The sequence below is a fragment of the Gossypium raimondii genome, chromosome 11, assembly GCF_025698545.1.
Source record: "Gossypium raimondii isolate GPD5lz chromosome 11, ASM2569854v1, whole genome shotgun sequence".
Classification (NCBI taxonomy): Eukaryota; Viridiplantae; Streptophyta; class Magnoliopsida; order Malvales; family Malvaceae; genus Gossypium; species Gossypium raimondii.
In genome coordinates, this window is record NC_068575.1 from 49617622 (window position 1) to 49905979 (window position 288358).

At 32.3% G+C, this 288358-nt stretch overlaps 22 protein-coding genes, 2 long non-coding RNA genes and 2 other non-coding genes across 33 annotated transcripts in view; 12 read left to right on the forward strand and 14 right to left on the reverse strand.

Annotated features, from left to right (window-relative positions):
- Window positions 1-5689: 5689 nt before the first annotated feature.
- LOC105803343 (fimbrin-2) lies at window positions 5690-12620 on the reverse strand. 2 transcript variants are annotated; one of them, XM_052624629.1, is made up of 15 exons: window positions 12356-12620; window positions 12076-12246; window positions 11427-11668; window positions 11168-11339; window positions 10678-10716; window positions 10503-10571; window positions 10162-10278; window positions 9558-9769; window positions 8630-8785; window positions 8053-8252; window positions 7762-7919; window positions 7286-7382; window positions 6801-6892; window positions 6336-6521; window positions 5690-5914 (listed from the first exon to the last, which is right to left on the reverse strand). In XM_052624629.1, exons 1-14 carry the CDS (start codon window positions 12440-12442, stop codon window positions 6351-6353), a joined length of 1983 nt encoding a protein of 660 aa, XP_052480589.1. In that variant the 5' UTR covers window positions 12443-12620; the 3' UTR covers window positions 5690-5914; window positions 6336-6350. The 2 variants fall into 2 exon arrangements, with proteins under 2 accessions (XP_052480589.1, XP_012490922.1); XM_012635468.2 differs by lacking the exon at window positions 5690-5914 and having other exon boundaries at window positions 6133-6521.
- A 14325-nt stretch (window positions 12621-26945) lies between these two features.
- TRNAK-UUU (transfer RNA lysine (anticodon UUU)) lies at window positions 26946-27018 on the reverse strand. The gene has a single exon. It is a non-coding gene; the product is annotated as a tRNA-Lys (tRNA).
- Window positions 27019-28589: 1571 nt separating this feature from the next.
- Window positions 28590-29979, forward strand: LOC105803342 (uncharacterized protein At5g48480). The gene is made up of 2 exons (XM_012635466.2): window positions 28590-28964; window positions 29562-29979. The coding sequence occupies exons 1-2, from the start codon at window positions 28699-28701 to the stop codon at window positions 29779-29781; spliced, it is 486 nt and encodes a 161-aa protein (XP_012490920.1). The 5' UTR covers window positions 28590-28698; the 3' UTR covers window positions 29782-29979.
- Window positions 29980-42625: 12646 nt separating this feature from the next.
- Window positions 42626-44136, forward strand: LOC105801667 (uncharacterized). Its single transcript, XR_001136032.2, has 3 exons — window positions 42626-42698; window positions 43173-43257; window positions 43929-44136. It is a non-coding gene; the product is annotated as an uncharacterized LOC105801667 (long non-coding RNA).
- Window positions 44137-50759: 6623 nt separating this feature from the next.
- Window positions 50760-52506, forward strand: LOC105803339 (uncharacterized). Its single transcript, XM_012635464.2, has 4 exons — window positions 50760-50957; window positions 51111-51314; window positions 51888-52055; window positions 52137-52506. Exons 1-4 carry the CDS (start codon window positions 50952-50954, stop codon window positions 52188-52190), a joined length of 432 nt encoding a protein of 143 aa, XP_012490918.1. The 5' UTR covers window positions 50760-50951; the 3' UTR covers window positions 52191-52506.
- A 2574-nt stretch (window positions 52507-55080) lies between these two features.
- LOC105803338 (uncharacterized) lies at window positions 55081-58109 on the reverse strand. Its single transcript, XM_012635463.2, has 5 exons — window positions 57654-58109; window positions 57379-57539; window positions 57024-57054; window positions 56760-56862; window positions 55081-55624 (listed from the first exon to the last, which is right to left on the reverse strand). Exons 1-5 carry the CDS (start codon window positions 57963-57965, stop codon window positions 55524-55526), a joined length of 708 nt encoding a protein of 235 aa, XP_012490917.1. The 5' UTR covers window positions 57966-58109; the 3' UTR covers window positions 55081-55523.
- A 6519-nt stretch (window positions 58110-64628) lies between these two features.
- On the reverse strand, window positions 64629-65569 carry LOC105803337 (ylmG homolog protein 1-2, chloroplastic). Its single transcript, XM_012635462.2, has one exon. It carries the CDS (start codon window positions 65474-65476, stop codon window positions 64793-64795), a length of 684 nt encoding a protein of 227 aa, XP_012490916.1. The 5' UTR covers window positions 65477-65569; the 3' UTR covers window positions 64629-64792.
- Window positions 65570-67785: 2216 nt separating this feature from the next.
- Window positions 67786-68545, reverse strand: LOC105801493 (hypothetical protein). Its single transcript, XM_012632775.2, has one exon. The coding sequence runs from the start codon at window positions 68247-68249 to the stop codon at window positions 67950-67952; it is 300 nt and encodes a 99-aa protein (XP_012488229.1). The 5' UTR covers window positions 68250-68545; the 3' UTR covers window positions 67786-67949.
- Window positions 68546-84580: 16035 nt separating this feature from the next.
- LOC105803336 (uncharacterized) lies at window positions 84581-86069 on the reverse strand. The gene is made up of 2 exons (XM_012635461.2): window positions 85679-86069; window positions 84581-85057 (listed from the first exon to the last, which is right to left on the reverse strand). Exons 1-2 carry the CDS (start codon window positions 85805-85807, stop codon window positions 84797-84799), a joined length of 390 nt encoding a protein of 129 aa, XP_012490915.1. The 5' UTR covers window positions 85808-86069; the 3' UTR covers window positions 84581-84796.
- A 4920-nt stretch (window positions 86070-90989) lies between these two features.
- LOC128035133 (small nucleolar RNA R71) lies at window positions 90990-91096 on the reverse strand. The gene has a single exon (XR_008191535.1). It is a non-coding gene; the product is annotated as a small nucleolar RNA R71 (small nucleolar RNA).
- A 19939-nt stretch (window positions 91097-111035) lies between these two features.
- Window positions 111036-112066, reverse strand: LOC105803335 (EPIDERMAL PATTERNING FACTOR-like protein 9). Of its 2 annotated transcripts, none has more exons than XM_012635459.2 (3): window positions 111848-112066; window positions 111630-111700; window positions 111036-111531 (listed from the first exon to the last, which is right to left on the reverse strand). In XM_012635459.2, exons 1-3 carry the CDS (start codon window positions 111918-111920, stop codon window positions 111340-111342), a joined length of 336 nt encoding a protein of 111 aa, XP_012490913.1. In that variant the 5' UTR covers window positions 111921-112066; the 3' UTR covers window positions 111036-111339. The 2 variants fall into 2 exon arrangements, with proteins under 2 accessions (XP_012490913.1, XP_012490914.1); XM_012635460.2 differs by having other exon boundaries at window positions 111036-111525; window positions 111848-112027.
- A 4424-nt stretch (window positions 112067-116490) lies between these two features.
- Window positions 116491-120387, forward strand: LOC105803334 (asparagine--tRNA ligase, cytoplasmic 2). Its single transcript, XM_012635458.2, has 8 exons — window positions 116491-117212; window positions 117300-117542; window positions 117640-118227; window positions 119108-119293; window positions 119386-119450; window positions 119572-119701; window positions 119814-119872; window positions 120024-120387. The coding sequence occupies exons 1-8, from the start codon at window positions 116784-116786 to the stop codon at window positions 120205-120207; spliced, it is 1884 nt and encodes a 627-aa protein (XP_012490912.1). The 5' UTR covers window positions 116491-116783; the 3' UTR covers window positions 120208-120387.
- A 1118-nt stretch (window positions 120388-121505) lies between these two features.
- On the reverse strand, window positions 121506-129387 carry LOC105803333 (uncharacterized). The gene is made up of 14 exons (XM_012635457.2): window positions 128985-129387; window positions 128655-128764; window positions 128005-128067; window positions 127726-127918; window positions 127431-127535; window positions 127208-127338; window positions 126532-127105; window positions 125892-125957; window positions 125630-125706; window positions 124657-124938; window positions 124011-124314; window positions 123775-123924; window positions 122848-123387; window positions 121506-122056 (listed from the first exon to the last, which is right to left on the reverse strand). The coding sequence occupies exons 1-14, from the start codon at window positions 129252-129254 to the stop codon at window positions 121862-121864; spliced, it is 3060 nt and encodes a 1019-aa protein (XP_012490911.2). The 5' UTR covers window positions 129255-129387; the 3' UTR covers window positions 121506-121861.
- A 16660-nt stretch (window positions 129388-146047) lies between these two features.
- On the forward strand, window positions 146048-147514 carry LOC128034587 (uncharacterized). The gene is made up of 3 exons (XR_008190660.1): window positions 146048-146089; window positions 146555-146641; window positions 147436-147514. It is a non-coding gene; the product is annotated as an uncharacterized LOC128034587 (long non-coding RNA).
- Window positions 147515-164045: 16531 nt separating this feature from the next.
- On the reverse strand, window positions 164046-165987 carry LOC105803332 (cytochrome b561 and DOMON domain-containing protein At3g25290). The gene is made up of 3 exons (XM_012635456.2): window positions 165307-165987; window positions 164833-165087; window positions 164046-164707 (listed from the first exon to the last, which is right to left on the reverse strand). Exons 1-3 carry the CDS (start codon window positions 165934-165936, stop codon window positions 164396-164398), a joined length of 1197 nt encoding a protein of 398 aa, XP_012490910.1. The 5' UTR covers window positions 165937-165987; the 3' UTR covers window positions 164046-164395.
- A 10378-nt stretch (window positions 165988-176365) lies between these two features.
- On the forward strand, window positions 176366-178498 carry LOC105803331 (60S ribosomal protein L32-1). Its single transcript, XM_052623233.1, has 4 exons — window positions 176366-176519; window positions 176642-176733; window positions 177920-178101; window positions 178186-178498. Exons 2-4 carry the CDS (start codon window positions 176644-176646, stop codon window positions 178313-178315), a joined length of 402 nt encoding a protein of 133 aa, XP_052479193.1. The 5' UTR covers window positions 176366-176519; window positions 176642-176643; the 3' UTR covers window positions 178316-178498.
- A 1000-nt stretch (window positions 178499-179498) lies between these two features.
- Window positions 179499-183287, forward strand: LOC105803329 (adenylylsulfatase HINT3). The gene is made up of 7 exons (XM_012635453.2): window positions 179499-179846; window positions 179960-180015; window positions 180965-181022; window positions 181527-181593; window positions 182394-182449; window positions 182815-182868; window positions 182961-183287. The coding sequence occupies exons 1-7, from the start codon at window positions 179670-179672 to the stop codon at window positions 183078-183080; spliced, it is 588 nt and encodes a 195-aa protein (XP_012490907.1). The 5' UTR covers window positions 179499-179669; the 3' UTR covers window positions 183081-183287.
- A 1851-nt stretch (window positions 183288-185138) lies between these two features.
- LOC105803327 (wall-associated receptor kinase-like 22) lies at window positions 185139-187805 on the forward strand. The gene is given in 4 exon segments (XM_052623234.1): window positions 185139-185946; window positions 186072-186179; window positions 186576-187263; window positions 187265-187805. Coding segments are annotated over 4 exon segments (2118 nt in total). The 3' UTR covers window positions 187779-187805.
- A 2244-nt stretch (window positions 187806-190049) lies between these two features.
- LOC105803330 (E3 ubiquitin-protein ligase CHIP) lies at window positions 190050-192840 on the forward strand. The gene is made up of 7 exons (XM_052623685.1): window positions 190050-190064; window positions 190613-190684; window positions 191315-191319; window positions 191440-191592; window positions 191699-191852; window positions 191944-192054; window positions 192138-192840. Exons 1-7 carry the CDS (start codon window positions 190050-190052, stop codon window positions 192261-192263), a joined length of 636 nt encoding a protein of 211 aa, XP_052479645.1. The 3' UTR covers window positions 192264-192840.
- A 2258-nt stretch (window positions 192841-195098) lies between these two features.
- On the reverse strand, window positions 195099-197231 carry LOC105803328 (U-box domain-containing protein 9). 3 transcript variants are annotated; one of them, XM_012635451.2, is made up of 3 exons: window positions 197007-197231; window positions 196472-196781; window positions 195099-196364 (listed from the first exon to the last, which is right to left on the reverse strand). In XM_012635451.2, the coding sequence occupies exons 1-3, from the start codon at window positions 197045-197047 to the stop codon at window positions 195273-195275; spliced, it is 1443 nt and encodes a 480-aa protein (XP_012490905.1). In that variant the 5' UTR covers window positions 197048-197231; the 3' UTR covers window positions 195099-195272. The 3 variants fall into 3 exon arrangements, with proteins under 3 accessions (XP_012490905.1, XP_052478948.1, XP_012490906.1); XM_052622988.1 differs by having other exon boundaries at window positions 197011-197228; XM_012635452.2 differs by having other exon boundaries at window positions 196883-197023.
- Window positions 197232-204454: 7223 nt separating this feature from the next.
- LOC105803326 (uncharacterized) lies at window positions 204455-206201 on the reverse strand. The gene has a single exon (XM_012635450.2). It carries the CDS (start codon window positions 205509-205511, stop codon window positions 204636-204638), a length of 876 nt encoding a protein of 291 aa, XP_012490904.1. The 5' UTR covers window positions 205512-206201; the 3' UTR covers window positions 204455-204635.
- Window positions 206202-214891: 8690 nt separating this feature from the next.
- On the forward strand, window positions 214892-217881 carry LOC105803325 (transcription factor bHLH62). Its single transcript, XM_012635449.2, has 8 exons — window positions 214892-216036; window positions 216125-216328; window positions 216425-216490; window positions 216595-216663; window positions 216763-216834; window positions 216966-217190; window positions 217292-217391; window positions 217468-217881. Exons 1-8 carry the CDS (start codon window positions 215173-215175, stop codon window positions 217503-217505), a joined length of 1638 nt encoding a protein of 545 aa, XP_012490903.1. The 5' UTR covers window positions 214892-215172; the 3' UTR covers window positions 217506-217881.
- Window positions 217882-226647: 8766 nt separating this feature from the next.
- Window positions 226648-230357, reverse strand: LOC105803323 (peptidyl-prolyl cis-trans isomerase FKBP62). Its single transcript, XM_012635445.2, has 12 exons — window positions 229998-230357; window positions 229802-229888; window positions 228957-229217; window positions 228768-228842; window positions 228594-228674; window positions 228317-228511; window positions 228126-228218; window positions 227861-228036; window positions 227640-227762; window positions 227409-227555; window positions 227193-227320; window positions 226648-227105 (listed from the first exon to the last, which is right to left on the reverse strand). Exons 1-12 carry the CDS (start codon window positions 230176-230178, stop codon window positions 226958-226960), a joined length of 1695 nt encoding a protein of 564 aa, XP_012490899.1. The 5' UTR covers window positions 230179-230357; the 3' UTR covers window positions 226648-226957.
- Window positions 230358-231229: 872 nt separating this feature from the next.
- Window positions 231230-233986, reverse strand: LOC105803324 (peptidyl-prolyl cis-trans isomerase FKBP15-1). The gene is made up of 6 exons (XM_012635446.2): window positions 233818-233986; window positions 233579-233628; window positions 232670-232732; window positions 232012-232102; window positions 231770-231874; window positions 231230-231561 (listed from the first exon to the last, which is right to left on the reverse strand). Exons 1-6 carry the CDS (start codon window positions 233879-233881, stop codon window positions 231473-231475), a joined length of 462 nt encoding a protein of 153 aa, XP_012490900.1. The 5' UTR covers window positions 233882-233986; the 3' UTR covers window positions 231230-231472.
- Window positions 233987-252073: 18087 nt separating this feature from the next.
- LOC105803322 (UV-B-induced protein At3g17800, chloroplastic) lies at window positions 252074-255254 on the forward strand. The gene is made up of 2 exons (XM_012635444.2): window positions 252074-252691; window positions 254180-255254. Exons 1-2 carry the CDS (start codon window positions 252294-252296, stop codon window positions 254976-254978), a joined length of 1197 nt encoding a protein of 398 aa, XP_012490898.1. The 5' UTR covers window positions 252074-252293; the 3' UTR covers window positions 254979-255254.
- Window positions 255255-284089: 28835 nt separating this feature from the next.
- Window positions 284090-288358, forward strand: part of LOC105803320 (serine/threonine-protein kinase MHK) — an 8231-nt gene continuing 3962 nt past the window's right edge. Inside the window, exons 1-7 of one of the 4 annotated variants that reach the window (XM_052623458.1) lie at window positions 284095-284349; window positions 284490-284537; window positions 285467-285858; window positions 285966-286044; window positions 287187-287255; window positions 287415-287504; window positions 288216-288354. In XM_052623458.1, the coding sequence (XP_052479418.1) occupies window positions 285851-285858; window positions 285966-286044; window positions 287187-287255; window positions 287415-287504; window positions 288216-288354 (385 nt within the window). In that variant the 5' untranslated portion in view covers window positions 284095-284349; window positions 284490-284537; window positions 285467-285850. Of the gene's footprint in view, window positions 284350-284489; window positions 284538-285466; window positions 285859-285965; window positions 286045-287186; window positions 287256-287414; window positions 287505-288215; window positions 288355-288358 lie in introns of all 4 variants that reach the window. The other 3 variants (XM_012635443.2, XM_052623459.1, XM_052623460.1) reach the window with 3 other exon arrangements.

A 288358-nucleotide genomic window follows, 5' to 3' on the forward strand; every position in this document is an offset into this window, starting at 1 on the left:
ATTATCTTATATTTTCTTCTCCCTTTTTGGGTAAAAATGGAGAGTTGACGAAGAAGATGACTTTGTCTGTAATGGCCCAAATTCAAAATTATCGGAATAGTGGTTTCGTAACCACAAATCCGATTTAAAGAGAAATTTATTTTAATATTTTTGCATGAATATTGATATGATAGGAAAAATCGTATGAGAATATCGATAGAAAAATTTTACTGATTAAGCGGTTAGTTAGAAAAGGAAATTACTGAAGAAATTAGGTAAAAATAAGATATCGAGACTTCGATCTCGTAAAACCGAGTCAAAAATATTTTTATAAATATTTATGAAGTGTTAGTAATATGGTATTAAAATTTCGTTAGAAAATTTTAATGTTTGGGTAGTCAATTAAGTAAAAAGGACTAAATTGAAAAATGTGTAAAAGTTACTAGAGGGATTAAATAGCTCAATTGTGAAATGAGGAGGGATATAAATTGCAAATAACCCCAAAAGGAGATATTTTGGGCGGCATACGCTGAGAAAAATCAGGAGAATTGAAGAAATAAGGGTAAAATTGGAATATTACAAAATTTGCTTTAAAAGTTAGGACTAAAGTGGAATTATCTAGATTTCTCTTTATTTTTCTGCACTCTCATCAGCCAAAAAAACGTCCTAAGGGTTTCTTCAAGCTGGTTTTTCATAATTTTTGCACCAAGTGAGTTAATTCTTGCCTTTTTCTTATAATTTTTGTGTTTCTAGGACTTTTACAACTAGGTCCTATTACTAAATTCATTAGTTTTTGATTTTATGAATGATATTGAAAGTTGATATGAATATGTGCTGGAAGTTTATGAGGAAATAGGATGAAATTGATGCTTTAATTTGTTTATGATATGATTTTATTAGGTAATTCCAATAGAAATTGATTTGTAGGACCTAATTGTGAAAAAGTTTGGAATTAAAGTTTAGTGCTGAAATTCTGATTTCCAAAGGTTATAAGGTAGTTTAAAGTGATATAATAAAGTGTTGATTGAGAAAAATCAGCTCAATTGAGAGGTTAATTGAGCAGGGACGAAATTATCATTGTTGAAAGTTTAAGGGAAAAATGGTAATTAACACCATACACTAAAACAGTTTTGGACAGCAGCAGTACTCTAACTTTGAAAATTCACCAAAAATTGTAGAGATCTAATTAGAGGATGAATAAAATATGAAATTAAATCTTATTGAGTCTAATTTCTTATAAAAGAAACGGTGTAAGCAATGGAATTGTAAATCATGAGATATAATAGATTTTGTGAGACAAGGTCAGAATGAATTCGGGTTCCCCTGTTCTGACTTTGGAAAATCATTAAAAATTGTACAAAAATTATTATGAGTTATAATTTATATGTTTAGAATCCTTAATGAGTCTATTTTCTGAAGAAATAAAGGGAAGCATCATCCTAATTCTGTACTGTGAGATAATTAATTTTTAGTGAAGAGGGGTCAGAACTGTCATACAGTGAAACAGGGGAAACTTTAAAGAATAAACTGTACTTATTGGCTAAACCGAAAATTCTGAAATTTTTATGGTAAGAAGATATATGAGTCTAGTTTCAGGGAAAATTAACGGATCTTAATTTTGAGTTCCGTACCTCAAGATATAAATAATTTAGTGACTGTGACTCAGTGAGGCAGCTTTGACTGCACTATAAATAATAATGGAATTGTAGAGAAAGTTACATATGAACATGAAATGTATTAGATTAATGATTAAATTTATTTATTTAGATCCGGAAAATTCAAATACGAAGCAAGATCGAGGAAAAGAAAAAGTTCGGGATTAGTAGATTTTTGGTTACGAACAAGTGTCGAGGTAAGTTCGTGTAACTTGAATTATATTCATAAATGCTTGAAATGTTTGTTATTGATGTGAATATGATTTGGATGTTTATTGTATGATAACTGATGAAGTATTGATATTCTGGATGAAAAGAGGAAATAAATCCCGGTTGAATGAAAGGAAAATTCGATGGATCTCTGAAAAGGAATTGACGGTAAAAAGGATCTAGCCCGGACGGGTGATCCTATCCTGATATAGCCCTCCCGAAAAATATGTGGAAAATGGATTTAGCCCGGACGGGTAATCCGAATTAGGGTCTGAATTTAGCTTTCGATCGGTATTCAGATTCAAACTCATTAGAGTAATTGTCGTTGCAGGATTTAGCTTTGACCGGTAATCCCGACAATACTCTATGAGTTTATATTACAGGATTTAGCTCGACGGTAATCCATTGTAAGGATGAGGTTCATGGAGTGTGCTCTCGAAATGGAAATGTGCGCGCATGAATATGAATTGACGGACCCGGATTTGTACACTTAGGTGTACCCCTGAAAATCCATCGAAATTCCAAGTAGTTCAACGGGATAAATATGGAAACATAACATGGGAATGGAAATCATGGAATTGATGAGCTCATCAATCACGATATATATTATTGATACATGGAAATTATTAGACTAACTTGAATGTTGAGTTTGTGTATGATAGGGGAATAATGTGTTGAATGGGTGTATGAATGTTTATTGCATTATGTTAAAAATATTAGGTAAGTATAATTCATGTTACATGAGCTTACTAAGCACAGAGTGCTTACCCTGTTTCTTTTTCCCCCTGTTTGTAGAGTTGAGAGCTTGGAGGTCGGATTTGGTCGGAGACGCATCACACTATCAATCTCAAGATCTCGGTACATAAAGAAACTTTATTTTGGAAATCAATGGCATGTATAAGCTAGTACAGTAGATGTTAATGTGGAATGAATGTATGGTTAGCCATTGGTATGGCTAACAAATTTTGGTTTTGGTATGTGATAAGATTATTTTATGAATACGGTAAGTCTATCTTGAAAATATTTTGAAATGAATTGGTTGTGTTGGATTAGTCTCGGTTTAAAAAAAAATTTATTCGGAAAAATCTGGTAATGCCTCATACTCTATTTCGGCGACGAATACAGGTAGGGGGTATTACATTGTCATTCCCAAATTTGACTTATATAGTTGGATTAGTATGTAATTAATTTGATTTAATTAACTTAAACATACATTTATTAACTTAAGCTAATCACCAAGCTTAATTAGTGGAAAATGTCATCATCATCCATAATTCATATTGCAAAATGGTTTATTTACCATTTCAGATCTTTGGCTAATTGCTATTTAAGCCCCCAAGCATTTGGCCAATTAAAAACCTATAGCGATTGAAATTTTACAATTTAGACCCTAAGCCTTAATTAACTATTAATTTGACGAAATTTCTTGACCAAACTTTGATGTAACAATATATTAGATGTGCAAATATTAATGTTTAATATTTACATCCTCGATTTACGGAAATGAGGTTCCAAAACTAAATTTTCTGGTACCACTGAAAACCAAACTATTACACATACCATGCATTTAAAAAAATTGCTATAGCTTATTAATGATATATAGAACATTTATTGGTTACTTGCATCATACATCCTTGGACTATATCGATCTTTTAAAGTGGTTCTCAAATTTCAAAGTGATTTAATTGAATCCTTAAAATGTCAATATCATATCAATCAAGTCCTATCGACCTAACGTTAGTTGAAGTGTTGTATATCAAACTTGATATGATGTAGAGCATATTCAAAATACATAAACCAAATTTTAAATGTGTACATCTACTAAAATTACAATTTAGATTTGAGGAGTTAAAAAGAACATACAAAGCCATTAAAATTTATCATGACTATTTTTTAAACATTAAATATGTAATATGTCATATCTAAGTTATGCATACAATAAGTACTTAAAATTCGATCAACATATTTTAAATACTATCTATATTATATCCAAGTTAACTTTTGATGCCCAAAATGATGACTAAATCAAATGAAAGTCTTGATTAATACAATACTAATACGTTAGAAAAAATTAAAATATTTTAAATTTGAAGATTAATTTAAAATCTAAACTATAATTTGGAGACCTCTACTAAAACAAAATTAACATTTATTGTATTCAATTAGAAATCTCATCACATGCTTATGCATGTGGAAACTAACCTTAGAACACAAATGTGTGTTTAAAGATGCCATACAATAAACAATGAAACTTATGATGCGAAACTAACAAATAATAACATATGAAGTATTTACGTTATTAAAATGGAAAAAATAGATTAAATTGATTACCATGATGTTGTCATCAATACATTAACTCATTGAAATATATTATTAATCTAATAAAGTGTGCAGAATAAAATTAAAATGTATACAAATTTCAAAATGTAATTGGCATAGGTTCAAATCCCATAATAGACATATTTTTATTGGTTTTTTAAAGTGAAAAGACTAAAATACCCTCAAACAATTTTACTTGTTTTAATTACATAAAGGCATTCCCGTAATTTTCTAACCGAGTTGGTGCCTAGTTGACTCGTGAGTCGTGACACCAACTCAGTCAAGAGTTTAAATAATAGTACAGGTACAGTTGATGGAGATAATAAATTGTACATATTAAAATAGAAATGTATAAAACATTTTAAAATGAAGTTTCGGTTAGTGGTAAATTTTAGATTTACTAATCTAATTGGTATGAGTTCAAATATTGTATATGCATATTTTTCTTAAAATAAAAGACTAAAATACTCGAATAATAAGATTTATTTTAATTACGAATGACATTTTCATAATTTTCTAATCGAGTTGGTACTCGATTAACTCGTGACACCAAATAAGAGATTTCATTAATATTATAGATTCTAAGTTGGGTAAACTATAGTAGAGTTACCCTTTGAAAGAATAATATCTAATTTATTGTAGTGTATATAACCTTTTTCCTGTATACCTTTTACTAATTGAAAACTTCTTCTCCAATACATATAGTTTACATATTTTTATATTTTTAATTATATTAAATTTAGAATAAAAAATTACTTTTGAAAATATCTACTAATAAGGATTACAATATTATATATAGTTAAACATTTAATTAAACTTACTACTATCATATTTTCATCATAAAATTAAATTGAAAAAAAAAAGAATAAAGTGACAGACAAACATTCAAATAAAATGAAAATGGAAGCTCAGCTGGCAGCCATAGCCCATATAGGATAGGGGAAGCTCTGTTTCTTTTTTTATCCATTAGGGTTAGCCTACAAATGGGAAACTAAACAAGAACATGGGTGGGGCTAAGCTTTTTGCCTTGCCTACTGTTTGATTTAAAAAAAAAAGTTTTTTACAATAACTAAAAGCTCTTAGGATTAGACTAACCACCTAATAAGTATGCTTAGTTTCAGATTATCACCATCCTTCCACATGCTTCCTAGGTTTGCTTAATTTAATTCCTCTTTTTCTTTTTTGTTAGGGCCACTTCTTTTCTTGCTATCATTACTATTATTAATTTATTTATTATTGATTTTGGGTTATGATTCCAATTCCCAAAACAGGTGTTATTCTTATTATTTTGAAACTCTTTTAATCAATGTCCTTCCATTCATTTTCTAGTAATTCTTTTTAATATATATTGATGACCATTAGACTTAAAATAAGTTTACTTACTTTCCTTTCTGTACTACTAGTATTTAATAATCGTTGCGTTCAAATAAGTTATGCATATCAAATTTAGTGTAACGTAAGAAGATTAATTATTAAATAATGAAAAGTTTACGTTATGAATATTTCTGGCTATAGAGCAGGGAAAATTAATAAATATTAGCAATTTTATATAACAAATGTATAATGTTAATTGGGTAAAAGTTGAAGTGATGTCAATAGAGCGCACTAAGAATATATATTTTTAAAATTCATGAAAGTCAATCCGTAAATAAAATAATAATATAAAATTAAATTGAGCAGAAGAAGGTCTAAAGCTACTTTGAGAAGTTTGGTAGGGGACCACCGTTGTTTTCCTCGCTTCTTTTTGGAGCCTGGCATGAAAAGTCAAATGAGGAGCGGATTAGCTGTCCGTCGAATTTTCATGCCCCCAGTCAAGATATTTTCTACGCTCATCCGCGTTTCAATAACATAGCTCCACAAACACTGCTCTATTTAGTTAATACATAGTTACAATAAGATGGCATTGCCTTACAATCACTTTATATGAGAACCACATAGTTACAGATTGTCAGAAGAGCAGAAAAGGAGATTAAAAAAAGAAGGGAAATTCGCTATTCACATAGGCATTTGCATTTTTTTTTTTTTTTTTTTGCAAAATTTGCATGAACACCCCGATTTCTGTAATGTCATACAACAATCTTTGCAATCAAATTCGAATCCATAACGGGAGTGCTATGAAGAGAAAACATAAAAAAAAGAAAAGAAAAGGAAAACAATGTTTTCAGCACTTACTTATACATTCTTATTCTACTCTACTGATGACTCGGATGCTGAGTCGTCGGTTGTTGAATTAGAGATCGTTTCCACTTGGCTTCCGTTTTCACTATCTGATGTTGCAGATGGTTTCTCTTCAACAGGTTGTTTCAAGAACCAGTACATGATACTTGCAGTCAATGTGAGGATCATCTTTTGGTTTACCTGCAACGATGTCCCCATCATGTTAAAAAAACAAGCGAAAAGATAATGGTCGAGTTCAGGTTTGGCATTACAGGTGATGGTAGTGACTGGTTCATGTTTCGGGTTTCAACAGCTTGATTGTATCATTTTGTTAACTTCCATAGGTTTTTCATGGATCATTGTAGTTGTTATATTAATAAGCATGCAATTTCACTTCTCTGGGGGATATATAACAATGTCTAATTTTTGTGCCATGGAGTGAAAAAAGAGGAAGAAGTTTGCATCTACAAGAAAAGATACCTCAGTTATGTCTTCAGGAAGCAAAAATATTGAGCATCCAAGCTTCCTCGCAATACTAATTATGTAGGTAGCATTCATCTTTTTCTGCTCATCTGCAATGCTCACACGTAGGAGGAAACATGAGTAAAATTATAAGTTGAGTAAAAGTGTACGTGTAATTTATACAGGATTTACAAACTTCAATTAGGTAAAATAAGGCGTCTAAGGGATAATGAGCCTCTTCACAGTAGCTAGATTCATTGAAACTAATGTTGAAGATATAAAAACAAATTAGCAACAATAAAATCGAGCAAGATTGTTTCTGTAAATAAAGTACAGAAGGATTGAAGGGTGTAAACTTGAATAAACTAGAATAGCTGAAGTTCGAAGAATACCACCGTGTTGAATAATGCACAACTTTTCACAGGTCAAAAAGAAGGGAGAAGAGAAGGGGAAAATTTTAAAGAAAACCTAATGAATTTCGTCAAAGAACGATAAGAACATACCTGTTACTCCTTTAGTAACAAGACTCCAATTTACAGATCTAGGCTGAACAGCACCAAGAAGCTCAAGGAAAAATATACCATCTGACAAACTCTTGTCCTGTAAAACCGAAATCAATGAGATATCTAATAGACTGCCTTTTACAAGAAATTTGGTATATCCTAGAGCCATTTCACTGAGTCCAGTTTAAGTCATTCGCGCCCCACTTGATTGAATGCAATTCTACTATGCCTAGAAAGGCGCCCTTCCACTCAAGTCATTTTGAATTAAAGGACAAGAATGACCGTGAGGAAATCCAAAAAGAGTTGTTTAAATTAATAGAAGCTGATTTGTAAACAGTTTACAATGTCATGTGCAGCAAGGGCTCAAAAAAGACGCATCAAAAGCGTTGTGTTAATTTCACAAGGCATGAATAGAACTGAGAGGCTCACATATAACCAAAGAAACTAGCACTTAAAGTCATCTATAGAGAGAATACCTTGAAACTGTCCATGCGACTTTGGCTTCCTGAATCGCTTACTTTGGTATTAGCCCACCTGAGGATATCAACATCAGTAATTTCTTTTCCATGAGAATGGAATCTTAGGTTCTTCAGAAGTTGAAGAATGTTGTATCTCATCAATTGCCACAAATAAGCTGAACACAAAAACCAACATTCGATCCGTCAAGACAGGACTAAACTAGTTCCAATTTGAGTTCAAGAATGCTAAAATGGTAATTGAATTGCTTTCAAAACAGCAAATATTAGTTCTCATGGTAGATCACATACCCAATATTAGTTTTTTATTTCCTTGCACAATGTCATTTCCAGCAATATTAACCAGGGAAAATTTTAATTGTTTCCCTATTTTAACCACCTGGTTACAGTTTTCTACTTTCTTAAATGGCAACTTAATAGGAGGCCTGTTAGCAATCTTCCAATTAACAATCCCAGGCGACACCTTGTCAAGGGTCTCCAAAAGTATCCACCTGCAGAGGAACAAATTAACCACTTCATTTTGAGAATCAAGAACAAAATGAAAGTTCAAAAAGGGGCAAGATTTACTAATTTCGCATATAGGATACAAACATATTTGTAACTATCATAAGATTTTAAATAGAATGCTTATAGATATTTCAATCACGCTGAGCTATATCTCACATAGTTTATTAAAATGCTGGAATTTGAAACAGAAACAGAAATAACAGTCCAAATTTCCCTATTGAGTTAAGAGCAAAAGGATAAGAAATGCAGATGCAAAAGCACCAACACAAAGGAGCCTTTCTCTTATCAACAGCTCAGGATAAGACACCATGATGGAATTTAATATGATTTATGCACTTATGATCATGGGAACAATACTTACCCATTTCTGAGATCTTCAAAGACATTGTCAATGTATGTTGAATTTCCGAGACTATTGATCCAGAAGCGAAATACTCTTTCCTCTCTAGAAACTTGGGCATCATCTGGTAGAGTTTCAAGAAAAGATATTTGTTTTGTTTGAGTTGAAAGGCCGTTCCTGCAGTTAAAATATACCAGTATTTTGTTTTTATATCTTGAACTCATTACAATTTACATTAATTGAAGAAAACATCATAAGCCATCAATTTGGATTCCACTCCGTATGTGAAATATTGAAATTGTTTTTTGGACAGTTCATATTCCTTTTATACTAATTGAAGAAACGTCATAAGCCGTCAATTTGTATTCTTTTGCATATGTGAAATATTCAAATGATTTTTTGACAGTTAAATTCCTATCAATTGATGCCCCATAACACAGTTGACACTCTACAGAATTATATAGAGGAAAAGATGAATGTATAGACACAGAGAAAAAAAACTAGCTTTCTAAGCTTTAGAAAATGAAAGACCTGTTAAGTGTCAAATCAAACCTCATCTTTAATTGTTGTAGATGTGTATGGAAATACCATATAACACACTATAATTGTTGCATAAAAGTCTTGATGTGTTTGAAATTTTATAGTACGAACTATTGAAATGCTCCAAATCACAGAACTTGTATTAGAAAATCTCTTGTAAGAAAGATTTAATATGCTGTCAGATTGAACAGACAATATATGTAAAGGATGATAAATTAACACAGAACAGTAAATATTAAAAGCACAAAAAAGAATCACTTTATATTTAAACTAAAAGTCGTTGCTAGAAAAAACATCCGTAAATTTGAAGGACATTAGGTCCAGGGTTCAAATATGATCAACACAATCCCCGTCTTATAAAAAATAAAAAATAAAAAACCATTGCTAGAAAATGGGTATCAAGTCTCACCTGTGCTGGAAAATATGGGCGACAAAAGCAAGATTAAGATTCGGGGAACCATCCACAATATCCTTTGCAGTTAAGTATCTTTTACATCCCATCCTATCTGCATGTTCAAGAACCAACTTTGCTCTCTGAAATGGGTCTTTGACAGTCAATGTAGAAGGATTACTATGCTCAGGTGCAAGCACATTTAATAAGTGCGCATAAGCCTCTGCATCCTGCAGGTTATATATATATAAATCACAGGTGGATAGAAAAATAAGTCTATAGCTTATTGTAGGTTGCAGCTTAACCCAAGTCACTGCTTTCATTTACCGTTAGTATAGACAAATTGAGGAAGCAAAAGCACTATATACGGTTATATCTCATTTTAAGAAATTAGTTTCACATTAGACTTTTTATGTTGGTTTCAAGAAGTTTGAATTTATATTAGATGCTAACAAATGAAGAACATAGGAAAAATAGATGGGATTAAAAGTTAAGCAAACATCTAGTTACAATATTTATGCCAGATTTAGGAGTAGGACATTGTAAGATACGAGGATAACAAGCATAAGAGAAGATTTTTGATGGAAAATTTAAAAAGCTAAAAAACGAATTTCTTGTTTACCTTTACATCGGTGGAGAAATTTGAGACTATTTTCTTGTATGGAGATTTCTTCAGTTGAAAATTCATCCACCTCAATAAGATCTTCTCTGGTGGTAAACTCATCAATTCTTCCACATCCTGTCGATTTAAGAACAGGCAAATATATTCAGAAGACTACAGAAACCTAGAAAAGGCATCATAGGTCTGTCTAGTTTGTTAAAACCTAGAAGGGGAGTGTAAATGAAATACAAATTTCTAAAACAGTGGGCACATTAATTTAACCGTAATTCATCACACAACAAAATCAGATAGTTCATTTTCCTACAAATTGTACTTTTTCTTAAAATGTTATACAAACCAACCTTACTGTCATCAACAAGCTCCACCAACTGGGGTGTTTTCTTCAAGTTGAGGTCTGCCAATAGTTGAATCTGAAATAGCATAACCATTAGCAAGATTGACCAATGTTTTTAGAAGAAGCAAGGCTGCAAATAACTTATTACTTTTGATAGCCAATTATTTGACAGATCAAGTTACCTTGATAATTTGAGAAATCAACCCAAGCACAAGATGTCTCTGTAACAGGAACCAGAGAGATGATATTATTATCAACAATCACTAGAAAAATCTGAATTTTAAATAATAACAGTCATAAGTGATGCTTTTTAGGTTTTACCCATAATTCAGCCTGATGGAGCATAAATAGGTTTTAAGATCACCACATTAAAATTATTACAATAGACAACCAAAAATGAAGGGCTACAAGAAAATAGAAGGTGACCATTGAAGAATGAGCTTATAACCAGGGTATTAGATGAATCCTCTACCTAGTCCAAGCCACATATGAGAAACACAAGAGTAGCTTTTAAGACAGCCACATTGGCTCAAGCATACAACAACTAGAATGAAGCATGCTTTAAAATAGACTGCTGATACCAAAAGTCTTTCTTAAACTCAAGTGGAAGTCCAACCATCAAATACACTATATTTCAATAATGGAACAATCAACAGTACAATATGTTCCTACCCTTCCTTCAATGAAATCTTGCGTCCCTATATTGACTACAGTGCAGCCAATAGCCTTGGCAGAGTTGAGACATAGCGTGTGGTTTTCATTTCTTTCCCACGGATTGAGCAATCTCTTGGTATTAATAGCCCTTTCATCAATTGTGCCCGGAACTGCTACATTTATAAGCTTGCTGCATTTACATTGTTTACAAGCTTCAAAATTTTTGCATCACATAAGCACAAACTCAACAGCTTTAAAAGTTGAAAGAATCATTTACCAAAGAAGAACCCCATCTTTAACAATCTCAAAGAGATCATTGGAGGAAGGATTAATAGGTAAGTATTTGTTTAAGAACCCATCTTGAGCAAGATAATTATTGATATGGGCAACGTAGGATGCCTTTTCGGATTCACTAATGGTGTGAAGCAGAGTAGTTGTAGCTGCCTTTAGGAATGCTGAAGAGTTCTTTGCTGGACTTCCTGTTCTTGCGCTTGCATGTGCATGAAGTTTCAAGTAAACCTATCCAAATAAAATCAAAATCCAAGTAGTTCAAAATAAATATTTTTATATCTAACTTAACTCTCATTTGCTTTTCTCTCCTAAGTCTTAGTCAATCCTCAAAGCATATTAAAAGTTCCTTTTTTTCTGTTTAGATCACCAAAAAATGCGATATATGTTAAGAAAGATATACATTAAAAGAAAGGATTGGTTTAATGCTATTTTCCTGGCCAATAAAATAAAACGGGAAAAGAGTATAACTTTTTCTGAAAAAGTTAATTTGAAATATTGCTACGATAAAAATACAGAGCAACACTCAAAATTCAAAATTTTCATAAGCCAAAACTTTCAGGAGAAAAGAAAAAGAATCAAACAAACTTTAACAAGAAAAAAGATCTTAAACTCGAGGTAAAGAAACATCAAGTGACCTTCAAAAAGAACTCGAAATCGACTTCATCCTTCAAGTTAGGATACAAATCAGCAATGAAATCAGCTCGTTCTTGTTCGCTCAGATTCTCTCCCACAACTTTCAATCTCGACATTCTGGATGCTAAGTCTTCCACCGTTAGCTTCCCGCTCTCTCTTCTCATACTTGTAAACTGCAAAACAAAGCAGGAAAAAAAAAACAAAGTGTTCAGTTACGAGCAAAATAGATTCAAAACTAAAAAGAAGAAGATAAAAAAAAAATCGAGTGATTCATTCACGTACGTGAGTTTTCAAGCTACGAAGCTCGACTTGAGTGAACTGGTTTTGCAGCCATGGATCTGAGACCAAAATGCCAACATAACCAGCCATTGGATCAAAATCCAACAAATGTTAATTGATATGTTAAAAACTTGGGAGTAGTTGTATTTGTGTTGTATATATTAGAGGATTTGCTTCCCTTTTGAGCTAAGAGATTTAAAATCTATGAAGAAGGGAAGGGGAAGAGAACTGTGGGAATGGGACGGATTGCAGCTGTCAGAGTTCAAAGTTGTTCACTTGAAAATTCAAATTTTATGACCATTTTGTCCTCTCCTTTATTTATTTATTTTAAAAAATGAGTGGTGGGAGTGGGCCTTAGCCCTATGGGCCCTTTTTGCTTCAACTTAGGAATATTGCTTTTCAGAAATCAAATTGATTGCCTCATTTCTGTTTTATATAAAATTGATATATTAATAGTTAGGAAAACTATTTTATATTTACGTGGATATTAATATTTCTATAATATCTACTTAAAACTGCTAACTGATTAATTTATTATAATATCATTGGTGCATGAAATTATAAAAGCCTATAAACTCTTACACCAATTTAAAATTCAAGTGTTAGTCATATTTATAGTTTATTAGTTTTTTATAAGGGCATGGCGTCACGATTTTCAAATTTATTTTCTTCATTTTAAACTATGATTTTGTTTTTAATTTTTTATTAAAATATGTTAAATAAATTTACATTTTTTGGGGCAAGTAGGGAATTTTTTTTGGACGAGATTTTTCAAGATAATTTTTTTTTCTGATTTATAAAGACAAAGACGTTATCGTTCAGAGTGGGAAAAAAGAAGAATAAAAAGAACGCAGAAGAAAATAATGTAGACTGATAGAAGAAGATTGAGGAAATTATGTCCACATGGATGTTACATGGAAACCATGAGAAATGTTGGGGTTGCTCCCTTTGCTTTTCTTAATCACGAAAAGTTTAGATGAGGGAGGTTATTCGGTCTAGGGTTTAGGTATGGAAAATAATAACTTCAGTCATTCATATTTTTTTAATCAAGTTTAGAATTTAGCTTTAAGAGTTTTAAAAATCAATCTTTTAAATTGATATATCTAAAATGATAAAATATTATTACTATCTAATGACTCACTGGTATCACTGTACAAATCGTAAACAAAATCTAACCCATATAGAAGTGCTATCGATTTTATAGATGATTGAAAGTATTATATATAAATCACCTATCAAACGATGGTGAGACTCGAATTTAATGATTCCAAAGATGCTAAAGAGTACTTTGACCAGTTGAACCTATCATTTTGATGTTTACATGTTTATGTTTTTTTAAACAATAAAGGTATCCTCTAATTTTTTTGGAGTTTGTAATTGTTCTTTTCAATAATGTCATCCGCAAGACTCAAGCTTAAATTCAAAACCTTGGTGTTTCTATGTCTATTTTAGCAGCAAATGTACTTGAGAGGTCCCTTTATTACAGCGACTTGATCAAATTAGTCCCTTTACTATTTAATGGATTAATTTAGTCTATGTACTATTAAAAGAAATCAATAAGTTAGAATAGAGTTAACATTTACGGTTTAAAAAATATGATTTATTGTTTAATATAATTAATATTTTTAAATTTTTTATTTTGTTTATAATTTAAATTTATTTTATACTTTTTAATAATATAAAAACTATATTGATTCATTTAATAACTAATTTTATCTTATTCTTAAAATACAACAACCCTATTTTAACCTTCATTTTGGAGGACAAAATGAGCCTCCTCATGTGATTGTGGGACCATTGAACAAAGGTTTCAATAATCGTACCCTGTGTAATAATAATCCTGCGTAACTTTTAAATTTATTTATTATTATATATTTAACATGTTATGGGAATTCAATTTCTTATTATATGAAATAATTAAGAAGTTATTATTTTTCTGCTTCCTTTTTTGTTCCATAAAAGTGTCCTATAAATGAAATGATTATGAATCTCATATTAATATCCATGAAAGCTGGTGAGCTAAAAGGTTAGAGGCTGAATCTCATTTTCAAACAAACGAATCAACTAGAAAAATGAAATTTCCACTCCAAGGGAGAAAAACAGACCAAAAGAAACTAAGTGAAAAATATTAGAGTGGCAGTCGTACAATTAATTTATAACATAAGAAACATCACCTGCATGTAAAATGCAACTATAAATAAAGAAAGGTGGTAAACACTGAAATTCAGTATCTACAATACCAAAACTGAATGCAGAACATTCCATCTCCTTTTATCAAAACTAAACTTCTCTCACTTCTTTCCTTTTCAACCACCTTGACTGCCCCTCTAATGTCGCCCTATATCCATCCATGGTTAGAAAAACTATTACACTTGTAATACCCAATTTTAGCCCGGGCACACATATGGAAACATAATTTTTGAGGATATGCAATCTTAGATATGATATGCAATCCTAGATATGATATGCAATCTTAGATATGATATATGCAATCTTAGATATGATATGTAATCTTAGAAGATATGATTTTGTAATCTTAGAGATTTAATTTGTAGATACCCTTTAATCTCAGCCATTGATCTGTACCGTTGGATTTGGGGAGGCTCAACTATAAATAGAGGTCTCTCCCTCCATTGTAAAGAAAAGAGAACAGAGGAGGAATAAAAAAAGAACGATTGACAGTTTTTTAAAGGTGGTTTACTATTTTTTTCTTTCGATTATTTTTTTACTTATTTACGATTTTAAAAAAGGGAGAAGGTGATACCACTGCGAATTTTATTTATTTATTTTATTTAGCCCCTCCACCTTTTAATGTTTTTGTAATTAAGTTTTCTTTATTTTTTTAATTTACCCTTTTATTTATTTTAAATTCCAATTTAATCCTTTTGAACGACACCGTTTTAGAGGAGAAGGGAAAATTTCCCTTCCAGCCCCTCTATGTAACTCGCGCGTTCAAATTAGTCCTTTTACTTTTATTTATTTGCGGATTTACCCCAGATATTTTAATTGCAATTCAATTTAGTTTTTTTTATGTTCTTTTTATTTATTTTATTAATTAATAGTGTAATTATTATTTTTATTCTAATTTTTTTATCTATATATATTCCTTTTATATGTACACATATATATATATATATTTTTAAAAACAAATATTTTCCTATTTTTTTAATGAATATTTTCATATATATATGTATATATTTATGTTTTAAGTGATTAAATACTCACCTTTTTCCTTTTTTAAAATATACTTATTTTTATTATTTTATATATGTATGTATAATTATTTTTTCTTTATTTTCATAAGTATATTATGTGTTGTATTTATATATAAATTCCATAACCTAAAATTTTATTTGTAAATTATATGTATATTTTAATCTTCATAATTTCCATGTGTACATCTTTTGATCCTTATTTATTTGTTTGCTATCCCATCCATTGTATAATTGTGTTTACACTTAATATTTTGCATGTCATAGATTACCTTTTTTTATTTCGTTTATTCATTTGCTTATATTATTTTTATGTCGATGATGTATTTATTATTGTTATTATAGCATTTGCATGTATAAAATCACATTACATCATTTTTTACTCAAATTTAAAGATAGAATTTTTTTTAAATTGAGATAATGTTCGTATCTAAGATTTTCAAGGGAATTGAGCCCTAACGTATTGGATTCCGATTTTCTTCGTTAAATCCGATAATCAAGTATTTCTCTTCAATCAAAAAAATAAAAATAAAAACTCATTATTGGGAATTCAACACGTTGTGTCCTAACGTATTGGATGTGACGCATTGATTTCTCGAAATGAATATTTTTTTAAAATAATAAAGGAAATATTCCGAGTTTGGGATTTTAAAGGAATTGTGCCCTAACGTATTGAGTGTGATTTCTTAAATCTTGGATAAGTGGATGTTCTTTTAAAGAAAAGGAAATATTCCGAGTTTGGGATTCTAGAGGAATCGTGCCCTAACGTATTGGGTGTGATTTCTTAAATCTTGGATAAGTGGATGTTCTTTTAAAGTTTTATTGTACAAGTATTTTGGCCCGATTCATTTTGGGGAAAATTAGAATGCTGTGCCCTAACGCATTGGGTGTAGTATCTTCTTTCTCTGAAATAATAAGGGTCTTAATACGTAGCCTTTTAAGTTTTGCTAAGGATTACGTTTTTTCCAAATTCTCGACCTTAAGACACTAATTAATTAACTAGGTACCAATTTTGAGCGTTACGAGGTGCTAATCCTTCCTCAAATGCGAATCGACTCCGGATCCGTTTTCTAAAACTCGTAGACCAAAGCCGTTTTTTTAGGTGATCCAATCACACCTCAATAAAAGATTGGTGGCGTCTCCCATTTATTTTGTTTTTTTTAAAGTCGACAACCTAAAAATTTTGTTTTTTCAAAAAAACGGTTTCGACAGCTTGGCGCCTCCACTAGGGACATTTTTTTTAAAAAAAAGAGAGTCGAACCACAAAGTTGATTAATTTTTGTCTTACGGTCGAGAAATTTTTTTTAAAAAAAATTCATGACATTCTTTCGCATTCATTATCTTATCACTTAAATATTGTTTGCATTATACATTTCATGAGTTGAACAATTTTACCCTTTTAAGTTGGAGTAAGAAGCTATGCCTTCGTGAGGTTTTCACCTCCGTGTAGGGTAGTGGATTACTTTCGGGGTACATCCGTACCTATGTCTTCGTGAGATTTTCATCTCCGTGTAACCATAGGGAAATGTATTCCCCTGAATTGAACTCGATCCATATGAGCCTATAATGGGTGAGGATTGAGGAATCTGCTGGTTCGGGTACCTTTACTCTAGAAGCCAAACCTCATATAATGAACCTTTGGAATCCACCCTAAATAGAACTATACTAAACCCTAGTAGATATCCGAGTAGGAATTTTACTATTATATTAAATGTTTATATGATACTGACTTTTCGTGTTTTATTTACATGTCATGGCATTTCATTTAATTATAAAAGAGGTGTTGATTCATGTTCAATTACTAAATAGAGAGCTGGTCATAAGAAAATGGGTTTCTTGATAAAGTGGATGACAATATGGTTGTCCGAATATGGTGCAAGAACACATGATAAGAGAAGGATGATAATTTAATGGAGGACTATGGCTCCGTTGCCCAAGAATTCAAGATGACAAAGATTATTTGAGAACCATTGAACCTTCTTAAAGAGAAGCCAATGAGCATCACGAGGATGAGCGAACAACAAGTTACGGCCCGGATCGAGCAAAAAGGAGATAAAAGAGACGTTTTTGAAGAGTTCGTGAGATTTATCTTAATACTCGAATGAAGAAGAAGATCGAATGTCTTCGCCTATGAGTGTAAGGCCGTATAAATATTCATTTTATGTAAAGAGATTTGTTTTCTAGTAAAGTTCTTTAAATGGAATTGAATCAGAATCAACATCTCTTTATGCATTCATTGCATACATTCACATTACATGATATCATATGTATTAAAGTCCACTAAAAGATTCTAATTGATATAAATCATTCCTCAGTTAATCTGGAAACCAACCAGCCTACTAAACACCGCTACTAAGATCGATTGAAAACTAAAGGATATGGATCAAAGGATGGAAAGACTAGAACAATCCCAAAAGGAAATGCAGGAGCAACTTCAAAAGCAAATGAATGAGCAGCAAAAAATGATAGACAAAATGATAGAATCTCAATGGAGTATGATGACTCAGTTAACTCAATGGTTCAACAAAGGAACTGATAAAGGAAAAGGCTCTGTGCTCAATAATGAAGAAGGAGACAATGAGGGACCTGTTTATCCTCCAGACTTTACCCCCCAACAAGTTGAGATATACCCGCGTAGGTCCTCTATTACCATTAATCCTCCAGGTGACGTTGTAACGCTATTGAATCTCCAAGCAGGATCAGGCTCTAACCCCGGAGCCAACTTTGTTAATCCTGCTATTCCTGATTTCGATGAGACGGCTGGAAAGGAAAAAATGAATGATGAATTGCCAAAACAGCTAGAGGAAAAATACAAATGGCTGGAAGAGAAATTTAGAACGATGGAATGTGCAAAAGGCTACTATGGGATGGATGCTAAAGAATTGAGTCTGGTTCCGGATTTAGTGCTCCCTTACAAATTCAAAATGCCAGAGTTTGAGAAATATAATGGAAACAGTAGCCCCGAAGCTCATATTACCATGTTCTGCAGACGAATGACCGGTTATGTTAATACTATTGATTCATTGCTTCCAGGATAGCCTCACAGGGGCAGCATCCAAGTGGTACAATCGATTGAACCGTACCCAGATTAATTCATGGAGAGATTTGGCACATCATTCATAAAACAAGATATCATGTGATGATATGGTTCTGATAGAATCACCTTACGAATTTGGAAAAGAAATCAAATGAAAGCTTCAGCAAGTATGTACAGAGGTGGAGGAGGTCGCCGTCCAAGTTCAGCCACCGCTCTTGGAAAGGGAAATGACAATGTTATTCATAAATAAATTGAAAGCTCCGTTCATCACACATATGTTAGGGAGTACGACAAAAAGCTTTTCTGACATAATCATGAATGGTGAAATGATTGAAAGTGTCATAAGGAGCGGAAAGATTGATGCTGGAGGAAATAACAGAAGACAAGCCTCAAAAGAAAAGGGAAATAAGGTGAACAGCATGAATACATACGGTAAATCGATTGCTAACCAACAGGGTTCATCAAGACAAGAATTAGGTGTGAAGCTAGGTACTGAAAAGCTCCAGTTCACGCCAATTCCAATGTCGTACAAGGAGCTGTATCAAAGCTTATTCAATGCACATGTTGTTGCTCCTTTATATGTGAAGCCTCCACAGCCCCCGTATCCCAAATGGTATGATGCAAGTGCACAATGTGATTATCATGCAGGAATTACAGGGCATTCTATAGAAAATTGCATTACCTTCAAAAAGCTAGTTGAAAAATTCATCAACATGGGTATTGTCAAGATAGATGGTTCATCTAGTACCCAGTCATGATTGAATATGAAGGGGTGTCGAGAAGTGTTCACGATGAAACAACTGAAGAGGAGACCTTGTCAGATTTTTGCCTTATAGACTTGGGAGTGTTTTAAATAATTAGACTGCAGAAGAAGCCCCTGTAGTATTTAGAGATTACTCAGAGTAATGTTTAAAACACACTTGTTGCCTTCAGCCTAGAGGCAATAAGAATTCCTTTATGAAATAGGCTCATGTATGAACGTTGTTATTCTAATAAAATACATCTTTGCATTCATTTTTTAAGCCAATATTCTTTCATTCTTTTCGAATAATTATATTTTCATTCTTTCGGATCTTCTTTCATATTATTCTATTCATTCATAATTGTACAAATGATTATTCATACATTCTTTTGTATATTCTTTGGTACCTATTATGGGTCCCCAGATATCAACGACATGAGTGATGCTGTTACAGATTCAGAAGTTCCTTTTAGTGGAATCTATGTTTAGAGGGATTTCATGACTTTAAAGATGGCATAGATTGTAGCCTATTTTCAGACTTGTTACAGATGATCGAACAAGAATGAAATCTTACCTCATGAGGAGACAATGGAGATTGTGACCTTAAGGGAACATGCATAACCGAAGAAATGAAGCAGAACCTTGTTGAGTTACTTCAAAGAGTTCAAAGATGTCTTCGTATGGTCATGCTTGGGTATGCATTGACATTATAATCTGAACAACAATGCAATATCAAAAAAAAAATTTACAGTATGTTCAAGATTAACATCATGAACGATGCATTCCTTGCCGGGGCAATGCCTTCTTCTTTAGCTCATAATGGTTTAGCCCGTCGAAGTCAAGTTGTCATTTCTCCGTTGTTGGATTTCATATTAATTGAAGAGGAAGATCTAAAGTTTCGTCATAGTTAAAATTATGCCCCAAAAGGCTCTATCAAAGAAATTTGATCACAAAGAAGATTTTACATTGGTTCTGATCGAAAGGGATAACGAAGACTTGTCTAATCCTATGAGTTCAGATTCAAAAAAAAAAATAAAGAACAAAAAAAACAAAAAAAAAGAAAAATAGAGAGGCCAAAGTGAAAACCCGCAAATGGCACTTTGAGACCAAAGGGGATTTGAGTTAAAAACCCGAAAAGGGCGGCTCAAATATTGATCAGAATGGGGCACGAGGTGATTAGAGAAACTCAAATTTTAACCAGATTGGGGCATGTGGTGATCTTGTTATACCAGAATTATCAAGAAAAGGTAGGCAACATCTTGGGGCATTGGTAGAGTACTGTGGATCTCCTAAACACATGTCAGACTCAGATGGATCTTCAAAAAAAAAGTTTGTACAGAGAAGTTCAAGCTGCGATATCTGGGGCACCCAATATTCATATTATTTATACTAAATTTGTTATTCTCGGAACACTTCATTCGTTTCCAAGATACATATTCCCAATTAATCTCTTTGTTATTCTTCTTTACTATCTTTGATAATTTATTTATTTCAAGCTATGTTCAGAATTATCTTTATTTCATCCATCGTTTTGTTCTTTTTGCAAGCATGTTGCAATAGAATAATGATCAATGGACTAATAAAACTTTCACGAAGGAAGTTTTGCATATTACTCTAGAAGTTTCTAAATAATACAAGAGCCTGAAACAGGACTATTATTTAGAACACACCGGGTTTAAAGGTTGGAAATTTGAAAAGGAACAGTCTAAACTAGGACTTTCTCTTTGGATTTTGTTGTCAAAAAATTGGATGTCGTGTTGATGACAAAGCCTAGGTCAACAAGCAATTAATGATCACTAGGCAATAGAAAGAGGTTACCTCAGGGAAGAGAACCTTCAGTTGCGCATGAGCCTTTGGTACGACACCTTGGGAATGGTGTAAAAGACTAGAAAGATTTAGATCCTGTATCTTTGAATTGTGATAGGAGAGGATTGAAGAAAAGTCATATACTCTTGGGTTACAGTGGGAGAACGATGGTATGAATTTTTGCGCCCCAATGGATTAAACTTGGAGGTTCACACTGGGGGCAACCTGGCTAAATGTTTCTTCAGAAAAGCCAGTCAAGCAATAAGGCGTTGTAGCACGTTAGTCACAAAGCCTTAATAAACTTCGAGTAATGACAACCTAAGCGGGATCATTCTCGGAAAAATAAAATTTTGCATTCATGCAAGCACCATTCATACATGTCTAGTTAGCAGCATTTAATGCATTTTTGATCATGCCATTCTAATCATTAGGCATAATTAGGTTCATCATACAGGTCATGCTCCCCAGAGAACAGATCAGTGAAAGAGTAGATCTTGTCTTCCTGCATCGACAACGAAGCAGATCGAAAACAAAGCCTTGCCTTCCTCGTTTGTAGTGGAGCAGGTTAAAGATAGTAGATCTTGCCTTCCTGCATTGACAGTGGAGCAGATCGAAGGCGAATTTTACCTCCCTGTGGTTATAGTGGAGTACATTGAAGCCAGTAATTCTACTTCCCTAGGCAACAATGGAATATATTGAAGATTTCAGATCTTATCTCCCTAAGCAGTAGTGGAGCAGATCGAAGATGGCGGATTTTACCTCCCTGTGGTTATAGTGGAGTACATTGAAGCCAGTAATTCTACTTCCCTAGGCAACAATGGAATAGATTGAAGATTTGAGATCTTATCTCCTAGCGAGAGTGGAGCAGATCGAAGATGGCGGATTTTACCTCCCCGTGGTTATAGTGGAGTACATTGAAGCGATAATTCTACTTCCCGAAACAATGGAATAGATTGAATATTGCGATCTTATCTCCTAAGCAGTAGTGGAGCAGATCGAAGATGGCGGATTTTACCTCCCTGTGGTTATAGTGGAGTACATTGAAGCCAATAATTCTACTTCCCTGGACAACAGTGGAATAGATTGAAGATTTCAGATCTTATCTCCCTAGCGAGAGTGGGGCGATCGAAGATGGCGGATTTTACCTCACTGTGGTTACAGTGGAGTACATTGAAGCCAGTAATTCTACTTCCTTGGACAACAGTGGAATAGATTGAAGATTTCAGATCTTATCTCCCTAAGCAGTAGTGGAGCAGATCGGAGATGGCGGATTTTACCTCCCTGTGGTTATAGTGGAGTACATTGAAGCCAGTAATTCTACTTCCCTGGACAACAGTGGAATATATTGAAGATTTCAGATCTTATCTCCCTAAGCAGTAGTGGAGCAGATCGAAGATGGCGGATTTTACCTCCTTGTGGTTATAGTGGAGTACATTGAAGCCAGTAATTCTACTTCCCTGGGCAACAGTGGAATAGATTGAAGATTTCAGATCTTATCTCCCTAAGCAGTAGTGGAGTAGATCGAAGATGGTGGATTTTACCTCCCTGTGGTTACAGTGGAGTACATTGAAGTCAGTAATCCTATCTCCCTAGTCAGCAGTGGAATAGATTGAAGATTGTAAGTCTTATCTCCCTGTAGTTGCAGTGGAATAGATTGAAGCACTAACTCCTATACTTTTGAAGATGCAGTAGGAAGGCATGAGGCTACTTAAAGAAGAAGAGTTTCATGTTCCAGCAAGACCGGGCAAAATTGGGCATTTTTAAAGTCTTTGCTCCGTTCCTGTTACACGACAACGAGTAAAGAGAGGCAGCTGTAATACCCAATTTTAGCCCGGGCTCACATATGGAAACATAATTTTTGAGGATATGCAATCTTAGATATGATATGCAATCTTAGATATGATATATGCAATCTTAGATATGATATGTAATCTTAGAAGATATGATTTTGTAATCTTAGAGATTTAATTTGTAGATACCCTTTAATCTCAGCCGTTGATCTGTACCGTTGGATTTGGGGAGGCTCAACTATAAATAGAGGTCTCTCCCTTCATTGTAAAGAAAAGAGAAAAGAGGAGGAATAAAAAAAGAACGATTGACAGTTTTTTAAAGGTGGTTTACTATTTTTTTCTTTCGATTATTTTTTTACTTATTTAAGATTTTAAAAAAGGGAGAAGGTGATACAACTGCGAATTTTATTTATTTATTTTATTTAGCCCATCCGTCTTTTAATGTTTTTGTAATTAAGTTTTTTTTTATTTTTTTAATTTACCCTTTTATTTATTTTAAATTCCAATTTAATCCTTTTGAACGACACCGTTTTAGAGGAGAAGGGAAAATTTCCCTTCCAGTTCCTCTATGTAACTTGCGCGTTCAGATTAGTCCTTTTACTTTTATTTATTTACGGATTTACCCCAGATATTTTAATTGCAATTCAATTTAGTTTTTTTATGTTCTTTTTATTTATTTTATTAATTAATAGTGTAATTATTATTTTTATTCTAATTTTTTTATCTATATATATTCCTTTTATATGTACACATATATATTTTTTAAAACAAATATTTTCCTATTTTTTAATGAATATTTTCATATATATATATGTATATATTTACATTTTAAGTGATTAAATACTCACCTTTTTTCCTTTTTAAAATATACTTATTTTTATTATTTTATATATGTATGTATAATTATTTTTTCTTTATTTTCATAAGTATATTATGTGTTGTATTTATATATAAATTCTATAACCTAAAATTTTATTTGTAAATTATATGTATATTTTAATCTTCATAATTTCCATGTGTACATCTTTTGATCCTTATTTATTTGTTTACTATCCCATCCATTGTATAATTGTGTTTACACTTAATAGTTAGCATGTCATGGATTACCTTTTTTTTATTTCGTTTATTCATTTGCTTATATTATTTTTATGTCGATGATGTATTTATTATTGTTATTATAGCATTTGCATGTATAAAATCACATTACATCATTTTTTTACTCAAATTTAAAGATAGAATTTTTTTTTAAATTGAGATAATGTTCGTATTTAAGATTTTCAAGGGAATTGAGCCCTAACGTATTGGGTTCCGATTTTCTTCGTTAAATCCGATAATCAAGCATTTCTCTTCAATCAAAAAAATAAAAAATAAAAACTCATTATTGGGAATTTAACACGTTGTGTCCTAACGTATTGGATGTGACGCATTGATTTCTCGAAATGAATATTTTTTAAAAAAATAAAGGAAATATTCCGAGTTTGGGATTTTAAAGGAATTGTGCCCTAACGTATTGGGTGTGATTTCTTAAATCTTGGATAAGTGGATGTTCTTTTAAAGAAAAGGAAATATTCCGAGTTTGGGATTCTAGAGGAATCGTGCCCTAACGTATTGGGTGTGATTTCTTAAATCTTGGATAAGTGGATGTTCTTTTAAAGTTTTATTGTACAAGTATTTTGGCCCGATTCATTTTGGGGAAAATTAGAATGCTGTGCCCTAACGCATTGGGTGTAGTATCTTCTTTCTCTGAAATAATAAGGGTCTTAATACGTAGCCTTTTAAGTTTTGCTAAGGATTACGTTTTTTCCAAATTCTCGACCTTAAGACACTAATTAATTAACTAGGTACCAATTTTGGGCATTACGAGGGTGCTAATCCTTCCTCGTACGCAACTGACTCCCGGATCCGTTTTTCTAAAACTCGTAGACCAAAGCCGTTTTTTTAGGTGATCCAATCACACCTCAATAAAAGATTGGTGGCGACTCCTATTTATTTTGTTTTTTTTTAAAGTCGACAACCTAAAAATTTTGTTTTTCAAAAAAACGGTTTCGACAACAGTTAACCAGATTATTAAGTTAGCAATGGTTCTTTGTAATTGAGAAAAAAATCGAAGTTTTTACGAGCTTAACAAGTACCAAGTGTTGCATAACTTTAAGTAAAGTTAGAAGTTACGATAATCTTAACCTTTTGTCTCATATTAGAACCTTTCACGATTTTTATATTGTGCTATGCATGCTCTCGCACTCTTTTCAACTAAATAAAATTATCTTTTTATGAAAAAAAAAGTGTTGCGTAACTTTTCACAACAAATTTGAACAAATGGCTCAGTTTGGGTGATTTCAACTTTCTTTTATATATATATATATATATATAATTGGTTGATTGAAAGAAGGTTGGGGAAGAATAACAAGAGGGGCAAAGAAACAGGGGGGTGGCGCGAGAAGACAGCTGAGGTAGGCCAATGTGGGAGCGACCATTTCTATAGGAGAAAAGGCGTGGTGCGCGAATCCTAATATGGTTGGACTTCATTCATATACTATATATTTGCTTCACGAGAAAGGCAAAAAATTAAAGCGAGGGGGGTGTTTAGTGGGGAAAAAAGTTTCGTATATTATTGAAGGAATAAGTAGCCATCCTTGCTGTGTTTGCTTCTACTTCTCACAACATTCAAATCATTACCAAAGTTCTTTCCTGATTCTTGTGTTATAGCAATGGTTATGAAGTGGGACCTTTCCACACATGGCAATCCGCCATTGCTAACTGGATTCTCAAATCTTCATCATTGTTAGTTGATCCGGGGATGAAGCCTATTATGAGTTTGGGTTTTGCAAATGTGTTTGATTTGTTTTTTTTTCTTTTATTAAACAACTTGAAAGAACTACAATGAAGATCTTACAAAGGGAAGGGAAAAAATGTAACCCGGATTTGCTTTCTGTAACACAAATAATGTGACAAAAAAACATGGAAAATGCTTTTTATGATGTTGGAAATATATGCATATCAATGGGAGTTTTCTTGTGTTCATGACAGATATATTTTTGTTCACAAAGACAACATGAATCTACCCGAACTTTTGGCTGCAAAGGCTACTAATGTTAATGTCATATATATTTCGTAGGTGGGAGCAATTCTATTTAACAAACGACTCTCCCTTGTGGGATGATGCAAATTGGATTTATGATGCAATTCAACTTCTGGTCTCAAGGAACTTGAAAGTGTGGTCCCGGATTTGAAGATAAATAAAATGAAACCGACAGACAAACAAACAGTGATGAATATGACAAGTTAAATCTTAAAGACAGTCAAACAAGCTTAATTGCACATTGTGATTGATGAGATAAAGCAAAGACTAAAATCATTTAGAAGAGTAATGATAATGTACTTTTTTTTATTTAAGTGACTGATATTTTTGCTTGTACATTTTGAGAATGATCCATAAAAAATTATGTACAATACACTGTTAGTTAAGGTGATAACAGTCACGTCTCTCTAAAAGATTATAGATAGAATACATGTTTGAATCTAAAGAAATGTGTGTGCTGCTTACCGTAAAGGCTTAAACTCTCTCTACTTGACATGGATTAATTTGAAGTCCAATTTACTCGAGAATATGTTGGATTTACCCTAAAAAAATCAAAGTCAGCTAATGCTCTTCAGTTAAACAGTCAACGGATGACAAGAAGGGAGTGAAAGCATTAGAATTTCGCCAAAATCGATAAAGAAAATAGAACATATATGAATCTAAAACTGAACCTTCATGCAATTCCACTGGATCTAATGTCTACCAGCAATAACTTATTCTTCACCTTCATCTTTCCAAGCAATAAAACTTTTTATCATTTCTTAGAAAATCGAACACCAGAATTGGAGTTAAACCACTAGGGAAGAAGATAACACTGTACTGCAACATTTCTGGTTTTGGAGAAGAAAAAGAAAAAGAAAACAAAGGTTTCCGAATCTTGAACAATTAAGCAAGCAATGAAAGTTGGCATTACAAGATGACATAAAACGCCGTCTGTGGGAATCGAACCCACGACCACATGGTTAAAAGCCATGCGCTCTACCGGCTGAGCTAAGACGGCTGATGCAAGTAAGATGCGAGTAAGATGCTCATATTAATACTTATTATAAGCGGAAAAAATCTAACACAGCTTCTCATTTTCCAATCCTGAGATAACTTAATAGTGAATTTTTTTGTCTTTGGGTGCATTCTGCAAATGGAGACTGGAGCCGCCTAACTAGCTGGGGCTGGGGTTCTGACCACAATCATAGTGGTGAAGGAATTAAGCCCAAAATTCAGGAGCCCAAAAAGATGGTTTTATGTATATCATGGTTCAGTGTAGTCCATTGACCCAAAAAGCGGAATCATTTTTGCTATTGGGTAAAGTTAAATTATTGTGGAAAGTAAAAAGTGTTTTCACCCCCCAATAACAGCACGACAGAGCCAGACAGAAGCGTGAAAAAGAAATTTTTAGTTGAACTTTAACACATATATCCTAATTCCTAACCCAAAGAAAAAGGCATATGGGTGGCTTAAAAAAGAAGGGCAGACGGTGACAGCTTAAAACCTCCCCAGCGGCCACCTCTCCTCTCCCTCGTCCCTACTCCCTTAAAACGGACTTCAAAATCCGCTGAACCAGGATGATGCGACACCACAATTATCATTCCTATTCTGATATTTTAGCCATCACTGTTATATGATGGATAAAACCAAAATCTAACATTGCCATTAATTTCACAAAATTACTTGGCGATTTTCTACTTCACCTCATAATTAGAACCAACACTCTCCCACAATGAATTCAAATAATAATAATAAACAATTCCAATCAATATTCTCATACCCGACTCCGGGAGTCGTCTAGGGGTGCGGCCATTCAGAACCCAAGGTTGAAAGAGATTCAAAATATTATTTTTTAATTTCTAAGGGACCTAAAAAAAATTTCTCTAACTTTTAGAGAACATAAAATCTCATTTTATTGTTTTGCCTAAGACACAAAAATATAAAAAACGGACTGACTATTTAAAAAAAAATCAATTACCACATATGACCAGTTTTATTCCGCATGCCTAAACTGCACGATTGTAGATTTATAAGTAGGATATCTGGGTCGTCCATCTAAACCTTCATTTCAAAATTTTATTATTATTATTAATTTGACCTATTTTGAATATTTTCCCACCTGTCATATTCAAATAAAATCATTCAAAATTTATTATTATTTTTATCAACAAGAAGATACATACATTACTTCAAATATTCAAACTTTAATTTTAATTTACTTGATTTACAAAATTACCTTTAAAAATCAATATTCATTAATTGTAGTGATAAAAGATTTCCATTGAAGTAAAATTGCAAAATTGAATGGGCTTTTCTAAATTTATGGATTGCATGCCCATTTCACACTTGAAAGCTCATAACAAGCTTCAAGTCCAACGGAAGTACTGTAGGAAGCGGAACCGGAGTATAAAACTCTACTCTCACTTAGCTTGAGTATATTACACGCCAAGGGCCTTTTTGGACTTGAAAAATATAAAACAAAGACAACAGGACAAAACCGGAATCCCAAATTTATTAAAATCCCGATCTTATCCTCAAACGTTTCCTGATCCCCGCTTCTATAAGTACTCCCAACTCTTGCATCCTCTCGCCTTCTTCATTGCTTTCTCTCTCTTTTTGTTTTCATTTTCCTTTTGTCCTTTTTCTCTTTCCTAGGTTTTAGGTTTTCTCAGCCAAAGGCTTTCGTTTAGCTTCATCAATGGCACAGGAGGAGGTTCAGAACGGAGGACCGGAGAAAGTAGCGGAGGTGAGCTTCACGGCGCTGAAACCGCAGCTCATGGTCGAAGCACCCAAGGCAGCTGATGCGGTGCAGTTCTACAAGACCGCGTTTGGCGCTGTTGAGGCTGGCCGTACCGTGTACCCTAAGCGCAAGGCTGAGCAGGAGCAGCCTCACGTCCTCTCCGCTCAACTTGAGCTTGCTGGCTCTACCATTCTCGTTTCTGACATCGCTGATAACTCTACTCCGTACGTTCCTTCATCTTCTCTCTGTTTTGTAGTTTTCGTTGTTATGGCTGTTGCACACTCTTTTTTACCTTTGATGTTTTGTTTTAATAGCCTATCAAGATGGCTTTGAAGCTTTAAAATCTCTTTTCAGCTGTTTCCTCCCTTGTTTGTTACTGTTCACATCCGTCATTGTTGAACAATAAGCTCTTGTTTGGATAGCCTGTTTAGATCTTGTACCTCTTTGGTAGGAACCTTTTTTCCTTCTCATTTTTGGGTTTATTGTTTGGTATATGACTCCTGTTTTTATGGTTTCGTCATTTAGACCTCCTTTTTCTTAGATCTGTTATCGTTACGAGATATTTTCTTTGTTTTCTTTCTTTTGGCACTTCCATCTTATATTTTTTTGCTTCCTGTTTGGCTCCAACTGCTTATTTCCTTTTTTTGGGCCAAAACAATTTCCATGGGGATTATGAAAATGTTCAAGCGTTGTTAAAGCTCGTTATCGAATTTCTTTTTATTATACCATTGTTTGAAACTTTTCTTGCCGGTTGGCTCGTTCCTCTGTATGGAGTGTGATAAGCGACTCGTTTGGCTTTTTGCGTGTCGTCGATCAAGCAGGGTGAAAACCGAGGGGACTGGATGTGTGCTCTGCCTGGAGACTGAGGACGTCGAAGCTGCAATTGCCAAGGCTGTTAGCGCTGGAGGCGTTGCGGAGGGTGAGGTAACTGAGGGCGATGGCGCGTGCTGTGGTGGTCGCGTGGGCAAGGTGAAGGATCCATATGGATACGTTTGGCTTATCTGCTCTCCTGCGAAGAAGTGCGGTGACGCGGAGGCTTAGATGCCGTTCGATCTTTGATCTACTTTCTGTTAATCTCTGAGCTTTAATTTGTCAGTAAAAAAAATGGCTTCTAGCCGGTAGGATTAGGTGATCAACAGTGATAGACTCTTTGGTATTGACTCTTTTGATACTGTTCTTCATGAACCTACAGTTGTCAGTTGCAGTTAAATGAATTTTACTAGCGTTTTTATCTCTCTACTATTTTTATTCTTATTATAATAATATATTAGTAGTGGTGCAAGTACTATAATTTTAATATTGAGTAGACTAAAAAATAGTTGGTTTAAATTTTGTTTTATTAACTATATTAATTTGTGTTATTATTATTCTTTTAAATTAATAGTATAGTGATTATTTTATAATAATTTGATAACATATGTAGTTATTTTATAAAAAATTAAAAATATGATGATCAAACTATAATTTAGGTGACTCTTTTGTGGTACATTTTATAATATTAAACCTTCTACAGTGGACATATAGTGCAAGAAGCCTTGAAGGGTAAGGACGTCTTTTCCTCATCATTGATGTGGTGGTTTATCGTTGGTGCCCTGCCTCGGTCAACGAGATTGGTACCAGTTAGCCGTTATCTTTCTTTATGCGATATAATTTTTAATGAAGGTGTTATTAACTTGTTAGCGTAATCTTAATATTAAATGCAAGCGTGGTTTTATATAAATATTTTTTTATGTCGTAGGTGTGTAATAAATGGTTTCGAGACTTGGGAGGGGAATGAGAAAGTGTGGTTTGGGCTAGCCAGCGGTATATGTAGGGGGAATAAAGTAGAAATTTAACTTTGGCGCATAATTAGGAAAGCTAATAAGGAGGCGCCACGCGTCCACCTAGTATATGTCGTGGCAAATGGATAAGGGGGGTCGTCTATTATGGTCCCCCCAACGAGGAAGGGGATGGTGGGGTTCTCGTGATTTTTTTTTTTTCATTTTTTTACCGATGAGTGTGTAATGCTGGGAATGGGTGAAGGCGCGTTCGACTTCGACCTCCGCTTGTAAAGAAAACTTTAAAAAATTACGAATCTTTTAGCTTTTTTGTTTTTCCTTTCGAAAGATCTTTTGTCAATTTTTTTTTTCTAATTATTTAGTTGAGGCTAATATCTCAGTACGCTACTTCATGAGTTGGATATCGGGCGGGCAATAGAGCTGCCGATTTTGTGGCTATAAATACTGTAAAAAGGAACTGGTCGTACTGACCGGGCCTTTCAGATTCCTGAGGTATAACTGCTGGGATTTTCTCTTATCAAATTTGATAAGTTTAGAAGAAAATAAAGTTTGATATTTTACTTGTTATAGTTAAAATTAAAATTTATTTATTACTATATGAGTGCTCTAACCAACTGAGCTATGATTGCTACATATTTTATATATGTACGGAATGATTAAATTTTTAAAAAATAAAAATTTCAATTACAAATAAATTTATCAAAATATATTTTGACATTTTTTGTTTTACGATTGTGCGTGTGAGAGGGATGTAGCTAGGTCAAGTATCGGTCTAAAATACTCTATTCTTTGGACGTATCCAGTCCTTTTTTTTCTTTCTTTACGTTCATTCTTCCTTTCTAGAATTACTAAAATTTCATAATTTAATCATACCAACCGTCTGTTATGCATGCATGGAAAAGAAAATATAAAATAAAATAATAATATGATACCAAAAGATAATTTGAAAATATTAAGGCACACCAACAGTGTGGCTGAAAACTAAATTGTAACAGCACAAAAGAATTTGATATCTAAATTTAAATTGTAACATTTAAAAAAATGTTTTATATAGATTCTATATTAAACTATAAAAGACAAAAAAAACTTATAATAATATTTTATAGTTATTTTTATTTTAGTATTTTCTCTATGTTAGTTTAATAGTTTATATTCGGATTTGTGGCTACCCTCTTAATAATATCGCTCTAATATTTAAATTTACATTTTCACTTTAAAAGTACATTATATCTTAGCATTTTACGTTGCTATATTTGTTAATTATTTTAAACATTACCTTTCCAGTATTATTTTAATTGAATTAAATTGTTTTGTTACACTAATTTAATTAAGTAATTAAATAATAGTATGGATGACTGTTGGTTATAGACATGAGAAGAGAACTGGTTTGAGAATGTTGTGGGCTTGTGAGGGTTTTTTTCCCCCCTTGAAATGGACAAAAGAACCCATGATGAGAATCTATCATGGAAGTTTCCTCTTTTTTCTTTTATTTATTTTTGTTGAGAGAAAGTACATAACAATTGCATGTTTCTTTTACTAACAACAAATGACAGGAGAATATATTTACTCTCGTATTTCATTTAATTATATAATTTATTTTGATACAAAAGAAACTGAAAAAGTTAATGTTGTTTGGTTCGAAGGATGCTAGTGGGTGACGTTAGGGGTATTCAATCGGTTAACCGACCCGAATTACTATTAACCGAATTAATTAACCCTTTTAAACCCTTAATTGTTAACCGAACCAAATTTTTTTAAAAAAAATTAATCAAACTGAACTTTTTCAGTTAATTAACCGAATTAACCGAAATTTATATGTTTTTTTTATATTGGTTAAAAAAACTTAACCGAATTAACCGACCGATCAATTTATACTTCTAAAAAATTAACCGAACCGGCCGACCCCCAACCAAATACTTATATATTATAATATTATTTATTAAGTTCAGTTAATTCGGTTAATCAGCCAATTTCAAGCCGAATTAAGTATTTACCGAACTTCCAAAAAATTATTAACCGATCAATTAACCGAATTCGGTCGGTTAACCGAATTAATTTGATTTTACCCGAAATTTGCACATCCCTAAGTGACGCTCCAATAAAATTAGATTAAAGAGAGGATGATCCCTTCGGTGGTGGTAGAATGGTAGAGGATTCTCAGGCTGGAGGAAAGGAGTCCTTCCGGGATAAATTTCTTGGTTCTTCAGCGGTCCTAGGATCATAGTTAAATGAAGAGGAAATTAATGATGATATCGCCTTGGAAGAAGGTGATGTTACTAAGGGAGTGGCCAATGGGGTTCTTTCCATATCCTTTTCTATAAGGTGCGTTCTCTTGTTCGCAAAAGCATAGCTCGGGCGGTGATTGTGAAATTGCTAAGCAAAGTCACGTCTTTGTGGAAAACCAGTGCCTTCAAATTGATAGACCTTGAAAATGATTACTTCTTAGTAAAGTTTTGTCATGAAGAAAATTATTCTAAAGTTTTATTGAAGGGACTTTGGGTAGTTTTTTTTTTTTTTTTTAACATTATCTAACAATTTAACCATGTACTATGGACTTTTCTACTTATTTGGTCTTAGTTCGAGTGCGGATTAATATAAAAATATTTATAAACTCGTGTAAGTCTTAAAATTGATTACATATCATATCATATGTTTGTTTTGCTTGTATTTAAATGTATAACGACATGAATTGGATATTTATTTGATCGTTGTTGCTCCAATAACTAATTATGTAGTTCAAACCCAATAATCAGATCGAGTAAGGAGTACTATAAGTAAATTAGCAAATAAAATTGTTGATAGATTGGCCGACTCTCGTACAATTTCAAGTGGTCTTCTTCAAACCTTTGCGTAACCTCCCGAAAATCTTTTACGCCTACTAAGAAATGATTTAATTTAATGACTTTTTTTTTTTCAAAAAGAAAATTGATCGTCTTATAAAATTAATAGTAATAACAAAACAAAATTATATAAAATTAATAAAATCATGCTTTGAATTGTTAAAGAAATATATATATACTTTGAATAATTTTGACTACTCCCCCCATTTTGGCACTCGCAGTCTCCTTAATCTTTTATGAAGCTTGATTAATTTTTAAATTATTCTATCAGATTATTTATGATATTATTTACAATTCCTGCATACTTTAAAATGGTGGAATTTTACATGATTATGTAGAATCTGTGAATAGTAAAATAAATTAGAAGGTTACTTACCAAGAATAATAATAAATAAATTAGAAGGTTGATTTATTATAGGATTAGAAATAATTTAAGTTTTTTTAAAGAACAAATATGGTGGAATTTAGTTTTTATATTTCTGAAAGCAAAATAATTAAATCAAGTATATTTTAATAAATTATAGAATAAAAAGTATTTTAAATGGGTCCGATCCGCAAGACATGCCTGTGTGGTAGTTTAAATGGGTGCGTCAGCGTTCATAGATTGGGTTTAGGCCAAATTGGGTTTGGGTGTATGGTGTTAGCACCACCAGTAAAAAATGATGTATCCACTGGTGCAGTGAGTGTTCATAGATCGAGTTTAGGCCAAATTTGGTTTGGGTGTATGGTGTTAGCACCATCAGTAAAAAATGATGTATCCATTGGTGCAGTGTTCACTAACTTGATTACAATACTTCATGTTTGCTTAAGTTCGACCCTACCTGAAATTTAGGTCTCATTTTTTGTCTAAGATTGCTATATTTACAAATGACTAATCCAAGTTCATTTTATGCCTTGAATATATTGTTTTTATTTTTTTTACAAAATTTTATTCTATTTTTAATCTAGTATTTAGTAATTTAATACATTTTATTAAAAATTTAACATATATAACTTAACATGTTTTTAATGTTTACATTATAAGATTATATTATTAAAGATTTAATTTTTATATAATATAAATGACATAATATATAAAATTATTATAAAACTAATATAATTAAAAAATGAGCTAGGTTGAGCTAAACTAGAACCTTAAACATCATATACATATTTTAAATAGATCTAATTTTTTTATCTAAATTCATTTTTTAATGATCGTATAGCACAAATCTCCAATTCTCTATTCAACTAATGGTTGAAAAATAAAAATATTGAACCCCGTCGTCTGATGGTCTAAATGTAACACCCCTTACCCGTATCCAACACCGGAATAGGGTACGAGGCATTACCAAAACACATACACTTGTAAACGTATTTAACCGAGTTATAAAATTTCATCTAAATTAAAACTTCCAAAATTATTAACATGCTTTTATAACTCTTCACAATATATCCTCAAAATATTATAATATTAATAAATAGGGCCTACGAGACCCGATACATACTCATGCAATTCAATGCTTCATTTTCATTTCATTCAATTCACAATTTCTCATGCTCACAATTTAAATCATATCACTAGCAATTTCCATTTAATTCACGTACAATTCAATGTCACTAAGTTTAACACTAATACGTATTTACCATTTAACTCAACGTTTATCGATTATACCATTCATTAACACATTTATGAAATTCTCAATTTTGTAATGGAAATATCACTTTAGCTTAAATAACAACATCATCCTGGTATAAATACACTACCACTTATCCATTTACTTTAATTCTTTTGGGTTCATTTGTCACTTACCATCCTTAATCAAATTAGGGAACAGTTATGGAAAATTGAGTACTTCACTTCCACTTTGCCATAGTATAACTATGGTCTTGCATATGATCACTTATCACTTTCCGAAGCCATAGCACTGCCACGGTCTTACACAGATCACATTTATCACTTGTCACTTGTCCCCGATCAGATAAGTGTAGCTAAAGCTACCACTTATCACTTGTTACTTGTCATTGATTAGATAAGTGTAGCTAAAGCTACCACTTATCACTTGTCACTTGTCACTGATTAGATAAGTGTACCTAAAGCTACCACTTATCACTTGTCACTGATCAGATAAGTGTAGCTAAAGCTACCACTTATCACTTGTCACTGATTAGAAGTACTCAAATCCGACGTTCCGCTCAATTTGATCATATATTCGGTTTTTCGTACCGTTATTTTATTCTCAATCCATCAACAAATATATATCATCATATACTATATAATTCGTGAAATTAACATTTAATCATTAAATTTCAGCCATATGAACTTACTATTTCATTACCTTTCCACACTCGTTTCCTATGCACATCACACAATATATAAACATATCATTCAATCATAGTCGCAAGCTAGTGTATTTAAACATAACTCTTTTTTTGAACTAACCACATGATAAACCATTTCACTAGAGATTACATAATTTAAACCTTACCACCCTTTTCATGATCACAAGCATATTTTCATTAGGCACTTACCATTTCAATGCATAACTTATAAATTTAACGTGGCATAATCTAGCCACTACTTGGCCAAAGCCTAAGCATGTACACCAAATATGTTAGCCAAATACACATATAGCATAAGCATTATAAGCATGGATGAGCACAACATTTATTCATGTATCACACTTACCAACATGTGTTAATTCATAAACCATTCATGACATTATTTCATGCCAAGTCATATACCGAATATACCATACACACATACTATGAAACTTTATTTTCACACATGATGAGCTTAAACCATGACCAATAATGCACAAATATAAGCATCATTTCTATTTCATCGTTTATCAATTATAATCAAGCATATGACCAATTATACACAAATCATTCATATATTTCCCAATTTTCCTCCTCCTCTCCATTCCACATCCTTCATGTGTATAACACACTTAAACAACATTAACTATAATTTCACTATTCACTCACATGTATATTCAAAGCTATTTATCCAAGTCAGAGTCACTAAATTATTTTTATCCGGAGCTACAGAGATCCAAATTAAGATCCGTTAATTTTCCCTGAAACTAGACTCAAATATATTCTTACCATAAAATTTTCATAATTTTGGTTCAGCCAAATAGTACAGTTTATTCTTTAAAGTTTCTCCTGTTTCGCTATCTGACAGTTCCGACCACTCTTCACTAAAAATGAATTATCTAATTGTACAGAATTCAGATGATGTTTCCATTTGTTTCATTTGAAAATAGATTCATTAAGGATTCTAAGCATATAAATTTTAACTCACAATTATTTTTATTCAATTTTTGATGATTTTCCAAAGTCAGAACAGGGGAACCCGAAATCATTCTGACATTGTCTCACAAAAATTATTATATCTCATAATTTACAATTTCATTACTTACACTGTTTCTTCTATGAGAAACTAGACTCAACAAGATTAAATTTCATATTTTATTCACCCTCTAAATAAATTCCCACAATTTTTGGTGATTTTTCAAAGTTAAACCACTGCTGCTGTCCAAAACTGTTTTAGTGCAAAATGTTGATTTCCATTTTGCCCCAAATTTCACAGTTCATACAATTCAGTCATTGCTCAATTAACTCCTCAATTAAGCTAATTTTTATCAATTAGTACTTTACCTAGACATTATAAGTTATTTCACAACTATTGAAATTCAGAATTTCCACATATAACCCTAACTTCAAACTCTTTTACTATTAGGTCCCAAACATTGACTTTCTATTCAATTCTTTCAATAAAATCAGCATATGAACAATTTAAAGCTCTAATTCCATGCTAAATCATCATATACTTCCAGCATGTATTCATAGCAACTTTCAACTTCTTTCATAGAATCAAAAACTAATGAATACAACAAGTGGTCCTAGTTGTAAAAGTCACAAAAACACAAAAAATTCAAGAAATAATCAAGAATTGAACTTACTTGCAGTAAAAATATGAAGAACCAGCTTAAGGAAACCCTTCTATGGTGTTTTAGCTGATGAGAATGCAGAAAAATAAAGAGAAATCTAGATAATTCCACTTCAATCCTAGCTTTATTAAGTAAATTTTGTAATATTCCAATTTTACCCTTAATTCTCCTTATTTTCTTGCTGATTTTGTACCTTTGCCGTCCAGCCCAAATAGACCTTGGGTCTATTTCCCTTTTAAGCTCACTTCCTTTTATCATTTAAGCTATTTAATCATTTCTCATAATCTTGCATTTATTACAATTTAGTCCTTTTTGTTCAATTAATTATCGAAACTTTAAAATTTCTTAACGAAACTTTAATACTTATAAAAATATTTATGGCTCGGTTTAAAATCTCTGAGGTCTCGATACCTCGTTTTTTATTCTAATTATTTTAATATTTATTTCTAGTACACTATTCACTATTTCAAAAATTTTCCGAACTTCACATTTAACTTATACTCAATAAATTCATAATATTTTCTACTCATTTGTCGAATTTAGTGATCTCGAATCACTGTTCCGACACCTCTGAAAATTCAGGTCATTACATTTTTCCTCGTCGGATTTGTGGTCCAAAAACTACTATTCCGACTAGACCCAAAATCGGGCTGTTACACTAATGGTTAAGGGTGTTCGCCGCCCTAGGTGTGGTCTAGGTTTGAGTCGTGCTAGTCGCGTTTGTTGTATAAATTTTACCCTATTATTGTAATTCACTAAAAATATATATATTAAAAATTCATAAATATTAAAGGTTTAAAGATTAAAAAATACATTAGTGAAAATTAAAAAGACCGATTAAGGGATAATCCCTTAAAAATTTACATGTGGCATGCCACACAAATTAATAAAAGTTATTTTATTTTGATTGATTTTTTTCATAATAAAACTTATGATTGAATTAATGTGACCAATTAATCAGCACTAATTTAATAATTAATTTGAAAATAATTAAAATATCATTCTTTAACAAATAAAAATATTATTATAATTTAATTAAAATAACTAAAATAATGTTTTCTAAAGCTATTAACAAATATTATTATAAGGGTAATAGTTTATGTGAAATGTTTAAAAGAAAATAGTTTAATGGTATACTAACGCCTGTTTTTGAAGGAGACAAGGATATTCTTGATTGGAACTTAGCTTCTATTGGAATGTTTTTCTTGGAGTCTTCTTATCTCTTAGCACTCGATATAAAAGAAGCTTCATTGCAAAATTCCATTTATCCCCAAAATCTCCTCTTTCTTATAGGAGATTCTCACCTCATCCTTCCCAGTAAATGTGGCCTAGACTTGCAAGACCAATGCCCTTTTAGCTAACGGGCACAAATGCACTTGACCATGTATTTCTCGACTGTCAAGATTGGGAATTCCATCTCAGTTACTATCCACCTTCAATCTCCCTTTTCACGAGTGGATTAAGGCCAAAAATTCCCTACTACTTGGCTTTCATCTATCTTTTGAGAAATCTTTGGCTGGCTTGGAATGCTCAAGTTTTTGTTAAGCAGTACAGTCTCTATTCTTCGAAAGAAGATATAGGGTGGTTCAAGCTTAACTGTGATGGTTCTTCGATTGGAAATCCTGGTTCAGCATGGGTGGCTGGTTGTCACATATTTATCCGTTATTCTTCAAACATTACTGTTGCCGAGTTCTGGGCTTCAAGGGGTGGTTTGAACCTTGCAAATCTAATTGTAGATGTTACTTATGTTATCAGTCGATCAAATTTACTTCTGAATGATTGCAAGACTTTATTGGAGACCTTCCAGATATCTTCAGGGAGAAAAATAGTTGCGATGATGCCCTGGCAAGAAAGGGCATCAATCCAAGTTCGCTTTGTAATTTTAATTTTAGGATCTCTTCCTCCCCCCCCCAAACAAAAATCTTAATAAAAAATTTCAACCATTCTCCAAGCTCCAAGAAAATATAATGCATTATTTTTTATCGTATTAAGTGCTTGCAACGACACCAAATGTGTCATACTTAAGTTGTGATAAAACCAATTGTGAACGTGTCGTAAAGTTTATTTGATGTTGAGGTTGAAGCTTTTGTTATATTGATGGAGCTTGTCTTTTACTACATACGACGATGAATGTTTGTTGTTTTTTATCCAAATTTTTAAAAAAAATTCAATTAATAGTAGACCAACAAATCTTTATTATTAACAGAGTAGTTGTTTTTTCCTTCTTATTTAAGAATGTAAATAATTAAAGTTGTATCTAACTATCTTTATTTACTCAATTTTGAGTATGATAAAATTGTGTTGATTAATTTTTAGGGACTAAATTTTCATGTTTTAAGCAATATGATTGTAAAGGTAAACTAACAAGAGATTCAAATCAATACAAATTATTTGGATTTGGTTTGGTTTTTTTTACAACCAAAAACATTTAGAAGGCCAATTCCAGTCACTTTTTCATGCAAATTTAGATAACCAAATAGTAATTAATGCACACATATTTAGATGATTTGCAAACTTAGTTTTCCACATACAAATAAATAAAAACAACTTGTGAAAGGGAAGCCGCTTCATGGTTCATTTTCCTCCGAAAATACCTGACACATCATGTACATTACATGTTTCTTTTGAATTAATTATATACATGCGATGTTAGTAAAAAAGAAAGGGGATAGAGACAAGGTTAATTTACCTTAATCAACAATCAGAAGGCATATCGAGACTGCACTTTGCTGGTAAACCCATGGCGAGTGTTGGATCGATCCCAAGAGAAGGCAGCAACATTGAATTCTTATAAGAACACAAGCATGTGAGGTTAGCTCCTTTAAGAGCCTCGCAGCATTGAGGTGTTGGGTCGACAGGATCCGGCTGGGTCACTGATGGCTTGCAGGCTTCCAGACCCTCATCGTTCATGTCACACAAGCTTATTGCTCTTGACCCTTCCACCATTAAACCCACCGTTATCATCATCACAACAACCAACTTCACTGTAACTGTACCCATTGCTACCTAATGATTTTGCGAGGTTAGGTTAGGCTTAGGGTCTTTACTAGCAGTAAACAATGGCGATTGTGTTTGCAGAAATTATTAGGGGGGAGTTATAAAAGTGATGAGTATGGGATTTGGCATCACGAATTTTGGACCCGTGAATGAGAGAATTGTGGGGAAGAGGAGTCACGGGTGCTTCTCGGCCCACTGCCTTTCGTTTTGTGTGTTGGATTGTCGGTTGGCCATTGGCTTTTAGCGTAGGTGGGGTTCTACTTCTACTCATATAACCGCGACACCGAATCTGATATTTTTTAGATTCTGTGAATTATAAATTTTCACACTCATTTACGTAAATTCAATTTATTAAAAATTACCATGTTTCGTCTTAAATTAATATTTATTTTTTCAATCAAGTAAATATTTGAATATTAAAATATACTTGTAGTTTAAATTTTACAAATTATTCCTTTATTTTTCGAATTTAAAAGTTCAAATCTAATTGTTAATACAAAATTATTCATTTTTTATCAAATTTATTGATGTGACATTTTGATATAAAAACAATTCACTTAATAACTATATAACAAAAAAAATGGTATTGCAATTGACTTGAATTTTACATCAACATTTTGATCAAAATAAAGTATGTAGGTTAATCAATGGTATTGTAAAAATTGAGGTATCAAATTATGTCAAAAGTTGAAGTACAAATATCGAATTTTAGATTCAAGTGTATTAAAGGGATTGAAATTGAAATTTGACCACTATTATATAATCTTAAATTTAATTGTAGCATAGGGACTAAATTTGAAATTTAACCTTTTCTATGTAATGCAAAAAGGAAAAAGAAAAAGAAAGTATATATTTTTTGGTACAAGAAAAAGAAAGGTATATAGATATAGGGTAAACTGTAAAAATAATCACTTTTGTTTGCCTCAGATTACATTTTGGTCAGTTATGTTTGAAATGTTACGTTTTAGTCACTTGCGCTATCGTTTTATCATGAAGTGGTCACTCTACCGTTAAACTCTGTTACCTCCCTAACGGCAGTCCTACGTGGCAGTCTAACTGGGTTTTAAATGCCAACTTGGATGTCCTATGTGGCAGTCCAAATTAAATTTATTTAATTAAAAGCCTATTTTCATCAAAGCTACTAGTCATCCAAGTTGGCATTTAAAATTCATTTGGACTGCCGTTAGGGAGGTAACAGAGTTTAACGATAGAGTGACCACTTCGTAATAAAACAATAACATAAGTAACTAAAACATAACATTTTAAATATAAGTGACTAAAATGTAATCTGGGACAAATAAAAGTGACTATTTTTATAGTTTACGCTATAGTTAAATAGATAAAATGCTTTGGGCTTTTGCAATCAATTTTCTTTCTTTCTTTTTGACGATAAAACAAAAGTAGGATAAAGGTCCAACAACGTATACGAAAAAGCTCACCCCAAAACAATAAGCAAATAGAGGGCAACGCAGCCCAACTCTTGAAGTCTCATCAACAAAGTTGAAGTACGTCAACCCATTCGCAAAACAAACGGAGAAAACAGGAATAGACTATGATTGAAAGAGACCATGATTCGGGAGTCAACATGATGGAAGGACAGCAATGGAAAAGAAAGGGATGGATTTAGGATTTTATTTTAAGGGGTGTGAAAATTTTAAATTCAAAACACTTTTTTCCAATATAAAAAGTGTTAATTTTTTAGATATTTTTTATCAAATAAATTAATTTAATTTTTAAAAAAATATATAAATGATTTAACTGCAAAAAAATTTAAAAAGAAAAAAACAATACTATATAAAATTAAATACTTCTTTCCAATATGCAAAAAATAATAACTAATACTGTATTGAAAATTTCATAAATATTATTATAATTTCAAAAATGAAATTAAGAAAACTTTGCACCATCCGCTTTTTCATAAGATCGAACTCATCAATGATAAAATTTGTTGAAAATGTAACAGCTCGGTTTTAGTTTAATCGGAACAGTGGTTTCGGGACCGCAAATCCGAGTCAAAAAAATTTTATATTATTTTTGATGTCTACAGCATGTTAATTTATATGTATGAAAATTTCATGAATTAATTTTATCGTTTGTGCCATTTGTAGAAAATGCAAAAGTTATGTGCCATTTGTTAAAGTGCCGAATTGACATGACTTTTTAAGTATGAGGTCCTTATGATGCAATTGGACCATTGAATTAATGCATGGACAAGTAAGGACATTAGTTAGTGGAGTTTTAACGTTATATGACTAAGGCTAAATTGGTAATTGTTGTATTAATATGTATTAAATAAAAGAAAACATGAAAATGGCCATGCATGTTCTTTATTTTTGGCCGAATGTTGAGAAAGAAAATAAGCTTTTGAGCTTTTAGGTATTCCGCACTTTGGAGCTCAAAATTAGGTATGTTTCTTGTTCAGTTTTTGATAATTTTTATGTTTTTTAGATCGTTGATTTGTATATTACCTAGCCCATGTTTTAATTTTTGGAATTGATGATGATTTTGAGAAGTGTCATTGTTGATAATGTGATGAAACTGTTGTTTGATGATGAAAAATAAATTTTTGATGTTAGATTATTATGTTTAATTAAGTGATTTTTAGTAAAAATGTGTACTAAGGATTTAATTGTGAATTTTGTAAATTGAGGGGTCAACATGTGAAATAATGATAGAAATGGGTGACTAGGGACCTTGGATAGATTCGGCCTAACTAGAGTGGGTTGAAATTTTGAATATTTTGAGTTGTTTTGAAATAGGGACTAAATTGAAAAAAATGTGAAATGTTAGGGGTTAAAATGAAAATTTCCCATTTATGTGTTTTTGAAATAAATTTGAATGAAATGTGTTATTAAATAGCTAAATTTGAATTTATTTAGATCAAGAACAAAAGAAAACGAAATTAGAACGGGGGAAGTCGAAAGTGGTCGAGTAGTCGATTCCATCCACTTGTCTTCTTCCGAGGTACGTTAGTAAGTAAATTATTGAAGTTAAATTTACTGTATTTATTTATGTATAGCCGAATCCAAATGTGTATGTGTACCCTATTATGCTGAATTGTATTTGACAAATGATGATTAATTATGAGTTTTAATTGGTTGATTTACGACATCTGAAAGTCATACGAACTACAGAAATATTGAAATGTGACATCGTGTAAGACCACGTCTGGGACGTTGGCCTCGATTTGAGATTTATGTGTAAGACCATGTCTGGTACATTGGCGTTATATATGATTACATGTAAGATACTGTCTGAGACAGTGGCATCGTTGTTTGATTACATGAAAGACCACGTCTAAGATGTTGGCATTGTACGAGCTTTTTAAGTAGATCGGGTATCTTTTCTTTGAATCCGCAAGGTATAACAGGAAATCATATGGTAAACCTGAATGTGAGTTTGAATTAAGTAATTCAGGTACGTTTAAGTTATACGAAATTAGAAGTAAAGGTAAGTAATATGTATAATATGAAAGATGAATTAATCGTATAAATATGATTATATATGTATGTGTACATGATTAGTTGATCTCGGCCTACTAGTGTAATTTTTATGAGTTCTTTGAAAATTATATACTTACAACTTACTAAGCTATTTAAGCTTACTATGTGTTTGTTCATTTATTTCTTTTATAGATTTTTGGAAGCTAGTTACGAGCTCGGGGATCTTCAAGGAAGTCCATCACACTATCGACCTCTATCTCGGTATTTTGAAAGCTCGAAATTTTGAACATATGGCATGTATAGGCTAGTATTTGTTTTGGTTGGTCTTGAAAATTGTAGATATTTAGCTATGCGAAAATGGCTTGGTTTAATGCTAATATGGTAATGTTTAAGAAATTCTGGAACATGGAATATTTGTGTGGAATACTTAGTATATGAATTTGGTATGATGCAAAGATATATATATGGTATGATTAGTTCATATTTGTGAATGATTTATTTTGGTTGTGTTTTGTTAATGATGCTACGATAATGTATAATCGGCCATGAAATAGCTCATTTTGGAGATATGATTTGTAGCATATTTGTGTGATGATTGATTATATAATTTGGCTTAATTGAAGTAAAAATTGTTGATTAAATGCTGTCCAAATATTGATTGAATGTTGTCCAATTGTTGATTAAATGCTGTTCAAATGTTGATTTAATGCTATCCAATTGTTGATTGAATGTTGTCCAAATGTTGATTGAATGTTGTCTAATTGTTGATTAAATGTTGTCCAAATGTTAATTAAATGTTGTCTGAATGTTGGATAATTGCTATCCGTTTTTGAGCATATTAATGTTGTCAGAATTAATGCTCATATGCTTTTTAATTTTTGTACAAATCAAAATTGTCCAAAACAGGGTAGGTTACCTATGTTTCGTCTTAAATTACTCACATGCAAAACATATAAATTACTTTTTTTATAAACTATTAATGAATTGAGTTAGCCATGATTTGGTATTTGAATTTAGAATTGGCTTTGTTTTAGAATATTATGCATGTATATATCTTATAAAATGATATGCTTGAAAATTAGTTAAAGATATGGATTGTCCTTACTTAGTATGCATATGTGCATAGTTTTTTTATAATGGCCTGGCTAGAAGTTTGCTACTTAAATAAATATATACAATGGATGATTTGACATAAGCTTAGTGAATATGATGTAATGATATAAGCTTGAATATATATATTGAATATTTGAATGGTATGGATATAATAGTGAATAGGTTTGAACTATGGGCTTGTAAAGCGTGATTAGTTTTAATTGATTAAGTAATCTACATGTGTAAATGTGATTTATATGATTGGGCTGCTAATTACTATTTGATTTTCTTTAAAAAAAAATTTGTGATTGAGTTAGTCTAATTTGTGCATAATTTATAATTAAAGACTGTTCTGAGTTGTGTTTTGATCGATAATGCCTCGTAATCCCAATTCGGCGACGGACACGGGTTCGGGGTGTTATAGAAAATTCTCGAGCTATTTCTTTTTCGATGTATGCCACCAAGTAAGTTAAAAGAAAATCATCGTTCATTCTATTGTGAAGCCTTGTCTTCACAATCTTCATGGCTGAAAATGCATGTTCGGTTGTTGTAGTAGACACGGGAAGAGTTAGCACAAGATTAACAATTCTATCAAGAAGAGGATAAATACTTGACTTATTTATCTTAGTTAGCACTTGACACAACTCGACAACTATAGAAGTTTTCTGCAACTCCGTGCTCCATAAAATCCTTTGGATAAAAATCATTCATAAGCTTGCAGATATAATTAAAAAATAAACAATACTTTGTTAATATAAAGTATAATCTTATGGCTTAAGGGGGTGAATGGTATGAAATATAATTTGGCCACTGGGGGCGAATGTTATACAATGTGGACATCAAATCTAAAATATATGATAATTTATATATAAAATTTAAAAATCTGAAAATTTCAAAGGGGAGTGGCTGCCCCCGCGTCCCCCTTTGATCCATCTCTGATGGCATCAGCTTCAGTCTCAAGGTTAGTAAAATTTGGAGATCTTGCTAGTTGGAGTCCATCTCTGAGTGCCCACATTTCGACTTGCACACTGCTAGTACATGGGATATGTCTATAAGAGCCCATTAGCCAATTGCACTGATGATTGCAAATAATTGCTCCCACCCCTGTCTTTCTTGGATTCACGAGAGTCGATCCATTGTTATTAAGTGACTGGATCCTATCAGAAGATTTCCAAGAGGCCGGGGTAAAAGGTGGGTGAGGAGGAATACGATGAATCACAGAAGAATAGACAACAAATTCTTTTACTGCTGATAATACTTGTTGAAGATTTGCCTCAACTACTATAGTCAAATTCTCATCAGTAGAGCATCCCTAGCATAGGGTATTGAGATAATTGGGCAAATTCAAAATGGAGTTACTCAAGAGTCAAGAATGTATCAATCAATTCTGGGGGAAATTTAGTGAAAAGCATGAAGGCCCTTGATCTTCCCACTTATCACACACTTATTTGAAAATCATGAGCTCCTTGTTCTTTAGCAATGGTCATTGGAGAAATTCTCTCAAAGTTTACAGAATAATTATCTTTTATCATCCATTTGAATCTAGAAACCTGAAATGAGCTAATGCTCCGAAAAGATTTTTAGAGTTGAGAAAATATTAAAACCCGCTAAAAAAAATTTCTATAAACTTGAACATATTCCGCCATGAACAACTTAGCTCAAATGCTATCCTACTCAAACATTCCCATTTTTTTAACATTTTTTAAAATAATACTATTTTTTTAATATTCAATAATTTCATTTCTTTATTTTAATATGGATAACTGAATTTTTTAATAAGTTACTTAACATATATATATATATATATTAATTTTACTTATTTAACATTCTTTTGCTAATAAATTATAAAATATATAAATTGATATAATAAATATTATATAAAATTAAAAAGTAAATTTAATGGAACCGAAGTTAAATCTTAAATATTAGGAACTAAATTTAAGCGATATTTTGAACAAGAAAAGCAACTCTGTTCAAGTCTTTTCAAATGTTAACTGAAAAATCCATAATTTAGCTATTTTGACCCAAATTCACGAATAAATCATTAGATTGCGACGTAAATAAGAAAAAAAATGTCTTTGAAAAATGCAAGGATGGTAATCGTCGCAATTAATGATAAATTTATGTTAAAGATGTATATATTTTTTTATTGTATTCTCATTTTGCATCTGACTCTGCATTAAATGTAAACATGAAACACAAACAATATTTCTTATAAAAAAAAAAAAAGCAAGCTGCTGCAATGTTGAAGATATTCTAAAAAGATTCTTGCCTATAAGAGTAGACAAAATACAAGGAATAAAGAAGCATATGTATGTATCATGCATCACAGTGGCACACCAGGTAGAAGAGAGGGGACCCCCTCTCTTCTTTCGGACCTTTCTTCTTTCTGGGTTTCAAACTAACTGAAAGCCAAGAATCTTTATGACATTTGGCATGAGACTACCATGCCTTAATTTTCTTTTTCAAAATGAATGTTGAATCCCATTGCTTGGCACCTTGCTGGAAACATGTTCTTTATTGACATTTTGCAGCCAACTTTGATCCTTTGCCACCTAAGTATTATTTGTGTTTATTACAATTTTTTTTCATAATTTGATCCTTATACTTCTTCAAAACTAAGAAGTAAGTACATTTGTTATTTTGTTGTATATAAATTGTATAATTGTAATTTAGCAACAAGGTTTAACCGTATTAATTAATTGGATATTTTTTAATTTTAATAAAGTATAAGGATTAAATTACAATAATTAATTTTTTATTATAATAGAAGAATGATGTTTAGAATGGGGATTTTTTTTTTTTTTGTTTTGCTATTTTAGTGCAATCTAAGATTGTAAGAGTACAGTTCAATTAATAGATTATAGTATTATTTTATTTTATTCTTAGAAAGGAAAGCTTTCAATGTATTGCATCTTGTCAACAAGGAACAAACTCTGTAATTGGGTTAAACTTTTAAACTTCAAACCCACTCTCTCACTGCTGTATAGACTTTCCTTTTGCCTTTTACATCCTTATGATGTAAGAAAATCAAACATTTATCTTCACCCCGGGTGTATGTCAGAGTAAAAAAAGATTTTCTCTCATATGCATCTATAAATATCTTACATTTGGATGGAAAATTTTGAATTTAGATAAAAGGATTTGTATTTTGAATATCTTACCACAATTGAAACATCATTACCATCCTTTAGGATAAAATAAAATAAATATAATCTGATACATTATTTTTTATACTAGAATTAAATTCAATTACAATAAATACATCCATATATAATTCTAATTAAACTATTATATACAAAAAAAAAAAGAATGAACTAAATTTGGTGGATAAAGTTGGTCAGTTGGGATGTCAGGAACTTGTCACTAGAGAGTCACCTTAGCACAATCTGTGCTTCTATCCATATCGAACTTTTTTATGCGGTCTTTAATGATACCCAGAGGTATCTATGAAGAGATTGAACGGTCGGCTGGGCAATTTATTTGGGGTTCTTTGAATGGAAGGAAGAAATTGACTTTAGTTAACTGGGATTTAGTTTGTCAACCTCATTCTTGTGGAGGTCTTGCGTTTCATCGTTTGGAGGATCAAAATAATTATTTCTTGATGAAATTGGGGTTCAATTTGGCATCGAATGGTAAGGCCTTATGGGTTAGGGTACTCTGTTCGAAGTATGGTATGAAGGAGCGATTATTAGAAAGTATCTCATAAGATAAGTGCCTTCTCTAAGGTTTGGCCTTTACTCAAGGATAATCTAGTGCGGTTTGTGGGGGATGGTAGATCGATTCGATGTTGGAAGGATCTCTAGGTTGCGAGTGGAGGCCCTTTGAAAAGACACATACCTTTGCATGCTCTCCTGGAATTTGATTGTAGGCTTAATGAGATGGTAACGAATGAAGGTGTTTGGAATCTAGATTTGTTTCGTGTGTGGGTGTCTGAAGATATTGTCAGGTGCATACTGAGTATCCCACCTCCTCACCCTTCCGCGGGTCAAGATAGAATAGCTTGGAGTTGTAATTTTAACGGATCACTCTCGATTAAAAGTACGTATCACTTGCTCTGAGAGAATTCTTGGATCTCTAGAGATGAATTCTGGAAAACTATTTGGAAATTCAAGGATCGTACAGAGTTCGTCTCTTTATATGGCTTGTCTTCATGCGACGTCTACTCATTAACTTAGAACAAGTTAGGTGTGGAATTGGACAAGATCCTTCTTTCCCAATTTACGGTTATGAATCAGAAGACATTCTTCATGTCCTTAGAGATTGTTCCATGAAGAAAGAGGTCTAGTTACAAGTGGTGCCTGCAAGTCAAAGTAGTTTTTTTTCTCTATCAATCTTGTTGAATGGTTAATTTCTAATTTACCTTCTAGATTGGATTTGATTTCTGCGGATGTTAAATGGTCTTGCCTTTTTTGTCTAATTGTGTGGCGACTATAGAAGCATAGAAATTTATTCATATTCCAATGTTTGTCTTGGAATGCTTCTGAGATTGTTAAAGTTTCATTAAGTTGGGCTAGACAATTTTTGTTTTAATAAAAGGATAGACCACCTGATAAGCGTATTAGTACTCAAGATCAATCATTGTCATGTAACTTTGTTTATCTGATCAATCATTGTCATGTAACTTTGTTTATCTACATACTAATGGGGTGAGGAACGTGAATACAAGATTAGCCTCTACTGGTGGTGTGGTGCGAGACTGGGGAATGAATTGTTGGGTTTAACCATGATTTGGGTGATTGCTCAATTTTTGATGTCGAGTTATGGGCATATAGGATGGTTTACTTTTGTTACAGAAAAGGGATCATGATAGGGCTTTAATTCAAACAGATTGCTTAGAGGTGATCAAAGCTATCCAAGAAGGTTACTTTGTGTCCTCAAATTCGGCTTTGCTTTGGCGAAATCAACCGATGCTATAAAGCAAAAATCTGTGCCTAGAGAGAGTAATCAAGTTGTTAATCTTATAGCCAAAATGTCTTTTGTTGGGAAAGAGGGTATGTAGATGGTTGAAGATGTGCTTAAGGATTGACACTCTCGCTTCAAGTGTTTTTGTTCACTTTAATTTGATATAGTATTATTATGCTATTATCACCAAAAAAAATAATTGTAAAATATTCAAACCTAAGATAAAATAAATTTTGATAGGACATTATTAAGATTTAAACAAGTATAAAATTTGAATTGAAAATTCACACTATAATAAAAACATTATTATAAGATATTAAAAGCTGAGGAGAGGGGAGCAAGCAAATGCCACAGCTTGTCTGCATAGTGCACATGCATGTCCTTTTATCAGCTGCAAAACTTAATTTATTCTATTTCACAGATGGAGCCTTTGTCTTCCGCAAGTTTCAACTTTACAAGACTGTTGCCTTGGGTACCATTAACAGTGTAAACTGTTGGGTGTTGACCTGCTACTGACTTCATATTCATTAACCAATTAAAATAACCATTTTTTAAAACTCAAATTTCAACTTTTTCGATTTCAGCCATTGTCTTGCGCACAAAGCACCAGGTTTTTACCGGGTAATGCGTGTGGGGTTAAAAAAAGCCAAAAGAAAAAGGCCAATCCGTAGCCTTTGCTTCGAGATATGAGAGGAAAAAATAAAACCAAAAGGAAAAACAAAAGAGAAATCAAGAATCAAGGAGCTTCAAAGCATTGGAATATGCATTCTGATCAGCGACAAAGTAGGGCCTAGGCAACCTGGTATAAAGCCAAGTTAAAGACACGGAGGATATTTAAAAAACCCAAACCAAAGGCAAAGGTAATAACCATGTTTTAAGTTGTTTATTTGTCTGTCTCTCTGGTTTTCACCCTTTTTTACCTTACCTCTTTGTCCTTTTGTCTGTTACTGTAAGTTCTTTTCCTTTTACCTCACACTCACAGAAGTTTTATTGCTTAGGATCCCCTATATCCCTACCCCCCTTCTCCTACTTTACCCTGTTCCCTTCCTTCTCTTTCATACCTCCCCCTCCCCCTTATATTGCTAGAATTCCCATCCCACTCCAACTACGAAATAACACCAAAAGAACACAAGTTTTACACTCTCTTGCTCGTGCAGTCCAGCTTCTTGATAAAGTCAAGTCAATCCCTAAAACATTCCAACACTTTTTTGTCACAATATGGATGTAAGTAAAGCCCTACCCTTTTTCCTCTCTATGTTTCAAATTCATCTGTTTCATGTACTCTTCTTGTTTTTTGGTTAATAATGATTGTTGTTGTTGTGCTTGGTTTTTGTTCATGCGTTGTTGTTTTGCTGATGAGATATGTGTTACTTATAGGATTACTACACAAGGAGTCATGTTCCAGCTTTTGGGAGCTGGGATTGGAACAACGACCTCCCTTTCACTCAGTGTTTTGAATCAGCTAGACAAGCGGGGTTGCTTCGTTACAGTTACTCTGAGGATCGTGATTTGTATGTTGCCGGTGATCTTTATGATAACGATGTTGTTACTCCTGCCATGATCGTTGTTCCTCGCAGAAGGGTAATAATCTAATGCAAAAACACTCCTTAAAACCTTAATCTTCCTTTCCTGTTTGAACCATATTTCTTACAAGCATTTTATAAAAAGAAAACTTGTGCATGTGCATTGGCATATTTTTTGTTAATTGTTTGTTTTGATGCATATGAAGAGCTTTGGTTTCTTTGAAATACATTAAGGTTTTCATGAAAAGTTGTTCCTGATTACAGCAAAGGGTAAAAGATGTCAAAAAAGTGAAACAAAATTTCATGGAAAGAAGCTTACTTTATGTATGTTATGTATTAAAATCAAGAAAAAAGCTCACCAAACAAAGTGCGAAACTCAAAAAATGAAAGGGCTACGAACAGACATGTGACTACTAGCTTAAACTACAAAACATAGCAAATTGCTTTTTTCAATGGTTCATGCCTCAAAGGCAAAAGCTTTTAGTTATTTCTAAAAGTCAAGTAACCATCTAAAATGGTATTGTGATGAAAATAATGACGACGGTGAATTGATAAACTTGCATTGTATGATCAAATGTTGGAAAAAAAATGCGTTGTTTTTGGTATAAATGATAAATGAAAAATTTTACAGAAGAAAGGACGAAAGTCAAATGACAAAGAAGGGAAAAGGCAAAACTGGGAGATCAATGACGTGAAGGAATCACCAAGCCCCACTCCTCTGCACCGCCCAACACCCAAACCCGTTGATGAAGACCTCTATAAAATCTCCCCACACCTCCTTTACGCTAAACCCAGAAAGGTACATTCCACATTCTCACCATTGATGCATTTATTCGAATCACCCATCCATGTTCCAACCCTTATTGTTTTTATTTTACAGAAGAGAGGGTTGAGCTTCTTTGCTAGCTGCATGGTTCCTACATGTGTGTTGTGAAGCTGCTATTTGGCCGCAGCCCAAGTGCATGCTTAAGCTATTTATGTATAGGATAAAGTAAATAGGGTCATCAGAAAGGAGTAGATGGGTAAAAAAAAAAAAGGCACGGGAATGTACTTGTTTCCCTCTCCTTGGTTTAGGAATGAAGGGGATAATTGGGTGTGGAGGAGAATTATTTTAGTTATTTACTTTCTACTATGTTGAGGGTTATTGTGGGCTGAATCTTGTTTTTTGAGGTCTTCTTTTTATTATTAACAGTTTCTTGTTTTGGAAAGCTATCTTTTAGAGGTTTTTGAATGAAAAAAGTTCGGTAAAATTGTGTATTGATCCTTTCAAGTTTCAACTATTGTGTAAAAGAGTTGTGACCTGCCTTTTTGAGCAATCAAAATTCAAACTATTGAGGTAATTCATTTGGCTTTGGACCTTTCAGATGAGGGGTTCACTTTAAAATTTGATATTATGAAATGGAAGAAAGAAGAGCATTAGCATTTGGAGTTTTCGAGAGTTGAGAGCCGTCTACGTTCTTTATTTGAAAGTTTTGGTTTCTGCAAATATCAGGGGCTATGTCTGAATCTGTGAATTTTATATTTGAGATAAGATTTGACTTTGTTATTCTACTCCATCTTCCTTCTTTCAATAACCTTGCAACAAATTCAACATTACCTCGACTTGTCCGCTAAAACAAGGAACAAGAAGCTCGCATAGGTTAAAATAAAGAGCAAAAACCGAATGAAGGACACGGCCATACCCCCAAATCAAATCGATGATAAACGGTTTCACCCACATCTAAGTATGTGTGTACCAGATTTATCATTAATTTCCCAACTAACCACTTGCAAAAAAATTTCAACATGTCAGCCACTAACGCCCCTTCATGTTGCCTAAGCCTTCTAAAAAATTACAACTTTTAACACACCCCGGTTTATCTTGTGCGCCTAAAGTTATATTTATCTATGTTCTTTAATTCAACTATTCTTAATAATTATATTTTTTAAAATTTAAATCTATTAATTGATTTTCATTGAATAATACATTTTTTATTAAAGGATACAAAAGTTGAATAAATCAATAAAACCAATTAGGTACGTGCCATTGCATTAAAGAGGAAAAAGAGAAAGAAACTGTGGAAAGGAATGGAAAAAAGTGAGACTCTAATAATGATTTAAAGATAAACCACTTCAACAGATGCGATGGACGTGCACTAATTTTTAAAAAAACCCACACATTTGTTCTTTTCATGAAGCATTACCACTGTATATAGGGTCCAGAGATAGCCCAGTCTTCTTTTCCAAAGCAGATTTTAATTTTTTTGCTTCAACTTCTTTCATTGAAAGGATTGATATGGTTACTCACTCACAGTATATCTTTGGTTGGTGATCTAAAATTCAGGATGGTGTGGTTTGTATTAGAATATTTATTATGATGGTGGGTTAAGCTAATTGCATTACATTACGTATTGTGCAACAAAGGAAGGCTGCCGTTCTGGTTGCTGCAGGTGACACCATAATCGAGCCAGTACCGCTGCAACTCAAAAAAGTCAAAAAGTTAAAAATAAATAATGAACTGTGTATCAGTACCAACAGTTGCAATCAATCTCTATCAGTATGTTATAAATTCCCAGTCTTTTATTGGGGTACAGTCAATGAGCCAATTGATCTGTCCCTGTTGTGTAGGGCAGTCCTTACATGAAACTGGAATCCATTCCTCCCTCAAGCTAGTCTGACTAACATTAATGCCTGTGATCTGCAACATTCCAGGTTGTAAATATGTAAAACGGGTGCTCCATTCATTCTGCAATGCTTTTAATTGATTTCCCATCTTGCATGTTCTTCATATAATAACAATTACAAAATAGAATCAAGGATGATTTGGACTTAAATCTACACATGCACTGAGAATACCTCAAATTTTATAATTTAATGAAGTGAAAATGGTTATAAATAAATAGTTGAAAGAGGTATTTCTCAAATATTTGGACTGCCTGTATGTGGATGTTGTTGGGCCTTGTCCTTTATGATGTCTTGTAACACATGTTATTTTGGCAATATTTTACTATATTCATATTATTTAAATAAAAAATTGCGTAGAATCTAATTCCAAAACCACCACATTTCGAGAAACAAATTTTAAAAAGCAATAATTAAATAGAAAAACACTATGTTTTGCCATGGCTCTAAATTGTAGTTCCACAAAGTACTCATAAGTTAACCAACAAAAAGGAAGAAGCAAATTTAGGGGAACTTGTACTCTTGATTTATGACATAACTATATGAGGAAATAACCCCCAAATCAATGAGAGAAAACACTACATCTGTTCTTCATTAGCAATATTCCATCCAAATGGTAGGACAGTCCGCTTAACTGTTTCGTAAAGGATGAGGTAAAATATTAAAAATATATTTTAAAATATATATAATTAGAACTAAATTTATTGAATTTTAAAATTTCTAAATAAAATGACAATTTTTATACAAATTAATAACATTAAAGGGCTAAATTTGTTATTAAACTAATAAAAAATCTAAATTAACTTTTGTCACTCACACCAACTAAAGGAAAGGTGACAAAAACATTTAATTGACTAAATCCGAAAAATTAATAGTTGAGTTAACAAAATAAAACAAAATCAATAATTTACCAGTAATTTTTTATTCTAGCCACCTCAACCATAATATTTTTACTATTTTTTGTTACAAAAATATTCTTATATTTTTTAAATAATAAAATAAGTTCTTCCAACAATTTTAAGAAATTTTCAGAACACCCGAACAGTACACAGACAGCTCTACACCCTGTCCTTGGTCCTTGTTTGACCGGAATTAAAGCTGTCATCAAATGGCAGCTCAGTTGATGAACGCAGCAAAATTGGAGAGATTTCAGGCCATTCCTATGCAAGCATTTCCCAATCCACCATTAGCTTTGAACAAAACAACCACATCACGTATACAAAATTTTCAAAAAAAAAAAAAAGGAACTCGAGTCTTCGCTCAATTGGTTCAAAAATGAAAATCAGCAAATCTTGAATGTCTCCCATACCTACAACTCTTTCTTTAATAGTCAGACTGCCTCTTTTGTAACAAATATATGGAGATAAGATCAACAAAATCGTAACTTAATATCCAGCTTGCTAACGAATACAACATTCCGCAACATGAATACGAAAAGCCTTTGCATCCTTATCTGACAGGCAACGGCTGCTTGAGGGTAGTAGTCGGAATCTGAAGCAGCATGCCTAACAACGGTGACCAAAGCAAACAGTAAAACTGATTCTTTGCAGTTAGCTAAAGATTTCTGATGTTATCACTTCCTACTTCCCTTCCTTTCATCTTACTGTTAGTCACTATCAGAAAAGTATCTCTGAGTGTCAAACGGCTGATTCTTAGAGTTTGTATTGTAGCTGCTCGAGGTATCTTGTCCATTTATTGGAGCAAATGCTGCATAATACATACATGTGAGTGTTCCATGTAAAGACAACATAATGGTTTTACATATTTTAAACTATAATTATACAACAGAGAAGTGAGCAAAATAATCCATTGGAGATGATATCTGTGTGTAATTCATTCATGAAATTCTCATGCATTTTACATGACATGATGTGAAAAATATTTGTTTAAATTTATTGATGAGTATAAGCCATATGGGGATTTCATGGATACATTTTAGGCTCCAGTATACTCATGTAAGCCTAACCATTCCAACATTTAAGAAAATACAATGAAAGGATTCCAAATTTCAGTATATTAAAGATATTCACACCGTAAATGAAAATCTTCATAAATCACAAGGTACAATTTATCAGAGAGTTGGAAGTGCATATTGATAAAAATTGCAGCTTATGTTTAACACTCCACATAAAACAACTGGCAACAAGTTTAATGCATTTCCATCAGTTAAGTGAAATAACAATCCAAACTTTGACCCTAAGAAGCCCCAAAACTCCAGTTAAAGTTTAGAACGCAGAGATGGACCCAAAATAAAATTTCGTTCTTCAGTGGCAGAAAAATGTTTTACAAGTCTACAAGAGCCAAATTATGAGATGCTCAATCTCAGTTCATTTAGCTAGTAAAGAACATGGGCTAAATCTTTCATCACCTCATTAACAAACAACAAACAATGTAGCTCAAACAACCAATGGTTATAATTCCAGTTGCCTTCTTCAATTGATATGGGCACCCTTCAGCCTTGAGACCAAGGGACCTATCTAGGGCGGTAACTTGGCATTTGGGTTGTTTCTGGTAGAGTCTTGGTAGCTAGCTTATAAGTCATTCCAGGTTGGCTTGTAGACATATAAGATTGACATTTTGAGTTTGGAAAAAAACTTGATGCATTTTAATCCACAACACACATGTAGTGATCACGTTTGGATTCATATCATTTAAAGTTTTCAGTCAGGGCATGACAGTCAAGACACTGTCCTAGTAGTAAATTCCGTTTCATTTTATACATGCTGCACAAGTTGATTGCCGCAATTCAGCTTTTGCTGCCCTAGATCTATAGAATGAAGCACGCACAGCATGATCTGTATAAAGCATAAATTAGCTTGAAAGTTGAAAGAACTGAGCATACCTTTCTCTCTCATTCTGTTCTCTCTATCATATTCAAACTTATCCCGAAGTTGATTGACTTTCCCAGAGTTATCAGCTTGCCTAGTCCTCCCAAAACCTTGGTCCTGCAGTTAGAATGCATAATTCAATGTAGTATCCACAGGAAGATATGTTCCAAAATAATAACAATAATAATGATAAAAAGAGAAAGTTCCATGCACACAACATGGAATGGCCAAGTTCTGCTGAAATTAAGCCACCAACAAGTCGTGTAAAAAAGTCACACCTTAGTGAGATCAGCACGGGTTCCCCTGCTCCTATAAGGCAAAACAAAGGGAGTATGATTAGGCATCACATTTCTAGTTGAATCCTTAGGCAGACAAATCAAGGCTCGAATAATAGAAACCAAAGAAAAAAAAGGTAATAACTGAACATAAACTCTTCTTGATTCTGTAAGGCTGTTTATGGGTGTTCAATTTGGCATAACAATAACAAGTGATGCCAAATGAATACTTCCTCAATCAAGATATCTAGCATTTACAAATGGCAAGGGAGCTACTATAAATATATATGTCTTTCTAAGTATTCTATTTGTCATGATTAGATAACATAGGAAGATGAAGAAACCAGCAAGGAGAAACCTGTAAGGGTTAAAATCTTGATCATCGTCCTCAGCAGACTCATACTTGGCATGATCTTTAGCGATTTTTTTAGAGTAACCCTCATCCCAATACAACCTCTCCCAGTTTTCTCTAAGCTCATTATACAGTTCCATGTACCTTTTGCACCACGGTTCATGCTCCTTCAGTAAAACAAAACAAAACCCAGAAAGAGAGTATACTATTAGCAGCAGTTTTCCGTATATTTTAGGTTATTAAAAATATAATTGTGGTTGTAGTTATGTTATAGCGCTAACCGATTCCTTAATAACGAGGCGAGTGCGGCGCATGAACTGTTCCCTGAGCTGCTTACGACGCTTGTTAGGGATGTTGTCTCTGGGGATGACGAAGCGCTCACGTGGGGGCACATGATCGCCGATCTCATGCATCTCGCCGTCCACGACCCACCACTCAGATTTGTCTCCGGTTTTGTTGAAGGAGAACCCAGAACCAGAGGGCTTGGAGCGCCGCTTGGAGGAAGCGGGGTCGGTTCTAGCGAAGCGGAGCTGGTGGGTGGTGGAGCGGAGGCATTGGGTTAGAGTGGGGAGTCGCTTTGAGAAGGAGAGCATGGAGATATAATTAGGGAAACAAGCGCTGGGGTATCTTCGCTATGTTAAGTCTTTACCCTTTAGGTCTACTCTCTAGAGTCTGGACTGCTCCTGGTTCTCCAAATTCTGAAACCCATTTTTCCCAGATAATTTTATACACCAAATATCAATTAAGACTGAAAAAAGTAGCTGATTTAAAGAGAAATTTTTTTTCCCAAAATTTAGAGAAATAAGGTATTTTATTTTTTAATAAGTTTAACCATATTTTTTAATGTTAAATAAATTATTAATAACATTTACTTCATTATCTAAATTAATTAATTTTATTTAATTTGATAAACGTTCAGATTTTAAAAATGTCAAACATTTCTAATTCGTTTGGATCACAAACACGTATTCAACTTTCTTTACAAATGGTAAGAAAATATTATTATATTTTTATTCTAATTAATATCATTATTAAGTTGTTAATATTATTATTGTTAGGGACCGACTCGATTAAGCAACAAGTAACAAAAGATAGCGGAATAAATTGAGAAATTGAACACACAAATTTAACATGGAAAAACCACTCCAAAGATGATAAAAAATCACGGGCAATGATAATTTTAAAATAATAGCAAAAGAACGAATAGTACAAAAGATGGAGATAAAACTAAAACCCAAAAACCCGAAAACAAAGAACCCTCAAAACGTAAACACAGAATTCTGTAAATGTGTTATGAGTTCTAATCTCTAATGAGTGTATTTTCTAAGGTTGTAAAAGAGCCTATTTATAGGATAAATTCATATGTCAAATAATAATAAAATAATCTAAATTAATCAGTGTTTGATTAAAACAAATAAACAGAGTTTAACTAGAAGATTATTTCTCAAATTTGACTGAAATTAGAGTCATACTTAACAATTATATTTTAAAATCTTTTATATTTATATAATCAAGACGAAGATCGAATTATTGAAATGTATATATATATACACAATTTAAGTGCAAGAGCACCACATGTTATTAAACAGTACTTGGAAGAGGCAGGACTAAATTGGAGCCTACCACTTATCAGTGTTTTGCTAGAGAAATGACGATCTGAAACACACATTTCATCTTCCGTGCGGTAAGTGTAAGATTACACTCAAGGATGTGGCATAATAACTTGGTCTACCGATTGATGTTGTAACACTCTATTCGACCCGATTTACCGGATCGAGATACAGGATACCACCAAAATAAACTAATTAGCAAAATTTTTCAATAGGCGAAAATCATATTGAACATACTTCTCATTTCTTTATATTCTTCCTAAATCAAAAGATTTTAAAAGAGGCGTTTACTAAATACAACAGATTTTCAAAACTAGTTTAATATATTACCACTTAAAATTTTGTTAAAACCCATTTAATCACGGCGTAGAGTATTGTACGCCAAATATCTAAAAATGCCCTTATGTATGCATAATATCGGTCTATGAACCACCACTTTGGCGCACTCCTGGCTTGGTCCCTCCTGGCGCACTAGTTCAATTTCAAGATCCTGCATAACAAATAGACGCCTGTAAGTTCAATGGAACTTAGTCAATCTCAACCAATATTACCTTTAAACGATGTTGTTGAATTCTTCAACTTAAGGATTTTGGGCTTCTTTTTAGACCTTGGCGGATAATTATACGCCAATCTCTACACTTAACCACTTTATATACATTTTGCCCCATCATTGGATCACAAGCTTCACACTTTAATGTGGATCCTACTTCATAATCCCTTTTGAAAATAAAATTTGGATACATTTCTCGGAATGCTATACATGCAGATACTGCTCTTGGAAGATTCTTACGTTGGCTCTAGTAGCTGAAAAAATTCCAGTCATATCGCATTTTTAAGTCAATCTAGATAGCGAACTTATTTCATTGAATGTAATGTTTTAGATCATCCAATAGAATCCCAGATGACTTCGATACATAACGTGAGAACTTCTAGGTTTGGCGAGCACTTACCCCACCGATAATTCCAAATATGCCAAGCTCTTTATACTGGCGAGTTACTATAGCATATTCATTAGTCAGGTATACTGCCAAAAACTCTTTTAGAAAATGCCACAAAGGCATACCCAGATCTCGCCACAAAGGCATTTCAGATAATTCGCCACAAGAGCTTCCCAGATAACTTCGCCACTAAGGCTTTTCGAATAATATGCCACAAAAGCTTTTTAGATAATTTGCTATAAAAGTTTCTTAGATAACTTTTCCACTAAGGCTTTCTGAATGATACGCCACAAAGGCCTTTTAGATAATTTGCCACTAAGGTTTTCCGAATAATACGCTACGCCTTTCAGATAATTTGCCAAAAAGGCATAGGTTGGTTTGGTTCGGCTTGCCACCAAGACACCATATAAATTATCGTGTTTGACGATATAGATTTACCGAAACTTAGCATTGTTTGAGGTTTGCCCATCATCACCCTAGGGCACACAAAAACCCTAGTAGACAAATGCGACTCATCCATCATTTCCAGAATGTGCCATGACCATGGTCTTTCCACATATATGTCATAATGGCCTTTTCTCAAGTTTACTGTGTCGATGGACCTCGTGTTTACGGTCCCGATGGACTATAGTCTTGTCATATTGGCATTTGTGTTTATTGTCCCGGCGAACATCATCAAAACACTACTGCGGGGTTCATTGTCATATTGCATATTTTCCAGATACTCCTCCCGAACCCCATTGTCACCAACCAAAATTTGATATACATCACTCTAATAACATGTTGGACACATTTACATAGACTTCACTAATACCCTTAACAGAATCATACTTCTCATGCATGCTTACCACACATCGTTATTTTCATATAGCACATCGTACACTTTAGTACATACATACAAATGATTCACAGAGAACACACACAAACACATACACACATACACACATAAATACAACTCTTTAAGAAGATATGTGCATCTATATGAACATCGACCGTACACGGAATCATCATAAAATATCATGCAGAAGTCGGGTCTAGAAACTAACGAGAGATCTAACTTTACCTCAACTTGAAACTTTTGTTTCGATTGTCCTTTCCAATCCAACAGCAACAACTGCTTACAAGATCATGGAATTTTTATTAGAATTTCTATTTACAGATGGTTTGCTAATGTTTCAACTACGTGCAACTCTTATATAGGGTCTTTTGCTTACACCCTATTATTTTTACACATTTTAACATCCTTACTCATCAACAATCGTAATATACAGGGCCATAAGACTTACCAAAAGGTTGAATCATCCACTAATTAAACGAGGTCTTAGCTCTATCTTAACGAAGAAGAAGTGAACATTTAGGTTAGAAAGAAGAAATTGAACATTGAGTAGAAAGAAAAACTATTTGGAATGTTCCCCTCCCTTCAATAAATATACTCTTGGTCCCCAGATTTCCCCACCAAATCCAAGGGTAGGCAAAAAAAAATCCAATGAAGATCTACTCTACTATTAACCAGTCATGGGAAGGGTCAAAACAATCCAATTGACTTCCAACTAATCTGATTACAAGAACCAACTTGAACAATGCTCATGCAAACCAAGCATATTATACTTTAGAGATGATTGGCGTGATCTTAAAAAGAATTAAGTCTCTTATAGCTTTCTCATACAATTGGTAGGCTTTTAGTGCTCAGCTAAAAATTTGGGGCGTACTCTCCCTTAGGCGTACTTTTTCTTCACTTGAAGAGGCCATATAATTAAATCCTTAGATACCTCTAACGAGTAGATACTTTAACGCTGGAATACACCAATACTCTAATTTGTTGGCAAGTTAGGGTGGCATATTATACTAGTATAGTGCGCCAAAATAGTTTACATACATACCTTACTCACCCTTTTTGGATCTATCGCCTTTAGGGCGTGACAAATGTGGTAGTCGTTACGGGAGCACTGCACAATGGGGATTAAAGGCCAATTTGCCACCGACTATTAGGCAATATGCTGAATAAGTTTAGTAGTAACCGAATAGATATGAAATGGTTAGAAGATAATTTCTCACATTTTGACAACTCTTCTAATACAGTTGAAAGACAACAATTCACTCGAACATTCATAATAAGGTTGATCGGGGGTTTTCTAATGTCAAACAAATCTCGAAATTGATACATTTAAAATGGCTCCTACAACTAATTGACGTAAAAGAAGTTGAATGACTTAGTGAGGGATAAACTGTGTTGGCTACATTGTATCAAGAGATGTGTTGGGCAACTGAAGCATAAAAAAAATTAAAATTGATGGATATATACTCATCTTTTAATCATAGACATAGTATCGCTTACCATTTTTATGTCTTTGAGTAAACTTCCCTTATCAATTTCCACTCGTACTCAGATAAAATCATTTAATAATATAATTATCATATTTATTATTATTATATTTTTAGAATAACATATTATTTGAACAGGTGGAATACTGATGCTAGTCATGTAAGTATACCAAATAAGCTTGAAAATATTTCGTTATTGTTATACCAACATTCAAAAGTCGAGGCTAATTTTAAAAATATTATTAGATAATAATTGCGTAAAGATTTGAAATTTAATATTAAGTACATAATGAAATTTATAATTTTATACTACTGTTTGAATGGATGTCATACTCTAATCAGAGAGTTAAATAATGCAACACCACTTACTCAACTCGACCGCCAAGTCCGAACTACAAGATGCTACATTCATTGTCGAAGCAACTACAATCAGTCAGGCAATATTTAATCATACAAGTAATCAAATGTCAATAATATTCAAATTATGTTATACAATCATTTCCAAGTCTTATACGAGCTTACGAAAGCCCTTCTATTAACCTGAACATGAAATAGGATTAAATTGCTAAGTTTTGAAAAATTAGAGCTGAGGTTACAACTTCAATAATTTCACGTCGTGATGATGCCAACCAATATGTCACGTCACAACTTCATATCTTTTGATATCGCGATGTCACTTACTGTTGACCATCGTTGCGACGAAAGAAGTTAGTTGTCGAGACTTGCCCATGTTTTGGCAAATTTGAACATTTGAACCCAATCCAATTACCTTTAAATCAACTTTAATTGCTACCACACAATCACTCACCAAATAAAAAGTTATTTTACCAAGCCGAACTCAATTCAAGTATGAATTCATTTCACCAATTCATTTAATACTTTACAACTCAACTATTAATCATTTAAGTCTATTTAATCCAAATATCCTTCTAACTATGTCAACCATGTTCATTCAAGCTCCATGGATACATACATATACAATTCAATTATCAAAAAAACCTACATGACCCTAAAAAACCAAATCAATCATACACAAAATGCATAACTCAAGCAAGACAATCAAATATACCATTTCTAGTTATGCACCAACTTTGTCATTTTACTTACCTCATTTCTTTAATATACCAAGATCAAATAGACTCATATTCAATGACCTTCCATTTGGATAACAAATTCATTTCGTCCCATTTCAAATTCTCAATTTCATATAAATCGTTTCGCATGATGAACCCTAATAAACAGACTCGGATACACAAGTAACTACACCACACCAGTTGTTTGTCCGAACTAAATATATACATATATCAAGATATCCATTCGAGCTAAACCTTTATAACAACACATCATGTTACTCATCCGAGCTAAACTTATTTTATGGTTATGACACATTTGAGATTCATGACTATCCATCCTAACAACATTGTTTCCAAAGTTTTTTTTTTTGAAAGTACAATGTACCTTATCACTATACCAAACACTTATTGGTAAAATATGAATAATTACAAAAAAAAATTTTAATTTAAAATATCAAAAATATATATGGACCCATACAAATCAATACAAACCAATATAGGTTGAACTAACAAAAACAAATCACAATTTGAATGAATTACCGCCAAACCTAAGCTTTATGGTTCCAATTTTATGACCAAAATGAAGCAAAACATAAGCTTTATGATTCCATTTTTATGACCAAAATGAAGCGTACCAAGCGGCACCAAATGGAACCGGCAACAATTCTGAAAACCCAAGTAATTGGAGCACAAATTATATAGCTATATTTTTTTACCAAATATTTAAGCTATAAAATAGAAAAATAGTTATGAAACGATAAACGAGTTTTCTATAATTACTCATTTCTATCCATTGCTTGGTAACCTAAAAGTGATAGTTTTTGGATTTTGGTTCCAAATGTCGCTTGGGTCCAATGAACGATTTAACTATGGCGGAGGATGTATTTTGAAGGGTAGGCAGGGTCTACATGTATGATTTCCGGAGCAAACAGTACCCTGCATTTTGCATTTGTTGGTAGAGCTCCTTGGCTTGGTGTTGGCACATTTGAACTCTTTGTATCACAGATGTAGAGTTCAACTCATCTAAATGTTGATAACAACTTTCAAAAGTGACCCAATGTAAACATACAATCATTTTTGTGATATCCGGTGAGATTTGAATCTCGACATCTACACTTAGGATGGAACTGATGAAACAATTGGCAAGGTTTAAAATTATACGCTAGCTGCTATCGTCAGGATGTGGCGTTTTACTCCGATACGAAAACTGAATACAGAGATCATTCATTCTAACAATCCTAGAGTTCAATAAAAACAGCAGCTCTATTGCATTCCTCCATATAAATTCAATAAAACAGAACAAAAACAAAGCATTCCAATAAATCAACCAAAATTTTAATATACGAACCATGCTCAAGAATTCCGAATTATACCGTAAGATAATCGAGAATAAAAGTTTTAAATAGTCAAAATAGATAATCTAATGCTAAAACTTGAATTATCATTTTCTTTACTCACTCTCCCTCGGCGCAAGCAATCAATACATTCCTCTACTGTTATTGAGAATCGAGCCGAGAGTCCCCAACACGGCGAAAGCTAGAAGCGGGCTAACATCCAAGGTGTCGAAAATCGGCGGAATTATATTCCTAAAGAGATTCAAATAAGGATCACATAGATCCCTAATAGCCGAAAGGGGCTGCCGGTCCCAGGGAATGTTAGGGAACCAACTGAGTAAAACCCTAACCATCAAAACCCCACTGTAAATGTCAAGCCACTTAGCTAATCCCGCCGCAACCACAGTCAAAGGCGTGTTGAGGTATCCGCTAGGGCGGTCCTTTAAGGAAGCGAAGAAGAGAGGGCCCACGGTGGAAAGTGCGTTGGGGTTCTGGGAGATTGTTTTGAGAGCATAATTTTGGATCATTTTGGTGAAGACGATGGTGGCGGAGAGGGCCAAGGAGAAAAGGGTTTTGAGGGTTCGAGTTGAACCGTTGAGTGGGGACAGAGCTGGGATTTCGGGGGATTTGCAGGGTGTTGCCGGGGGTGCAGAAATGGAAGCTAAAGGGATAAATTTGGGGGGTTTGGAGACGGAGTTTGAGGGTTTAATGGGAGGAGAAAGGGGAAGGAAGATGGGTTTGAAGGTGAAGATTGGGAAGTTAGGGTTTCGGGGAGGAAGGTGGAGTAAAGGTCGGGGAAGGATGGTATGGCTGCTGAGTAACGACATGTTTGGGAAAATTTTCTTTCTTCGTTTTCCTCGACAAACAAAGGGAAGAGAAAGGATAAAGATTTGAGAGGTTATGTTTTGAGGAAGAAAAGTGGTTAACTTAAGCCTAATAACTTTTTTTAGTTATATCATTCCTTATCTTAATCTTTAACTGATAAACTTTTTAATTTTTCAATGTAAAAAATGAAAATAATTACAAAATAAAATATCCATTTTATAAAATAAAAAATCTAATTTTCTATCTAAGTACACTACATGCACAAATATATGTCTAACCCAGTTTAATATAAAATCCACATGGCAATGGCATACACACATTGTGGGAGTAGGTCTCGCATATTACAAACCAATGTGATGAGAGTAAGGCCTACATATCACATTTACAAATGGTGAGATCCCCCTTAATCAACAAATCATGACCTCATAGGTAAATTTAAATTAAATTTGTTATAGCAAATAAAATCTCTTCAGTAAAACTAAAAATATCTATAATCTGTAATATATATAAGCATGAGTTTGAATTTTTTTTTTTTTGAATCTATAATAAATTCTATTTATTTTCTATCATACTACTAAATTGACATTTAAAAATATTTTATAATTTGTCAATTGAGTCTAGGAGGGTGTGGGTTCAAGCAGGGGTGAAGCCATAACAAACCGAATGCAATTTTAATTTTTTATAGTTTATATCTTTATAATTTTTAAAGGATTAAATCGAATTTTTATAATTTTAGGAGGGTCAAAGTACAATTTTACCTTTACTAATTTAAAATTTTAAAAAAAATTTAAGGGCCTAAATAGAAATTTTTCATTTTAGGGGGGCCAGAGCCCCTGCCATCCCCTGGGTTCGAGTGTGCTGAAATGTTTTTATTCTCCTATTTAAGAGTTGAGAAAGAGTTATGGGTAATTTTAGATTTTTTTATAAAAATATTTAGAAATTAATCTAGAATTATGTTATTTTTAAAAAATATATAAATTGTTTATTACTTGCAAAGCAAGTACTTATAATGAATCATCATTATTTTTAATCATCAATATTAAAAATATTTATTAATTTAACGTAAATATATCTTTTCATATTTAATCAAATTAATGTAAATATTTTTGTATTTATCATAAATCATTATTATAATGGATGCATGTTATTTGTTTTACCTTTATTTTATTTTATTTTAATAATATAATTTATTTTATAGTATAGTTCTAAATTTTATTATTCTTAATTTTTATTTATAAAATATTAATTATTTTAAATATTACTTACATTAAATATATTATATATTTTTAATTTATAAAATAATTTCTTCAAATAAGCAAGTTTTATCATATCATTTTGCATGTCAATCTCCATTGAAATGTTAAATGCTTAAAAAGAAAAAGAAAATTGTTACTTCAATTAAAATTTAGGACTTTAATGAACGAAAATAAGAATTTGTTTAAATAAGTGGTGAAGTATGTTTAGTTCATTAAACTTAAATTAATGAATAGATATTATAAAAATATAATGAATCCAAATTTTACATTTTAATGATTGTCTATGAAAATAAAATATTACCTTTGCTTACGATTTATTCATAAGTGTTTATTTTTTTTTATGAAAGTTTAGAATATGATGACGTACTAAAACATAAAATAAAGATTAGGGGTGAGTTTGGATGGACGATTGGGTGCAGTGCGTTTAGCTTACTTTTTGTCTCACTCTACAGTATCGCTACAGTATCTAATCTCACCGCCACCACTGTTTTTACACTAACTGCAAGTAAACGCACTGCCCATCCAAACCCACCCTAAGATGAAATAAATAATTAAATTTATCTCAAAACCTTTGAATAATATCACAAATAATGAATTATCATCACTTATTTATCTCAAAATCGTCTTTACATATTTGTCTTTTTTTGGAAAAAGCATCTTATAAAAGAAGATGATTGTTTTAATCGTACTTTAATTCTTGACTAATCAATGTCATCGTTTCTCCACTTAGACATATATAAATGTAAAATATCATTGTTTTGAGTTTTTTCTAAGAGACAAAGCATTCTCAAGTTTGGATCTAAGTTGCTTTACCTAAAAGAGAAAATAGAAACGTTTGTTTTTTTAACTTTGGATTTAGTTTTTAGATTCAGGTCTCCAATGTTAACGTTATAAGGATCATATCAGATATTCATGCCTGAATTCAAACACATTGAGAAAGGAACAAAGTCATCGAACAATCTTCTCAACAGCTATCTCTTTTCAACCAACCAGGTACATAATTAACAAGAATCGACTAACACCACAATAGATATAGGACCAAAAGGCAAAAGAGGTGCAAGAGGGAGGAAGAATATTTGCTATATTTTAAAGTTCTTACATAAAGCATTTATGGAAGGATGTTCGGTCTTAACATTATAAGAACCGGTGGTTAAGAGTGTCATGTACTTTTTAAAGAGTACATTATTAACAGAAGAAAAGAAAGTATCCAAATTATATATCAACATAAGGGAAATAATTGAGGGCGTAATAAAGGTAAGTACATATAATACGCCTCTATGAACTTTTCCTTCACTGTGATTTCCGTAATGATCTTCTTCAGCATTCTGAGAGGACCAACCATGACCCCCCATTGAACCACTGAACGTGACCCTAGCCAGAACCCTCGACGTTTAGCCTTATTCCCCAGCCGTACGGTGCTTCCACGCCTCCTCTTCACCCGCTTCCTTCCCCGGCACCATCCCATCAACAGTGTCGAGTTTGGAATCATCGATACGGTTATGGAACCTCTTTTCAGCATCCTTTTTCTAAAAAAAAGGGACCTCTTGGTTGCTAATGCTCAAGTGTGTTGTAGTCAACTTGCATCTCCACTCCTTATATAGCGATTGTAAAGATGGAGAAGGGTCTGATTAATCATGATGGTCATAATGGCTGGCAATTATAATAATCATCATACTCAAAGCCTGATGCTAAAATAAGTAGAATAAAAAATTGTCTTCATTCTTTCTCTTATAAAAATTGAGGCTTGTGGTGGTCATGATTAGAAGAGATGGGGATTTATTGATCAAAGCTTCAAAATGAGTTCAAAGAAAACCCAGTAGGTGAGAGGTACCAATCATTGAGGAATCCAATTATGCCTTATCACAAGTATAGGATAGGGTCCTCTTATTTCTTTAATTTCCTTTTTGTTCAACTTTTCACTTTGGGTACTTAAAACTTTAATTTCATCTTCTATCATTATTGTGCCCAAATCATAGCTTAATTCATCAATTTGCATCTTTTCTTTTTTAATCTTATTTTGTGGTTTCTTTTTGTAAAGTAATTCAATGGTATTTTATCAAATTCCCATTTGGGCTATGGGAGTAGTGGGCTTTTAGATGACTTTGCAGCCCTTTTCTTGGGCCCTTTTCTGTTTTTTTTGTCACTCATAATTTAAAGTGATTTGATAATTGAATTTGGATACAATTATGTATATCAATTATATTTTAATTTTAACTTAACTTATAATATTTTTTTTTCTTTGACTCATTAGATCACATTTTATTGGGTCTATTCGGTTAATATATGTTAAGTTTTTATATATTATATAGTATTTATTATTATTATTATTATTATTATTAATTTTGATTAATTTGTTAATTAATTGCTTTCAAATTGAATTAATCCACAATTAAATTTTACAACACTTTTAATTCACCTTGACCAATTAATCAAATTAATTTGGTTCAATCTATTAAATTGATTTTAATCCAACTATGCACACCCTACTTGGACAAGTAAATTTATAGTGAATTATTTTTAATCAAAGTCTCACAAATAAATAAAATTTTCAAACTTCCTAACTAAACTTCTATAACCATCTCTTAGGTAATAAAGCTAATTGCATCTAGACATGCAATTGGAAAGCAAAATCAATAAACTTTCAGTAATTATTTGAAATTTTACCTACATGTTATGTTTAAGTAGTTATTGTAATCAATAGTTCTCATTGAATTTAGTAGGAAAATTATTGAAGGGATTGAGTAGGGAAATTACACAAGGCAATTAGTCATGATGATTTTCAAATTTGTTATTTTATTTTATAATTTTTAAAAAAGGAGGAATCTGCTTACATCGGTATGCTCCTCCGTAATTTTTTATATTTAATATTTTAATAGTCCAACTGTTGAATTTGTGTATATATATTTGTACTTGTCATGTGTGTAAATTTTTAATCGATCCAATATATCTATCATATTGATCGAAAATATTGTCTATATTAATATATGTTTAATGATTAAAAGTTGTTTACATAAAATGAATGAAGCATGATCTACATGAATGAATCATGAAATATGACAGTTGGGTTGTTATAATATAAAACATATAAAAGTTATGAAATGGTCTAAAACCATTTAAGTTTTACACCAGTGCAAGTGAAATCCTCCAATTAGAAAAACTATAACCACACTTTATTAACCAAATACATAAAAAAAAAGTTTTTTACATTAATAATACGAAAAAAAATAATTATGAAGATGGGGTGCTTTGCAAATTATTTACGAGAATGAGTTGTTTTGAACAGTGAAACACAGAGTTACCATGTTGTCAGACAACAACAGCCCCAAAAGTACACTCATCATTACCCAATGATTCTAGCTGAAAAAAATATTTTTTAACTGGTGTTGTTATCCTAATTAGTGACACCGAAATTTTTAATTTTTTCCCTAATTTCCCATTTTTGCTAATGCTATATTTTGGTATAAAAATATTGGTGTCACCATATAAGGTGGCAACACCAGTTTCTGTCACTTGTAGGTCTGCTTGGGTTTTTTTATTGAAACAAACTAAGGGAGAAAAAAATTGAATTGTTAAAGTTAAACTGGAGAAATCTTAAGTTCTAAATAGTTGCAAAAGTCTCACACTTGGGTCCTTACAACTATTAGAAATCAAGATTGAAGATCAAGAATAATTTTTTATCATTTCAGAAATCAAGTTTGAGTTGACGAGGTTAGATTTTAATTATTTTATGTTATTTCATTTTATTTTACTATTATGTATAATTATGTGACCATGTAGTGATAATAATTTTAGTATGACATGCAAATTATTTTGTTTGATACAAAGTTTTTCATTGCTTTAATATGGTATAAATTGTTTTAATAGCAATTAATATATATGTTTTAATTTATTTTATAGGTTTTGTATAAAAGGTGAATAATCAATTCTTCGTATATGTTCATTTAGATAGGGTAATTTGTCATACGGAAGTTGGTTGTATATTTGAATCGCACCATCAAATAGGAATAAGGTTTAATAATAGTGTAAAACTTGATGAAATCAAAAAAAAGATTGGTGCGAAAATCGTTCGACGTTGTGGGAGAAGGATGTCCAAACTATTATACAAATTTCCAATTTCGTCAAATTTGTGCAAATCCATTTCTAGACAGGCTGGCCATGTTCGAGACATACATGGCTAGGTCTCAAGACAATAAATACTTTGTCTCGAGACTACTAAATATCGAACCTAAATTAGATTTTTTCTTGTTTTCGATCTCGAGACAAATCTTGAGACAATGACCTTTTTGTCTCGAGATATCCAAACATCAAAGCTAAATGTGAAACAGGGGATTTGTGTCTCAAGACCTATCTCGAGACATAAGTGACCAAGTCTCAAAAACATGTGTACCGGCTCGTTTTTAGTGAAATTGGAACAGTAGTTTTGGGACCACAAATCCGAGCACAAAAGGAAATTTATTTTAATATTTTTGCATGGTCTGCATAATGATAGGAAAGACATATGAAAATTTTGTTATGAAAATTTTATCGATTATATGTTTAATTCTATAGAAAGGACCAAATTGTATAAAATGCAAAAGTTGAATTCTAGTAGCTAGAGGGATTAAATAGCTATGGAATTCAAAATTTGAGGTCCTTATAAGGAAAAGTAGACCATTAAGAGTAGTTAGTAGATATTTATGATGATTCATCCATGGAAAATTAGAAAAGAAAAGGACTAAATTGAAATTGAAATAATTAAAGATGATAATAAACTAATATCATCTTATTTCATCATCTTCCCCAAATTAAAATACATGGAAACCCTAGCTAAGAGAAAGTGAGCTCAAGCAAGTTGTTTTGGTTCAATTAGGTATGAATTCTTGTCCCGTTTTTAGTATTTTTTATATTTCCAAGATCATAGTAACCTAATATATCTATTTTGAGGATTAATTTGTAAATTTATCAAAGTATTAAAAGTTTGCCATGGATGAGTATGCTGAAATTTTGAAATTTATGGTAGAAAATGAAAGTTTTTTGAAAATTTTGAAATTTTCATAAAAAGGATTTTTTTTATGAAATAATGATTTAGGGACTAAATTGTAAGAGCACGTTTGGTTCGCTGTATTGGAATAGAGGCGTAATGGAATAGAGGTGTAATAACAAATCAATTGTTTGGTTGAATGTAATGGAATAGAGGCGTAATAGTATTATTGTGTTTGGTTGAATGGAATAGAGGTGTAATAACATAATAGAAAAAACTAAAATGACTAGAATACCCTTAGCATAAATTTGTTTGGGTAAATGATTATTGTTATTGTTATTTAAATATTAATAAGATTATTAATATCAATAATAAATAATTTAATCATATTTAAACATAATTATTATTAAATATATTATAATTAAAATATATAATTTAATAAAATTCTTAATAATCAATATTCTTATATAAATTCTTGAAATCATAATATATGATACTATAAAATATAATTTAGCATAATTATTATTAAATATATTATAATTAAAATATATAATTTAATATAATTCTTAATAATTAATATTCTTATATGAATTTACTCAAATCATAATATATGATACTATAAAAGATAATTTAACATAATTATTATTAAATAAATTATAATTAAAATATATAATTTAATAAAATTCTTAATAATTAATATTCTTATATGAATTTACTCAAATCATAATGTATGATACTATAAAAGATAATTTGAAATAATTAATATTAAATATATTTTAATTAAAATATATGATTTAATAAAATTTAAAATAATTATAACTAATAAATTTTCTTATATTAATTTTTATAATATAAAATAATTATTATTACATATAATTTAATAATAATATATAATTTCATAAAATTCTTGATAATAAATTTTCTTATATGAATTTATACAATTTAAAATAATTAATATTAAATATAAATTAATAATGATATATAATTTCATAAAATTCTTAATAATAAAATGTTCTTATATGAATTTACTAAAATCAAAATATAACTTGAGTGTGATATTCTGCATAAACATAATTAACTTATATTAAGAAAATGTTAGATGAAAATAAAATTCTACATCATAATCCATATGTTGTATAGTTTTACAACATCAAAAAGTTTGAACATTGATTTTTTATGGGTCAGAAAGAAATCTTCTGACCCATTCCAATCGTGCAACAGAAGGTAAACTAAAAAAAACGATCATTTAAGTTGGATGATTTGGAATTTTAAGTAAAGCTCGATACCGCTGATCGTCGGTTAAACCTTCAATTTCCCATAAGGTTGAATATAAATTTGAAGCTTTCTCTTCCATCTTTTGATATTCTTCTGACTTCTGTTGAACTACCACCTCGGAGGCAATACTCCTACTGATTTGATCGCCAACGGCCTTGATGTTTTCGGCCAATAAAGTGGCAGCCTCATCAAATGAAGACGACATATCACGAGCATCAGATTTCTTCTTCCTCTTGTTTGAAGATGAGGAACCCCCTTGGTCTCTATCTCGTTGCGGCTCCGCAACAAAAACATCCATGTCATCCAAAGAGATGTCAGCTTCGCAGTCATAGAATGAGTTTCTTTCTTCATCCATACCTGTAGTATGTACACCCTCAACATTTATTTCTTCAAGAACATCAGCAGCTGTTTGAGCATCTTTCCCAGTTGCTCGATCTCTTGCGTATATGGTAGTAAGCTGGTCGTAGTAAGGGAAACTACGATGTCTGAATTGAGCGGCTTCTTTGTGACTCTAAGAAAATGAGGAAATCATATTAGTTATAAGTTTGGTAAAAATAAGATAATAAAGACTTGAAATAATCTTACCTTTAAATAGGAGTCCCAAACCGCATCTTCAGCAACAACGAGATGCCTATGCTCGTCCCAACCAAAACCGCTATTGTTTTGGCCATTAAACATGTCATAGACGATTGACCACTCCCTTTTTAGTAACCTAATCCTCTATTCATTATTAGGTTTCGCCTTCAACATTGCATTTGGTAAAACCTTTTGTAGCATTCTTTCCAACTCGTTTAAATAACCGGCTTTGAACCCGGTATCAGCATTAAATGTTCCAACATTGTGCAGGTCCACTATGCAGGAAACCAATGCTGCATCTTCTTCTGGAACCCATTTTCTTTTGGTTCCTCGATAAGCTTGAGAAGAAGCATTTGGTTCTGGAACACCTGACATAATTATCTTAAGAACAAAAAAAAAACAAATTATATTAATTACTATTTTAATATCATGAATCAAAAAGTGAACACTTTATAAAATTATAATTAAGTTTAATATCATGAATCAAAAGCTCCATACCATAAAAAATTTAAAATTATAACACATGCCGAATGAGAAGAAATTAGATTATAATTTAACAAGTTTAGTACAATACAAAAATCAATACAAAAGTTTCACAAAAGTTTCACAAACTAATTTCTAGATGCTTGCCATTCATCGAACATTTAGTTCGCTAGTTCCATCCTCCAAGTAGCCTAAGCATCCGATGGATGAATATTTGTGATATTCGGTTCATCGTCATCCACCACATTAGTAGGTAATCCTTCTCCCACATCCGCTTCAATGGGATCAATACTCATATGGGTTCAAATAAAATTATGGAGCAAACAACATGCAATAATAATTCTATTGTGCACCATTACAGGATAGAACGATGGACTCCTAAGTATTCCCCATCTAAGTTTTAATAACCCGAAGCATCTCTCAATAACATTACGTGCTGAGGCATGTTTCATATTAAAAAAATATTGCGGAGAACTTGGCTGATAACCCTGATGCCACTCGTTCAAATGATATCGTTGTCCTCTAAAAGGTGCAAGAAATCCCTCACAATTTGTGTATCCAACATCAACTAGATAATAACAACCTATAAAATAAATTTTTTTAAATGATTAATTCAGCACAAAAAGTTTGATCTTAATGAACAATATCAAAGTCCTCTAACTATCCACTTTACCATGAGGAACAATTAGTCCATGTCTTCTACTAATGGCATCTCAAAGAACCCGTCCATCGGCAACTGAACCTTCCCAACCAGGAAGAACATAAACAAATTGCATCTTAGGTGTACAAACACCTAGCATATTTGTTGCTATGTCACCTTTTCGCGTTCGATATCTAGGTTTATCAACTGTTGGCACCCTAATCTTGATGTGGGTTCCATCAAGAGCACCTAAGCAATTCTATATCACATGATATAAAACCTTGAGTTAGAATACTAATTTAAATCTAAGTCAACTAAATGTTGTACAAGCTATATATAAAACTCAGTCTAATACCTTAAACCATTTCCACCTTGTGTCAGAAGAATCGACTGTAATTGGCTTCGGCTTTTTAAATGACACATCTTGTAAGCGTATGACATCATTTAAAACAGTATGAAATGCTCTGCTAAGAGTTTCCCCGGACCTTCTAAAGTGATGCTTGATAACTCGATTTTTCAGGTGATGGGAGATGATATGTAAAAACATTGCTACTTGCTCATCAACAAGCATGTTTCTTGACAACTTCAATCCCCCTATCGATTCTAACATCTCACATAGTTTAAAAAAGGCAGTTCTATTCATCCTAACTTGTTCAATACAAGTCTCGTCACTAGCATATACAAGCCTTTTCACATAATCCCGTTTTGCATAAAAATCTAAGGTATAGGACCTAATCCTTGGTCTATAAGTCTGTAGGCTAAGGCTGGCACCCATTCTAAATAAGAACCAAATCGCAAGTCTACAGATTTCTAACCATAGTGTCAATGCAATACCAATTCTTTTACGCCTCTCACGTTGTGCAATTAAAGGCAGACGAGCCATTACTGCAACATATTAAAATTAGAACACACTATCAAAGAATTGAAGTTGCAATTACACATTATCAAAAAAAAAAAAACAATATTAATTTAGAACACACTATCAAAGAATTGAAGTTGCAAATTAAATTTTATAAAAATAATTAAGAGACAAACAAATTAAAAATGAGAGCAACTTGGTTATTAATTTTGGGGGAGTTGATAGGATTATATGGGGGATAACTTGACAAGTTGCTTCTCAAACAAGAATGCTTATAAGAAATTACAAGAAGGAACATTGAATCTAAAAGAATCAAGATGGCACGTGTTTATTTTAATTAGTAAAATTATTAGTAAAATTTGCATAAATGATTGATAGCTATTAACAAATTTAATATTTTAAAGATAAATAATTATAAATTAATAATAAATTGTGTTTAACATATAGAAAATGATAATATTTTGTAATCAAATAATAATAAAGAGGTAAACACTCCATAACTTAGTAATAAATAATTTATAACACACAAGTAAAAAATATTATGGACAAAAATTTAAATAATAAATATAATATAAAAACTAAATAGTTAATAAGAATATAGTAATAAACTTTATCATTGTAATTATAAAAATCTATATAATATATTGATTCAGTAGAAAGTGTATATATTTTATAAATATTACGTAATTGAAAATGAATTCTAACTTAATGTCTAATTGTAAATACATTATTTTAATTAATAAAATATTATAAATTCCACATTTTGAATAATTCACGTAGATAAAATTTTTAAAATAAAGAAATATTAAATATGTTTTCTATTAATATTAAATTTTAATTGTTATGCCATGTTTTATTTATATTTTGGATTTAAATGTATAGTTTTATATTAATATTATATAATCAAAATGATTTTAATTATATTTCAATTAAAATATTATATAATCAAAATGATTTTAATTATATTTTAATATACCTTAAATAACATAAATAAAATTTTATTTGAGCTTAAAGTTAGCACAATTTATTTTAATAATGTTTAAATTTGAACGAGATCTTTGAAAGTATCAAAATCGTTATATTTTTATCATAATTGATATTAATACAAGAATTTGTACTAAAGTTTGATGTCCTTTTAAATTATAACGATCTCATCATTTTTTATCCATGTAGCACTAATCATTTTTGATGCATGTAGTACTCACATTTTTGATATTAATACAAGAATTGGTACACCATTATCTTTAAGTATCAAAATATTTATCAAATACAAATAATAGATTAAAAAAGGAAAAACACAAGTACCAAATTATATATTGCTCCTTTTTATAACAATATTCTGTCCATGAATTTGTAATGTACAAGTACTTTAACTTACCTACAAGATTGAAATCATAAGGTCTTTGATATCTATGTAACTGACCATGTGTATGTTTAATTATTTTAGAAAAAATGGAATACTTGAAAGATATTGAAATATTAGTATCTTCACACATATATCCAAACATACGCTACACATACATATTTCAAAAAGAATGAAACGTAAAAGCAACATATAGGAAAAAACTCTCTTAGTTTCATAATTCCACACCAACTTGAAGATCAAATTAGCAGTAACTGTACTCGGGTGTTAATTCATTTGAAACTAGTCGTATTAACACACATTCAATATTTAGAATATATATTAAAATATAATTTAGAGAATAGAGGATCATTCACGAAAACTGTTGAGTCATGGAAAGCTACACTATACCTATAAGAAAAGACTATATATGGAGAGCTAATTGATGCATGCAAAACTCCGATTGCTACACAATAATATTTTAAAAGCTTTTGGTCATACATGTTAAACATTTCGCAACCAATATAAATCTACATTTTTTTCACCTCCAAATTAACAGCACCATTGGCAACATCCAACATGGGTTCTTATGCTAAAACCATGATTCTCCTTTTCTTATTAGTCTGTCTCCATTCATTTATCAGTGAGCAAACATTTCAAAGCATTCAAAGTTGAAGTAGTCAAGTCAGTTTTAAAGATGATTAACAAACCTGCTCCCTTCATAGTTTTCAGTAAAAAGATCGAAAAAGGTAAATTTCATAAATAAAAAAATACATTAACAGATAATGTAACAGATATTTTCATGGAAAAACTTGTGGGGATAGAAAAAAAGAATACCTTTTGGCAATGAATTTGAAAAAGGAATAAACTTGATGAAACAAATTATAAAATAAAAAGAACAATGTAATGTTTCAATGTAATCTTTGGTTCTTATTATATAATTAGAAACATTATCTTACGACAGTATCATCTGTTAAGCCTAATCCGACTATTGTTTTCAAAGGATTGTCGGTCCTATACTGATGAATAAATACATACATGCATAATTTTCCCTACAATATCCATAATAACACTATCAACAAACAACAGTATGCATTTCTTAAGCCTAACCAACAACACAAAACACATCAACAAACAACAGACAACAGACAACAATATCAACAATATGCATAATAACACTACAATTCAATAGCCCCATCCATCCATATTAAATCAAGCAACACTATTAACAAACAACAGTATGCATTTCTTAAGCCTAACCAACAACAGAAAACACATCAACAAACAACAGACAACAGTCATCAATTCTTAAGCCAAGGCACATTATCAACAAACAACAGTCATCAATTCTTAAGCCTAATCCGAAATTTGTTTCTCCGGAACGGAATGCTGTCCTATGCAGAAGAGTAAACATGAAATGCATACTTAGCCCTTAACTAGAGTAGGATTCAATATACAAATCCCGTCCATATTAAGAAACAGCAATAGAAACATGCAATCGGGGAAAACTACATTTCAATCGCACATGCAATACAAACAAAATAATTATAGAAAACTAACCTGTAAATGAGCAAATCAGGGCACAGTGCGATGAAGAAGAACCTGTAATGAGAAAAGGGGAAACCGATTAAATAAAAATAATAGAAAAGGAAATAAAATTATCGAGCTAACTTGTGACGTCACATAAACCTGTAATGAGCAAGTCGGGGCAGAGTGCGATGAAGAAGAACCTGTAATGAGAAAAGGGGAAACCGATTAGATAAAAACAATAGAAAAGGTTTCCCTGGAAAGTATATTGTTTTCATCTACAATAGAAAATGATTTTATTCTATCGGGTTAGGAAAACTAACCGATGACGCAAATCGGTAGAAACTGAGCAAATCGGCCGAAAAAGAAAAGAAAAGAAACAGAGGGAGCAAATCGGCAGAAAAGAAAAGAAAATAAACTGGGAGCAAATCAGCAGAAAAAGAAAAGAAAATAAACTGGGAGCAAATCGGCAGAAAAGAAAAGAAAAGAAACAAGGGAGCAAATCGGCTGAAGCTAGAAGGAACAAAAGAGAAACATAGGGGATCGGGGAGGGTAAAACAGGGAGGGTAAACTGAAGTGGCAGCTAATCTGGGCAAAAGAGAGGGATTAGAAACCGGTGGTTTTCACCGATTAGGAAAGTAATGTATTACACGCGTATTAGCAATACATTGAACCAAACGACGGAAGAAAGAGGGATTAGGTGGGGCCCACCAATTAGGGGTGTATTGGCTATGCCAATACACGCAACCAAGCATGGTGTAAAGGTGTAAAATTCATGAAAAAAATTCTAAATTTTATAAGTTAAATGGGCTGTAAATGTTATATGAAAATTTTGGCTAGGCTTGGAATAAGGATTAAATTGCATGAATTTCATTTTCCGAGCCTAGGGATGAAATTGAAATTAATTAAAAGTATAGGGAAAAATGGTACATTTGCATAAGATGTAAGTTGGATTGAATTAAATATGAAATGTGTTAAATTGATGTTAAATTCATTTATATAGATCTGAAAAGATCAAATAAAGAGTTAGATCGAGGAAAAGAAAAAGTATCGGATTAGTAGATCTCCATATACGAGCAAGTGGCGAGGTAAGTTCGTGTAATTAAAATGTATGTTGATATGTTTAAATTGAATGTTATGATTGTGAAATGCATTATTGCCATGTATAAACATTAATCATATATCCGATAATGTCTGACAAGTGCTAAGTTTTGTTTGAATAAGTGAAAATAGATGGATACAGGATTTCCCATATTGGTTGTGGTCCTGCATATGTTGCGAACACACCATAGCTCTTACGAGCATCTTGTTATAAGCCCTCTCGAGTTTCCCGTTACATGGTTCCTGCGAGCATCATGATCGATATTAATCCTGCATGTGTTGCGGACATACCGCAACTCTTTGTGAGCGCCCTGTTATATGATATTGATCCTGCATGTATTATGGACATACCGCAACTCTTTATGAGCATCTTGATATAAGCTCTTTGTGAGCTTCCTCATATGGCTCGCTTGAACTTCCTGTTATATAGCTATCCGGAGCTCCTTAATAATAACTCTTCGGAGTCACCTATTAAGCTGAATGAGCTTCCTCTTTTAAACTCTTATGAGTTTCTATGAGTTGACGGATTACAGTTTTGTACACTTCGAATGTATTACATGTGTATCCATCGATATTTCAAATAAATTCAACGAACAAAGTTCTGACATCGTTAAACTGAGTTTAAGATGATTAGTCATGGGAATGCACATGTTATATGGAAATATGATATGAAAAACATATGTATATGAAAGTTATTACATGATGAGCTCATCTTTGATTCTTGATGTTTACATGTAACTTATGACTAACAAGTTTCTTGAGATTATATGTGTTAGGCAAATTGCCAAATTTCTTTGGATGAATTTTGTATACGTATCTTAAATAAAAATGATTGGTAAGTGGATTTTTCCATTATACGAACTTACTAAGCATAATATGCTTACTTTGTTTTATTTCCTCTGTTTTATAGTACTCAGAAGCTCGTAAAGGTTGGAACTAGGTCGGAGCCACATCACACTATCCCTTGGACTTCTCAGTATATAAAGTAAGTTAATTTCGATATTATAGTGGCATGTATAAGTTAAATTGGCCAAAAGATGACATGTAAATGCTTGGTTGGAATTAGCTATTGGTATGGCTTGTGTTTGATATATTTTAGTATGTATACATAATTATGAGCTAAACATGTTTGATATGTGTGTTTGAAATGGTTAAAGATGGAAAGCATGTAGGTCTATTGATGAATGGGTTGTGATAGCATAATTGGTAAAATGTGCCCAAATGCATATATGTGTATTTGGTAAGTTTGAACGCTTGAAAATATGTGATGATATGTCATGCATAAAAATTGGTTTTGGCTTGATTTAATTATTTTGAATTGGCTTGGGAATGTGTTAAAATGTTAATGTAGGTGCAAGGTAAATTTGGGTGAGAAATAAGGCTTAAAAAGGGCCTTATTTTGTCCACACATGTGTGTGTCTCACTCGTGTGTGACACACGGCCATGCGCTCGGGCGTGTGGTTTGGCCGTATGTTCCATGCAACTTAAAAATTTGAGAAATAGAATGCTTCGGATTACTCACACGGGCAGAGCCATGGGCATGTGTCTCAGCCGTGTGTGACACACGGCCTAGCACACGAGCGTATGGCTTGGCCGTGTGACCCCTGCACTTAATTTTCAAAAATTAAATTGTACACACGGCCTAACACACGGGCGTGTGGCTGGTCGTGTGACCCAAGTCAGAGAGTTACACAGGTGTGGACACGAACTAGGATACGGTCGTGTGCCTCACATCGAATGCTTACACGGCCTGACCACACGGGCGTGTGTCCCCTGTACCTTGGAAAAAATTTGAAATTTTGCGTAAAATTTTCCCGAGTTATCAATTTAGTCCCGACTTATTTCAAATGCATAAATTGGACCTCAAGGATTCATTTAATGGATAGTTTGGTTGAATATGATTGGTTTCGGATATGAATAGTAAATAACATAAATTAATTATGCTTGTTCTGTAAACTCCGGTAATACTCCGTAACCCTATTCTGGCGACGAATATAGGTTAGGGGCGTTACAACATGAACTTTAGTGTCTCGAGACATACTATTAAATTTGGCTCTTTGAGTTTGGATTTGCATCCTAACTCTGTGTTTGACCCCGCTTGAACCGGAAACATTTTACATGAGATTGTTTATCATTACTTTATCGTGTTTATGCATATAGTTGTGATTGTATATAAATTATTATGAATTAATGACAAATTTTTTGATTTATTTATTTGTAATAGTCTAAGTTGCTTCGGCAACGTAATGTGACGTCACACATTCGGATTCAACGACCAGATTAGGTGTGGGGTGTCACAGTGGAAATTTGTATACTGCATCCACCACATTGCAGTTAACTTTCATAAGGACTTTAAGAATACAGATTGGTGTAAACAAGTTGTGAACATTGGTAATTCAATAGTCTTATTTTTTTTATCTTTTGAATACATTAGAAACACGAATAAATGATAACACGACTTGTGAAAATACGTACGCAGAGTCTGTTAATGTCGTCTTGAAGTGTACATGACATCTGCCCATTTTAATTGTTTTCTTAGTTACGTTCTACAAGCTAGCAACCTTGAAGCTAAAAATTGGGGAGGGGGGAACAAACAAAGCAAATGGTGGCGGGATACGTCTACTGCGAGGGGATGAGGAAAGCGGTGGCAGTTAACACATAAAAGATGAGGTCGATGTATGTACAACTATATTCTCGGCAACTAGAAACTTTCCAAGTGATAGAGTTCGTCGGCTAGCGAGTAGGTATCTCGGCTAGGTTATACGGAGTTGATTTCTTTAATAGGGGGTGCAACCGTGAGTGGTTTCAAACTCTTTGGTACTCATGTACACACATCATTACGGTATGTGCATTTGCCCAGGTCGATTGTACGCAACATGTCGACAAATTTACACGCTGGAACACACATTACGTATTTGGAATACGAGCTCTTAGTTTGCAGTGGTTTTGCGGTCATGGGTTCAAGTTTCATTCCACCAGAAGAGGATACTTTAAAAACCCCATACATAAGTTTGGGATCATAATCATAGGGAAAAAAAGGCTCACCAGTATAATCAACTTATTTTTTCTCCATCAAAGTAGTATCCTTAACCTCCTTGTTTGAAATTTGTGACAGAGTTGGGGCAAGAAGACTTTCAGGGAGAAGAGTGACTATGATGGTGGAGAAAAACTGAAACACGACTCGGGGCAGCAATAGTTGCTATGATTATATAACTTATTAATAACTACAACCGCTATCGCCCTGACTCGTGCTTTAGCTTTTTCTCTACTGTCACAGTCACTCCCCCCTAAAAGTCTTCTTGCCCCCATCTCCGACAGAAGTTTCGAACAATGAGGTTAATGATACTACATAGATAGAGAAAAAGAATAAGTTGATAATACTGGTGAGCCTCTTTTCCCTATGATTATGATCTCAAACTTATGTATGGAATTTATAAAGCATTCTCTTCTGGGAGCATGAAACTTGAACCCATGACCGCATAACCACCACCAACTAAGGGCCCAAGTTATACTTGAACCCGTGGACGCATAACTACCGTCAACTGGGAGCCCTAGTTATACTTAAACTCGTGATTGTATAACCACCATGAACCAGGAGCCTGAGTTGCGATGCGACATTTTCTAAGGTGATTCCTTTACCAACAGTCAACCCCATTTGTTAGAATAGTTTCCATTGAGTCTCTACACCTATCTTTTTTTTTTATTCTCGCTTGCTGAACCTTTGTTCATGTTTATTTTCGTAAAACAATAAAATAATAGGATTTGATTCAGGATTGCCCATTTTTCATTCTAGGGTTTCTCTGAATTTGAAAGTTATCACTTAGTAGGTTTCCATACCAAGACTCAATCCAATTAAGTCTGTAGCATTTACCAATTTCGCCATATCCCCACTCCCCACATGGGAAATGAAATGTGTGGATTTAAGAGCGCCACCGCATCACCATGAACTTAAACATACCTTAAAACTATTACAATTTCTCCCTGGAACACAAATACAAATAAATCCTTCTCCTTAAATTTCCAACTAAAATAAATAATTTTTGGAAAGAAGAACGCGTCCAACAAGACACGTTTTCTATTTCTCTCTCTAAAATCGACCTATTTATTTAAATTTAGAAAAAAAACCTAATCCCCTCATTAACTTCTAAAATCGACTTTTTTAGCTAATTAACCCTATATTTTTTACAATTATTTTATCCCCACACACCCGTTGTGAAAAGAAACAAACTTCATTCTCGACCTTTGAAAGTACTAAACAAATGCCTCATAGTAGCTATCATCGATGCTGCTAAAAGGACAAAATTATTGCAAGCAAAAATATTATTGATGACGAGGAACACATTTTTACCTATGCTACTATTACCCTGTCTGTATAAAAGTTACGAGATGAAATGCCACTCGAACCACAGTTATCTTGTTCTTCCCTAAATAGGCTTAGGTGCTGCAACTGATTGGACGTTAAAGGGATGAACCACTGTTTTTGTGCGCTCCACGGCAGTGGTACCTAACCCAGACAAACTTTGAATATTAGATACGACACAAAGATCATACTCTGCATGGGACATCCTAAAAGGTAAGAGGTTATTTAGAAATTAAATTCGAGATTAATGTAAATTAAAATTTAAAGATTAGCTGAAGAAATCTTTGTGAAAAGAAAAAAATCCCATGGAGAAATAGGTGAGACTTTTGATGTAAGCATCATGTTTTGGCTAAAAAAGATCATCAATACATCATCAACACGTATCAACTACTGGTAAATATTCTTGCAGGATTTGGCTTTACGTACTCATCCCTCTTGCCAAAGCACTTAAAAAAAGCCTCTTTAAGCATGTTTAAAGTCAAGTGAGTGGTGGTTTATGATGCAACCCCCAACGAAAAGCCACATTGCCTCGTCTTTTCAAGTCTTTACTTGAAAAGGTTTTCGCCAAACTTGAATCAAATCTTTATATAATAATTTTACCAACCAGTTCATCCAAAACCCAATTCAAAGAACGAAATATTCTATCGCTTAAAAATAATTAGCTTTCTCTTTTTAACATATTCGTTTTACCTTGCCTTTCGTTTCGACGTTTCAACTTTCAATTAGATACTCAAAAAAAGCGAACAATTTTTTTTTTATCATATCTATATATATATCGGAAAGATTGGATTCAGCTGCTGAAATAGAAAGAAAATCTAGGGGAATAAATGCACCTAAAGTAGCCATCAGCTATGACTATGATCTGTGAGGGGAATATAAATACAAGTTCTTAAGAAAAAAAAAAACTAAAAGGTTTAAGCAAACTTTTTTCTCGAAAAGATGATCAACCAGTGCGTGCGGTGCCATTGCTGGTATTGAAGTTTTTCTTTGAAGCTGGGTACTTGATGGCATTAAGTTCAACTTTGCGCAGAGCAGCTTTGCCCAGATCAATGCCACATATATCAGACAGCCTTACAAGGTAGAGTAGAACATCTGAGAGTTCTTCACCAAGGTGAACTTTTTCTTCTTCTTTCCAATCAGGCAACCCTTTTGGGACCTCCCCTTTCCACTGAAATATCTCCGACAATTCTCCCACTTCACCCACCTTACATGAATTTTCACCAAAAAAGTGTCAAGAGTTTGAACTTTTACAGCGAACAATAATCATGAATCTACTTTATGACATGTATATAATAGTAGCAACAAAAGAGAAAAGGGTAAGGATTTCCTGTGATTCAGAAAATAAAAAGGGAAAAACTTGTTTGAACTTTGCAGGGACAGTTTGTCAAGTTTGACTCTGCGCAAGAAGCATTTCAGGCAGGCCAAGTTGGAAAAAGTTAAAAACCCTAACTTGGACGTCAAGAAAGGTACTTAAGTAATAAGAGAAAATTCCGGAAAAGGGCCATTGCAAGTAAGTGTTGTGATTTAAGGAAAACATGGCTTGACGACAAAACAATTAATATATCTAATAATCCAACTGGTTTAGGCTGTATTTTGCTTGGTCAAACTCAAATCTTCCCATACAGAAAATCAAAGAAACTAGCCCCCCCTCCCCCCCCCCCCAAAAAAAAAAGCTTGTAAGAGCTAACCCTTCCATCTTTCATGTCCCATAGAAATGGAAACCATCAAATATTCAAAGACAAAACTTAATAAAAAAAAAACCCAGAAAAATAATAAAGAGAAAGAGCAAGAGCAAGCCTCATGAAGGTTTGGTTGAGATATGTACCAGGGCCAAAAGGAGATTTCTAGGGCTGTGAAACTGATCCCAGTCCCGTTCTTTGGCAAAGTTAGCCATTTTCTGCTTAAGAAGATCAAGACTCACGCTTTGATCACGTTCCTCAACTCCCCCAGTCATCTTTTTTCTAGCCTGAAAATTTTAGTCCCTTTGTCTAAACGGAAAAAGAAAAAGAAGAAAGGACTAAGAAAAAGAAGCAAAAGATAGACTGATAAATGGATGAAAATGATGCTTGAGAGATAAGGGTAAAGAGTAGAGCGACAAGTGCAAGTGCAGTTTTCTTGGAAAAGGGCAACAAAGCTAATATAAGGGGAAAAAACAGAGTGGGGGAAGGAAACCAGAAAACAAAGGGATGTTCTATTGTGTAAAAGCGTTGATGAATTTAATTCACTAAATATATATAGGGTGGGTACATAACCACATACATGTATCTTTCTACTCGTACAATGTCTAAATACAAGACAGAGTTAGCAGGGCTGAGCCTACAGGGGTATAGCTACGACCTATACCGAGTACTGACAATTCGTGATACCACGTGTCATTTTCCCACATGGAATCCCGCCTCACTCTTTGGGCCACCGCATGTATTTGTAGGGACCACGTGTTTTTCTTCCTCATTACTTTCCTGGGGCTTGTTTCTTTTGGCAATGCTAATATATCTGCCCCTCGCCGGCACCGGCACCGGCACCGGCTCCAAGGCTGAAGAATCAAAATCCAGGAGTAGGCCTGGTGGAATTGAATTTATTACCATAAACTTAAAATTAAAATCCCATATCAAACATCAAGCGTTGAGTGGGTGGCAGCTCCACCTGCAAATTTTTAAGGTAATTTCTATTTACGCCAATGACTGACTGAGAGAAAGAAGAACAAATAGAATAGCAAGTACAAGTGAAGTTTATAAAATTAAGGATAATTGCACTTAAATATGTTTATAATATCTTTGTTATAATGGAAACCACTTTACTTAAAATTGCAAGCTGATTATGATGCCAACTAAGTTCATATAAAACTTTTAACTCAAGTGTCCTTTCCTTTTATTTTTTATTTTTTTCTGGTAATCTCATTAATTTAAATTATTTTGTTTTTATTGTTTATGCGCCATTGAAAGATTTTGATTTTTTTTTATATAAAGAAAAAAAACTCGAGTAATATTTCTCTTGTGTCTTATTGATATAAATATTAAGGTATTTATATATGTTGTTACAGATATTATTACAGCTCATGATAGAGTTCCAATATTTTGTCTTGACTCCGCTGCCCCTAATACTGATATTCTTTGCAAACTCCAAGTTTGTTAGGCACGTGTCTACGGAACACGCGGTCCTTTCTGCTCTTGGGACTTGCGCTCTGGGAGGGCTCCGTACTTACTGGACACGTGTCTAGATGGCTTTCAGAGTACGTGGTCCTTTCAATGAGTTCCTTGGGTGTATGCGAAGTGAGATTGCGATCTTCCCTAGGTTCCTGCGAGCTGGGTCTAAAACTTTGCCTTGTGAGCTGGACCCGCGGATGTTGGTCCTACAACCTTGCCTTGTGAGCTCGCGCAAAGTTCCTGCGAGCTGGATCTGTAGCCTTGCCTTGCGAGCTGGTTCGCCTTGTTGTCTTCTCGTGGTCGGGTCGTGGGTCAGAGGCTCGAATCCTTTCTAAGACTCGAGTCTCAAGTTATTGATGTATAACAGCTTTTAAATAATTTAAAAAAAATTCTTTTAATGTGACATGTTTCATCTAATTAGGATAGAGATATGCAAATGTAAAATTCCTAATTTTGAATTTATTTCAATTTGATTTGATTGGTGGTTGGATTTATTCAACTTTATAATAATTAAATTGAAATTAATTTTTTTAAAAATTAAACACGAATAATTTAATTTGGACAAATATGGAGTTCACATCCCTAAACTGCACTAAGGAAAAGTTAAATTAACTAATGTTTAAAATATAATATCCAAGAAATCTGAATAGAGTTCCAAACTCCGCAATTATTTCCTCCAATGGTATCTTATTATTGAAATTGTATTGTTATGATGGTGATTTGAATGGATCCTTATAGGAGCAAAAGTAGGCTTATCTTGTATGTCTTTTAAAGATCTTCCAAATGGTGATGTTATAAGCAACTCACTTATTTCAAGTTTCAAGTCCCACAATTTTCTTTTGTCCACTAATGATTCCGTGGACTTGAGTACGTGAAAGCACATGTAAATTATTGTATAAAAATTAAAATAAAACTTCATTTGTTTTTATACATTATTTAGTCAATAAAACTAATGTGGGAAAAAGGGTTTTATGATTATTATTTTTTATTTTCTTAAGCATTGTGGTTGTAATACTCTAAATTTCTTAATTTATTGAGTGTTAATTATGTTAATAAAATTGATCTGATTTAGTGGTTAAGTATTTTGGTGATGCGCTTGAGGTTTTGTATTCAATTCCTTTCCCTTAAAATTTTCATTAATTTTGGCCCAAAATCTAGCTTGCCATACCTAGCTTTTCTTTAAATTTTGTATGTTTGTTATCATGTGTGTGGCTTTGGCCTAGTTGTTAAGAAGTGGTGTAAGTTCCTTCCTGCGAATTGAGTTTTCAACAATCTTCTCTTTAAGGGTAAGTAACAAAATGCCTTAGTTTTAAGGGCTGGTTGGTTTTAGCCATACATTGGCCGAATGCTTTAAGAGAGAGCAAAGGGTCAAACGCCCTAGATCGAGTTGTGTGTGGGTTCTAATGGGTTGAGGTTTGTTGTCGTGTGCAGAGCTTAGGTTGTTATTGTAGTGCTGGCATTTCCAAAGCAATCAGGTGTGTGTCCTAACCCTACGTGACTTGTGTGTGTATGATGATAACTGAATGTTTTTGTGCTTTATTTGGAATCGTTCGATTGTGATCAGTGTTTTTCCGGTGGTGGCTAAATGTAAGTATCCCCTAACTATGAATCTGAGTGTTAGCCGATTGACTATGGGTATGTTTCTGTTATGGCCGAATATGGGCAAGTGAGTTGGGTGTCATGATCAAAGGTGAGTATGCCTTTGTATGGGTTAGTCGAATGCATGTGTGCCCCTAACTGTGTTGCTAAATGTGTTATTTTCATATTTTTGTTGGTCGAATATGTCAATGAGCATGCTTCTAATATGTTAAACTATATATTCTAATGGCATGATTGTAATTTGTTATACTTGTATTTGAGTATGTCTGATTTGTGTATGTGCATTGGGGTTGGGATATGTATAATATGGAGAAAGTTCAGGCAGACTACAATCTGTGAATCTGGCGGTTTAACCGTAATTTGATTTTGGTAGTAATTTGTATTATCTGTTCATGGAGGTAATTCCACATATATCTTGCAGCTTGATAAGCTGTAAAAGTAACATGTTTTAATTTTATTCTTAATGCGTTTTTGGATTATTAATTATGTAAATTAGTAAATTTGATGCTCCTAATCAGTTAAATTCATTTCTCTATACTCAGGAGAGCATTTGGGAGTGAAAGGGGCGAAAAACGAGCCAAAATCGGACAAATAGAGCTGTTTTCAGGATCCACATGGCTTGGGCATTTTCACACGGGATGGCCACACGCCCGTGTGCTAGCCCGTGTCGATATGGTACCCTGCTTCCCAAATACGTGGAAAAACCTAATTTTTAGGCTTTCTGAGCATTCTAAAGTCTATAAATACCAATTAGAAGAAGACCTAAGGGGACACTCAGAGAAGATCGAAGAAAGCACTAGAAGAACGCCATCAGATTCAACTCAGAAGCGGATCTCCCTCAAGATCGAAGATCTCAATTTAATTTCTTTTGAAGTTTTATTGAGTTTCTTTAAGTCTTGTAGTTATTCTAACTTTGAGATGTTTTCATTTAGTATTATGAACTAAATTCCCTAAATACCTAGGGAATATGAAACCTATGATGAATCTTATTATTTGATTTCTGATTTACACGATAAATACTTGATTCTTGCTCTCAATTATGTGTGCTTATTTCTTATTTTAATATTTCTGAGATATTAATTCAAGTTTAATGTGCTTATTTTAGTGGAGCAAATATCCATGTTTAAGAGTAGATCTAGCATAATTGAGTGGAGTTGCATGCAATCCTAGAAATAGGACGACATAAATCTACCGGATTAGAGTCAAATCTAATAGGGGAATCCATAGATCGAGTTAATGCGACAATATGAGTTTTAATTAGAAAGAGATTTCAATTAATCAACCTAGAGTCAGTTGTTATTACTCTCGAAAGAGATATTAACATAATTTAGGGATTTCTACGGATCAAGACATAAGTGAATAAATCGTTTAATTTAGATTCATAATAATAGGTGAAGTCTAGGTGGATTCTTTCCTTGGTATTGTCTATCTCATTGGTTATTTTAGATTATTTTCCTATTTCATTCTCTGTTGCGTTCTTAGTTAAATTAGTTTTGTAATTTTAGATTAAAAACAATCTCTCCAACTTGTTGGCTAAATAATAGAAAAACGGTAATTATTGGTACTTTTAGTTCTCATGGATATGATATTCCCTACTCACCATAACTATACTATTGTTCGATGGGTGCGCTTACCTTAGTCGTATTTATAGTTAGTTTAGTGACCATCAAGTTTTTACTACCGTTGTTGGGGACTAAAATATTAGGAACACTTGCTTTTTATTAAGTTAGCCATTTATTTTTATTGCACTTTATTTTTGTTTTTAGTTTAATTTTTGTTTTCTAAATTTTCTTTTATTTGCTTCTGGCATGTTCTTTTAGTTTATGACTAGAAGAAACCCGTCGAGACCATTATTATTTGACAGTTAGATTGAAAGTAAAGCTCGCAGAAATCGTAGAGAAGCAAGGCAAAGTCAATAGAGTATAATAAACGAGCAAAGATAACGTTATTATTATTACTGAGGAGATGGGTGATAATCAGAATAATCAGCTACCTCTTGCAGTTGCTGCAAATCCACATCATGTTTATCGTATTATGTACAATTATGCCAAGCTCACTATAACTAGGGCTGAATCGAGTATTGTGAAACCCACTATTGCTACAAACAATTTCAAACTGAAGCCGAACACTATTCAGATGGTACAACAATTTGTTCAGTTCAATGGTTTGCAAGACGAAGATCTAAATATTCATTTGGCTAATTTTCTGGAAGTCTGTGATACTTTCAAGATAAATGGCGTTTCTAACGACACCATTCGCTTACGGTTCTTTCCCTTATCGTTAAGGAACAAAGCTAAACAGTGGTTGAATTCTTTACCACGAGGTTCTATCACTACATGGGATCAAATGACTGAGAAATTTCTATTTAAGTACTTCCCACCGACTAAGACAGCCAAGTTGAGGAATCGTATCTCTTCCTTCGTTCAGATCGACTTAGAGACCTTATACGATGCATAAGAGAGGTATAAGGACTTATTGAGATATTGCCCTTACCATGGGTTAGCTCTATAGCTACAGGTTCAAACCTTCTACAATGGTTTGAATCCCTCAACTAGATAGTTAATCGATGCAGCAGCTGGTGGTACTCTGAACAATAAAACACCTGAAGCGGCTTATGAGTTTATAGAGGAGGTGTCACTGAATAATTATCAGTGGCAAGTCATGAGGAGAAAGCTGATGAAAGCAACCAGTGTTTTCAACTTGGATGTAGTCACCATGTTATCGAATCAGGTAGAACTTTTAAATAAGAAAATTGGTGGTTTATTATTTCTACACAGGTACATCTAGTGATGCAATACGATGGAAATGGAGGTGGAATAAATAATCTAGAATATTTACCCTTCGATCCTAGAATGGAGAATGAGCAAATAAATTATATGGGTAATAATTCTAGACCTGAAAATAACCCTTATAATAATAACTATAATGTAGGATGGAGGAACCATTCCAATTTCTCTTGGGATGGTCAAGGAAATCAGAGAGCATAATCCCCTCCAAGCTTCCAACAACAACCTTACTAGCAAGAGAAGAAATCGAACCTTGAGGACATGTTGAAGAAGTTTATCTCGGTGTCAGAAACTCACTTTCAAAACACTGAAGTAGCACTTAAAAATTAGCAAGCGTCAATTCAAGGGCTCGATAACCAAATAGGTCAGCTTGCTAAACTAATCTGAGAAAGACCACAAGGTAGTTTGCCTAGCAATATTGAAACTAACCCAAGAGAGCAGCTTCATGCAATTACTGTTTGAAATGAAGAAGGGTTAGTTGAATCTGAATCAGAACTGAGGTAAGAAAGTGTGGTAAGTAACGGTAAGGTTGAGGTAAGCTAGAATGAGCAAAAATTGGTTGGTAAAGAATATAAACCTCGAGTGTCATATCCTAACGCGACGAAGAGAGACCACACGAGTGAAAATTTTGGTAAATTTCTTAAAATTCTGAAAAAATTACATATTAACTTACCGTTTATTGAAGCACTTTCGCAGATGCCTAATTTCGTTAAACTTTTAAATGAGCTTTTGTCGAACAAGAGAAAGTTAGATGATTCGTCGTAATAAAATACCCAACAAATTGAAAGATCCAGGGAGTTTTACTATTCCTTATTTAATTGGTAGTTTGAATATTAATAATGCTTTGGCTGATTTAGGGGCGAGTATTAATGTCATGCCCTATAAAATGTTTAAACAATTAGGTCTTGAGAAACCCAAACAAACTAGGATGAGTATTCAATTAGCAGATAGAACCATTAGATTTCCTAAGGGTATTATTGAAGATGTTATTATAAAAATTGATAAATTCATATTCCCAATTGATTTTGTTGTTTTAGATATGGATGAGAGTAATGAAATACCTTTAATTTTAGGAAGACCCTTTTTAGCAACTGCTAGAACTATTATTGATGTTGGTACAGGTGAGTTAGTACTTAGTGTAGGTGACGAAACGATTACTCTCCAAGCTCGTGATTCTGTTAAGACATCTAATGATCGAGATGATTTTACAAGTTCTGTTAATATGAGTAATCATGTGGCTCAAACTTCTTTGTAGGAAACCCCTCGAAAAAATGTGATGGAGCCACGTTCCAGTCCATGCGACAGAAACAGAACGATTCAAGATGAACAAATGTTGTAAATCGATGAACTAGATGAATGGCGAACACATGTTAAGAAGAAACCAAAAAAGCACGATGAAGAGTTAATGAGACATCATGATAAGCATGTGGATGGAACGAAACAATTTAAGGTTGGAGACAAGGTACTTCTAGATAAAATGGATCCTCGAATTGCCACTTCGGAGCTTGATGCAAACAGATCAAATCCCTTTACGGTATTGAATGTCTTCCTATACGGTACAGTTGAGGTAACTCATTTTAAATTTGGCACATTTAAGGTAAATAGTACTGGACTTAAACCTTATATTGATAATAAAATTAATTGCGAGAAAGATGAGTTTCGACTTCACGAACCACCGTGACCGTACGAAAGCGAGGTAAGTCGAGCTTAGACTTTAATTAATCACTTCTTGAAAGGCAACCTGAGTGTTAACACTGCTAATTCTTTTAATTTTATTTCATGTTATGTTTAAAACTAATTAATTTTCAAAATAAAAAAAAAGGGTGTGTTTTTTACCCACACAACTTGGACATATGGGCGTGTCGCAGGCCGTGTGTGAAATGGAGTAATCAACAGTGAGTTACACGGCCTGGTTGCACGGCCATATAGGATGCCACTTGGGCGTGGGAGAAGCGAAGGAAAACACACATCAAGATACACGGGCGTGTGGGATCTCACATGGGCGTGGGAGAAGCGAAGGAAAACACACATGGCCTGACACATGACTATGTGGCCTAAACCCTAGAATTTCTTTCTCAATTTGTCTTTTTCTTCTTCCCCAACCAAGCCACCCATTTTATTTTATTTTATTTTTTATTATTTGTTATATTATTTATTTTTATTTTACTAATTTTTTTATTTTATTATTCTTATACTTAGATTTTAAATTTATTTTAACTTAATAGCTATTTCTATTATTTTTAGTATTTTTTACTATTATTATTACAATTACCTTTAAGTTTATTGGTATCATTAAGTTTATTATTATTTATTTTTTCGTTTTATTTTTATTTTATTATTTATTTATATTTATTTTTAATTTTGTTTTAGTTTCTTTTTTAATTTTCTTAAACTTATTTTAATTATTATCTTTTGAAATATATTTTTATGGTTGTTTCTAATCGAGTTATAACCCTTAATCTTCTCTATTATTTATGTTTATTTTCTTATTAGTTTACTCGGAATCATGCGTTACATTTAGATTTGACTACAATTCTTCTTTTCACTATTCGGGATTTCATCCAATATTTAGAGCAGTTTCAATTTTCTACCTCTCTTATGATATTCAGTTTATCTTGTGATTATATATGTTTGTACATTGAGGACAATGTACATCTTAAGTGTGGGGAGGTTATTTATATAATTATTAGAAAATCCTAAATTATGTCTTGTGTTTAAGTAATTTTCTCACACTTGATTAGAATGAATTTTTATCGCTTTGTGATTTTTATTGATGTGCTTTGGATTAAATTCATAGATATTTGTGCATTGGTTGTTTTAAACTTTAAGACATGAGAGAATCAAGAATGATAAGTTTATTTTCGAATTAAAAATTTTAGGTTGTTTCCCTAAATTGAGGTATTACCTTGAAGTTTTAAATTTACAAGTTTGACATCAAAAACTATAATTTTTTGTGAGAATTTGAGCCTTTAGAGCATACATTTTTATTGCTCATTTTATTATTGGTTATGAGGGTGTCAATTTGATTTGTTATTCTAGAACTTGCTTCAATTATGCATGTCGACACCACACCTTTGATTTGATATACTGAGATGACAAAGGCATTTAGGTTTTAACCCACGTATCCCATAAAAAGCCTACCTTTTTAATTAACCCTTAGTGAACCCCGTTGAGCCTAAACACACCGTTTCTTGATTTACCCATTAATGTTAACCCATAACTCATTTTGTTATTCGTTGAGAATTTTTCCCGTTTTACTAACTCCCCGTTTTGTTGAGATGTGATTTGGTTAGTTGCCTACCTATGCTCTTTTGTTTGATTTGCTGAATTATTTCTTATTGTAGAAAAAAAAGAAATTGAAAAAAATATATTTATTTACATTTTGATTATTATTTAGTTCTATAAGCTTGAACAGTTAAATTCATATTTTGAGAAGAAGCTCGTTTTCTTATTCTTGAATAATTCTTGGTTTATGCACTTGTTTTTAATTCAGTATTTGTTGTTTTTCTAGTTTGGTAATTTATCAATTCGATCTCGATTTTAACCATCTTTTTCGGCTTTTCTCCACACCCTTAACCTAAGCCCCATTACAACTTCTTAAAGACCTTTTGATTTCTGTATCATATCATTTTATAGTGGTGGAGATTTGATTTTCATGCAAGCCTATGGTAATGACTTTTCATGTTTGACTATTGAGTGCTTATTCTTGAACCTTAAACATTTTGAGTGATTTGAGTGAATCTTTAGTGAGGATGTCGATTCTTGTCAATTTTGAATAAAATGTAATTACTTAGATAAGGAGAAACACCTATGTTTTCGTGTTTAAAAATTTTAGCTTGGATTGTTTGAGACTTTAGTGCTCTTTTAGTTGAATTGCCAATACATGATTATTTATGGATTATTTTGAGACATTATTGATGGGAATTACAAGTTGAGAAATATTATTTTTAATGTTTGTTGAGGATTTTGCTTGAGGACAAGCAAACGCTTGAGTGTGGGGATATTTGATAAGTTGTAAAAGTAACATATTTTAATTCCATTCGTTAAATTAATGAATTTGATGCTCCTAATCTGTTAAATTCATGTCACTATACTTAGGAGAGCATTTGAGAGCGAAATGAGCAAATAACAAGTCAAAATCAGACAAATAGAGCTGTTTCCAGGATCCACACGGCCTGAGCATTTCCACATGGGCTGGCCACATGCCCATGTGCCAGCCTGTGTCGATATCACACCCTGCTTCCCAAATACGCGGAAAAACTCAATTTTTAAGCTTTTTGAGCACTCTAAAGTCTATAAATACCAATTAGAAGAAGACATAAGGGGACACTCAAAGAAGATCGAAGAAAGCACTCGAAGAATGCCATCGAAGTCAACTCGAAAGTGGATCTCCCTCATTAAGTTTCTTTATGTCTTGTGGTTATTCTGACTTTGAGATGTTTTCATTTAGGATTATGAACTAAATTCCCTAGATACCTAGGGAAGATGAAACCTATGATGAATCTCAATATTTGGTTTCTAATTTACGCGATAAATACTTAATTCTTGTACTCAATTATGTGTGCTTATTTCTTGTTTTAATATTTTTGAGATATTAATTCAAGTTTAATGTGCTTATTTTGGTGGGGCAAAAATCCATGTTTAAGAGTAGATCTAGAATAATTGAGTGGAGTTGCATGCAATCCTAGAAATAAGACGACATAAATCTACCAGATTAGAGTCATATCTAATAGGGGAATCCATAGATCGAGTTAATGCGACAATAGAGGTTTTAATTAGAAAGAGATTTTAATTAATCAACCTAGAGTCAGTTGTTCTTAATCTCGAAAGAGATATTAACAAAATTTAGGGGTTTCTACGGATCAAGACACAAGTGAATAAATCGATTAATTCAGATTCATAATAATAAGTGAAGTCTAGTTGGATTCTTTCTTGGGTATTGTCTATCTTATTGGTTATTTTCGTTTACTTTCCTATTTCATTCTCTGTTGCGTTTTTAGTTAGATTAGTTTAGTAATTTTAGATTAAAAATAATCACTCTAATTTATCGGCTAAATAATAGAAAAACGGTAATTACTAGTATTTTTAGTCCTCGTGGATATGATATTCCCTACTCACCATAACTATACTATTGTTCGATGGGTGCGCTTGCCTTAGCCATATTTATAGTTAGTTTAGTAACCATCACAACTTGTCTGCATAATGTTTCGGTGGCCTATGACCACCCTGTCTGGTGTGTTAGATGGACGGAGATGGTATGTAACGGTTGGGGGTAGGATCTATTATGAATGATACTTTGCATTGCTAAGCATACCATGCCATCTGCTATCTGATCTGATATGTTATAATCTGTCCATTAATTTTACTATCTGTTATGTTATTGGACTATGACACACACTGGACTTTTAGCTCACTCTATTATTTTATTTTCTCAGGTAATCCTTAGGATTAGGATTGGGTGGTGCTTAGGAGCTTTGATTCGGATTCTCAAAATGAACTGGTTTTAAATAATTCTTTAAGTATGGGCTTTTGGACTATCAATTATCTTTATGGACTTTTATTTTGATTTTGGGCTTCGACACTTGGTTTAGTAGGTTAGTTTTAAACGAGAAACATGACTTTTCTGATAATTAAATAAGGTAACCATTGAAAAAAATATTGGTAAGTCACTAGTTTTTAGCTTCAAATTAAATGTGTTTTTCAAAAAATATCTAAGCTAATAATACGATTTTTAATTCAATTTGACAGAATAATAACAAATTCACTTAGGTTTTCTGGAAGAAAAATAAAATGAGTTTCACAAAAATATCTACACAAGATCAAATAAGATTAAATAAGGCAAGCAAATTTAATTTTCTGTGTGGTCAATATAACCTCCAAAACTCGATCATAACATCTGAACTATGTTTAGGGTGGTACAATGGTGATATTAAATTTTGTCCGCATCAAAATTAGAATCTCTCATTTACCAATAATATACAAACAAAATCATCTTTTTCCCTTCTATTACTTAACTTCATTTACAAGTTACAATCTCTCTCTCTCTTTTTAAATTATCTAAATGGTTATGTTAGTTTAGTGTTTTTAAATTTTTAGTAAGATTTAAGTCTCATGGTGTTTAATAATATTTTATTATAAAAATTAAGTTGTTGTAAAATCGATTTTTATATTTTATTTTTTCTTTATGATATTTTTTCATAAATAATGAAGTACACTTCTTACTTCTTGTAACAACATCTTTCTTTAAAATTGTGCAAAATCAATTCTATTCTTAAGTGAAATAAAATAAATTTTTTGTTAAGATATTATTTCAATAATAGTTTAAATTTTATATAAAAATATATTAATGAAAATAATTTTAATAAATAAAATCACATTTGTAAATTGTTTAAATCACAGTAATTAATAATATTATATTTTTATTTTGAAAATTAAAAAAGTTAAATGTGATCTTATATGTTACAAATAATAACCATTATGTTAAAATATTTAAAAAATGGATAGATAAATGAAATTATTACAGAAGATTAAAGGTAACATTTTAATTTTCTATCAAATTAATGATATGCCTTAAGCTTTGATTGAAGTCAACTTTTCCAGAGAAAACACTAGTTTTAATAAATGAAATAAAAATGAGGTTGCTTTGGTGAGATGGAGAAATGAAAGATTTATTATGCTTTGATTTGTCTGATATATTTGTCATTTAGTTTTGTTTAATACATCTTTGTCAAATTGTGTGTAGATAGATTTTGCTGTTGATCCATATCTGCTTTGTATATTGTTGAATGGAAGCCTCACTTCAGGCATGTCAAATTTTGTATGAATATAAAATCCCAGCAAACCGTAACCCTAAACCAATAATTGTGTTTAGAATATTAAGTTTGTAAACGTATGGATAGGTGCTAACCTCCAAAAATCTGGGCAGACTTCTTCCCACTTTTCCTCCTTTCCTATTCACATATACAAATACCCTCGCGATTTCTTTGCCTTCTAAATTATATTAATACGACCAAATAAAAGTGTTCACATATACATATAATGAATTCTGAATAAAATAAATCAATACCAAATTCAGTTTTAAATTTAACCCAGTTTAGTGATAAGATTAGGAGGAATGGAATCGAATGTTCCAAGGTGATAAGTGATAAAAGGTAATATATTTTAATCCTTTTTTTAATGCGTTTTTAGATGATTATTTATGTAAGTTGGTGAATTTTATGTTACTAATCCTTTGAATTCATATTTCTATACTTAGGAGAGCATTTGGGAGCAAAACGAGCGAAAATTAGACAAAAAGAGCAGATTTGAAGAACCACACGAGCTAGACACACGACCATGTGCCAGATCGTGTCGATTTTGCGATTCGCATCCCAAACACATGAAAAAACGTAATTTTTAGGCTTTCTGGACATTCTAAATCTATAAATACCAAACAGAAGAAAAGAATATAGAGCATCATGTTTTTAGGTTATTCTGACTATGAGATGTTTTTATTTACTATGAACTAATTCCCTAGGTAAGATGAACCCTATGATGAATTCTATTATTTGATTTCTGTTTTATGCGATAAATATTTGATTCTTGTTCTCAGTTATGTGTGCTTATCTCTTGTTTTAATATTTTTTGGATATTAATTCATGTTTAATGTGCTTAAATCGGAGGAGAAAAATCTATTTTAAGAGTAAATCTAGCATAATTGAGTGGAGTTGCATGCAATCCTAGAAATAGAACAACATAAATCTACTAGATTAGAGTCAAATTTAATAGGGAATCTATACATTGAATTAATGTGATAATAGGGGTTTTAATTATAAAGGAATTTCAATTAATCAACCTAGAGTCAATTGTTCTTACTCTCGAAAGATATATTAGCATAATTTAGGAATTTTTACGGATCAAGATACCGAGTGAATAAATCGTTTAATTCAGATTCATAATGATAGATGAAGTCTAGGTGAATTCTTTTCTAAGGGTGAGTTTGGATGGGTTGTGCGTTTACCTACGGTTAGTGTAAAAACAGTAGTGGCGGTGAGATTAGATATTGTAGCGATACTGTAGCGTGAGACAAAAAGTAAGCTAAACGCACCGCACCGCACCCAATCGCCCATCCAAACCCACCCTAAGTATTGTTTCTCTCATTGGTTATTATTCGATTATTTTCTTAATTCATACTCTGTTGTTAGGTTAATTTAGTAAATCTTAGTTTAAAACAATCACTCCAATTTGTTGGCTAAATAATAGGAAAACGTTAATTACTAGTATTTTTAATCCTCGTGACTACGATATCTTTACTTACCGTAATTATATTATTTATCAACAAATACACTTGTGTTTGTCATATTTTTAGTTAGTAACAGTAAAACGCACATCACAAGACAAAGAATTAGAGGTTGGGAGTTGGAAAATGTCAAGTCAGTGGCATGGACAGCATGCCGCGCTGCTTCTATTAATTTAATCACTCTAAAGCTATTGTGAAAGATGCCTTCACTTTAATAATACAAGGTATACACATCGGTAACTCAAATCTGGAGCCATCCATATGGGATCTACAACATTTTCCTTTGTGAATATTATATGTTGAGCCATGATGATAATATTCAGGTTCTACATATACTCTGAACCTAACCAATTTCAACATATTTTGGTTTGATCCAACTCTTCAGGCAAGGCTTTTGTCTACACAAGTAGACAGTGAAACAGGGTTTTGTCTAGTAAAATAAATCCGTGGAAAATGGGTTTTAACGAAATTACAGAAATCAGTCACTGTCAATGTGAAAAAGATGTAGCAGACCGAAAGTGAACTTTCTTTTAATCAAATCAGAAATTAGGAAATTTCTGGGATTTGAATGTGACCTTGTTCTTTCATCCCGGGGGTTAAAGGAAAACATGTAATCTTAAAATTTGTCCTTTGTCGGCAGTTGATGGGCTATTTAGTCACTGCATTGGACCTGGTCGTGATGCAAAATCTCATGGTCAATCTTAAATCTTAAGTTTTAGTGAGAAGAGGAAATGTGATGGAAGCAGCATTGGCTTATTTTATGTTGGATAATGAATGCCGTGTTAGGGATTTCTATACAAATATTAATTAATTTAGTTGAAGTTTGGCAGCTAAATTACAGAGGAAAGAACATTGCTGATATCCAGTCACGGACTGTATCATATCCAGTGATCTAGATTTAGACTTTAGATTTTAGAGGTTGTTTAATTTAGTATACTAATAAGAAAATTTTATTATATAAAAAATGCTGTTTATATTAATGCTCCAATAAAGATAATGATCTTTATGGATCCTTTAGGTGATAATGATAATGAATTTTAGTTGATATGGATCCTTCGGATTGTTTTAAGGCTCAATGAAAGGGGTTTGATCATAGTAGTTGAGTATAGTATCCCATACTAAAGGGAAATTTGTTATTCCAATATATCATCGTTATAAACATGATGTAGATCCTCCATTGTGCGTTGGGCACAAACTATAAGATTGAAAATGAATCCAGGCCTTGGAGGTAGGAATATATATAGCCGTGCAGCAGGCAAATACCAATGCCGTCTCTTGGTTGTAATGAGCAGTCATTTCTAACAGTCTGGCTATCCTTAACGTTTATTGGACCATTTTGTTGGCACGTCTCTCCTGTCCTTTCTTTTCTGTGTTGGCCGAAAACAACACTTCAGCTTTATTGTGTGGGCGAAAAACACTTCACATCAACCAACCGAATCCCTTGTTTTTCTTCCACTTCTTCTGCTGATGGCTGAAACCATATCTCTAATTTAACCCTCACCCTCACCTTCCGCCCTTCTAATCAAGCTTCAATACTGCTATGGATGAATGCTTTCTGGCCAAGTTTGGTTCATAGTAAGCCGTTTTTATAATAAAATTATCAAAATATATGATTAATTAGGGCATTACCTATAATATATTATATTACTCTATGTGGTTGATTTCGCTAATATAATGTGAATTAATTTGGTTCTTTTAAAATATCTGTAAGTTAAATGAGTTCTAATTGCACCATTTTAAATCTATATTATAAATGTTTGGCTAAAATGATTTTGACTAGAAACGAAAAAAATAATATGCAATTTGCATGATTAATTTTTTAACTAATTAAGGTAAAACTATGAAAAGCATTAGCTCATATAATAATATCATTATTCTAGTGACTAATATATTCCAAAATATGTCGACTATGAATATATAATAAAATTTCATAGACATGATTTTGATTATAGTCATAAAATAATTAATAATGTCTATGATAAATGATGTATAAATGTGTGATATTGTAGTCAAAAGATTAGACAATTGGTGATCTTCTAATATGACTATGTTCAAAAGTATATGAAACACTTCTGTATGTATATGGCTTGTTGAGAAAAAGTCATGCACAATAAAATTTAAGTTTTCGCTAAGGGATTTGAGACCTCTTTACAATAACCAACTTAGTAAAAATATATATGATGCGTAATTTCATGTATTTGGTAATTGTAAAATATTAATTTCTTGGATATCAAGAAATAAATAAAGTGAACAAATCTGAAACCATCATGATAAGAAAAGATAAAGTGATTATGGTAAATTGATAATTGTATAAAGGATATCCTTAATAACATTCATCAGACAAGGAATGGATAATTAAACTTGATGAAAATGTTGGTCTTGTAAATTTTCAAGATAGAAATATAAAGTTTCACCATGTGGAATTTTGAACATTTAGAGATAAGGTACAAGTTGATAATATTTGAGTCACCCGTGATAGAAACTTGATCCAATACTTGGAATAATGTTAAGCCTTGAGTTCAATGAGATAAAGTAAATCATCAGTATATGACTACTAGCTAGCACTATAAAATAATGTATGATATATCATCTCAAGGTAAAAAATGCTAGGCACCCGTAATGGTAAATGATATTATTCTCTCTATCATATCATAAATATGTTACGATGTTATAATTATGAAATTACTCTTAATAATATCAACTTATGTGAGTGTGAAGTGTGGTTGCTTTTAGAAATTTAAGGGTTTGACTTTACCAACACTCATGAAAAAAAGTTACAAACACATAGTTATAATAGTGCCCCAATATATTATGCATTGACTAGTGTTTGAGCTATGTTTCGTTAATAAAATATAATAGCTAGTTCAAAGCTTAGCTTATCGTACAGTTTCGAATAACTTTGACATGTTTTCACTAAGTGCATGTTCAATCATCTATTATGCAATTGATTTTTAAGATTATCAAAATTTAGAATGATTTGAAAATGGAGAGAGATTGTTGAAATATTTTCAAAATGATTATAGTTCCAATGATTATAATTGAAAGGTTGTAAGTAACTAATAATTATAACATTTGGTTATTAGTTAAGAGTTGTCACTCTCCATAAATCATAACGTTAAATCACACCTCTTAAATTTCAAAAGTTTTATCAATTGATTTTTAACAAAGAATTTTAACTATTCAAGTAATATAAATTGATTGGTTGTACTTATTTAAGAGACATGTCTATTCAAATAAAGATCTATTGAATAATAGTTATGTCTCTATACAGAGACACGAGAACTCTTATAAATAGGAGTCAAATTTCATTGCAAGGCTCAATCAGAAAAAATAGAAATAAAGGCTCTTTCTATTCCCTTACCATCTTTTATATTTAGAGATCATTCTATAAAGAACTAGGATAAACTATATAAATGGTCACCCAATTATGCCTGTGAACCTGTTTTGGTCACCCAACTTTAAAACTTTTCAATTTAGGCACTAATGTTTGAATTCGTTCCTGTTTTAGTCACCCATCGCTAAATTGATAACAAAAAGTCTTTTTCTAATTAGTATAATAACACATTTAGTCCTCAATACTTACATATTCTATCAATTTGATTCTATTTCTAAATAGTTTAATAAATTTAGCCCTTCACATTTATAAATTCTATCAATTTGATCCTTAAACTTGTTGGAAAATTTTGGTTAAGAAAACGATTTACAGTTATAGTGGAAGTTTAAAATTTTCAAAATTGAGTATGTTTGTGATATTTATAGCAATAAACTTCTTACAGAAAAGTACTTGTGCTTTGTGCAAGAAAGATTCAATTCAATCTTGGCTTTCAACTGAACGACCTTCTCCGCTATTCTCATACCCCGAGCATCAAGTGTGGGCTCGAGCAATACGAACTAAACACGGAATAAGAAATGATTAATTGTTTTCAATAGGAAAGTAATTCTCCTAATAGAAACTGGTAAAGATTGTAATTCCTAGAAACTATAATTTATTCTAAGTAAATAATTTACTACTATTTTCTAACAGAATAACAATAACTAAATAATCAAGAAGTGTGTGTTTTAGGTCAACCGATGTCATCTATTTATATAGAGAGATAGAAGAATCATGGTTGATGATAACACTCTAGAATAACATATTTTTTATGAATTAATTATGTATTTATTCTGAGTATGATCCTGCTAATTTGAGCTATTTATGATCTTTTATCTCATAGGGACTAAATTTGAGGCAAAAGCAAAATTAAGGGCCAAAAGCGTGAATTTAGAGATAAAATGGGCCAATGTGCGACACAAGGAAAAGTTGCTGCCAAAAGTGCAAGCATGGAGGACACAAGGGTTGAAATGCAAAAAGAAGATATTTTATTCTATTAAACTCTATTTTTATTATATTAGGATAATTAATATTGAGATAATTATTAAGGATTATTTTTAGGATTTTATTTTATCTTTATTTATCTTCAATTAAATGTATTTATCTTTTAGGAATTTAAGTAGGATTAGACTATCTCCCCTAGCACTATAAATAGGGGGTGAAGTAACTCAAAAGGGGATCCCATATATTTTTCTGAAAACACTCTCTCCCCAAAAGTTTAGTCTTTTGTTCTTCTCATATTTTTTTAATAAAATTTTTATTTTTATTTATTTATTTTCTTTTCTACCACAACCATGAGCCACTAAACCCATCTAGCCGAAGGTTGTCAAAAATCCCCAAAAGGGTTCATGAGGTTTAGAATCCGTACTTAGCCTCCTCGTTGAGTATTCATCGTTTCTTCGCACTACGGGGCTGACGCTTCCGCCCATGTCCCTTAAGAAATAAGCTTTTCAACGTATGCAAAGGCGGTCGTTTTGTATGTTTTGGGAAGGTTGCACAGTCGGTTCGTTAGCTTACTGTGTCAAAGGTTGGCAAGCCCAAGAGACAAAATGGCGTGAGATTCGCCATTGAGAAACGTTGATCTTGCATAAGACGATCCCACAGAAGCGATTGTTGGCTAGAGTCAGGTTCCACTAAATTGTAAGTCTAAATCCTTAGAGCTGGTGGTCGTAGGCGTCCTCTTCCACTATAACTGGCTTATTCGGTTTGGGAAGGATCATCTAAAAGCCGAAGATTGAACCCAAGGCGGAACGAGACAACTGGAGGCTGGAATCTTCCATAAGAATTTCCTTTCTCTCAACTCTATTTTTAATTTCTCAAATTTTCGATTCAATATTCTTAATTCTGTTTTTATTTTATTTTTCATTTCCAAATTCAACCCTTTAATTTTGTTATTTTTTTTATTTTTTTTCAAGAACGCAGGTTGTATTGGGCAAGACTTTTCCCGGGATTCTACGGAATAAGATATTGTGCAAATCCAGTCCCTGAGGATTTGACCCTACTTCCTTTTTACTATTCTTTTTTATTATTTATTAGGGATATAATATTTTTGGTGCTTTCAACGACTGCATCAGTTGAATAAAGCTTAAATAAATAATTTTATTTTAATAGAAAACAGACTTCTACTCTAAGTAGAGTAGGGGTAGGCGACACACCTTAGATAATAATACCAACTCAAATGTCAAAATTCAAGGTTATGTCTTGAGACAAGCGATAAATTATTTTGGGATTCTTGGCATTGAAATCAACATGTCTCAAGACATTACATGTTGTGTCTTAAGGTAATGTCCTTTATGTCTCGAGACTAAGCCTGAGACCAACCTCCCTTATTTTCCTAATTTTTTCTTCAATGTTAGAATGTCTCGAGACAAAGGGTTCCTATCTTGAGACCTAGAGAAGGAAAAATCTAATTAGTTTCGATGTTCTTTTATCTCGAGACAAAATCAACTTGTCTCGAGACTATACAAGTATGTCTCGGGACCTCAGGCTCTTGAATGAAAAATTTATGTGAAATTTGTTCTAACGGTCTCAAGACATGTTCTTTCTGTCTCAAGACTCGGTGACCAAATGGTCAAAATCCTGCTGTTTGAAGTGTCCAAAGTCTTAGTAAAATGAACCTAAACATACCTAAATATACCACAAAAACATATTCAACCAACTGACCTATCTAAACATATTCAAACATCACAAAATTATAACCTTCAATTCATCATTACTGAAGCAACCAATTTTCACATTCAAACTCACATAATCAAAAGATAAAATTCAACCAAGATACATTATAGGTCACTTACCAAAAATGTCAAAATTAACTTAGGCTACAAGTCAACCAACCTAGGTACATGCCAAAAAACTTTAAACATGTATATACATACAAAATAAGATCGTAGTAGCTTCCAAACTGAGCTTGAGAGTTGGATGTTTGATCGAAAAATTTCTTTAGCTTTATTTGAGACTTGTGTATGGAAACAAGTATATTCGTACGCTAAGTAATGGTTACTCAGTGGTGCATTCGAATTCAAATATAAACATACAAAGTCAAATAAACATAAATAACATGATAATTCAACTTAACCAACTAATCATTGCACATTAATATCAAATATATGTATATATATACTGATAGTTTACTTGTCATTTCATTTTATTCACAATAATGCTTTGCTCAATTTCTCGATATAATTTCGATGCACCCTCAAGGTATTTGCATCTAGTTTAACATACCAAAATCATATATCATGTTAACATCAAATCTCATATCACTTCAATACATGTTCAATATAACATTTTACATTATGATCCATATTAACCAAATTGGATATAATAACAATACTAGAAAAATCTACACTAATAGAAAAATCTAAGAATTGGTTTAGCCTAATTTAGCTTTTTATATCTTGAATTCAAAATTTACCAAAAGAAATTAGCTTGAATTATTAATTATTTTCAATCACACTCATTAATTAAACTTTTAAAATCATACTCGACACATAATTATTTTATTTTAATTATCTACTAATTTAACTTAATTTATTAGGTCCGAAATTGAATTTTACGAGACTATTGAAAATCAGGTTGTTACAACATTAATTTGTGAACGTGACCCTTTTCTCTAACTTCATCATTTCCATTCATTTGGTTCTACATTCAATTCATTTATAATTTCAATGAGCTAGCGGATGGATCGATTGGACATATATAATTAGGGCTCAAATAATTTATAATTAAGTTTCAGCTTTTTGCCTATTAATTGTAAACTTATTTAGTCACAAAGTCATTCCACTATAGTATCGTGATTGAGCTCTCCCTAATTACATACCATTACGAAAGCTACTTAATAAGTGATCGTCCAATGACCTTGTCATAAGTGTGTTTCCCTTATAAGATATCTTTAATCTCTTTGGGATAAATACATTCTCTCATTATGATCCTATTTTATCTCATGGTAACCATCTTCCTTCATGAAAATTCAATTATTATCAAATGATAATCAAGTCATTTTTCACAAAGTCGATAAGAGAATATCATTTACCCATTAGTTGGGCTATGGATTCCACTATTGTAAATGATGCTACAGACTGCAAAAGTCGTATAACGAACTCACAAGCTTTCAATTCCTTACATATTTGAAGTTAGGCTTTTACTTACATCAATGTATACAAGTCACACATATATGGTCCGTCATTCGCTCAAGATTAAAGTATGCAACACTATGAACGTCACAAGTGAAAAATCTATAAACGGATCTAAGATCTATTCTACTTGGATCCTATCCGATGTACTATTAGTCCAATTAGTCACACTTAGGGTACTAGATCCAACAAAACTTCCTAGCTAAAGCTTTCAACTTTTAAAATAGAGGCGTTACACATCTATAAATTTGCAAAACCCAAAAAAGGAAAATAATTTTTTTGCCACTAACGAGTCATTTTTTGAGCCAATTCCTAATACCAACGAGTTTATCATGAAACTTTATTTATTTTTTTCATGAATTTCTTCTAAATATAATATTTTATAACACTTTGATTGATAAAATTTTGACTAAAAAAAAACCTTTTAAAAATACTTTAGATTTACTCTTGTTGTTAATTGTTGTAAATAATTTTAATTCTAATTAAAAATTAACTTGATGATATCTTGAAAATATGAGAATTTTAGGTATAATAAAAACATGAGATTTTATTTTAAAAATAAGGAGTCGTCACCGATCTTTTTGACTAGGTGTGATCTAACACCTATAAAATCACCTTTAAAAATAAATTTTGAAAAATAAATAAAAAATAATTTTGGGTGTAAGTTGAAATGCAAAGAAGGTGTGGGAGTTGGTTACGCACGAAGAAGGTTTTACCACCCTCATAACGTCTAAAATTACTATTTTCTTAAATATGTGTTATTGAAAAATTAAAAGTAAAATTAAAATTACAATATCAATATTTAATTATGATTCCCTTATTTATAAATAAATAAGTAGATTTATTAAATGAGTGAAGCAATATCTTTACAATAAAACTTGAAAATCATTATCTCGGACCATTCAAGTGAATCGTTGAGATACGAGAAGGATATTCTTTCATTTACGATGAATAAAACATCTCCCATATTTTACAGCTAAAGGCTTTACTTTTTATCATAATTTTAAAATATTCCTTTATTTACTTATTTTAAAATATTAAAAAATGTATTTTCAAATATGAGTAATGTAAGTCCAACACAAATGAAATGCAAAATTGAGTAGTACATACACATGTAAAAAAAAAAAATCAAAATCAGCTTTATAATGCACTTATATGTCATAATCAAATGAGTTTGGTTGGGAAAGAAAGAGAAAACTATTTAAAAAGTTCGTTCTTACACATCATAAGAACCAAGACTACATTCTACATGTAACTCTATCCATCACAAACATAAACCGTAAAAGCCAGCAGAAAGAAATTATGTAATGAAAACATAAGTTTCCATCCATTAAGCATTTCGTGCTCATCAAAATCAAATTATCATATAAATATATATTATACCAGCCAAAGCTTCTTGTGGCTGCGCCTCACTTCCTCCCCACCTTTTTCTTTGAAGCCGGTCGAAGCTTCTTTTTACTCCCACGGTTATGCCTTCCCTTTGTTCTTATACTGTGAAAACCTTCCCCAAAAGCCAAGTTAATCTTTTCAAAATTATAAAAATTTAGAGTAGTACAATTTATAATTTAGTTTGGACCCGCCCTCAAATCCAATTTAAATCACCTTCAAAACTTGTTCCACCACATATATATTATTTATTATATATAGATAATAGGACTTTGTGAATTTTTATTAGTAAAATATAACCCAAAAATAGAAAATAAATAATAAATAATGATTAATAAACTGATAAAATGTTAACCACCAACTTAAGATTAAAATCATAAGACTCTGCTACATTAATAGTACCATGTTTTTCTCAAAGTACATAGAAATAGTTTTTAAAGTTGGTCTTTGAAATTGAAACTTAAAATCAATAATTATATGAACATTTTAATTTTTCATAACAAAAAATGTGAAAGAATTAATTGAATTTTCTTTTGTTACATAAATAATGATTATTATGTGTTCTATTTATTTTAATTATTTGTTTTTATTTTTAAATCCACAATAAGCAATACATATCACTAATAATTTAATTTAGTGTAAAATCATTTAAAAATTAATTACAAGCTAAAATTAGGCTAGTCAAAGTGAAAAAATTATTTTTAAAAAATATTAAACTATTTATATAATTTGATTATATATTATATTTTTAAAATTTATATTTTCTATTATTTTCAATGGTGATTAGTTAATTTCTAACATTGTCGGTTTGGCCTTTCATATGTGGAGACAGAATAAAGCATCCATAATAAAGGCGCTTACTATCTATTCTTGATTCAACACGCTTCCACTGTTGTGTCCAAGTCGAAGTAGAGACTTTTCCTTTCTCTCAGACCATAGTAATATTATTTTATTTGATCAGATCATTGAATCATTTATTTCTCTTGAAATCTCTTTAGTGTTTATTTTTACACACGTCTTTTTTAGGGGGTCTACAGCCATTATGTGGCATAGGGGTTACATCTCGTACGAAACTTAATAGTATACCACTTCTACGAATAGCTCGTAATGTTGCATCTCTATCTTTGGTTATGTACCGAATAGAATAATTTCAACCATAAAAAAAACAGCAAGTGACTAAAACAGAAACGAATTTAAAAGTTGAATGCCTTTGATTTAAAAGTTGAAAGCTTTGGTTAGTAAGTTTGAGGATCAAAATAACAGAATTTGTAAATGTGAAGGGTTAAATTTATTGAATTGTTTAGAATTAGGATCGAATTGACAAAATATGTAAGTATTGAAGACTAAATGTATTCTTGTACCAGTTAGAAAAGGCTTTCCGTTATCAATTTAACAGCAAGTGACCAAAACAGAAACGAATTTAAACGTTTATGCCTAAATCAAAAAATTTTAAAGTTAGATAATCAAAATAAGAACATGGGCATAATTGTAGAGTTATAATAATTTTTTATAGAAATTGATATTCTCAATGTAATATTTTTATTAGTACAAAATGCAAATCTTTATCGTATCTTCAATGTTGATTTACTTATAATTTTTTTACCCACTAAAATAGGAATTAAAAATTTTAATTCTATTCGACGCAGCAATAAAATTATTCGGTGGAGCTCAGCTGAAAGATAAAGAACACAGGTGGGGAGCAGAGATTTTAATTGTGCGAGGGATTCATGAATGTGTACTAAGAAACATAGGCCCACGACTGCAAGAGAGCCAAATTGCCATCAAGCATATTTAAATGTTGGCGGGTCTTGCTTGTTTTGCATACTCTGAAAATGGGGCCTCCCCCGTAGGAGCTTTCTGGCTTCTTTGTTGGTTTCCAAATTTGCCATTTTGTGCAATTTAATGGATTCAAAACTAAAAAGAAAGAGTAGGGCATGCAAAACTTTTGTTAGCTATTCTTTTAATATTTGGGACCGCTGCCACATGTTCCAACTTGCCGAATGACAAAAAAAAAATCTTCCACTTGAAGAAACCCTTAACACCGGCATTCTTCATAAATTTGCTCAACAGTTAGCTTCTTCTTTTGCTCACATCATCAACTGATACGGAATCTTAGACCTCATTACTGAATTTGTTAGATCGGAATATACTAGATTATAACATACCGTCAAAGATTATAAAAGATTTCGATTTAAATTTTATTATATGCTTATATATTTGACAAAAACATACTCAAAATAATATGATAATATTTTGTAAAATAAAGTTATTTTTATCATTATCCAATTGAACTGATGCCTAGTTGATTGTGACATCAATTCATTAAGGTACTTATAGGTAATATTGAAATACGAATATATTAATGCCACGTTGTCAAAGCTATAATCCCAAAAACCAGAAGTTGTTATCGTATGGTGTTTCAGGTTGTTCTTATCTTCCATTTTGTTTTGGACCAAAGGTAGTGGGAAAAAGCAAATCATATGTAAATATTCAAATTATAAAGGGTGCAATATAGACCTTGTTATAAATCTTCAAGACTAATATCAGTATATGCATGAATAAGACTGGAATTTATCAACACAAATAATCTTGGTTTCACAAAAATGAAAGAAGAAAATTTTAAAAGGCAAATGCTACTTGATTTCCTATTACTTTATAGACCTTTGATATAACATGCCAACAAGAAACTAATGATAAACTTTCCTTGAAGCAGGAAATTTGTTAAGGTGCAATGTGTTCTTCAAGGATAAAACGACATCATGTCCCTTCAAACTTTGCAACAAAACTTGAATCATGGTCTATGGCAAACACATTTGTAGTGGTATGCACTATTGATTGGGTCGTTTCCTTCCACTGGGACTTGTTCAGCTCTACATTTGTATTTGCATCCTCTACATTCATTGTAAGTGCAGGTTGGAGCTGTGGATCCAATCATCAATCTCCTTGAATTTCTTTTCATCTTTGCTTCATTGCTGCTCTGTTGCTTCAGAAATGTTTCAGTCAGAAAGTCTGGAATTTTGTAAAACAAGTGAAGCAAATGCTGGGATTTTGTAGTAAGCAATGAAAGTGAATCTCCCTTACCTGCAAGTCCCATGGAGGAGAAAAAGAGACCCCTTGTAGGAAAGGAAGTATTACTTGGGTTGTTCTAGATCCTGCAAAAATTTGAACCATAAGCGTATAAAAAAAGTTCATAACAGCCAACCCAAGTATGCAACATTGTTTAGAAAGCAACATAGAAGAGAATATATATCCCTGATATATAAATACAATATACAAGTATAAGGGGGCAGATTTTTTACCTTGTATTGCATGCGCTGCAAGGAAGAAGGTGAAGAATAGCATGTGTAAGCAGCTTAGATTAAGGTTGGCCATTGTAGCCTTTGTATTGTAAAGTTAGAAGGTGATATATATGGAATGAAGTTGTAGGGCAAATATGTATGGTAGGATAAATGAGAGAGATAAAAGGGGGGGGGGGGGGAGTTAAAGAGATTTGTGGTCAATTAATGACCATAAAGAGATAGACTGGCAAATCATTCAGTGACTCAGAGGTGCACACATGAGAGGTTCCCAAACATCAAGGCCGATAGATTTGCTTGTTGGTGGCTAAACCATGAGAGCTGTGGATTGACTTTTGGAGTTACAAAAATGCCCATTCTGCTTTCTTCAAGGGTTGGATTGAGCTTGATGTTTTGGTGGGGGCTAAAAGGGGAAATTTGAGGTGTGTTATACTTAGGGTCTGTTTGATTGCCAGTAAAATATTTTCCGTAAAATGATTTCAGGAAAATGTTTTACTTTTCTGTAAAATGATTTCTTGGAAAATATTTTACGGTGTTTGATTGAATCATGTAAAATATTTTTAATTTGTTTGGCGATTTCTGAAAATATTTTTGAAAAATTGTTTTACATATATTGATATATATTAATAAATTTTATATTTTAAATTATTTTTACATATATTGCAATGATTTATTTATAATAATACTCAATTATTAAGCTACAATATTAATCTTTATAAATTGAAAAAATTAATATCAAATAAATTATTTGTAATTGTGTTAAAAAACAAGTATTGAATAATTAAAAAACAAGTTCTTGGAAAATCGATAAGCGAAGCAATTTTCTCTAGGAAATGAAGGAAGGAATGAAGGAAGCGATAGAGAGGAGAGCACGGAAAATGTCTTACGGAAATTGAAAGGGTAAGACATTTTCCCTAAAATGTAACCCATTTTCCCTTGTTTTGGAGTTCATTTTCCAAATGGAAAATGTTTTCCGCCAATCAAACGCTGGAAAACTTGGAAATGATTTTCCGGAAAATCAATTCCTTCAATCAAACAGACCCTTAGAGTTGCTCATGGGCTGAGTTGGGCCCATGCAAGGTATTTAGACTAATTTTTCAAGTCAGGATCCGATCCAACCCAAAAAATAAATTTATTTTTTTACCTAAACTCGGTCCAATTTAAAAAAAAATAAACCTGAGCTTAACCCGATCTGCTCATAATTGATTTTTTTAGATTAATTTTTATTTAGAAATAATTTTTTTAAATATAATATATTAAATGCGCTAAAAACAATAAAATAAAAATTTTCTAATTTATATTAAAAACACTACTATAAATATAATAAATGTTTTATTATATTAAAAATACAAATATAATAAATATTTTATTGCATTAAATATAATTTTAAAATTTTATATTTTGGGTTGAGTTATTTAACTGGTAAGTCTGTTTTAGGTTTTGGGTAATGAATTTAATTACATATAAATACATATAATAATTATTTGATATATAATTAATATAATATTTTTATAACATAATATATTCAGATCGGCTCAGAATCCGAACAAAAAAATTTATCTAAAGCCTGATTAATATAAAAACAAGCCTTATATTTTACTCAAACCGATTTTCCGACCTTCTTATTTTATCAAACCCTCTTATTCTTTAAAATCACTTTTGAATCTAGACCAATGACATAACCAATGAAAAGTCCTAGACTTAGGGTGGATTTAGATGGGTGGTGTGTTTATCTATGATTAGTGTAAAAATAGCGGTGGCGGTGAGATTAGATACTATAACGATACTGTAGTGTAAGACAAAAAGTAAGCTAAACGTACTACACCGCACTTAATCGCCTATCCAAACCCACTTTATAGTTAGGAAATAATTTATTTTGGCCCTTAAGATGAATGGAACAGCTCCCACAAAAAGGAAGCATCCAGAACATCGACCATATGCAATCCCTGGATGAATGTTGTAGAAAGAATTTAACTTTTGTCATTGAAAAGACTGATTGATAATGGACCACAATGTCCTATGCCACAGTAATTACTATATTGCATCTCTACAATTCCCAAGAAATGGAAAAATAGAATTCTTTTAAACCCTAACCAGATCAACAAAGCTTCCAGGCTACTCACTTGTGTTTTTGAACGTATGAGAGGCAATAAGTCAAAACCGACAATATGTTCGAGGTTAGTGAAATGGTGAGTGGACAGGCATGTGCTTGCCCTGTGGACTGTGGCGTGTCATGCTACTTCTTCCATATCAGACCCATGCTTCTTTTTCCTCCCATAAGAAGAATTTCCCCATTACACCAAGGTTTGTAACAAGTCTCCTTCATATTTAATGTGATGCCTTTGTATGAATCACCTCTATAAAAAACCAGTAGTGATAAACAGAAGAAAATAAGAACCAGAGTCGGATATGATAGCGTGGAGTATTGGGCCTTGGGGGAAATGCACGAGTCATGTTTCATGACTAACCCATCAATGAGACTCACTACATATTTCCCAAAATTAATTTTTTTGTGCTTATTTAAAATTAGGGATAATATAATTTTTGTTTTTAAATTTGATAATTAAGTTGACTTTGGTATTAAACTTGATAATTATGTCTACTTTGACATGAATTTGAAAAATATCAAAGTTTGATGAAGTGACATTTTGAGGTTGTGCCATATCATCACTTAGAAAATTAAAAAAATTATATGAATTTCAAGGCAATGATATGGTATAATCTTAGAGTGTCACATTCAATGTTTTAATAACCAAGTTGGTAGTTAAACAGGTCAAATCACCAATTCTCAATTCAATCAATTCGACTGGTTCAACCGTCGGACCAACAAGAATTAAATAAATAATTAAAAATTCATAAAAAATCTAAAAAAATAAAATAAAAAATTTATTAAACTAGTTCAACATGTTCAACTTTCAATTTTTGTCGTTTTTGCCAATTTCAAGTAATTTACGAGTTAATCAATTTAACCCTTTTGTTTAGACCATTATACCGATCAATTTTCAATCCATTCGATCCGGTCTTGTTCCAATAACACTAGTCACATCATCAAATATTGATATAATCCAAGTTTAGGGACCAAAATGGATTTAGTTGTCAATTTTAAGGACCAAAATGGACCTAGTTGCCAAGTTTAGGGGCCAAAAATTATATTCTCCCTTAAAATTATAAAGATGAAATAGTAAAACAAAGCCATAATCATAAATTTAGCCCCCTAATATTTACTTCTTGTGTCATTTTGATCCTTTTTTTAATCCCTGTGACTCTCAATCTTCAAATTTTGGTCATTGTTTTCCTTTAGATGGAGAAATTGACTAAAATGTTAAAACTTTAACAGCAATGACATAATAACTTACATGGTAATCTGCGAGTATTTCATAAAAATTTGAAATAATAATAACAATAATTTTCAAAAAAGTTCATAAAAATGTTAAAATAATTATTCTAAATCGGCAATGAAGTATATATGGTTTGCCGCAAGCGACTACATTAGTTTTGTTAAAATGTTAATAGTTTAGTCAATTATTTTGTAAAAAAACACTTTAACTAAAAATTGAAAGTTGAGGATTAAAATAGTAGAAAAAAAAGAATTAAAGTCAAAGTGAAAAACCTAAAAATAATGTAATTTTAATAGAATTTAATTTTGTTATAGGTCATTGATAACTTGAAGTCGTTTGCTGGCTCTCAATCAATTGAAACAATCCATAATTCCATATTAGTTAATTTAATGCATAAATTAAAACAACCTCGATGGTTTGATGATTAAGGGTGTTCATTGTTTCAGGTATAATCTAGACTCGAGTTGTGTAGTCATGTTGATTGTTCTAATTGCGTTGGTTGTTGGGGTTTTGGTCTAATATTATAATTCACCTAGACCTGTTCATGGGTTGGGCCACTCGAAATGTGAGAGGGTTTGGACAAAAATATAGGCCCAAAAAATGGGCTTGGACAAAAAAATAAAACTCGTTTAAGAAACAGGTTGGGCCTCGGGTAAGGCATTTTTGGCCCGAGCCCGGCCCGAATTCACTAAAGGACAAAAAAATCTATTTTTTATTTTTTAATATTATTTTCTTATTATTTTTCTCCCTATTTTGCTACCATTTTACTTTTATGTTGCTACTATTTCGTTGTTGTTGTTTAGATATTGTATAAAACTTATTTTATTATTAATTTTGTTATTATTTTAAAGACATTTGTTAATTTTATTATTATTTTAGAGGTATTAGTGGTTAAGTTACATCTATCTTAATTTTATTTTAAGTATATATATTTTTAAAAATTTATTTTAAATTTGTTGGGAAATATTTATTTTAATATTTTTAGTATTTTTGATGTATTACATATATTAAAATTATATAAAAATAATATAAAAATTAATATGGGCGGGCTGGGTCAGGCCCGAGTTTTAACATTTTTATCAGGTTTGGGCTTGGGTAAAATTTTAGACCCATTTTTGGGCCAGAGCCAGGCCTAGCAAACGAGCCTAAATTTTTAGTTGAGTTCGACCCGGCCCATGCACACCTCTAAATTCACCAATAAAAAAAAGCATAAATTAAAAAAGTAATAAAAAGAAAAATGGTAAAAGTATAATAAACCTTTGATTAATGTTCGTAAAACAGTTGGAGAGTGTGAAAATCCCGCGGATACCCAACATTAGAAGAATACCTAACCTTGCCGCCAAGCCTTACTCTCCTGTTTATGTCCCTTGGCCTCGCCATTATCATCTACACCCAAGAAAAAAAAAACCTATGTCAATGCAGGCAAACAATCCCTTTCCTTTGCTTCCCATTCTCTTCCTTCTCAAAGAAAAGCACCCTTTTTCTCTCTATATATCATCACCCTCCTCCTCTACCATGCCATTTATAAACCTTGTTTACTCACATACTTCTCTCCATTCCCTTCCTAGTTCAGCTTCTTCTTCTTTTTACTGTAATAAAGCATGGAATCTCAAGAACCCCAGGTGAAAAACTCCCCTTTGATGCCTTCGATGTACACCAACCGGGTGGCCTTGAAAACCATATTGGAAAGTGGTGATGGCGAGACGGGGCTGATTGGTACCACAGTGGTGGTTGGAGGGTGGGTGAAATCTTCCAAGGAGGTAAAGAAGGAGCCTCTTCCGCCGCCACAATCACCACCCCCAGCGGCAGCCGATGCTTTCCCTGCTGCTTCTCATGGGACTAAAGACGTTAACTGCGTGGAAATTCTTCAATCTCGAATCCCGTTTTTCAGGACCATTATCAGGGTTTTGGGCGGCTCTGCTAGTTCCCCAGCTGTTCGACAAAAGTTGGAGTCTTTGATCCCTAAACCACCTCCTCCTTCCATATTCTTTTTAGATATAAACGATGGGTCTTGTGTTTCAAGTCTGAGGGTAACCCTCAAATCTAATTATGCTTTGTTCTGTTTCTTTGAAGTGATTATTTATAGATTGCTTGATCATGAAAATTGCTAATCTCAGGTTGTGATAGATTCAGCTATAGTTCCAGTGTCTGCCGGCCAGATTCTACCAACTGGAACATGTATATTAGCCCAAGGTGTATTGGGAAATCCATCAGCACTTGGAAAACAAACCATTGAGCTTACAGTAGAGAAGATTCTTCATGTTGGGACAGTAGAGCAAGATAAGTATCCTTTGTCAAGGAAAAGATTACCCCTTGATTCTTTAAGGGATTATCCCCATATTCGTCCTAGGACAACTACGGTATTCTTTGCATACATTACTATTTTTCTCAACATTCTGTCAGAAGACCAAGTATGCTAGTATGCTACTCTTTAATTGCTATGATTTTTTGTTGCAGGTGGCATCCGTTGCACGAATTCGCAACACCTTAGATTTCGCATCCCACACATTCTTCCAGAACCGTGGATTTTTACATGTGCAAGTGCCAATTATGACAACTACAGACCCTGAAGGGTTCAGTGAAAAGTTTCAGGTCACAACTCTTCTAGGAGAAACAAGCAAGAAAGAGTCGCCGGTCGGTGTTAGTGATGCTGATGGTGTTAACCCGGAAACTGTTAAGGCTGCCATACAGGAGAAATCAAGTCTAGTTGAACAACTCAAGAGAAGTGACAGCAATAGAGAAGCACTTGCTGCTGCTGTTCAGGACCTGAAGAAAACAAATGAATTAGCACAACAGATTGAAACAAGAGAAAAATCCAAACCCGTAACTGCAGTGAAGCCTGACTTAGTGAGCTTCAATGCTGATTTCTTTGGTCGCCAGATTTATTTAACTGTTTCGGGCCGCCTTCATCTGGAGAGCTATGCATGTGCTCTTGGACATGTTTACTCATTTGGACCCAGATTTCGAGCTGATAAAACAGTGTCCGCAAAGCATGTGGCTGAAATGTGGACAGTTGAGGCCGAAATGGCCTTTGCACAACTAGAGGTAAGCCTTTGCATCATCAAGGTTCAAGCATCTTATGTAATTTCATGGTTCTGTCAGATAAATATTTCCATTCTATTATCATTCAGCTCTTCTTCAAGTCCTTAGGTAGTTCGAGTTAGGGCTAGTTTGGCAATGCTTTTGAAAAGTGCTTTTGAAAAGTTTGGTTTAAAATTTGAGTGTTTAATATTACTCTCAAAAAGTACTTTTGAGAAATAAAAGGTCTATTTTAGACACGTTATTATCAAGTAACAAATATGCATTTAAATAATATTTAAATTAGTTAATATTATTATATTTTAGTAAGAATATAAAAAATTATTATAACTTGTTAGTATTTTAATATATGAAATATAAATTTTAAATATTTTAAGTAATAAATATTAATTATTTATAAAATTTAATTAGAATATATAAAATATATTTTAAATATTTAAATATAACCATTAAATATTTGTAATTAGTATTTTAAAAATATTTTTTTATTTTTAATTAATGATTTTAACACATTTGTAATTAAGCACCAACAAAAAAAATAAAGTACTATGTTATTAGAGGGGTAAAAAAGTAATTAAGCACTAAAAGTGTTTTTGGGAGAGAAAAAACTAAAATTTTTAACTTCTCAGCCAAAAGCAATTTGTTCTGCACAACTTTCTTACTCTGTATTTGCAGTATGCCTAATAACTGTTGCACATCTTCCATTGAGAAAATACGTGCAGTTTCCTTCTAAAGTGGAATTATTTCCCCTCCCTTTCTTTTCTGGTGACATAAATTCAGTAGTTTTGAGGATTTACATATCTCTAGCTGTTTCTTATTCAGCTTATATGTGAATGAATTTTTCATATATTAAGATCACATTGATATCTTTGATTGGACTTTCCAGGATGCCATGAAATGTGCAGAGGACTGTTTCAAATTTCTATGCAGATGGATATTGGATAACTGTTCAGAAGATATGAAGTTTGTCTTGAAAAGAATCGACAAGACTGTCGCCCATCGTCTTGAATATATGGCATCAAGTTCTTATGACAGGATTTCCTATAGAGAAGCAGTTGAAATTTTGAGAAAGGTAAACCTGGATATCATGCAACTCCTATCAAGCCAACATATCATCTTTTGGCAACTTCCATCTGACAAAACCTTTTCATTCTTGGACAACAGGTTACAGACAAGGCTTTTGAAACACAGCTTCAGTGGGGTGTCCCTTTGACAGATGAACATCTAAGGTATGTATAATGTGGCTCTCAGTATCAGCCTAGAAGTACCAATGCAAATATGATAAAGAATTGAACGTGAACTATTTTCCAATTAGTGTGATTCTTACTGTATCGATTTACTCGGTGGCAGTTACTTGGCTGATGATCACTACAGGAGGCCTGTAATTATTTATGATTATCCAAAAGCAGTTAAGCCATTTTATGTACGCTTGAATGATGATGGAAAAACAGTTGCAGCATTTGAGATGGTTGTGCCCAAGGTAAGTCTAAAATTTTCTCAAATGATGAAGAATATCTTAATACAAATATCTTCTGACACCAAAACAGTGTGGTAGTTTAGAATGGTTATAAAGCTAGATAATGTGTTTGCAGATTGGAACAGTGATTATAGGCAGCCAGAATGAGGAGAGATTTGACATGCTAAATGCAAGGTATATTGTTTTATTGCACCATACATTTTCACTCCTAGTAAGCATAATTGGCAAATATATGTTGGGAAATTTTCGATTTAAATAAAACTGGCGACAGCACCGAAACACTAACTAGTTAGCTTGTTCGTCTGCCATGGTTTTCTAAATTCAGGATCAAGGAATTCGACTTATCAAAAGATCAGTACGAATGGTACTTAGATCTTCGCCGGCATGGAACAGTCAAGCACTCTGGACTCAGCCTAGGGTTCGACCTGATGGTTCTCCTTGCCACTGGCCTAACTGATGTCAGAGATGTTATTCCCTTTACCAGAACTCATGGCAAAGCCAACAACTAAGGAGGGAGTGTTGAAGTGCATAAAAACTACAGATAAAACAGTTCCTACTTGCTTGTGTTTCAGAAAAAGAGAAACTTGTGTAAACAGATATATATAAATGCTGCATAGGAGAAATGTATCATTCTTTGTTGATACCAGGTACACCAAGTTAATGCAACTAAAGAATTTATTAACCGAAAATTAACGATCACATGGCTTGCAAATCTCACAGAATGCTAGTTCCCAGGTTCAATGTAATCGGTCATTATAAGAGAATGATATCAGCGGTATTATATGCCCCCTTTTAGGTTGCTGGAAAAGTTATGGAGAGATCTCCAGCAGCAATTGCCGGGTATTGAACATAATCCCTCTGAAATAAGCCCCACATGCCCTGTTCCATTGTAACCAGCGACAAACTTTGACACTACGGTCTCAAGTTTCGCACATCCACGACGTCTAAATTTATCCATCACCAACTCTATCTCCTTGTGAGAACTTTCAGTATCTGCAACCTTCTCAAAGCTAATAAAGTCCATACCAAATGATAATTTGTCAACTCTTCCACCCATCTTATTGCTAAACTGTAAAAAGCAATGGTCAAACCAAATCCTCGCATTGCCTTGGTTCAGACAATGTTGCCGGATTTGCTTTGATGTGTCTTGGATACAACTCGAACAGTCTTTGCCGCCTACAGCTCCTGTGCACCGAGCCAGGCCATAGACTTGGTCAGGGTCCTTGCCACAGAAATAGCAACATCAGTTTTCAAAAGAACTTGAGAGACTTGTTTAGCCAGCAAATGATATTATCGTATATCAGGCTACTGCGACTTATGATAGCCTCTTGATTACAAAACTGTCCCAAAGGATTTGCAGATTTTAGCCCAGAGTTCCCAGAAACGATAATAAAAGGAGAGCACTGTAGGATAAAGCTATGTTTCTTGTTTTTAAAGTTTACATTTTAATTAGTGTCAGCATTTGTTCCTATGAACTATTTTCAGAAATATTCTCCATTTGCAATTTTTAAGTTTTATTAGAAAATTGTTGACACCATATATATCTCAGTTTAAGGAACAAATTAAATTCTATATGTAACTATGAACATAATTTGTTGACAAAGTTTTATATACATACAATATTGGACAAATCATTTTCCTTTTCTCTCACAAATTCATACTAATTGTTCCAAAATTCTAACTCAGAATCCTTTAAATGATGGGATTACAAATGCTGAAATTTGAACTGTGACTAAATGATGGGTAAATTAGCCACTAAGTTAAACGTCTGTTAATAGAATGATAGGAATAATAAAATGATCTCAAGTAAAATGAAGAACCAAATAAGAATTAATAAATATAGCCACATGCAGGATCGGTCCTAAAAGTATCGATCCTAAAAAATTTTAAATCATGAAACACTCATCAAATCACAAGACCACCTAAATTTTGATTCAAATCCATTGATTCATGAAAAATCGTAGGTAACCCTAAACCATTGCTCACCCCTACTTTGTTACCTGCTAATGGCGTCTTAAAAGTTAAATTCTTGTAAAATCAACAATATTTACACTGATGGAGAAAGCACAACACACCTGGCGCCCACATCAAAGAGGACTTGCTGCCTTAAACATCACATATATATATATAATATATTTGTATATATGAATGCGAAAGGTTGTTTCAAGGTTTTCGCAATGCAGATGCAGCACCCATTACAACAGCCAAGATAAGACCCACACCAGCACCAAAAGAGGCACCTACAGCAGCTGATGTAAGAGAGAATAATGCCTTGGCTTGAGAATCCTTCTTCCCATCTATTGCACCCATAGCATGGTCTTGTGCCAACTCCAATGAAAGCGTATCTCTAACAAGTTCCTGCAATTTGATATGCAACAAGAAACCCAAAATTTATTCATCACCATCTGATCTTCATCAAAAGTAACAACAAACCAAACCATGTAGTTCATTATAGCATCCTATCAGAAATATCCAGGTATTGGTCAGTTGATGTTTATATTTCCTGTATATTTGACCAATGTGCCGATAACAGTCATAGTTTCCTATAGAACTGTTAAAAATGCATATGGGCATATACCCAAGGAATTCATCTATAAACATCTTTAAAAGAAAAGGGAATTGGGTCATATCCTGAGATGTCATGTTATATGCACTACAAACATACATCAACTAGATTATGAGGAATAAGGAGTAACTTTGCAAAAGCTCATGAACCAAATCAGGTGGCACAGAATATATTTCCCTGCATCAATATTAAGCTGTCTGGTTAAAAGTACGAGGGCAGCAGATACACAAAGCAAATAGATCTCATATTGTATGGATTATGTTCTTCTAGACACTATTACATCACACATTAGAAAGGTCAATCATGTTCCCAAATGCCTTTCAACACATTCAGTTAGACATAAAAATTTTCAATATTATCAAAGCAAATGCCTACCACATGAAAGTTTCAATATCAATCACAACATAGCAACTATATATTCTGCTTTGTTATTCATTCAGTCTTTTTCAGCTAGTTTCTGAATTGATTAAGCATATCTAAATCTGTAATGTTTTTTTTTCTTTATAAACTCTCCAATGCCTGCAAAAGAGTAACTGATTAGTAGCTATGCATATTAAGAGCTATTTATAATCTCTGATTGTACCTCCAGTGAAGCCTCTTCATGGCTCCGAAGAACACGGTGGACAAGATGGCAGAGAGAATTAACCCGCTCCACAGGGAAAACAATATCTTTCCTTTGGAAAGGTCGGCTAACAAGGTCAATAGGAGCAGACAGAAGCTTCTGAACACCCATTCTCCCATCAGAATCTTCACTACTTATTACACCCCAAGGCAATGAAGCACTGGCAGCACCAGGCATAACATATGGACAAGAATTGATAACTTCAGCGGTGCTTGGAGATGCTTGATATGCCTGAACAACCGTATTAATTGCAGCTCTCTGCTGATGTGCACTGACAGAAAATTTGTTTGTTATTGCAAGGACCCAAGGTATTCCAAGAGCTTTTGCCTCATCTAATAGTAGTGAAAGGGCTGGATATTGCTGTAATGCATCTGGATGATTGTATCGAGGTATCTTATGGGATAAGTTATGCACAAGAACAATTAAATCAGTCTTCTTACTAAGGTCGCGGATTCCCCTCCATAGTTCATCTTTGAACCGAGAAGCCTCCATGGCTAGCTCCTACAACATGCAAAAATCCAAAGCTAAATAAATTAGCGCAATTTCCTTAAAAGACCCAAAAGGTGAATATAATATTTAATAAAGCTCAAATTACAGATTGGTTTCAACTGCTAGGATCCTTTTTAGCACCAAAAAATCTAAAGCTTATATTCAACAATTTTTTTAAGAATAAATAAGTTAAATTGCTGTACCGCCCAAGCTCCACCATAAATTCGCAGAACAGAAGTCTACAACAATGTGAGATATAATATTTGCTATCCCACAGTACAAGCATTATTGTCTTCTAGAACTTCACAAATATATTCAAACAAAATAAATCTATACTGCATAGAAAACTTTGAATCATAAAAGTTTCAATTATATTCCTCAGACTCACAAAAAATATACCTGCAAATTTACTCCAGGCGAATCACTGTAGCATAAACCACCAGCAATGCCATCCCGAAAATCAGCTTCTTGTAAATTTTCTATATTGGTAATAGCGGACAATTTGCCTTGACCAAGTATTGCCTTGAAAAGAGAGGTCTTACCAGCACCCTAGTAACTCATAAAAAAAATATTCAAACCATGTTTGTACTGGAAAACAAAAAATACAAAATTTACAAGTTGAAAGTGAAGAATACCTCTAGACCAAGAAGTCGTACCCTACGAGTTCTAACATGAACCTCCTTCGATGCAGTTGTAAAATCGCTAGTACAGAATATGAAAAAGTCATTCAAACCATCTGGCCTTATGTATTTTTCTTGATGAGATGATACAATATTATGTTCTCGATTGAAATTAACAGTGTCTGCTACTATCTGATGCTTAGGAGGTTGCCTCAAGGGAGCCCCTACTAAGACTCTTATTTTTTGTAATTCTGGTGGTTCCCCATTCCCAGATGAGTAAACTGGTGCTGAAGGAAATGATTCCACAGTAGTTGAACACCTAAATAAGAACCAATATCATGTCAAAGTGCTTGTCACACGCCAAGGAAAGTGAAAGAGATTGGTGCAACTTTGAGCATATAAAATGTAGACCAAAATACCATGTTTTTACATGCATTTGTTTGAATGACGGATGTTGTCCAGCAGCATGTATTATTTTGCTAAACTGTATTAAAAAAAGGATTGAACACTAAAGTGCATTGAGTTCAGTTGTTTTGTCATTAATCCCTTTCCAATGAGAATCCTTAAGAATTATGACTACATCTAACCATACTATGGACATAAAAAAATATATAAACAAAATTAGAAACAAGAAAAGGATGACCAATAAGTCCAATCATACCATTTGCCATTTACTTGAGCATGAAATAGTGTGCACAGATGCAATCTGAATCCAGAAATATCAACCTTCAATGGTTCTGCATTCTTCTCTCCAGGAATACCATTCCAACCAAGAGGCACGATGGAAGTAGCAGTACGAATAATAGGAGACTCAACAATTTGCCCAAGCTCTACAGCACCTGCAACTGCAAGGCCAAGCCATTGCTGCAGATGTGGAAACTGTTGCACTTGCTCGATTCCGAAGAAGGATGAAGCATTATCATTCATGCACAGGTCATAAATTCTGCCAAAAAAATCATTTATTTTATGCAATCCACTAACAAAGGTGCCTCAAGAGGAATTATTCAACTGGCATTTCCCAGACAAGAATAAACTCTATCTCCATGACATACTCAATAGAATAAAGGTTCCCAAAATCCAACCACACAGCCATATGCCCGTGGGATAGCATCACTTAACACTCCCCCTCATGTTTAGCTCCACAAGAGCCCCATGTATGGACAACCTTAGAAGAAGCATCAATTTAATATGGAGTTATACCATGTTAAGCATCTAGTCTAAAACTAATGTAATACATGGAGGGACTCAACTTGAATATAAGGCCATGGGAAACCCAAGACTTAATAGCCATGGGATAACACCACTTAACGCCATCAAAGGAATATAAAGCAACAATGTTGAGTTCATGAACAGTTGATATGTTTATATCTTCAATTTGTTTAGAATCTGATCTCTATTTGGCAACTTTCTGACAGAATTACATTGCATCAGTTACGCTTTTGTCACTAAGAATAGATCAAAGGAGAGAGAAAAAAAATCAAAACATAAAAGATCAAATTCTGCAATGTAATGGACTAAATATGCTAGCTGATTTAAAAGAAGAAAAAGAAATACACCACTGCAATTAGAATTTAGAACTAAAAATTAAAATAAACAACAGCAGGCATTAAAACTATTGCATAATTTATTATTACCTTTGAAATCGAGACCTATATGACTTCATTGAATGAGATTGAAGTCTCTCTCTTAATTCAACAATCACAGATCTGACCTGTACATGTCTTTGCCAGAAGAAAGCAAACAAAATGAGAGGTTGAAGAAGACATCATCCCCATCTCACAAATCATAAGCAATAATGGCTATATTGAATATGGTGCTCTAGTTTATGAAGTACAGAATACGAAATATTCATTAGGAAGCCCAGACAGAAGCTCCATAAACAAAAGAAACTCATACCGATGTCAACTTTGAGTACTCTGCACCTGAGAGTGATTCCACAGACGAATTCTCCAAGAGATAGAGCTGTTATGAGTGAATTTATTAATAATTCATTTGTATAAATAATTGAAATAATAACATGACAGACTTGTGGGTTGTAGCAACCATTAAGCACTGTATGATTAGGAGAACAGCTTAGGCTGATGCCATGGCGCTGAAATAACCACCTATATCTGACTTTTCCAATTTGAGTGGGCAGTGACAATTGACAATGATTGCAACCATCAGAAAGGGAAACAAAACCCCCAAAGATATCTCAACAAGGCAAATTGACTTGTAAGAAAGCTCATTAAACATTTCATGAAATTCCAAATTCCTCAGAAGCAAGACCTTAGGATCATTTAATCAGAACTAGTTTACAGAAACTAGATAGTTAGATGCCTATTGACACTAGCAGTTATGAAACAACTGTTACCAGCTGGTGATGACAATCCAAATTTTCGAACAATCTCAAAACTCCTATTTAACTTAAGCTTAGCAAATAAACAACAGAGACAAACTATTATCAACATTTTCCACCTTCATGCATGTGTAGCTTTAAGTTAATTGAAATACAAACAAATGAATGAACTAAGAAGTATTCCTTCATAATATGTACCTGTCCAAATGGTACATATGAAGGTAAAGAAGGCACACTATGCCATCTCTTGTTGTCTCCACTACCATTGTTTTTATCGGTCAACTTTCCAGATCCCGTGTCTGACTCACAATTATCGGTGTTGGCAATTGGTTTAAGAGAGATGCCATCAGTACCCTCTTGAATTTCAAGAGACTGTGGTCCAACAACTACATCCTCAATGGAAGATGCAGTTTTAGAGTCAGTTGCAGATGGCTCTATGGGGTCGATTTGCTTTCTGCTGTATTTTTTGAATTGTCTTCTAACTCCTTCTAATGGAACAAGCCTTGAAAGTCTCCAAAAGGGCCCCTGGACAGGGCCTACCCCTATAACCAATTGCTCCCCTTCATTATCTTTTAACCTCTCAGGCTTTCCTTTCTGTAACCCTTGTTCATTCTTTGATGTTGGTAAACTGTTATTTTCCATGCCAGAGGGCATCAATAAACTTTGTGCATTATAGTGGTGGAAATAAGCAGGTGACAGGAGACGGGGTACAAGATCTTCAGGAATGCAGTAACTCTTGAAATAGTGCTGCCAACCTTTTCTGTTAACATAACTGGAAATTTTGTTCATCACGGAACAAACAATTAGCTTCAGAGAAAATTAAAAAATAAAAAAACCACACGATAAATATTTCAAAAAAGGGGAGAGCACTCACTCTCTTAAAGCCGCATTTCCTACTGCAGGTTGGGAAAATGTTATACACTTGACCTGAACCCTTTCACTTTCTTTTGATGAAGATGATACAGCAATAACCCTCAAAATGGCAAGGGTAGCCAATGCTGCCACCTACTATGTCATACATAGAGAAGGTATGAAATAGATTAACTGACAAAAACACATCAGGTAAATCTTAAGTAAAACTAGTCCATCAAACTTACTGCTCCACCAAGAGAATGTCCGCATAATACAAGTTTCCGTTTCTTTTTCTGAGCAAGCCTGTACAACTCCAAAGCAGGTATGCCTTTAGCACGAGCCAAGAAACCCTAAAGATTATAAATTGGAATGAATATAACTAAAGAAAAATTATGCAGAATCTCTAAGTATTTTTAGTTATAGACAACAACTAACTACATAAAAGTATGAGCAGTGAAAGAAAGTTCAAGACTTAAGTATCAACCACAAAAAGAAGAAAATAAAATCTAATGATATATGAATAATAAACTGTTATCAAACCCGATGTGCAGCAGGTTTAGGCCTATCTTTAATCTGTTTAGGTTTTGATTCCAAGGGATTGAACTGATTTTCCTCATTTCCTTTCTGTCTCTCGCCTCGGTTGGCTTCAGTTAATTCAATCCGGCCAATCTCCTCTGCAACATCCTCATGAAATATAGCACCTTGAAGTATGTTCGCATCAGCCATGACATCTCTTAAAGAAATCAAGAATGAAACAAAACAAAATCAAGCTTCTGAAAGAAAGAAACAATGAGTCAAACTATAACCAGCCATGCTTACTTATACTGCTTGGTTCCAATGAACGAAGCAAATAGTGTATCGCCTGCTTCTGCTAACAGATACCTGCAATGAGAGAGATGCAAAGGAAAATTAAGGGAACCAACAAAGCCAAATTACTTATATCGTAGGCAAGCATGCATCAAATGATTAATAGTACTTCATGGTGGAGTACCATCAAAGACCTAATCCAGACTAAATGAAAACCAGGCAACCAGCTAAGTTAATCACCTTATGAACCATATGTCATTTTTTAAATTTAGGATGGATGCACACACCTGCCTTCGAACTCATTAATGATGCTCTCTTATTCTTCTTACCTTTCTATTTAACCCCTTTTTGTCCACATTTGGGCCAAAGCTACACAAGCATGTTGAATCGTTGACAAGTAATGAGAAAATTCCAGTTAAATTTATTATTTATAGGAAAAAAATGTTTTCATACCCGCATTGCATACAATTTTAAATTAAAATTACGACTTTATGTAAAGAATCACTATGGTATTCGTACAAAAACTAAATCATCTTCAGCAACATCATTATAGCTTGCTATTGCAGCACAAGATCATTCATCTGTGCTCGAGTTAATATGAAAGATTATTTACAACTATGTAATAGACGAGGAGTGTAGATTATAGAGTTAAAAATAAATACCTGTGTGGAACATGATCCGAAGAAGGTTGTACGCGTTCTATAGAAACAATTTGTCCTCCAAAATCAGCCTTAAATTTGTTCACAGCTCGAATCATCTCAGTAGCAGGTTTCTACAAAGAAAGGGGTGGAAAAGAACATTTTTCCCATAAATAATAGAAAATTTATTATAAGACATGCAGTTTCTTTTTGTAATTAAACATGGATAAAACTTAGCTCCCTTTGAACTTAAAAATTTTTAAATTAACTGTCAAATCATAACATCTTTTAATATATGTGTATAAAATTGGCGTGATGGGGAAATATTGGAGAAAGCCGCAATTATTGCTGTACCTTGTAAACGCACTCGGAGAGGACCATGCAACAAAGAATGTCCTGCAAATCCGAGAGAGAATCAGCTTTGACGGCTCGGCAAAGCTCTTGGAGTTGGCGCTTTCGCCTTTCGTACTCTTGATGGAGTTTCTGGCGCTGTTCCATGTCGCCGTTGTTCCACGGCGGCCAATGCCACCTCATCCGCCACTGAAGCGGCCCCCACGAGACCTTGAGGATCTTGGCTCTTTGGTCCTTGATCCATGTCTCCACTCTGCTTTGTATTGATTCCATTATTATTCGATCAAAACAATGTTTTCTCTTTCTTGTTCTTTTTTTTATTTGGGTTTGTCTGCCTTCGAATAGTACAGTTGAGATTTTAGAATGCGAGAGATAGGGCAACTCCGAGTTTTATTGGGCGAAGCTGAAAGCCGAAGCCAAGCTAAAACAGCATAAACCTCTACTTAAATGATCAATTACGTGTACGCTAAGTTCACTTTCTCTGTCCGAATGGTAACTATTTTTGAACAAGTGTAAAAAGTATTTTCTTTTTGTATAAAATTATTCTTAAATAAGTAATTTTTTTAAAATATAAAAATTTTAATTTCTTTCTAAATTTAAAAAACACGTAGCTTAATTGTTGCTCCCTTTAGTTGTGTTTAACAATTCGGAAAACACTTTTAACTCAAGTCAAAAGCAGTTTTACTTAAAAGCACTTTTATCCCTCCATTTTCTTCTCTCAAAAACACAATGTATTTTCTTTTCTTTTCAAATCATTAATTAAAAATAATAATAATAACATTCCTTAAAATTATACAAATGTGTTAATATCTAATTACAAATATTTATTTATTATATTTTAATATTTAAAATATAGTTTATATATTTAAATTAAATTTTATAAATAATTAATATTTTTTGCTTAAAAAATATTTAAAATTTATGTTTCATATATTTTCTATATTCTTACTAAAATATCATAATATTAACTAATTTTAACATTATTTAAATGTTTATTTGTTACTTTATAACACAATTAGACCTGTTCATGGGTCGGGTCACCCAGCCCGGCCCGACCCGAAGGCTTGTCCGAAATGTGGGAGGGTTTGGGTAAAAATACCTAAAAATGGGCTTGGATAAAAAATAATGCCCGTTTAAAAAACGGGCCAAGCATCGGGTAAGGTATTTTTTGCTCGAGTCCAACCCAAATTCACTAAAGGACAAAAAAAATCTTTTATTTTTGTTTTTTAATATTATTTTTAATTGTTTTCTCCCTATTTTGCTACCCTTTTACTATTATGTTGCTACTATTTTATTGTTATTGTTTGGATATTGTATAAAACTTATTTTATTGTTAATTTTATTATTATTTTAAAGACATTTGTTAATTTTGTTATTATTTTAGAGACATTTGCTTGTTAAGTTGCATCTATCTGAGTATTATTTAAGTATACATATTTTTTAAAATTTATTTTCAATTTGTTGGGAAATATTTATTTTGATGTTTTTAGTATTTTTGATTCATTATATATATTTTAAAATTATATAAAAATTAATATGAGCGGGTCGGGTCGGGCTTGATTAAAATTTTAAGCCCATTTTTGGGCAAGACTCGGGCATAGCAAACGGGCCTAAATTTTTAGTTGAGCCTGGTCTGGCCTATGCACACCTCTAAACACAATCTCTAAAATGGACATTTTATTTCTCAAAAACACTTTTTAACAGCAATATTAAATACTTAAATATTAAATCAAACTTTTCCAAAGCACTTATCAAAAAAAAAAAATGCTAAACTAACTCTAAGTTTTATTCATCAACGAGGGATTCTATGTTCCTTTAAAAGGTATTAATGGTTACTCAAGTTTTAGACTAAGCAATGTGATAATAAATTTTAAAATTACACCCACCAAATAAAATACAAATTTGGTTAGTTTTAACCTTTTAGTGATTTTTACTCTTAACAAAATTAATCTATTTATCTTTAATAATATTAATCTATTTATTTTAAATTAATATATTTATCTCAATATGATTAAATCGAAAATAAATTTAAAATATTTTATATGTAATTTTAAATAGTATTTAAAGTAATTTAATATTAAATTTTTATGATTTTAAGGTGAAAAGTATTGCATAAAAATAATGAAAATAAATAAAAAAATAAGAAAAAGATAATTTAGTCACAAAATATAATATTAAATTTCTAACTATTTGATTAGTTTTTAGCATACTGAAATTTTGAACAAAATGATGACTTACCATCATATCAAACTCCCTCTTAATTTCAGAATTGTATGTTTTAGCCAATTTCACAATAAAGCAGTGATTAAAGTCGGCACCTCAAAGATTTTTCTTTGTTTTCACCTCTCCCTTTGGATGCCATTCGTTTAAATGCATCATCATTCTGCTCAAACTTTTACTTCACCCATTTCTCATGTCTAAAAAACCACCAAAATTCAAACTCAATTTTAGATGCGAATAAATTTTGTTAACTAATGTTAATTTTTAAGGTTAAAATATCAGTCAACTTACAATGAGTTTTTGAATGGAATCTAGACATTTTTAGGTTGAGATATCATCATATTGATTGAAGAGTCATCTCTTAATTTCGAACGGACTTTGAATTGCCTAATTTCAAGTTTAATAGCTCAAGTTACGATCGTTTTAGTGAAGATTGTGCGAACAAAATTTTTAGAAGGGATTACGACAGAAAATTACAAATTTTAGGTTTTAATGAGTATAAATCATATTGGGTTCAATTTCAAGGCTTAATCTTGATCACATATTAGGTTTTATATTTTTTACTTATTTATTCCGAATATTTGTATTTCTTAATCTATAAGAAAGTTTAGTTAATATTCTCACAAATCTTGAAAAAAACAACTAAAATAAAATATATATATATATATATATATTGCAAATAAAGAAACTCATAGAGTTGTATTGAATTAAATAAATGAACGGTCTGCTAAGATACATTTGTATAAATTAGCTAATTACATCAAAATAAAACTCCTTCTAGTGGAACTAAACTTTATTGTTGACTAAGAAACATAAATGTCCTAAACAATTGAAAATACCAAAAATATATTATTTAAAAACTTGAGTTTTATTTTTTAGTTAATCCAATTATATTCAATGATATTATAAATTATAAATTTATTAATTAATAATATATTATGTAATTATTTAAGTAGATTTTTAAAAGATATGGCCAAATTAATTAATTTCACATTAATATATTACCATATTCATTAATTACTTTCATTGTTACCACATAATAATACTAATAAATTATTATAATATAAATTTAGTAATATAATTAACAATAAAATATATTCTCATAAATTTAAATATTTTTTTCAACTCCTACTTTCATATATATTATAAAACTATAGGTAGATAAAGTATTGAACTCGTAATCTTAACTAGTAAAAATATAAACGCCTATCACTTGACTCTTCAAAAAACTCAAAAATAAATTTTATGGGTCAACAGTTTCTAGTTTGTTTATATACTTTTTAAGTCAAATAAAAATAATTAATTTTACAAAAAATTTACTAAAATATTCATAGAGTGGTCTGTGGAAATTTAAAAAATAAATAAATTAAAATCCTTATAATGGCTCCTTTTACTTGGACGGAAGAAGAGCCCATATTTAGACATGGGCTCAAATGACACAGACAATCTTAGAAAGGATGGCGGCCAGGGAGGGGCTCTAAGGGTCCAATATGTATGGGCTTGAACTTAGTAATGAGAGAAAATAAATCCATGCTTTATACAGGCACCGAAGCCCAGGATTCTTTTTTTGTTTCTACTCTAAGGGAAGAAAAATATAATATTTTGCAAAAAGGGCCAAACTGTTTTCTTAATCCCTATTACATGCTTAAACAGTGGATTTGGTATCTTATTTTAATTTCTTCAATTTCAATCATTTACTTTTTAATTTGGTTAATTTTAATCTTTATATTTTTAAAATTTAGATTTTCAATCTTGATCCAAACGATAATAGTTAAATTCTAATATTAGTTTTGTGTTATGCGAAAGTTGTGGATTTAGTCCATCTTGTCAAATTTAATCTTTTTCAGGCCTTATATTGTTCGAATTTTGGACTCAAACGAAAATCATTAAATATATTAATTTTTTAGTATTATGTGAAAATAGCTAGTTTATATGATGATATTACATACTGCGATGATATGTTTACTACATAAAATTTTAGAAATAGTAGAACTTAAAAATTTAACTGCTACTATTTAGTTAGAATTAAAATTTTAAAATTCGAAATAAATTAAAAATATTAAATTAAAGTATAATGATTGAATCCACAACTTAGAATACTATAAAGATTAATAATAAAAAATAAAAAATCATTGGCCCTACTCTTAATACGAGCTTTGTCAATCAAATGGAGAGTGTCGAATCTTTTTTGGAAATCGACTTTTTATTTAAAATGAAAATGGAGTCGCCCCCAATATTTTTTAATTAGGTATGATTGAATCACCTCAAAACTTGGTCATTTTAATAAAATGTTAGATTTACTAAAACGATAATTTTCGGTCTACAAAATTCAATAAATGGGTTCGGGAGTCGGTTACGTATCAGTAAGGATTAGCACCCCCTCATAACGCCCAAAATTGGTACCTAGTTAATTACTTAATGTCTTAACATCAAAAATTGAAAATTCGAAGAGAATTTAAAATGCAATTCCTTTCGCGCGATGTTATTTGATGGTATTGAAAAAATCCCTACCTAAATTGAATTTTTAATGAGGAAGTTTTCACATTTCGGATAGATCAAGACGGTAAATCATGTCTCGTAAATTGGGGTACAAAATCTCGAATTCTCGAAAATAAGAATGCTTACCGTTTGATTATTACGTAAGTCCTACGTGTATTCAATTTAAAAAAAGGATGTTTGATTATTTAGGTTAAAAAAGAAAGTCGAACCTCGTAAGTTAGGGCACAACTTCTCGAATCCCTAAATAAAGAACATTGCCTCGATTTTAATGATTTCTTATGTGTCAGGTAAAAGCGAATATAACATTTAATGTGATGTGCGATTAATTTGTTTGAGTTTAGTACCAAATGAACGAGTGTATGTAAGCATAATATACAATAAAATAATGGCAAAAAATAAAATAGCTACATAGGTACAAATGAAATAACGTTATAATGAAATAATAATAAAAGAATAAAATGATTGTAGTAAAGGTAATGAGGGTAAAAAGTAAATGATTATAACATGATCATGATAATAATAGTATTAATAACCATATCTAATGACAAAATAAAACTAAAATAAAAAATAACTACTCAAGCATGTAAATAAAATTCCATAATTTAGAGAGGAAAAATATAAATAATCATAAAATAAAAGTGTTGGAAATAATAAAATAATAAAATAACAAAAAAAAATAGGCAAAGGACTAAATTGAAAGCTAAAAGAAATTCTAAGCATAAATTTAAAAAACAAAAAAGCAAACAAATGATTAAATCAAAAACAAAATAAAAAGTACAGGGACTCAGGGTGTTATTTCCCCCAATCCAGCATACGTGTCATTCCCTTGGTAGGTCAACAGTGGGTCAAGGGACTGATTTGAAAAGAAACTAAAATTATGGGGTAAAAATTAAAACAAATAAAAAGGAATAAGACAAAATTAAAAAGGATAAAAAATGGAAGGACCAAAATGGTAATTAGCCCTTCCATGCAAAAACGCGCGGATCCTATGGGGTATTTGGGTCGAATTTTTGGGTTGGGCCAAAACGACGTCGTTTTGGGGGTCTGAAGCCAAGCCCAAAACGATGTCATTTTAGGGGGCTATATAAATTAAAAAATGCCCAAAAAATCATTTGGTTTCATTCCTTTAAAAAAAAAAGATTCCCTTTTTCTTCTTTTTTCTCTAAAATCTCCTCTCACCTTCCGGCTACAATGTCACCGTGCACCGCTGCGGCCACTGGTTATTGGCACCGGCGACTACCACCTACGATGGTCGAAAAATTAAAAAAGACCCATTTTTTAAATCCTTTCGAAACCCTAGAGTTAGATCTAGGGATAAAACACCCAAAAAAGGCTGGGATCAACGAAAAATAGAAAAAGGAAAAAGAAATCATTCGCTTTCCTCCCTCTCCGGCGAGGCCCTCAACGGAAACCCAAAGGGTTTCGAGGCTTCTCAAATCGAAGGTGGTTCTCGACAACGGCTCTTAACAGGTAAAAGTTTAAACTTTGTTTTTATTCTTATTTTTTTGAAATAAAAAAGCAAATAAAATAAATTACCTTTTTTTTTTAACTTCGTTTTTTTGTATTTTATTTCTTCTTCTTTTTTTCTTTATGTTACAAGATGATTTTGGCTTTTATAGCCAGATATATTACAAGGTATATTCTTTTTGTTTTTTTGTTTTCTTTTCTCTGCTTTTGCTTTTTGCTTCTGTTTCTCTGTTGTTTTGTAGATAGTGGTGGCAAGGGGGTGTTAGACGGTAAGCCTGCTGACAAGGTGAGGTTGCGGTGCCAAAAGGAGCTAGGGTTTTTGAAAATTTTTTAAGTTTTGGGCTTTTGGGCTACTGGGTTATTGGGTTTAGTAGGTTTGAGTTAGGGTAGTTTAGGTTTGGGATTGTAATTTGGGCCAATCTGGTTTTTTTTTTTTTGTAAATAGACTGTGATTTTAATATTATTTTTTGGTTTTTGTTTTGTCTGGGCCGGATGAATTTGGGCCACTACAGCTGCCCCTCTTTACTTGTTGTCGTGTAACGGGAAAGGAGCAAAAACCTTAAAAGAGGACCAATTTTGTCCGGTCCCGCTGAATCTCGACTTCAGTGGTGCTTCTCCCACTCCTTCAGTCTATTGGTTATTCTACTTCACCGTATCTACTTCGCTACAACTTTAGGAAGGCAAGATTTAGTGTTACAGTTTCAACTTGCTCCATTTCAACATCAAGGAGATAAGATTTGTTGTTATAGTTTCAATCCATTGTACTGCAATTTCAGGGATATAATATTTTTAGTTTCATTTTGCTTCACTGCATCCTTAGGGAGATAATATTTGTTATTGTAGTTTCAATCCATTCTACTGCAATTTTAGGGATGTAATATTTGTAGCTTCATTTTGCTCCACTGCATCCTTAAAGAGATAAGATTCGCCATGGTAACTTCAATCTAACCCACTGTAACTTTATGGGTATTGGATTTGTATCTTTATCTTGTTCCACTGCAACTTCAGGAAGATAAGATTCACCATTATAATTTCATTCTGACCCACTGCAACTTCAGGGGTATAGGAATTGTATATTTAATCCGATCCACTGCAACTTTAAGGATATAGGATTTGTAGCTTCATATTGCTCCACTGCAACTTTCGAGAGATAGGATTCACCATTGTAATTTCATTCCAACCCATTGCAACTTCAAGGGTATAGGAATTGTATCTTTAATCTGATCTACTGCAACTTCAGGGATATAGGATTTGTAGCTTCATCTTATTCCACTGCAACTTCAAGGAAATAAGATTTGTCATTGTAATTTCATTCCGACCCACTGCAACTTCAGGGGTATAAGAATTGTATCTTCAATTCGATCCACTGCAACTTCAAGGATATAGAATTTGTAGTTTCATCTTGCTCCACTGCAACTTCAGTAAGATAAGATTCGTTATAGTAACTTCAAGGCATAATTGCAAAAAAAACCCTCAACCTTTGGGGCTTTTGAATATATGCCCCTAACCTTATTTTTTTTCTAAAATCAGCCCTTCACGTAACAGAATTTTCAGACATCAACCCAGTTGAAACGGTAACCGTTAGTTGACCGTTAATCAACAACCGGTCAAAAAATTGGTCTACATGACGTTCTAGGTGACTGATGACGTGGCTGACATTAAAATAAATAAGCTGACATGGAAAAAATTAAACAAATTTAATAATCATAAAATAAAAAACCTTAAATCCTCAAACCCCCAAATTCGATACTCTTTTCCCAACTTCTAAAATTCCTAAATAGTGAAATTCCCTAAATCCCTAACCTTTGAAATCTTCATGAATCCTTAAAATCTTCAAATTCCTAAATTTTGAAATCCCTAAATCGATAGCATTTCAAAATATTCTTAAAATCCCTAAAACTTTTACGAATCAAATCATTGAATCCCTAAAACTATTAAAAACGAAAAAGCTTCAACAATCGTGAGCAGCTTCTGTAACCCAAAATCGAAAGGTAGGTGCTTTCTTATTTGGTTTGTTGGGAAAATAAATTCCATTTTTGGTTTGATTTGTTGGTTATTTGTGATTTATTATTGCAATTTCAGTGCCACACTGTAGGGTTTGTTTTGTCGATTTTTGATGCGATAGTAATCCCGATGTTGTTGATAAAACTATTTTCAAAATTGTATATGGTTAATTATGATTTATTATTGCAATTTTAGTGCCACAATGTAGGGTTTGTTTTGTTGATTTGTGATGCGACAGTGGTCCCGGTGATGTTGATTTCTGTTACCCAAGCAAAAAGATGTTAAAATTGTAGACATGTGTTACTTTTTTGTATGGTATTCAAAGAAGTGGTCCCGATGTAGGTAGTGAGTTTTGTTCTTTTTAATGTTTTTTGCTTAGAAAATTGTTTGTTTATTCAAAGCAATTTGTTTTTGCTCAGAAAAGATGTTAAAGTTGTAAACTCCTGTTACTGTTTTGTTTGTTTTTTTAATGTTTTTTGCTCACAATGTGTTACTGTTTTTTTGTAGATGTCATCAGATGATGAATATTATATTATTTTGCATGTGGGTGGGCACTTTGTAAAGGACCCATATGTTAGATATGTAGGTGGAGAAGTGATTAGGCTTAAAGAGAACCCAAACACAATATCTTATTTTGAATTATGTAAAATAGTAAAAATTAGGTTAGGGTTTAACAATGTCATGTTAATATATTTTCATGAGCCTGGTACAGTAGGGTTACAAAATAATCTAAGGGTAATTTATGATGACACTTCCACCATAGCTATGTTAGACTTTTGGGTCAAGTTTAAGGAGATTGAGTTATATGTTGAACATGAGGTTGATAACCCTATAATCGTGGATAAAATTTTTCTGTTGACTACTAAGGAGGGTGATGCTGAAGGGGTGGAAGTTGATGGGAAGGGTGATGATGAAGGGGTAGAATCTGATAGTGAAGGTGATCTGGAAAAGGTAGAATCTGGTAGGGAGGGTGAAGTAGGAGAGGTACAAGTTGATAGGGAGGGTGTGTCTGCTATTGGTATTGAGGTAGATGATGATATTGGTATGTAAAGTGGTGGACATATTAGTTTAGGGTCTATTGTTGGAGAGGATAATGATAGTGAAGTTGTTGCTGATGAATATGCTGGTGATTTTGCAACATCAGATGGAGTGGATAATGTTGCTGATGAATATGTTGGTGATTTTGCAACATCAGATGGACTGGATAATGTTGTTGCTGCACGTAGTGGAGGAGAGAAGGATGAGAATGAGACTAAGGTATGGGACTCAGATAAGCATGGAAGCTTGATTGGGTTCGATGAAGGTGAAGAATAGAGGTGTTCAGTCGGTTAACCGACCGATTAACCGACCTGAAATAACATTAATCGAATTAACCGACCTTTCAAAATTTTTAACCGTTAACCAAGGCAATTTTTTCAAAAAATTAACCGAACGAAATATTTGGTTAATTGATCGATTAACCAATTAACCGAAAATTATATGTTTTTTTTATTTTTGGTTAAAAATTAACCGAATTAACTGAATTAACCGAATTACTCGAATTACCTGAATTACCCGAATTAACCGAATTAAATCACTACATAATTAAAAACATTACATAAGTCTTTGAATTTTATTTTTATTTATTAAATTATTTGTAATTTTTATGATTGGGTTGGGTTGGGTTGGGTTGGGTAATTGGGTTAGGTTTGATACTTGGGTTTGGATTGGGTTTAGGTGAATAGTGGGCCTATTTATATATTATAATTTTATTTATTAATTTTTCAGTTAAACTGAAAAAATTCGGTTAACCAATCGGTTTCGAACCAAATTAACCGTTAATCGAAAAATCAAAAAATAATTAACCGGACCCCAACCGAAAAAATTTGGTTAACCGACCAATTAACCGAATTCGGTCGGTTAACCGAATTTTTTCGGTTTTACCCGAATTTTGCATACTCTTAGTGAAGAACATGAAGATGGTGAGAGAAGAAGGAGCAAGTTTCCCTTATACAATGATAAGTGAAAATTTAGTCTGGGAATGTTGTTTAAGGATGGCAAACAGTTTAATAGTGCAATTCGAAAGTACTCCCTATAATGTAGAAGACAACTAAAGTTTATTAAGAATGAATCGAAAAGGGTTGTTGTGAGGTGCATTGCTTCCCCTAACTGTCCATGGAGAATTAAGGCTAGCTGCAGTCCTGTTGCGAAATGCTTACAAAAAAAGACCTTTTAGGATGAGCACCATTGTTTGGTTAGTTTTAAGAACAAAATGGTGACTGCTGCTATGGTTGCCCAACATTTTGAAGCAACTATCAAGGATCACCCTAAGATGAAGCTGAGGGAAATTCAAAGAAGATGTGCTTCTGAGATGCATGTAAATGTGACCACTGACTGTTGTTATAGAGCGAAGAAAACAGTGAAGGAGAAAATGGTTGGGAATCATAAGGATGAATTTGGCTTGCTATGAGACTATGTTCATGATTTAAGGTTAAAGATGCCAGGAAGCACAATAAAAATTGTAATGGCCTAAATTCAAGGTTATCGGAACAGTGGTTTCGTAACCACAAATCTAATTTAAAGATAAGTTTATTTTAATATTTTTGCATGAGTATTGATATGATAGGAAAATCGTATGAAAATATCGATAGAAAATTTTACCGATTTAGTGGTTAGTTAGAAAAAGAAATTATTGATGAAATTGGGTAAAAACAAGGTATCGAGACCTCAATCTCATAAAATCGAGTCGGAAATATTTTTATAAATATTTATGAAGCGTTAGTAATATGGTATTAAAATTTCGTTAGAAAATTTCTACGTTTGGGTAGTTAATTAAGTAAAAAGGACTAAATTGAAAAGGGTGTAAAAGTTACTAGAAGGATTAAATAGCTCAATTGTTAAATGAGGAGGGATATAAATTGCAAATAAGCCCAAAAGGAGATATTTTGGCCGGCATAAGCTGAGAAAAATTTGGAGAATTGGTGAAATAAGGGCAAAATGGGAAAATAACAAAATTTACTAAAATAAAAATGGGACCAACTTGTAATATCTAGAATTCTCTTCATATTTTCTTCATTATCATCAGCCAAAAACGTCCTAAGGGTTTATTCAAGCTGGTATTTCATAATTTTTGCACCAAGTGAGTTAATCCTTGCCTTTTTCTTGTAATTTTTGTGTTTCTAAGACTTTTACAACTAGGTCCTATTACTAAATTCATTAGTTTTTGATTTTATGAATGAAATTGAAAGTTGCTATGAATATGTTCTGGAAGTATATGATTATTTAGCATGTAGTTAAAGCTTTAAATTGTTTATATGCCGATTTTATTGAAAGAATTGAATAGAAAGTGAATGTTTGAAACCTAATTGTAAAAGAGTTTGAAGCTAGGGTTTTATGTAGAAATTATGAATTTCAATAATTGTGAAATAACTTATAATGTCTAGGTTAATTGAGTAAGGACTGAATTGTATGAACTGTGAAATTTGGGGTAAAATGGAAATAACACTTGGCACTAAAACAGTTTTGTACAGTAGCAGTAGTCTAAATTCGAAAAATCACCAAAAATTATAGAGATTGAATTAGAGGATGAGTATAATATGAAATTAAAGCTTATTGAGTCTAGTTTCTTATAGAAGAAACGGTGTAGGCAATGGAATAGTAAATCATGAGATATAATAGATTTTGGGTTCCCCTATTCTGACTTTGGAAAATCATAAAAAATTGGATACAAATAATTAGAGGCTTAAATTTATAATTTTAAAATCCTTAATGGGTCTATTTTCAAAAGAAACAAACAAGAACATGATCCAAATCTTGTACGAGGAGATAATTAAGTTTTAGTGAAGAATGGTCAAAACTGTCAGACAGCAAAATAGGGATGACTTTAAAGACTAAACTGTACTTATTGGCTAAACCAAATATTCTTAAAATTTCATGGTAAGAATACATGTGAGTCTAGTTTCAGGAAAAATTAGCGGATCTTAATTTGGAGTTCCGTAGCTCAAGATATAAATAATTTAGTGACTATTACTCAAGAAGACAGCTCTGAATGAACTATAAATAATAGTGGGATTATAGAGAATGTTACATATGAACATGAAATGTATTAAATTAATGATTAAATTTATTTATTTAAATCCAAAAAATTCAAATATGAAGCTAGATCGAGGGAAAGAAAAAGTTTAGGATTAGTAGATTTTTTTGCATATGAACAAGTGTCGAGGTAAGTTCGTGTAACTTGAATTATATTCTAAAATGCTTGAAATGTTTGTTATTGATGTGAATATGATTTGAATGTTCATTGTATGAAAATTGATGAAACATTGATATATTTGATAAAAAGGGGAAGAAATCCCGATTGAATGGAAGGAAAATTCAATGGATCTCTAAAAAGGAATTGATGGTAAAAAGGATCTAGCCCGAACGGGTGATCCTATCCTGATATAGCCTTCCCGAAGAATATGTGGAAAATAGATTTAGCCTAGATGGGTAATCCAAATTAGGGTCTTAATTTAGCTTGGACTGGTAATTCAGATCCAAGCTCATTATAGTAATTGTCATTGCAAGGGATTTAACCTAGACTGGTAATCCCGACAATACTCTATGAGTTTATATTACGAGGATTTAGCTTTGGTGGTAATCCATTGTAATGATGAGGTTCACGGGAATGTGCTCTCTGAAATGGAAATGTGCGCACATGAATATGAATTGACGGACCCGGATTTGTACACTTAGGTGTACCCCTGAAAATCCATCGAAATTCCAAGTAGTTCAACGGGATAAATATGAAAAAATAACAAGGGGATGGAAATCATGGAATTGATGAGCTCATCAATCATGGTATATATATTATTGATACATGGAAATTATTGAACTAACTGGAATGTTGAGTTTGTGCATGTTAAGGGAATAATGCATTGAATGGATGTATGAATGTTTATTGCATTGTATTGAAAATATTAGGTAAGTATAATTCTTATTACATGAGCTTACTAAGCACAAAGTGCTTACCCTATTTCCTTTTCCCCTGTGTTGTAGTGTTAGAGCTCGAAGGTTGGATTTGGTCGGAGACGCATCACACTATCAACCTCAAGATCTCGGTATATAAAGAAACTTTATTTTGGAAATCAATGGCATGTATAAGCTAGTAAAGTAAATGTTAAAGTGGAATGAATGTATGGTTAGCCATTGGTATGGCTAACAAATTTTGGTTTTGGTATGTGATGAGGTTATCTTATGAATATGTTAAATCTATCTTGAAAATATGTTGAAATGGATTGGTTGGTTTAGATTAGTCTTGGTTTAAAATTGCAGGGAAGGTTAGATATTTATAAAGGGGTTATATTGAGTTCATAAAAAGAAAAAAAATCTTATGGTTTCGATTTAATCTTGGTTTAGTCCCGATGTATGTTTTGGGCTTCGGAGGCCCATCCAAGGGACGTCATGACATGTTTCAATAAATGAATAGTATTTAACTCGTAATAACGAAAAATTAATTCGGTAAAATCTGGTAATGCCTCGTACCCTATTCCAGCGACGAATACGGGTAGGGGGCATTACAAAAATGACCTTTTAAAGGGTGATAGCAAACTCCCTTCCTCATTTTAAGAGGTATTATATGTGCTTTGATGCACTAAAGAGAGGCTGGAAAGCAAGGTGTAGGCCACTCATTGGGCTAGATGGTTGCTTCCTAAAATGCCCATTTAAGAGTGAATTTCTCACAGCTGTTGAAAGAGACACAAATAACCAAATGCTCTATATTGCATGGGCTGTGGTTGAAATGGAGTGCACTGATTCATGGGCCTAGTTTCTCAGTCTCTTATCAACTGATTTGGGCTTGGAAGACGGGTATAGGTACACAATTATCAGTGACCAACAAAAGGTTAGTAAATATGCAATTTTAAGCTTGATATTGTTTTTTTTAATCTTTTATTTGTATTTAACTAAAATTTTATAACAATCTATCTCGTTCATTATTTTGAATTAGGGTATTCAGATTGCAATTTCTGACATACTACCAAGGGTGGAGCATAGGAATTGTCTGAGGCACGTGTTTGCAAATTGGTCAAGGAGGAAGTTAGAGAAATCTTATGAGTGTGATTTTTGAAAAATTGTGAAGTACACGACTGAGAGAGAGTGAGAGGATCTATGTTCAGCACTGGACAAGAAAGATAAGGATGCTTACGATAATTTGATGAAAAAGTCTCCAAAGATGTGGACTAAAGCATTTTTAGGGACTACTTGTAAATCAGATATAGTTGACAACAATTTGTGTGAAGCATTCAATTCAAGCATTGTTGAAGCTAGATTCAAAGCATTATCAGAATACCTGAGGATATTAAGACCAAGATGATGACTAGGATAGTACAAAAAAGGAAGTTATGTAATGGATGAATGCAAAATTATGGTCCATTGGTGAAAGCTAAGTTTGATGCCAACAAAAAAGGACTGTGTAGAGTGGCAACTGATATGGAATGGTAAAAATGGATGTGAGTTGAGGAAAGGAAGTTATCAGTATACAATAGACCTAAGTCAAAGGATATATAGTTGTAGAAGTTGGCAAATTAGTGGGATTCCAGGTTCTCATGCAGGTGCTGCCATGTATCAGTTAGGGCTTCAACCAAATGAATACCCGTATGAATATCATCACATTGATACCTACAAGAAAGCTTACTCTTTTCCAATGAAGCCCATAAATGGGCTACATAATTGGGAAAAAACTGGTATTCAGCCAGTGCTACCTCCTATTGAAAGGAAGATGCCTGGGAGGCCCAAAAAGAATAGGAGGATGGCCAAAGACGAACCAAAAAAATTGAAGCTTGGTCACTTGAGTAGGAAAGGTCTACTTATGACATGTACTCAATGTGGCCAACATGGTCATAACAAGCGGTCTTGCACAAATTTGAAACAAGTACAGTGTTGTTCTTCAGTTAAATATATTGAGTAAATTTTTTATTTTATTTTATCTAACCAATGATTATGATCCATTTTTTGTAGCAAGATGCACAACCACTTAAACAAAATGGGAAATCTTCCATTAAAAGGTCAACTACCTTAGATAAATCTAAGGGAAAGCAAACATTTTGTGTAAGTTTCTTCCGTTTACTATTGATATGAGTTATTTTATATGTTATTAATATTAATATAAAATACTCTTGTAGTCTGGTAGAACCATAAGGATCATGACGATAGTTTCATGCCAAGATGGTAGTGGACAAACTTCTTCAACACCAAGTCTCGAAATAACAAGCGAAAGGCTCCTCTCGGCCATCTTAGAACACAAGAATCAGTTGCAGGAAACATGAGTAAATTATTGTTATTTTTTTGAATGACTTCTGCTGTTTGTCTTGTGATTCACTATGATAACTTGCTTTTGAACTTGTGCCATAATTCATTTATCTATTTGCATCTATTTTCTATTTCACAGGACCATCTCGCGATAGCTCGTGATCCTAAAAGTACGGTGTAAGGTATTTTGCCTACAATATTCTGGTTTTTAAACAGAAGATGGTAGTCACATTTTGAGCCTACAACATTCTGGTTTTGGAATACACCATTGTTGAATGTTATTTTGTTGTATTGAAAACCAATATGTTGGTTTTTTTTTTGTTCATGTATATCTTACTCACATTTTGGTTTTTGGCTGGTATAACATTGGTGGTCTATAGGGTGAATGGTGTATAGACTAATCATATGCTTTTGTAAATTACATTTATCCAAATTACAATGGGAAAATCATATGTTTAAATGATCAAATTTGTCCTTTTAGTCTTATGTTTATTGTCACTGCATTATTTATTAAGCTAAATTAAATTAGGCATAAACAACAAATATTGGTCATTACTTCCAAGCATAATGTTAAATTATATAAAAAACAACCAATATTTGTCAATCAACATTTGCAACTGCTAGCTGCATATGCCTCTTACCACTACTGCCAAAAAAGAAACCTATGGTGATGCATACAATACATAACATAGAGCAAGAAAATACTATATTATACATTGACTTCTCTTTCTTGATAACTTTAATTTTTTGCTTCATGGTCAACATTTTCTTCCTTAATGCTACTTCTCCTTCAACACCACAAATTGATCTACCTCATTCAACTTCAATGCCAACCGCACTACTGCCACCATTATGGTTACCATCAAATGCAACCAAATCTATAGTATTATTTCTAAGTACTAAATTATCCTTCAAAAGATTTCGTTCACTATCACACAATTGACGCAATAACTCAGTCACACAGTCACACATTTTCCCGTCATACTACTTGAAGAAATCACAACCACCGTCCTACAAACAAATCTCAATTCAACCAAATTGGAATAATCCAAAATGGAAACAAAACAAATACTGAGATTTATGACATCATCAAAATAGATCTCAAGCTCAATTTGCAAATAAAAATTCTTCACTTACCCAAAAATCTGAACAACCATAAAATACCCTCCCCGGATTTAAATCGCTCTATGAAGTGTAATGGCCCAAATTTGAGGTTATCGGAACAGTGGTTTCGGGACCACAAATCCGATGAGAAAAATTTTATTTTTATTATATTTTTATGGTCTACAATTTCACAAAATGATTTCGTGAAAATTTCGTTCGAAAATTTCGACCTTTGGGCACTCAATTTAGCCAAAAGGACTAAATTGTAAAAAGTGCAAAAGTTGAGTTCTACATGTTAGAGGTGTCCAATTGTTATGAAACTTTAAATTAGAGGTCCTTATATGGTAACTATACCATTGGTAACTTGGTAGACAAAATGGACATGAGATAAGTGAAATAGAAAATTTTTAAGTTAGGGGCAATTTGGTAATCTAGTAATTAAAATGAATTAAAAGGAAAAAGATGACAAATTATGCTCATCTTCTTCATATGAACGAAATCAGCAAGGGGAAGCCATAGTTAGGGTTTTCAAGCTTCCAAGCTCCATAGTAAGTGATCCCAAGCCCGCTTTTAATGTTCTTTACGTTTTGAGATCCGGTAGCTTAATTTAGCTTATTCTAGCAATAATTTAACCTAGGGTTTATATTTGGAAAAATACCCATAGGTGAAAAGTGTTTATTTTGATGTTTTATGATAGAATATGAAGCTAGAAATTATGTTAAACAACTTTTGCTAAGCGATTTTAAGTGAAAACGAGTAAAACGACATAATCGGTAAAAATACCTAATGTTCATAAGTACATGTTAGAGTGGGAATTTGATGTTGCCATAGAAGGGAAAAATGTTCAGCATGTTATAAAAAAAAGAATAAGAGATGAAGTTTAATTTCCGAGCCTTGGGGCAAAAATGTAATTATGTAAAAGTTTAGGGGCAAAATCGTAATTTTGAAAAAGTTAGAGTCGAGGGCTGTTTTGATGAATGTGAGTATTAAATAAGTTAAATTTGCTATTTTAGATCAAGAAGAACGAAACTCGAGGTTAGACAAAGGGAAGAAGAAAGTTGAAGACTAAGTTGTTGAATTGGACTATATTTGATACCGAGGTAAGTTTACTGTAAATAAATGCAATATTTCAATATTTATTATTAATGCTGTTAATTTACAGCAATTATGAATTTATTTTATGAATTTATTTGATGATGATCCAAGCATGAAATGATAGAGAATTAAAATTTAAAAGTCCCATTGATACATAAGGATGGTATGGATACGAATGTCATGACATTTGGGTAAAGAGATCCCATGTAAGACCATGTCCGGGACATGGCATTGGCATCCTTAAGATCATAAGAGGTCCTCAGAAGACCATATGCGGGACATGGCATGGGCACTTAGACGAGAGGTCCCATGTAAGACCATGTGCGGGACATGGCGTTGGCATAAGATGAGAGGTCCCTATAAGACCATGTGCAGGACATGGCATGGGCACTAACATGAGAACATCCCATGTAAGACCATGTCTGGGACATGGCTTTGGCATGTTATTATCAGAAGAGACCCGAGTATCCTTATTATTCCAATGTAGCTCAACGGGCTTGTAAACGAATCATGTTCATGAAAGTTCAGTTTAAAGCATAAATGGCAAGCTCAGGTAAGTTGTAAGACTTAAGAACTTCTTATACTATCAATTGATGTTCAACGATGCAGCAAGAGTTGAGTAAGTTATGCACACAAGTATTCTAAGTAAACAAGTAAGAGAACTAGCATGAGATTAACTAAAGAGTAAACTAGAGATATAGACATTGAGTTTAATTATTTAAGTTAAATATTGTTATTTATTTGCTAGTAAACTTACTAAGCTTTATGCTTACTTCTTTTATTTCTCTTTCTCTTATAGTATTGCAAAGCTACTTCAAGGATCCTAAAGAAGTCGGAGATCGTCCACACTATCAACTACAACTGCTCGGTATTTTTATGTTGAACCATGTTGAGTATGGCATGTATAGGGATTTAGTTATTCTAAATGTTTGTATTTATGATCTTGCTAATGAGTGATGTGTAAGTATTTGATGATGTATGGTCATTAAAATGGTTAAGGATGAAGGTGTTTGTTGTTATGAAAGATTAGGTGATAAATTATGCATGGAAATCATGAAAGGATAAAATTTGGCAAAGAAACAGAATTCAGGCAGCACAGTGACGTGAATTTGAAAAATCACCTAGGATGGTATAAAATGAATTAGAGGATGAATGATATATGAAATTAAAGCTTGTTGAGTCTATTTTCATGGAAAAATAACAGGGTAGCAAAAGGAAATTTATATTTTAAGATATGTGAATTTTAGTAAGATAGGGTCAGAACTGTTTTTGGAGTCCCCTGTTCTGAGTTTAGAAAATAATTACAAATTGTACAAAAATGGTTATGAGTTTAAATTTACATGCTTAGATTCCTTAATGAGTCTATTTTCTGTAGGAACAAGTGGGAATAGCATATGAAAATCCTATAATGAGAAAAGTTATTTTTAGTAACAAGAGGGCAGAATAGTCGAATGGTGAAACAGGGGAGACTTTAACTAATAAACTGTACTAATTTGCTGAACCAAAAATTCTAAAAATTTTATGGTAGGAAGATATATGAGTCTAGTTTCAAGGAAAATTTACGGAGTTAAATTTTGAGTTCCGTACCTCAAGTTATAATTAATTTAGTGACCGCTGCGCAATTGGACAGCTTTGCTGTAAATAGTGAAAATAAATTTTCAAACCTAGTTTTTATGCTCCGAATTGGTAAGATAAGCTAAGTAATGCCTCGTGCTCGACTCCGGAAACGGTCTCGGGTAAGGGGTGTTACATGAAGTGTCTCTTGGAGCTAACTTATTGCAGTGACATTTTACTGTTGGTCCATCGTAGGCGTACTCCTTCCGCGATGACATTTTACGATTTTTTCTTCGAACCATTCAAACTATGCGTTACCCAACCTCTAGACTGACTATTTGAACTATGTGAATCCATAATTTCAGACGAAAAGGAAGAAAAATAAAAATTTCTGGCAAGATTAAGGATTTCACGATTTGGTTTTAAGGGATTTCACGATTTTATTCTTAATAGTTTTAGGGATTCAATGATTTGATTCGTAAAATTGTTAGGGATTTCACGATTTCATTTTTAATAGTTTTAGGGATTCAACGATTTGATTTGTAAAATTTTTAGGGATTTTAAGAATATTTCAGAATGCTAATGATTTAGGGATTTTAAAATTTAAGGATTTGAAGATTTTAGGGATTCAATAAAGATTTTGGAGGTTAGGGATTTAAGGTTTTTTTGTTTTATGATTATTAAATTTGTTTAATTTTTTTCCCACATCAGCTTATTTATTTTAATGTCAGCCACGTCATCAGTCAACTGGAATGCCACGTAGACCAATTTTTTTGACCGGCTGTTAACTAACAGTCAGCTGACGGTTATCGTTTCAACTGGGTTGATGTCTGAAAAATCCGTTACGTGAAGGGCCGATTTCAAATAAAAAGGTTAAGGGCATATATCCAAAAGCGCTTAAAGGTTGAGGGCTTTTTTTGAAATTATGCCTAACTTCAATCCGACCCACTGCAACTTTAGGGGTATAGGATTTGTAACTTTATCTTGCTCCACTGTAACTTCAGGAAGATAAGGCTCGCTATGGTAACTTCAATCCGACCCACTGCAACTTCAGGGATATAGGATTTGTAGCTTCATCTTGCTCCACTGCTACTTTAAGGAGATAAGACTTTCTATGGTAAATTCAATCTGACCCTTTGCAACTTCAGGGGTATAAGATTTGTAGCTTCATCTACTCCACTGCAACTTCAGGAAGATAAGATTTAAGGTTTCATTAGTCTGTTACATCGTTCTTTGAGAAACATGACCTGTGGAATCTATTTCATTGGCCTATATTTTATGCCAAGCGATTAAGATTGTTGTGGAATCTATTTCATTTTAGTGCTTAGTTTGACATTGATCATTGTTCGTTAAGGTTCTATCACTGATGTGTTACCATACCTTCTTGTTCAGGTCTGGTATCTTTGACAAGAAACCCAAAGAGGTAATCACAATCTGAACTATTCGTTCAAGATCTTTCCAACTTTCAAATTTGGTTAGTTCTAAATAGTGGTCCTGTTTCATGTCCCTTTACTATTTAGAAATATTTCAAAGCAACCACTAACCGTTATTTCAATGCAAAATGCTTGAACAAGGTCGTAAAAAATGGATAAGACTGAAATTTATCGAGAGCAAAGTCATTAATGAAAAGATTAATCAAAGTGGCAACCATTGCAAAAACACAAAGTGGGTAAAAATGAAACTAAGTTCCCCAGATATCGCAGTATGAGCTTCTCCGAGCAAACTTGCTGAGGCTTATCCCAAGTTGGATATGTGTTTGAGGGATCTAGAGTACTCTGTCGATGCCCCAAGATGTAAATTTTCTCCTCCTTGTTACCTTTGCGGGGAAACAACTATTACATGCCCATTCTTTGTTCAAAATTTGAGCTGCCCTTTTCAGGTTTTCAACTCAAAACTCCTTTGGTCTTAAGACAACATTTGCGGGTTTTCGCCTTGTCCTCTCCTTTTTTTCTTTCTTTTTAGGTGAAATACCTATTGGTTGAATGTGAATTCATAGGGTAGGGCGAATCTCTGCCATCCATCTCGGTCAAAATCAATGCTCCTCTAGAAAAAGCTTTCTTCACCACAAAAGGTCATTCCATATTCGGCATCCATTTTCCTCTAAAGTCTTTTTGTATGGGAATGATCTTTTGCAACACTAGGTCCCTCTTATAGAATTCTCTAGGCGAACCTTTTTGTCATAAGCTTGCATCATTCGTTTTTGGTACATCTGACCATGACGGATAGCTTTTAACCTCTTCTCTTCGATCAAGTACAGTTGATCATATCGAGATTGGATTCATTCTACTTCATATAACTTCAACTTTGATAAAACTTGGAGAGAAGGAATATCGACTTCAATGGGCAAAACCGCCTCCATTTCATAAATCAATGAGAATGGTATTGCCTCGATGGAGGTTCTGATAAACATTCGATAAGTATAGAAGGCAAATGGTAACTTTTCACGCCAATTTTTATAAGTCTATGTCATTTTCCCCACGGTCTTCGTAATGTTCTTATTGGCTGCCTGCATTGCACTATCCAATTTTGGGCGATATGGTGACGAGTTATGATGTTTGATCTTGAATTGACTACAAACCTTCGCTATCGTGCTGTTGTTCAAATTTAATGCATTGTCAGATATGATCCTTTTTGACATTCCATATCGACATATGATCTATTTCTTTAAGAATTTGCTAACTGCCAACTTTGTATTATTGGCATAAAAAGCGGCTTCTACCCATTTGGTGAAGTAATCGATGACCACAAAGATGAATTGATGCCCACTAGAAGCTTTTGGCAAGATCAGCCCAATGAAATCCATGCCCCACATAGAGAAAGGCCATGGAGAAGTCATAACATGAAGAGGTGAATGAGGCACATGAATTTTGTCTCCATAAATTTGACATTTATAACATCTATTGGCATAATTAATACAATCCCCTTCCATGGTGGACAAATAATATCTGAATCTCATGATTTGTCTGGCCATTGTAAAACCATTGGCATGTGTTCCGCAAAGCCTTCATAGACTACTTCCAGGATTTTATTGGCTTCAATAACATTCACACATCTCAGTAGCACCTGATCCTTTCTTCTTTTGTATAGGATCTCCCCATCTAAGACATACTCATTGGCTAGCTTTCTTAGTGTCCTTTTATCATTCTCGATTGCCTGCTCAAGGTATTTGCAGTTTTTTACATATCGTAATATGTCATAGTACCAAGGGTAATCATCTCTTTATTCTTATTCAATATTGTAACAATAAGCCGAGGCCTCATAAACCTCATTTAGATAGGTTTTACATTCTCTTGTTTGTTCACTTTGACCATTGAGGCTAAGGTAGCCAAGGCATCAGCCATCTGATTTTCATCTCGCAGGAGGTAGCAAAATGTAATGTCATCAAACTCCTTAATTAACTCGAGAAGTAGCTTTCGACAATCAATCAAATTAGGATCTCTCAGCTCCGACTCACCTATGAGTTGATGAATTACTAGTGCAAAATCCCCATATACCTCTAACATTTTGATCTTGTGTTTTATAGCTGCACGGATACCCATGGTACACGCTTCATATTCTGACATATTATTTGTGCAATCTAAATCAAGTTTACTGGTGAAAGGACAACGATCTCCATTTGGGGATACCAAGACTGCCTAGGGGTGTTCAGTCGGTTAACTGATTGGTTAATCGACCCGAAATAACATTAATCGAATTAACTGACCTTTCAAAATTTTTAACCGTTAACCGAACCAAAATTTTTTCAAAAAAATTAACCGAACCCAAAATTTTTTCGATTAATTTGGTCGGTTAACCGAATTAATCGAAAATTATATGTTTTTTTATTTTTGGTTAAAAATTAACCGAATTACTCGAATTAACTGAATTACCCAAATTACCCTAATTAATCGAATTAACCGAATTGAATCACTACATAATTAGAAACATTACATAAGTCTTTGAATCACTAACATTACATAAGTCTTGAAATTAACACATAATTGAAATGGAAGTCTTTAATATTATCCATTTGTATCCATTTCTTCTCTCCAAAAGATCTCTATTTGCATTAAACCTTCAAAAAAAACATGTGCAAAAATTTAACATATAATAGAAATATACGCATTTAAAAAATCATATAATATAAACAAATGAATAGATTATAAGTTAACAAGAATAAGATAGTAAGCATACCCTTCAACTCATGAAAGCTCATGAATTTAGGGTAGGCTCTGATGCATTCCAAGAAAAGTCTAAACATTGAATCAATTAAATAAGTAGGAGTGATATGGTAAAAAAATTGAAACTATTAAGATAAAACAATAAAGATATCATTTTCAATCTTGTCAAGCTCTTGGATTTGTTCTTCAATCTTTTTGATGTCTTCTTGTGATGATAATTTTCAAATCCAATCTTGAGTACACACAAGAGCTTGTACAATTTTAGGAGTTAAAGAAATCCTATATTGATCAAACACATGTCCCCCGATGCTAAATGCAGACTCTGAAACAACCATAGAAACTGGTATAACTAACACATCTCTGGCCATTTTTGAAAGAGTGGGAAATCTAGGGCTATTCACTTTCCACCACAATAAAATATCAAAATCTTCAACAAATTCCTCATTAGCCTCAGCTAGATATTTATGCAACTCAGATGTTTTATCCTCACCATAAATTTCCAACTCACGCTTTTTATACAAAGCTTGCATTTGCCTTTTCATTTTTTGTTGTGATTCATCGAGAGAAACATGTGTTGGCACACTCGATTGGCTACAAGTACTCTGAAGTGGAGGCTTATACTCATCAAAAAATTCATACAAAGATTCCTTCAATTTTTTCATCATTTCACAAGCTTTTTCAGAACTAGACATTTCACTAAGTGCAAATTCAAGATACTTTAGTTTTTGTCTAGGATCTAAAACACAAACAACAAACATAAGCAAATTCATCTTATCCATATCACCTCAATACTTATCATACTTCTCTTTCATCTTGATGGCCATAACATTGAAATCAAAATTACTATTTAACTGAGTATTTCGTCAAAGAATATCAATTTCAGAAAGCTCATCAAAAAAACTATTGGACGTGACATATGAAGTGCCAGATATACGTAAAGTGACTTCATAAAAGTGTTGCAAGAAATCCCTCAAGTTTCTAACGTTATCCCAATCATCCACACTAGGCCAACCCTCTCCCCTTTCAAGTTCAGCCCTAAAGTTTGTATCTTGCTCCTCAAATCTCTCAAAAGCTCTCTCAAAGTTCTGAGCAGTGTCTAACATTAAGTAGGTCAAGTTCCACCTAGTACAAACATCAAGACACAACATCTTCTTGCACTCTATCTTTTCCACCACAACACACTCCTTAAACTTTTGTAATCTAGCTGGAGATTGTCTCACATATCTAACAGCCCCCTAACACATTCAACAAATTTATTCATTTCCTTTAAGCCTTCAACAACAATTAAATTCACAATGTGTACCATGTATCTCATATGAAGATATTTACCATTTTGAGCTAAACCCCCTCGAGAGTTAAATTTCTTTCTCAAATAACCAATAGCAACATCACTTGAACTTGCATTATCAACAGTAACAGTAAACAACTTATCAATCCCCCAATTTAACAAGCATTTCTCAATCACCATCCCAATGGACTCACCCTTATGACTAGAAATTGGAAAAAAGTTTAAAATATTTTTATTCAATTTCCAATCGTTATCAATAAAGTAAGCAGTGATACACAAATAATTAACTCTTTGCAAAGAAGTCCATGTGTCAGTAGTTAAGCAAACTCTAGAACAAGAACTTCTCAAAAGTTGCTTTATCTTGACCCTTTTATCTGAATACAATTGATAAACATCCCTAGTCATAGCAGTTTGTGAAGGAATATGAAAACTAGGACATGCCACAAACATAAATTTCTTAAAACCTTTACTTTCAACAAACTTGAAAGGTAATTCATCAATCACAATCATTTGTGCTAATCCTTTCCTACATGCTTCTTGATCAAATCTCCAAGTTGAAAGATTCCCTTCCCCCCCTTCAACTCCCTTTCTAGGTAAAACTAGTTATCCTTGACTAGTGTCAACAACATTACTAGGATTTTTCTTACATGAACCAATATGATATTTCAATGACCCTGTCCCATTTTTTTCATATCACAACAAAATTCCTTTTGACAATAATTACATTTAGCCTTACTTGCACCCTCACTATTAATAATCTTAGTGAAGTGAGACCAAACTTTTGACCTTTAAGGAGCGACTTTTCTTTTCCCGGTAGTCCCCTTTGTTTGGCTTGAAGCTCTAACTCTCGAATTTTCAGAATCTATCGAAGTAGGAGGTGTAACACTACCCTCAATAGATGTTGGTTCGGTTGAGATTCTGCAAGAAAAAAAGTATATAATAAATTAAAATAAATTTATAATATTAAACATATTTTGATGTTGAGTTTTAGAAAAAACATAGTTGAGTTGGATTGTGTTAAAAATATACTTAAATTTTGGAATGAAATGAAATATCCTTTTCAAGTAGCATCATTAACAATTTTTCAATAGCATAATAATGCTTACTTTGAGACACTAAAGCAACACTGTAATTTAATTTAGGGCAGCATAATAATACTCAATTTGAAACATTAAACAACAGCTTAATTTAATTTAAGACAACATGAAAATGCTCAATTTGATACACTAAAACACCAACTTTAATTCAATTTATGACAGCATGAAAATGCTCAATTTGAAACACTAAAACAGTAGCTTGATTCAATTTAAGACAGTATGAAAATGCTCAATTTGAAACACTCAAACAACAACTTAAATTCAATTTATAACAGCATGCAAACAGTAACATACATAGCATTAAAATCAATAAACAGCAACTCAAGGCTTTTTAAACAAGGGAGTATGTATGCTAATTTTCCAGCATTTGGTCAACATATAAACTTTATAAGTAGTAGCCAAATTGTAAAAAAAAATGTCAACCAAACTTCCCTTCATTTAAAAGAGCAGTTTATGGCTTTTAAATCAAGGAATTTATATGTTGAATTTTCAATAGTTGGACAACGGCTCCCAGTCATAACTATGACAATCATTTATTTTTTTAATCAAAATATTCAATAAAAATCATTTATTTTTATTTTTTTGGTTTATTAATTATGTTTTTTGGACAGTTTGCAAATCTCAACCATGCAAGAAAAGAACACTGCTATTACATGAAGCAATCAAAGGGTTATTACATGAAGATGAAACAGGTTCGGGTTCGGGTGCGGAGATGAAAATGAAACAATTCGTAAATACAAATACTAGCTGATATCTATTAGGATTATGAAGATCGAGCTAATTTCATTCTCAAAACAGAATTTGCAGAAATTGAGGTTTTAGTTGGTGAAAGTACTCTTGAGCTAGTAAAAGCCTACCTCAACTCGCCGGTGATGGATGGTGATCTCGTAGACGTCGGAGTGCTGGACGGAAGGTGGCTGGTCTGGCAGAGATTTTGGGAGTTTTCAATTAGGGACTTGAAGTTGAAGGTTCAATTTTTCTTTCTATTGTCTATTCATTGTTGAGTTTAGACTTTTAGACTTTAGTTTTAGTTTTAGAATTTTATTTTTATTTATTAAATTATTTGAAATTTTTATGATTGGGTTGGGTGGGGTTGGGTAATTGGGTTGGGTTGGGTTGGATACTTGGGTTTGGATTGGGATTAGGTGAATAGTGGGCCTATTTATATATTATAATTTTATTTATTAATTTTTTTTGATTAAACTGAAAAAAATTAGTTAACCAACCGGTTTCGAACCGAATTGATTGTTAACTAAAAAATCAAAAATAACTAACCGACCCCAAACCGAAAAAATTTGGTTAACTTACTGATTAATCGAATTCAGTCGGTTAACCAAAATTTTTCAGTTTTACCCGAATTTTGCACACCCCTAGGACTGCCCCAATTCTGTTATCCATGGCGTTTGAGGCCCCATCAAAATTCAATTTCTAGATATGTTCTTTTGAAGCACTTTCTTCAGTGGTCGCAACATACATTAAATCTTTATTTGGGAAATTGAAATTTAAAGGCTCGTAATCCTTTAGAGCTCTACTAGCCAGAAAATTCACTATTGCACTTCTATTTATTGCCTTCTGGTTTACATAAATTATGTCGAATTCAAAGAACGTAATCTTCAATCGAGCCATTCTTCAATTCAATACAGTCGACTCCATCATGAACTTTAAAGGATCCATTTTTGAAAAGAGCCAAGTCGTACAACATATATTGTCTTAGCCTCCGGGTGGTCCAGACCAAGGTGCAACACAGCTTCTCGATTGGCGAATATCTTGTCTCATATTCGGTGGACTTCCTTCTGAGGTACTATATTGCTATTTCTTTCCTCACTGACTCATCATGTTAGCCAAGTACGCATCTCATAGAATTTCCAAATATTGCCAAGTACATTATCAGTAGTTTATCTGGGATAGGTGGCATAAGCACTGGGCATTGGACAAGTAATGTTTGACCTTGTCGAAGGTGTTCTGGCATCCTTCATCCCATACACCTAGATTATGTTTCTTAAGGAGACGGAGTATGGGGTCACATTTCTTGGTTAGTTATGAAATGAATCGGGAAATGTGATTTAATCTCCCTAAGAGACCCCAAACTTCCTTTTGAATACTTGGCGGTGGTAACTTTTATACGGCCTTGACTTTATCTGGGTCAATCTTAATTCTTTTCTTACTGACTACAAATCCCAACAATTTGCCCGATGTGGCCACGAAAGTGCATTTTGTTAGGTTCAGCTTCAACTGGAACTTTCTCAACCTCAAAAATAGTTTTCTCAAGACTTTCACATGCTCTTTCTTTGTTAGGGATTTTACAATCATATCATCGACATAAACCTCAATTTCTTTGTGCATTATATAATGAAACAAAGTTACCATGGCTCTTTGATATGTTGCTCCTATATTTTTAGTCCGAATGACATCACTTTATAACAAAATGTTCCCTAGATTGTTATGAATGTAGTCTTCTCCATATCTTCAGGATGCATCTTTATCTGGTTGTATCCAGAAAAACCATCCATGAAGGAAAACAATGAATGACCTGCCGTGTTGTCCATTAAAGTATTGATGTGGGGCAACAGAAAATTGCCCTTCGGGCTAGCCTTGTTTAAATCCCTGTACTCTACACACATTCACACTTTCCCATCTTTCTTAGGGGTGAGGACTGCATTGGCTACCCACTCCGAATATTTGACCACTTGTACAAAATTAACATCAAATTATTTATTGACCTCCTCTTTTACGTCGGGCCTCATCCTTCGAAGTTTCTATTGAACCGGCTTGCATTCTTCTTTTATAGGAAGCCGGTGACCATAATATCAGTATTTAGATCAGGCATGTCTTGATACGACCATACGAAGACATCTTTGAATTCTTGGGGTAACTCAGCGAGGTCCTGCCTTGTCTCTACGGTGATGCAAGTTTTGATTTTCACTTTTTTCTTTTCTTGTTCATCCCCTAAGCTCACAACTTCTACTGACTCTTTATGAGGTAGGATTTGTTTCTCATCTTGCTCTATCATCCGTAACAAATTAAGAGACAAGTTACAATCTCGATTATCTTCAAAGTCCTGAGGTTTCTCTAGACACATATCTTGCTTGAAAGAAGACTCTGAGTTAAAAGAAACGTCGCTCATATCATTGATATTTGGAGACCTATTATATGAATAAAAGGAGACCCAAGGAATATATGAATTTAAGAATGATTAAATGTGTGGTATGAGTAGAAGAAAAAAAGAGAAAAAAAAGTAGAATATTTTCCAAATGGGACATAAAAATACATTGTTTGCATTGAAATAAAGATAATGGACATGCGCCTTTTCACAAAAAGATCCCTATTACTCCCAGGCTTGGAGCATCACGTGTGTTCTGAACATTACTCTGAAATAGTCCTAAAAACTACAGGGATCTCTCCACAGTCCAATTATTCATAACACCTCCGGGGATGTAGGGACAAATTCTTGATAGGTTTTTTTTAGTTCCTTCTTCAGAGGCACAAACATCTTTCCTTTCCAAACCCTCGATATCTTCAAAGAATTCCAACTCTTTGTTATCTATCAGGCTCTGTACTAGAGTTCTGAACTCGACGCACTTTTGGATTTCATGAAACTTATTGCATGCAATGAAATGTAATGTTAATGAATGGAACAGATGTGTTCAAAAAGAAATTGATTCTAGTTCAATTTCATTAGAACAACTTTGTTAGAAAACGATTTTCTTAACATAAAACGGATACTTCCACTTTATCAAGAAGCCCATTTTCCATGACAAACTCTCTATTTAGCAAATGAACACGAATCAACATAGTTCCTCTGAGATGAAAACACAATGCAACCACAGCCAAAACAAAAGGAAACAAGTCAGTACATTTTGTATAAAGCTTGAATATAAAGTAAGGAATAATAATCAAAACATTCATTCTTTGTAATCTACTCAAGTAAACGCTAAAGGTTTGACATGGTTCTTCCTAGGGCTGGCTCTTAGGGTTTATTACATGCGGTTTGGTTCTAAAGTAAAGGTACCTAAACTGACAGATTCCTCGATCCTCACCCATTATAGGCTCATACAGACCGAGTTCAGTTTAGGGGAATACATTTCCCTATGTCTGTATAGAGGTGAAGACCTCACGAAGGAATAGCTTCTCACTCCCACTTAAGAAGGGTAAAATGGAGCGATTATGCCATACAATATGTGTGAAAACATACAAATATGAATTCTTAAACCTCAACAAAAATACGACAATATGTCTAGATCACTGTACATCCCGAGATTATTAACAAAGGCATTCGCACATTTTAACACCAAAACAAAACACAATGATGAAATACAAGAAAGGGATCGTTAATTTTAAACCAATTTCTCGATTTCTGACAAAAAGACCAAAAAGTAATCAACTCATGGCTTAACTCTCTTATTTATCCCCAGTGGAGTCGCCAAGCTGTCGAAACCTTTTTGGAAATCGACTTTTTATTTAAAACAAAAATGGAGTCGCCACCAATCTTTTTTAATTAAGTGTGATTGGATCACCTTAAAACTTGATCATCTTAATAAAATGTTAGATTTACTAAAATGATAATTTTCGGTCTACAAAATCCAAAAAATGGGTTCGGGAGTCGGTTACATATGAGGAAAGATTAGCACTCTCATAACGCTCAAAATTGGTACCTAGTTAATTACTTAATGTCTTGACGTCAAAAATTGAGAATCCGAAGAGAATTTAAAATGCGATTCCTTTCACGAGATGTTATTTGATGGTATTGAAAAAGTCCCTACCTAAATTGAATTTCTAATGAGGAAGTTTTCTCATTTCGGATCGATCAAGACAAAAAATCATGTCCCGTAAGTTGGGGCACAAAATCTCAAATTCTCGAAAATAAGAACGTTCACCATTTGATTATTACCGAAGTCCTATGTGTATTCAATTTTAAAAAAGGATGTTTGATTATTTTGGTTCAAAGAGAAAGTCGAACCCTGTAAGTTATGGCACAACTTTTCGAATCCCTAAATAAAGAACATTGCCTCGATTTTAATTATTTCCTATGCGTCAAGTAAAAGCGAATATAACATTTAATGTGATGTGCGATTAATTTGTTTGAGTTTGGTACCAAATGAACGAGTGCATGTAAGCATAATAGACAACAAAATAATGGTAAAAATTAAAATAGCTACATAGGTACATATGAAATAACATTATAATGAAATAATAATAAAAGAATAAAATGATTGTAGTAAAGGTAACAAGGGTAAAAAGTAAATGATTATAACATGATCATGATAATAATAATAATAGTAATAATAACCATATGTAATGACAAAATAAAATAAAAATAACTACTCAAGGATGTAAATAAAATTGCATAATTTAGAGAGGGAAAAATATAAATAATCATAAAATAAAAATGTTGGAAATAATAAAATAAAATAATAGGCAAAAAGACTAAATTGAAAGCTAAAAGAAATTATAAGCATAAATTAGAAAAACAAAAAAAAGTAAACAAAGGATTAAATCAAAACAAAATAAAAAGTACAGGGACTCAGGGTGTTATTTTCCCTAACCCAGCATACATGTCATTCCCTTGGTAGGTCAACAGTGGGTCAAGGGACTGATTTAAAAAGAAACTAAAATTGTGAGGTAAAAATTAAAACAAATAAAAAGGAATAGGACGGAATTAAAAAGGATCAAAAAAGTGAAAGGACCAAAATAGAAATTAGCCCTTCCATGCAAAAACGTGCGAATCCTATGGGGTATTTGGGTCGGATTTTCGGGTCGTGCCAAAATGACATCATTTTGGGGGTCTGAAGCCAAGCCCAAAACGATGTCAGTTTTGGAGGCTATATAAATTAAAAGTTTCCCAAAAAAGCATTTGGTTTCAGTCTTTTTTTTTTAAATCCTTTTTTCTTCTTTTTTCTCTGAAATCTCCTCTCCCTTTCCGGCCATTAAGGTCGCAAGACTTTGCCATGTGACCATCGGTCATTAGTCTTGGCGACTACCACCTACGGTGGTCGAAAAATAAAAAGACCCCTTTTTTAAATCCTTTTGAAACCCTAGAGTTAGATTTAGGGATAAAATACCCAAAAAAGGCTGAGATCGGCGAAAAAAAAAAAAAAAGGAAAAAGAAACCATTTGGTTCCGAGGCTTCTCAAATCGAAGGTGGTTCTCAACGACGGCTCGTAACAGGTAAAAGTTTAAACTTTGTTTTTATTCTTATTTTTTCAGAATAAAAAAGCAAATAAAATAAACTACCTTCTTTTTTTTTTAACTTCGTTTTTTTGTATTTTATTTCTTCTTCTTCTTTTTTCTTTGTGTTACAAGATGATTTCGGCTTTTATAGCCAGATATATTACAAGGTATTTTTTTTTTGTTTTCTTTTCTCTGCTTCTCTGCTTTTTGCTTATGTTTCTTTGTTGTTTTGCAGGTGGTGGCGGCAGAAGAGGTGTCAGACGGCAAGTCTGCCGACATGGTGAGGCTGCGGCACAAGAGAGAGTTGGGATTTCTGAAAATTTTTTAGGTTTTGGGCTGCTGGGTTATTGGGTTTAGTAGGTTTGGGTTAGGGTAGCTTAGGTTTGGGCTTGTAATTTGGGCTAATCTATTTTTTTGGTAAATGAACTTTGGTATTAATATTATTTTTTGGTTTTTGTTTTGTCTGGACCGAACGAATTTGGGCCACTACAGAGAGAACATGTTTTGTTTTCCTCAAAATTTAGTTTTTAGTTTCCAATTCATGATCTATGAAGACTAATCTTTTTGGAGATATGTAATTGCTCTTTCATATAATGTTGTTTTCAAGGTTTGAACTTTCATTCTCCTTTGAGAATCCAATCTTACTGTTATACCCAACACTTGTTGGTATCTTCAATGTCAAATTTAAATAAAGTATCATTTAGTTAAGGATCCACAATCAACCTATTTTATTTGATAAATTTGTATCTTGTAATAATATATAGTCATCCCTCTCTATAACAGCCACCCGTTATAACAACATTTCGCTATAGCAACCAAGTTTTTAGAAGAATTGGTGTTTTATGTATCATTTTAACCATCTATAACAACTTTTCAATTATTATAGGAACATCAATAATTATGAAGTACATTCTTTATTAAATTAGTTCTCTATAACAAAATATGGTCTAAATTTTAAGTAAAATTACATCTATTTCAATAAAATGATTAAATTTCACATAAACAACTCTATTAATCATATTTTATTAAATTAAAATAATTTTCAATCGGTGAAATTAAAGATATCAATTCAATAAACTATTAGGTTCCTTAATTAAATATTCTACTATGAATTTGGAACATCATAAGCTTACAAATTGATTACTTGAATTTAGTAACTCGTGATAAATTAATTAAATAAATTTAATAACGCATATTGATTAATTCAACTTGTTTATAATTCATCATGTGAAAAATGTAAAATAAAAGATGTATAAAAGTAATAATATATGTACATGTTATACATCTTTTACTTTTGTTGATCCGATCCCATTTTTTTAAACATAATTCTCACTTTTTTATATAATGTGATAAGCTTATAACGATTATCTCATATTGTTATAGGTGTATAATTGTCACCTCTTTATAATAGATAAAATCTGAGCAGACAAATGAAGTTGTTATAGAAAGAGTTGAATGTAAATGAAATAAAAAAAGAGAGCAAAGTTTGTAACTAATATGAAGAGGGGATAAGAAATTAGTGGGTTGAAGGTATTTCACTTGTAATTTATTGGTATGTTAAAGATATGATTATGGTAGAGAGTCATTTGATTGTTGAGGTTTCTTTGTCACTTGCCTTGGTTGGTAAAGGTTAGTGAGGAGACAATCTAACTGCTGCCTGCCCCTTGGAATTAAGGGACATTTTATTCCAAATAACGAGGGGGAAAGCTTGTTAATCACATGCGAATCTAATAAAGAGAGGTACCCATCGTAAACAAAGGAACAAAACCAAAAGCTAAAGCAAATGTGGGGGAACCAAGCCAAAAGTTGCATAATTATATCAAATTATGAGATGCCCCCTGTTTTAATACCACTTTAAAGTAACAATCAAGTCAAACCAAACTCTCAATTAAAAGTGTAGAGTAGAGAAATAAAGTTAAGGATGAGATTTTGAATTTTGAAAGTTTGAATTTGAGAATAATGGTAATATATGAGTTTTTCTCCCCTTTTGTTCAGTTCTTTTCAAATTAGTTTGATATCCATTTAATTCTTTATATATCATGTATAGTATTGATTGTATTTTACATTATAGTTGATCGGACATAAATATAGTCGTAAATAGAAATGAAGTCCAAGGTTGGACATAAATCCGTTTCGGAGGTGTGAAGAAATTTCATGGGAGAGTAAAAGTTGAGAAACAGCATCAAAGATATGATGACTGTGTAACCATTTTTCCTTATATCATCAAATTAACGCGTCAATTTGATGGGAGCAAAGCAAGCACTAAAGTAGGTATCTATTCTTATTGCTAATAATAACTTCACCAACACCTGTCTTAATTTGGATGTCATTTTCGCCAGAATGTTCGTTGCCTTTGACATTGCTTGCAGTTGCACCTCCCTTTCTTTGGCTTCTGAAAATGGTCTTCACTTGGACTCATGTTTACATAATCTAGTGAGAGAGGGTAAATGGAAAATTTGCCTTTTCATCATCCCAAAAACCAATTATTTTGTTTAAGTTTCTTTTTGATGCAAAATTTCTCACCTATAAAGATTTACATTTAATTTCCTAATACAATTTCTTCTTGCCTTCACAGTTGAATCCAACCTCCACAGAGAGTCATATAGAGTTTACATAGGGAGACGCCTCGATTGATAGAGATTGATACTTGCATTATAGAAGTACTTGGACACGCCGTGGATTGAACCACCAACCAAGGTTTTTTATTATTGAAGAGGGTTAACTCATTTAGAAAAAGTCTTTAAAGTGTCGTTTGCCAAGCAGTTGACGCTGCCCTCAACAAATGAAAGTATTGTCCTCGTAGCCAGGGTTTTAACAACTGAAGGTATTGTCCCTGTGGTTGAGGTTTTGTCCCCCAACCTACACAGAGTGTCGTGTATATTTCACGTGGCTTAAAAGTTACCCATGAACCTAATCAACATGTCAAATTGATAAATTTTGACAAAAAATACTTATGATTTTAATGATTTGGATTGATACTTTTAAATAAAAAAAGGACTTAATTTTTAAAATTTTAAATACAAAAATTAAATCTCAAATTTTGTCAAAATAGGGGACCAACGGGCAACGGCATATTTTAACTTCTAAAGAATCATAGAATCAGATACCAATGAACTTCTAGAATTGCAGGTAAAAGCCAAGATTTGATATCAAATACTAGAATCCTCATAAACCATAGTGAAAAGAAAAAGAATTATGAATACAATCTGTTTCACAATCATTTTCAATACATATTCAAACTTATAAAGTTTCACCCTTCCTATATTCTATCCGAAAAAAAGATAGCTGATATACTCGGCAATATATATATATACACACGATATGTACATACATACAAATACTAGTGATGATAGCAATATATGGAATCAAGAGATCATACAATAGACAAAAATAAATAACTGGTCCGGGATCGGTAAACCTCATGTAGCGTCTCGAGTCTAGAGAGGGCGACGGTTGCTACAAAACCAGGTTGGACTACAAGGAATCGGTTGATCACATGGCAAGAGGCTGTTGATTAGATTGAGCATTGTTGTATCCATCATAGGGTTTTGTGGATTTCCTGGACTTTCTCTTCAACACTACAATCCATGTAATAGCTTCCAATAGCAACGAAATCCCGCCCATCGCAATGATCACAATCATATATGCCGATTTCCACTTATGCTCAGGCTTCAAGATATTGAAGCCCTTGAACACATTGATGATGCCGAGGACAAGTATCGCGTATCCAAAACTGTGGTGGTAAATGTTCCAGTAGAAACGGAGCTTGTGATCCTTTTTAGGCCTTAAAAACAAAGCAAAGATCTAGCAAAGACAAACAATAAATTCCAACTTCAGTGTCACAAAGCATCAAGAGAAACAAGCTGACAAACTAAAATCCACCCAATAGTCTATGACAAGTATTGCATATATACAAATTTAAGAAATACCTGGACAGTAGCGAGGACGAAAAGGGCAATCCCAATGTATCTATGACCCGAATATGTGATACCAGAGGATTCACTTCCAAGCTTAAGACCAGTTCCCCAGCCAGCAACTCCTATGGCATAAGCTGATATTTGACAGAAAACATGAAGATAAAACCAAGCTGGATCTGCTGACTCAAAGCTTCTTATGTACCTAGCAATCATAGCTCCAAGTGGAAACAAAATTCCCCAACTCACAGTATTCAGTATCCCATGGATCTGTCATCAAAAATTTTCTTCTCAAATTCAACATACTCATAGTCAATCGAGTACACAAATATAATTTCTTTTTGTGTGTGTGTGAAAAAGAATCACCATTTAGTTCAAAATTGCTAATTTTAATAATCAAGTACCTCAGTCAACAATTTCTGTATTTTGAAATTCTTCAAATAAAACATGGAAATATAAAGATTTGTAGGGATTAAAAGGGAAGCTAACATTTTTCTTCTTAATGGTGGTGTCTCCTCCAGAATTAGTGCTACTCTGTCCATTTTTCAAATCTAGCGTTCCTTTAGAACGCAAATTGGCGGCGGCGAAGTCATGTCTTTCTAACATGCCACCTTCTCCAACGCCGGGACCAACTTGCCACACTTGATTAATCGTCCCTTTCGCCGCTAAATTCGCCGGAACCTTAATTGTAGCGAAAATGGCCAGGCTCCCGTCGCTTCTAGTCTCCGCCGTCTTATCTGGAACTTCGAACGACAAATCCTTCGGCACAATGGAAGAATAAGAGCTGATGTCAAAAGTATGCACGACGGCAACGCCGGTGGTGGAGTTTTTGTAAGCGACGAGTGCTTGGGAACCGGCCATGCCGGTGGCGTTGGGATTTATGGCCCAGGAAATCCATCCGCCGGGTTTGGAAGGAGTAGAGATGAAGGCGACGGAGAGAGTAGTGTTAGAAGGGTCGTAAGTGAAGTGGAGGTAAGAGGCGAGAGAAGGAAGGTCGAGGCAGTTGGAGTAAACTTGGTTTTTCGTAAACTTCTGGGAGGAACAGGTGAGGGAAATCGCCGGTGAAATAAGCAGCGCCCACAAGGTGAAGAAAAGAGACGCCAAGAACGATGTAGCCATTTTTTTCCGACGAAACTGAAAATGAACGGGCAAGCAGTTAAGTGAGAAGGCATAAAGTTGGCGGAATAAATAGAAGCCAAAAAGGACTTGACTAATGGTTATCTGACACGTGTAATGTTGGTAAGGGAGGGGGTCGAGGTTATCACAACGCTAAATATAAAGTGGAAGTGGAAACCTTCTTGAAAAATTAGTTGTTATTTTTTTTTGGTAGCAAAGGAGAAATATATATCGATTATAAAGAAATATTAGAATCATAAAATAAATTTTGGCCATCCTTCTTTACTGTAAGTAAATTTTGGAGAACATGGGAATCAATCCAGCTAAGAGTGTAAGTAATAATATTTGCCTCCTTCCTCTAATCTTTTCTACAAAGTTGTTGAATTTTTAGATCAAATCTCTATTTACCTGTGCTTGAAGTTTACTATTAAGAGCTTCAATAACTAGAGCATAATCAGTTTCAACAATGATATTAGTCTATTTGGCAGACTAAGCTAATTGGAAACCATCATAAATCACCTATAACTTTGCTTGTGCAACACCGCATTTGTCGATATTTTTTTCAATCCTACAAATCCACCTATCGTGTTCATACCTAGCCACTGCCGCCGAGGAAACTAAGCTTGAGCCTGGATTGCGTGCCCCATCCGTGCTCAACTTAATGGATCTTATAAGTGGGGGAAATTAAATTTGACATCGATTCTGTCTTCCTAGAGTACAATCTAAACTACCTGCCGTCAGGCTCGACCCTGGGAGTTGTTTAAGAGTGTAGTCGCCTAGGGCCCAGGGCTGGAAGGGGCCCAAAAATCCTTTTTTTTTTCAACTTTTAATGTGGGAAAAAAATTTCAGACTAAAACAAATTAATTAAATGCTTTGGGCTTTCAATTTTTCACCATAAGTGATTCATCTCCTAGGTAGGGGTGAGCATTCAACCGAATCGAGTGAAATATTTTCATGTTAATCGAGTTCACGAGTCCTATTTTATCGTTCTAATTCAATTTAAATTTTTTTCGAATCGAGTCGAGTTAAATGAAAATTGAGTCTAGTCGAATAGATTGGAATTGTTCGAGTTAAATTAAAAAAATTAAGCATGTCAATTAAAAATATTGTCACAAGATAACTAATTCCATACTAGAGCACATAAATTTGAAACCATATATATTTAAAAATATTCAAATAAAATATTTAAAAATAAGATACTTGAGTATGATTTTAATTAGGCCCCAAATTATTATTTTAATTTTTTTTAAAATTTTTAAAATTTTTTAAATTTTTTAAATTTTTATAAATATTTTGTATTTTAAAAATTATTTTGAATTGTTTTATTTTATTTTTGTAATTTTTATTGTGGGAGAGACAAATTCGCTTATTTTCAAAGTTGACAGGGACTAAATGGGTATTTACAATAATTTGTTATTCAAATTATTTGAATTATTCGAGTTATTCGAATTGTGAAATTCAACTCGACTCAAACTCGAATCGAGTTGACTCGAATAATTCAAATAGCTCAAATAACTTGAAGTTCAATAAAAATTTTATTTTTTTAATCGAATCGAGTTTTGCTCACCCCTACTCATAAGACCTCAAAATTTTTTCACCTTCTATAGTATTACGTTTTATATTTTTTTTTAAAAGGGCCCAATTGATTGTTTCGCCTAGAGCCCCAAAAATGCCAAGAACGAGTTTGGGCATCACTTGTATAAATATCACCTCAATACCAGTATTTTCGTGTATTTCGTGGGGCAGAAAATAAATTTTGGGGAGGAGTCAGCCTATTTGGTGTAACCAATGTTAGAATAATGGTGGAGCCAAATAAATTCACTTCAACACTTTTATTATGTCAGACTTTATTTTAAGTGATTTTTATATTTTTTTAAACTGAAAATTTTTTTTATTTGGTGGAGCCATAGAAAATGACGTGACCACCATGCTGCGAACCATTTTTTTTACTTTTTTTTTAAATTATTTTTTCAATAGAAAAAATGGATTCATGGAAAATAAAAGAGTTGGAACTAACAATACATGTGTTAAAATTGCAATGTTAATTCATGATTCATACAATTAATGAGTGATAAGTTTAGCCATATTTGTTACAAGATCATGCATTTTCACTCTTTCATTTCCTACATTTTCTAACAAACAATTCTCTACTAGTGTTATTAGTATAGCTTGTCCCTTGTCCAAGTTTGCTTCCATACTACCCATTTCCTCTATTAATCCCTTTCCAATCCAATCCCTTATTAATTGTTCCTTCAGGATTTCTGAATCTTCACAATACGATGCACCAGTAAGGAAACAATTTTGGATTCTTCGATATTTCAATCGATCGTAGTTGAATCTCATTTGCCGATACATCTTGTCTTTAACATTGATGATACTCGATATGTTTCAGTTTAATTCCGCGAGCGGATTCCTCCATATTGGAATATTGTTTTCAGCTCTCATGCTACTGGCAACTATAACTATCACCAACAACAAACCAGCACAACACTCAACGATAGATCTTGCAATCAATAGTAAATCTACAGAATTCATTAGATTTTCACCAACCTTCTCCGAGAACAATGTCCATGCATCTACTTCTAGAAGTGGCTCGATTTTTACGACTTGACAATCCATTCGTCAACATGCATCCAATGATTGAGATGTTACCACTAGTTTAGCCCCAGAAGATTTAGGAATTCCAACTTTTTCAAGGGAAAATCTCTCCCATACATCGTCCAATATTAAAACAAATCTACCATTTTTACTCAAAATTTCAAACAACATCCCTACTCTTAATGTTTCATCTTTATCTTCGGTAATAACGACATTCATTGCCTTTGCAATCTTCTTCTGTAGTTCAATAACACTACATTTCCTCGATATAGTGACCTCGAAATTGTTTACACCATTTAAGAGTTTATTGTTGACAAGCTTGGCAACACTTGTTTTCCGAACTTCTGCCATTCCATAGACTCCAATCTTTCGAACCTCATCATTCCTCAAGTGTTGTATAATATCATTCTTTTTATGTTCTATTGTTTCAACGACTAAGCTCGGTGTTGGCAACACCTGACCAATCCACGAAATATCATCCACACATGACCAGTTTTGGTTGTTGACGATCTTTCATAGATTGGTCAAGTGTTGCCTTGTGGGTCCTTTGCCTGTCTTTTTCTGCTTTTTTTATAAAATTAATTTAAAATTTTTATTAATTACAAAAAAAAATATTTACTTTTGTTTTACATAAATGATTTAAAATGAATAGTAAAAATGAGTTGGTCAAAGAGATTAATGTGACTCACTTGCCACGTCAGTCAATTATTGGTTGTTAGAATTAAAAAATATATTTTTTTTAGTGGAGCCAATCTATTTGGCGTCACCAGGCCTGGTCTTGAGGGTTGTTTGAGAGTGTAACTACTCAGAGCCTAGGGTTAGAAGGGCTAAATTTTTTTTAAAAACTTTTAATATGGAGAGAGATTGAAACTAAAATAAACTAATTAAATACTTGGGGCTTTCAATTTTTCACTATAAGTGCTTCATTGTCTAGTGTCTAAAATTTTTTATTATATTATATTTTATAAATTTTTTAAAATAATTAAATTTATTATTTCGTCTAAAACCCAACCAGACCTACTTGTCCTATCTTTAATAGCTCTTGCTCGACGGCACGAAAACTGAAAAACGTGGATAGTGTTGAACTGCTGTCCTTGGAACACACAATACATGCCAAACTCATTTATTCTTAAATTTTCAATTTAATTTTATGATTTGAATGTCCTTCACTCCTTTGTCACAATATTTTTGTGACACAGCAACATGTAATGATTATGCGGAGAAAAAGCTGCATCTGAGATAATTATGGTTAATTATATATTTATGAAAATATAATTAATATTCTTTTTAATAAACTATAATGTATTGGATAAATAAATAAATTCATGATTAATAAGGATGTAGCTAGCAAAAGTTGAGTAGTAAGCTATACCTTAACTAGTTAATATGTACTATAGGCACCTATTTTAAGATTTTAATTATCAATATTAGAATTTTTCTGACTCAATGCATCGTTTTAAATAACTCAAAATGGTTAAGGATTTATTACTTTTTTTAATGAAAAACAGTGCATCAATTAAATAAAATTTGCATGAATAATCCAAAATGCTTATTTGAATGTTTAGTAAATAATTTATACCATGAATTAATTCAAATTTCAACACCAATTTAATTACGAAATTATTAAATATAAGAGTATTTTTATTATTTCATACTTCTATATAATATTTTAAATGAAACAAATAAAAAATAGGGTAAACTACACCCATGGTCACTTTTGTTTACCTTAGGTTACGTTTTAGTCACTTATGTTTGAAATGTTACGTTTTAGTCATTTACGTTATCATGTTGTAACATTTTAGTCACTGAGCCATTAATCGTCGTTAATGGTGTAACGGTAAGCTGACGTGGCACGTTAAATCATCATTTTTAGGTTAAATTATACAATTGATCCCCATATTTTTTTCGTTTTAAGTAATTTAATTTTTTTTCTTTTATGTTCTTTAAACTTTCCTCTTTTTTTTCCATTCTCTTTTGTTTCTCCCTCTGTTTTCATACCTTTCCCATTTCTTTTAACATATTAGGAAGTCGAAAGTTTTATGTATAAACGAAAGTTTTCTTTCTACGAAAATTCTTTCGATTAACCAACTCGTTACAAAACCGCATTGATAGCCTCAACTCGTGTCCTAGCCCATCTCAGAGCTAGATTTGCCTCAATTGTTTGCCTCTTGCCTTCAACTTTACTCAAGTTAGCTTGTAATATCCCGAAAATTACTACTGTAATACTCCGAAAATTACTACAGTAAGAAAATATGTATCCTTGATAGTAAAATAAGGAAATAAAGTGACAAAAAAGGAAATTTTGAGTTAAGGAAACATTGGGAATTATATTATGACATATTAATTCAAGAAATAATTAAATCGTAAAAGTGAGAAAAGTTTTGTTGCCCAAGAGTAAATACTCGAAATTTGAGGGGTTAAAGTATAAATATGAAAAATTTGAAAGACCAATAGTGTAAATATTTTAAGGGTGGAATAATCTAGAAACTAAGGAAAATGGATGAATTAGGACCAAATTGAAAATGTGAAGAATTTTGAGGACTAAATCACAATTTTACCAAATTAAGTGATGACTCAAGGATGAAATTTTTAAAGATTATGAAGGGAAAAATGGTCAATTAGAAGAGAGAAATCTAGAAGGCAATGATGATGTTGGTGATATTTTAGATTAATTAATTAAATAAATATTAATTTATTAATATTTTAATTTAATTTTTAAATGATATTTTATTATTTTATTATTATTCTATTTAGTATATATATGGAAGGAAAGATGAAGAATCTTCATCTTCTTCCATGCAACCAACGTGAGAAGAGAGGAAAAGAAAGAAAGTTTTGCTTTCTTCACAATTTGGTCCTTCCACAAAAAATTTACCATTTTCACTTAGAAATCAAAAGAATTTTCATAGCTTCCAAGAGAGAAAAATAACAAGGAGACAATGGGGAGCTAGAATATCAAGATAGATTCAAGAAATAGAAGCTGGAGGAGAGAGAAAATCAAGTTAAAGATTGAAATCAATAGCACAAAGTAAGAACATCAAGATTTCAATATATTTTTAAGTTTGATATTATTGAAAACCATGGAAATAATGTTATAGTAGAGTTTTATTATATAATGTCTTATGTTCTTGATATATTAGTGAAGAAAATAAGTGAAATTGATGGGAAATATTATAGAGAAAGGGAATAAGGGAGTTATACACCTAGTAATCAACATTTTGCACTAAAACAGTTTTGGACAGCAGCAATAGTCTAACTTTGAAAACTCACCATAAATCGTAAAAATTGAATTAGAGGATGAAAAAAATATGGAATTAAATCTTATTTAGTTTAGTTTATCATAGAAGAAACAATGTAAGCAATGGAATTGTAAATCATGAGTTATAATAAATTTTGTGAGGTAAGGTCAGAATGATTTTGGGTTCCCTTGTTCTGACTTTGAAAAATCATCAAAAATTGGAGAAAAATGATTATGGGCTTAAATTTATATTTTTTAAATATTTAATGAGTATATTTTCAATATAAATAGACGGGAACATTATCCGAATCTTGTACGAGGAGATAATTAATTTTTAGTGAAGAACGGTCAAAACTGTCAGACAGTAGAATATGGATGAATTTAAAGAATAAACTGTACTTATTAGCTAAACCAAAAATTCTAAAAAATTTATGGGAAGAAGATATGTGAGTCTAGTTTCAGATAAAATTTTCGGATTTTAATTCAAAGTTCTGTAGCTCAAGATATAAATAATTTTGTGACAATGACTCAAGTGGATAGCTTTGAATGAACAAATAAATAAATAGTGAAATTATAGATAATGTTACATATAATCATGTTATATACATTAAGGATGTGGAATGGAGAGGAGGAGGAGGAAAATGTATGATTATTCAACTACCATGAGTTTTCATTAAAAATGGCTAATTTGCATGTTTTAGGTTTAGGGACTAAATTGAATAAAAGTAATATTTTAAGGGTAAATTTGTAAAATGTCAAAAATGACCAATTTGCATGAAATGAATTGTTTTATTATTTAAATTAATAAATTGAATGAAATATTAATTTATATCAAGATTGAGTGGAAATTGAGGAAAATAGAAAATTACCAAAATGTCATTGAATTTTGGTATTTCGCAATTTAGCCCGGTAAGTTCGTGTAACTTGAATTATATTCTTAGATGATTGAAATATATATATATTGGATTGAGAAATTGATTTGAATTGTGAACATGAGAAATTGTGAATTTGAATGAAATAGAAATGAAGCTTTGAATTACATGTGTAAATATCGGGTCTCGTAGGCCTTATTTGTTATGAATATAATATTTCAAGGATATGTTGTAAAGAATTATAAAAGAGCGTTAATAATTTAAAAGTTTTAATTCGGATGAAATTTTGTAACTCGATTTAATACGTATGCAAATGTATGTCTTCTAGTAATGCCTCGTACCCTATTCCGACGTCGTATACGGGTAAGGGGTGTTACAATGTGACATCGTCAGATTCAGTCATGACGTTTAGACTGGGTTTGGGGTGTTACATAGCTTCCGCTATTTCAAGAGCTTGTTGAGCTTCTTGTGGATCAATGTCACTACCCTTCTCTGCATCATTTACTAATATAGTGATTTCATTATTGTTTGTTCTAGCAAAACAAGGAAAAGTGGAGTAACGAGAGAAAATTTTATTTTTTAAAATTAAATTTTCCAACATAACCTTATGCATATTTATAGTTTATTATAGAATTTGTTCTTTATGTATATCTATATTTATATTAAGTCATTTATTTGGTATCATGGGTTAATTGGGTATCAACTCAATTGTGAATTTATCAAAATATCCTATTATATACAAATTATGTTATATTTTATGAAGATTTTTTCCTTTTATATAATAATAAAAATTTATTTATAATGAGATTTCAACTCAAAACACCATGCATAATAAACATTTAACTTCACCGTTATAATAAAAACATCAATTAATTTTATGATTTTTAATAAATATATCTATTACATAATTTTTTCACCCATAACGTGGGTAGTTTTTTAATTGAGTTGTTGTCACCGAATTAAGTGACAATAAAACTTAACCAAAACAAGGAAAAATAATATTACAAAAATAGATTATGAGACACCCATTATGTGGATGAGAATAATAATGTAACAAAATTATAAAAAAATATATTTAGAAACTAAATGTGACTTTGGTTGAAATGGTAAAGTTGAGTTAATGAAAATCATAATAATTTGAGTTCAAATCTTATTATTCTTATCTCGTGTATACTAATTGTTTTATCAATAGTAGTTTCGGTAAATATCGTTCTTTGCATGAGCATTTTGGGAACAACTCTATGTCGGGAACAACATCATGTTGGGAATGACTAGTGGCGGAGCCAGAAATTTTTTTTGGGGGGGCGAAATTAAATTGTATAATTTTATGATAGTAAAAATGTAATTTCTCCATTTTAATAGTTTATAACTTTATAATTTTTAAATGATTAAATTAAATTTTTATTATTTTTAGGAGACCAAAGTGTAATTTTATTATTACTAATTTAAAATTTTATAAATTATAAAAAGTGTAAATGATAAATTTTCTATTTTAGGAGGGACATGGCCCCTACCAACCCCCCTTGGTTCCACTATTGGGAATAACTACTTTTAGGAACAAATACCTTTAGGAACAACCTTGGAAGGTTGACCAAATTCCTAGGTTGTTCTACTTTTGGGAGAGCATGGTTAGAAGGTTCAAATACGGATACGGTTAAGAGGTTCACTTTCTAACCTTTCTTTGAAATATAAGTATTTTTCTACTCATCTCTTCATTCAACAAATAGTACATTTGTAGTTAAACACCTTTCTTGTCAAAATGTTTTAAATGAGTATAACTTTCTTGTAACTACCATTATACACATTATTTATATAATTTACCTTCCATATTTCCACGTTCAATCTCATTACCCACCATTTTAGCATGTTCATGCACATTTTCTCTTTATAAATGTTTTCCTTTTAGCTTCCCTTTTCAAGGCATGTAATTATAAATAGAGGTTTGAACGTCTCATTTGGGGATTTTTGAATCTTTTGAAAAATTTGAGCACTTTAAAAATTCTCTCTGCAACTCTCTTTTTGCAATCACAACCACCATAGCTCTTGCCTTTCTCGACCCCCTATTGTTTCCATCGCCACTACTTGCCATTGCACTTGTTTTCTAGAGTTTACTTAGGTCTTTTTGTTGGTCATTGCTACACGACATCTCGTTATGCTAAATTGTAACGTCTTCTCACCTTACTAAAAGAACCATCTACAAACATAAATATTTTCAAAATGATATTTCCTACTTTGTAGAATAAATAAACTTTTGATAATATCCTAATTAAGTTGGGACTTGATTGATGGATGACACCAACTCAATTAATACATTAATATATAGTATGGATAATTCTTACTAAAGATAATCATTTTTCTGATAATTAACATTTAAATATGAGCCAGTTGAGTCTTAGCTTGATTGATAAGAGTATTATTGTCAATGCAGGAGGACGTGGGTTCGAGTACATTGTCCTCCTATTTATGTGTTGGGAGGGGATATGATTATTTCTAAGCATTGTCTCAAAAAGAACAAATATGATCGGAACCTATAAATGATATTTAAACTATATTAATTTTTTTTTATGTTAGTATCAAATTTTATCGCATCATAATTTATACTTAAACTATACATTGTTACCTGTTTTACCCAAAAGAAATAATCTTTTAAAAAAATTATTCCAATCATAGCTTGTCGATACCCTATTTGATTTATTTCTTCAATTTTTAAATTTATGGAATTTCTTCTAAAATTTTGGTTTTTAGAAATACTCTTGAAAAGCACTTCGAAAATGAGAAGTTAAAATTTTAGTTTTTCTCTCCCAAAAGTAATTTTGATGCTTAATTACTTTTCACCCTTCCAATAACATATTACTTTCCTTCTTTTTTTTCTTGGTGCTTAATTACAAATATATTAAAATCATTAATTAAAAATAAAAAAGTATTTTTAAAATACTAATTACAAATATTTAATGGTTATATTTAAATATTTAAAATATAGTTTATATATTCTAATTAAAATTTATAAATAATTAATATTTATTACTTAAAATGATTTAAAATTTATATTTCATATATTAAAATATTAACAAGTTATAATAATATTTTATATTCTTATTAAAATATAATAAATTAACTAATCGAACATTATTTAAATGCATCTTTTTACTTGATCATAACATATCTAAAATGGACATTTTATTTCTCAAAAGTATTTTCGACAACAATGCTAAACACTCAAATCTTAAACCAAACTTTTCAAAAATTACTTTGAAAAATACTTTTCGACAACACTTTTCAAAAGCATTACTAAACTAGCCCTAAATCCAAAATTTTTGCTAAGCATAGAAATTAATAGCATGATTTAATTTTTATTCATTTAATTTTATATTCATATTTGGTAATATATAAAATATAATTAATATTGTAATTACAAATTATTAAAATATTTTCATGCAGTTTTTATGAAAATAATTTGTAATTTTTATTAATTTATTTTTCTTACCATATTCCTTACATATTTCATTCAACCAACACAGTGTTAAATAAATGATTCAAAATTAGGTTTTGATGTATCAAAATAGTTTGATTATTCCATGTATTTAAAATTCATAAATATTCATAATTCAACTAAATATAAACATCAAGCAAATGCTAAAACTTGTAATATAAATAAAAATGTATCTAATATAATAAAATTAATAATTTCTCATTTATGAAATCCAACAGGCTTTCAGTAGAACCCAATAAAATATTGGGCTGGAATTAACATCTATTCCAAATCACTCCTCTTCCCCAATATATAAATTGCTTAAAAGTTTAAACCCTAGCTAGCTTCCTCGCCTTCACTTCCAATTTAGGGTTTGCACGAGCCGTAGTGCGCCGTTTGCATCAGGCAAGTCTTCTTTTCCTGTCTTTTTTAACCATTTCGTTTATTCATTTTATTTTTTCTTGTCCAAATCATAACCTTTGTTTCTCTTACCTGGTTGGCCTTTGTTTGGTAAATTTTGTTATTAGGAAGAAATGGCGGTCCCTTTGCTGTCTAAGAAGATTGTGAAGAAGCGTGTCAAGAAGTTCAAGAGGCCCCAAAGTGACCGCAAGATCTCCGTCAAGGTTTTTATTTTATTTTTATTATTTAGAAAAAAAAAATATTTTTTTCCTGATCACCGCTTTGTTATTTACTTTATTTCTCAATGATACGTTCTCTTCAGTTTGTCTTATTTTTAAGAACCCATTTATTCAAAGCTTATTAATAGTTGCAATTGGGTTTTACTTTGGTTCATTGCTCTTGAAAAAACTTAACAACGGTTGAAAAGGTCGCACTTCTTTTATTAGAATGCTCTAGGCTGCATTTGGGAACTTATATTTCAAAAACAGTGTGATGAGACACTTAAAAATGTTATATTTCATGGTTATTCTTAAAATTCATGTATTTGTTGGATGCCTATTTAGTGGTGAATTTGAAATTCATGTTTTTATACCTTTGAACTATAATCATATTGAACCATGACTAACTTATAATGGTGGATGCATTTGATTGGCTTAATTTATATGGAAAATGAAACCCAATACAAAATTTTAACTGTTAAACATAGCAAAAATGACTTATGGCTTGAGAGATCAGCTATCTACTAATGCAGGATGTGCTGTTCTAGTTTTGTGAGAGTTTGCTATCAAGTACTCGAAGACTAGGATTTGTTAATGGGAATGCTAGTCAGACTGGGATTCCTCAGTCTTTATAATTTAGGTCTATGGTGTCTAGGGGCTCACCTGAAGTTTAAGTGACTTTTTGTGGCAATCCATGTTTCCTAGTGGAAGAGAAATTCAGATTGCCATCCTTTGTTTATGACGCTGTCGGAGTTATAGATCTTGTTGTATTATCCTCGTCTATAAAAGGTGCAGCCAACCCAGAATCATTAGGTGAAGTATACACAAGCGTTAGAAATCTTTGTCTTAGTGCAATACAAAATTTATTCTTGTTATACTGTTTGAACAGATGCTTAAAACAGCCTTACAATTACTCTGGATATCTATCTAAGCTCCTAAATATTTTTCTTCTCTAATTCTTGAGTTGTTAAGAGGAAGCATGAATCTGCTCTTTGTTTCAGTTTAGTGCTGAAACTAAGCTCTTTGTTACTTCCATGCTTATATGTCTTGTTTGGCTTTCATGCTTCTGTTTGTATGTCCTGTGATCTTGAATCATGTTTTTGATAAATTTTCATGCAATTTTTGGCAAAGTTGACCTCACATTTAGGCAAAAGATCATACACATGGTAACAGGCTATTTGCATATTGACAGACAAACTGGCGAAGGCCTAAAGGTATTGACTCCCGTGTTAGGAGGAAGTTCAAGGGATGCACTTTGATGCCCAATATTGGTTATGGGTCCGACAAGAAGACTCGCCACTATCTTCCCAATGGGTTTAAGAAATTTGTCGTGCATAACGTCCAAGAGCTGGAGCTTCTCATGATGCACAACAGGTATAATATACGTTTACCCTTCTTTCCTCATTTTTTGTTGATAACAAGTTTCTTGCATGTTGCTGACTGTTGATGCATATTTAGGACATACTGTGCTGAGATAGCTCATGATGTTTCAACAAAGAAGAGGAAGGAAATTGTCGAGCGGGCGGCACAGTTGGATGTTGTTGTGACCAACAAATTGGCAAGGTTGCGCAGCCAGGAGGATGAGTGAAACATCTCCCCCTGATGGTCGATTTTGCTTTTTGGTGTAATATTTTTATTTACCATTTAGGGGTTTTTTTTTCCTGCAATTCGGATCAAATGAATTTAAGTTTTATTTTGACTCTTTTTTTGGTCGTTGCTATTGAATCTAAACTCGTTATCCGATTCAAAATATGCTTGTTTTGTTTTCTAATGTTTTTTAAGGTTTTCATAATTATTTGACCTGATCTTGTTTTTAACATAAATAAACAGCAATAAGGTGACGCGTTATTTATTTATTAGAACACCATACCAGTTATGGTATACTTCATTCGTCTTATGAGGTCCGGGCTCGATTGTTCTTGACACTAGTTCTTTCTGCAATTGAAGTGTGTTGGACTGAAATAAATATATTTCAAACTTGGTAAGTACCTTATAGGTTTGATCAAAATTCAACTCAATGGTTTATCCTCTCCTTCTCACCTGATTTTTCTTTCTTTTAATTTTCAATTGCTTTCGTGGCAGTTGTTTGGTGGAAATTTTTTTATTAGACATCATCTATGAAAGCATATTTGCAAAAAAATCACGATTTTCTTTGATGATTTTAGTCAGGGGCGTAGTTAGGGGTGGCAGGGTCTCGATCTTTCCTAGGTTTTTTAAAATTTTAAATTAATCTTCTTAAAAATGATAAAAATTTAATTTAATTTTTTAAAAATTATAAATATATAGGCTAATTATATTTTTATTATCTTCTTAAAAATAATTGTGGCTTCAATTTTGATTTTAGTTTAATTTTCTTTAGTTTTAGTTTTGGTTGGAGAACTGAAGGATCATGTCCAAAAGGTTTTAGGAAGAAGACATTGCTGATGCATATATTCTAGCATTACGGTCTATACGAAGAGGCAGGGTCAGTTAGTATATCTATATGATTGCATCATTTTAGTTAAAAAAATACTTTATTTTATAAGATTTAAATTTAAAACATAATGAATCAATTAAATAGTATTGAAATAATAAAATTGAAAATTGATTATTGTAAATTTATGGAGCTGCTTTATATAAATATATAATCATGGGTGAGGTGAGGTCCTGAATGAAATATTTCTGTTTTTGTTTTGTTTGTATGTTCACGTGAAGCACAAAATTCCAATTTTATTATCATTTTTTTAAAAAAGCTGTTAATTATATATTCATATAAATAGAAAAAACCAAGGAAAAAAAAAGGACTGGTAGAAAAACAAGAGTCACAAAATCTCACGTGGCTGCCTGGGTAGCTGGCTGGGGATGCGGATAAGCCAACCCAACAACCGGCAGCGACCTCCATAATCCACCCCTACCTCTCACAACATCGAATTCCAGATGCCATAGCCAAACCCAAGTTTCAAATGGAGGCTCGGAGATTGGCCATTCTCTATTCTCATCTTTGCCCCTTCCGTTCGCCTTCCGTTCCATCCCTCTCCTCCATCGTTTCTCCTTCCGCTTGCGCTCCTCAGAGCAAGGAAACCTTTCCACACGACTGCGTTTTCTGTCAAATTATTCGCGGTGATTCCCCGGCTTTCAAGGTATCATCACCTTTTTAACTCTTTCTCTCACTTGCTCTTTCTTCTACATTTACTTACCTTTTCACCTTAATTCTCCAAATTTCTATTTTCATATTTACGTTTCATTTGAACAGCTGTATGAAGATGATATGTGCTTGTGTATATTGGATACCAGACCTTTGAGTCCTGGGTAAGGTATCATCCTTCCTATAGTTATTGCAAACGATTTGATTTTTACTATCTCAAAACTAACTTGCCTAACCAACAACTTCTCCGCCTAATTACAAGAGCATTTGAGTTAGCATGAGAGCTTGGTTTCAATCCCTAGCAACCCCTTCCCTACCTTCAGTTATCAAAATATAATAATACTTCAAAAAAAACAAAAATGGTAACTTCGTTAATGAATAGCAATATACTTTTAAATTATGGACTCAACGCAAAGTACAGAGAGCAATGATATGATAAATTTTTAACTCTGGGTTAGTTCAATTAGTTCATAAAATGGTTCTTAAAAGTGCCATATAACAAGTTTGGGTTCAAATTTTATTATCTGCAAGTCTATTTTGTTTTTTAGACTGCCATCTCTACTAGTTTTGTATATAGGTGAGAATGAGATTGAAGTTGTAACTTGTAAGTGAAATTAATCCAATTTTATGATTGCCTATTTGGTAAGATAGTAGCAGTAGTTGGAAAATACAAATCAAGGGCAGGTATTATTGGGAAAGGAAGGTAGATGCGGTTTTCACTTTCTAAGAAGCTGGCATTTGACTTCAATGTGAATACCAAGGAAAAGCAAAAACCATGGTCTATATTTTATATTGGTAAATGTGGCACTTGCCAAAAATGTGTGGTTTATCTGCCAGCTGCAGCTAAGTTATGTGCATATTTTGAATTCACAAAATTACTATTATATGTCACGTTCTTTTTCGAATTGAATATTTTTGCTTTTTCTTAAAAAAAATGTATTCTAAGAAGCATGCGTTAGTGTGTTACTCTACTAATCTAAGTTGTTGAGTCTAAAAGGTCTGCTGACAATAACGGGATAATTTCTCTCTTTATCACTCCATATTATGTGCTCGGTATGTTGAACTAACATTAGAGCTAATCGTTGAATGTTGAACTTTATTTTTGTTTCCTAGGCACTCTCTTATTATCCCAAAGTCTCATTTTCCTTCCCTGGACACAACTCCGCCATCTGTAAGTTTGCTAGACATAGTTTCTTCAAGCAGTTGTGATAACTTTTCATTATTACTGAACATTTTGCATAGAAATTTTGATTGGATAAAGACTTGTGTACTTATTGGTGAGCAGATAAAAGTCTTAACATTTGCATGTGGGTAAAAAAAAAATGTTTGAGAAGAATAAGCGATGACAAATTGTCCATTGTTTAATCTCATGACAGATTTTGCACTTTGATTTTAGAAAGTGTAATAATTTCTTGTCGCAGGTAGCATCCATGTTAGCCCAACCTCCATTAACTTTTTAAAGCTAAAATCTAAAACTATTAGTTTGGCTTTTGTTCTAGGTTTATGCAAAAGAAGATTTTAACATGCATCTATTTATGTGCTCTGGCTGCATATATGTATTGAAAATGTTGTGGACCAAGTATCATGCTTTGCAAATTTAAGATTGTTTGAGAATGTTCTTAGAGTAAATCATGTTTTTGGTCTATCTTTTATGTGTATTTTGAGGAGCATTCAGGTGGTAGCTGCGATGTGTTCAAAAGTGCCTTTTATTAGCAATGCAATCATCAAAGTTACTGGTGCTGGTATGTGCTGAAGTGTGTCTATTGCAACTATAATCTAAACATCTCAGTTTTCTTTGAAGTTTTTAGACTACGTATCTTAATACATGTTAAATTTGCAATCAATTTTACTTAAAATTTTTGGCTTTTGAAATGCGCTTTTGTAAAACCATGACCTTAAGCTATATGTTATATTTTATATAGGGTTAGAAGATTGACACTAGCTGAAGCCACTAAAAGAAACAACTGCTCTGTATTTGTTTGTTCATCCTCGTTCATTCTTTGTAAAAATTATTTTGGAAATATGGATGATCGAAATATATAAATTTCACCACTTTGATAAGTACATGTATAGATATAAGTATCTTAGCAAGTGTTGATTTGCACATGAAGCAGCTGTTTTCTGTTACTACATGTCTGCTTGAGGTTTATTTTGATGCAGCTTTGTTCAATCCAGAAAACAACCATGACTGGAATTACTTTGTTAAAGAAAGTCTTGATTTAATGTAATTAGATTTGACTAACTGAACAAATTTATGATATTTTCCCTGTTTACAGCTGCATTTTCTCTTCTTGGAGCATTCTCATATGAAATTCTGATACAGACTTTATAGTAATTTAAAACTACTTTTTTACTCGTTCATTTCTCATAGTTCTCTGGGAGCTAGATCACACTACCATTTAGTGTTTCTTTGAGGAAAATTAATTTATCAACGGTCACCTTGTTTACCAACTTTCTAGTTTTTGTTAAATATCTGTTATTTAATGTGGAGGACAATGTACTTAATACGTCTTGGAATTAACTTCCAAGCTCCAATGTGCAGATTCATTCAACTTGTTGGTTAACAATGGTGTAGCTGCTGGTCAAGTTGTATTTCATGTAAGTTGCCAGTCTCTACTTTTTGGTGTGATGCTTGTGTCTAGAGTAGGTAGAGAAAGGCAGTTTATGTTTCATGGCAACTAAAAGAGATCCCACTTCCACATGAATTTATCTTGAATTGTGATGTTTTGACCCTACTTTATCCCAGTTTTGCCGAGGGAGCAACCCTTTTTTTACCTCGAATTGGTCAAACATACGCCAAGTTCGAGAGTACTCTAATAGGATTAGTCCTATTAGAGCAACTAATTGCCTTTTTCGTACTGAAACTAATTACATCTGGTTTTTCCTAGAAGATTAGTTTAAATAACGCCTATACTGATTTAGACGATAATTTTGAGTGGTTTGTTTATGATATTAAATTTCAGACACATATTCACATAATCCCCCGTAAAGCAGGTGATTGCTTGTGGACTTCTGAGGTATGCTTAATTTGTTTACTTATTTACTTACATATGCAAAATCTGGAGTGCCCTTTCATGGGAGTAAATATGACCTACTGCAAGTTTTACAGAGTTTGCATCGGCGGACCCTAAAGGTAGACCAGGAAACGTCGGGTCTTGCGAATCGAGTTCGAGAATTGCTGCTAAACATTTCTGAAGATAACAAGGATCAAGTGTCTACTCTGTCTTGAAACTTTTGGGGGGATCATTTACATATATACAGCTTTAGCTTTAGCTTATGTACCATAGAAGTAGATAGTTCATTCTTTCAAGAATCTCGTCGGTCCTTCGTAATGGTGTGATTTTGCTTGTTCAAGCTGGTATGGAAGATTGTTTCACTATTTAAAATGTATTAAAATTTTAAAGAACATTTTGGTAATAAATTTTAAATTTAACCAGTGATCTTAATTTAAATTACTAAAATTTATATTATCATACATCGAAAAATCAGTTTTAATTTAAATGATATTGAGATTCTGAATTTTTATCTAAAGTAACTTATTGAAATTACTTATATATATATATGTAAAATATTATAATAAAAAAAAGGATTATAGGTGTATAGACATTTTAACTTTGACATGCAAATTAAATGAAATATTTGAAGAATTATATTTATATTATTGTTTAGATCCTTTTGGCGATGGATGGGGTTGGTGGATGTTCTCTTGAGCTAGTGGCATGGATATTGATTTATTTTTGGAATATTTATGTTTCTTTTTAAAATTCAGTATTATCTTATTTTATAATTTTTGAATTCAATAAATGAGATCATATAATTTAGAGAAAAAAAAACACTCTTTACATGTGTTGAAGGACAAATTCCATCAACACAACAAAAGCTTTAGAATCAATAGAACATTATGACACGTTGACGGTTGACTCTGTCACAACTTAAGTATAACATATTAGAAGTGATTGCAAACACTTAATACAATAAAGAAATTAGCCTCGGATGGTCCAAAAAGGCTGGCATAAATCAGCAAAAGAACCAAGCATCCACCAAATCAGAGAGGATGGTAACAAAATCAACCTTAAAACCACTTGCAAAAATAAGACTACATGCATAAGTAAGACTAAAAAACATACTATAAGAGTGGATAAAAACTTCTAAAAGTGAAAACTTATTAAACAATGGAAAAAAAGAGAGTATAGAACTTAAGACAACATTAGTCCAAACCGACTCGTGAAATCATTTATTATTCTGAAACTCTCAAAATAGAAATAGATTAAAAAGTCAATGAAGAGCTACTCACTTTCTAAAAGAAACTGTCGGTGGTTGGTGGTGTTTCAACGATGATAGGCACCGTCATCTTTCTATTACAACTTGTGAGGGCAACAAAAATATTCACAAAATAAATCTATAAATTGAAAAGAGAGAAGACGCATGGAGTGAATGAGAAGAGCGTTGCTAGGCAAAAACATTGTAATTTTATTTTAGTGAGATTGGTATAGCAAAAACATTTTGATCCTCATCAGATATATTTTAAGAGTTGTGGTTATAGTTACTATGACTAAGCCTGGGAAAATACAACATTAACTTCAAAGTGGCAGCAAATAAAAAGAAAAAAATTGCTGATTCGGAAGAGAATTATGATGGAATGACTATTGTGTAAGAACAAAAAGAAAATTAATCTTGAAGTGCATCAAAATGTACAAATTCATATAGAAAGGGTTTGTTTTTGTCCCTCATTATTCATTTATAACTTCACTAAAATCCAAAAATGTCAAAATAAAGACTAATAAAATAATTAGTAGAAGTAAACGATGTATGGTCTTATTTTTCCAATTTTGTTTTCTAAAGACTAGCCCGAAATGCATCTTAGTTGGGCCCACGTTCTAGAACAAAAATTATAACACTATGTTGGATTTTTTTTGTACAAGTAGTAGAAATTTTTGGCCAAGATAAATATTAATCTTATGATAAATATGGAATAAGGAATGGTATTGTCTCCTTTAAAAAAAACCAATCAAATGCCCTGTTTGTGTACACTAAATACTACTTTAAGAAGACACATATGTTCTACTACAAAATAAGAGGCATACCATAGGTGACTTACTTAAACGCACCAAATTTTAGTTCCAATAAAATAAATTTAAAGGGTTGATTAAATTATTTCTGTAATTTACCTTAAATTTAAAAGAAATTAAAATTGACCATTGAAAGTGCAGAGAAACATCCTTGGTTTTTCCTACTTTCCCTATAAAATAGAGTTAAATGGTCCAAAATAGGAAGAAAAGAAGCAAAAATGATAATGAGATTTGCTTTAATATTCATTTTCTTGGTTTTGCTACTTACCAAAGTAGCATTAGCATCTAATTCTACAGCTATTCCTATAGCAAAACCTGGGTGTAACGACACCTGCGGACAGGTTAGGGTCCCTTACCCTTTTGGAATTGGACCCGATTGTTACCGGGATTCGTGGTTTGAGGTGCTTTGCAATGAAACTTTGAGCCCTCCAACAACTTTAGTGAAAAAGATAAATATGGAGGTCTTGAATTTTTCTTATGTTCCCGAGTATACTAGCATTGAGTTCGTTCGCGTGAAGAGTCCAGTAATTTCTAAGAATTGTTCACCCAGGGAAACCGAGCAAAGGGTGAATTTAACAGGCAGCCCTTTCTTCTATTCAGAGACGAGAAACAAATTCGTAGCTGCAGGATGCAACAACAGAGCTTTAATGGCAGGAATTAATCCCACAATTGTTGGGTGTGAATCAGATTGTATTAATGGCGACACACTCTTTGGAAGTCCTGGCCCTGATAAAACTTGCAACAGTGGTACATGCTGTGAGACTGTCATACCATCTGATCTGAAAACATTTAATGCCACATTTGAGAGAAATGAGCCTGAAGGATGCCAGCTAGCCTTCCTGGTAGATCAACAGTGGTTTGACTTTAGTATAGAAAACTCCTCCCGTTTGCAAAATACGGAGTATGTTCCAGCTTTGCTTGATTGGTCACTACCCCCTGAAGATTACGGCACAAGTAATTACTCAGGGCGACTTTATTGCAGTTATGGTTATTGGGGGAATCCATATCTTCCTTATGGATGTCATGGTAAAAGGAGAATAAAATTCTCTTCTCATCCATCTCATGTTTGATTATATCTTCATGGATGCATGCTACCTAAAATCAGCCGACTCTTTCTTAAATTTGTTTCTAATATCGGAATTATTGTTTAGATATTGATGAATGCCTGGAGGACAAGAGACGATGTGGGGACGACACTTGTGTGAATAAACCAGGGCACTTTGTGTGTGAAGGAAGCAGAACTTGGATTATTGCTTTAGGTAATTAACATCATCACATAAATGGTCGTCTATAGATGATTACCAAAAATGGATATCTGTTTATGAAATTTAGAGAAACATATTTCGATCAACATCAAATTTCGTCGTTAAACAATTTTGCGCATCACTCTTCCTCGTGATACAACTTTCTCACATTTTTGGGTATGGGATTCGTACCACCCCAACAATGGAGTGATCTGATCACTCTTGGTGATTTAAGATCACTGCCAGGTAATTTAACATTAATGCCACATATGGTATTTAAATAGCTAATAAATAGGATGTAATTATTGTATGCAAATCACAGTAGATTTTGGGGTGTTCAACCTATTTATTTAAGCCTTTTGAATTGTTGATTACGTACCTAATTCAACATTCTTGATATTCTTGTTTTAGGTCTAGGTCTAGGTTTTGGAATTCTTTGCTTGGTGGTTGGTGGATGGTTGTTGTACAAGTTTTTAAAGAAGAGGAGGGAAGTGAAGCTCAAGGAAAAGTTCTTTAAACGTAGTGGCGGATTCTTATTACAACAACAAATGTTTTCACACAAAGGAAGCTTGGAGAAAACCAAGATATTTACCTCCAAGGAGTTGGATAAAGCAACTGATAATTTCAACAAGAATAGAGTGCTCGGGCAAGGCGGACAAGGTACTGTTTACAAAGGAATGCTGGTTGATGGGAGAATCGTTGCAGTTAAAAAGTCCAAAGCAATGGTTGCAGAGACAGTTGAAGAGTTCATTAATGAAGTTGTCATCCTTTCTCAAATTAATCATAGAAATGTCGTCAAACTATTAGGATGTTGTTTGGAGACTGAGGTTCCATTACTGGTTTATGAATTCATTCCCAATGGTACACTTTTTCAATATCTGCATGACCAAAGTGAGGAGTTCCCATTACCATGGGGAACACGACTAAGAATTGCCAAAGAAACCGCAGAAGCCATTTCGTATTTGCATTTTTCGGCCTCCATTCCAATTTATCATCGAGACATCAAGTCCACGAATATCTTGTTAGATGAAAAGTTCAAGGCAAAGGTTTCAGATTTTGGGACATCAAGATCGATTTCTGTCGATCAAACTCACTTGACCACACGTGCAAGGTACATTTGGGTACCTAGACCCGGAGTATTTTCAATCAAGTCAATTTACAGAAAAAAGTGATGTCTACAGCTTTGGAGTTGTCTTGGTGGAGTTACTAACAGGTGAAAAGCCAATTTTATCTCTAAAAATGGCAGATAAAAGTAGAAGTTTGGCCACACACTTCATTGCATCAATGGAAGAAAACAGAGTGTTGGAAATTATTGATGGTCGAGTGGAGAAACAGGCAAAAGTTGAGGAGCTAATGATGGTAGCTAAACTTGCATACCGATGCTTGAGCTTGAGCGGAAAGAAGCGGCCAACAATGAAAGAAGTTGCTATGCAGTTAGAGCAGATTATGCCATTGCCAAAGCAAAATGATTCCAATGTTGATCATCATCACGGCCGGGAAGAGATAAACTATTTAAAATTGGATTTACCTTTCCCTTTGGAATCTTCTTCTTTGACAGATTCAAGTCTTTTCTCTGGAACTTCTTGTTCCACAGAAAAGGAGCCACTTGTTTAGATGCTAGCAAAACAATGTGATTGTAAATTTGCGCATATATATGTTAAATTTTTTTATTAGTTACTGTATTTTGCAAAAGTTTTAGATTTGATCTTTGTATTTTTATTTGTTTAATATCAGTTCTTGTACTTTTTGAATTGGCCACATTTAGTCCCTGTACTTTTTAATTTTTGAAATTTTAGTCTTGACCCAAACAATAACAATTAAATATGTTTGGTTAAATTCAATTACTAATCTGTACTATCCGTACAATTATAGATTTAATCCATTTTCTCCAATTGGATCTTTCTAAGTTCCTATACTTTGTGATTTTGAAATTCCAATATTGACTTAAATGATACTTTTTAATCTATTAACTAGATTTTTAGTGAGTAATATGTGAAAATAATAAATGACATGATTAGAAATAGTGAACTTTACTTAATGAATTTAACAATCATTGTTTCATAGGGATTGAAATTTTAAAATTTGAAAAGTATAAGGACTAAAATGATCAAATAAAAGTACAAGAATTAAATCCATAACCTTTCTAAAGTATAGGAAATAATGGCAGAATTTAACCATATACTATTTTGCATTTGAATTATTTTATTTTTGAATTATTTTATTTTTGCACCGTCTCATGCACCTTCAATTAATAATAAAATGACACATCATCATTAGTGTAAAATAAAAAAATTGAAGTGCTTGAAAATAAAAATTATTAACTTTATTAAACATAATTAAATGTTAATTATAAATATTTTTTCATGTTCTAGGTTTTAAATTTTGAGTTTTAGATTTCAAATTTTGGATTTGATGTTTTGTATTTATTTATGTTTATAATTAATATTTATTTTTGAAATAAAGTTATTTATATTTATTTTAAACCATTCAATATTTTTTTTGTTTTATACAAGTGATAATGTGTCATCTTATTATTAACTGATAATGTATGAGACTTATACACCGGCGGTGCATCAAATATTCTCCCTTATTCTTTTACCCAATTACTTTCTTTTAAAAGCTTATTGTCGGTTTTTTTTTACTTTATTCTTTGGGTAAACTACACCCAAATCACTAAACTATTAATAAATTTATGTTTTGATCTTTTAACTTTAAAATGTCACAAAATGGTTACTAAACTATTTGAAAGTTGTCATTGGGCGCTGTTAAGATCGCTTCTATATAGCCTTCCTTGTTTGCATTGCATGCGCCAATCAGAAACTCTCATTCATCTTCTCTTTTACAATTCATTGTTTTATGAAACAATATTCAACGACACAAATTTGCGAATCAAAATCCAAACAGCTTTCTTCTCTAATCACTGACATTGATCGTTAAATCGACTTGAACCTAAGTTATGTGGAGGGATCTCAATCACATGAATGCATCTCTCCAATTAATTTAAGTCGTTATCTCTGGCTTCAGTCGTTCTTGCTATATTGATCATTGACAAATGATCAGATTTCACCATCACTTTCCTGTAGCCAAGTCCCCACGCTACCGCCAGTCCATCGCTAATTGCCCACAGCTCCGCCTGATCAATGGAGCAAACTCCTACGAAACGGATGTAGCCCATTAGCCAATCTCCTCTATGGTTCCTTATCACACCACCTGCTTTTCCTTGCATCGTTTTCATATAGACTGAGCCATCAGAATTTAGCTTCACCTTGCCTTCCTCCGGTGGTTCCCATCTTGGCAAAGGCATGGTATTAAATAGACTTTCTGTCTTAAAAATCTCTACATCTTTACAATGTCTTTCAAGGCTTACACTTTGATTGAGTAAGGTGCTAATTTGGATGAATTCTTCTTTTTGATTTTTTACGTCAAAATTATTGGCATTAGATTGTTACATAAGATAAACAAAACAGTAAAAAGACCTCTTCAGTTCCTTTCGAAATTAAACAAGTTAATCTCTTAAAAAAATCAAAATTTAACCATTGAAAAGATTTAATAAGAAGCAGGGGTAATAGTTACTTAATTATGAGTTGAAATTTTGATATTAAATATATTTAACCATTTTCTGTCTATGCAACTTTAATTATTCAGCATCCACATAAAAATGACGTCTGATTAGATTGAAATTGATTGGACCAGTCTAATTAATATAAATCTTAAATCAACTAAAAATTAATTGAATTAACATTTTTTTATTAAATTAGAAACTTGATTAATTCCATCCCCAAACCAATTTGATTGGAAAAGAACAAAAATAGGGTGAAAATGAATGAAAACCATATCCATTTTTTTTATGTGGGTGTGAAATTAACATCGGGAAATTTGGGTACAATGGACAAGAAGCAAGTGAATTGGCACTGGTAAGGTTGGTCAGTCATCACTTGATATTGATTTTTACTGTGATTTTTGGTAATATTTTATATATATCTATATTATTATTTAAGGCGTTAATTGAGTTAATTTAAATTTCACATGTCAACTGAATACAAATTTAATTACAAAAATATCATTTTATATTTAAAATGAAATATATTTTTTTGAATATATTTTATTCCCTTTAATTTTTAAAAGTTTATTTTAATTATCATCAATATTGAATGATGACCAAATATTGTAAACTAATGGAAATAGTAGGTTGCTTTTTGGAAATCCCGCTGCTCCCGCTTTCTTTTTGAAAGAAATGAAAAAAAATATTATGTAAAGGTTTCAAATTTAACCGTCTTGTTTTGTTCAAACTTTCCAACCCCTTCTTACTGCAAACTTTAGCTACATAGTCGTGTTCACTTTCATTTATTCTTTTCTTAGTAAAAGGGAACAGTTTGAGTTGTTTTATGCTTTATAAGTTCCTTATTGCTGTTACTATCAGGGTTTAGTTACGTTTTGCTGCATGATAGGCACACTGCACGTTGGGACTTGCCTTGCTCCAGAAGCAAGAACTAGACGAAGGGGTCAATGAACTACAAAAGGTACAGATGACATGATAATCTTGTTGTTTCTTAAGAATCACGAATGACATGCAACTGAAACCCCTAAAAGTTTTAGTGTTATTTTGATGTTCACCTTTGCCGTTTTCTTTGGGTAACTGGATGGAAATCTATATGTATTGGAATCAAGTAATTTAGTGCTTTACTTTATTCTCTTGTAGTTAAGATTGTTAAAGACAATATATTATTGATGTTGCTGTTGCAAGCCAGTCGCAAGGTCCTCACATATATGTACTTTTACAGTCCAATAGGAATGAACTAATTCCAGCAGAAGCTTTTCTTAATATCAAACCGGACTATTATTAGGGTCTATATGCCTATATTGTACAGCTTTCACAATAACTTGTGTATAGTAGATGTATGAACTTGTTCCTCTAGTCTGATTTAGGATTTACTTTTGTGATTATTGATGGTATTAAATGCATTATAAGCTTTATGCTATTGAACTAGGCATTAGCATATCAGGGTTATGAAACAATAATGTTTGAGATGCTTGAATGCAGAATTTTATAGTTTACAACTTTCACTTGAATTTCATGTTTGACCTGTGCTTATTTTGGAGTTACTTTTGCCTGGAATATATAGTCAGTTTTTATTGTGTTCTGTTGCCAGATATCGTAGGGTTTGCTTGCCTTCGTGATATGTAAATCCTACAGGAATACGATTTTTGGACTAGATAAACATGTATTCAGCAGAATTTTTGTTCTGGTTCTCCTAGCAGCATATTCATTTTAAAGACTTAATTTGGTTTTGAAGGCATTGGATCTTGGAAGGGGAGTAAATCCAAAGGGTTATATGATAGATGAGATTTGGCAAGAGCTTGCAAAAGCAAAGTACCTGCAATGGGAGCATGCATCTTCCAAGCGTTCATGGGAATTGAAAAGTTTGAAGTACGTCATCCCTGTGAGTTTAAACATTTGGTTCAAGGGGAATTGATTATTTGATGCAGAATTGGTTCTAATGTTGGTTGATGCAATTCATTCCTCTAATTTGCAGGGAGGCTTGTGAAACTGCACTTAAAGAAAAACATTTTCTTGATGATTCTCATCCAGGAAGTTTTTCAGATGAAGCTATTCTTTCCCATATGAAGCAACTGGAGGTCCTGAGTCGAGTGTTTAAGGAAGCTGGTGAAGCTGACATCCCTGGTGAGGTAAGAACCTGTGTTTTATTTATTGCATATATTTTGTTTCTTTTTCTTTTCTTTTTTTTATTCTTGTGGAGACATCATTAGATAATTTCAGGTGCCGGATTACTTGTGTTGTAAAATCACACTTGATATTCTCCGTGATCCTGTCATTACTCCAAGTGGAGTTACATATGAGAGAACGGTGATCCTTGAACATCTTCAGAAGGTAAATATTGAAATGTTTATGTTTAGGTTTAGGTATCTTTTCTTTTTCACACCAACATTAACCATTGACTTACTGGAAATCAGGTCGGTAAGTTCGATCCAGTTACACGTGAACCGCTCGATCACTCCCAGCTTGTACCTAACTTAGCGATAAAGGAAGCAGTCCAGGCATATTTAGATGGACATGGTTGGGCATACAACACAAACTAAAGGTTTTGAAAACTTGTCTGTTTTGCTGGACATTCAAAGACTTAGCAGAGCAATGAAGAGTATGAAGTCATCGGTTGGTGTCTGCCTTTTTGTTTGGTGTACTTTTGTCATGTTGGGCATAGTTCATTTTTGTGGATGCTTCAGTGTGTAAGGCCATCCCACCATGCCATTTACCACTGCATGTCAATGGTCAAGGCCTTGTGATCCATTGAAATTGTACAGTTAATTCTCACAACAATTAACTGTTAACAGATACCATGTATGGGTTCTATTCAATGGCATTAGAAAGAAACTTATATATTTTACATTGCTCCTGAGAGGCTTGTTGGCTCTTTGTTAGGAATATTGGAAGGCTGCCATGCTGTAATTTGTGTTAGGTAGAACTTGACATGCGGGTATATCTTTTGGGTATTTTATATAAAGTTACGGAAGGCCGGTTGTCTCCCAAGTTAAAATGATACTGAGTTCGGCCGTGGGCATCCATTCCGATTCTTATTGTTTTCAATATTTTTTTGTCATGAATGGTCCAAGGAAAAGACCAAAGACCATGCATCGTTTACATTTACGTATCTTCGTTTTGCTTTAGGCCATTATTATATATTTTTAATTTTCTATTATACATAATAATAATAAAAGGTTTGAAAAATTAGGGTTGCTTTTTAAAATCTCAAAATACAATCTCTTTGTAGCAAAATCAAATTGAAGCTATTTTATTATTGTCAAGAATGTGAATCACAGGTTAAATTGTAATGTGATGGATAAAGTCAAAAAAAGGATTTGGCAAATCCAAGTACAATTTTTTATTTGATATTCAGAAATTATTAAAATGTTGAGCATCCTATCCAGCTTGTCGGTGGAGAAATTTCGCAACCTGAAAGATAGAGGGTGATAAATTTGACTAGAGGCAAAGCTGGTTTCACAAAGTTAGTCAAAAGGTGAAGAAATTAAAAGAAAAATGATGGATGTAGCAATTATGTCGGTGTTAAAAGTTACAACTTAGCAGCCATATGCTCGTAATTCACTCCTTTCATTTTGGGATTGGGTATTAAATATTTATATGCAAATTTATTGTTTTCCCTTACCTTGATATTGTAAATAAAATTTAAAGTAATTGAAAGCTATCCAACTCAAATGATTCCAATAGGCAGACTTTTATAGAGTAAAAGAGAACGTGAGTGGGTTGTTGTCAACACAGATGATGATGTTTTTGTTGCGTCCAAAATAGGGTTATATTCTACATATTATAAAACCCCGGTTGCTTTCAACTTTTCTTCTCCTTGGGATTTTCCAATGCAAAAATTACAAAATCTAATTATTCCTATTTCCTCGTCAAGCCAAAGATGTTAGTCTACTATATTCATTTTCTTCCCACAATAATAATAATATATATATATATATATATCAATAAAGGGTTGTTTAAAGTTTACCCAAGGGTAAACTACACTAACAACCATTCAATTTTCATCTTAACTTTCAATTCAGTCATTCAACTTCTAAAATCAAAAAGTGGCAAATCAATCACCCATTAATATTTTTCATTACAAGCCTAACGGACAGATGATGTGGCCAGTTAACTTGCCACGTTGGGCATTTTCCTGTCATCCCTCTCACAAGCCACCATTAAACATCAAAAACAAAAAGAGAAAAGGGAAGGGTTTTTTCACCATTTTTCTTCATCCCTCTCGGATCCCTCACCACCACCCTCGATGTTGACCACCTCCACAAGCCCACTATCATTTAATCACCACGCCAACATCGCTCACTGTCACTCCTTTGTCAATACACCATGACCACCAAATCCCAACCCCTAAACATTCTAGACCCATGAAATCTCAATCAAAGACAAAAATACCAAATACCAAGCATCCAAAATCAAACCAACAAAAAAAGAACAAAAATCCCAAATTGGCCTGCACCAAAAGAGAGAAGTAAAAAAAAAAACTAAAAAAGAAAAAGAATCAAAAGAGAAGAAACCCACACCCATTTCAGGTTTTACGGGTTGGAGAACTCGAGCCACCAATTTGATGATCCGAGCGATCAAGAGTCATGGTTGGTCAAAGAAGAGATGTGGTCAGAATATGGTGGTGATTCGATGGTGAACGGTGGAGATCCGTTGAAGCCTTGTTCGAAGCTTTGAGGTCTTAATCTCGAGAGTTTGAAGGCTTATTGGGAAATATGAAGTGAGATTTGAGAAGAGACAAAGAGGAGTCATTTGGTGATGACGATTGGCTGGAGAAGGCCATGAACAATGTCGACTAGAGTTAAGAAAAAAAAAAGAGGAGAAGAAGAGAAGAAAAAAACGGACAAAGATTCAACGAAGTCGCCAGCAAACTGGGTGGTGGCTCCACCTTGAAGGAACAAAACGGCCGTAGCTAGGGTATCTCCATTTTTTCTTCTTCGCGTTCTACTGCCTAACTAGGGCTCTCAAATGGGGCTGTTTAAATCACAACTAACCCTCCAACTGGCCGGTTAATGACAACAAGGAACCGTTTAAATGCCATGCCACTTTTCTATTACGGCTGTAATAGAAAATGGTTAGTAGGATGATTTGTTATTTTTTGAAAGTTGAGTGGTGGTATTGTCATTGAAATCAAAATTGAGTAACTGTTAGTGTAATTTACCCTTTACGCAATTAATGCATTTCTCACAATAAGTTATGCGCATGTAAAATTAGGCATCATAAAGCATTGGTTAAGTAACTAGTGCTTGAAATTAGGTTTAAAAGAAGTGAACAAGACCATGTTTTTGGCATTTGGGGATACTTAGTACGTGGAAGTAAATATGAAGAAGGTGCTAAAAAGGGTCTTGGATCAAAACAAATTACATGGTACAAAGTTAATGCAAAACAAAATCTCATACGCACAATCTTCCATTTGTGTTTCTTTAACAACAGTTTGAGAATCAAAACTCTGATGAAGGGCAAGAATTTACAAAAAATGGGAATGATGATATAAGCTGCTGCGATCACCAGGATTTTGGTAACAGAATTTACAGATTATGATGCATGGCTCATGCGGTATGAGTAATATTAACACCCTTTCTCAATCGGTCAAGGATGCAATTAGCCTTTCTCTTGGCTCTACTTGTTCCATCTAGAGCAAGCTTAGATATTGTTCCATGGGAATTTTCTTCTTCCCTTAGTGCCTTCAATTTGGTTCGATCATTAAGACATACAGTGTGGAGGACCGCAATGCAATTTTCCTTGTTTCGTTCACAAGTGCTTTCCCTTACAATGCGAATCAAGCAAGGAACAGCCCCCAGCTCCCCCATTTCTTCAACAGCCCTTTGATGAGTCGAAAGCATTGCAAGGATAGCCAATAACTCATTTACAAGCACACCATCCATGATCTTTTTCAAAATGACACTTACTGCACCATCCCTTACGGCTCTTGCTTTATTCTCATGGATAATGCATAGGTTAAATATTGCAGAAGCAACATCTTTCATTGCTAATGGATGCCCTTCGTCTAGAAGGTCAATGAGAGGCTTTAAAGCACCTGATTTGCCTATAAGCGTCTTGTTAGAATCAAGAGCAGATAAGGTGAAAATGGCAGCAGCTGCATTGCTTTTTGTTTCGATAGTCCCAAATCTCAGAGCTTCCATAAGAAGAGGGATAACCTTTGGAGTTTCGGCAACAAGTTTCTTGTTGCTGTCATGGATTGAAAGGTTCAACAGCGTTGTAATCACATCTTCCTGGAGATCAGTGTGAAGAACACCACTGCGGGATTTGGTTCCCGAGAGTGGGGTGAGCAGTTGAGGAATGGCGTCCTCGGATTCCCCAAAAAGGGAGCGGAACGAAGGCATGTTCTTCGTCAACAACCGCAGCTCCTTCGCCGCTTCCTTCTGTTGAGGAAGCGCGGCCGCCGATAACTTATCTAGCAAAGAAAAGAAATGGAGACGCTCTGCTTCGGTGACACCCTCCTGTATACGGTTCTGAACTGGGTCCGGCAATTCAATTCCTTGACTCTTACACCACTGCGATATCATTTCACTCACAAGGTGATTCGGAGTTAAAACTGTGTGGGAAAGAACTTGTTGGGTTTGAGGGCAAGTCCGATTGCCTGCTTTCAGCCATTTCTCGATGAAGGGTCTTTCATATGTCTGCAGATCAAACAAAACAAGGACCCAGACCCAGATCAAAGGATAAACATCAGAGTTTGTTTTTCAGATAAAAGATGGAAATTAAAAGAAGGAATTAGGCTTCATACCTGACCAGAAGATAAAACAACGGGATCTCTCATAAGCTTTTTAGAAAGAGGACATATAAACTCTTGAGGACATGGCAGCTGTTCATGTAACTTCAAGGACGACGTCATAGTGGTCGCCGACGATCGTGTATTGAACTTAAGCTCTCTCAAAGCACAAAGAGCATGTTTCGCTTGATCGATGGTCTGGACGCTGCAATCCTCATCATCGACAATAATCTTAACCAGCCTCTGCAATTCTTTCTTCAATTCCGCCGCTCTCGCTCTCAGCGTTGGATCGGAACTCAACACTCCGGTTTTGGCCATCTGATTCCTTCCAGCACTCAAAAATATACAATAAATATATATGTATCAAAACCAAAGGTGGTAATTATTAGTATTATGAAAACAGGAGAACACAGAGAATGAGAATACTCTGTTTCATTCTTTTTGTAATCTGCACTATTTCAGAGTCTTCACTCAATATCTTTTTATATCAGTATCCAACGCCATGCTTTTAGTTTAGCATTAAAATAAGGCAAACACTGTGAGTACATACATACATGCGCCATGTGAAGTTGTATTAGGTTTGAAGTACATATAGTGCCTTTGGTTGAGTTGGGCCGACGCTGTACTTTTTATTCATAAACATCATGTCTTTTCCGGAAAATAGATTCAATTTGAGGTGCTGAAACGGCAAGATTTTAGGTTTAGTTTCAACTTCGTTATATTTCATTTGGTCCTCAAAATCTTGAATTTCATAAATAAATAAATAATTGTTCCTTGTGAAAGCAAACTAGTCAAATCCACACCTAAATCCTAGAAACTTTTAAAAAAATGTTAATGAGGTTTATAATGATGCAAGTGAGTGAGAGAGAAGGACCCACAGGGGGGGTCCAACAAGTGTTGAAATCACGAAATCCACGGCCCTTCCGTGAACCCAAACCTGCTCATCTATATATTTTGACCCATGATCAAAAGTGTTGAGCCCTTCATTCAATAATCCTCGTGATTACCATTAATAGGAGTATGAGTGGCAGGAAAGACGAGGGTGGGTGAGTGGGCAGGCAGCAAAGAATAAAAGAAAAGTGAAACGGCATCGAATTTGTGCAAATCTAAAGTGAGTGGGTTTTGGATAAGGAGAGGAAAGGCGTCGGTGATGAATGCGTCGTTGTCTTGGTTTTATCGGGATTTGGGAGCCTAGTGGATTCTCGGGCCCACTTCTTTTTCTTTGTCTCACCCAATGAGGATTCTCTTCCCAAATTGGGGCTGCTTTTGTGTTCCCGTCCGATGCTTCCAACTGCATTTCCGTCGGCATTTTCCTTTTTCCCTATATTCTCCAACTTCAATTTCCTTGTGATCAATATTAATTGCCTCCCGAGTCTTTTTCGCACCCTTCTTTTCTCATCATGTTAACCAAAATAACATTTCACATAAATCATAATTTTTTGTACCAAATATTTCAATTCAATTAATTTAAACCATATTCTACATGGAAGCGTAGATATATACTTCTCAAAAGATGATACTTTTAGGTTTTACTTAGTATGGAGGAAAATAGATATTAAAGATGGAAATTTTGTTATTTAATTAAAATATTTAAACATAAAATATATATATATATATACAGGCACAAATTTCAACATCACTAATTTATCTTTGTCTGAATATAAAACATTTAAAGAAATAAAATATAAAAGAACAAAACTCAACCTTGTCTTCTGCTTATTATTTGTGGGGAGAGCCGGAACTCTTCTAAAGTTTTTCCTGACTTCCATTTAGGCCCATTCTAAAGTTCAGTTGGGGTGCCCATGAGCCTCTCATGTTCTTTTGAGAGCCTAGCCGCAGTGGAACCCATTGGGTCGATGGCCTGTTATTATATATGCCAACAACAATTTAGTAGTAAAACATCCCCATCAACCTATTAGCTTTATGACAACAGCACTATCTTATAGGTATAGGAATTTGGGTTTAATCCTAAATAATCTCAATCCTCACCCTCAATTATCAAAAAAAAAAAACAGAAAAGCATTCCCAGTTGAATTTTATCACACTGTATTGCTCTTCTTCTGTTTCGAAGTCCCCAAGGCTAAGCAGGCAGATGAAAATTGGGCCAACTTTCCCACTTTGACCCACTCGCATTTTTTTTTAGGAATATACAATTAAAAAATTAGTGCTTAATACACCCACAGTAAGAATATTGATTGATTTGAATTGAAGATTAAAATATGCAAGTATGATATAATGGAGGAAATGAGTTGAAAGACCAAAAAGAAAATAGAAAAATATTTAGTTTAGACGCTGGCGAAAGACACTGCAACTTCATGGCAATTCCCAAACCCCACTCCACTTTCATATGATGCCACATCTATGTTTACACTATACTCATTTCACTAATTAATTTCACCTAATATAAATAGTGTAATGGCATAAAAAGTTCTCAAATTAAAAATAATAATAATTAACTTTTTATTTTATTTTATTTTTTGCACTCAATTTGGTACTTAAACTACCAAAATATATAAAAGAAAAAAGGCATTCAATTTTTTCAAGAAAAGCAATTAAGTTCCTTTTTTTATTTCACCCAATCGGATATTTTAGTTTTTAAAATGCATCAAAAAGGCTAGCGCCGGATCTAAGAGGGGCTGGTAGGGGCCCCGACCCCCTTAAAATGGAGAAATTTTTATTTAGATCTTTTATGATTTATAAAATTTTAAATTAGTAATGGTAAAATTACACTTTTTCCCCTAAAAATAATAAAATTTTGATTTAATCCTCTAAAAATTATAAAAATATATGATATTAAAATGAAAATTTTACATTTTTACTATCCTAAAAAATATATATTTTAATTTCACCCCTTTTTTTTTTTACTTCACCCCAGCCCTCCCAAGTCGTATTTCTGGATCCGCCAACCGTTAAAGTTAACCGCCCCTAATTTTTTCCAGTTAAAGCCACCACGTGTCACAACCACAGCGAGACATGTGGCAAAAATGATAAAATAAAAATAGAAGTTCTAATACCCCTATGCCCGGTCCGATCATACGGACCCGGTATAAGACTATTACATTTGGTGCCAAAATGGCTTTGGCTAGACACTATTTAATTTAAGTATTTATACATAGTATTTGAACTTATTTAACTAAAAAAATTATTAATATAAATGTGTGGAGTCATTATTGGATGTTAGATTATGTTTGGAAATGATTTTAACACTGTTTCTATTCAAAATAAGGGAAAAAAATATCGATAGCAATGACAAAAACGATACCAAAATCACATTCTGTTTTGGAAATTTTGTATTTCATAGCCTAGGTATCGATACCTATACCCTTAGGTAAAATTTGGAAAAAATCAGTTTAAAAGTTCACTAAAACCCCCTGCAATATATATATTCTTCTCAACACTTAAAACCAATTCAAAATATATTAAAATTACTTAAAACTAACTCCAAATCAATCATAATCATCATATTAGCAAATCACATTTGCAAACATACTTATAGTTTCAATAATTCATTTCATATAGAATTAAAATACTTCAAGTAAAACCAAAATAGATAGAGTTTCAAGAGTTTGTATTTTAGTCCCTAACACATGGGAACACATTTGGTCTACCTAAGTACATGCCATTTTAATTCAAAATATGATACCTACTCTTGAAGCTCTTGAGGATGTGATGAGATGACAGATCTCCTAACCCGACTCTACCTCTTTGAGTCTAACTGTTCCTACACGTTAAAAATAAACGCGTTAAGTCGGTGAAGGCTTAGTAAGCACTACAAGAATAAATAGGTAAATGAATCATAACAAAATATTTTAAACTTATTCAATTAGTACATATTTACACACATACAAGTTTCTTCAACTATACCTTACTTTAATAAAATTTAACTTACCTTTTGTAAGTTATCAAACTTATCTCAACAAATTGATGATTCACTTTTGTTCACAATTCATATTCCTAGCCCAAAGTAGACTTTATAGAACACACCGGATATACGAAACAAATACAGATGTGCATTATTATGCACTATTGAATAGAGAGCACGAATGTGCTGTACAGAGAGCACTGATGTGCTAATAATCAGAGAGCGCGCTAAGGTCCCTTAATGGCATGCTACTAATATCCTAGTAGTTCTAAATTCCGTCTACTTGGGCATTAAAGCTGAATTTCATACATTTAAATACTTTACATAAATATTTAGGAAATTTTTTTTCTCATTTCTTCATCATCTACAATTTAGTCCCCAGTTCACAAATCACAAATATCACACCTTTTTCACACATATACTTTTACCACAACATCATTACTTAGTGTTCAAACAATATACCATTTCATATTCTCCACCTATAATTTTCTTTACAAATTTCATAATTTCATAATGTAATCTTTTTTTAATGTGTTTACAAATTTAAATATATATTTTACATTTCTATTCTAAGTAATTCCATACTACCATATAAGCATTTGAATAAAATAATTTAAAAATCTTGTAGTAGTTACAACAAAAGGTTGAGATGACGTATTTTCTTCTTCCTTCACTCCTTAGCCTTCTCTATCTCTTTTTCTTAAATTAGGTCCTCTCCTTTCTTTTCTTTCTCTTCAATTTCATATAAAACATATAACATTTATATGTTAAAAATCACAATCAAGTGACTTTCCTATACTATTTAATAAATTATTACCTTAGCTCTTTGGAAATTTCAAAGAAAAATGAAGGTTTGAAGCTTAGTTCAACTAAATTAAAAGAAAAGTTGGATGAAATTTGGTGGAAAGAAATGACGTTTGGCTTGTGAAAATATTATATATATTTTCATCTTTTCTCCCACTTTCTACACCATTCCATTAAAATATCTGACCTTTTTAATTAAAATGGTCAAATTGCTACTAAGTCCTTAAGCCATCCATTTTTTTTTTTACTTTTACCCATCATCATTACACCTAATAAATATTTACTTGGCTAATTACCACTTTTTCCTTCCTCATCTTTCATATTTCCTAGCATGACTCATGCAACACTTTGGTTAAATTTTTTTAATCCTTCATTCCTTTCCTCCACTATTATATATCTCCTATCTTAATATTTTTCCTACTTTGGCCACAACAATTTCTTTATTCTTTCAACTAAATCAATGTATCTATTTTAAAATTTCCTATTTAAAAGTCTTTTTTTTCTAATTTCTTATTAGATCTATATACTTCCTAATTTAATACTCAAAATTCCTATTTATTATATTTCAAAAATTTTATACTAATTCTTAACTTTGATCCATCATCGTACCTAACCCCGAGTTAAAAGCGGATGTTACAAAAGTTATAAATTTATTAAATTCTAATAAATATAAAAATTCTAAAAAATTGTAAATTTTATAAACATCGTAAAAAAATCTATAAAATATATAGAAATATAGAAAAAAATATAAAGTCATAAGAAAATTATAAAAAATGTAAAGAAATATAAAATTCGTAAAAAAATATAAAAATTATCGTAATGAAAGAAGTATTTTATACTTTTTCTATAATTTTAACGGTCAATTGCTAAAGCTAAAGGTCAAAGGGCCTTTTTCAGTGGCAGATCTAGAAATACGACTTGGGGAGTAGGGACGAAGTCAGAAATTTTCTTGGGGGCCGGAATAAAATTATATATTTTTATGATAGTAAAAATGCAATTTTTCCATTTTAATAGCCTATATCTTTAAAATTTTTAGAGGATTAAATCAAATTTTTATCATTTTTAGGGGGAAAAGTATAATTTTACCATTACTAATTTAAAATTTTATAGATTATAAAGGGCCTAAATGAAAAATTTTCTATTTTAGGGGGCCAGCCCCTCCTAGATCTGCCCTTGACCTTTTTGATGCATTTTGGCAATTTAAGTACTCAATTGAGTGTAAAAAAAAAGCAGGGGCTTCATCTTTTTTTATTCAAGTTTGAAGGCCTTTTTGATGTATTTTGAAAGTTCAGGTACCCAATTGAGTAAAAAAAAATGCAGGCGCTTAATTACTTTTTTCGAAAAAATTTGAGAATTTTTTATACACTTAAGCTAATAAAATAATGAATATTGATATAATGATTTGTCATATTTTATTATTTTATATAAAACATTTAAATAAAACAAATAAAATTGAAATGTTTTAATTGAGCCTAAAAGAATTTTAATTAAAAATATTTTATCACTTTTAATTATTTGATTTTAAAAAATTCATTTTAATATGCAATTTTATTTCACTCATGTATTGGGTGTACTAAAAAGTACAGATTTATATAATATAAATTATTAGTATTTTAAAAAGTATAAATATATAACACCTTTGGAATTTAGAAAATTGTCCTCCGTGTGAAATCCACTAGAATTGGCCTTGATGATTTAAACATGATATAATTAAACAATATTTTAAAAATAAAAATAAAAATAAATAAAAGCATGAAATAAACGTTTTAATCTTTTTTTATATCATGCCTACTTTTACCTATAACTCATCCTAAGTAGAGGTGAATATTTGATCGAATCAAGTGAACAAACTTTAAGTTAATTGAGTTGATGGGTTCTATTTTATTACTCTAACTCGAATTGAAAATTATTTGAATCGAATCAAACAAAGTAAAATTTAAACCTAATTAAATAAGTTTATTTGAATTAAATTAAAAAAACTATGTTGAAATCTTGTTCATAGTATTAAGTTCTGAGTTAAAAACATAATTACATATAAATTTAAAACTCTTTAAACAAATAAGAGGAAAAAACGAAATAATCAACATGATAAACTTAATTTGATAATTTACTTGTTTAAGACCTCAAATCTATCATCTTGGATTTAAAAAAAGGGATATAATTTAGTATTTATATATATTTTGGGAAAATTATAAACAATTTGAATGTTAGAATATTTTTTTTGAGAATGGCTAATTTACAAATTTTCAAAACTATCAAGGATCCGAGCAGTATTTATATTAATTTGTTTTGATTTGTATAATTCAACTCAATTCGAACTCGAAATACCAAATTACTTAGGGATTGGAAAAAGTAAAATAAAATAACTCAATTTTTAAAATTGAATCAAGTTTTGCTTACCTTTAATTAAGAAAAAAACTGTTTAAACATGTCAAATTTACTTTCCCTAAATGTTACAATAACAATCAAAAACTCAAGTGGAAGATGCTTAGCTTAATTAAATATTAAATATTATTAATTATTAAAATATTAAAATATACTCACTATAATATCACAATAAATTGTTACATTTTTAGTTTATTTTATTTTATATTTTGTATTTAATAAATTTTTAAGAGATACTTTTAAAACATTCAACTTAGTAGTTTTAATATATTAATTATATTATTCAAAAAATATTTATTATAAAATAATAAATTAATTAAACTAATAAAATTAAAGTTCAAAATTTTTATAAGGCATAATTATTTATTTGGCTCTTTAATTTTTAAAAAATCATTTTAGTCTTCTATTTAATTTTTCGTTTTTTAGTTCTTGAACGGACATTATTTGTCAAATTACTTTAAAATGGATGAAAAATTTAATATCATGTTAGCAATTAATTATTTTTAAAAATAATTTTTATAATCTTTAGTTTTTAAAAAATATATTTTTATATTTTTTATTTTTAAAAATTTAATTAATTATTGAGGCAATATCTGACGTAAAAATTTCAATTAGATAATTTTGCAAAAAAAGTAAATTTAAAGTAATGTAGTACGAGTGAAAAGGAAGAAGAAGTGGCCCCGCACCAGTTGAGCTCCGCCTCCCTAATAGCCGTCGACTTTCCCCCTCTTTAAAAAAAGCCGAAATAAAGTATGGTATCCATTTCACCATCTTTCTTTGTCAGTCATTAATTGCCCTTTGCCCTGCTTTTTAAACTACACTCTTGCTTTCAACACCTGCCCTTCCCTCCTTTATTTTATTTATTTAGTTTCCATCGTTTCCCAATCGCTTCGTCGCATCCAAACTTGTGTGGCTTTTGAAATCGGCCGATGTTAATCTGTACAAGTGGCGCTCAGATTCTTCTTTTTATCTTCCATTATTTATTTTCAGGTTACAGACTATCACGTGATCAGATTGGCTAATTCTGATGCATATTTGCCGCGTTACACTATTATTTAGTAATAAAATATACATTTTGTTTATTTACATATGATTTTTTTGGAAACACGGTTTTCTCCTCTGACCAAATTATCTCGTACGGACGAACACACTGCCGTTGACGGCGTCCTCGAAGCCAACGTAGCGGCATTGGACGTTGTTGATCGTCGCGGGGCTCAGTGAGCTGTTGTTTGCTTGGATCTGGTTCGTTGTCCGACGGTACGGACCGAACCATTTGTTCTGCATGTAACGGTGTTTTCTCCAAGGTGGGAGGGATAACTGTTTGCTCTTCAACGATCTTTTCGCCGAATCACTCATGACATTGACCATCTTTTTCAATTCCTCGCTTTTCCCCACGAAAACCCTAGGCAAATACTGCAATAGCCTCGAGTAGTCGCTCGTCGGCCTCGCGATCTCGAACTCGGAGGCAAAATCAAGGTCAACGAAGTACCTGGTTTGCCGCGTGGGTGATATCGATTGCACCACGTCGATGAACTCGTAGTTTCCGGCGGTTAGACCACCAGAAGAACCCCACTTGGTCTTGCAGATCGCTGCATTGTAGCCGACCTGGCGAAGATAAGCCATTACTTTACGCCTGAAAATAGCTTTATCCGTCTTGAAAAACGAAAGCATTTCTATTGCATTCAAAACGGTATCCGTGAGCCGATTTAAGTAAGAACCCGTGCTGTTAAGAAAGGATGACTTGATAATGATCTGGAGGGAGTCAGCAGCATCAATGTTGGAGTCGACTAGTTCAGAGTCGGATCGGTAACCGGTTTGTTCAGCAGCACCGTGATCATCTTCCAAGAAACTATGAACGAGTTCCGAGAGGCAGGGAGAGTCGTCATGGGTGGAGTCCGATTGTTCGCTTCCACTGCTGGAGTAGCGGAGGCCGACGAGTTGCGCCTTGACTCTGTCGTCGAGCGGGTCAGTAACTCGTTTGACTCTTGTACCAGAAGTAGCCATTAATGTTTTTGTTTTCCCTGAATGGGCATTTGTGTTAGAAGGGGTTGTTGGATGAGAAGGGAGTAAGGGCAAAGGAACTTTAAGACGAAACCATTTATATATATTAAGTAGGGAAAAAAGGGAATTTAGGGCGGAATATTCCAAGGAAGTGTGTCGCAGTGCAAAGGAGTGAAATGCTTTGGAAGTTGGATGATTGGAGGAGTACAAGTTTAAATTTAAAAAGAAGAAGCAAGGAGATGGGATGTAGCTATAGGCGTGTAAATGGTGTACACGTGGGTGGGAGCATATCCAACCCTACCCAAGGTTTATTCCGGTGATATCATGTACCCACATCATTCCTTATTTATTCATTCCAAAATTATAATTAGATGTAATGTGATAAGAGATTCCATAAAAATAAATAAAAAATGGATGGAGTTAGAAATTTGGGGGTTGAAGAGGAAGTGGTGGCTCTTCATGAAAGGGAAGGGTGAGTGGATGAAGAACTGAATTCAGGACTTGGGTGGTTGGAAGTTGGAATATTGGTGATGAAGGCTGTGTAAAGCCTTTGAGGCAGGATGAGGCTACATTGTCCAACAAAATCATCCTACATCTTACCCCCAAAAAGGAAATGTTAGAAGCCCATCTGAGATTGGGCAGTTTAGTAAGTTATTAAGTAGGCTGCAAACTTCTTAAATTGGGTTAATCATATCCCCCTAAACTCGCTTTAACCAATCTGTTTAATTTAATTTTCCTTGTCAAACGGAAAGCGGACATCTCAGTTGTCTCTCACGCTGCCAACGTGGGAAGTTTTTAAATTTTACTTTATATTGATTTTTTTTTAATTTACAGAAAATATATATAAATAAAAATGGAAAATAATACATTCGAAAAATAAATATGTCAAATTGAAATATTATAAGAGATAGTATTCTTATTTTAATAAAAATTTAAAGTAAATTTCAATTATAAACAAATTTGTTCTTTTAAACTTAATGAATTTTAATTAGAAATTATTTCCGATTTTAAATATAAAGGAAATATTGAATTAAATTATGTATTATATGTTGATTTAGACGTGTACTCAATAATTATATTGTTGTCAATTTTAGGATTTTCTATTTGATTGTGTAACTTATGGGTTTAATATATATTTTGTCTTCAACTATCTAATCCGCATACCACGTAGTTGATATTTAAACTTTCATCATTTTTTTTTGATAATTTGATACATTCAAAATCAATAACACAATAAAATTAAGACACGTGGAATATACTAAAGTAGGAAAACAAAAAAAATCTTATATTAAAAATAAAGTATTTTTATAAAAAATAAAATTAAGACACGTGGAATATGGACATTTGTTGTTGAAGCTAATCTTTTATTTGAAATAAAAAATTTAGAAAGTTTTCTAAAAATATATATACAATGTCATTGTTGATTGGATATAACTACGTTTTTATAAAAAAATTAAAGGTAAACTATAATAATAGTCATTGGACTTATCCAAGGCCACGGTAGCTTGTCCGACCCAATTAGATAAAGATTTTTGTGCTTTGGGCAAGTTCAACTAGACTCGAATTCAACTTAAATAATAATAAATATTTTTTAATTTAAATTCAATTTTAAAATGCAAAAAAAATCAATTTAAAATATATTTTTATTACTTTATTAGTTTTTGAACGATAAAATTAGCTTTTTAAGCGAGCTTGGGCAAGAAATTTTTTTTTTTTGTAATTGCCTCAGCTCAATCCATGAACAATTCTAGTAGTCACCAAACTATTAATATTTTTTTTTGGTTGTCCAACTATGAAAAGTTACAAAATAGTCACTCAACTATTCAATTTTATTTTTTGTCACTAATTAGCTAACGATGTCAAATTTAAAATTGGCATAACAGGAACTTTAACTGTCAACATTTATACATTGTGTTAATTTAGTATTGATTCTAAAAAATCTAATCCTCAGCATTTACATATTGTGTAATTTGGTCTTTTTGTAATTTGTCTTTTTTGTGACCTTTTCACCTAAAAGGTTAAAATAAATAAATTTATCAGCTAAATTTCATTGAAATATACAAAAGAAATAAAAATACTCAAAAATCGAATATAATAATTTTCATCTTTTCTCATTCCTTTAAAATTAACCCTCAATGTCACAAAGGAAAACAAAATTGCCAAAAATGTAAATGTCGAAATTTAAATTTTTGAAATTAAAACTAGATTAACAAGATTTATAAATGTTAAGGATTAAAGTTGGTATTATGTCAATTTTAAATATTGTCACTATTAATCAACCGGTGACCAAAAAATACAAAATTGAAATGATGGGTGAAAAAAATCAATAATAATTAAGTGACTAGTAGATAATTAGATAAATAAAATTGAAAATCCTATGTATTAGCGGTTTAATGTGTGGCACTGGCAGCTGCTGGTTTTGGAGAAGGCACCGTCCAATAATATTTTAATAGAAAGGTATTATTATATCCAAAACAAAGAAGAAAGCACTCAACCAGCAATGCTTCATCACCTTTTAAATAAATAAATAAAAAAACTTTCTCATTATTATAAAAATCCTTTACCCTTTCTTGTGGGGTTATAATTTGAATAAAATGAGATTTTAATTTACTGAACCCGTGTCAAGTAGAAGACAAGAAACAGAAAAACCGGAAAGAGAATATTACTTCTTAATGATCAAGTTTTGTAGAAGAAAAAAGGGTGGTGGTGCTTGCTACCGTAAGCCACCAAGCTGGCCCGCACTGCCTCTGCCTCTGCCTCTGCCTCGAGTAGTTTCCTTAGATTGGGTTTTTATGTTAAAAAGTCTGCTTTAATATATAATTTCAAACTGCTCATTACTGTACTGTTAACCACCTAAACAGATGTCAAATATGAATCACTGATGGGATTGGAATTTAATAAATTGGACCCCCCCCTTTTTTTGTGTAACATTTGATAAAGGTTTTCAGGCACATGCCTTGCACACTACAATCACAACATTTGTTGAAATTTTGTCATCCAATAACAAGTAAAGCTACATAAAGGTCCTTATAGGTTTTGTAAAAATTTAGATGATATTGCATTTTCTTAGTGTAGATCTTTTTAAATCCCATTGTATCTAAAATGTTATAAATTTTAATATCTTATTTTTGTATTTTTAATTAAGAGTTGTCTGTCTAACTTATCATTCTATTTATTTTCAATGGTGTATGTGCCACTTCACATTAATGGATCAACATTTGAAAAAGTTGTATTTCGGCATAAAAAGGGAGGATTGGTGAATGGTAATTATGGTTTTGGAAACGAGTCGCTCCCACATGGGTTGCATTCTAATTAGGTCCTTTTGTATCTATACATTACAGGGTTTAGTGTAGAAATGAATGTGGTTTGAAACTCAAGATTTTGAGCTCTACTTTCACATTTTTGTGCCATTCCTGGATTGCTTCTGAAATTTAAGAGCTTCAAGTCTCCAGCTGGCGAAGAAATTAAAGATTGATAGACGGTGCCAAAACAAGGGGTAACGCAAGCAGTCGTTGTTGACTTGGGACCATAATTCAAACCCATGCATGCACATATATATATGCTTTTAATTGCTTCCATAACTAAAACTTATGTTCAATCTGCCAAGTATGTTTTAATTTCCTCACGTTTATCTTATTTTAATCTTGTAGGACCACGTCTCTTGCATCGCTATTTTTAACTACTTCACTCGTATTTTAATTGATTGCCACTGAGTACCAACATTAATGAAAGCCAAATTTGGATTTACTATTTTCTGTTTGGAGACCACAGTGGGTTTTCTTTAAATGCAAAATTCAATTTTAATCATTTAAATTTTAAAATTGTCCACGAAAAATCAAACTATCACGTTTTTTGCAAATGATATATGATGGTGATGTAATAAACATGAACAAAATGTTCAAAGAAAGACACCTGAAATCAAAGATCTACGCAAATGTGGAATATTTGTGCTTTTGAAAATTGAAATTTTAATTTGGGTAAGAATATTGGCTGATACATGGTTCCCATTGGAAGAATACATTTTTAATAGCAAAGCAAGTTTGTGATTGATGAAACATAATGGTAATTAAATAGAATTTTAGACTATATGTTATCAACACTCAAATTAACATTAACTACTTATCTAAACACTCTAGTTTAGTTTTTGTTTTTCCACTCTTTCTTCTATACCATATCTCTCGTTTTCTGTCAACTATTTTACTTACTTTTTTTTTATATTTTTAATTATATGAGTTGGTACCATCATGTTTTCATCTTTTAAATCTACTAAAACTTCAACTATACTAATTTAATCAAAATCTCGTTATTTTTAATCAATATATTTTCGCTTTTCACTTAGAATGTAATTGATTCTTGATCTGATGCAAACAATTGTACAGGTGAGTTTTACTACTGATAACAATGATTAAATTTTACAAATCTTCTATAATTATCACTTAGGCAATCACATGGTTAAGTTCCATGACCAACAAAAACCTTCATCTCCTGAGACTGTTTGGTTTTAATTTTGTATATAAATGTAAGCAGAGTTTATAAATAACGAAATGCAATATTACTAAAATTCAAATTTTGTAAAAATTGAAAAAGGCTTCTAATTCAATGAATTTGGTTATCAGATTACTAAACACGTGCATGTGAGTAAGCAATCCTCATCCCTAAATAAATAAATGAAATTTTATGTATATGTTATTGGGATTGTGAGTTTTGGCTTGAAGACTGAATTCAAGATCAATGTTTTAATTTTTTTTAAAAACAAAAAACAAAGCTTGCACCCAGTGAGAATAGTAGGTTAAAGGAAACCAAAAAGAAAGACACTTGGACCAAATGAAAAAGAAATTAAAAAAAAAGGGGGAAGCCAGTTATTAAATGGTTTCATTATGAAATAAGATTCTTAAAATCAGCTGTCCAAACTGCCACCGCAATTGCAGCTACTGATTTGGGAGTAGTCCCAAACGAACCAAGACCAAAATATAGCAGATAAGGAAAAGCCAAAAGACCCTCTCTCTAACACTCGTTTAAGGATGGATTAATTTACCGAGACTTTAAATAAAATTATTAAATTTAAAATATAGGTGAAGCTTAAGCTTCAACATTCAATGTCTGAATCCTATTCAATCAAACCTCCTACAATATTGTAAGATACATATAATATAATATTATAATGTAAATAGTACAAATATGTATGTTTTTTATATACCAATTTGGTGCGGTAGTTGCTCACGTGCCCTTTAATCACGTGGTTAAGAGTTTGGTCCTCACTCATGGGATGAAGCACATACTGTTTACATTTATGGTGAGGAAGACTAGTCACTGCGACTGGCAGTGGATATCTTGGTTTTGAACTATAGGCGGGCCAGAAACAAAATTAAATATTACTTCTTTTGGTTCCCTCAAACATCATTTGCACAGTTAATAAGATAGATGCATGCATGGATTTATATTGCATTAATTTGCAAAACCTTTGGAATTTAATTTCATGTTTGCTTGTTGAAAGGTTAATTGTCCATATTTGGGGAGAGAAGTTGAATAAAAATTGTGGTTTCCCAATGAAAAAAAATGATAGAAAAAATAAAGATGGGCATGATATAAAGCATTCATAACTGGAATAGCATATTGCCAAGAACTTAACTAATGGAATCCAAAGCATAATCCAGGTGGTTCACTAGATTTGTATTTTGTTAATCAAATAGTTAATGACAATGTAATGGTATACAAAGTGTACACTGCATTAACATGTTTCCTTCATTTATATGAACCAATTTTGGACAGAAATGTGAATTTAAGAGAGTAAAAGCTACCTTTCTCTATGTTGGGTGATGATGAATAACATTTATTTTCCTTTTTTAACAAAAGGTTTGAAATCAATTTTAAAATATGGACGTAGCTTTTAAAAGAATTAAATTATCTATTTTGATTAACTTTCAAATCTCTATCTATTTCTTTAATGCTCCTCGTGTATGAACCCAAGTTACTTGGCCCAAACACACTACGTTTCTTAATTAATATTATAACCATTTTTATAAATCCTAAATCTCAATTTAATGTGCAATTTGACACATGAATTTTAATTTGGTATAATTACAAATGTCTACATGATCCCACAAAATAAAAGTTATAAATGCATGATATTATAGCTTTTAGAATACTTTAATAAAATTATAGTATCTAATTTATTAATAATAAAATTTTAATGATATCACTTAATAAATTAAAAGATTGTGATTTAAATGAAATTAAGTTTGATATTGAAATTGTCAGCTGGGTTTTAATTTGATTGGCATCGATATTATTGACAATACAATAATATACTATATCATTTTGTTAAAAGTCAGGGGAAAAATTATGAGTAACAAGTTTGGTATTAAATTCAGTGAACTAAAAGTTTTACACTTACAAATTAAAATATTTACTATAAATATATATGAATCAAAGAATTGAAAAACAAAGGCAGAAACAACAACTTAAAATTGAAATAAATAAAAAGTCAAAAACAAGTTTGGAGGTAAAGGCATAACGAATTAATGCATGTCAATGGCAATAGGTCAGGCCAAGGGGGGATTCATGCGTGTAACAATTGGGCGTTCAACTTGTATCACATTGCGGTGCCCAACTTTTTCTTTTATTTTCTTTTCAAACTTAGGTTAACCTGCAAATGATGATACCTACTGTGCCATCCCATCTCCCCTCTCCTTTTTCTCATTTTTTTCAACACTTTATTCAATACATTTCCTTTTTCTTTGTTTATTTCATCTTTCTTAAAATTTCTCAATATTTTCTTCGTTATAAAAAAATTTGAAAACTTAATTAAATTCCATTTTTGTTAATTATTTACGTATAATTGGTTGGTTTTTAGGCATAGAGGTATGCCAAAGTTGAATCAAGCCAGTTAAATCAACTTAATTGATCGGTCTCATTTGAGTACGAACAATTTAACGAGAGAATTTAACGGTATGATTGAATTAAAAAATGAAAATTTGAGATCCATCAATAGGTGTGAAGTCTATGCACTCTAGGCTTTATTTGGATCAATTTCATGGAAATGCAATTGGCAGCCAATGGATTCAACCAATTTCGCCTTTTCTTCTCCACTATTTTATCATCAAGATTGCAGTGGTGTATATTGTATTTTTAGTTTATAGAACCTATTTTGGTTTCATTAAAATAAATTTTAAATTTTAAATTTTAACATAAAACTAAAACATTGATTTCATTTGTAATAAAATTATGAATGATAAAATTTTGAAAACTAATATAAAACCCATCAATCAAACCCTAATCTGGAAAATCTTGAATTCCATAAGTTTGGATACGTGAAAAGACCCGTACCATGCATCTAACCCAAAGATTAATCATTTGTACATGGAAGGGTTATTTTCATTAATAAATGTAAAAAATACACCCAAGATTACGATTTGACATGCAACAATTGCGCAATTTGACTCAACCAATTTGGTTCCACATCTTTCTCTTCCATCTCTACTAATCTTTTTATTGTTGGAATTAAATAACTAGTTAAACCTTGATTAAGTTGAAATCTTATTATTATTTCAAATTTAATTTTATTAGTTAGGGTTAAAATATATTTAAGTTTTTGTATTTTTTATATATATTTGAGATTTAGTTGATATATTTTTATTTTATATAATTTACTTCTTTCATTTTTCAAATTAAAACTGTAAGTCCAATTGAATCTTTCTTTTGTTAAATTCGAGTTTATTATAAAGTTTTTTTGTTACATGGTTACATTTACATTTTAAATTTTCATACCAATGAATTTAATGAAGAATTTTAATGGTGTTAAAAATTTGGCATAAATTTTGATATCTGAAAATAAAAAACTAAACTCCCGCAAATAAAAATAGAATGATTAGTTTTCAATAAGGACTTTAAACATATTTTAACATTGAAATAATTATTGGGTTTCTCTTATAACGATTGAGAATTTGAGTCTAAATTTTTCGAAACCTCCACCAGGTAAATTTCTTCATTTTAATTAATATTTTTATTCTTATTTGTTTCTGCACATTCATTTTAATTTTGTGGCTCTATTTGGTAATGCTTAGGCAAATATTACTTAGCAGACCAAGGGTACCCTGAAAGGCAAGGCTACTTGGCACCTTATCATAAGATAAGGTATCACCCACCAGAGTTCCGTGGTGCAAATCCAAGAGGGCCGCGAGAAAATTTTCAATTGAGCCCATTCATCCTTAAGAAGTTATATTAAGAGGGCATTTGACATTTTAAAGGTGTGGTGGAAGATTTTAACAAAAATGCCAATATATTCGTCTCAATATCAAATTAGAATGATTTGTGCTTACATAACTACATCATATTAAGCAAAGTTCTTGACCCAACATTTAGGGTCATAGATGCGTATCCGAATGTTGTTCCTCTCGAAGCATTTTCGGATGCCGAATGCATTTACACTCAATAAGTTGAGCTTATGAGTACTAATGAAATGACAAAAGTTCGTAATGACATCACTACTAGACGACATCACCGTGTTTCTTAAATATTTGTTTTTACTTGCTTGGATATGTATCTATTTCTTGAATATTTATATACTCTTAATTTATTTTCAATTTACTTGTGTAAAAGGATTTCTTATGCAACTTTATATTAATTAAAAGATGCTACCTGACAAATTTATTCAAAGTGTGACATAATTATCACTAAGAATACAGTTTACAATTATATTGACACACTATTAATATTTATCAATTTCCACAAGGTTAATATTTGCAAATAAGGAACTTAAAAATTTGTTCATTTAAAATTTCAAAAGTATTCACTAATTAATTTCCATAATGGATGTTTTAATTCATCCGGTAATAGTGTTTTATTTCAATAATTTCAGCCAATAAAGACTAAAGTATTATAAACAAAAAATAATTAACAATAAAATGTGCCATTTTACACATATCACTTTCAATTTGTCAATTAAGTTCGCCAAACACATTTAAACAAATAGTTAATAGAATTAGTTGATCACAACCACTATGAGTAGTAAAAGTTTGAGATAGAAAGATTCTTGAAACATATTTTAACATTTGAAATAATGATTGGGTTTCTCATATAATAATTAAATTGAATTAAAATTGATGCAATTGTAATTTTAAAAAATTAAAAAATTAAAAATACTTAATTCTATTTATGACATTTTCTTCACACTAATTAATTAAATCTCCTAAACCCTAAAAGTTACGCTAAGAGCTTGAACACAAGAATAATCCCATAATTATTATTATGAAAAGAAAAAGATTGTTTAATTATTGCATAAAGAAAGGGAGAAAACAATAAATAAAAAAATAAAAAAGGTCAAACAATAACCTTTGTTTTACATCTATATAGCTCCATTGCAGCCCAACCCAATTCTTCCCCTTTCCCTCTCTCTATTTTCTTGGCTTTATTGTTCTTCACCAAATTTAAGTTCTTGCTTACCTTTCCTCTAACTACCCTCTCTTTTTATGAAAAAAATGCAATCATTTTGATCCCACAATTCATTCATTTCCACTCAAATTGCACTCACTTGCCTTTGCCAAGTATAAAGAATCCCAAGTTAAAAATATCAAACTGGGACTTTATTTTTCTTCTGTATCTCTTCCTTTTAAGAATTGCCCATTTTTTGGTCTGGATTTTGAGGTTGAATTAATAAACTTATTGAATGGAGAACCAGTTTTTCGTTAATGCAGGAATCCCATCACCTGCACCGCCATTGCACTTTGGGTCATCGATGCCAATGTCAGATTGGCAGTCCCTGTCTTCAGCCATGGAAATTCAGTCTCAAGATTGTTTCCCCACCCCCAACTGGGAAAAACCAACGGATTATGGTCTACAGTTTGAGTCGGCCTTGAGTTCCATGGTGTCTTCCCGAGCTGCTTCCAATTGCAATGTCTCCAGTGAGAGCTTAATAATCAGGGAATTGATAGGGAAATTGGGGAGCATCGGCAACGGTGGTGAGATCCCCCCGCATTCTCAGCCCTTGTTGGCTTCTTACATCAATGGCAACAACAGTTCAAACACTTCTTGTTATAGCACCCCATTGAATTCCCCTCCTAAGTTGAACTTGCCAATGGTGGATAGCTTGGTTAAAGAGAAGCTTCCCCCGAAGGGGCTGAATTCCAGCGTGGCGGATTTCTCAGCTGATCCTGGATTTGCGGAGAGAGCAGCCAAATTCTCTTGCTTTGGAAGCAGGAGTTTCAATGGTCGAACCACTCAATTCGGACCCAAAGACAATACTGAATTTGCTGCTTTTAGATCCAATCCCTTGGCAGCAAATGCCAAGCTACCGCGTGTTTCCAGTAGTCCTTCTATAAAGGCAATGGTATCTCAAGGCACCACCACCAACAAGAACACCCCATTGCAGGACCGATCTGAGTTAGCCAATTCTCAAGAGGAATCCATCGTTTCAGAACAAAATCCCAATGGCGAGCCTGGTTTGAAAGCTTCAAATTCAAGGAAAAGAAAGGCGGTTCCCAAAGCAAAAACAAAGGAAACTTCATCATCCCCATCCGCAAATGCTTCAAAGGTACAGAGTTTAAAGAGTTGTAAGCTGTAACTTCCTTTTTCAGATAAAATTTTCATTTTAACATTCGGTAATCAACCCACATTTCCAGGTGACTGAACCCAACGAAGCATCAAATGAAAAGCGATGCAAGTTATCAGACAGCAATGGAAATGAAAATGGCTCTGCTAAAGCAGAGGAAGATGCCAAAGGAGACAAGGCTAACAATACAAAGGCTCTTGAACCTCCCAAGGACTATATTCATGTTAGAGCAAGAAGGGGTCAAGCCACTGACAGCCATAGTTTAGCTGAAAGAGTGAGAATCATAATTCAAATTATTTTGTTCTCAATGATCTACTGGGGGTGTGTTCTTGCATTAACATTGGCTATCAATATGTGTCACTTTGGTCAGGTCCGTAGAGAGAAAATCAGTGAGAGAATGAAGCTTCTGCAAAATCTTGTTCCCGGTTGCAACAAGGTCTGAAATAAAATTCGTTCTTAATCTGGAAATTTACTGACAAAGAAAAAATTATTGCTCCCATTCTTAATTATAATGGGTTGTTGGGGTTTCAAAAATTGTAGGTCACTGGAAAAGCCTTAATGCTGGACGAGATTATAAACTATGTTCAATCATTGCAGCGACAAGTTGAGGTAGATTATTAACATTTATTTGATGAACGTGTGGTGATCAATTTCTTGGGATACAAGTTTTCATGGTTTTTGTTAAATATATATATATATTATTGGCAGTTCCTCTCAATGAAGTTAGCTTCAGTGAATACCAGGCTGGACTTTAACGTGGAGAGTTTAATGTCAAAGGATGTAAGTCTATAGCTGTTTTTTCAACCCGTTAAAAAAAATTAAAAATTAATGTTTCTTTTCTTTTCTATGAAGAATAAATAATGTTTCAAATTCAATCCTTTGAATTGGGAATACCCCATTTCTGTTTGCAGATATTTCAACGAAACAACACATTGCAGCAGCCAATATTCGCAATAAATTCCTCAGCATCAACCTTTTTCGGGCACCAACCTCAGCAAAATCCAGCATTGCATAGCAATATGTCTAATGGGACAATGACCCAATGCTCAGTGGACCCTTTGGATACTGCTATCTGTCCCAAACTCAACACCCATTTGCCCCAAATCAACCAGTTTGTTGAAACTGTACCACCTCAGGTAAATATCATTTTCATAGCTAATCAAAGTTCCTTATCCCTTATCCTTTTCCATTTTCAGAGATCTAAACGCCTAAATTTGCTTGTCTAAAACATGTTCAGTACCCAACATTTTGTGAAGGTGACCTGGAAACCATAGTTCACATGGGGTTTGGCCAAAATCAGAGCCAAGATATGGCATTACATTCACAAAACTTCCAGGGTAAGTCATGGAATTAACAAAACCAATTTATCTTAAGACTGATTGGTTAATGATTCATTTATACTTGTAATTGCAGGGTCAAATCAAGTTTCTCACATGAAAGTTGAGCTCTAATAACACCATTCTTGGTCCTGGATTAAAGGTCAAAAGCAGAGAATTGCTGCTGTATATAAAATGAACTTATTACTGGCCCAATGCATCAGCTACGATAACTAGGCTGCTAGCCAATTATGCTTAGGTTTAAAGTGGAGGATTCTTTTTCCCTTTATAATATTCTAATATTAATATTAGGGTTTTCTTTTTTGGGTTAAATAATTTGATCTTCTTCTAATTCTTTTTTCGTGGAGGGGTTTTTTTCTACTTACAAATTTATCCAATGTAAAATCTGTGTATTCAAGGTGCAAAAGATGTTAAAGCCAAAATGCACCAACATTTGTAAGATGTAATATTTTAATCAAATTAATGCTAATTAAGCAGCTTTCATTTTCTACGCAACTTTGCAACTTTATTAAATTGAGACATGATAAATGTTAATTGAAAACAAAGATTTCCCAGAATTCACTTGGGGTCACCATCACATCCTTGCTAGATCTTTGAAATCCGCTTGATTTGATCTTTTACTAGTGTTTTTAAGTGTTAACCAGCTGTATCTGTTGGCTAAAACTTTCTCGGTTTTTATTTTTAATTAGAGTGATTATGACATTGATGTTGTTTTAGCTGGGATCAACCCTTGATTCTTGGCAACTTTAATAGATTAACCAAAAATACAACCTTGAGTCACTTTCTTTCTTTTCCTTTTTCTATTTTTTTTTTATAGTCACAACACAAAAATTAATTAATTTAAACATAACCAAAAGATTAAAAGCTATAACCACCTTTTTATATATTGCATCAAAAGAATCCCAGGTTGGCATTGGTGAGATTCTGACTAGACCCAATGAATCATTGAGCTTTATTATCTCACCTACTATCAAAATTAGTCATTATTGTAGTGGAATTAAGGTATATTGTATATTGGGAAGATGCTCATAAAAATTAAATTTTGTTTTTTTAATTCAAAGGTCAATTATTAGGTTAGGAGATTAGACATTGTTTAATTACCAGAAAGATGCTTTGTGTTCAGAGCGGTTATAAAATAAAACAGCAATGGAAGATGTTCATGTGGCAGTGTTTTTCTTAATTAACACCAATCATTTAGCGACATCTCTACGGTTTATATTCTTTTACTACTCTTCTACCTGCTTCTCAATTTTATTAAACTCCAAAAATTCATTTCTCATCATCTTTTGTATGTAAGGAAATAACAAGATGGGTAGTTTTTTTTTTATTTATGAAAATCGGTGTCACGAAGTTGAATTGGTTTGTGCATTTGAATTAAATATACTGTTGGTAGTGAATTTCTTAAAACGATTACGTGAGACTACACTTGAAGTCAATAGATGTGTGATTTGGCACATGAATCAGACTTAGAGTGAACAATTTGCTTAAGCCACCTTCGAGCATGTTATCCGCATCGCAGGGGGATGCAAATGGAAAAGGGAATGTTGGTTTATAATTTTGCTTTCTTTTGTTAGTCTCTTTTATGCAGCAAAAAAAGTTTATATATAGATTTATGTAAGTTGTAAAATATAGGGGATAGGGGATAGGAAATAGCAGTAGTTTAAGGGTGAAGTAGATGAGTTTTTAAACGGGATGGGGGTTTGTTGGTAAATGGTCTTAATCAAAATCCCCCAATTCCATGTGCTGTCCAGATACAAGCAATGCCCATTTCACACTCCCACTCTCCAACTATTTTTGTTTTAAAAAGAGAGAGAAATAAGCGATTGGAGTGAGGGTCAAGGTATTTTGTTAGGAGCCTAATTGGTTGCTATTTTAGGGCATAATCTTATGGATGCATTAGGGTATGCCTCCCATTAACAAAGTAATTCCCACTATTGAATCATTTTCAGTGTATTCAATTAACGTCTTATTATATTTCTTTGATTAGGAAAGGTAGGTTAATAAGAAAATTATAATGGGGGTGTGAAGAGTAGAGTTCCCCATGATTTGATTCACCACTGCTACCAGTGCATGATTTCATGCTCTCCAACTGGAACCGTGTCTTACGTTTTTCTGCATTTCAAAGCTTCTCCCTCTTTGGTGCGTGTGGAAAGTTTTTAGCATTTTTGTCCTCTTCTCTCTTTTCTTTTTCTTTTTATTTCTTTTGACTCCCAGGGAGACCCTAAGATCATATAAAACTAAAAAAAAGGAGTTAAGATCTCCATACATGCTAAAGCCAAATTAGGAGTTCTTTTTTGAAGTTAATTAGTAAGAGGATGTTATAGAGGAGAAAATCATTTCTTTCCCAAAGTCTAAATACATGAGAATACCATTTATCCAAAACCCTAAACAAACTTGTTAAGGAAATGAAAGAAATTGACAGAAAAGAAGAAGAAGAAGGAGTTGAAATGACATTGAAATTCTAACTAAAACAAAACGTGTAAAAAAATGTCTGAAGAAGAGAAAAAAAAAAAAGAAAGAGTACAGTACGTGATACGCATGTAGGTATCGGTATAAGTATAACCAAATCTGGACATGTCCAACGAATCATGTTTCTCGCCACGTCCTCAACTTTGTTAATTTTCGTTCCAATCCAAAATTCGCCTTCAAATTTTACTTCTTTTTGTCTATCTCATTTTTTTCTGATAACAACGTAACATGTGACATTTTTTTTACTATACATCATCCAATTTTTAGATAAACTCAAACGATTTTAATAATTTAAATATCATGTTCAAATTTTTTTAAAGTATTTTGGTAGGAAAAATAATATAGTTTAGGGGCAAATTTATAGTTAAGACTTTAATTTTTATAAAATGTAAGGATAAGAGTCATTTAAATACTAAATTAAAATCGATATCAACTAAAGACTTAAATGTAAATCATTTGCCACTTCACCTGTAATTTAGTCGATAAAATAATCATAACAAATTATAGACATTTGAGGGTCTCTTGACACTTACACTCTCAACTGTTATCAAACTAGACTTACACCCTAAACCCAATTTCCTTGGAATGTCCAGTCATCCAAATTTCTCTCTAACCACTTATCTCATTAGGAGACTAATAAAATGATAGCTCTCAATACAATCGACTAAGGTAATTGACTAATTTTATCACCCAAGGGCGTATGTCTCTTGTACCTTAGAGAATATCCAGTTGTCAACTAGCTTAGTACTAAGGTTTATTTGTACGACAATTATTGGGTCGTAATTATATTTTCTTTTCATTACAAAGGATTGTAATTCTTTAGATGTGTTTGGCTGGCAAAGCGTAATCATATTGTAATTCCTTATGTCATGTTTAGTAGTGCAAATTATAATTACACAGTTACATAATTAATATTTTTAAAAATATTAATTATTATAAAAATATTTGTATGATAAAATGATCTCTAAACAAGTAGCAAAAACTAAAATCAAATCATCATATGTATTATGTTAGTTTAAAAAGTAGTTGATAACATGATTACTAATAAAATAGCAAGAAAAATTAGCATCATATGCAATTTTATCTAATTGTTCTAGTGCATATTGTTGGGTTATTCCTTCTTTAATATTTAACATATGCTCATTATCGTCATTTGTTGGTCCTTGACCAAGTTCATCATCAATTGAATTTGAATATGCATCATTAAGATTATAAATATCTTATTCTTCCATGTACTCTACGAAGTATGAATAATCTCAATTATAAAGATTATAATTGAAGTATGAAAGGGAGGCTGGGAAGGTCTCGTTTGGCGCGACACTGGCCTCGGTACTCGAAGGTGCTGCGATGGGGTGCGACGGCATGGTGTTTGGTCTCCGAGCTGGGTCGAAGCCCTAGCAGAGGAGAGGAGGAGACGGTCTCCTATGGTTGTTGCTGTTGTGGGAGGATGGGGTTTTGATTAGGGTTTGAAGGGTGTTTAAAAACGGCGCCACATTAGCAACCCGTGTGACCCGACCCAAAGGCCCGATAGGATCCGCGTTCTTTGTTTCAAATGGACTATTTATGCAATTAGTCCTCCTGACTTTATAGTTTGTCTAAATTAAAATTTTTATTTCTTTTAAATTTTGTGGCACATTTTATTTTTGTTTCAAATTGGTCCAGTGCTGCGCAGTGTTTTGGGATGTTTGGGTAAATTTCTCTTTGGGTCCTCCACTGTTGGTTTCGTGTTCTAATTGGTCCATTCGCATTTTATTTATTTTAAATTTGCCCCGAATTTTTGTTTTAAGTTTAAATTAGTCAATTTTGTTATTATTGCTATTAAATAAGTTAATTTCATTAGAATTATCATTATTTATTATTATTATTTCTATACACATACACACACAAATTTTTTTAATATACATATATATTTTAAACTTTTGTAAATACATTTACATATTATATATATATTTTATTATTATTTTATTTTCATAACCTTTGTATACATGGATATATATATATATATATATATATATATATATATATATATATATATGCATATACATTTTATAATACATGTACACTTTCTATATTTTATATATACATACATTTCCTATAATATATGTATACGTTTATTTTTTTAAAAGAAATTGTTATTAACATATACATTATATATATTTAAACATTTTATATATATATTTGCATATTTGTCTTTCAAAAAATGTTTGTTTTTATTAAAGCATTAAAATCATTTTATTTCTTAAATTTTTAAATATTTGGCATTCACGTTTTTCTTGAAGGATTGTGTCCTAACTTACTGGGCTTCAATTCTTCTGATGAATTTAGAGAGCCAAGTATTTATTTTGCAATAAAATCACACGGATTCAAATAAAAGCTTATTCTCAGGAATTCAAAATGTTGAGTCCTAACTCACTGGACATGACATTTTGTCATCTCGAAATAAGAATTTTTAAAAATAAATAAAGGCAATATTCGGTATTTGGAATTTTGAGAAATTGTGCCCTAACTTACTGGGTTTCAATTTTCTTCATTTTACCTAAATAACCGAATATCCTTCTTAGGTTTAAATGCACGAGTTTTAAAAATCAAAAGACAAACTTAATTTTGAAAATTAAAAATGTTGCGCCCTAACTTACTGGGTGTGATGTTTAAATTCTTTGAAATAAGAACGTTTTATTTTTTAATTCATTCAAGATAAAAAGTTTTATTTTAAAATCTTTTCAAATTTTCGACACCAAGACATTAAACAATCAATTTGGTACCGATTTTGGGCGTTACAAGGGTGCTAACCCTTCTAAATGTGAATCGACTCCGAACTGCTTTTTTCAAATTTCGTAGACCAAAATCGTTTTTAAGGTGAGCTGATCACACCTCAATCAAGGATCGGTGGCGACTCCAATTTTTGTTTTTTAAGGTCGACAACTAAATTTTTGTTTTCAAAAAATGGTTTCGACAAATACCTTTAGGATCGATGAAGAAATTATTAACTCTCCAATAATACTAGGGTTACACTCTATCGACACTCTTTCAATCCTCAACCTTTATATTCTCTTCTCCACCACTCGCCATAACATTTAGCTCTCTGTCCCGACTGGGTGAACTGGTCTCCACAACAACCACCACCCTCTCCTCCATACTCACTCCTTGTTGTATCACTGTATCAACACTTATAATATAATTTTATAACTTGTAAATAAATAATTTTTTAAAATTAGATTTGGGTGTAATTACTTGTGTAATTACTTCAATTCTCACCCCCTAAGGGTCTGTTTCGACAACACAAAGTAATTTGATGAAAATGTAATTTCTAAGGTAGTAATTACAAAGAATTATAATTTCCTAGACGTATTGTTTGTCTAATAGAGTGTAATTACATCATAATTCTCTATATCATATTTGGTAGTGCAAATTGTAATTACAAGGTTACATGATTTATATTTTAAAATGTTAATTATTATAAAAATTATCAATATGATAAAAAATTTCTAAACGAGTAACAAAATTATAATCAAATAATCAAATGCAATGTATTAGTTCAAGAAAGTAGTTGATAAAACGATTACATCATATTCAGTTTTGTTTAATTGCTCTAACATTTCATATTTTTGAGTTATTCTCTCTTTCACATTTAACATATACTCCTCATTATTATTTGTTAGTCCATGACGGAGTTCATCATCGAAATCTATATCATTAAGATTATCTAGATCTCAATATTCCATGTACTCGTCAAAGTATGAATCATCTCAATTCCATCTACGAATGAAATTATGAAGTATGTAACATGCTAATACGATCCAACCCTATTTTTTATGCTATACTATCTTTGCCTATCTTAGGTGAACCGACCATCCTATCTCCACCACTTTCTTCTCCTTCTATCCACCCTTGTTGAAACATTGATCAACAATGGTTATTAGTAAAATCTTTTTAGGCTTGGGTTCAAACTTTAGACATTACATTTTTATTTGTTTTACTTAAACATGCATATAAAAGCAGTAAAAAGAGGTAAACTCAATTATATTAATATTCAATCGTTTATTTGAAACGGTTTAAGTAGTTCCTTTGATTGAGTTGTCACCGAGTTGTGATACTAACTCAACCACTAAAATTATATTTGTAAATTTAAAAATATTTTAAAGTTTGTTATGTAAAATTTTCACACACATCGTAAATGTGTCATAATTTAATTATTATTTTATTTATTTGATAATAAAAAGAAAATTATGTTGCAATTTTAAGAAGATTTATTAAAATAAATAAGATAATGAGTAGAAATCATAATATATTTATTACTTAAAAAGTAGAAACGTATGAATCAAGGGGTTTCTCTATAATCTTCCAAAGCCTTCACAAAAAAAGATCGAAAGATTTGAAGATTTCAGATTGTTATGGGCTTTGGACTTTTAAGCAAACCCATCTTCAATACTGGCTTTTGATTTTAGACATAGCGAGAGAAAAGGCCAATATTTGCAAGAAATTTTTGAATTAAAATAATGGTCTAAGATTTGTTTGTGTCAAAAAGTATATTTGAGAAGTAAAATATCTATTTTAGACATGATTTTATCAAGTAATAAATATGCATTTAAATAATATTCAAATTAGTTAATATTATTATATTTTAGTAAGAATATAAAAAGTAATTTATTATAACTTGTTAATATTTTAAAATATGAAATATAAATTTTAAATATTTTAAGCAATAAATATTAATTATTTTTAAAATTTAATTAGAATACATAAACTATATTTTAAATATTTAAATGTAACTATTAAATATTTGTAATTAGATATTAACACATTTGTATTATTTTAAAAATATTTTTATTTTTAATTAATTATTATAACACATTTGTAATTGAACACCAAGAAATAAAAAAGGGAAAGTAATATGTTGTTGGAGGGGTGAAAAAATAATTAAGCACCAAAAGTACTTTTGAGAGAGAAAAAGATAAAAATTTTAGATTCTCCTTTTCAAAAGTTGAAAAGCCAAAATATTCAGCCAAAAACAATTTGTTTTTTTTTTCTAAAGGTGCTTTTTTTAAGCACTACTAAACAAACCTTTTTTCTTAGTGTCTAATTATCTCTAAATCTATTTACTACATGTCGTGGCTTTTCTATGAATATTATGTGGAATAAAAAGTTGACATGGCATCATACATGTTATGATAATTTTGTCGCATAAGATTTTGGGAATAGCAAAAGTTAACTTCACAAATTTAACAAATATTGTTTAATTAAAACTAAAATTTAAAAAGAAAACATAAAACTAAAAATGATCACATTAAAGTATAAACACTAAATCTATAACTTACACGTAGCATAAAGACTAATAACAAAATCTTATAAAGTAAATGAGGTAGGTTGGGGTTCCTCTTAGACTAAATTTATCAAAGATTGCTCCCTACCATGACTTGTACCCACCTTCAGATAATATGATTCTATCATTGGTGATTGTCCGAATAGAGTCATGGCCAATGTCTTGTAATGCAAATCGTGAATATAACTCAAACTATTCGTCATTAATGAAATCTGTTACAATATATAGGCACTAAAATAGTTAATACGCTTATATAATTCAAAATCTCATAACTAGTATGGAGAATATCTTCGACCTTCACTAACTACTCCACTGTAGCACCTTCACTTTTTATGGCGCACAAACATTATCGTCTCAAATTCTTTATTATCATTGACATCAATGTAATCACACTCCCTTCTTTTAGACTTCAAAATTCTAAACTTCATATAAATATCATTTTAGTAGTTCAAGCTTGAAATTTCCTCGTGATTCATTTTTTCATTTTCTCTGAGGATGCATTCCTTTTAATTGTCATACTAATGAGAGCTTCAAGTTGGAATACAACTCCATCATTATTCGAAATCATCTCTATTAAAATGGATTTGTTTCATAAATCAATTCACAACTTTCATAATTGAAGTTGTCAGATATTAAATTTCAAACGTTACAAACACATCAAATTTTTTGGGGAGTCGGAATTAAATTATATATTTTTACAATAGTAAAAATATAATTTCATCATTTTAATAGCCTGTATCTTTATAATTGTTAAATGATTAAATCAAATTTTTATCATTTTTGAAAGAGGGCCAAAGTGTAAATTTATCATTACTAATTTAAAATTTTGTAAATTATAAAGTGACTTAAATGAAAAAATTTTCATTTTAGGAGGGAGACCGGGGCCTTGCCAACCCCCTAGCTTTGTCACTAGAGGCTATCAAACATTAGATTTCAAAGTTTGCAAAAACATCAATTTTAACAATTTTTAATAATAAAAAATCTAACAAAATTAACACTAACTCACTACAACGACAACCATAACTTATTTGTAACATACATATAATATAATCAACAGATGTAAAAGAACAATTACTATTGTAACAAGAATAACATAATATTATTCCAAAAACATTTACAAATTTGCTGCTAACATTTAATAACAACAATAATAATATAATATTATTTCATGAATTATGGGAAAAAAGCCATTTAATTGATTAATTAAGTTGTTGATACTTTGCAAGTAGTTGGAATAATTTCGATAAGAGGATTTTAGGGGTACTTTTAAGGAATGAATTTCCCCCCACCATAAAACATATAGAAGAGAGTGGGGGGGGGGGGGGGATAGAAATATAGCATTCGTTGCATTTTCCATTTTTATATCTAAATTTTAGTTCCCCAACTTATTTTTACCGAAAGGTGGCTTTGGAACTTCTGAATAGAAAGGGGCATGCTTATTAACAAATTTAAATAACACTTACCATATAAATATGAGTGCTAAATTATTTTGTATTTTCTTTTTTCCATTCTTTTCCCTGTCGTTTGACGTTTTGTAAGTCCAACTATATCAGCACTAAAAATGGAAGCCCAAAATTCTCATCTTTGGAACCTCCTCATGCTGAAAATAATTATTTCTGTAAAAAGGGAAATGAATAAACAGAACATTCTTTAACGTCAACAATCCTCGTACTCGGACACAGAAGAATCCATTGCAACTCAAACCAACTTCTCTGTTCCCATTTTTAAGGAAAAAAAAAAAAACACCCAAGGCATCAAACCGTCACGTGTCCACCACCTACGCTTTGCTATCTATGGTCATTGGTGCGGGTTCTTTGGGAGCTGTTTTATTCATCTTGGCAAACATATTGCCATAGAATTTGGCTTCCTTCTTATTGTACTCCTTCATCTTCTCCTTCAATAATTTGTATTCCATCTTTATCTCCCTGCATACCGTTCCATCATATCACCATCATCAACATGCCGCTATTCAGTTCAAGTTTTTGAGTAGGCTTATAAAAGCAGCAATTTACCTATTATCAGGATCAATCTCAAGGGCTTTCTTGACATCAAACTCAGCCAAATCTAAATCTGCCAGATGGATGTATGCTTGAGCCCTTCTATACAACGCTTTCACATTCGAACTTTCTATTTCTAAAACCTGCTTGTGCATACCATTCAACAGTTACTAATATTATTCAAAATATATAGCTCTATGTTATGACTACCATTGTGAAGATTGATCAAACCTTGGTGCACAGTTTCTCAGCTTGCTTGAAATCCTTCAGTTTCAGCTTGCAAGCAGCATTATTCAGATTGCAAGCAACCTTCAATGCCTTGGCTTGCTTTTTCTCCTCTTCGCTGAAGGAAGAATCATAATCGATATACTTTACTGCCTGCACGTACAAACATCAAATGAATCGCAGGGTATTGGACACCAACTTTCACAAGCCAACATACCCATCCATCACACTGCCTACCTTTTCATATCTCTTAGAAGCTCTCGCATATTTTCCAGACTTGAACAATACATTTCCTTCTTCCTTCTTTTTACCTGCGGCTTCAATCTTTTCTGGGGTGTTCATATCCCATGATTCTTTATCCTGCAAAAGCAAATTACCAAAACCACTATTAATACACTGCCAAAAAATAACTTAGATACGCAACCAAAAAATTTACACAAGCACACTGATCCACTAACCTTGATAAATGACACCATCTCAACCTCATAATACACGGTCGAGTTAGGGGGTACCGAAGCCAACTCCTGCTTTGACCCGGATGATCCAAAAGCATACTCAGGAGCAATAGTCAACAGTGCAACTTCACCCTTCTTCATAGTCATCACAGCTTTATCAAGACCATCAATGACTTGCTCTATAAAAAAATTAAGCAGTTGCTGTTCAGCTAAAATCATTTAACCGTAGACTAATAATAGAGGAGGGAGGCATCTGCTAGTCTGTTACCTTCATCTGTCCTGAATTCAAACAATTCTTGTCCTTCATCTTGACCTTTCTTCAAGAAGACGGTACCATCCTGCAGTTTCCCAACCAATTTCACTGGAAAAAAAGGTTTATAACGGTAAATATTGAATAACAAAATTCTAGTATATTGCATGCAGGAAACTGAAATTTCTTTATCGTAATATAACACCAACCTCTGACAACAGCCCCCTCATTAGGTCGCTCATATCCCTCCCCTTCCTTCAAGATCTTCTTCATAACCTTCTTGTCATCTGTGACCTCAGAAACAGTTTTCCATGAAACCAACTCCAAGGTGATCTGGAGTGTGGCATTTGGAGGCACTGCACCTTCAGCACCAGCTGCTGGCTTCCCCTTCTCACCAAAGCCATCTTTATAATGAAAAATAGGGTTAACGACAAGAACCACATTTATTTAAGTCCATTCTTCTGAGGAAATTGGAGTATAACTTACATTGCGGCTTCACTGTAAGAAGTACTTTCTCCCCTTTCTTCATTGTCTTAACAGCCTTAGCCAAAGCAGGACAGAAATGACCTATTTATTGAAGAAGAAACAACCACAGAAATTGAGGAACTAAAAAATAAAATTAGGACAGAAGTGAAGAGGGACGGCATTGACAATACAAACCCTCCATAACAGTGAACTCCTTGCCATCAGCTTTTGCAACCACTGTTCCATCCTCAAGCTTAGCTTCATAGTTAACTGGATTCAAGATACAAACCGATTATTAAACAACCTAGCTCAACTGAAGACCCACTCGGATAGAAATAATATTATTATAAATATTAAAAGAACAAACAGATTGAAAATATCTACCTAACACTTCATCAGGGTCCTTGGGATTCTCCCACTTCTCTCCTCCAGTCAGTATCTTCTTAAATAGCCCACCGTCTTTGCAAATGTCCTTGACACTTGTCCAAGAGAGCAATTCAACATCGAATTGGAGGGTCGCATTAGGAGGAATGGTTGGCGGTGAGCCAGATTCACCATATGCCAGCTCAGGAGGAATGGTAAAAATAGCATTCTCACCTTTCTTCATTGTCTTAATACCTTCATCCCATCCTTTAATAACTTGTCCTGCAAACATTAAAAGAAAGCAGAAATTCCATATTGAAGTCCAAAACTAAACAGAAACTTGACAATAAAGTAATCGAATTTCCAAATGCGACACACCTTGAACTCCTGCTATAGATCAACCTCAAGAATATGATCATCAGAAGACAGAACTAATTTAATCGGCCAAATGAATCTAATTACAGTGAAAATAATAAATCCATGAATCCCGTATTTTGGTATTGCCAATCTCCAAGCGAAACAAACACTAAGATTCAAGGAAATTCCTTTTATCACATTCCAAACGGAGCACAAAAACAATGAAACTCGAACAGCAGGAACACTAGTAGTACTTCAGAAACTCGCCATGGTTTTAACATTAAGTTCCAAAATTTTAAACGCATTTCCAGGAAAAGAATGAAACAATGTTGACGTATTGGGTAAATTTTAAGCACGTGTTACTGAAAAACATATGCTTCAGACTCGTATTAATTAATAATGCAAAACACTAAAATCAAACATATATTTTTCAACATCTAATTGAATATAAATCAGATTAAAATTGATTTCAGAAATATTCAAAAGAGGAAGGGGTGAACTTTATTTACCTTGACCGAGAGCAAACTTGAAAGGAGTCCCTCTATCACGGCTTGAATCGAATTTAGTTCCATCCAGCAACGTCCCCGTATAATGAACTGTACCAACAACAACAACCAATCAGACCCCAAAACATTTTTGAAAACAGAAAGAGTAATTATTTATTGCTTTTACTTGTTTATTATAGTGTAATTCAGATACATATACCTTCAACTTCGTCGCCGGTTTCAGGATTCTCCCAACCTTCACCTTCCTTAACAAGTTTCTTCTTCAAGCCTTGCTTTCCGATCTCCTTCTCTTCTCCTACCTTCAAGGTGGGAACATCCCCGGGAAGATCAATGTCGTCATTCACATCCTCCACCAGCGGGATATCAAAATCCTCATCCATTTCGAATAGAAGAGGCTAAGAGATAGGGAGCTAATGTGTGCGTGAAAAGTGAAGAATGAGCGTAAACAGGGAAGCTTTCAAAGCTGAGAAATGGAGGAACGCAAAGAAAGGGATTTTATGGGAGAATGTAGGTTCCAGAGGCTTCCATGGTAAGGGTATAGCGAGAAACGTGACTGATCGATTGGTTTTGAAGGGTCAGGATGCTTCCAGATTTTCCTTTTTATTTAATTCAAATATATTTCTTTTTCTTTTTTTTCTGTGGGGCTGGATTAAAGATTGCATTGACAGAATTGTTCCTCGTGCGCGGGTTTACAGTTGATCGGACGGCTCCGGCGTATCTGTTACCATTCTTTTACATTAGATTAGTCAATTTATATTTGAACTGGATCAAGTTTTTTAATTAGTATTATTCTAGTGTAATGAGATTATAATAATTTAGAAGATGTGTGTTTAAATGTGATTAAAGCTCAAATTACCTTCCAATTTACAGATTTAAGGGTTAAGAATATATCACATCCCCATCATTAATATGTAAACCTTAATGGAAATTATAACAGATAGAACTTTCTAATCTTAATTTGGAAATACGCGCTTCCTTTGATGGGTATAATAGCAATATTGCCAAATAAAACACATAAATTTTTTAACTTATTATAGTATTTTTATTTAAAATTATTTTAAAAACCATAAAATACATTAAAGTCTTTCGATAAAATCAATGTGAGTTCAATCTTTCGTTATTAAGTAAAAAACCAAATTAAATTAAGCAAAACTTTCATTTTGACCAAATAAAACTAAATTTAGCTTTAAAGTAATTATCTGTTGTTACAGAACACTATCTTGTATCAGAAGATGAAATCAGGTACTCAATTTTGTTGGAGAGACCGACTCAACTTGGTTTAACGACAATGTATAATGCAATCACAATTGTTCCAAGTGATCTTTGTTAACTGTGGAAATTGTACCCTTCATTCATCCTTTGAAATTGAAGCTTGCCTGTCATCATATCCGAAATGCACAACTTTTATCAAGTTCTAATTCGACAGTTGAATTCACCTTATCTGCCCACATATTATAATAATCAAAGGAAGAACCATCCAAAAAGAATGTTTCTCCAACATTCTAACAAACAAATAGTTTTCCTTGTGGAAAAAAAAAACCCCCCAAAAATATTATCTGAATCCTAGACAGAAGACCTGTTGAGGTTACGCCATCATAATAGCGTTTTTTACTGGAAAACAAGCGTAGTAAAATATATAAAAAAAAAAAAAGTTGACGCTAATGAACAAAGCAACTATAGCTCATCTTCACTTGTATCCTCCCCACTCGATGGCTTCCCATTGACTGAAACAAGCTCTGTGTCAAATATTAGCGTTGCTCCACCTGGTAAGTTCGGCAAATAAAAAATTCGTCAATTTTTGTTTCCTCTGATAGACAAACAGCCAAAGCAGCTTAAAGCAAAGATTTTATTCAGTATGTAAAGGAGCTTCCATAATAACATCATTCCTTCAATTATATGAATAACGGACCACTGTGTACGACATTGGAATTGTGAAGCATAAAGGAAAATGAACAAAAATGAAGAATTTACCTGGGATGGTGGGTGGTGAACCCTGTTCACCATATCCAAGCTTAGCAGGTATTTTCAATTTGCGCTTCTCACCAACGCACATCCCCAGCAATCCTTGGTCCCATCCTGCCAAAAGCATAATCGCTTTCAGGCATCAATGAATGAACTCCACACAATATAACCACCAAAATTCAGGTAGTAAAGCAAGTCATTCATTGTCTGAGTTATAGCAAAATCCGGATTAGTTGTTAAGGGCAACTAACCTTTGATTACTTGTCCACTACCAAGCTCAAACTCAATGGGATCACCTCTTTCAAAACTGGAATCGAAAACCTTTCCATCAGTGAGTTTCCCCTGCAAAAAGGGATGAAAATTTATGTAAACCAAGAAACTCACACCTCATAGGTATCAAACAATTAATTCTAACCATAAAAGTTTAGAGGCCAATATGTTCTTGACCACAAAAATTCACACCAAATCATTTTCTTTTCTTCGTTTCTTTTCCTTCTTATACACCCTTTTATACAATGAGTTAGCAATCTAATAATGGCACAAGCAAAATAATATTTGAAACTGGCATAAGTCTACATACATATATATTATATCCCGATAAGTAATGCCCATGAAATTAGTACAAGTTGATGGCCCCTTACTATAATAAAGTACAGAAATTTGCTTAAACCAAACTTCTATTTCCAAAATCCAACGAAGGAACATGCTATAAAGTTGAAACCAGTCTGACATATAGAAATATAAAAAATGTTTAGCTCCTCGTTTGTTACTAACAAAATCGTAAAGAATGACCTAAATTTTAAAGAAAAGTGCAGGAGAAATAGGCACAATTAAACATTCTTCATTAATATTTTAAAGGTCAAGAAATATGATATAAAACTGAACATCGAGATGGTATAGAAACATTACCCGATAGTGCACTTTTACTCTATCACCTTTATGAGCCTGGAATTCACATGATGGAGGCTTATACTGTGAAAAGGTGAGAATGAAATAGTTAATAAGATCACAAGCAATGATTAAACTGACAAAGAAGTTAGAAACAAAAAATAACAGTTGATTATCTGTACATACAAATCTATAACAACATGAACCAACTGAAAATTGGCATACAATGTTATGAAACAGCACTAAGGTTACCAAATGAAACAGGAAAATGTAAAACCTTACTCTATTTCAACTCTGCATTTCATTTAATTTCATGAAGAAACCTTACTCTGTATATTCAGAGATAAACAGACATGAACCTAACCCTAAATAAACCAAGGCTCCCCCCTAAGAATCAACATATACATATATATGCGTCCGTATAAGAGAAAGAAAAATTACTACCACTCAAAATTAAGGATGTGTTTGGTTGGTGGAAAAGTAAGACGATGGAAGGAAGGAGTGAAAAAGTTAAAAATAAAAAAAAATTTAAGCGTGCTTAATAAGAAAAATAGTAAGAAGAAACAAAATTGGATAAAAACAAATTATTCCAAATTAGAATGATAAAAGAGAGAAAATGGGAGAAGCATGCATATTAGTTTTAAAGAATGCATTTCTCAAAACCTTCATTTTCTTTTTCCTTGTTTTTAACTTTATCAAGCAATTCTTTCAATTTTTCAAAATCTTTCCTACCAATCACATTAATAAAAATATTTCTATAATTCTGCTCTTCCAATTTTCATCTATCTAATTAATTAAAGCTTCGAAGTCCCCAAAACAAAATATATCATATATAAGCTAATGAGAGACAAATTTTACAGCATCTATTTTATCACAGATCAAATTGAAAAGAACATGAAATAACACAGAAAATAAGGGGAAAAGAAATACTTTGACGCCGATCTGCAGCTCGGTCACATCAGCTGATTTCTTGGCATTCGCTGAGGAATTCGAGACGTGTACAAAAATAAAATCAATAATTAATTAAAACGTAAGAAAGCTGAACTGCTACAATTTTTTTAAAACTATTAAATCAGAAGACAAGAGATGTTTCAACATTCGATTAGATCTGGAAATTATGACACCGTATAGTTAATAACCGAAAGAATATAATTGGATAAGAAACTTACCTAACGCGAAAAGAACCAACAGAAGCACAATCGGAACCACCTTCAACGCGCAGCTGATACTCATTTTGTTTCACTCTCTCTAACTCCGACTAATTCTCTCTCGACTTATATTCTCTGTAAATTTTGGCGTTGCGATTTTATCTAAAGCAAAAGCAATCCGAATACTTAAAATGGGCTCAAATGGTCTTCTTCTTAAACTCTTTCGAGGCCTCAATTTTATGTTACGGCCTGCCCATTTTAAATTTGCAATGGATGGCTCTCATTTCTCACCATGCAAAGGGAAACTTGTCCTTTTCCGGACCTTTCTATTCAAGCAACCACTGTGACTTCCATTAAACACTAATTATTACTATTTAAAATTTCTTTTTTTTTTTTGAAGAAATGGAATTTACTATTTGAGAAGTCATCTATTGTTTATTTAGATTTTATCATTTATCATTACCGAAGATCAATATTTTTTCAATTTTGGCTAAAAAATGAGTGATAAATAATTAATGGAATTTACTGATGCGTGTGATACTTTAGCTAAATAATTAGTTAATTACTGATTTTAATATAAGATTGTTATACATCAATGATCATAAGCTTGAATCTCAGGTCGGTTTCGGGTTGCTTATCCACAACTGGAATCGGTCTCATTAGACGGTTAAGTGTGAGGCAAACCGTGAGAAGACAGCGAAGGGAGCTCGCAGATCCAATTCTTAAGGAGAGTTCGCACGAACAAAAGGAAGACCGCGGTCTCAGTTCGCATATACTCAATGAGCTCGCAGAAGGGAGACCACTTTTCATGACTTGACCCATTTTTCTTAGGACTGACATTCTGAGCGGACTTCAGGCATGCTGGACACATGCTTCACTCTGGGTTGCTTGTCTCCCTTCTGCGTGCTCCTTGAGTATATGCCAACTAAGACCATGGCCTTCTCTTGGTTCGTACGAGCTCTCCTTGCGAGTGGGTCCGCGAGCTCCCCTTACTGTCCTCTCATAGTTTACCTCACACTCAATCGTCTAGTGGAACCTATTCGGGCTATGGATAAGCGACCCGGATCCTACTTGAAATTCAAGCTAGTAATCACTTATATATAATAAAGATATTAGATGAGTATGCTCCTGAATTTTTGTTCTTTAAAAAAAATTGAATGTAGAGAAATGAAATTGAAGAAACAGAAATGGTATTTACGAAAGGGAAAACGGGGCAATAATTGTTATTGAGTTGTGAAAAAGTTTACTAATTTTACCTTGATTTTTTTTATTAAGGTAAGCTGGTATTTTTTTTACTTATTGGATAATTCAACATAAAATAAAAATGTTTGGTAGAAGTTGCATTTAAGAGAGAATATTTTCAATTTATCTAAATTTTATAAAAGAAATGTGAAAATGATAAATAGATAAGAGTTATTTATCAAATATTTTCAATTAATTCAGTTTTATTTTATTTATTTTAATATTATATTGCCTTAAAATTATATTTAAAATGTGATTTTATTTAGAATAAAGTTAAATGTTTAAGAATTATGAAAAGAAAGCAGAATAATTATTTTATATTATTAAATAATCTAATTATATTTCTTACTTAATATATTAAATATATTTTATAATTTATATTCGTTACTTAAAATTTTAAATTAGAAATAATTGTTAAGTTCTGAACTAACGTGAATAAAAAATGTAATAATCAAATTGAAAAATTAAATGTGGCTTTGTCCCGTAAAATTATTTGGAGTTGTTTTTCAAAAATTAAGTTTGACGAAATAATTTGTTTGGTATTAAAAAGTATAATTTGCAATGATTTATAAACAGAAAAAAATGGCAATGATCATTTCATGTTTTCATCCAACCTCTCAATTGTAACACCCCGATTTTGGGACTAGTCGGAACAGTGGTTTCGGGACCATAAATCCGATGAAGAAAAAATTTATTTTTACTATATTTTTATGGCCTACAATTTCACGGAATGATTTAGTGAAAATTTCGTTAAAAAATTTTCAAAAGGACTAAATTGTAAAAAGTGAAAAAGTTGAGTTTTATATGTTAAAGGTATTTAATTGTTATGGAACTATAAATTAGATGTCCTTATATGGAATTAGACCATTATTTAATGATGGACAAAAATGGACATGAGATAAGTGAAATAGGATTTTTTTAAGTAAGGGCATTTTAGTCATTTAATAAATAAATAGAATTAAAAGGGAAAAAGATGAAAAAATTGTGTTCATCATCCTTGCTTGCTGCCAAAACTTGAAGGAAGCCATAGCTAGGGTTTCTTCACTTTCTCAAGCTCATAGTAAGTGATTCCAAGCCCCGTTTTTAATGTTCTTTACGCTTTTAGAATCCCGGTAGCTTAATTTAACTTATTTTAGCAATAATTTAACCTAGGGTTCATATTTGGAAAAATACCCATAGGTGAAATATATTTATTTTGATGTTTTATGGTAGAATATGAAGCTAGGAATTATGTTAAACAACTTTTGCTAGTCGATTTTAAGTGAAAACGAGTATATTGACATAATTGACAAAAATATCTAATGTTCATAAGTAAGTGTTAGAGTAAGAATTTGATGTTGTCATAGAAGGGAAAAATGTTCAGCATGTTATAAAACATAATAATAAGAGATGAAGTTTAATTTCCGAGCTTTTGAGAAAAAGTATAAATATGCAAAAGTTTAGGGGCAAAACTATAATTTTTGCCAAAATTGAGTCAAGGACTGTTTTGATGAATATGAGTATTAAATAAGCTAAATTTTCTATTATAGATCAAGAAGAACGAAATCCGGAGCTAGACTGGGGAAAGAAAAAGATTGAGGACTAAAGTGTTAGATTTGATCAAATTTTTGTACCGAGGTAAGTTTACGGTAAATAAATGCAATATTTCAATAATTATTATTAATGCTGCTATTTTTCAGCAATTATGTATTTATTTCATAAAATTATTTAATGTTGATTTAAGTATGAGATGACAGAGAATCAGTGATAAAATCCCCGTTGAAACATTAGGAGTGTATTTGATACAAATGTCATGACATTTGGGTGATGAGATCCCATGTAAGACCATGTTTGGAACATGTCATTGGCATCATTGAGGTTATGAGAGGTCCCATGTAAGACCATGTCTAGGACATGGTGTTGACACCGAGATGAGAGGTCCTCCGTAAGACTATATCTGGGACATGGCATGGGCACTGATATGAGAACTCCCATGTAAGACCATATCTGGGATATGACATTGGCAGTACAAGAAACATCCCATGTAAGATCATGTCTGGGACATGGTTTTGGCATGTTATTATCAGAAAAGAGACCCAAGTATCCTTATCATTCCAATGTGGCTCAACGGGCTAAAAAAAAAAGCAGATTATGTTCTACGGAAGTTCAAGTAAAAGTATAATTAGCAACTTCAGGTGAGTTATAAGAGTTAAGAATATGTTATGATATCAGTGAGAACCAATATTTCAGCAAGAGAAGAGTAAGTTGTAATCTTAAGCTATCTAAATAGGTAAGTAAATAAACAAGTAAATGAGAGTAAGTAAAGAGGAAACTTAAGAACATGATACTTGCATATCATTATTTGTGTTAAATGTTGTTATTTATTTACTTGTAAACTTACTAAGCTTTATGCTTACTTCTTTTATTTATTTTTCTTTCATATAGTATTATCAAGCATAGTCGAGATCTTGAAGACGTCGGAGAGCGTTCACACTATCAACCACCACAACTTGGTATTTTAAGACGATAAATGTTTCGAGCTATAGCATGTATAGGGACTTAGTCATTTCGATTGTATATTCTTAAATCATGAACAAAAGATGATATGTAAATATTTGATGATGAATAGTTATTAAAATGGCTAATTATGAAGGTGTTTGTTGTTATAAATGTCTAGGTGATAAATTATGCATAGAAATAATGAAAAAGTAAAAATTGGTAGTGAAACAGTTTTGGGACATCAGCAGTGACGTGAATTTGAAAAATCACCATGGATAGTATAAAATGAATTAGAGAGTGAATGATATATATAATTAAATATTATTAAGTCTATTTTCATAGAAAAATAACAGTGTAGATAAAGGAATTATGTATTCTGAGATATTTGCCTTTTAGTTAGACAAGGTCAAAGGGTTTTCGGAATCCCCTGTTCTAACTTTAGAAAATCATTAAAAATTGTAAAAAAATACTTATGAGTTTTAATTTATATTTATAGATTCCTTATTGAGTATATTTTCTTTAGAAACAAGTGAGAACACCATATCAAGTCCGTACAATGAGATAATTAAATTTTAGTAACAAGAGGTCAGGAAAGTCAATCAGTGAAACAGGGGAGATTTTAACTAATAAACTGTACTAATTGGATAAACCAAAAATTCTGAAAATTTTATGGTAAAAATATATATGAGTCTAGTTTCAGGAAAAATTTACGGATCTAAATTTCGAGTTTCGTAGCTCTAGCTATAATTAATTTAGTAACTACTGCGCAGGTGGACAGCTTTGTTGTGAATAGTGAAATTAATTTCAAAAGTAAAATTTTATGCCCCGAACTTTTAAGTTAAGTCAAGTAACGCCTCATGCTCGACTCCGGAAACGGTCTTGGGTAAGGGGTGTTACATCAATAGTCAATTGTCTTTATCCCTATCTAAACTCTTATTATCAATTCATTTGATAAACAGTCGATGATAATTTTGATTAACAAACCCTTAACAACTTTAGATTAATCCAAATATTATCTACAAAACATCCTTAAGCTATGCTTATTTTAGTAAAAAACAATGTTTATAAGTTATTGAAAAAATTAAAAAAGATGTACCTCCAACGAAGGACAAGAGAGCCACTGCTCATTTGTTTAGGAGCCCCAAAGCCAAATAGCTCTCGTATGACTCTGCCTTGCTTATTGAACAACTACAATTTCGTCTGCCACTGCTTTGCTTCAAACTCAAACTTCTCTATTAGTCTCTCATCATTGGGAATCACATATGAGGCTCTAGGAGAAGTATCTTGTTATACATCAGTGATCACCAACCTAAGTCCTAGATAAGACCCGGGTCAGCTACCCGTGACCCGAATAGGTCCCACCAAATGATTGAGTGCAAGGCGAACCACGAAAGGATAGTAGGGGAGTTCATTGATCTAGCTTGCAAGGCAAGCTCGCGGATCCAGCTTGCACGAACAGAGTGAGGATTGCAGCCCCAGTTCACATATACCCAAGGTACTCATAGAAGGGAGATCACGTGTTCTATAGGCAACACTGAGTGAAACACGTGTTCAGCAGGCCTAAAGCCCACTCAGAATGTTAGTCTCAGGTACAGAGAGGACCACATACACTGCAGGCGACCCAGGGCGAAACACGTGTCCAGCAGGCCTAGAGCCCGCACGAAATGTTAGTCCTAGGAATGATGGAGTCGAGACAACACAGTGGGGTCATGTTGCGAGCTAGTATAAATACCCGAATGCTTCTGTTAATAAGATACGAGACAAAATACTCAACACATCTTGTCACTAAGGTTAAGTGGTTTTGAAAACGAGGTATTGAGACCTCAATTTTATAAACTGAGTCGAAATTATTTTTATAAATATTTACGGAGTGTCATTAAGGTAGAATTAAAATTTCGTTGGAAAATTTTAATGTTTTGATAGTTAATTAATTAAAAAAGACTAAATTGAAATAGGTGCAAAACTTGCTAAAGTGATTAAATAGCATAAAGGGTAAAAAAAGGGAGGACTTGAGAAGCAATTCGGCCTAAAGGGAGTGGCTGAGGCGGCATAAGCAGAAAAAAAATCTTGAAATTAGGTGATTTAAGGGTAAAATTGTAAATTTTGTGAAATTAAACTTAAATAAAAAGAAATCTAAAGATTTCTAAGCAATTATTCTTCAATTCTCAGCCAAAAACAGCCATTGGTTTTATATTTTTACTTCATGTAAGTTTAATTCTTTCTTTTCTCTTGAATTTTTTATGCTTTTAAGACTTTTGCAATTAGGTCCAACTATCTAATTTATTAGTTTTTGATTTTATGGGTAATTTTGAAATTTACCATTGATGACTGCTGGATTTTTATGTTGAATTAACATGGAATTGAAGCTTTAATTTTGTTATATGATGATTTTATCAAGTAATTTCAATAAAAATTAATTTTAGGACCAAATTGTGAAAATATTAAATCTTAGGGTTTGGTATTAAATTATGTTTATCAAAGGCTGTGTAATAGCTTAGAATATTTAGATAAAATGTTAATTGATAAAAATAGCTTATTTGATGAGGTAATTGGTGAGGGACTAAATTGCAAAAGCTGTAAAAATTGGGGTAATTGTAAAATATCAAAAATTAAAGGGTATAAATTGTGAAATAAATTATAATTGAAATATGTACTAATGAATGAATAATTTTACATTTTAGATCAAGAGCCCGTAGATCAATGTGAAAAAGGGAAATTAGTGAATAATCCTTGAACTATAACAAACTTACAATTAAATCCAGGTAAGTTCATATGGTTAAATTTTAATGTTATATGCTAATTGATGAATGATATTTTGTATTTATTTGTAACATTTGTTGAAAATAAAATTATGTGTTAAAATTATGATATTGAATCAAGTGTTGAAGGGGAAATGAACGCATGTTTAAGTACAGTTGTTTAGTGCAAAAGAGGAATTGACGGTAAATTACCCAAGTAAACTAAGGTTCAGTATTTGTTAGGAATTCTCGTGTTTTCTTTCCGTTTAGCTGTCATAAGCTTCAGTCAACTTATATGAGTTTTAGTTTAACCCTTCTAGGTTCAGTTCAGCTCTTTTGAGATTCAATTTAACCCTAATGGGTTTCAGTTTAGCTCTTCTAAGCTTCAGATTAACCCTTATGGGTTTTCGTTCAGTTCCTATGAGCTTCTGTTCAACCCTTACGGGTTTCCATTTAGCACTTATGTGTTTCTGTGCAGCCTTCGTGCTTCTGTTTACGATGTACTCAAATCCGTAAGGCATTCTCTGATTTGACAAGGATTGGTAAGTGCCATATAGAATTAATGTAGAGAATTTAAGTTATTATTGATATTGAGCTCAAATAAGTAAATTCATCAATCGAAGTTGTGATTGGCAGAAAATGTTTGTGAAATGATTTACCTAAATAAATTATTATAGTATGTTCGGTAATATTTATATTTAAAGCCACTGAACTTACTAAGCTTCATTAAGCTTACTGTGTTGTCTAATGTTCTTTGTAGATTTTCAAAAAGTTCAGAGGATCAGATTAACACATCAAGCCACACTATCCAGTTTGCTCCGGTAGATTTTGTTATACATTTTATGGTTTATATGGCATGTATAGGGCTGGATTGAAAATGAGCTAAATTTGAAGTATAGTTATGAATGACTTATATATATGCTTGTATGCAGGTATTTAGTAGTAGGTTTTGGTAAATCAACGAATGAAGTTATTTTGGTAAGCTTAGGCAATTGAGTTTTGTGATGATATATTATGTTTAAAACATGATTTTTTGCTTGTGATGATTGCTTGATTGGGGCTATTTGATGTATTGAAATGTTGTGTATATGTTGATATAAAAAAATGTGAGAAAAGTGGCCTTAAAATGGTCTATTTTCGTCCACATGGGCAGAGACATGGACGTGTGTCTCAGCCATGTGTGACACACGGCCTGGCACATAGGCGTGTGGTCTAGCCATGTGTCCCTTGCATCTTAAATTTTCAAAACAGAATGCTCAGAATTGATCACACGGCCTGGCACACGGACGTGTGGCTTGGCCGTGTGACCCCTGCACTTAAATGTATTACAAGTCAGAGAGTTACACGGGCTAGGGACACGATTGTGTGCCCTACTTCAAACACCACACGGCTTAAGACACGGATGTGTCACTTGGCCGTGTGAGCCACACGGTCGGCCACACGGGCTTGTAACCCCCGCTCCTAAGAAAATTTGAGATTTTGGGAAAAATTCCCTGAGTATCCGATTTAGTCTCGATTCACTTCTAAGATGTATATTGGGCCTCGAGGGCCCATCTAAGGGACAATATGAGTGTTTTATAACTGATTCTTGATATGAATATTAAAGGTTGTGAAATGTCTGTAATTAATCTATAAAGTTTGGTAATGCTTCGTAACCCTATTTCGGCGACGGATAAGAGTTAGGGGTGTTACAAAGAAACTAATGACCAAGCCTGTCTTTCATATTTTCTTTTTTTAATGAGAACTAGAAACATGGTCCAAGAACCGAGTGGCATTTTGGCTTATTGTATTTGAACGGAACCAATGTGTAAGGAACAATTTGAGTGGTAAGACTCCGGATTTGAGTTTTGAGCCTTTGCCGAAGCCAGATAACAATGTGCAGCATAAGAGAAAGGTGTGGTGCATGGTGGGTAGAGGAGCTAATGCGAGCGAGTTGGTTTCGGCATTATCGTACGCATGTTTGGAATGGAATAAGACATGTGACCTGATTCAACCCAAAAAAGAATGTTTCGAACCCGATTCATTGGTTTGGCACGCGAGTTACGTGTTTAGTTCTTATTGGTCACAACTAAAGAAGATGGGCAGTACTGTAAATCAAGAAATTGGGGGTACATTCGAATCCCTAATTAACCCTAATTCCCAAATGAATCAACGTATAATCACCCAATTTTTAGTGATATTGTAAAATTCGATATTCAAATCAAATTGATTAAATCAAGATAGTAAACATTTAAAATAAAATAATTTATGAGTCAAGTACAAATTTGAGAAGTCGAATAATTAATTGTTATTGAATTAAATCAATTAATAAAAATAATACAGAGCTAAATTGATTAGTGATTTAAATGAAAGAAAATATTTGGCAAGTAAATAAACTAAGGTAACAATAGCAATTAAGCCATTAATAATTTATGAAACGTAATAAATTATTAATGTGTCATCATCTCCACTAATTAGCATTATAAATAAATAAACCATAAGATTAGGTAAGAAATTAAACTAATTACTTTACTAATTAAAGGTATACACACATACATGAAAGTGGGGGAGAGAGAAAGCATATGTTGATCTTATTTCTCTACTACAAACAGATTGAAAAAGGAAAAAAAAAAAAAAAAACCAAGCTAATTTCTCCATTCGTTCGGTCATCAATTATCAAAGTAATTGATCATGTTTTCTCTTAAATTGCATAGATTTCTTAGCATGAATCTAGTAATAGCTAACCCATTTTTTCAATTTAGCGAATTTATAAAGTTTTAATCTGGTTTTCCATTGATGGAAGCTTGAGAACATTTGGTAATTAGAGATTCAAATCCTTGCATGTTAAAATTAGTTTGGATTATTGTAGAATATGTTAAAGATTATAGTGAAAAGTATTAAATTAAACTTGTATCAAATTTTGATTATTTGATTAAGTGTATATGTGTAACGATTCAAAAGTCAGTGGTATCTAAAAATATGATTTTGAAATTTCATTTTCAATCTTTGAATATTTACGAGATTAATATAAAATTTAAATAAAATTTGGTCTATTAATTATGTCAATTGATTAGTTAATTAATATAAAAGAATTAAATTGTAAAAATTATAAAAAATTATCGCTATAAATTTTAAATGATCAATTAAACAATTAACCCAATTGAAAATACCCAAATGGTGGTGGATGTTAGTTGGCGGCCACCAAATTCACTAAGTATACTTAACATTAATTTAATTAAGATTTGATTAATTAATTAAGTTTAATTAAAGGTTAATAATGGTATAAAAGACAAAATTAACGAAAGAAAGAAAACCATTTTGTCCATTTTATCTTCTTCAACCCAAACCAAAAGAAAGAACATAAGGTTTCAAGCTTATAACCTTTCGGTACTAAATAGATCGAGAATTGAACCAAAATAAGGATCATTAGAAAAGATAAAATTATCAATTAGTCCTTACAATTTAATTTGTCAATTGAATTAATCAGGTAAGTTCATATGGTGTGTTGTGTTTAAATTGTTATGTATTTAAAATTAAATTAACTATCATAAACTTTGGTCACTTTGCTATTTAATCTTCTTTGCATAAATTTCATTTCTCTTACTTTACAATCTTTTCGATTTAGTCTCTACTAGCATATATTTTCTTTAATCACCAGCCTCTCACTTAGTAATCACTTCACTCCTATATATCATTACACTTGAATAAGTTATTTCAAAATTTTAGTACACTTAGTCACTTTTGTATATTTTACAATTTGGTCATTTTCAATATGAAATTGAGAATCACTAAAAATTCACTTAAATATCACTTTATAATTAATTCACTAACCCTTAACACTTCATTTAAGCTCTTTATTATAAAAATTTATTTCACACTTACACTTTTCAATTTAGCCTTTTTTTATTATAATTTCACTACACGTAATTTATTCACTTTGTTGTTGAAGTTAATTTCATATATTCACTTCTTTCTACAAGAATTTCATAATAAATATTAAAATTTTCCTAGCATAATTAATTTTTTTTTGAAATAAAATTCCAGATTGGGCTTTATTAAAAAACTGCATTACTACATATCTAATCCTTCAAATATCCCTACTCAACTCTGTCATAGGCTTTGCTCATATCAAGCTTTACCGCCATATATCCTTTTTCCTATACGTTTCTGTCGAAAAGTATGCAAGATCTCATAAGCTAGCAGCACGTTGTCAGTTATTAGTCTTCTGGGAACAAACGCGCTATGGGCCGCATCAATACATCTTCCAATAACTGCTTGCAATCGATTAGCAATTGTTTTTGCTACCACTTTATAAATGATCGAACATAAACTGATGGGTCTAAAATCAACAATGTTTATGGGATTTGGGATTTTTGGGATCAGCACAATGTCCCTGTGATTCAAAGTACCTAGACTTGCACCGTTATTTAAAATTTCCAAACAAAGATTTGTTGTTTCTTTACCTACAATATGCTAGAATTTTTGAAAGAAAATGGTTGGAAAACCATCATGTCCTGGTGCTTTTGCAGGTCCCATTCCTTTCAATGCCGTATGCACTTCCTCTGCTGTAAAGCTGGTCATTAGCTCTCTATTAATATCTGGTGAAATATTTTCCTTTATTCCCGATAAAAGATAGGAACAATCCCCAGCTCCTTTTGATGTGAAAAGCTACTGAAAATAAGAGGTAGCTACTTCATTAATCTCACCCATATCATTAGCTTCTCCTCATCCAGCTTTCTCCAGTTTGAATATTGAATTTATACGTCTTCGATATGTAGCATACCTGTGAAAAAAGGCTGAATCCCTATCCCCTACTCTGAGCCAATTTGCCCTAGCCCTTTGTTCCCAATAAACTTCATCTTTATCAATTTCCATGTTCAAGTGGATCTTAGTATCAATAATTTCTGCCATTGTATTGTCATCCCTTTCCTTTCCCATTAACATATCTAGCTGCTCTGTTAGCTTTTTCTTTAATCCTTCTCTTCCTTGCTTAATCATTCTCTCCCATACCATTAGGTCTTCTTGTAATTTTCCAAGTTTCTCAACTACTGTGCCTATTCCTAATTCCCAAGATTCTTTGATTACTTTCTCGCACGTCTCTTCCATCAGCCACCATGCCTCAAATTTAAATTTTAAATTGCCTTTATGAAAGTTTTCACCATTTGTATTAATTAGAATTGGGCAGTGCTCAGATAACGTATGAGTTAAATGGTAAACGCAACCTATCGGAAAAAGATACCTCCATTTATCATTTATCACACCCCTATCGAGTCTTTCTCTAATATTAGTTTCCGATAGATTTCCCCTTTCCGATGTAAACCACACTCCCGAATATCTCAAATCTTCTAATTGGCAATCTTCTAGGACTTCTCGAAATGCGCACATTCTTCTCTCATCCCTTGGGACCCCCCACTTTTCTCAAAAGAATACATTATCTCATTAAAGTCACCACCTACCAACCATGGGAAATTTTTGTCTTGTCCCAATTTTATCAATAAATCCCACGAATCTCTCTTATTGTGGACATATGGGGAACCATAGAATCCTGTAAATCTCCACTCTTCTTTATCCTGTTCCTCTTTAACCAATACATCAATATGATTCCTAGAGAAACTTCGTAAGCTAACTTTAGAGTCTCCCTTCCATGCTAAGCATAATCATCTTCTCGAACCCTCTACTTCAATATCAATTCCATTCATAAAATCGCAACTTCGCCTAACTTTTTCCATCCTTTGTTTATCAATTTTAGTCTCCATTAGGAAGACCATTTGGGGATTGTGCTGCTTTAGGAAGTAGCGCAGCCTTCTTCCAGCTCGTGGACTCCCCAATCCACGAACATTCCAGCTTATAATTTTCATTGCGTGCGGTCGGCTTGCCTACTGGCAGCCACCGATCTCAAGAAATCTTGAACAACAAGTTGCTCGGAATTGTCTACCCTCACCTCTGAGGGGTTTTTGTCATAATCTTCTGAAGAATCTTGTTTCAGCCTTTTAATTCCATCTCTATCTGCATCTTCTTTATAACTCCCTTTAAGGTCTGCATCAAGGGACTTCCTTTTCCTCGTATTATTTTCGACTTTTGTTGTTATTTTTGTTTCACCGGATTGGGTTCTTATCCAATTTACCTTCCTCTCATGATATGTATTTTGACTCTTTTTCCTAAAACAATCACTCACTTCCTCAGCTTCCCCTGTAACGACCCAAAATCCGTGGGCACCGGAAAAGTATATTATCGGGCTTCCGTCTTAGTAAAATGAGTCATAAATAATTATTAGAAGTAATTATGAGTTTAGTTGAGTGCTTAATTAGGTGAATTTAGTCTAATTAAGAATAATTAGGAGAAAAGGATCAAATCGAATAAAGAGTGAAAGTCTAATTATAAATTAAAAGAAAGTAAAAAGGGCTAAAGTGGCAATTAAGCCACTTACATGGAAAGAGGCGGCATATATGCGTTAAATTCAAGACTTATTTAAGTTATATATAAATATTATATGTATATAATAATTATTATTATTATTATTTATTTAAATTGCAATTTATATTAATTGTATTATTTTATTATGGAATAAATTAAAATTAAGACAAATGTGTGGTGATAAGATGGTACAAGTGTAATAATGTATAAATATACACTTGTATTATAATTATTAATTACTTAAAATTTAAGTAAAATATATTAATTAATTAATTAATTATATTATGAGATTTTTATTTGGTAAACAAATTAAATAGTGACAATTGTATGGTGTTGATGGTGTACAAATGTGAATATATGATTGAATATTTAATAGATATTTAGAATAAATATATTATTATAGTATAAAGTAAAAGTTAGATGAAAATTTCAGCAAATAATTTGTGTTATGCTAATGATTATGGAAATTATCTTAATTTTTTTCGTAGCTAATATCTCACCCGAGGCATCCACAAGGAAAGGAAAAGAAAAAGTGGTCGAGGAATAAACACGAGAATCACGGTTTGTATCACTATAATTCATATATATTTTGTTATTATTAAGTGTTTAATTTGCTAATTATGTGTGGTAAGTATTATAAGGTAAGTGTTTAATAAATGATAATTTATAATGTGGTATTGAAATTTAAACCGAAACTGAACTGAATTATGGAATACTGGATATTGTTTTGAGTACTGTGTGAATTGTGAAAATACTGAATATTGTTATGTATATTGCATTAAATTGTGAAATTATCAAGTAATAGATTCTTGTAATCTTGTGAAACCGATTGAAATAAGGAATTTATAATCGATCTTGAACTAAGATGGAAATTGTAATTGAAAAGTGAATTAAATACCCTATTAACTAGTCGGGCTAGTCGGATATAGTTGGCATGCCATAGGATATGGAAGAGTACGGGTATTTGCTTCTTATCGATTAGGCACTTATGTGCCGAATATCGTTATTTATCGTTATCGTTATCGGTTGGCACTTCGTGTGTCGAATATTGTTATCGTTATCATATTCGATTCGGCACTTTGTGTGTCGAATACGATATCTTATACAATTATCGACATCATGTTCATTGGTGTGTTTGGTTGGAACTGTATCCGCCGAGTCCGAGTCAAGTTAATAGGATAAATGAAATAAATTTACTGATAAAAACTAATCTCGAATGATATATTATATGTGAAGAGTGAAATTTTAAATAAAGAAATAAGAATGATATTTATATATAATTAATTGCTAATATTAAAAGATTGAATTGTTTCTTAGTAGTGATAATTGTAATGAAAAGTATGTGTGTGATTTAATGTATTTAATTATAAATTGAATTATAGTGATACCACTGAGTATATGCATACTCAGCGTACGGTTGTTTCCGTGCGCAGGTTGTAGAGGTCAATAATCGATCCAAAGATCCAAAACCGGACCGACTTCAAACAAACTTTTGGTGATGTATATTTTCCTTGGTAATGTGGCATGTACATAGGATGTGTATAAAGGTTATTATGTTTTAGTATGAATGATTAAAATGTTAGTAGTATAAGTTTATGAATTATAATGAAAGAAGTTTATCGATCTTTATTTAATTTATTACATTGTTAAATTTAAATTGATATTATGTTGATTAAGTTGATTAGAAGGTATTTAGAATAGGAATTGAGAATGTGAAATGAATTGGTTGAATTGGTTGAGATTGGAAATACTATGGTTTTAATTGCAGGAGGTATTATGCAAAAATAAGTCGAAATGTCTTGCCAAATTTTGTAAAAAAAAAAATCTCTTGAGTATTTGAACGAGTTTCATTTCACTTTTTCATTCATGTGTTGAACTTCAAAAGTTTATTATATGGATTTAGTTATACAATTATATTACAATTGTTATTTTATTATGAATTATTCGTAAACTGTTTGATATGTCTGGTAATGCCTCGTAACCCCGTTCCGGCGACGGTTTGGGGTTAGGGGGTGTTACATCCCCTAACCCCGAAACACTATCCTGCTTCTTTAGCATCTCTCCCTCTACCATTAAATCTAAACTCTCCTGTGGACCTCCCACTTCGTTATTCCCTCTCTCAGCACTTTTTACATTATTCGACGACCCTCTTTCCCCTCCAGTATAAGAACTTTGAACCCCCACCTACTTCAGCAAACTTTTAAATTTCATATTTTCTTTTCCTATTAATTTTGATTCAGCTTTTAATGCTAACGAATAAGGAGGATTTTCACTAATTTTATTTTTCCTTACAGGTAAAATTTGAGAGCAATTACTCATCCCATACCCTATTCTTCCGCATCCAAAACAGAACATTAGCAAATTTTCAAACTTAAAAGGGATCCACACTTTACTAGCATAATCAGTAGAGACAAAGATACCTCTTCTAAGTGGTTTCTGAACATCCAAATTGATTCTGAGCCGACAGAATTCTTCATTAATTTCAGATCTGAGAACCCCACCAAACGTGGCACCAATAGCATGCAGTAGATCTTTCTTATCGAACTCTGGGAAACACGAGTCAATTTTTATCCAAAACGGAGATGAAATAAGCCTAATCTGATCTCTCTCCACCGCTTGACATAATCTATCAAAAATAATAACACTCTTACGGAAGAGCCAAGGTCTCCCCTCCAATATCATCTCCAGATCTTCTACCAACTCAAATATTATTAAGAATAAATTTTGTCCCACCATCTGAATCTCAAACTTTTTCCTTGTCTTCCATATACTTCTCATATGAGCCCTAAAACTATCTAGGTTGTATAGCTTTTCTGTCCAAATTGTACATATCAATGTAGGTTTAGAACTTGGTACCACCTTCGAGCCCTTGACTGATAACTGAATTAATTCGTCAGCAAGAAGAGAGATCTCATCCCTCCCCTCTCGGTCTTCGCCATCGCTTTCTTTCATCCCAAGCCGCAGCAGTTACTGCTATCTCTAGGACTTTTAAGCAAAGCACTCTTGAGAGCAGAGAGAGTTTAAGGGTTATTTAGATTAGCATAATTAAATTTTAAGAGCACTATCATAACAATTAGAATAAAATTCATGCATAAATTCAAATTTGGTAAGGTAAGATTCTTGGTGCCCTTACCTATCTTTTTGTTAGGAATTCACTATTTTTGCTTTAATTCTCTTCCTTCCTCACTTTAGTCACCACCTTCACCTTGATTCCAACATTTTCATTATTTCTTCTCTTTTTCTACTTCATGAACACATCAAATACATAATCAAAACTCATACTGCAAATCATTTTCTTATTTTTCTACTTCAATTAAACATGAATTCTATAAAAAATTCTTGAATTTCTTACCTTGTCTCTTTAACCCCTTTACTTTCTTCTCAACTTTCTCCACTTCCACTTCCAATTTCTTTTTTCCAAGATGATAATCTAACTCACTAGGATCTCCACTTCACTTTTCCTTTTTAGTGGCTATGGAAATTCCCATGAATTTTGGGTAAAAATGGTAAGAGTGAGGAGGAGTTGGTAGAACCATTAGAGTTTTCAAGATGATTGGCTTTGTGACGATATGAATTTTTTTGTTGATTCCGAACCAAGTGAAGGATTTAAAACTTGCTTGTTCATGACCTTTCCAATACACAAGGGATTGCCAGGGATGTCAATTTTATTCAGGGGATGTGTGTGTTTATGGACCTGGTTAGTGGGCAAAAACCTTCTAACAAATTGATTTGGCATTTTATTAAACTTGGTGAATACACTATGAAGTTTGGCTATTGATAATTTCTCTAACATTGATACTCTCAAGACTGAAGGTTGTTTGGCAATAGATTTGGAATAACTTGCCGTCTAAATTCCAACACTTCTGTTGGAATTGTTTAAGGAACTCTGTCCTTTACAAATCTAATTAAGCTAGAAAAGAGATGAATATTAAAAGGGCTTGTTGTTGGTGTGGCCTTCTCAAAACTCTAGATCATAGTCTCCGACATTGCCCAACTATTAAGCCATTACGGGACTCTCTAAATGCTGATATTCTTACAAGTATTGTCCCTCAGTTCATCAAAGATTTCTTCAATGCAAATATTTTAGATTTTAAACACCAATATTTATCTTGCTTGTGCACCATATGATATAGAAGGAATTTGTTTGTATGGCAACAAAAGGAATGCAGGCTCACAATCTTGTTACTTTTATTAATAATTTTTTGCAGACTTGGAAAGATTCAAAGATGTTGTCTCGACCAACCTCTTTGGAAGAAGGTTGGCTAAAATGCAATGTTGATGCCGCAAACGTTTCTAGTTGAAGATAAGACTAGTTTTGCTATTGTAATTAAAGATGCAGATGGTAGATTCGTCCAAGCTTTATCGGGTCATTTTTAAGGTGTCATAGAAGCTCATGTTGCCGATGCAATAGCGATTTGAGAGGCTGTTTCATGGATCAAGGATTCTTACCTTGACAAGGTTATTATCGAACTCAATTGTATGGAGGTGCTCAATGCCCTCGGCCGGATGAAATCTATGGTTTCAGAATTTGAATTAATATTATTTTAAATAAATTAATTTCGTAATATGTTCTTCTAATGGATTCGACAGAGTGTTAAGAAAGTCGCTCATTCCTTAATTAAGGTAGTGTTGTATTATTTTAGACCTTATTCCATCTTACTTAAACTCTATTTTATAATTGGAGCTTTGTATTGATAATGCTAAAATTAGGATGCAGAGAAGATTGAGTGTATATGGTAAGCCTCATGGCTTATTCTTTTTGTAATAAAAGTCGTTTTAACCCTTTATTTAATTTTGCGTCTCTTTTGACATTTAAACTTTCATTTTTATCAAGTCATCAAAATATTTTTATTTAAAATAATAATTTTAATGATTCTAATTTTTAAATTTGTTTTAAAATTCTTTGAAATTTTAAGTTTTAAAAAATAATTAAATGCTTAAAAATGTTAAAAGATTAAAAAATGAAAATGAAAATATTTTTTATAAAAATTAAAAACCAAATAAATCATTAATTAATTTAATTTATGATAAAGAAAGCGTAGTTATAGAAAGCAAAGACGATAATGTTAAGGTCAGAGAAAGAAAAAAGAAAAAATGGGTGCAGAATTAAATAATAATAAATGAAACTATGGGTGGTGTGCTGGTTTGATCTCCTGATCATAACTCTGTAGATTGTCTTATCCCATTGTTCTCTTCTTATCTTATCCCTTTTCTGATAACCCATTTCTTTCTTTCAATTTTGATAAATTTATTTCTAATAAAATATTTTTATACTGAAAAAGAAAACCCACAAAATATCATCAACTTGGTTCTCCATCTTCATCACTTTTGGGGACCCTAATTCAGTCATTGGCCATTGTTCTCCCAATCACCAAAATATCTATTTTATCAAGGACGGGTCAATTTGGTGCCAACCCTTTTCTCCAGTGGCAGCTTCTACACACATACACATAACAATTTCTTCAATTTATTTATTCTTTTTTTATTAAACTTTAGTCCTCAAAACCCTATCCAAATGGCATCTTTTTAGGTAAACATAGTAATAGTGCTTAACCATAAAGCAAATAAACCCACCTCTCTCCCTTCTTATCATTTCATCTCTCCCATAATTTCAGCAGATTCTGTTTGGGTTCCCATTGACAGTTGATGGAACATTGTTTCTCTCTCCACAAGGCCCCTTCTCTCTCTTCTTTTTTACCATCGCTGGGGCCCCGCGTTTTTATCCCTTCGAATTCACCTTCCGACTTTGCTTTGTCCCGCCGCCGATCACTCAGGACTGGCTTTACTTCCACTCCTTTCAATGGCCGGAAAGCACCCTCTGTCAAAGCCAGCGCCGGGGCTAGCCACTGTGATTTCAGCAGCTTGAACGCGCCGCTTGAGCCGAAGTCAGCTCCTGGGAAGTTCTTAAGCGGTGTCCTTCAGAACCAACGTCAGTTCTTCCACTTCGCTGCCGCCGATGAACTTAAGCGGCTCTCCGATGATCGTGACGCTGCCGTCGCTCGTATGTTTGTTAGCTTGGATTCTGACGAAGCATGTCTTCACAGGTTTGTATAATTACTGCAAGGAAAATTGAAGTGTATAACTTGCATATGTTCTTTAAAGAGGCTTCTTTTTTTTTTTTTATGTTGGTAAGTTGCGAGTCGTGATGTTTCTGGTTTGATTAAGTTATTTTTTTGGTATTGTTTTCATTTGTATTGAGAAAATTAAAGTGCTAACCAACCTAAGCTTAATTTTTATTAATGGTGATCAGCATGTTTGTTTTGATGGGAGAGGTTTTACTTTTATCATGTGATGAGTCTATTAAGTAGATCTTGTGTTGGAAATGAAGTCTGTTAAGTAGATCTTTTGTATTGTGAATGAGAGATTATTAATAGTTTTTTTTGGTGTTTAACAATCTCACAAGAAACTCATGAAAATTGCATGGACTTGAAGGTCAGAATAATGGATTCTTCTATATGAAAACTTTGATATAAACTATCAAGGGTCAGATAGATATATCAGTCTCTCCTATGCCTAATAACCAGTCTAAGACTATGCTAGGCCTTCTTCTTACCATAATATTTGTAGGGTCTTAGTGATATTACCGATGGTATTTGCACTTTTCTCTTCGGTGGCATTGCAACTCATCTATTTGGGTGTTTGTGAAATCCATTTAAAATGCACCAATTCCTCAATTCTTTACTATTAAAGAGGCCCTGTATATTCTTTCACACATGATATATTCAGATAGATCTTTTCCAATTTTACACCTAGCAATTGGCTTTCTTCACTCTGTTGTTAGTCCCGATGCTGATATGATATTAACTATCGAGGCCTAGTTTTTTAGTTTCTTTACCTTGATTCATTGGTTGTGGTCTAATTCTAAGCTACAAAAGCTTGGAAGATGATATGATATTATTTATAAACAGACTAGAGCCACTCATTTCTTAGTGTTTCATGTAGGCAACTACTAATGTGTTGTGACAAGTTTTAAGTTGCCATCAGTTTATTGCTGTTAAAATTTGCCTAGTAATTGAATGGAAGTACATAAAAGCGTATTACTATTGCATGCTTTTTTGGATACTTCCCTGTTTATATTTCTGGTTTCATATTTCTTGCAATGTATATATATGTAATTTTATTTCTTTTTTCTTTATAGTTACTGTGATCGTAAGTTAACTTGTTTGCACTTGTTAGTTTGTGCAACTCTTGTGTTGGCTTGGATTAGAAAAAGAAGTTTATTGTATTTTATGTTTTATAGTGATATCAATTAGACATTGTGGCACAAAGGCATTTGTCTTCTGCTGAAAGGGAGCTCTCCAAAATCCCTGGCTTGACACGTTTTACGGTGCTCCCAGGTGATGTTTGTAATAATATTAACCACCAATGAAGTAGGTGTTACTTTAGCTGCCATTATTATCACTCTATTAAATGAGCTGCCATTAGAATACCTCAAAATTTGTATGTTGGATCCTTCGGCTCTGTTGATGATTGATATAACAATCCTTTTTGTTTTTACTTTTCTGACATATTACATTTTACCAAAATTCCAGGAGGATTGCTCAACTGAAAGAGCAGGAGTGCCAAGCTGCTGTGGAAGATGTGATGTATATGTTAATCTTCTACAAGTTCTCTGATCTCAGAGTACCATTGGTTCCTAAGCTCTCCAGGTGCATGTACAATTGCAGACTTGAGATATGGCCTTCGAAAGATTGGGAACTAGAGTCCATCCATAGCATTGAGGTGTTGGAGGTGGTTAGGGATCATATCAGTGCTGTCATCGGCTTGAGAGCAGACTCCAGTGTCACCGACAACTGGGCTACTACTGAGATCCAACAGCTCCATCTAGGCCGACTTTATGCAGCCTCCATCTTGTATGGCTATTTTCTCAAGTCTGCCTCCTCTAGACACCAACTGGAACGATGCCTAACTTTGGTTCATCAAAAACGTCTTAATCATAGGAACTCCCTTCAGTTTCTGGATCTTTTACCTTGTGGAATTAAGAGCCTGGTACTCGGCCGTTTTAGTGACGTGCAATCTGTTCCATTAGGTCAAGGACCAGGTAGACAGGAAAAGGATCTCGAAGAATTAAGATGCTACGTGATGGGATTTGACCCGGAGACATTGCAGAGATGTGCCAAACCAAGATCCAAAGAGGCAGCACATTTGATCGAGAGGCACAGCTGTGCACTCTTTGGAGATGAGCAGACAGGGATTCCGCAGACCGATGAGGTGATCAGGACATCTTTTTCAAGTCTGAAGAGGTTAGTTTTGGAAGCTGTTGCCTTTGGTTCTTTCCTTTGGGACATTGAAGAATATGTTGACACGGTCTATAAGCTGAAGGACAACTGATTCGGGCAAGAAGTTACAGCAGTTGAGTATAATGCTTTTGTATAGAGGAGTTGATGTTTTTGGAATTTTCTACTTCATTGCTCTGGTTTGGTAGCACTGGGCAATACGCATTGTATAGTTATAAGTTGATACGATGAAATAATGTACAGTAGAAGACTTTGTTCATCAATGGGATCAATTCCCTTGACTGATATTTTGTTGATAGTTCTAGTACAGTATATGGCCAAGTGTTAAATTCATGGTTTGAAATGCGAGGGCCTTATTTATGTGGTCAAATTGTACGATAGTTCTTGTACTTTTTGTTTTGTGCGGTATAGCCCCTTCACGATTTTTTTTAATCGTAAGTATAATTAATGTTACAAACACTTTTTGGGGTATAAGATTAGGTAATATGACCATTGAAGCCCAAATAGAAACCTTTCCTTCTCCCCTGGTGGAACCAGCAAAAGCTTAAGAAGCAGAAAACGAAGAGAGGATGGAGGAAAATGCCAAATAGAGGATAACATGGAGAAAAGTCCTTGGTACATTTCGAAATGCTATTTTTCAGTCCAAAAACAGATGAAGGGTTTGTTTGGAACCCTCGTTTCGGCACGTTTTGCATGTTACTGAAGTAGTGCATGATGTTTGGATAATCATGGTGAGACAATTTCACCGCACCACATTCAATTGACCTTAAAGGTCGACTCAAAAATTGATGTTGCGTTATGTAGCTTAAATTCTTGTTTGTCTTTTTTCTTTTCTTTTGTACTCGTTATTTTTTCTTTTATGATTTTGAAATTTTATGGTTTTGGATTTTTGTATTAAATTTTCCAAGTGTCAAATAATCTGAGGTGTAATATTTGAATACTTAATTATATAAAAATAAAAAAAGTAATCTCAATTCAATAATTGTAATTAAATATGTTATTAAAATAAAATAAAATGACAATATTTTTGAGTGTATAAAATTTAAAATTTTGAAATAATAAAATAGATGAAAAAATATTTAAATATTATCTTATTAAGTTTTAAATTGCGGTAACATATAATGATTATATATATTAATTCAATATATTTAACCATCATTATTGTTGCATTCACATCTAAATACGCCTCATTACTAACTTTAATGAGTAGAGTGATTGAGTAGTCTGAACATGAAGCTTTAGTAGACGCTTGATCAAGCGAAAGATGCTTGAGAAAGCTAACTAGAGAAAACAAGACATGATTTGGATGCTAAGTATTTGAGAAGTTCGAGTATGCCTTGAAGGCAAACTGTAGTGAAGTTCACCTCGAAGGTAAAGCTTTTTGATAATCAAGTTTGCTTGGAAGGCAAAATTGTAAGAAAACAAAAATCTTTTTAATAACTCGACCTTGCATTAAAAGTACAATTGTAATAAAACGAAACTCGCCTTTTAAAGGTAAAGCTTTTTGATAATTTAAACTCGCCTTGAAGGTAAAGTTGTAATAATCCGAAGTATAGGGGATGCCAATGGCCATGAAAATTGAGTGTTTTTTTTTTAATAAACAATTTGAAAAGAATAATAGGGAAATTAAACATTGGAAATGTAGTAGTAACTTTGGCGTGGTATATATCAAAATAAAGAAATATATTGTAGAAAGTGAGATTTTTTAACTTCTTTGGTAAGACTTGTGCCAATTACACATTGTAACTTGGTGAAGTATTGGTAACTTTGGTGAGACACATTCCCACAATATTGATCCCAAGGAGGCATGTCAATAAATTTTATGATATAACGAATAATTATATACCCTTGTCAAGGTATGCCTGAAAAGGCTAAAGGACACTCACCCGTAAAGTAAAAATGTGATATATATCCATACAAGACTTAAGATAAATGTTGATGTATATAATTTTTTTTTGAGTAAAAGACGACCACAAGGGTCAGAACATATTATTAGATAATATCACTAATAACAGCATTATGAATGTCTTTTGGATAATCCATATCAAAAAACCACTTCTTAGCTTCTCTACACATTTTAGTGCAAATTAAATCGGCCACCCTATTACAGGACCGATGAGACCAAACTAAGGTGGCGGAATTAAACAAATTAACAGCTTCTTTGCATTTTTTGATCCTACTACCTATAATGGTAATATCCCCATCATCCATATTCCACTTGTTTGCTAACTCAGCACTGTCAGTTTCGAATGTCACCTTTCCCGTCAAGTTCAGCTTGTTCGCAACCTCCACACTTCTCTCCAAGGCTATACACTCTGCCTCAAATGTTGATGTATATAATTGATTGTTGAATTAAGATAGAAAATTACCATAAAGATATCAACACGGGTTTGATTCACTAATAAGAGGGCAACGTCCACAAAGTCTCAAAAATTCCAAGATGATTCATAGTTATTTTGAAGGAGAAGACTCGACTCGACTTGATGGGTCTAGACTGAATCCTAGTGTATTGGACAACAAGCAAGGTGAATTTTTAAGCTTTGGAATATGCTTTCTTGATATCTAAGAACAGGAATACAACAAGTATAATGATTAAAGCGAAACTAAATAGCAAGATAAATAAAGAAAACAAAATTAAAAGTGGGAGATGGAATAGATAAATCGATGGAGATTAGTAGAAGGATAAGTGCCTGATTGAATCATTTGAAAAAGATTTCTTGACAAACTCAATCAATGGCTCTAACCGACCCTCCAAGAACGAGTTCTTGGCAACTTGGAATTTGAAGTTCCCCCAAAATCTTGAATAAGATTAAGTAAAAAAAAACTTCTGAATAAAAATAAGACTTGAATATTGTAAAATAAAATACTTAAAAACAAGGAAACAACTCTTCCTTTGTCTCCAAGCAATTGACCTAGTCATTATTTTACTGTTTAAGCTAAATTAGTCTAAAATACTTAAAAAATAATAATAAATAAATCCCTAAAATATAAAAAATTCATAAATGCATTATATAATCAAATTTAAGCCTCAAAATCAAATTCAATATGATTTAAACACGAATCAAGGCTCGAAACTTGTAATTTCGTAATTATCTCGTCTAAAAAAATTTGCTTATGTAGTCTTCACTAAGATGACCATAACTTGAGCTGCAAAACTTGAAATCAGATAATTTAAAGTGCGTTTTAAAGCTAAGAGATAACTTTTTTATTAGTTAGAAGATATCTTGACCTAGAAATACCCAGATCCTATCCAAAAATGCATCATAAGTTAAATGATTTTCTAGAGTTGAAAATTGACAGATTTAGTGAACTTAATTTAATAGATTTCACCATATTTGTGTATGTATCAATCACACTCCATGCATTTTTTCTCTATTTGTGCAAATACCCAAATTGGGTGAGTCATATTGCCCACACTCACTTCACCAATGGTTGCTTCAAAAAATGGGATGAGGAGGTTGAAAGCAGTTCATTTGATGAGTTGAAAGTCGCAAGTAATTGAGTTGAGCGTGTAGAGATTGTGAAGAGCTTTTATGAAGCTAAGGTGAGAGAGAGAGAGGGGGGTAGAAGCTCTTGTTGTCCTATAAGGTTGGTCGTCTGATGCGGAACCCCGGATCTAGACACAAGAGAAACACAAATTAGAAATAAAAACGAGAATAAATAAAATTAGTTAAATAATAATAATAATAATAATAATAATAATAATAATAATAATAATAATAATAATAATAATAATAATAATAAAAAGGATAGATTTGCCCTATGGAACCCTTGGTTAACTTGCTACCAAAAACGCCAATGATTGAGCGGCTCCCTACGAAACCCCTAGAAGAAGAATCTCTAGAAACACCGATGAACGGGAAAGAAATTTGAATATTTGTAACTCCGAAATACCCTCGAAAGCAACAAACTCCAAACTAAATAGCAAGAGAAGAATCACTGTACTCTCAAAAATTTGCCTCACACAAATTTGGAAGAAAACAAATACTCTCTTTTTTATCTGTCCTCCAATGTGTAGAAAACAAGCCTATTTATAGGCAAATTACAAGAGTAATTGAATCCTAATAAAAACTCTTTAAAATTATCTAAGAAAATAAATAAATAATAACCTAACCAATAAAATTACTTAACTCATAAATGATGTGTCCCAACCAATGAGAATTAAGTAATTAATAATAATAAGATACATAAAAGATTAATCCACCAATTTATGGGCTTTCACTATTCCAAGATTGGTCCAGTGAATTGCATTCTCGTATTTGTCAATGTCACGAACATGATGAATTAAATTTGTAGCAACAAAGTCTTGGACAAAAGAATTCATCTTTGATTTTAATTGTCGTGCCTTGCTTCGAGTGATTGGACCACTAGGAAAAACAACCCCTTGAGTGTCACCTCCTTGGCTCGTATCATCCTCGATGAAACCCTTGCAATGATACCCTATTATATGTAGAGTGGCTATAGGGTAAGGTTGATGCGATGGGGGATAGATATTTATGTATAACAAGAATTTACTTTAGTGAATTCATTATTCACAAGAGGATCTCACAACTCACAAGAGACTTGTGCATATATTCTTGATAAGGTTATGAAGAAGATCGAAGATTGGACATGAAAGGTGCTGTCTTATGTTGGTAGACCTAACTTAATTCCATCCACTTCTAGTACTTTTATACACAATGCAGACTGCATTACTCGCAGCTGCCACATACGATGGTCTTAATCGCAAATGTGTCCTGAAAAAAGGAACACGAGTAAAATATGTTTTAGAAGGTAAAGACTTGTGTGAAAATCAAATCACTATCATAGATGAATCATCAGCAACTTTAGTAAACTGAAAGGGTTGCCAGTAATGGGCTATTGCCTGACAGCCTAATTTGAGAGAAGAATATGCGTATTGTTGTCTGAAAAGATTCCCACGGATTGCTTTAGCTCCTCTAATTAACACAACATGAAATGGATATGCAAAGTGGATTTTAATTATAGTGTAACGATGCATGTTTTATTTGCACTCCAAGAGCAGCAACCAGTCTTGGATTGTTGTTTCTGATTCATTGGATTGGTGTATTTGTATCTTATATTTTGCATCAGATAATTATTACATAAAATCCAGATAAGTTGGTATAAATTCTGCATATTCAGAATTGGAATATTCCTTATAAAACTTTGGTTATGCTTTATTCTTACGAATCTCTTTATTGGCTTTCGAACAAATCACAATAACATCTAACTTCTTTTATACAATTACGCTTCATATTTTACAAAACCAAACCTCTAATTCCTTTTGGAACTTCTTTTCTTTTCCTTTTGCCATGGGAGATTGCTTATTTACGTTTTTCTTATATTAAACTCTAAATTTAGGATTATAAAATTTTAAAGATAAATGATTCATTAACTCTGTTTTTTTTACACCTATCATTGCAAACAACTTGCTTATCATAAATCAAAATTTAATATTGTAAAATGGTCATAATTCTTTCTTTAAATTAAATTTATATTTGCTTTTTATAAGTTTTTATGATTCATGTTACAATCTATTTGCACCGTAAACTTAACTATTATATTGTATAATATAAAAACGAATTTTTGTCATATCATGAGATTTAATACCATTTGATAATAGAGCTAGACACAAGCATTAAAGACTGCTCATGAACTCTTTAATTTAATACATTCAAAGCTTGAAAATATGGTTGAGAGTACATTTGTTGTTTTTTTCTAAAATATTTCCTATATTAACAGTATAGCAAAAAAAAAAAAAAAAGTTGGATCGTACTAACATGTTGCATACTTCATAAGTGGACTTGAGATGATCAATACTTCAAAGAGTACAAAAAAGAAAGAGATCTTGATAATCTTAATAATATAGATTCAGATGATGACCAAACACCAACGTTTGATGAAAAGAAGCTTATGTTAAATATTAAAGAGGAATAACCCAACAAATTGGAACACTAAAAACAATAAGATAAAATTGTATTTTTTAGTTATTTTATTAGTAATCGTATTATCAACTACTTTTTTTACTAACATAATATGTATGATGCGTTGATTTTAATTATTGTTACTTGTTTAGAATTTTTTACCGTCTGAATAATTTTTATGGTAATTAATACTTTTTAAAATATAAAATATGTAACTATGTAATTACAATTTGTACTATCAAGTATGATAAGAATTACAATATAATTACACTTTGCCGACCAAATACAAATTACAATTCTTTATAATTACTATCTTAATAATTACATTTTATTCAATTACTTTGTGTTGTCGAAACAAATTTTAAAATTTTGCAAATCTGTATAAATGAATAAATTTAAATTGAGAGGCAGACAGCTAAGTAAAGGAAAGATAATGATTTAAAGGGTAATAATTCTTAGTTGATTTTAGCTCATTGTTTTGGGTTAAAACTAGGTTTTGGACTTTTGGTTGTCTTTAGATTAAGCTGTTCTTTTTAAGCATTGATTATATCGGGTTTTGTTTATTTTTAATTTTCTGGTAAATTACATCAATAGTTACTCAATTATTAGTAGGTTTTATTTTGGTCATCTAACTCTAAATTTTTTGTTTTAGTCACTAATGTTATTGACATGACTTTTTTAATTGGCATAATAATAAATTTAGCATTCCGATGTTTACTCTTAATTTGATCCTAATTTTTAAAAATAAAAATTTAACTCTCAACTTTACACATCATGTCAATTTAGTCCTAATTCTAAAAATCAAAATAATAAATTAAAAATAATGAACTTTAAAAATAGAAAAGTATTTAAAATAATTTTTTTTATAAAAACGCACACAAATTTTATAAAAATATACATAAAATTTTAAAAATAATTTCTAAAGAAGGTAAATTAAGAGCTAGTTTAGAAATGCTTTTCAAAAGTACTTTTAAAAGAAAAACTGTACTAAACAAACTGCTTTTGGCTGAAATTTTTTACTTTTCAAAAGCACCTTTGAAGAGCTTTTGAAAAGGATAAGCTAAAATTTTTAATTTTTCCACTCTCAAAAGCACTTTTGGTGCTTAATTACTTTTTCACCCTTCTAACAACATAATACTTTCCCTTCCTTCTTTTTCTTGGTACTTAATTATAAATGTGTTAAAATCATTAATTAAAAATAAAAAATATTTTTCAAAATAATAATTACAAATATTTAATGGTTATATTTAAATATAATAAATTAATGGTTATAAATAATATTATTAATAATATTAAAATATTAATATTAAAAATAATAATATTAAATATTTAATGGTTATAAATAATTAATATTTTTGCTTAAAAATATTAAAATATATATTTCATATATTAAAATATTAACAACAAGTTATAATAAATTAATTTTTATATTCTTATTAAAATATAATAATATTAACTAATTTGAACATTATTTAAATGTATATTTGTTACTTGATAATATCATGTCTAAAATGGAGATTTTATTTCTCAAAAGCATTTTTTACAATAATGTTAAGCACTCAAATCTTTAAAAGTAGTTTTAAATTAGAAACACTTTATAAAAATATTACTAAATTGGTCCTTAATTTAGGTCTCCAATTAAAAACAAAACTCATCATCCAAGCTTCTAAAATGACATGTTATTGATTGTAACCTGTTAGAGGTTTCCTCCAGCAATGACAAAATAAACTAATCTCTAATTAGGCTCAGTAGAAGAATTATAATTTATAGATTTACCTAAAATCCAGTTGGAGCAACAACAATTAGAAAAACTTTCCAAAATTTCCAAAACATTTCGAAAATGCTCCCTGCTACTAGTCAAAATGAATTTTGGAGATCAAGACGTTCCTTTTATTAAAAAATGCCTTCATCTAATAAACAGATGTTTCCATTATTCCTTAAAATATTATCTTCACCGAAAATTTATTAAATCACTTGGTAAACATATACTTAATTAAAATTATATGAAATCCAATTCATTTCTATTTTAATTACATTCTCTATGAGTGTATGCATACATTTTGTGTTTAATATTTAACTTTATCTAATTAAATTGATCATAAGATTATTTCTATAATTAATTTAACTTGTGTGATAATTAAATATAATCTCAATTTTCATTGGATTCTAATCACTTTAATCATATATTGTGTGTGACCCTATAGGATCATGTAATGTTGGCAGCAACATTAAAACAATTCCAATGTTACAAATAGTGAGTGGCATCTAGCAATGTATCATTGCTACCTAAGTTGCACGAAGTCATGGTTCGACATAACCTTATGTGATAAGATTATCATGTAGTACATCCCTTTATTCTTGATATCTAGACTAAATACAAGTCATGAAACGATCACACTTGTATAGTCTAATCTTTTATTTCTTGATTCTCGAATAGACTAAGATACATAAATGAGTATAATATCTCATATCAACTCATTCGAGCATGACCATACATTTTTAGTCACACTCGATCAAGAGGCTTGAGATATTGCCCCCATTATGTAGGAGGGACAAATCTTATCTTAATCACTCATGTCCTACTATACTAATTGTGACATACCCAACATCAATCTTTATAGTACAACTATTTACGAAAAACGTTTGATTATGTCAAAGCATATGACTTACGTTGTTGGAGCAATGGTGATATCAAGTCCAAGGATCATACATACAATTGTCACTATAAGAAATGTCGTGATTATTATATAATAATTTAATAAGCATTCTCATAGTGGGCTACTTTAGCATATTGTTCTCTAACATATAATTATGTGTTGACTTGATATCACATACCCATGACAAAGCTTGTCATCAATCAAGCATATATTAGTCTCAATGCATTATTTTTGTTCAAGCTCACAATAATATTTGACTAAAGAGATTTTAAAATGATCATATCTTTCTTAAGACTTTATTATTATACAATTTATTTAACACATAAATGAAGACTAAAAGCAATAATGGCGATGCCTCTATTAATAAATTAGGTAATTAAATAAGTATTATTACAATCATCATATGCTTGTTCTTTGGGCATACTCAATACACTTAACTATAATTTTTTATCGAATCACTAAACTTTTTAAAATTAGATATTTTAGGCATTCTCTTGTTAGGTGTACTTAAATGAGTAATGGAAAATTGATTTGAAATTTTGTAATTTCCACTTAATTTTTGAATAAATCTAACCCCTTTCTATGCATTTAAAATCAATTCAACCCTTCTATAAAAAAAAATTCGACCTTAAATTTTCAAATAATCTAACTCTTTATTTTCTCATGCTTCAATGACTTGATGACCTTCAAGTAATCTTAACTGCAAGGTTCATTTTTATTTATTTAACCTGAAAATGGTAACAGATCTGATGAGGAAAAACCTATAAAATCTTGCAATAATTTTTCTGATGGACCTTCGAGCTTGACCATTAACCAATTTGGGTTCTCCATTCTAACCACCAATAGGGGTTCTTCTACGACCACCTTTTGCCCACCAATCAAATGATGGAGCCATTGTTGGTTCTTTTTTATCCTTGAAACTTGGTTGTTAGTTTTGAACTTAATGATGAACAAATTGAAAAGTAAAATGTGGGGGAAAAAAAGCTAAAATTTTAACAATATTGTCAAATGAATAAAAAAAAGCCCGAGGATAAATAATAAAAATCTTTGGGTCTCAAAGAAGAGCCAAGAAGACCATAAATGAGCTAAGAGGACTGGAATTTTCATGTAAACTTGTATAATATACTTTTAATAAATTTCATTGATGAAACTATTAAAATCCCCTTGTGAACTACATTTTTTTCATATAATTTCTTGTTCATGTCTTTTATGAAATTCATATATTTTACCTCATCAAGTTGATACACATTGTTATAGAGAAAACATAAAAGATCGAAGGAAGAAAATAAAAGAGAGAAAACAAAAAAAGAAGAGAGAAGAGAAAAAATATCATCCAACCAATTCATATCTGCCTCATTTCCTTCCTTGCTGCTAAAAAAGAAAGATTTGGTCATTACCAAAATCAGTTGGGAAAGTTGTTACACGACAGTTGTAGCTTTTCCCAAGCTAAAAATCAATATTTCATTAAAACTCCATCGTTTTCATTAACAGTGGTTACCAAAATGCAAAGTTCTACTACTAGTTAAATGACTTTATTTTTTCTTGTTTTTAGTTTCCTACCGTAACAAATACTCTTTCCTCCAAAAGATCCTTGTCCTCAAGGATCAAAGGTAGAAAATTTTCTCTACAACTACTATAGGGGATCTTAAGTGTTATCTTTTGGAAACGTATTGGTCCATTCCACCAACAATTTGGTGATTGTCTGGTTGCCCCTCTTGACCATACATCATTCTAAAATGCAAGTAGGCTCCTTGAGTATAGCTCTATCAGCACCTACCATCGGTAAATTAGTTTGAATTGGAGTCTTCCCAACATGCTTCTTAAGTTGAGAACATGGAAGGTAGGGTGAATATGAGCACCTTGAGGTAGTTGTAGTCGATATGCCACTTTTCCTACCTTAGCTTTTACAGCAAAAGAGCCAAAATACTTGGGAGAGACCTTCCAGTTCAACACCTTTTTTATCGTGTGTTGTTGAAAATGCTGCAACTTAAGATAAACAAAGTCCCCTACTTGGAACTCTCTATCCCTTTGTAGTGATCTACTAATTGCTTCATTTTGTCCTGAGCTCATTTTAAGTGAAATTGTAGCAGTTTTCTAGCAACTTCACGATGTTTTTAGACTCTTGTCCACACTATCAACCGATGATGCTCCAACAAGATATGGAAAATGTTGAGGAGGAAACCATCCATAGAGGGACTCATAGGGTGTAGTATGAATTGTTGAATGAAAGGTGGAATTGTACCACCATTCAGCAAAAGGGGGCCATAACAGCCAATCCCTCGACTTTTCACTAGTCATATATCATAGATAGTGTAACAATTTAATTTTCAATGGTGCCGAAAAAGACTATTTCGAAACCCTATTTCTATAAATCGGGTCCGTAAATATTAAATTAAAATATTTATGGGGTTGATATAATAGAATATTAAAGTCTAGTCCTTCAATTTTGTCTATTAATTTTGAATTAGGGTATGATGACTAAATTGTAAAAGTCTCATTGCTATAAGTTTTAATTGGTCAAATATTTAGAGACTTAAGTTGCAATTAGTCAAAGGTCCAAAATGGTAATTAAACCATTTTATAATATATGTTAGTGGATTATGATGGAAGATTCCACTTAAATTTGTTAATAATTTTTTGTTAATTAAGTATAATTAAGTTAGTTAAACCTAATTAACTAATCCCTAATCTAACTATGTAAGACAAAAATAAGGAAAATTTGTCATCTTTTCTTCATATTCTTCTTTGGCTGAAACTTGAAGGAAAGAAAAACCTAGGAAGTTTTCACCATTTAATCCTCAATTGTTAAAGTAATTCAAGTCATTTTCTTGTATTTTTTTTATGTTTTTTTAGGTCATGGGAGCTTGATTTAGCTAACCAATGTGCCAATTTGTAAAACTATTAAAGTTTTTGAAAGTTGTCATTATTGATTTCTTGAAGCAATTGGTGTTAAATTGATAGATTTTAAACTTAGATGTGAAAAGGATTAAATTGTAATATTTAATTGTTAGTTTTGTAAAAAGGACTAAAGTGAATAAATTGTGAAGTTGATGTGAAATTTCTATAATAATAGATAGTAAAGGGTCCTAAAAGATGTGATTGAGATCGATTTTCAAACCAAAGCTCAAAATTGAAAGATATTGTTATTTTGTTTTCAATGACTAAATTGAATAAAATGCAAAACTTAAAGGGCATTCAAAAATGGAATTAAATAGGTTCATGCATATCATGGAATGATATAAAAATATTTGGTATTGATTAATTATCTAAAATAATTGTTTAGATTAAGAATTGAATCAAGCTGGAGATAATTGAGGAAAAGCCAAATTTGTCAAATAGTCATTGGAGATTCAATTTGCTTGCTATTTTAACAAGGTAAGTTCATATGGTATAAATGTATTTAAGTTATTATGTAATTTATTTGTATATGTATGTTTGATTGTGGGTTGATTGTTGGTGATTTGATTAAAAAGGCTAAAATTGGACTAAATTGTAAAGAAATGTTTACATGTGTTAAAGATGCCCGGGTGCACTTATTAAAGGTTAGGATACGATTAGCATGCAAATATGATTTTGTGCACGCCTGTACGGGACTGGTTATATATGATACCAAGATCAAACATTTGTTGCGGATTCAAAGATACATGTGATATAGGTTTAGCCTAGACTGGTAACCTAATGTTATTTTAAAGGTTTAGCCTGAACGGGTAACTTGACATATATATATTTTCAACTTGGAAAAGTAATCTGATGTATCATTATAAAGGTTTAGCCTAGACTGATAACTTGACGCGGATATACTTAGCTTAGACGAATAACTGGTGTGACGTAGATACATGTATATCTGAGTCCGTTTACTAGGGTTCATCAGGTGAAACAAATCATGTAAATTGAGAAATTGAAATGAGACATAATGATCTTAATATTCATTTGTGAAATTTTAAACTCAATCTTGAACAAGGTGTTGAAGAAATAACATAAGCATGTATGCAATTGTTTTATTCCATGATTGAATAAGTTTTGAACTAGTTATTCAAAATGACATGGATTAGCATAATATGTGATTGTAGTATTATATGTTTTATTTACAAGTTAAAACTCACCTTATTAGTATGTAGTTTTCCAAGTCTAGCTAATTATGCCAAGCTTAGTAACTTGTTGTGCTTAATTGAAAGTTAAACAAGCTTTTGTTTAATGCCTATGAACTTACTAAGCATTCTATATGCTTATCCCGTTTGTTTTTCCTTTCCCTTGTAGATCATTACCTTGTGGAACGAGTGAAGCCGGATTACTCGAAGCTTACACTATCCCATCACCGAATTGGTATATATTTGATCATTTTGAACCTAGGGTTGTGGCATGTATATAGATGTTTTGATATAAAATTTAATGTATAAGTCTTGATGAGTTGGTATCTTGTGATGAACTTGATATATGATGATTTCTCATGTTGCTCATAGAAAAAGGATTGTTTAATGTATGAATTAACAATGTTTGATGCATGTAGGAAGTTAAAATATGATTTGATTTATATGTTTGAGATATATGTTGGTTGAATTGGTTCAAGTTTAATGTCTTTAAACTATTATGGTATATTATGTACACATATCTATGAAATGGTAAATTTTAATGTATTATAACATAGGTAAGTTTTGGTAATTGAAAAGGTTAGTTGATTGGTTTGGATGGTATTTGATAGAATGTGATGAACTGATAGTTTTGTAATAGCTCAACCTCATATTGAATTAATGTTGGCTAGAAATGGTTAAATGACTGTTTGATGTCAAATGTTATGAAATTTTAATGTTTATAGGTGATTATATTGATTGGTTTGATTGGAAACTTGAGATAGGTACCAAATGACTCAAAATTTACCAAATACAATTCTCTTGTCCTAATGAACAATTTTCCTCGTCGCAACGCCGACTGACTGGCGCTCAACGTTGTGACGTCGAATGGCCTAAGTTCACGACATGGCATACTATTTTGGTGATGTTACGACGTGGAGGAGGTGACATCACGATGGCGGCCTTAAACTTCTAAACTTTGCAAATTGGTCCTATTTCGTACTCTAGTTGTTAAAAGAGCTTTCCTAAGCTCGATTAAGGCCTGAATAAGGTATTATTGTAATTAAATCATTATTGGTGTGTGAATGCATGTGAAAATGATTATTTAATGGTGAATCTGATTGTAGTTGCTCCGGTAATGAATGTAGCATTTTGTAGCTCGAACCCGATAATCAGGATGGGAAGCTTAACATCTATTGAAGACCTCAGTTTGCCCATCAGTTTCAAGATGATAGGTAGTGGAGAGATGCAATTGAGTTCTCAACCTCTTGAACAGTTTCTGCCAAAAATAACTAATAAATATTTTATCACGATCTGAAACAATGGAGTCAAGAAGTTCATGTAACTTGTATATTAGGTTTAATTACTCCTATGTCACTGTCAAGGAAGTAAAAGGGTGAGACAAAGCCATAAAATACCCAAATTTGGTAAATCGATTCACTATTACCAAAATAGAGTCTTTCCCTTTCGAAGTAGGTAGCCCCTTGATGAAGCCCGTGTTTTATAGTAAACCAAGCCTTATTAGGAATAGGCAAAGGTTGGAGCAGCCTTGGTTTAGTAGTGGTTTCATGCTTGCACTTTTGGAAAACCACACACATTCATATACCCCACACTTGATGTCATTAGACATGTCTTTCCAATACGTAAGGCTTGTAATACGGTGACGTGTTGCATGGATCCCCGAATGTCCCCCCATGGGACTCTCATGAAAATATCAAAATAGCTTATTCTTAAGGTCACTATTGGTTCCTACCACAATTTTCCTTTTCTTCTAAAAAACCTACCATCCCACAAGTATTTGGGATGTAAGGAGGGTTGTTGTTGAACCTCCAAACAAATTTTGCTGACCTTAGGATCAGATTGGTAGGAATCTTGCACTTGTGTCAACAACTCAAAGATAACCAAACTTTATTAGTTGCTTCCTTGAAAGGGCATCAACTACTATGTTGTGAATACATTTCCTATAGATGACCTCATAGTCGTAGCCTAACATTTTGGCTATCCAGCATTATTGGAAATGAGTGATAGCTAGTTGGTCAAACAAGAATTGAAGACTCTAATGGTCAGTACGAATCTTAAAGTGCCTTCCAACTAAATAAGGATGCCACGTTTTGACAACAAATAGCACAACCAACATCTCTTTTTCATAAATAGAGAAACTTTGACGTCTTACCCTGAGAGCTTTACTGAAAAAATAATAGGCTGACCTCTTTGTTGTAGCACAGTTCCCATTCCATACCCCCAAGCATAAGTGTCAACACAAAATTCTAGTTGAAAATTAGGAAGTACTAGGACTGGAGCATAGCATAAAGCTTGTTTCAATAGTAGGAAAGCCTCAACAACTTTTTCATTCTATTCCCATGCATTTTTCTTAAGTCGGATAGTTAAAGGTTTGGCCAAGGAACTGAAATGTTTGACAAACCTAAAGTAATACCCTAAAAGTGTAACAACCCGGTTTTGACTCTAATCGGACATAGTGGTTTCGGGACCACAAGTCCGAGTCAAAAAAATATTTTAATATTATTTTCTGTGTTTATTATGTGTGAATTTACTAGTGTACAAATTTCGTGCTTTAATTTCGCCGTTTGAGTGTCCGATTAAATAAAAAGGATTAAATCGCGTAAAATAAAAATTTAATGGTTATTTTTAAAAATGGGCTGAATAGTGGTTGTTATTTTAATATGGAGGTTTAGTTTTGCAATTTAACCATTAATAAGAATAGTGGGCGGCATTATGTGTATAATATATATATATATAGTTTTTATATTAATTATAAATGTTATAATATATAGTATATTATAATATTATAATTAAACAAATAAAGACCACCATCATCTTTTATTTCCTTAACATCTATTCGAAACTAAGAAAAGAAAATAAAAGAAGAACAACCAAGCTATTCGGCCATCTTTGATGCTTGATTTAAGGTATGTTTGGTTTCGGTTTTTGATGATTTTTTACGTTTTTGTGATCGTTGCTTTGTGTTATATCTAGCCCATGCTTTAATTTTAGAATTTGATAGTGATTTTGAGACATGCCATTTATAAATACTTGAGCTTGGTAATAGTTGATGATGAAATATGAAAGATATGTGATAGATTATAATGTGTGTTCTTGAATTTTTGATGAATTTAATTATTTTGGATTAATTTGTAAAAAAAATATTTAATTGAGGGACTAAAAGGTGAAATAAATGACATGCAAGGATCTATATGGGTCTATGAAATATTCGACCCTAACATAATGTGGGCAAAATTTATGTATTTTGTGTTTTGTGCAAAAATGGACTAAATTGTAAAAAGTGTAAAATGTCAGGGGCCAAAATAGTAATTTGTCCATTTATGTATTTTTGGAGTTAATTGAATATTTTGATGAATAAAAAGGTTAAATTTAAATGTGTTTAGATCAAGAAACGAGGAAAACGGAATTGGATCGGGGGAAAACGAAAGTAGTCGAGTAGTCGATCGTGTCCGCTGATATCCGAGGTAAGTCTAATAGCTATTTAATGTTGTTAAATCGATATATAGGTATGTAAATGTATTGTATTTTGTTGAACTTAAATTTAAAGGCATATTGATTGAAATAAAATAAAGTATGAATGATATACATGTATTATTAATGTTTGAATATATATATAGGTTTATACTTATATAAACCTTTAAATTTAGTCAAGTATAAACGATGTATAAGTATATACATGTATAAATTATTAGATTAATCAAAGATATGTATAAGGCATATGTATATATATATGTATAAGGTTTGAATGATTATATAAGTACATTTATATATAAACTCTTGGATTTGATTTGTGGTATATGTATGTTATAATTGTATATATATAGATTCGAATGAGTATGCAGATATATGTGTTGTGTATTGAATTTAGATATGTCATATATATATGTATAAGTTTATGTTTTGAAATTGAGTATGAATTTGTATATTTATATGGTAGATTGAATATGTATAAATGTACATGTATAATTTCTTGAATTGAAATTAGGTTTGGAATTATATATGTATACATGAAGTCAAATGTGAACGATATGCAAATGTACAAGTTTTGTATTGAATAAATGGTATGAAATTATTAGCTTAGATTATTTTAATATGTTTGAATGTTAAAGACACATAGTATATTATAAGTTAAATCTTATGATATTAGTAGTAGAATCAAAAGTATGAGGTTATATATACAAATATGTTTTGGTTGAATTATTGAATTATCAAGTTAGATTTGGTGATGGAGATTTATATATCCATGTGTTTTAAAAATATAAGTAATGAATTTTGAGCTGAATCTCTATACATGGATTTTATATACTATATATATAGTTTGAAAATAAGATGTTTGGACTTTACGTCTAGCGTGCTTGATGCTTGGTGAATTATTTCGACTTTACGTCTAGCGTGCTTGATGCTTGGGTGAATTATTTCAGACTTTACGTCTAGCAGGCTTGATGCCGGTGAATTACTTCAGACTTTATGTCTAGCAGGCTTAGTGCCGGTGAAATGTATCAGACCTTATGTCTAGCGTGCTTTGTCTTGGTGGAATGTATCGGCTTTGTGCCTAGCAGTGCTTTATGCTTGGTGTTTTATACAAGTCTCTATGTTATAAAAATCTTATGTGAGTAATAGTAAAAGCTAAATTATTCGGTATGTGTTAGCCATTTGCTTAATTAGTGTTAAGGTAAGTTGATTGTTATAATTTGATAATAGTTTCAAATGAAATATATAGTATGAGTTTACCATTTGAATATAAGCATGTTTTGACATAATGATTTATTGAATATTTGGCTTTGCTAAATATTTATGTGTATTTGGCCATATGGTTTGTTTATATGAAAATACAATGTGATTTTTTTATTATTTAAAGTGTTAGATGGTATGAAATATTAGGATATTTGGTTTATTTTATCTTAATGATGGAATAAGTATTATTATGCATTTATATATAAATGATTTTTTTTTGTATAACTTACTAAGCTTTAATAGCTTAATGTGTGTTTGTATTTGTTTACTCTGTTTTATAGATTTTGGAGTCGTGTTACGAGCTCGGGGATCATCAGCATAGTTATCACACTATCGACTGTCTTTGGTATTTTATAAATTTTGAATTCGAACCTATGGCATGTATAGTCTAGTTTATATGTTTTGTAACACCCCTAACCCATATCCGTCGCCGAATTAGGGTTACGAGGCATTATCAAACAAACACAACCATTTTTAAAACCAAACTGATCACAAACATGAAAATTTAATCATTTTTTCGCATAGCTAATTATAATTTACAATCAAAATCTAACCAACATCGTACTCAGACCTATACATGCCATAAGATCGAGTTCAAATATTTAACAAAATACCCAAAAGAAGTCGATAGTGTGATAGACTATGCTGATGATCCCCGAGCTCGTAACGCGTCTCCAAAATCTATAAAAAAAATAAATGGACAAAAACATTCAAAGTAAGCTTTTATAGCTTAGTAAGTCTATAGCATATCTAAAATACATATAAAAGAATCATATAATTCTCTAAGTAAATTTAGTGAAATCACAAATATCAATTATAATTTCTAATCAAACATTGCTATCTTAAGTCATTTTGTTTAAATCTAAAAGATTGTATATTTAACTAATACACATAAACGAATAAATGTATATACATTGTATGCATATAATCAAGTTACTAACATAATCATTAACTGCATATCTGATTTCTAGAGTACTTATTGTTCACACTTCATCGGATTCATCTATATATAATTGTTCAAATACATATACCAAAAGCATAATTCTTATACTTATCAACTATAAGTGTCGAATGCACATATACACTTATGTCCACCCATGCCGAATGCATACATATATATATCCAATAATTTCATGACAACCGATATATATATACACTAATCACAAAGATTCGAACGATTATATACTCATCAAACACCTTGAAACAAATGTTCATATATTTGTCCATTTCATATAATCAAAATCATATATATATTTATACTCAATGCATAGAATCACTTAATTTAAACAGATTCACTGGCACTTCACCTGATAGACTTATAGTCTAATTTCGTTCACCGGCACTTAGCCTGCTAGGCCTATAGCCTGATTCAGTTCACCGGCACTTAGCCTGCTAGACATATAGTCCGATTCAGTTCACCGGCACTTAGCCTGCTAGACATATAGTCCGATTCAGTTCACCGGCACTTAGCCTGCTAGACATATAGTCTGAATAATTTTACTGGCAATAAATCCGATCGATACTGAACTTTAACGAAAGAATCTCAATTCACAGAAGTTGTATCTCTTATTCGTATATAAAATCCACATACAATTCAACTCAATATTCATAACTTATATCTTTAAAACACATGGATAGGTATAGATCCCAATCATCAAATCTAGTTTAAATAATTCAATGATTCAACCGAAACACATTTATGTATATATAACCATCACACTATAGATTCCACTTCTAATATCATAAAATTTAACTTATAATATACTAGGTACCTTAAACATTTGAATTCTCTATATACCTATATAATTTTATATACCATTTCAATGCAAAATCTTATGCATGTACATATATGCATATTCGAATCTAACAACCATATATTACTCTATACTTATTTTCAAACAAGAACATATACCGAATACTCATACATATTCGAATTTAACATATATATAATTTAAGATAATTTCATACTTATACTCAATATAATTATTATTCACAAATACACATACTTAATCACTTCAACTTATACAAATATTCACATATATCTCATACCTTTATAATTTCATACTTTCAATTCCAATTTTTATACTTTTAAATTTAACTCCACACAAATACTAATGATATACATACTCATATGCTGATTTAAAAAAATTAAATAGCTAATAGACTTACCTCGGATATCAGCGAACACGATCGACTATTCAATTACTTTCGTTTTCCCCCGATCCAAATTCGTTTTCTTCATTTCTTGATCTAAACATAATCAAATTTAACCTTTTTATTCATCAAAACGTTCAATTAAGTCCAAAAATACATAAATGGGAAAATTACCATTTTGCCCCTAACATTTTACACTTTTTGCAATTTAGTCCTTTTTGCACAAAACACAAAATACACAAAATTTGCCCACACTAAGCTAGGGCCGAATGTTCCTTGTCTTCATACAATTCCACACATTTCATTTACTTCACATTTTAGTCTCTAAAAATATTGTTTTTTGCAATTTAACCCTAATAACTCAATTTCACCAAAAATTCCAATACAAAACATATTAATCTAAAACATATTTTTCATTATTCATTATCAAACATCACAAAACACAATTATTCATCAATGGCATAGCTCAAAATATTCATCAAAATAAAAAATTCAAGCATGGGTCGGATAGTACTCGAAGCAACGATCTCAAAAACATAAAAATCATCAAAAATCGAACAAAATTCAAACCTTAATCCAAGCTTGAAAGTGCCGAATTTTTCCAAAGCTTTAAACCCTTATTTTATCTCTTAGTTTCGGTAGAAAAAGATGAAGAACATGTTTTAAATTTGTTATATTTAACATATAATAACCATAATAATTAATTTACTTAATTAACCTTTGTTAAAATATAATGTATAACACATATTATAAGGTCATTCTTGACCATTGCCATCCACTCACTTAATGGTGAACTAATTGCTTCTTAAATCCTCCAAATTATAAAGACAACAACAAATAGACACTTTCATATTTAACCATTAAATTTTTATTTTACGCGATTAAGCCCTTTTATTAAATCGGACACTTAAACGACGAAATTAAAACACGAAAATTTCACACAATCAAATGCACACAAAATAAACACGCAAAATAATATTAATAATATTTTTCTAATTCGGATTTGTGGTCCCGAAACCACTGTTCCGATTAGGGTCAAAACCGGGTTGTTACATGTTTAATTTTGGGATGTGTGAATTTGAGCCATGCGAAAATGGCTTATTCATTTTGGTTAAGTTTGGTTTTATGGTTGTGATCTATTTGATATATATATATATGATGTTTAAGTTTATGCAAAAATTTCAGTTATTTATATGTTAGTGTGATGTGTTTAGCATATTTGTAAATAGTTTTATAAATTAGTATAGTTAAGCCTAATTTGAAAATAATATTTGTATTATATGTAGTATAGTTAGTAAATTGAAATGACATAAATGTTTGGATAATTGCTTGATTTATGATATTAAATTTTGATCGGTAATGCCTCGTAACTCTAATCCGTCGATGGACATGGGTCGGGGTGTTACAAAAAGGCCCTTAAAACCCTTTACCTCCTTGATTGACATATGGGCAGACCACTTGGCCACACACTCAACTTTGGAGATATCCATGGCCATTGTTCCCTTTGAAATAACATGGCCAAGGTACTCAATTTATGAAGTTCTAAAGCTACATTTGCTTTGTTTGGCATAAAGTTGATATGCTATTAACAGTTGAAAGACTTCTATAACCAGGTCACTGAGTAAAATAGGATGTTATCAAAGAACACCAAGACTGATTTCCTTAAAAATGGTTTAAAAACAACATTCATTAAAGCCTGGAATCTGGATAGGGTGTTTGTGAGGCCAAAAGGCATCACAATGAACTCATAGAGGCCCTCGTGCTTCCAAAAAGTTGTTTTTATAGATATTTGGTTCCCACATCCAAATTTTATTGTATCCAGATTGTAAGTCCAACTTGGAGAAGAAAATGGTTAGTCCAAGCTCATCCAACAACTCTTCTATGATTGGGATAGGGAATTTTATCTTTGATGGTGAGCTGGTTGAGCTGCTTGTAATCCAAAAAAAATCTCCAGCTCCTATCCTTCTTTTTGACCATGAAAATAGGGGAAGCAAAAGAGTTGTTATTATCCCTGATGATTCCTGCTTGCAACATTTCCTGTATCAATTTTTCCATATTGGTTTTTTGGACAGTTAGGTACCTATAAGCCCGGAGTGTCACCAGTAAACCTTCATTCTTCAATGGAATCTTATGATATTGTAAACAAGGAAAGGGAAAACCACTAGGAGCTTGTAAGATGTTTGCATATTTATCCAAAAGCTGTTGAAGCTCTGTACTAGTGGCTACAGCCGCTGTTGATAGTGTAACTTGAGTTGTAGAAGCCATGACCATAGCTTATGGTCTCATTTCCTGTCCCGCAATTGAAAAACACTTGAAAGATTGAACAACAGTCAATAGATGAATAATGCCAGACATGATACCTTGTAGAGTGCAAGAACTCCCTCGACTGGAAAATTGTATAGTCAAGCAAACAAAATTCCATACTATAGATCCCAAAGAGAGCAACCATTACATCCCTAAAACTATGTCACAACCCTTCGATAGTAATATCATGAAATTGGTTACAAAGCTACTACCTTGAGCTTCCCATTTGAGTCCTCTGCAAGTACCACTAGTGAAAAGATTTCTCCCATTTGCAATGGTCACTTTCAGCTGGTCTTGATGTCATACTAGAATAGACAACTTGCTAACCATTTTGGCATCTATGAAATTGTGAGTACTGACAGAATCTACTAAAATAATGGCACAAGCAATCCTAATTTAAGCTGCAATTCTCATGGTGTTATGACCTTGAAAGCCTTGGATTACATGCAAAGATAGAATTGGAGATTGAACTGGAATTTCTTATACTAGAAGTCTTCAAGCCACTCCTGACATTCTTGAAATTGGTCCCTTTCTCCATCAAAATGCGATTCCAATAACAAATGGTACAATTGTGATTTGACACATCGATGACCCAGATTGTATTTTGCTTCACATTAAAAAAATAAGCCCTTTTTCTTCAGTCATCAATCTTAGCCTATGATAGCGCCCTGTTAGGCATCTTAACATTGCTTGCAGTAGGTTAAGAACCAATGGAAGCTTGGATTAGACTTGCAGTAGGAACCGATTTAATCGATGAAGGAGATATAGATGATACATTAAGGTGTCGATATGGATTACCAAAATGTTGAAAAAAAGAGTTCGAAAAATGCAACAAAAAATAGGTTTAAAGGAAAATCAGAGTTTTAACATTTTTCCAAAAATAAGAACTTGATCGTGTTATCTAAAGTAATAAACACTTAATCAAAATCGTACATTTATGATTCGTCTAGGATGAACGCTTCGATCGAGTAGTCTTCTCTACTATCCTCAAGCTCATGTTTGTCGAGTGTGGGCTCGCTTCGAATCAGAAAATTTTTCATAAAATTACCAATGGGGTGATTTCGTAATTTTTCTAAACTTTTAGGGTCAAGTTATAAATAGTAAGAATATTTTTAGAATTTTTCTGAAATAATTTCTTCAGAGAATTTTCTCTCTACAACTTTTTTTGAATTCAAGTGTGTGAGAATAATGATCTATGCTCTTTTTATATAGGGAAAGTTTAGATAGAGTTCAACTAGGATTAGGATTAATCACATTAATATTAAATTAATAAAATACTATCTAGATAAATATTTAATTTAATTTAATATATCATATTAATATCTAGATAAATATTAAATTCATTAAAGCAATATTATTTTTGGAAAAGTTAATTTGAAATCAAGTTACCCAGTAGAATCCCACTAGAAGTGTAATTTTTCCACTATCCTATCGTTGAAGAACCACCATCGTTGACCATCTATCGGTCTTCGGATCGCCGTTGTCATAGTTGTTGTGCCTAGAAGTGCCATTATTAGCGCCACTATAACAACCTATTTTTGAGTGGTGTCGAAAACAATAGTTTAGGGGCCACCAAATCTAACGAGTAAGTTTGTAAAATTATATTTAATATTTACGAGTAAAATATGGTTTTTAAAAGGTTTTGATATGATAATATATGTTACATAAACGATTTATTAAGTTTAAGTGGTTTGACCCTAAGGTCAAGTGGTTTTAGAAAATGAGGTATCAAGACCTCGTTTCTATAAACCGAACCGTAAATATTTTTATAAATATTTACGGAGTGTCATTAAGGTGGTATTAAAGTTTCATTGAAAAATTTTAACGTTTCGATAGTTAATTAATTAAAAAGGACTAAATCGCATAAAGTGAAAAAGTTAGGTTCTAATAGCTAAAGGTATTAAATAACTATATAACTTTAAAGTAGAGATTCTTATATGGTAATTAGACCATTAATGTGTTAGTGGATGATAGTGGCTTGGAAATTTTGTAATTATTAAAGATTATAAAGGTTATATTAGTAAAAAGGGTAATTAAAGGTACACAACCATGTGTCCCTAATTCGAATGTCCACACGGCTTGAGACACAGACGTGTCTCTTGACCGTGTGAGTCACACGGCCTAGCCACACGGCCTAGCCACACGGCCGTATGACCCCTACAGTGTTGAAAATTTTAAATGTTTCTAAAAAATTTTTCGAGTTTTTTTATTTAGTCCCAATTTGTTTCTAATGCGTAATTTGGGCCTCGAGGGCTCGTATAAGGGACAATATATATGATTTTGATTGGTTTTTGAAATGAATGCTATATGATATGAAATGTTTGCATTTTCTATCTATTTGATTTGTAAACTCTAGTAATGCTTCGTAACCTTGTTCTGGCCACAGATTCATGTTAGGGGTGTTACAACCACTTCTTCACGACACCCAGAATCTTTGTTGTTTTGCTTGAATGAGTCTGGCCAGTTTGGCTGTTGCCGATTCAGTTCGGGCTAGTGATGACCAGATCTGTTCGGTGCAGCCATCGATTAAACTATCGGCCCAGCCATTGATTAAATCGTTGGCCCAATTTCATACATAGGGCCCAGTTTAACTAGTTTTTGAGTTTCAATCTCGGGTTTTGATTCTCGGGTTCAATTTTTGATCTCGAGTTCAATTTTCAAGTTCAGTTACCCAAAAATATTATATTTATTTTAATTAATTTGATTAATTTAATTTTACTTAATCAAAATTAATTTTCCTAAAATTCACTAAGATTTTCCAAATTAATTTTTGAAAAAAATTCTTTAATTAAATTCTCTAATTGAAAAATTCACATGATTACCTAATTTAATTCCACGTTAAATAAATTGACTCAACTAAATTATTTACAAAGTTGTAGAATTTTCTTTTGATTCAAATATAGTCCGATTGAGCTTTTATTGAGCTAGTGGAGGGACCAATTGCACATATATAATTAGGCTCGAGTAATTGCAATTATGTCTAGAAGCATCATTCTAATAATTTGCTATTTACTTAATTATGGAGTCAATCCACAAGAAGTACCATGATTGAAGACTCATTATTGTATACTATTTATGAAAGCAATTCCAATGACCTCGTCATGTGTGTAATTACCGTGTCATATGATATCCATGATTCTTTTGAGTTAAATTCGTTCACTCAATACAATTCTATTTTATCTCATTTTATCTCATTGTCACAATTATGTCTTCTTAATGATTAATATGATCATTATCAACTAATGACTATGATAAATTGTTCGTTCGAGAACAAGCAACCCTTGGCCACATTCCATATTTATCAATATACACAATGTCAATGAGAGGATACCATTAGCTTTTTAATCGAGCTATGAATTCCATTGTTGCTAGTAAAGTCATGTCATACACAAGTCATATACCAGACATACCGACTATTGGTTCGATCATCTTTAGAGCATAAGTCTCCGCTTATATCAAAGCACATGAGTTATATAAGTATGGTCAATGACTAACTCGGGATTTAGGTAAGTCACACCATGAATGTCACAAGTGAATTAATTCATAAACAGATTCAGAACTAATTCAACTTAGGTCCAGTCCAATATATTATTCTTCCAATGAGTACATTTATGTATCTACCTGTGAAGTCAAGTGCTCCGATAGCCAAAACTAACCATCTCACTAATTGGAATTGTAGACGACATAATAATCCTTCTATGTATTTGAACCAAATGCTCACTTTGATTATTTTACGGGATTACAAACTCGTTTAGATTATCTACTAAAATAAGTTATCTTTCTCGCAATGTAAATGTTCTTACGGTACCACTTATCATTAGCTTGAAGTTAGACAATCAATGAGCTAATATTTGCTCGTCACAATTTCACTATGTATGCAAAATATGAAAGATAGAAACACAAAAGATATAATAGTAAAATGTGGAATTAATTTTATTTATTTATCCATTGTTTAAATACATAGAAAATAGTTACATGCTTACTATAATATGGACACATTTCCTAACACAAAACTCATAAAAAGACTATTCTTATGGGAATTGAGGAGACTGCCCTCTACTTGTTTAGTAATTAAGAAGCCTTCTACCAATGACTTAAGCTTTAACGATTGTAGGCATTGGCCAATCTCTAACTTCAAATTACTAGTAAAAATACTTAAAGCATATATTCAGGCAACTAGAGCTAGTTCAAAAGACTTACAAATCCATCATGGAACTACTCAACTAATCCATGTTGCTTCAAGGAAACCGGGTCAACCATGGGATCTTGAAACGAGTTGGACCCAAATCATTCTTTCAAGCTATGTGCATAACAGGTCCAATTCAACAGATGTAGTCCACATTGTTTTTGGGTGTAAAAATGGTGCCAATTGAGTGCTTTCCCTTCTAGATAAAGCATCACAATCCTAACTTTGGTGGTATCCTCCACACCTTCTACTCAGAGTATTAGTCTAACTTAGAGCACCATGTTCTAAAGTCTGAGCCATCAAATTTGGGGCATTCAAGCTTATGAGACAGAGAACTCTAGTCCAAAATACTTGAACGCGAAGGAGTTCCTGAACTTCTTAGTTCCAACATAGGATGAGTATCCAAAAGGTCCTTAGAAGGGAAACCATGTGGAGCACCTCTCAAAATACCTTTCCCTTTATCTTGAGCAGCCACATCACTCATAGTAGGAGCTGGATTGCTTAAGTATTGCTCAAATAGATTTTGTAACTTAGACCGTAGCTCTCATTTGAAATTGTCCTTAAGTCCCTTCAATTGAATGTCCAGCTTGGTGTCCCACTACGACAACTCACGCTGAAGCTTGCCAACCTTCTATTGAAGATGACCAGCATCCTTTTGTAAATGAGTAGTGACCCCATTACAAGCCGTGGAGGATCGAGCAACTATGATACCTTTAATACACTTCATTATAAAGAAAATAGAAAATATTGAAAGAAGAAAAGAAAAGAGAGAATAGAAAATTTTCATTCAATCAATTCATAACTGCCTCATCTCCTTCCTTACAGCTAAAAATGAAAGAATTAGTCATTACCAAAATCAGTTGGGAAACAGCTATAGCTTTTCCCAAGCTAAAACTCAACGTTTCATTAAAACTTAAACTCATTGTTTTTATTAACAATGGTTACCAAAACATAACGTTCTACTACTAGTTAACTGCCTCTATTTTTTCTTTGTTTTTAGTTTCCTACCATAACATTTTTTTTTCATATAATTTATTGTTCATGTCTTTTATGAAATTCACATCTTTTACCTGATCATCAAGTAAATATGGTTTGACATATTGAAGCACGCTTGATACTTCACTACTTGTTTCCATAACCAACAAATTGAAAAAGAAAATTAAAGAAATTCTAGCGAACAAAAAAAGAAACAAAGGGTTATCTCAAGTTTGAATCGAAGAAAAAGATGACTTTTAGGTTTTTACTTTAGAGTAGAAAAGATTTCCGGAAATAGTAGCATCTTGAATGGAAAGCAAGGATCATCTTTATTCTTGCCACTAACGCTGATCCTGACTGTTTTTGTTGGAAAGCTGACGCCATACGTGAAACTTCTTTTTTGAATTAACTTCAATATTTTTGTGAATAAAACCTAGAATTTTTTTAGTTGGCAAAATAAAGGGAATTTAATAAATTCCAAAATTTCAAATAATCTTTTTGTCATTCACCTAATAGCACCTAACAACAGAGTGGTTAAAATATTTAATTTCAAAAGTTGAGTTACTAAATAAAAAAATTAATAGTTGAGTAATCAAAATAGAACCGAAAGACATAGTTGATGATTATTCTTGTAGTTTACCCTAAATTTTATATACATGTTAACTATTTGTTTTGTATAGCCTTTGGCTTTTCAAAATTTATTAGATATTTATGTGAATTTGGCAAATGTCGAAATCTTGAGAATTTGAATATTTAAGTTGAATTTCTTCATATACAAATATTATATGTGAATTTTTTCTTAAATTTTACGATAAATCTAAATTCCAATCCATTGGGCTTAAAAAAATCGAGACATGATTGTTTTTCAATATCAATATATTTAAGAAACAAAATATCCAACACCAATGAGAACGTTTTGTGCAAAACCTAGGGTTGATCGAGCTTGAATGAACAAACCTCTGTTCATGTTCGTTTGTTTATTTTAAAGCTTGTTTGTGTTCAGTTTGTGTTCATTAAGAATTTCAAATTTTTGTTAATGTTTGTTTATTTAAAATTATGTGTGTACATATTCGTTTGTTTAATGTTCACGAGCATGTTCATTTAACTTAATCGAACATGTTCACGAATATTAAAACGAATATGTTCATGAACATATAATTGAACATGTTCACGAACAATGTTAATAAATAATACATACACACATATATTGTTTAGATATAAAATAGTCAAGTATAAATATTAATAATCATATTATAAACGAAAAAATACAAACCAAGATAATTTTATTAATATATAATAATGGAACAATAAACGAGTTTTAAGATAATTTTATTAATATATACTAATAGAATTTTTATAATAAAATATCATTAATAAATAAACGAGTCAATAAACGAGCTTGTTCGTGAACATAAACGAATGGAACACTCATTTGTTCATGTTTGTTCACTTATTAAACAAATATAAAAATTTTGTTCATATTCGTTTATTTAGATTAATAAATGAATAGAAATGAACGTTATACGAACGGTTTACGAACAGTTCATCGAATGTTCTATTCATTTATACCCCTAGCAAAACCATATAAAGATAAAAAAATCAAAAAAAATTAAAGCATTTTAAAAATAAATTAACTAGTTTAATACTTGTTCAGAAGATTAAAATACATTTTTAGTTGTTGATAAATTAAATTGTAATTAATAAAATCAGTTTCTAGTACAAGTTTGATGACATCTACGTGTCAGCTGTTAAGCTCAATAGCATGAATGGGCTATGCTATCCCGGCAGCAGTTCCAAATTCCAATCCCCAGTAGGAACCGATCCTTAATTTAGACCCGAATCACGCAAAGGAACAGGTAGAATCCGAACCGTATCAATCACACGCCAAACCCGCACTTAAAAATTTCCCACAGACAACACCGCCCATACGCTTATCTTTAATGACGCTTAAGTCCCGCACTTGACGCGCATATTTAAGTTGCCGTCCACGTCACTCCTTATCCATCCGATCAGGGCAATCTCGTCAAGAAAATGTAATTCCGTAATATATCAAACTTTGCAGGGACAATCTAGTAATTTGAAAAAAAATAATATTATATTATCTCTGGACCACCTACCTTCCCCACCACAACCAAGCATTGTTCTTCGTTTCAACTTTCAATTTTTTTAAAGAAAAATAAAGAAAGAAAGAAAGAAAAAACTATAATTATCTTTTTTTATAAACAATATTTTAATTACTATTCTATTTTTCCTTGGTTTCTTCTCCTTCGCTTCTTCTGCGGAATTCTCTCTCATATGGCTTATCCAGTAATCTAAATCTCGCTCTCTTTCTCTCTCTCTCTCTGATATTCTTCTCTTTTCATTGTTTTAAACAACGTTGTTTATGCATTGCGATCTGTTTCTTTTTCTTTCTTAGATAGTTTACGCGTTTTGCATTAGGAAGGTGAGTTTAATCTATCTCTTTCAACCTGTCTTCCTTTCTTTTTTTGTTTTAAAAATTGTGTAATTTCGTGAATTCAGAATCGTTGTTTCGATATATATATTTTTGCTGAGCTCTGTTTTTTCTTTCACATTGGAATGCAGTTGGAGTTTTCGTTTTACTTCCTGTTTGTTTCCCGAGAAAAAGGAGAGGTAAAAAGTCTCTGAAAGCTTTTGATTCTTTTCTTTTAATGTTGCACTTTTTTTTAATAATAAAAGTGGTAAAGAAAAGGACATTGATTTTAGTTCGGCCATGGCCTATGTGATTGAATTAAGCATAACTGAGTTCTGGTGTTCGTTGGATAATAAATTCGTAGTTTAAGATTTGTATATTTCAATTTTTTATAAAAAAGAATAACGCGTCTTTTTCTTCTCGAGGAAATAGAAAGTATATGTTTTTTTCTTTTGCTAATCACTGATAGATATTCGGTTTTAGTTGCTGTTTACGCCCTTGTTGTATTTCTTGTTTCAAATTTCAATTGCTGAGTTTTTTTTTTTTAATTCAGGGAAAGGTTCTCCCTCCTACTCTTTTGATGATTTATTTTGTTATTTTCAATTCAAATTGATTGGATTATCTTCTTTGGCTTTAAAAGATCGAGGACTTCAAGCAAGTCACCCCCCCTTCTATATTTGTGTTATGATTAAGTTGGATGTTTATATTTATGGCTAAGCTGTTAAAAATAACTGTATCGGTGGCTTTACATATAGGAGATCTGTTTGAATTTGCGGATGTAATTCTTGCAAAAATCTCCTTGTTGGAAATCCAGAGACTTAATTTGTTACAGAACACTTTGATAATTAGTAAAAGCAAGTAAGGAGGGAAAGACTGATGCTGGCTTTTTTTGTTTCTGACCACCTAAAATTTCAGCCATGATCCTCAGTCAACGTTTGTTTCTGTGTCTATAGACCACTGTGTTACAATCTCCTTGGCTAGTATTGTTTTTCTAAAAAAGTACTGCAAGCCTTATAACATTCATTCTAATAATGGCTTTCTGTCTAATATGTTGGTCAGTTTCCTTTATTTAGATCATGATTTATGAATGAAAAGCAATTCCATCTTGCTGAGGTATGCTGATTTTCAGTGTTTGTTTACAGACCCGGGTTTTGACATATGGGGCATCAGTTAATCTGAGTGTAAAGAAAATGGATCAACACAGGAAGTTTAAGACTTGTACTGGAGTTCTATTGGAGGTCTTGTAGATTCGTTGATTTTAGATGATAAGAGCTGGACGCAGCTTGTAGAAGCTGCAGTTGAGAATGTTGATTATTTTCTGGCTGATATTCTATCATTCTTACGATGAGAAGTCTGTTCCTGTTAGTATCATACATTTCATGCTACAGTCTAGCAGTAAACCATATATGCAAGCTAGTGATCAAGCCTATGTCAGTACTGTAGACACCTCTTTTTGGAGGTTGCTAGAACTACATTGACAAATTGTTGATTGTCATCTGCTACAACTGCAAGAATGGAGAGGTTTGTTTCTTGCACTGCATTTAATATTGGTTAAATTTGTCAAGTTGTCATTTGAAGCTTGTATTTCTTTGTCACTATATCTTGCTACTTTCTCTTTTGTCACTTAGGTATAAAATTTCGGAGGAGCTTGGAGATGGTACCTGTGGTAGTGTGTTCAAAGCCTTCAATATAGAAACATTTGAGATTGTAAGGAACTTGCTCCAGTAGTTGCTTTTTTTATCTTTCTGTTTACATAACTACATGATTATTTTATTTATCATTAAGATATGTTCTTCTCATTTGTTCCTCATGTATGGTAGAAGTTAATTCAATGATTAATATTATATACTTTGCTGCAGTTAAAAAATTCCTTTGATGTGTGGGAAATTCAACTTAAGTCTTGTACCTCACTTATTTAAGTTAATTTAATGATTAATGTTTTATGCTTAGCTTCACTTAGAAGTTTTCTTTTAACATGAGGAAAGTCAGCACAAGTTGCTTCTAGTTGTGAGTGCGACAAGCCAGATGTTTGCGCATTGGTCTTATGTGCTGATTGAAATGACCTCAATGCCTTGGAGATAGCAAATGATGAATATAGGATCAATTTTGAAGTCACTTTCTGAACCATTATGTGAATTCTTTGTTTTTAATTGGTCATTCATGTACCTGCTGCTAATTTCTGGAGGTTACTTTAAAGCTTATATCTGATTTCCTGTATACCTTAGGGTGTCTGAACCACAGTTGATGGTCCTTCTGTCTATTCACCTGATTGTGTATATCTACCACCCTCACCCCCTTGTAGTAGGAGGGGTTGGCAAACATTTTGAGCTGCCTATTATTTGAAAAGTTAAAATAAGGTTTCAAAATTCTAAACCCTAATGACCATGTTTGAGATGGAACGCTCTGCTTAAAACTATAACTTTACGGAACTAGAAAACTGGGAGTTGGATACATGCATGGCTTGACATGTTAGAGCATATATGAACACCAGCTGAGTCTTCTAGTAGAAAATTGGAGCATATATATGTTTACGTATATGTATATGTGCATACACACATATATAACGTATAATATGAACAATATTAGAAAAACTTAGGAGCTGAAATGTTCACTTTGGAAAATGATTCTGGTGTTTCTTGCCTCAATGGGGTTCATCAACTGCTCAATGGTAATGAGAAGACCTTGGATTGGAAAAAACTTAACTCAGTCTATTGTAGGTGGCTGTCTTGAATTTTTTTTTCCCCCTATTTATACTCTATTATATTTCTCATGATAATAGTGAATTTACTGAACGTGGAACTTCCTTGAGTTGTTGCTCCTCATGCTTTTTGTAAATGTTTTTAATCTAGGTTGCTGTTAAGAAAATGAAAAGAAAGTTCTACTTTTGGGAAGAGTGTATGAATCTAAGAGAAGTTAAGGTAAGCTGTAATATTTCTTTGAATGTTAAGAGTCCTTTGCTTTTTACATAAGCCTTAATCTTAAGAGCGTGTTCCATTTATTGTGTACCCTCATCTAAGAGAAGTTAAGGTAAGCTTTTCCCATTTTCTTTGACAAAATTAGTGAATTATTATCTGCAGGCCCTTCGTAAACTAAATCACCCTAATATTGTAAAGTTAAAGGAGGTTGTCAGGGAAAACAATGAACTATTCTTCATTTTCGAGTACATGGTAAGGGTGCTTTTCCAACTTCACATTATTATTCTGCCAAAGCATGGGTTTTGTGATTTTATCCTCCACATAACTATTGTATCTTCATTCCCCGCAATTATAATTTAAGTTGCTTTATTTTCAATATTTTTGGTCAACACAAAGCTTGGGGACATGACTGATTAGACTGGAACTAGGAACATGGAGAGAACTTGTCCATGTCTTGGTTACAACTACCATTTTGGAATCATTTCTTAAGCAGGTGCTAGGTTACCAGGATCTGTTCAATTAATTACAATGTTTAAGCTTTTAAAATTTGAAAGGGATTCCCTTTTGAAGAATTCTATAATTGATTCTAGTGGAAGAGTTGTGCAGATACTAACTACTCCCCTCCCCTTTTCCCAAAGACAGGCAGGGAAAAACCAAAGAAAAGAAAAGAAAAAAACTCTCCAATTTTATCTCTTTCAACAAAATATCATAGATTTTTTTCTTAAACAATAAAGGTATCAAGTGGCTGTTTTTGCCTGCTGATCTCACTATTGAACATAACTCTTTCCTTTAAATATAATGATACAATAATTGTGTACTTCTGTATAATTCATTGCCAAGTGGCTTATTTGCATCTTCAATTGAGGTCATCCATAGTGCAATAAATTATTTCCTGTCATCAAGTATGAAGCTGAATGAAACCCTTTCAAGTGCAATTGTAAGAGGTTGGGTATTTCTTTCTAGGAACATAATCTTTACCAAATCATGAGAGAGCGGCAGGAACCTTTTTCTGAATGGGAGATACGCAGCTTCATGTCTCAGATGCTGCAAGGGCTTGCTCACATGCATAGAAATGGATATTTTCATCGAGATTTGAAACCTGGTAA

What these genes read in the sequence shown, in the direction of transcription:
- LOC105801493 (XM_012632775.2), bottom strand. Translation starts at nt 68,249, where the DNA reads ATGCTGAAAAGAGGTTCCATAACCGTATCGATGATTCCAAACTCGACA.
- LOC105803325 (XM_012635449.2), top strand. Translation starts at nt 215,173, where the DNA reads ATGGAGAACCAGTTTTTCGTTAATGCAGGAATCCCATCACCTGCACCG. An exon ending in CATCCGCAAATGCTTCAAAG is followed by an intron (nt 216,037 to 216,124) that starts GTACAGAGTTTA and finishes CCACATTTCCAG; the next exon opens with GTGACTGAACCCAACGAAGC. An exon ending in TTGTTCCCGGTTGCAACAAG is followed by an intron (nt 216,491 to 216,594) that starts GTCTGAAATAAA and finishes CAAAAATTGTAG; the next exon opens with GTCACTGGAAAAGCCTTAAT.
- LOC105803342 (XM_012635466.2), top strand. Translation starts at nt 28,699, where the DNA reads ATGGCACAGGAGGAGGTTCAGAACGGAGGACCGGAGAAAGTAGCGGAG. An exon ending in ATCGCTGATAACTCTACTCC is followed by an intron (nt 28,965 to 29,561) that starts GTACGTTCCTTC and finishes TCGATCAAGCAG; the next exon opens with GGTGAAAACCGAGGGGACTG.
- LOC105803339 (XM_012635464.2), top strand. An exon ending in TCGTTGTTCCTCGCAGAAGG is followed by an intron (nt 51,315 to 51,887) that starts GTAATAATCTAA and finishes AAAATTTTACAG; the next exon opens with AAGAAAGGACGAAAGTCAAA. An exon ending in TTTACGCTAAACCCAGAAAG is followed by an intron (nt 52,056 to 52,136) that starts GTACATTCCACA and finishes TTTATTTTACAG; the next exon opens with AAGAGAGGGTTGAGCTTCTT.
- LOC105803336 (XM_012635461.2), bottom strand. Translation starts at nt 85,807, where the DNA reads ATGACTGGGGGAGTTGAGGAACGTGATCAAAGCGTGAGTCTTGATCTT. An exon ending in GAAATCTCCTTTTGGCCCTG is followed by an intron (nt 85,058 to 85,678) that starts GTACATATCTCA and finishes AATTCATGTAAG; the next exon opens with GTGGGTGAAGTGGGAGAATT.
- LOC105803334 (XM_012635458.2), top strand. Translation starts at nt 116,784, where the DNA reads ATGGAATCTCAAGAACCCCAGGTGAAAAACTCCCCTTTGATGCCTTCG. An exon ending in TGGCCTTTGCACAACTAGAG is followed by an intron (nt 118,228 to 119,107) that starts GTAAGCCTTTGC and finishes TGGACTTTCCAG; the next exon opens with GATGCCATGAAATGTGCAGA. An exon ending in CAGTTGAAATTTTGAGAAAG is followed by an intron (nt 119,294 to 119,385) that starts GTAAACCTGGAT and finishes CTTGGACAACAG; the next exon opens with GTTACAGACAAGGCTTTTGA.
- LOC105803329 (XM_012635453.2), top strand. Translation starts at nt 179,670, where the DNA reads ATGGAGGCTCGGAGATTGGCCATTCTCTATTCTCATCTTTGCCCCTTC. An exon ending in ACCAGACCTTTGAGTCCTGG is followed by an intron (nt 180,016 to 180,964) that starts GTAAGGTATCAT and finishes TTTGTTTCCTAG; the next exon opens with GCACTCTCTTATTATCCCAA. An exon ending in CATCAAAGTTACTGGTGCTG is followed by an intron (nt 181,594 to 182,393) that starts GTATGTGCTGAA and finishes TCCAATGTGCAG; the next exon opens with ATTCATTCAACTTGTTGGTT.
- LOC105803331 (XM_052623233.1), top strand. Translation starts at nt 176,644, where the DNA reads ATGGCGGTCCCTTTGCTGTCTAAGAAGATTGTGAAGAAGCGTGTCAAG. An exon ending in ACCGCAAGATCTCCGTCAAG is followed by an intron (nt 176,734 to 177,919) that starts GTTTTTATTTTA and finishes GCATATTGACAG; the next exon opens with ACAAACTGGCGAAGGCCTAA. An exon ending in CTTCTCATGATGCACAACAG is followed by an intron (nt 178,102 to 178,185) that starts GTATAATATACG and finishes ATGCATATTTAG; the next exon opens with GACATACTGTGCTGAGATAG.
- LOC105803323 (XM_012635445.2), bottom strand. Translation starts at nt 230,178, where the DNA reads ATGGATGAGGATTTTGATATCCCGCTGGTGGAGGATGTGAATGACGAC. An exon ending in GGACCCTGATGAAGTGTTAG is followed by an intron (nt 228,843 to 228,956) that starts GTAGATATTTTC and finishes TCTTGAATCCAG; the next exon opens with TTAACTATGAAGCTAAGCTT. An exon ending in CTTCTAAGAGATATGAAAAG is followed by an intron (nt 227,556 to 227,639) that starts GTAGGCAGTGTG and finishes TTGTACGTGCAG; the next exon opens with GCAGTAAAGTATATCGATTA.
- LOC105803322 (XM_012635444.2), top strand. Translation starts at nt 252,294, where the DNA reads ATGGAACATTGTTTCTCTCTCCACAAGGCCCCTTCTCTCTCTTCTTTT. An exon ending in GACGAAGCATGTCTTCACAG is followed by an intron (nt 252,692 to 254,179) that starts GTTTGTATAATT and finishes CCAAAATTCCAG; the next exon opens with GAGGATTGCTCAACTGAAAG.
- LOC105803332 (XM_012635456.2), bottom strand. Translation starts at nt 165,936, where the DNA reads ATGGCTACATCGTTCTTGGCGTCTCTTTTCTTCACCTTGTGGGCGCTG. An exon ending in CCACCATTAAGAAGAAAAAT is followed by an intron (nt 165,088 to 165,306) that starts GTTAGCTTCCCT and finishes TTTTGATGACAG; the next exon opens with ATCCATGGGATACTGAATAC. An exon ending in TCGTCCTCGCTACTGTCCAG is followed by an intron (nt 164,708 to 164,832) that starts GTATTTCTTAAA and finishes TGTCTTTGCTAG; the next exon opens with ATCTTTGCTTTGTTTTTAAG.
- LOC105803343 (XM_052624629.1), bottom strand. Translation starts at nt 12,442, where the DNA reads ATGGCTGGTTATGTTGGCATTTTGGTCTCAGATCCATGGCTGCAAAAC. An exon ending in AAGATTTCATTGAAGGAAGG is followed by an intron (nt 10,717 to 11,167) that starts GTAGGAACATAT and finishes TTCCTGTTACAG; the next exon opens with AGACATCTTGTGCTTGGGTT. An exon ending in TTTGAAGATCTCAGAAATGG is followed by an intron (nt 8,253 to 8,629) that starts GTAAGTATTGTT and finishes GTTCCTCTGCAG; the next exon opens with GTGGATACTTTTGGAGACCC.
- LOC105803328 (XM_012635451.2), bottom strand. Translation starts at nt 197,047, where the DNA reads ATGTACTTCAAACCTAATACAACTTCACATGGCGCATGTAT. An exon ending in ACTTCACATGGCGCATGTAT is followed by an intron (nt 196,782 to 197,006) that starts GTATGTACTCAC and finishes GAGTGCTGGAAG; the next exon opens with GAATCAGATGGCCAAAACCG. An exon ending in TTGTTTTATCTTCTGGTCAG is followed by an intron (nt 196,365 to 196,471) that starts GTATGAAGCCTA and finishes TTTGATCTGCAG; the next exon opens with ACATATGAAAGACCCTTCAT.
- LOC105803335 (XM_012635459.2), bottom strand. Translation starts at nt 111,920, where the DNA reads ATGGCCAACCTTAATCTAAGCTGCTTACACATGCTATTCTTCACCTTC. An exon ending in TGCAGCGCATGCAATACAAG is followed by an intron (nt 111,701 to 111,847) that starts GTAAAAAATCTG and finishes AAATTTTTGCAG; the next exon opens with GATCTAGAACAACCCAAGTA. An exon ending in CTCCTCCATGGGACTTGCAG is followed by an intron (nt 111,532 to 111,629) that starts GTAAGGGAGATT and finishes ACATTTCTGAAG; the next exon opens with CAACAGAGCAGCAATGAAGC.
- LOC105803338 (XM_012635463.2), bottom strand. Translation starts at nt 57,965, where the DNA reads ATGCTCTCCTTCTCAAAGCGACTCCCCACTCTAACCCAATGCCTCCGC. An exon ending in GCCTCGTTATTAAGGAATCG is followed by an intron (nt 57,540 to 57,653) that starts GTTAGCGCTATA and finishes GTTTTACTGAAG; the next exon opens with GAGCATGAACCGTGGTGCAA. An exon ending in CAAGATTTTAACCCTTACAG is followed by an intron (nt 57,055 to 57,378) that starts GTTTCTCCTTGC and finishes TTTGCCTTATAG; the next exon opens with GAGCAGGGGAACCCGTGCTG.
- LOC105803330 (XM_052623685.1), top strand. An exon ending in TGGGAATTGAAAAGTTTGAA is followed by an intron (nt 191,593 to 191,698) that starts GTACGTCATCCC and finishes TCTAATTTGCAG; the next exon opens with GGAGGCTTGTGAAACTGCAC. An exon ending in AAGCTGACATCCCTGGTGAG is followed by an intron (nt 191,853 to 191,943) that starts GTAAGAACCTGT and finishes AGATAATTTCAG; the next exon opens with GTGCCGGATTACTTGTGTTG.
- LOC105803324 (XM_012635446.2), bottom strand. Translation starts at nt 233,881, where the DNA reads ATGAGTATCAGCTGCGCGTTGAAGGTGGTTCCGATTGTGCTTCTGTTG. An exon ending in GTTGGTTCTTTTCGCGTTAG is followed by an intron (nt 233,629 to 233,817) that starts GTAAGTTTCTTA and finishes CGAATTCCTCAG; the next exon opens with CGAATGCCAAGAAATCAGCT. An exon ending in GAGTAAAAGTGCACTATCGG is followed by an intron (nt 232,103 to 232,669) that starts GTAATGTTTCTA and finishes CCCTTTTTGCAG; the next exon opens with GGGAAACTCACTGATGGAAA.
- LOC105803337 (XM_012635462.2), bottom strand. Translation starts at nt 65,476, where the DNA reads ATGTCGTTACTCAGCAGCCATACCATCCTTCCCCGACCTTTACTCCAC.
- LOC105803333 (XM_012635457.2), bottom strand. Translation starts at nt 129,254, where the DNA reads ATGGAATCAATACAAAGCAGAGTGGAGACATGGATCAAGGACCAAAGA. An exon ending in ATTGGAACCAAGCAGTATAA is followed by an intron (nt 127,919 to 128,004) that starts GTAAGCATGGCT and finishes GATTTCTTTAAG; the next exon opens with AGATGTCATGGCTGATGCGA. An exon ending in GCTCAAGTAAATGGCAAATG is followed by an intron (nt 124,315 to 124,656) that starts GTATGATTGGAC and finishes GTTCTTATTTAG; the next exon opens with GTGTTCAACTACTGTGGAAT.
- LOC105803326 (XM_012635450.2), bottom strand. Translation starts at nt 205,511, where the DNA reads ATGGCTACTTCTGGTACAAGAGTCAAACGAGTTACTGACCCGCTCGAC.